General features: G+C 45.8%; 1 protein-coding gene across 1 annotated transcript; it reads right to left on the reverse strand.

Moving 5' to 3' along the window:
• Window positions 1-69,157: 69,157 nt before the first annotated feature.
• On the reverse strand, window positions 69,158-242,829 carry CYBC1 (cytochrome b-245 chaperone 1). Its single transcript, XM_078654652.1, has 7 exons — window positions 242,696-242,829; window positions 157,723-157,827; window positions 119,216-119,257; window positions 97,651-97,724; window positions 94,214-94,310; window positions 92,191-92,335; window positions 69,158-73,153 (listed from the first exon to the last, which is right to left on the reverse strand). Exons 2-7 carry the CDS (start codon window positions 157,805-157,807, stop codon window positions 73,024-73,026), a joined length of 573 nt encoding a protein of 190 aa, XP_078510778.1. The 5' UTR covers window positions 157,808-157,827; window positions 242,696-242,829; the 3' UTR covers window positions 69,158-73,023.
• Window positions 242,830-263,225: the final 20,396 nt, after the last annotated feature.

The following is a 263,225-nucleotide window of genomic DNA, read 5'->3' on the forward strand; positions in this document are numbered from 1 at the left end:
ATGAGGGTTCACTTTATAGGGATAATGCTGAAAATTGTACCATTCTTTTCCATGGAAAGGTACCTAATGTCAGGGTAAGTTTTTGGCGATCTAGCAAGGCAGATGGCTTTCCCTGTGTGAGCTGATGTTCCCATGCATTTTTGGATCTGTCATGCCCACCTCCATAATCTGCTTTTACAAAGATAGACTCAAAAAAGGAAGATTCAATGTTATTTATTACTTACTCCTGCAGCCACAGCACAACAACATTTCATGTGGCATTCATAACAAGGACTAACATTTTAATCATGTGCTCTCCTGTGGAGATCCTATAATTTAAACTGGGCCAAAACGGATCACCATTCACCTAAGGAGAACAACAGTTAGACCCACAATTAATCCCCCCTCTCCCACCCCTGAAAGGCCCATCACATATTAATTAATCATATGGTTCTCTGACTGTTTTGGTCTACAGCCTGGCTTCTTATAAAGGTGTATGAATTTTTTTTTTTTTAAAGAATTTTTATTGCAGATTTATAGAGAAAAACATCGAAATTGGTCAACCTTCACAGTCATAACATCATAAAGTACTTCTGCGTCAATAAGTATGCACACAGCCATTTAGCCCACATCCCGGAGGCAGGGCGGCGTATCATCATGTTCAAGCAGAGTATACAGTGGCCATTTCTAGGAAATGTCTGGTCAACCGCATATTATAGTATCCGCTTTTATACCCACCAAAATCCCTCCCCAAGTCACCGCTAAGTGTAGTCAGCTATCTCGTATGGTCGACGCCGGTACACTAGTGCCCGCTGTGTCAGGCCTACATTATTGCCCTCCCATGACGGCGATTCCTGAGGTCTATCAATAATCACCTGATGTGTCTCCAAGTTATGAGTCCCAGTGGTCCCCGTCCGTCAGTCCCAACCACTTGACCTTACCACTGGCGCCCCCCCCCCCATCTCTACAGCGGTTCACTATTGCATTCCCCCCACCCCTCCCTCTTCCCAACTTCTGCTGATGTGGGTGGTAACTGTGGGTCTCGGCACAAGGGCTCGTTACTAATCGGGTATGCGCATTCGTGCCTCTAGGCCTCGTGGAACCCCACTCTTCTATCATTTCTACTCTTCATCCTCTGTCATGTAGTCTTTCAAAGCCTGTACTATCATCGCCCAGGCCCTCGCTTTCTCTAAGCTCTGTTCGTCACCCGTCCTGGCAGCCAGTCGCATTCTAATCACTCCTTCACACCTGGACCATTTCAGCAGCTCATTCATCCATCTCCGCACTAATGGGCCCTCCTTGGATTTCCAGTGCCAGGTTATCTCCCTCTGGGCCAGAATGAGTCCCAGGTCAATAAATTTGCTCGTGACTTTCGTTCTAGCCGTATGAGGGAACCAAAGCAGCAGGCAGGCCGCCATGTCGAACTCCACCTCCCGGTCAGTAATCACATTCAGGAGCTCTCCCACAGCGGGCCAATATGTCCCCAGCTTAGGGCAACCCCACAGTAGATGATTGAACTCAACCTCAGGTGCTAAGCATCTCGGGCACCCCGCATCTTGCACTCGGAAGTACCGTTTAATCTTCCCCGGGGTCAAGTAAGCCCTATGCAGTATGAAGAAATGCACCTGCTGGAAGCGGGCGTTCCTGCAACCCGTCCATGTCCGTTCCAAAATATGGCCCCAGACCGTGTCCGGTATGGATTTGCCTACACTTTCCTCCCATGTAGCCTTCAGCTTAGTCAGTAGCTCCAAGCCCTCACAAAGCATCCGGGAGTGGAGACAGGTCACCGCCTTGATTGTCCCCGCTGCCATTACCACATACTGGCAGGCCATGGTCGTGTCCGGCTCCGTCAACCCTCCCTTCCAGTGCTTTTGCATCGCCGCAACCACTGCCGCATGCAAGAGGTAGCTCCCATCTGGGAGCCCAAATTGGTCTTGCAATACCTTAAAGGGGACCAGCGTCCCATCAAGATACAGATCCCCCACCATCTGTAGGCCCAGCTCTTCCCATTCCAGCAATGGGGACCAGTCACCCCCGTGCGGCAGCGCCGTCAACATCCCCAAAGGGATCTCCGGTGCGTATGGTCGTGCTGCCTTCGCCCTTTTCAAGCTCCTGTGCCAGCATAATCGAAGGGTCCTCTCCTCTGTAGTCAGACCTCTCAATTCCAGTGTCTGTTGCATAACAATGTACGACAAGAGGTGTCGCTGGATACCGGCCCCCCGTGTATGGTCAGGGCCTCTAAATTCTTTAGCAATGCTTTGCGGCAATACTTGTAACTGAGCCGCTAGGTAATATAGTTCAAAATCGGGGACCGCCATCCCTCCCTCGAGTTTGGGTCGCGTCAGAGTATCCAATGCAACCCTACGCCGTCCAGGCCCCCATAGGAAACCGATAATCATCGTCCGCAATTCTTTGAAGATCCGTTGTGGAATCCATATCGGGAGGGTGCGGAAGTAATAGAGCAACCTTGGCAGAGCCACCATCTTCAACAGTGCTACCTGGCCTAGCACCGACAGAGGGAGGGAGGCCCAGAAAGACACACATCCCCTTAGGGCCCTTATGCAGCGCCCTATATTGCCTTCCAATAGATTTGTGGCATCACGGTAGATGCGAACACCCAGGTAAGTAAAGCACGTACCTTCCCAGACCACATCCACCGTAAGAGGGGGTTATGGCGCGTCCGCCCGCAATGGGTAAACACAAGTCCTATTCCAGTTTACGTTGAGACCTGACAGCCGACCAAAGTTTGACAGCAACTCCACAGCCCCTTCCAGAGCCCTTTCCGTGTCTGCCAGGTACAAAACCAGATCATCTGCATACAGTGAGATATGATGGATGTCCCTACCGTGTTCTATCCCACTGTACCAAGTCCCTTCCCTTGCTTGCACCGCCAGTGGTTCCATTGCTAAAGCAAACAACAGGGGAGAGAGCGAGCAACCCTGCCTCGTCCCTCTGTGCACCGGATAATCGGAGGATATGACAGAACCCAATCGCACCCTGGCAGTGGCCGAGGAGTAGAGAACCCTCGTCCATCGCCCAAAGCCGTCTCCCAGGCCGAACTTCTCCAGCACCGTGTCTAGGTATGTCCATTCAAGGCTATCGAAGGCTTTCTCGATGTCTACCGATAGGACTGCTGGCCTTTGAGCCGAAGTCCATACACCGTCCAATAGGCGGATCAGGCGGCGGACGTTTATGGAGGTGTTCCTAGTAGGTATAAACCCGGCCTGGTCCCCGTGTACTAACGTGGTCATGTACGGTAACAATCTTGTGGCCAAAATACGGCTCAGAATCTTATAATCCACTGTCAGCATAGATAGGGGTCTATACGATGTCACATCTAAGGCCTCCCTACCGGGTTTCAGCAGTGGTATCACTAGGGCTTCCCTCATCGATTGGGGCAGACGCCCCAGCGACAAGGCCTCATAGTACACCGCCAGTAGCTTGGGCACCAGAGTATCTATATATTTCACATAAAATTAAATCGGGAAGCCATTTACCCCCGGAGTCTTATTTTTGGCCATCTGCTTGATGGCCACTCGAATCTCTGCCATCGTTATCGGGCCACCCAAGGCCTTTGTGGTTTCATCGTCCAGCCGTGGGAGATGGACGGTTTCTAGGCAGTTGCCTATCGCAAGGCCCGTCACCTCCTGCCGACTCGCATACAGGCTCGTATAATATGACTGGAAGCGCCGTAAAACCGCAGTCTGAGAATAGACCATTACCCCCGTTTCCGCCGTAATGCTCATAACCGGGCTACCTCTAGGTTCTTGAGTAGCCAGTTTAGCAAGCAATGTGCCCACCTTATCCCTCTCCGCATGCACCTTGGTGATATAGAGCTTGTAATCGTAGCACCGTAAACGTTCTGTCTCTGTTGCAACCATTTCCCTCGCCTCAATCAGTCTCTCCTGCAAGTCAGGCCGCTCAGGGCTACGCTGCTCAACACACATTCCGCCTTCTCCAGGTCAGCCAGGACCGTCGTCCTTTCATTCGAAAATCTGCCCATACAGACACCTCTCACCACCACTTTCATCGCATCCCATTCTATCGATCTCGTGGCCGCTGTCCCTTCATTCTCAGCAAAGTAGCTCTCAATACCCTGAAGGACCTTATCACTGAACACCGGGTCCTCCAACGTGTCAGGCCGTAGCCACCACGTCGGGACCGCCGACCTCACCTTCTGCCACCTAATCGTCATCAGTAAGGGATTATGGTCTGAAATGGTTCTGGTTAGGTACTCCGTATGGGTTATCATGGCAGCCAAGGGGCCACCACAGAGGATGGAATCTATCCTAACATGTAACGCATGCAGCGCTGAGAAGAAAGAATAGTCCCTAAGGTCTGGATGTTGTTCCCTCCATACATCAATAAGGCCCCACCTTTCTTGCTAGTCCTGTCTGTGTGAGGCTAACCTACACACTGGGGAGTCAACCAATGGTGGATGCGACCTATCTAAGAAGACATCGGTGATCGAGTTAAAGTCGCCTCCCAGTATTATGGGGCCCGTCAGAAAGTGTGCTAGCGAACCCGTCAAGCCATCAAAAAATCGAGCCTGGTCAGTATTTGGGGCATATATACTACACAAGACCACATCCTGGCCATACAGCCTCCCCTCCACCACCACAAATCGACCTTCAGGGTCTACCAGCTGGTTCATGGCCTGGAATGGGATCCCCGCTCTCACCCATATCAACACTCCTCTGGCAAAGGCCGAGTACGTGGTACCAAACACCTGACCACGCCACCTCTTCGGCAGTGCAGTGCATTCCTGCTTAGTTAAATGGGTTCCTTGAATGACATTGTTTTTTTAGTTGCACGATTATGCACATGGGTGACGTTCCACACCCTTTTCACTTGGAAAAAGCCTAGAAATACATTGATCATTTTTATGAATGATGTTCACTGTGACATATGATATCATAAGAGTTTATAAAATATTTAGCAACACAAAAGTGCATCCCTGGGTCAAAAAATGAAAATGGAGCGCGGGGAGTCCCTTTTAAAGGATGGTTTCCCTCACCCACCATAGGTGGCATGCTTCATCATTGGGTAACCTCCTTGCACTGCGTACATAGTCGCAGTGCATGCTACAACCCCCTCACTAAGAGGAAGGAGCTCAGGGATGTTTTGTGATATGGCCAAGAGGTATTCTCAATCATTAGAAAAAGCAAACACTTTATAGTTTAATGCCATTTCCTATAGGGTTAATCTTTATAAAAAGCAGTAAATGTGACACAGTGATAAAGAAACGATAAATAGCTAATTTCTATGAAAAATATATTCATTTATTTCTATTTTTGTCTTTGATTTCTTTTTTCATATATATTTTTTTCATGATTTTTTTAAAGATATAAACACTCAATTCATAAAAAACATTTATATCATTTTAAATCAATTTGACATATATCAAACAATATTGAGAAACAACAAAACTATAAACAGAAACACTTCAAATGACTAGACGTTCAAAGGATCATTGAAGTTGGCAATGCGGTGGGTTGGAACACTACGCGCGTTTCGGCCATTGCCTTCATCAGGAGACCGTCATTTGCAACAAAATCATATAGACACTGAAAAAAGTACAAAATTTGGTATCAGAAACACATATAAATTATACTGCTATACACAATTATATTATACCCTTAGGCATGGTCACTTCTATTAAAAACATACCAATAATTACAGTTTTTTCTTCAATTATCAAGCAGCTAAATATTTATCTAATCTGTAGTTGATGGCTAATAGTTATCCTAAAAAATCCTATATTTTATATGGACAAATTTTCATGGTCATTGTGTATCTTTTTATTTAACAGAGAATCATCTATATATATTCTACATGGCTATATATCTGAACTTTCATGGACATTTTCAGACGCAATTTTTTATCAGTATCCAACTTGACTCGATATCTAGGACACTGATTTTTTCCTACAATAGTTGTTTTTTGGTCAGAGAGTGAGAAGAAAGGAATTAAGGAAGAAGAACCAGGTAAAAGATAGGAGAGAGAGAGACGGTTGAACTCTGGAGTAACACAATTTAATTTTAAAAGATATATTTTAGAAAGATTTTTTAAGAAAAATAAGTTTTAAGGTCCGTGACATCTCAAAAGAACCAGATTAAAGAGTAATTTCAAGTGTCAACTAGTGATGTTTAAACTAGATGTATACTTTTACTTACTACAAAATCTGTATCGGACAAGGCGTCTGTGTTGAAGACGAGATATTTATAGAGAACCGCTTGATTGACAAGTAATTATTAGTTTAACACAGGTTCCTTCGTTTATGGCCACAACCTGTGTAGTATCTAAATGTTAGAAAGACAATAAAAATATGTATAGTGACAAAGATTGATTGGTTGGCAATTAGATTAGTTAGAAACCAAATTACAATGCAAGAGTTGAATTTTAACTTACTCGAGTCTCATTTAAATATTCTGTACTTGTTGATTTGTTGGTTAGAAACGATTTTCACATACAGTTCCACATAAATTAATTGATTGTACCTATGAAAACAAATCCAATGATGACTCCATTAGTTATCTTGTGTTAATGTTTATAAAAGATTGTAATTAGAAGGATGAATATGATTATTTACCAAATTTTTCTCCTCAGGCATCCAAAGTGAAAGGCTTTTTATTCATGATTTCTTTCTCTATTCGTTTTCGAAAATACTGGCACAGAAGACGAATCCAGCCCCAAATATTGATGTGGGTACTTTTAGATTTTAGATAGTCTTTTTATGTAAGGGTATAACTTCCTGTATCGAATAACATGTGAAGAAAGAATTCACTTTAGTTATATCGATTGTCAGTATATGAACGAGAATGATTTTAAAACAAGGAGAAAAACAAAATGCAGGGGGGTGTTTGGCGTTTTCCTATTGTAATTACCTGTGAGTGAAATGCGACGGGCGTATTTATCCACTTAAAACCTGTTGGGTTCGATAATGCTTGTGGCTAGGTTCAGATCATATAATAGGTCTCTGAAAAAAAGGGGGGAAACAAACGTAGAGGAGAGATGCTTTAGAGATGAAAGATATATAGCGACTGAGTTTCTCTTTGTTCGTTTATATTGGGCAGCCTAGCGTATGAATCTTACCTTGATGTAAATGCAGTACAGGCTTGTATCTGGGGTTCAGGAAGGGAAGAAGCCACCGTTCGTGTTCGGATATGACGTAAAAAGAGAGGTCTGAATTCCGTCTATATTTATATGTTTCAAGATAATTGAATTAGGACTAAACTAGGAACCGGTGTATGGTCCCTGGAGTCGAAAAAAAGTCGCGCTGTGTTTGACATCGATAGAGGCCGACTCTCTTCATGGATAATGCATGGACATAAAAATAGGACTAAAAAAAGGGGTTTTATCCGGCTCGGAGAAAAGAGTACGAACTTCAATATATCCTATTATTATTCTGTCCATTATATATACACTCAAATAGCGTATCAAATATGGAAGAGTGTTTTAGAGATTATTGCATCATATAGTTGTAGACCAGATATTAGACATTACGGCGCCTCAAAGATGAAAAACAAAAAACGGACTACTAAAAAATGACGCCATATTGGATATGAACAAGCAGTGCGAACACAGAATTACTGGACAGATCTTCCATATATCGGACAACAGGGACAGGCAACGATTAATGTTCATAAGACTGAGAAAACCTAGACTAAAATAATCTTATATGATTGCTTGTTCCCATGGAATTTCAGAGTTTAACCCAGTTGTAACAGTATCCAAAATAAAGATCCAATAGACTTCTCTTTTTTTCCTTATTTTTTCTGGACAGAGGCCGTCTCTTGTCTTTATATTTTCAAGAATGAACCAGCGTATATCTTCTGGGGAATGTCCGTTCTCCAGAAAATGAGATACTAAAGGTGCACTTATCTTTTTGGTTCTCACTGCTGATTTGTGTTCTGTTATTCTTGTGCCTATTGCTCGTGATGTTTCACCTACATACCCCTTGTTACAGGGGCAGGTCAAAAGATAGACAACATTCTTTGTTTTACAGTTAGTCATGGTTTTAGATATAATTTTACATTTGAAAAGCAACAACCTAGGCAACTAATGTCTGGAACACAGTAATAAAATAAATGAACAATTGGCTAAGGCTGACTATAAGACTTGAATTTTTTATTAAGCAGTTACAAAGTTGGCAAATCATTAGCATAACAAAATCTTAAAAGTTAAAATTTCACACAACACAGTGTTTTTAAAAAAAAAATTATACAACAACAATTGAAGACACAAATTAAAATATGTTTATCTATAGTAGATAAGTGGCGAAAGATGGGTCTCTACGCGCGTTTCGGCGGCCAGCGCCTTCTTCTTGGAGTAGCCACACAATTTTATGAAGATCTATTTTGAGCACTGGTTAAGTCGATTTTCTATTTCTTGTGTGATTCTTTTTAGATCAAGTATTGCAGGAGCTGGTTACTATGAGGATGAGTAAGTAATTCCCGCCGGCCGGAGCCCTTTGTATGGAGCAGTGCTGGATAAGATTCAAAAGGTCGAATTCTTCCCAAGTGATTTCTAGATGTCCATTGATTCAGATATTGTTATTTTCAATTTCTTGAGCCCAGTTTGCGATCTATGATGTGATCTGTAACAAGATGAGCTGTTTAAGATGGTTTCCAACGGAAGCCGGGTCTTATATTCCGAGGGTGTAGATGGTGTGCGAAAGGATTTCAAGCATTATAGGTAGATAGGGAAGGTAACATTAAAAGATCTCCCTGCCTCAGGATAATCGGCAGGGCTCACTATGTCCGGCGGCGGGATGGTCCGTCTGGCGATACAAGTGCGGGAAATGTTTAGATATAATTTTGACATTATTATATGTCAATTCTTTACTTACAATTACTTGAGGGCTTGTTTTACAGTTGCCACATTTAAAGTTCCCAATTACGGGATTTGTTCCAGTGATATGGCCAAGAGGTATTCTCAAACCTTGAGATGAGCCAGGCGTGGAGGGAGTGAAAAGGGGAGGTGAAAGTGAGTTAAAACTAACTCCCTGGTATGTCAAACTATAACTTAATAGGACATCCAGAGGTCAGGGTTAAAAGAAATGGGCTATGGCACGAGAATTTAAACTGTCATAGAATCTTGATGGTCAACATGTTTCAGCCTTTATACCCTCCGTAGAGGTGTAGTGGCTTTCTTCAGGACCAAAATGTAAAAAAGAAAGTGAAGAAACCACACATACCAAACTTATTAAATGGTTAGGAAGGCATACAACCAGCTAGTAGGTATTTTAACCATTCTAAAATTCTACTAGTCAGCATCTACCCTGAAAAGAGACAAGTGGTAAAAAGACAGTTAACACATTTCACACGCACACTTATCAAATGCCACATGCAAACTTTCTCAGTGTCGCCTTACACAGTGACAGGATAATCCATTTGTAATACTTACCCCGTATTGTTAGGTGAGTTAATGGCGCCTTACCTCGGTGCACACACTTGAGGTGGCATCCAAGTCCTATTAGGAAGATGTGGGGGGGAAAAAGGTTGACTATAACATACCGTCATACAAATACACAGTTGGCTTTTATGTTAATGTGTGAGCCGTTACAAGAGCTACCAGAGTCATCAAGTGATGAAAGGCTACTTTTCCAACTCAATTGGTGAAACAGGGTATACTGTGAGTGGCATCTTTCTAGCCATTCACCAGAGGTCTGTATGCAGAAAGGTGGCCGATAGTGTGGGCTTCCACCTCAGGGGGTTGAGTGGGCAGTGGAAATTAAATTCAAGGTCTCTCCTTCAAGTATGTGTAGGTACCTTGTGACAAAAACATGATCTCCTTACAAAAGCTATAAACAAACATGCATGATTGACTCTGTAAGTATGCCACACAGTGTTTAGAATAAGGCACACAATATGTTGCAAAACAGTGCATTGCTAAACCTCATATGGGGGCGGGATATCTTGTAGTGGTGAGGGGGTTCCTGTACCTGAAGTGTGCAAGTGCACCTATTGATAGTGCGAAGGGCTGCGGGTCACAGGTTCATGTCAGGTACTCAGGCACTCGCGGCTCAATAGGGTGAGCGCCCAGCATGCTGGAAGAGTACCAGCAGCCTTGAAGACTTGCAAGTGCAGCAGTTCTATTGAAATGGTTGGCCGAAGCCCCGAAACCACAAGCCTAAAATCTGCATGTATGCAGAAGGGTAGTATTATAATGTTATTTCCTACGGCGCTCACGGCTTGGTAGAGCTCGTGGATGCCCAGCACGTGGAAAAGTCCCAACAGCGTAGGGACTGACTAGGTTGGACGTTCCCGTAATCACATTAATAAAATTAGTCAAAAGGTCTGATTATCGGGATACGAGACGCATGTTCCGCTGCTCTTAAAATGTGGGCATGACTACACGGATACATCCGGCATCCGTACTAACTGAAGGACGTTTGCTCGATGGTGTACAAGTGTGTGAAGAAGCTAAGAAATAAGCCCGCAGTCAAACGAGAGACAAGTCCTACCTTAGAGATGGCTCCCTCTCGCCGATACCGTGCACCTTGGAGGGGACACCGGTAATGGAGTCAGTCCTGTGTTTTGGCCTCAACCCGAGGCCGTGGTTCCACCCAACCTCTTACCCGGTGGATTGCAAAAAGTGAAGAGATACTTCACATGATACAGATGAAAAGAATGTCAGTTTTTACGAAACAAAAGTAGAGAAGCCCTGATGTAATTAATAATGCAGGGTGTAGGACCCTGGCAAAAGTGAAGATATTAAATGTCGGACCAGTGGCATATGCAAAATGCAAGGTCTCGACTAGAGTTTTCTGAATCTCAAAACTTTATTGTAATACACTAGCAAGGTGGAAGGTCTTAGCTAGAGTTTTTGAATCTCAAAACTTTGAGATACACTTGTCAATATACCTCAATCAATCAATCAATCAGGGGTTGGTAAAGCGAGCTATTCACCCGTGAGTGTCTCAAGGCACTGGGGGTGGGAAAGGAAGGGCTGCTCCGGCCAGTCGAAAAGCCAGGCCTTGAGAGCTTGTTTGAAGGTGTGCAGGGTTGGCAAGCGTCTTATTTCTACTGGTAGCGTGTTCCATGCGGTGGCTGCATTGTAGGAGAAGGCTCTTCCTCCAGCTCTGCTTCGGTGGATGAGTGGGACCTCTGCTAGGGTGAGGTCGGCTGAACGGAGGTTCCTCTTGGGTGCGTGGACGCTCATTTGGTCGTTGAGGTATTTGGGCATGGGTGAGTAGCTTGTAGGTGACCCTCTTCTCGACGGGGAGCCAGTGTAGTTCTCGCAGGTTTGGAGTCATGTGTTCGTGGTGTGGTATTCCTAGGATGAGCCTGGCGGCCGCGTTTTGGATGGTTTGGAGTTTGCGTAGTAGGGATTTGTTGAATCCGGCTTAGGAGTTGCCGTAGTCCAGCCTGCTGGTGATGAGTGCGTGTGTGACGGTCTTTCTGCAGTCTGGGGGGATCCACTTGAAGGTCTTATGTAGGATCCGGAGGTAGTTGAAACTGGCGGAGAAGATAGCGTTGATTTGGCAAGGTTCCAAGCGTGGTCCGTCAAGGTGGGTGGGGGTCCGAGGGCGGGAGGCCACCAGGAGTCGCTCCAGGCGGAGGGGCGGGGTCCGAAAATGAGAACCTTGGTCTTTTCGGAGTTGTTTGAGGCAGCTGTTCTTTATCCAGGTGGCCACGTTTCTCATTGCTTCCTGGAAGCGGAGTCTAATGTCTTCGGGGTTGCTGGTGAGGGGGGAGGATGAGCTGGGTGTCGTCAGCGTAGGACACTATGCTGAGCCTGTGCTGTCTGACGATAGCGGCAATGGGGGCCATGTAGATGTTGAATAGAGTCGGGCTCAGAGAAGATCCTGGGGGAACTCCACAGATGATGTCAGTGGGTTCGGAGAGGAAGGGGGGTGGGGAGCCTGACCCTCTGTGTTCTATTGGAGAGGAAGGATCGGATCTAGTTGAGGGCATCTCCCTGAATGCCTGCGTTGTGGAGCCTGGTGGTTAGTGTGCGATGTGAGACGGTGTCAAAAGCTGTAGAGAGGTCCAGGAAGATGAGGGCTGTGGTGTGGCCCTGGTCGAGCAACATACAGATGTCAGTGGCAGCGATCAGGGCTGTCTCGGTGCTGTGGTTGCTGCAGAAGCCGGATTGGGAGGGGTCAAGGATGCAGTTTTCTTCGATGAAGGTTGTCAGCTGGGCGTTCACGAGCCTTTCTGTGACTTTGGCAGTGATGGGGAGGAGGGAGATGGGTCGGTAATTCTTGAGGTCAGTCGGGTCGGCCGATGGTTTTCTGAGGAGGGGCTTCACTTCCGCACGTTTCCAGTCCATGGGGCAGGAGCCAGAGGTCAAGGAGGAGATGATGGTGGGGGCTCCTGAGTGAGTATTCTTCACGATAGATGCGGGGTTCGAGGTGGTGATGGTAGGTTTGGTGGTGGTAGTGGTCGTTGGGGTGAAGCCATTTGTTGGTTTCTTGAAGTTGTCTTAAAGGGTCATGATCTTCTGGTGGAAGAAGGCGCTGAGCTTATTGCAGAGAACTTGGGAGGGTGTGATGTCAGAGGCTTCGCATGAGGTTTTGGTGAACTGCTTGATGACGTTGAAGAGTTCCCTTGTGTTGGCTGAGTTGGTGTTGATTTTTTCCCTGATGAAGGTTCTTTTGGTGTCCCTTATCAGCTGGTGGTAGATATTCATGGCAATCTTGTGGTCGATGTGGGCTTCAGTGGTCTTCTGGTTCCTCCATGTTTTCTTGAGGCGCCTGCAGGTGCGTCTGGCCTCTAGGAGTTCGGTGGTGAACCTGCCAGCCTTAGGAGGGCATTTGGTGGTTGTCTGCCAGGGAGGGGCTAGCTTATTGGCGCAGCTGGTGATCCACAGGTGGAGTTCCTTGGCAGCAGCGTCGGTGTCGGCGGTGGCTGAGAGGGGGTCGTGGAGGAGGGTGGTGTTAAGAAGGTCTTCGGCGATCTTACTCCAGCTCCGGCAGGTGCGGTTGGTGGTTTGGGTGCATTGCTGGATGTGAAAGTGAAATGGATGCAGTGGTGGTCTGTCCAGGAGTGCTGGGTGGTGTGGGTGAACCGTATGTTCGACCCTTCCGCGAAGATGGGGTCCAGAGTGTGCCCTGCAATGTGGGTGGGAGTGTTTACCAGTTGATTGAGTTCCAGGTTGGCGAGATTCTCAAGTAGCGCATTGGAATCGGGGTCCTGGCAGTTTTCGAGGTGGAAATTTGGGTCTCCCAGCAGAATGTAGTCCGTGGAGGTGATGGCGTGGGATGCGGCAAGTTCTGTGATGATGGTAGGGGGTTGGGCACGAGGTCCTAGTGTTCTGTAGATGTGTGCCTGTAGCGTTGTCCTGGGGTTGGTGTAAATCTGGAAGTGGAGGTGTTCTATGTTGGGAAGAGTGCTGCTAGGGCTGGAGGTGGAGAGTTGGAGGGAGGTTTTGTAAGCGATGGCGAGGCCTCCCCCGGGCGGTTTGGGCGGTCAATTCTCTTGAGCTTGTAGCCGTCTGGTATAACCGTGGCGATGTCTGGTCCGGAGCTTGCATTGGTCCAGGTCTCAGTGAAAAAGGCGACATCAGGGGCGAGAGGGTCAAGTAAGTTCCATATCTCTATGGCGTGCCGGTGAAGGGATCGTACGTTGAGAAGGATGCAGTTAATGGTGTTGGCGGGTTTGGCGGTAGGTGGTACTTTGCTGGCTATGGGCGTGGCGTCCATGGAGAAGGTGCTTCGGCAGAGAGCGCACGAGAAGGCTCCTTGAGTGTTGCCGTGTGAGGCCCGTACGCAGTTCTCGAGGAGGTTGGGTTTGAGTGCGAGGAAGCTGGCGAGGGTGTAGTGATGGAGGTTTGGAGAGCCAGGGTCCCTGGCACTGGGCGCGGTCCAGATGCGGACGGGCTTACCTTAGGCGTGACCGCGTAGGAGTCGCCGTAATGAAGGGGAGGGGGGCGGGATTGAGGAGAAGGCTGGCAGGAGTCAGGTATGGGGCGGTGCTAAGAGGAGGGCATCGGAGCTTATGTGGCGCGAGGCGGCAAGTTAGGCAAGGAGAAGAACCAGTGGAGTAAAATGCACAAGAAAGCACAAATGTCACACACCCGGGCTTGTCAGAGCACGAAATCCCAAAAATGCAGAGACCTGTGACAGAGTCGAGCGCGAGGCTCTGAGGCTGTGATGAGCTGACGGAGCTGCCGGGGAGAGTGATGCCTAGACCGAGGTCAGGGCAAACACCCTATGTTAGATGTGGAGGTACTATTATCAGCAAAAGCAACAGCCCGACATATAGGTGGGGCTTATGTATAGACGGTTCTCGAATGTGATAATGACAGCGGTGAACACTATGTGGGTGATGTCCCAGTGTATAAACGCCTGTTGCCAGGCTCAGGGTGTTGAGTGGTCAAAAGGATGCACTCAGTAAATAGACTTATAATAATAAAAAAAAAGGGAGGGCGCCTCAAAGTCACTGAAAACAATGTGCCACCTGCGGCATTTGGAAAAACAGGATCTAAATGAGCCCTCTGTAGGAGGAAGAATCCTATCTCATTGTATCAATTAGAAAACCTGTGTGGGAAGTAAGATATTGTTATACCAGAATCCAGAATGTTCAGGAATCCAAATGGAGCAGGTTAAGACATCAAACTGCATATCCCATTATGAGCGAGTTAGGCTGAACCAGGGAATATCATCATTTAAGCCCCAGCTGTTTATACGTAGCCTAAAAACCAAGCGCTGATCCTTTCCGAAGAGGTACTGGGACATATTTGCAATGGGCTGCATAATGTTGGGCTTGTCTAAGACAACCCTTGTAAAATCATTTGCATCCTGCCCCTTTTCCAAGAAGTGTGTGGTAAGTTTATCTGTTTTTTGCATCGCATTGTGCTAATTGTGTTCCAACATCCACGTCTTGATCTTCCTCGTGCTCATACGGATATACCTTAGTCCTCATGAACAGGTGGTGAGGTAGAGCAAGCACTCCGAAGTACAATTAGTGTGTTGCCTCAGTTTCCATTGGCGGCCTGAGCCACTATCTATCTGGGTGGTATATGTAGTTTGTGCGTAGACACTGCAGCCTCCGCATGGGAAATGCCCTTTGAATGGTTGTAGATTCCAAAGGGTATTTTGTTAGGCTGACCCTGTGCCCCGTGGTCTGGCGTGGTTTTAAAAGCCATGCCAACCTTTGGGACCAATTAGTACACACTAATTGGTCCCTGAGGTTGGCAGTGCGTTTAAAAGCAAACATGGGTTTAGATAACACACGAGCCCTTATTAAGGAGTTTTCCATTTTTAGTGACACACTTCTAGAGCAGACTGGATTTACTGCTAAATGTACTGACGCATATCATTCTGCCTGTAGGTTGTTTTACGGGGCGTGCCTCACGATGGTTATTTCTTGCTCTTTTCATCGATCTTTTGATTAGGGAATGAGGATATTGGCGATCCAGGAGTTGTCCTGCCAGGGTTGATGCATGGCTTTAAAAATATTTACCTGTTGTTGGGACAGAAAAGTCCTCCACATTTAATGGACGTGCACTGCCAATGCTAATATTTGTCATCATAGGCAAACGCATGTGTGCTCACCATGACATAGACCTGTCTCACCGTCTTGTCGGACCGGTAGGGCCACCCATAGCGGTACCCTCATGGTGGGGGTAGGAGTTAAGCATAAGGAGCACAGTGGTGGCAGCATACCGGGTAGTGATCAGTAAGAGTGTTCAGGTCCGCTTTCTCTGTGTCACTGGAGTGAGGCCTACAGGCTTACTCATTTAACGTTATGCTGCTGTGTGCTTAACTCACCTTTAGTCTGCATAGGTTTGGAGTGTAGTACTGTGCAGTGCATGTGTGATGTACATGTGCTTGGTTTATGTGTGCCTAACTACAGGAAAAAGCAGTACTGTGCAGTGCATTATGTAGGTTATAGGTTACCCGCTCTATAGTGGCACCTCGCCTCAAAATCCCAAGATACAAGAAAAAAAACATGGGTGGCACATCTATCTCTGTTCAAGCAGCCAAAACATGGAACTCTTTACCCCCAACATAAGATCCACGGACAACCACCCGATCTTCAGAAAACTACTCAAGAATTGGCTCTTCCCCACATAAGCACCATATGCAAACAGAAATATACAGCATATCCCCCTGTATATAAGCATGTATTTGTACTATAGATATGTACCCATCTTTGTGTATTAACATGTGGAATAATTATGTTTGTTGTTAAAAAATAAATAAAATAATGTAAGTACAACAACACTTGAAAACCAGAGTTTACCTAATGCATCTTTAATCTACATATACTTACTCCCTTTATGCATCTATATACTGTCCATGTACTTGGATCTATATATTTATTACCTTTCTCCTAAAAAAGCATATTCAATGCACTACCCTATTTCTTATCCTATCAATATATTTAATCTACATATACTTACCTCCTTTATGCATCTATGTACTTTCCATGTACGAATGGATCTATATATTTATTAATTTCTTCTAATTCAGCATATCCAATGTACTACCCTATTTCTCACCCTATACCTCTTTCAGTATATTTTCTACCCCAACTTTCTGACTAATCTCAAACTTCTTTCTACTACTCTTTCCAATGCACTACCCTATTTCTCACCCTATACCTCTATCAATGTATCCTCTATATCCACTCATTTATCCCAAACCCCATACCACTACTATGATCCCCAAAATAACCCTTTCTAGTCTGTCCCCTATTCTACCCCTCCTTGCATCATCTGACACCTCTTTTACTATACCGATCCCCCAAAACAAGCCTTTCTAAACTCTTCCTCGGATTCTTCCCCTCCACATCCCTTTTTAATCATCCCAAGCTTCCTCCTACTGCTATGACCTCCAAAACAACATAAAAAAAGTCTAAATCCTTCACTCTTCTATCCCGTTCAATCAAAATAACAGACTAACATGTCCATTTCTCAAATTTCATATTTCACTATACTAATTCATCACTAATCCTTTATGGGTTCCAGAGAAGCATGCTACTCGCCGAAAAAGTGCTTCAACACCTCATCAGGAGTAGAAAGCACTATATAAATGCAAACTTTTTTTCTCTTCTATCCCTCCACTACCCTTCTCTATCCAAATAACTGAATAACATATCCACCACTCAAATTACTTTCATATTTCACTATACAAATTTTCAACACTAATCCTTTATGGGTTCTTGAGTAGTGTGCTACTCGCCAAAAAAACGCTTCAACACCCCCATCGGATACAAAGTGCTCTATAAATGCAAACTTTTTGCCCTCTTCTATCCCTCCCCTACCCTTCTCAATCCAAATAACTGACTAACTTATCCACCACTCAAATTACTTTCATATTTCATTATACTAATTCAACACTAATCCTTTATGGGTTCCAAAGTAGCGTTGTCGTCCCCGGACAGATTTGTGTATTGCTGCATTCCTGTAACACTGGAGAGAGGATGAGCCAGACTCCCCCCAGTACGCTTCAAAGGGTGCTCTTTGGTTCAGAGAGAGATCACAAGGAAAATGCCTGGGCACATCTCAGGAAGAAGATGTGGCTGATAAGAGAATCTTAAAGAGTAGGACTGAGGCTCTGGACTACCCTTTTGATACACATGTTATGTTATGTTATGTTATTTATACACTTCTATAGCGCACGGCCACTCCACTGGAGTATCCCGGCGCTTTGACGAAGACTCCCAACCGAAGATGGGGAGAAAAACATAACACCAAAAGGGCATACAGACATAAAAACAGCCTCAAAGATTACGGGAAGAGCCAAGTCTTAAGGGCCTTACGGAAAGACAGAAGACTGGAAGTCTGTCTTAAAGAGATTGGAAGATCATTCCATGCATGAGGGGCTAAGTGCCGAAAAGACCGTCCTCCTACTCTTGCCCGTTTGATAGTGGGGACACTCATTTTTGATAAGGACGAGGATCTGAGAGATCTGAGAGGTGTATACCAAGACAGTCGTTTGGAAATATATTTGGGGCCTATGCCATGCAAGGCCTTGAAAGTCGTGGTCAGTGTTTTAAATAAAATCCTTTTTGCAACTGGAAGCCAATGCAATGTGGCGAGAAGATCCGTGGCTCTGGCTTTCCTTGGAAGGCCAAAAATGGCTCGGGCTGCAGAATTCTGGGCGATTTGCAAACGCCTGACCAGATATTTGGGAAGTCCCAAAAACAGAATGTTTGCATAATCCAGCCTGGAGCAGATCAGTGCCTGGACAATAATTTTTCTGTGCTGGATAGAGACTAGGGGGAGAAATTTGCGAAGCATCCGCAGGATGCCGAAACATTTCCCAGTGAGAGATGAAATATGTGGTCCGAAAGATAGCTTGTTGTCAAATCACCACTCCCAGATTTTTGGCTTTCGCAGACGAGCTAGTGGGAGGAGACATATCTTTCGGCCACCAGGTTTTCCAATCGGGTTCAGATGTACAGCCAAAGAAGAGCAGCTCCGACTTGTCGGCGTTGCACTTCAGCCCATGGCATCCAAACCACTCAAAAATAGCACTCAAACATCCGTTGACCTGGGCACCATCAAACTGACCATCCCCATTACTTACAAAGAGGAGCTGGGTGTCATCAGCATAGCTGACAATCCGGGCGCCAAAAGACTCCGCCGTCACCGCCAGGGGGGCCATAAAGATGTTAAACAGAAGGGGGCTTAAGATGGAACCTTGCGGGACCCCCACTTCAAGCGGTGACATTTCAGCAGAGAAAGGTGGCGCCCAGATTGTCTGCCGGCGGTCGGCTAGAAAGGACTTGAGCCAGTTCCACACCGTTCCCCGCAGACCGAAGTCCCAGAGTCTGGAGAGAAGAAGTGCACGGGGAACGGTGTCGAAAGCCGCCGACAGATCCAGCATAATCAGTACCACTTTTTTACCAGCATCCAACTCCTCCCTGATGGCATCTGTGACTTCAAGGAGCGCGGTCTCCGTGCTGAAGTTTGCACGGAAGCCGGATTGAGTACCATGCAACAGACCCCTTTCTTCGATAAAATTGGAAATAGATCTGTGAGCATACCTTTCTGTCACTTTCGCCAGAGCAGGGAGTAAGGAGATGGGTCTGTAGTTTGCATGAACCGCAGGGTCAAGCGCCGTTTTTTTTATAAGTGGTAGGATCATGGCACTCTTCCAAGCTTTGGGAACTATCCCGGAAGAGAGTGACAGATTCAAGATGGGATTTATCAAGTCATTAAGAGCAGGTGCCATATTTGCTAGACACTTGGCAGGGCAAGGATCCTGTGGAGATCCGGATTTGAGACTTGTCAGAATGGCAAGAGAACTCTCTAGATCTAATGGGGGAAAATTGGACAGAAAGGGGCCATGATCTGGCAGGGGACATGCCAGACTTGTCGTATGCTGCTGGAAAGTGGCCTGGAGGGAAGATTGAATAGAGGTAATTTTCTGCACAAAATAGACAGCTAATTCCTTCAACCAAATTTCGGAGTGAACATGGGTCGGAGTATAAGCAGAAGGAGAGGTGAAGTCCTTAACCACCCTAAAAATTTCCTTGCTAGAATGCTCCGCTTCATTGATTCTGGATTCCAGATAGGATTTTTTACCTTCCCAAATTAATTTATGGTATGCCCGAGTCTGCGTCTTAAAATTTAACCTCTCGGAAAGATCATAGGATCGCCTCCATGCTCTTTCTGCTTTCTTGAGATCTTGTCGTGCTTTTTTTAGGTGAGGGGTAAACCAAGGAGCAGATGTTCTCTTATCTGCAGAAGTATGTTTCTTAGCTGGAATCAAGCTCTCTAGACGGTCTGTGAACCAATTTTGGAAGAGATCGATGTACTCCTCTACATTGTTAGAGGTGGGACACGGGAAACTAGTTAGAACATTTGATAGCATCTCTCTAGTAAGAAGATGGAAAGGTTTAGAGAGAGGCTTTAGCGACCCTACTGGTTGGGACCGTGATGGAGTCATGACAGAGATGGAAAAAGTGATGAGAAAATGATCTGACCACAAAACTGGCATGGGAGGGTCGACACAGATAGGAACGGTAGAAAAAATTTGGTCAAGCGTGTGGCCTTTATTATGAGACGGTCCTACCACATAAGGAGATAGGCCAAACACGGAAGTAATATCTAGCAGTTTTAAAGTGTCCGGATCTGAACTATTATCCATATGGATATTTAAGTCACCTAATAAAATACAGTGATTAGACCTAAGGCATCTCACTGTGGCTGAGATCCAGGTGTGAAATCCTATTCAATCCCATGGCCTGTGTTGTGGGGCTATCAGCTTTGGAGTCACTCCTCCTGTGACCGACTGGTTTCTGGAGTAAGATAGATGTAGAGGAGTGGGCACTTCAAAAAGAAGCAGACCCACAACATAAACTTGGAAGACTGTCTGGAAATGGACTACAAGAAGAGGAGTTTGAGATCCCAGAAATGGTCATCTGTCAAGCAGCCAGCAGGACTGTGCCAGGATGAGAAGCTCTGCAAGACCAGAACTGGGGGCCCAACGCCTGCTAGTCTCCCAGCTAGGTGAAGAGATATCACCCAGGGAACCCAAGGCCACCTGCTCTGGAGCACCAGACCCTGCCTGATTTCCATGACTAGTGTGCCGTGTGAGGAAGAGGAGAGCTTTGGAGGGATCAGAGTCCAGTAGGGAATCCTGTTGAGTGTTTTCCCTTAGCAAGGTGTGAGGAGACAGCTGCTGCACTGAACAGGTTGTTGCCAGTGTACAGTGACGAATCGACAACCATGCATGCCAGGAGGGGCCTCCGCAAGCAAACTGCCATACTGATTGTACCAGAGCCGGTGTGCAGTGGAAAGCTGGCAACCCTGTATGCCTGGAGGGGCCGTCATGAAGAGAATGCCATGTTACGTGGGTGTAGCCTGTGTGCAGTAGTAAGCCAGTGACCTTGTATGCCAGGAGGGGCTGCTGCGATGAAACCTGCTGTGCTGTTTGAGTCTGAGCCCTTTGTGCCAGAGCGGGCCACCGGGACAAAGCAACAAGTGTGACCTGGTCGGGATCGTCATCAGAGGAGAGAGGCTGCCATGGTGACTCCTACAAGTGACTAAGGATCAGCATCAGGACTCCCACTCACCGTGGGAAGACCAAAGAACTTACCCAACTTGGAGGAGCCATGAAGAACCTCTGGTCGCTGCGGGTGCACAACCAAGTTTGAGGACCGCTGAGCGCCGCCTACTTGGGGTGTGTACGAAGAACTTACCAGTGACAGCCGCTGCAGCATCTGTGGAGGGGGCACGTTCAGGGACTCCGCTAGCTCTGACCCTACAGGTGTGGGAAAGACTGATTACGGGCCAGTTTCCCCCCGGGGAACATGCTTGCCAGATAGCACTACGGTGCTGGAACACTTTTTACTTTAATACAGTTGGGATGAGACTTCCGAGACTCTGGCTACTAGTGGGGCTTCACCAGAATGTCTACTAAAGTGAATGGGGTATAACCACTACAGCAAGGAAATGCCTAAGAAAAAAGACATATTTAGAATTGTGAGTTTGTGTTCAGGCCCCTGTATCTACTCTCGACCCCCCCCCCTTCGAGACCCCGTGGACTTCTCAACCATCGGTACTCCTGAGAGTCAAGTGCTCAAGGGATACTTGTGCCAGTTGCTCAGCATCCATAGTAGGTGGAGCCCCAGACAGCAGCTGTAAAAGGCTTCAACCTCCACAGCTGGGCCCAGTAACCGCCTGCTTGAACAGAATTCAGTCACATGAATTTTCTTTCAAAAATATATATTTAATGAATACTCAGTAAATCAATTGACTGATTGCTTTGCTAACTGGCAAGAATTGTAAAATAATTCTCCGGAGGTACTTTTCATTGTGCAGATTACTGTAGTGGTCCGAAGTCAAAGCCATAGGCACCCACCCCTCTCCGCACCAGGAGCTCAGGAATAGATACCACAGATCTAGCACTATGCCCATACTTTCATTGTGTGCATATCACAGGTATCACTGGAGAGTGGGCGTATCACAGTCCAAGAGCAATACATCCTTGGTATAACCAATAATCTGAGTACATTACTGCTGGATGAAGATATAATCCGCTTATCAGCTTAATTGATCCATGGCCTACACTCGTGGCCTTCTTCAAAAGCCATTGGTATTGAGGTAACAGGGTTGTCCGCATTTTCCATGCCCCCGCCGACCTCTTTGAGGGGAATGTGGGAGGCGCGCTACGGGGCCTCAGGGGTAACATAGCGTTCTGGCGCACTCTCCCTATCTCGGTGGCCGGGCGCGTGGCGCTATTGAAGATGGTGGCGCTCCCTCGATTGCTCTATTTTCGTACTTTGCCGATTTGGATCCCGGCTTCCTTCTTTAAGACACTCCGGACGCTGATGACAGGGTTTATCTGGGGATCTGGCTGGCGGAGGGTAGCGTTGACCACTCTTATGAGACCGCGGGAAGAGGGGGGGTTGGCGGCCCCGGACTTCGAGTGGTATTACCTGGCGGCGCAGCTGCAATGGCTAACGCAGGCAGTGGCGCGTGAGTTCAGAGGGCCGGATGGACCACAGGGTAGGGTCATCCCCCGACATGTCTTATCGTTCATTATCCTTCGGCAGGCGCTTAGATTGGATCAGCTCACTCTTGAGGAGCGCACTCTCAGGCCATGCTGGATACAAAGTCAGAAAAGAGCAGGTTTCGCGAGCCCATATGCCCCAGAGATCCCCTTGGGCATGTGCACGGCCCTCCCTCATGGCGGGGACTGGTCGGCGCTGGCTGGCTGGGAGGAGCGCGGGATCCACATGATCGGGGATTTATATAGGGACGGGGTCTTGATGTCTTTCCCAGCTTTGCAGGGGGCCTTCAACTTACCAAGGGGGGATTATTTATTGCATGCTGCCTTTGTGGCGGGAATCCAGAAACAGTGGAAGACGGGACTGTTGGAACCCCCAACATCGCTCGGGTGCCAATACGTCACTATGGCGGCAGGTACGTTCAAGGCCATCACCTGTTTGTACAGGCGAATGTCTACGGAGAACCTCCCCTCATTGGACAGTTTACGAGGTAAATGGGAGGAAGATCTGGGTAAGCCCATCCCTGAGTCGACATGGCCACACTTGCTGAGACGGGCCTGGAAGGGCACACACAATGCCAGGTTCCAATTGGTTCAATTTTACACTCTCCACAGGGCTTATTTAACCCCGGTTAAAATTCAGTAGTTCTTTGGGGGACTCAATCGTTGTGCCCTAGATGTAATGCAGAGGGCGCTAACTTCGGCCACATGTTTTGGTACTGTGCCGGGTTGGGATCTTACTGGACAGATGTGATGGAGTGCTTGAATCGAGTGACGGAGCGAGAGCTCGAGGTAGAGATGGGGACCTGCCTTCTGCTGTGGTTCCCGCACACCCCCCGCACTAAAATAACCAGCAAATTTTGTGATCTGGGCTTGATATTGGCGAAAAGGGAGCTCACCATGCACTGGAAGTCGAGGACGGGCCCTAGTTTTCGGAGATGGAAGGCAAGCTTTTTAAATTGGGCAGGAAGTGAGGGGACCCTTCGGTTAAAGCTGGCCAGACGTTCCTCTAACGACAAGGCGCTGGAAGCCGCATAGGCTTGGGAAAATTGGTAACAGCGCTCTGCTCCGTGGATGAGCTAGATTCGTAGGACGAGGCTCAGGTGGCTATGGATCAGAGGGTGGAGGTCAAGACAGGGACTCCCGAGAATGCTGAGGGGACTGTTCTGAGTGGGGGCCCCTGAGCGTATATGGAGTGGAGTTAGGCCCGGCACGACACGTTCAGGGACACTGCGAGGCCAGGAGGGAGATCCGGAGCACGCCTGGATAGTCTGGCGGAGTCTCCCATCTCTAGGGATCATTGCTGTTCTTACTTTTTTATAATTGGTTCACCTTAGACTTGGCAGGACCTGGAGCTTTGGGAGCCTGCACAAAGGGGACTCACCATGGGCACACTGGCAGGGGGGGGGGGGGGGTGGGGGTAGAGTGGGAGGGGGTGGGGGAGCTAGGGGGGACATAAACATGTTGAGTATTGGTTTATCCTGTTTTGAGTAATGCATATTGAACAGCCTTTTTGACGTCTTTGCATGTAACTGATATGCCGATATGCTGGATTGTACCGCAATAAAAATATATTAAAAAAAAAAAAAATTGAGGTAACAGGAACTCCCGCCTTGTAACCGCAGAGCGAGGAACTCCCGCCTTGTAACCGCAGAGCGAGGAACTCCCGCCTTGTAACAGCAGAGCGAGGAAATGCCGCCTTGTAACTGCAGTGAGGAACTCCCGCCTTGTAACTGCAGAGTGAGGAACTCCCGCCTTGTACCTGCAGTGAGGCACTCCTGCCTTGTACCTGCAGTGAGGAACTCCCGCCTTGTAACCGCAGAGCGAGGAACTCCCGCCTTGTAACCGCAGAGCGAGGAACTCCCGCCTTGTAACCGCAAAGCGAGGAACTCCCGCCTTGTAACCGCAAAGCGAGGAACTCCCGCCTAGTAACCGCAGAGCGAGGAACTCCCGCCTTGTAACTGCAGAGCGAGGAACTCCCGCCTTGTAACTGCAGAGCGAGGAACTTCCGCCTTGTAACCGCAGAGCGAGGAACTCCCGCCTTGTAACCACAGAGCTTGGAACTCCCGCCTTGTAACCGCAGAGCGAGGAACTCCCGCCTTGTAATCGCAGAGCGAGGAACTCCCACCTTGTAACCACAGAGCGAGGAACTCCCGCCTTGTAACCGCAGAGCGAGGAACTCCCGCCTTGTAACCGCAGAGCGAGGAACTCCCGCCTTGTAACCGCAGAGCGAGGAACTCCCGCCTTGTAACCGCAGAGCGAGGAACTCCCGCCTTGTAACGGCAGAGCGAGAAACTCCTGCCTTGTAACTGCAGAGCGAGGAACTCCTGCCTTGTAACTGCAGAGCGAGGAACTCCTGCCTTGTAACTACAGAAGGAGGAACTCCTGCCTTGTAACTGCAGAGCGAGGAACTCCTTCCTTGTAACGGCAGAGCGAGGAACTCCCGCCTTGTAATGGCAGAGCGAGGAACTCCCGCCTTGTAACGGCAGAGCGAGGAACTCCCGCCCTGTAACTGTAGAGTGAGGAACTCCTATGGATAAGTGCACCCAGTCAGTTGGTTAGCGCACTTGCAGAATTTGAATTACATTATGTAACTCACAGTGCGTGGTCTATCTTTTTCACACCAGCGCAAGTCTTACGATAGTTTGTGACAGTGGAAGCACTTCGCAACCTGTGTTACACGGTCGTACATGCATGAAATGTACCTTCTTTTGGTGGCAACAACTCCACGAAAATCTATGAGGCGTGGCACCTGGTAATTCAAAACCATTAAGCAGTACCCTAGACGTGGCCTGAAAGGCAGAGTCTTCGACCCCCTTGGCCTGCCCCTGGTAATGCATGCTCCCTACTCAACCGTCACCAATGTTACAACAAGCATTGGCATAGCCAATAGGTCTTGCTTTGGGGACCTTATAAGTGTTTAGCCATGCAACAGTAGGTCTTGTTGCACTGAGGATATTGTGCTGCATACCTAAATACTTAAAAAGGTCCCAAAAGCGAGACCTATTGGCTATGCCAATGCTTGTTACTGTTGCATGGAGCATGCGGCAGGAGGTAGAGAATGCCGCTAGACCCAGCACCTGGAGAAGGGGCTGAGCAAGAGACTCGGTGCAGCACACGTGGCTGTAATGTATGTGTGGGGAGGCGGGAGGGGCCCGCGCCAGAAACACTGTTTAGCACAGGCTGCTGGGATCGTGTGCAGAGGGAGCGTACACCAGTGACCCCATGCGAGTGCTTTAAATGGGGAAAAAAGTGCAGGTACTCATCAAATTGAGCTGTGGCCTGGGGGCGTGGCAAGAAGGCGGGGCTAGGAGGCAGGGCAATGGGCGGGGCTAATGACACTTTAAAGGGCACAAGAATTTTTGGGAGTGCGAATAATGACAAATTGCTTCAATCTGCAATATATTTTTGATACCCTTGCATGTACTAAAGATACTTTTAACATTCTCTTTCAAATGTTGCATATGAAATTGCCGGTGCACAAATGGCACATGAATCACATTTATTATGCACAGATTCAGCGACAATCACCATTGAGTATCCAACTAAAAAGGAGAGGCGGTGGACAAAGGTATTAATTTAAATTAATATTAAACATATTTTACCCTTTGGATTTAAAGAAAATACACTTATCCACTACAGACACTCTTCATTCATACTCTGGAACAACTCCAAAGGCAGATCCTATGTTAATAATACAAAAGTTTATTCATAAAAAATCATATAATATTTAAAAACAATAAATTCATCATAAAACATAATACATTAAAAACATGAGACAATCATTTAAGCAATTAAAAGTGGCCCTCAATACTCTGAACAAAAAGCAATAAGACCATATTCTTTGACAGCAATATGACAATATATTAAACGGAAGGAAAGAACTATTCTAGGCAACAGAAATGTACCATTGACATGTTAATCTGTCAATGACTAGTGACATGACATGAAACGACAATTGGTTACTATGTTAATTGTCCTGTCCCAGATTTAACAGTTGGGTTTGAGTCGACGCCTTTCGGCAGAGCTATATGTTTACTTCCACCATCTTCAGGACAAATCATAACAAGATCCTTCCACCTTGTCTTCAATAATCAATCTCCAACAGAAACAAAATACAATTAATACATTTAAAAAACATATCACAATATACTACATACAAAAATCCAAGAATAAACTGCTTGGTCGTATGTCACGAGATGCTGTGACCAGATAACATCCTTTAGATTTTCACAACCGTTTCTGCTTGGAAAAATATATATATATATATATAATATGAGAATTCAGCTAAAAGACGTTTGGGGATGTTCAAGTGTTTCTGCATTAATCCATTTATACACCCACCATACCATTATTTCTCCTTATTGACATATCTATATACAGACTGAAGCTCTATGTTATTTTAACAGGCAATCTTCCAAGCTAATCTACACCTCTATAGAAGTGAGATTGTGCATATATTATTTACCTTAATTTGATAGCCTTATTGTTGTTCCTAATATTAGGTCCTCTCGTTACTTAGTTCTGGCAGAGTTCAACATATCTCTCTAATTCAAATGCATCCTATAATGTAAAAAAACATAATAAGAAACCAAACTTTATCTTTCCAGGGCTCACCCTGCTTCCCTCGATGTTATGTTAAAATTTTGTTAAAGTGCGCAGCTGCCCCAGCTAAGGGGCGTCCCGGCGCTGACCGTCTAATTGTACAGAGAACAAAATAGGCTGAGAAGAAAGGAACCTTAGATCAGAGGAAAAAGAAAGGTCTTAATGGCTTTCCGAAATAATAGTAATTCATCAATGCAGCGAATAGATACAGGCAAGGAGTTCCACAGTTTGGCCGCAAGTAGCCGAAAAGAACGGCCACCAACACGGCAAAGTCTGAACTTGGATATAGTCACCAGATGTTGACCCCAAGAGCGCAGGTTACGTTGGGGAGTATAAGGGGTTAAAAGAGGACAAAGTAGCTCAGGACTAGTACCATTGAGGATTTTAAACACCAAACAAAGCGTCTTACACTGAATTCTAGCTTGAATCGGTAGCCAGTGTAAAGCTCTAATAGTGCCTCTGGCAGAACATCTACGTGGGAGTGCCACAAGAGCCCGGGCTGCCGAGTTCTGAACTCGCTGGAGTCGTAAAATCTCAGCTTTATTTGCGCCTAAGAGTAGAGCGCTGGCATAGTCCAAGCGCGATAGAATTGTAGCCTGGATAATGAGCTGCCGAACAGGCGCACTAAAAAACTTCAGAATAGGGCGGTCGCCTCTCAACAGGCCCACACATGTCGCTGCCACCTTCTTCGTATGGCACTGAAAGTTAAGACCCGCTTCCAGCCAAACTCCCAAGTTCTTAACCACTGGCTTGGCTGCAGGCATAGTGCCTAAGGAAGCCGGCCACCAATGTTCGTTCCAAAGGGAGATGTTTTTCCCTACCAGCATCACTTCCGTTTTAGTGGCATTCAATTGTAGACAGTTGTCAGCCATACACATTGTTTTATTGTTTCTATGTCGTCTTCCAAGGTGATTCTTACCAAGCACGAATATGTGCTCACCTCATTCTCTATTCGGTGAGTTCCACATGACAGTGTGGCTTTCAACGAATGTATGTGTGTTTATTATCTTCTTATTCCAATGGTTTTGTTCATCTGTGGATAATACTACCTAAAAGAGGCATTTATATAAAGAACTTTTATTTTTGGCAACAAGAACTTCCCTATAATACTAAATAAATAGAATAACCTGTGCTTACCTCCTCAGTAGATGATAGGTTATCACAATTAAAAAGGTTATTCCGTTATATTCAATTAGGACTAGCCCGGATACGTCCACTTTGTATCAGAATAGCAGGGCTAAAAGGAGTAAATCCAAAGAGAAGCCCAATTAATATGTTGGGGCGTGCACAGGATGTAAAGCTAAAATTACATATAATTAAAATCTCTCTATCCCGTATATACCGTACTTCATCCTAAATATACCACTCCACTAAGAGGTAGTGTTACATGTTGTGGCGGCAAATAAATAGTAACGAAAAAAGCTGTTACAAAATGACACCCGATACGATGTTTTATAATATATTCTAAACAAAGTGGCATTATGCCGCCCGTATGGTTCAGCAAATTTTAGTCTAAGACGTATTGACAAGTACAGCCACTAGGATTTTGGCCCTCCATTATATTAAGGAGACCGAAACTTAGCCCCGTGCAACAATCCGCCATGCCCATTACTGATGTTGCTGATTTATCTTAGACGCATACGACACGCCGAGTTTGTATTTAGTGGCGCTGCCGTTACGGATCAAACTAAAATGCGCCCTCCGCCCCATGCAGCTGCGCGCACAGCCCTTTACTAGTATTGCTCGATTTACTTAAAAGCGTGTAGCACGCCGAATTCAAATTTAATAGCACTGCCGTTGTTTATTAAACTGAAGTGCATCCCCGTTCATTAGGCCGGCACCTACCTCTATAGCTCCTGTTGTCAGTTTACAGAAAGACCGGGCTGGACTCATGGGCATCCGCAGAAAATTTTCCAGGAGGGGGGCTAACCTGGCAAACGAAGGGGTGTGGCTAATGTTAATCAATAGGGGCGGGCCTAAAATGGCAGACAATCAGGATTGAGTAATGCTCAGGCCAAGCTGAAAAAAATGGTGAATTCTGCATTTGAAACTGGAAACAATTAGAGCACACAAACCCTAAAATTACCCCCTAGCCCCTTAAAATTCATACATTCCCTGGTCCCTAAAAGAAGCCCCCTGTCACCCCAAAACCCATAACTCATACCTGCCCTGACCCCTAAAATTCTCCCCTTGGCACCCCAAAACACACACCCGCCCTGAACCCTAAAATTTCCCCCCCTAGCACCCAAAAACCAATACCCATCCTGAACCCTAAAATTCCCCCCCTGGTACCCCAAAACCCATACCCACCATGAACCCTAACATTATCTCCCTGGCACCCCAAAACCCATACCCACCATGAACGCTAAAATTACCCCTGCCCCCCCCCAAAACTCATACCCGCCCTGAACCCTAAAATTACCCCCTGGCCCCTTAAAACCCATACCCACTCTAAACCCTAAAACTACCCCCTGGCCCCTTAAAACCCATACCCACCCTGAACCCTAAAATTACCTCCTGGCCCCTTTAAACCCATACCCACCCTGAACCCTAAAATTACCCCCCTGGTACCCCAAAACCCATACCCACCATGAACCCTAACATTACTTCCCTGGCACCCCAAAACCCATACCCACCATGAACGCTAAAATTACCCCTGCCCCCCAAAACTCATACCCGCCCTGAACCCTAAAATTACCCCCTGGCCCCTTAAAACCCATACCCACTCTAAACCCTAAAACTACCCCCTGGCCCATTAAAACCCATACCCACCCTGAACCCTAAAATTTCCTCCTGGCCCCTTTAAACCCATACCCACCCTGAACCCTAAAATTACCCCCCTGGTACCCCAAAACCCATACCCACCATGAACCCTAACATTACCTCCCTGGCACCCCAAAACCCATACCCACCATGAACGCTAAAACTACCCCCTGGCCCCTAAAACCCATACCCACCCTGAACCCTAAAATTACCTCCTGGCCCCTTTAAACCCATACCCACCCTGAACCCTAAAATTACCCCCCTGGCACCCCAAAAACCATACCCACCATGAACCCTAAAATTACCCCTGCCCCCCAAAAAGTCATACCTGCCCTGAACCCTAAAATTACCCCCCTGGCCCCTTAAAACACATCCCCGCCCTGGACCCTAAAATTACCCCCTGGGTACCCCAAACCCATACACACACTGAACCCTAAAATGACCCCCTGGCATACCCATACCCGCCTGGTACACTAAAATAGCCGCGAAACAACAACTTTCAGAGGAGGGTCAGAGGGAAATGTTTAACGACCAATCAGGTAAATACCCCCAGTAGAACTATATAAACAACAAGAAGGCCTGAAGGTCGAATATAGCTGAGATGCTTAGACTAACACTGGACTATTGCACATCAAAAATTGTAATACATCAGTTATCACAAGGTAAAGTGGCACTCAACATGACTGTTTGAGTCCTATCAGCCCACCCACATGGCGGAGCCTCATCATGTAGGACCCCCAGAACTAGGTCTGTGTACTGAAGCCCAGATGTATTTTGGCTTCGTGTCACTAGGCCGGTAACCGCAAGTGTCCTTACCGATGGTGGAGCTGATGAGTGCAGTGCAAAAAAAGGATTAAAGTGGTGTGTGTTAAAATGACTGTCGAGGCAAACGGAAAAATGTATTAGTGTTCACCTAGACGTCAGTCTAAAAAACAGTGAGAGGACAGTGTGAAAGAATCACTGTCTAATTTGCTTGATGAAAAAATAGGGCCAACATGTTTCTGCCATAAGGTGGATGTTCACCGGCATTCGTCAGGGCCAAGCTCATATATATGCTACTGCAAATTACACTAACATTAGTGCTCAATCAAAAACAACAGTGAATCTAACAGACCAATATCAAGACACATACGAGCGGTCATTGGGACCATCCTACCATATCTTCCTGATTGGTGCAGGTGTTAGAAGAGATCTTCCCTGTGAAAAATTACAAAAGGAAAAACTTATAATCTACTAATTAACATACTAGTTTAATATGAAAAGTGCAATAAATCTACTGCTCGCACTTGATAAGAAGTGCTTTCTGTGCAAGGCCAGTGATAATCAAACAAGTCTCAACTCTGCCATTCACTGATAATGATGGCCACTTGAAATGTGCGCTATGCTAAGTCGCCAACAGATAATCTGTACATTGTATTAACAACATTATAAAACACTTACCCAACTCTGCGTGGGAAGATAGCCTCACCTCACCCGGCAACTGCTCGGAGAATGAGGCCCCGCTCTAAACATGTAAACAGGGACAGTTTAAGGATTAAATAACTGTCACACTTCATGTGTACATATCAGCTTACAAAACCAACAGTTTTCTGAAACTGCCCTTCACGGTCGCCCCACCCCTGGGACCAAGATGGGAGCGTTTAACGAATAAGATTAAAAAACAGTCCTCTAGCATTTTCTAGCATGTAACTGCGTATTGATGAATCTCGCAGATCTGTCCATCATCAACAAGCTAAATTGCATTGCAGGTGATAGACACGGTGTCTCTATCTCTAAATAATAGCTAATGTTGAGACCGATCCTTAGCATAGTTGGACCTCCCCTACTACTCAAGAGTATAGCTGGTTTGATGACTAAACTCATGATTGAGGGGCTGGGTGATATAAACAGAGGAAGGAACCTCGCTTGTAGTTCTGGTGCAGACACACCCCATCATCTAAGACATTTGTTTATCGTGCTTGTGGGCAATTGCTCTAAAAGATATGAGGATGACTAGACCGTATACTCTTGTTATAGCCACCCTGACATAGAGGTTCATGATGATTAAGTATAGTTTAGCCTGGGCTGGAGATTTAATGCTCTTTTTCATATAAGTAACATGAACATTTGGTGCCTATACTGGATAAGTAATACTCCCCTGAGCTAGGAGCCGTCTCACCGATTTAAATCAGTCTATAAATATTTGGGAATCTTTTTGATCCTTATGTGCCCGCCTCTGATGCCAACATCAGTAGGCTCGCAAATCTAAGGACATGTTGGATGCCAACATATCAGAGACATAACGCTGTATACTGTTTTGGCTCTGTTTGATGGCTTTATTAAGGTAAAGTTTCGGCGATCAGGACCCTACAATGCTTGATTGCCCCTCAGTTCCACGACGATCCTGGCAGAAACTGTCTTCTCTATTTGAGCGTTGCCTTCAGCAGCGCCCAAATTGGAGAGAAGGATCGCGGTAAATCTGACCTCACGCATATCATACGCATGCGCGAGAGTATAGTCTCTTAAGCTAGCGAGCACTTGGGACGCACTCATGCGCGACGGTATAGTCTTTCAATCAGCGCACGCGTGGTCTAAGGGGACACACTTTCTCTTCATTTGACTAGCGGCTTAACAGTTACGCATGCGTTCTACAGTGGCTAACGCATCAGCTGTAGACTATTATGCTTTGGGGTGACACTATATAAACAAGGCCCCGCCTGACCGTCGGTGCCTCCCCTTCGGCTCGAGACCACGCCGCGAGGTACCGACGGACAGGTAAGAGGGCTACACATGGGGTGATGAGGGCGCATTGGGGCCTGTAACACGCTTTTATTTATACCTTTAGAGTACAAATACGTTTCCAGTATTGTTTCTATACATAGAATAATCTTAATACCTATGGGTGAGTTGGTGGTTATATTATATTTCACACCACAGGAGCATAGCTGCACCCAAAGAATACTATTATTGAAGAAAATCTTTTGATCACACTCAACTAAGACCTACTCTCCATGGCTGTATTTACTTGATTTAAATACTGAGACAAAGATCTTACGAAGCGAGGTTCCTTCCTCTGTTTATATCACCCAGCCCCTCAATCATGAGTTTAGTCATCAAACCAGCTATACTCTTGAGTAGTAGGGGAGGTCCAACTATGCTAAGGATCGGTCTCAACATTAGCTATTATTTAGAGATAGAGACACCGTGTCTATCACCTGCAATGCAATTTAGCTTGTTGATGATGGACAGATCTGCGAGATTCATCAATACGCAGTTACATGCTAGAAAATGCTAGAGGACTGTTTTTTAATCTTATTCGTTAAACGCTCCCATCTTGGTCCCAGGGGTGGGGCGACCGTGAAGGGCAGTTTCAGAAAACTGTTGGTTTTGTAAGCTGATATGTACACATGAAGTGTGACAGTTATTTAATCCTGAAACTGTCCCTGTTTACATGTTTAGAGCGGGGCCTCATTCTCCGAGCAGTTGCCGGGTGAGGTGAGGCTATCTTCCCACGCAGAGTTGGGTAAGTGTTTTATAATGTTGTTAATACAATGTACAGATTATCTGTTGGCGACTTAGCATAGCGCACATTTCAAGTGGCCATCATTATCAGTGAATGGCAGAGTTGAGACTTGTTTGATTATCACTGGCCTTGCACAGAAAGCACTTCTTATCAAGTGCGAGCAGTAGATTTATTGCACTTTTCATATTAAACTAGTATGTTAATTAGTAGATTATAAGTTTTTCCTTTTGTAATTTTTCACAGGGAAGATCTCTTCTAACACCTGCACCAATCAGGAAGATATGGTAGGAAGGGCCCAATGACCGCTCGTATGTGTCTTGATATTGGTCTGTTAGATTCACTGTTGTTTTTGATTGAGCACTAATGTTAGTGTAATTTGCAGTAGCATATATATGAGCTTGGCCCTGACGAATGCCGGTGAACATCCACCTTATGGCAGAAACATGTTGGCCCTATTTTTTCATCAAGCAAATTAGACAGTGATTCTTTCACACTGTCCTCTCACTGTTTTTTAGACTGACGTCTAGGTGAACACTAATAAATGTTTCCGTTTGCCTCGACAGTCATTTTAACACACACCACTTTAATCCTTTTTTTGCACTGCACTCATCAGCTCCACCATCGGTAAGGACACTTGCGGTTACCGGACTATGGCCCAGTGACACGAAGCCAAAATACATCTGGGCTTCAGTACACAGACCTAGTTCTGGGGGTCCTACATGATGAGGCTCCGCCATGTGGGTGGGCTGATAGGACTCAAACACTCATGTTGAGTGCCACTTTACCTTGTGATAACTGATGTATTACAATTTTTGATGTGCAATAGTCTAGTGTTAGTCTAAGCATCTCAGCTATATTCGACCTTCAGGCCTTCTTGTTGTTTACACTAAAATTGCCCCCTGCTACCCAAAAACCCATACCCACCCGGAACCCTACAATTACCCCCTGGTACCCCAAAACCCATTCCCACCATGAACCCTAAAATTAACCCCTGGCACCCCAAAACCCATACCCACCTGGAACCCTAAAATTACCCCCTGGAACCCCAATCCCTAACCCACCCTGAATCCTAAAATTACTCCCTGGCACCCTAAAACCCACACCCAACCTGAACCCAAAAGTTACCCTCTGGCACCCCAAAAGCTGAACACTCCAAGCTTACACTACATTTGCAAATTCGGAGGGGACTGTCCTCCTTGACATTTCCATGCATGTAAGTCTAGAACACCGTTCACTTCGAGTAACCTAGATATGCAGCCAGTAGGTAATGCTGGTGATGCTGTAGAACGCATTAAAGTTACTGGAAATTACTTAAACACTGCTGCCTGCTCTTCTGATACTATTCAGTGGAGTCGGGCTGATCAGCAACGCTGTTGTCCTGACATCCAGCCCCTCCTGAAGGTCTCACAGTGTAGATAGATGTGGGTCAAATGTCTCCTCGTTTCTCCTTGCCTTGGCCTCCTCTACTTCTTCCTCTGTGCCCTTGGATGCATAAAGAGACAGATCCATGGCCCTGTTCCCCATTCATCTGTTGAGAAGCGCCGTGGATGTGTATTCCATGCAAGTACACAGACAGCAGGGGGAAAGGGATGGCAGTGCAGGTGATGCTTTTCCTTTGTAAAGTAATTCCTGCTAGCGTCATAGCCCAAGGTTTGCTGTCTGTGCACTTGTATGGAATACACATCCATACAAGTGCACATACAGCACACCCTAGGCTATGATGCCAGCAGAAATTCGTATACAAAAGAAAAGCGTCACCTGCATTGGCCATCCCTTTCCCCCTGCTGCGCACATCTTCCACCCCATGCTCACATTCACAACATATCAAGTGCTTAGGTGAAATCCCTGCCTTCAGGCAAAGATATCACCTCGGGGGCACCAGTCTAAAATAAAACAAAGGGTGGGGGCAGGGAGGGTCGCTGAAACCGTTCAGAGGCGGGCTGGCTCGGGCTGGTTCTGGGCCTCAGAAGGGGTCATAAAAATCACATTCTCGGATGCTTAGCATTCGACAATGGCTCGTTCTTAGCACCTGGTGGTTGCTCAGATCAAATTAGGCGCTTTACAAGCGTAATATGCTACACGGAAAAAATACAGGAACACAACATCCGGGAAATCATTAACACTCTAAGGGAATGAAATATTAAGTAAAACATCAAACACAAACAGGAACTAAATCGCTGACATGGATTGCCTTTTTACATTCATTATTTAGAAATCAATCAGTTTTTGTCAGAATAAAGGGCATGGCGTTAGAGCCCGATAAAGACCCGTTGCAACGTCCTCTGTGACCCTGGCTGAGGGGTCACTTCAATGTGAGATGAAGATCGGCAACAAAAGGGCCCTCCACATGCAGAAGATTTCTTGAGAAATCCCTGTTCTGGAATGGGGGCTGAGCAGGACGTTTGTGGCAGAGGAGGAGGCTCATTGTTCCTGCGCGGCTTGCAGCTTGTGTTTTCCCTGCTAGTGGAGGTGCGTGCTTCAGTCATGCTTCTGGGCTTCAGTCCTTTCCAGATCTGCGCATACGAGTGTTACACATTGTAAGTACCATGGATGCAATGGTGAATGCTTTGCAGACATTTTCGGGTAAACTCTGTACTTTTGGTGACTTCATGTGTGAAAGCAGCGCCCTGAAGTGAACTCACCAGTTAATGTAGGGTGACCAACTGGCATGGTTGCAAATTCAGGACGGTAAGTGTAAAAATTCAGGACAAATTGCCAAAATTCAGGATAAAAATTCGGGACAGAAGGTCAAAATTCAGGACAAATCTTCGGAACAAAAGGTACGTTTTACAGACACATCAGAGGAAGTTGCGCGATAGTATAAAAGTAAGTAAATTGACAACCACTTAAGTACAAGTCAAAATATATTTATATTAGGTTGAGACAATCGTGCACTTCACTGTTTTTCGGTATGTGCACAGCTTTGAGCAACTGTGTATGTCTTTTTGAGGTGTTTCATATGATAATAATCTATTTCTATGGTTACTGCACTGGGTTGTCCAGTGTGATATTTTGTTTACAACTAATGATCGTGAGCAGACATGTATGGTGAGAGAAGTGTTCAGGAAGATCTGATCAGTTACTAGCATCTCATATCTGAGTGCCATTGTGAGATGTAACGCGGCAAGCATAGGTGAACTAAAGGGAGGATTGCTCTGATGAACCCACTATAGGGAACGCATTACGGGTGTTCCAGCAAGTGGAACTTAAAATATGGAATCTGACTTTGCTTATGGGGTCTTCGCAGAGAGTGGCACTAGCTGACGGAAGTCACAAACGTGATTTTCCCTGCAGCTTCCTTAAAGAATGCACAGCCAATACACTATTACATTGTTTATTTTTGACACCTTGCCTATTGTTACAAACACAATATACCTCACAAGCACAGCTTATGGCACTATGAGGCTCTCCCTAAAACCTTACACCTAAAACAAAGCATGCAAACATTTACAATTACTACTGTAACATTCAAGTAACAGTTGGGTGTCACTCAAAATGTCGTATGCATGATGTATGGATCCCACACATAAGCACACAGCAAATACAGAATAGTAATACAAAGGCAAGGGAGTAGCCAGAAAATTAAAATACCTCCCACTTTGAACTAAAGCTCTTATGGCACCAAGAAAGCAAAGTAAGTCATCACAACCCTCCCCAGAAGAGCTCTCTTGTTCAGGGATCTAGCTATTCATTCTTCCATCAAACCCCTGACATCCACCATTTCAAGTGTACTTTTCGTTATCTATTAATGTTTTCATCCACCATTCAGTTTTTCACCATTGATTCTGACCTTCCATCTGTGTTCCCATCCATATCCAAACCTTTTCAACCATTTGCAAACCTATCCAACGTCTATTCTTCCATCCATCATTTCACTCATCCATCCACCCTTTCACCCAATCCAACCATCATCCATCCACCCTTTCACCGAATCCATCCTTTCACTCATCCATCCAGTCTTCCATCCAGTCTTCCACCCATCCATCCACTCCTCCATCCAATCACTTACCCTTTCACCCATCCAGCCACCCTCTGACTTATCCATCCATCAATCATCCACCCTTTCACCCAATCCATCCTTTCACTCATCCATCATCCACCCACCCTTTCACCCAATCCATCCTCTCACTCATCCACCCACTCTTCCACTCATGAATTCCATTCACTCATCCATCCAACCATTTACATTTTTACCCAAGCCACCCTTTCACTCATCCATCCACTCTTCCACCCATCCATTCACTCATCCATCCATCCATTCACCCTTTCACTTATTAATTCATCAATCCATCCATCATTTCTCTCATCCATCCTCCCATTCACTCACCCATCATCCACCCTTACCCTCATAAATCCATCCTTTTACTGATCTATTTTTCATAATTGGTGGTGTGAAGGGTGGGAACCCTCAGGACAGTGCACACATGCGCACACTACCATTCTTTCACATCCCCTACTGCTCACCTTTACTGGCACGATAGAATCTTTTCTACTGCTGCCTGCAGTCAGTCTGGTACTTTTCTAAATGGCCCTTGTATTTTCATTGGAGCTGTTTGTGTTTATTCTTGTATACAGACCTGCACAAACATTTCTCTTTCATTACAGACAATTAAAACAGATTGATGTACATTTCTTTAACAGTTTTATACCGAGATAAAGCGTCGGGTACCCCCACTGCCTTTACTGTGCGCCCCAACTGCAAGAGGAGACATGTTTTAACCCAGCAGTGCTCTTCTGCTTCTACCATGTGTGTCATATTTAAGCTTCAACTTTGAACTTTACCTTTCGCTGGGCTCCTCAGTGATTTTGAGCTAAGGTGCTTTAGAGGTTCAGAGTGGGATGTATGCTTTAGCAGCTCACACTGGCCATTGTCATTCTGTATGTGACAATCAGCCACAGACAGAATGACAATGGGTGGGTGGGGCTGCGAGGAGAAGTGCGCGGCGGCCCATCAGGGAGTTGAGGCCTCTGGCAGGGAACAGCTCAGCTCCCTGCAGGGCCCAGAATTACAGACAAAAGGCTCTGTAAAATTGTAGCACTGCAAGCGCACTAAAGAGCACTCTAGCTCGCTCGTTTCCTTTGAGCACAGAATACGATAGGTCTGTAGAATTATCACCATTTGTCTTCCAAAGCAAGAGACAAATGTTTTAAACATACAACTCCAAATAAAAGTACGTGCGCCCAATGCACAAATATCTGTTAGAGAAAAATACATTATTACTAATTACGCGTCTTTCAGTTTGAGATAATTAAATTTTTTGAGGAAGGAGCTGAAATCTCTGACTGACGGCGACATGAAGTGTTTTTAGGTACGAAGTATGAGAGAGTGCACAAACAGAAGGAGAATCACAACGAGAGGAACAAAAAGCCCTAGTGTTGCAAAAGTCCCCGAGGAAACCTCCAAATTTCACTTTTTTTACGACGCTGTCTGGACATACAATAAGACTTTGGGTAAGTGGACTGGAGGTATTGTGGTGAGCTGTGCCCTCCCAGGGGGCGATACCTTTATCTATCGTGGGCCATTAGCCTGGCTGCATCCATGGGCGTCTGCAGGGAGGACAAGGAGGGGCGCTCCAGGGCGGGGGGGGGGGGGGGGGCAAGCGCCCCTCCTTGCCCCCCCCTGCGGACGCCCATGGCTGGACCGTCTTCTTCGTTTGTTTCGCCGTTAAGCAGTGGGACAAGAGCGCTGACTCGCGCGTTTTATGCACATCATTAAAGGGCATACAGATGAAACCAGGGTGCGGCATGGCGAATTGGTTGAAGATGCCAATCCCAAGCCAAGAAACCCTATTCCTTCAACTATAGTAAATGGACCTTTTCGTAGTAGCAAAGCAAGTGGAGGAGGTCTGAATTAAAGAATGGGGTTCCAATATGATCTGTGGCAATTGGCAGTAGAAACACACACACATACAACAAGCATTTGCAATGCAATAGGTCTCGCATTAGTAAAAGTTTGAGCTTTTGGCATTGTAAATGGAGATTGTTTTTTCTTTTATTTGTATGTGCATTAACAAACAAATGCATACTCACAAGACACATACAGAGATGCATTTACAAAAACGCACACACACAGAGAAGCAAAGAAGCACATATAGTGACAGATACACACAGAGACTGACATGCACACACAGAGAAACAGATATGCACACATACAGACACAGATATATAGAAGCACATGCACACACGGAGACAAACGCACCTACAAAGATAGATGCACACACAGACGCCAAACAGAAATAGATGTACACACAAAAACAGGTACTCAGTCACCAAGACAAAGACATACACACACCAAGACAGAAACACACACTTAGAGAGCCAACACCAAGACAAAGTTGCACATACAGGCAAAAACATACAAACACATCGAAACAGACACACGGAGACAGAGATGCAGACACAGACATGCACACACAGAGACAGAAACTGAGAAGCACAGAGATACACTTAGACACACACACAGACGCAAGTAAAACAGGCATATAGTAAATGCAGACACAAAGATGCATGTACAGAGACAAAAACAAATATAAAGACAGTCTTGAACAAACTGAGTTGCACATAAAGACGCACATACAGAGACAGACACGTATAGATAAAAAAGTAAAGACAGAGTTGCACTTGCACATATAGAACTGAGCTGTACACACAAAGACAGTGATACACATATAGAGACAAAAGATCCTTTAGTGTGTAACAATGTGCAACTAAAGGAATAGTTAAAATATGAGCTGTGTTATTTAATAGTTAAATCCACAAATCGATGATGCAGAACCCAAATGTAATTGTGGAATATGTTGGGGGCGTGGCTTGGCGCGCGGCGAGATGACAGCACTTTAAGGCTGCTCCGCCGGCCACCGCAAAATATCCTGCAACATCCTGCATTTCGAGGGTCTGCTGATGCCCCACTGAAAGGGGGCGAGCTGCGAACACCACCCGACAACTTCTGAGGCTTCTCACACGGCCGAGAGCTGCCGCCCGACAACACTGCTGACCAGGGCCGGCGCTAGGCATGGGCAGCGTGGGCGGCTGCACAGGGCCTCGCGCTCAGCCCACCAGCATGGGGCCACGCACTACTGATGTGTGCTGTTGTTTCCTTGGCGATCTATTTAAAAAAAAGGTGTCGCCTTGCAATTAAGGTCCATTGGAGGGGGCCCCCTCCCTGGGCCTCTCAGGGATGGTGTCTGTCTGGTGGCATAGGGGAGGGAGAAGCTCCCTCAATTGCAAGGAGACCATTCACAGACACTGTGGGGGGCCCATTGTCCAGCATTTTGGCGCCCCCACAGTTTTAACTTTTAGACCACAATCAATTCTCACACCTATCGGACTGAAGGTGTGAGAAATGCTTATGGAGTAAAAGTTAAAACTGTGGGGGCGCAAAAATGCTGGACAATAGGCCCCCCACAGTGTCTCTGAATGGTCTCCTTGCAAGGGGCCACTTATCTAAATTAGAGGGGGCCTCGCACGCTGCCTTTTAGCCCAGGGCCACGCAAATCCTAGGACCGGCCCTGCTGCTGACCCTTGCGGCCGGAGGCCTGAGCCGCCAAGAGGCACGGAGAAGCATGGTGCACTACTGAAGGCTAGTACCGCCGGCAGGCGTCTGCGGGTGTGGTATCCCCGCGGTGCCTGCGCCGACCTGCCGCCGATCGAGTGAGGGATAAAGAGGCTCGCTGTGCTGTCACCGGTGTCCCGCAGCGAGAGGGTGAGTGCCTGGCGCCAGGGGCGGGCGGACCGCCCTGGGCCGCGAATCACTGCGGATCGCAGGGTTGACTATGTACTCCTCCCCGTGCTTATAAATTGCTGCATGTTTCCTGGCACAGATTACGGAACGGAGGACAGATCTATGCGCTGCTGGATCGCGCTTGTATGCTTCGTGGGCTCCAGCACAGTACGACCACGGGAGACTGGTGAGCGCCCCTCGAGTTTCGCGCTGCCCGGCGGGAGCACTGATTGCCGGGAGCGTGTGCAGGAAAGTGCCCGGCTGCGGAGGAGCGAGATGGGCCTCGGCTGGGCCGCAACTCCATGACAGCGCGCCCCACCGAGGCTGGAGAGAGTGCTGGGCTTGCATGTGACTGAGACCCTGGGCCAGACGTTACAGCTCATGAGACAGCCTTTGGGGTGAGATCCGCGGGCACAACCGCATAACACCGGGGGACTGATTGGCGCGCTACAGAACCGTGCTTCCGTGACAAGTTGGCGCCAGAGGAGGAAGAGCACAGGAGACTAGTGAGCGCCCCTCGGGTTTCGCGTTGCCCGGCGTGGGAGCTGGGGGCTTGGAGGGGATACAGGACAGTGCCCGGCTGCGGAGGGCGGAGAGGGCCGTGGCTAGGTCGCATATCCCAGTGTGCCGGTCCAAAGAGAGGTTGAGACCCTGGGCCAGACTTTGCGACCCCTGTGACGACTTCTGCCCGGCCGGGGATAGTGGGTAAGCGCGAACCCCGGTGGTGGTGGGGGAGCGGCTTCTTCTCCGGAGGGGAGCTGCGGAGAAGAAGACGCTGGTGTCCACCTGGGGTGACGGCGGGGGAACGCATGGCAGCCGAAGGACATAGTGGGCACTCCATCTTGCCACACGGTGGGTTAGTTACATTGCTATTCCCCCCTCCTACCACATCGGCTGGAGAAGCTTCGCACGTGCAGTCGGGGGACGGACACAACTGGGGGCCTGGGCTGTGACGGTGACCCACCAAGAGACCAAACATGGGCAAGCCAGACAGGGCTCAACCAAAGCTGACTTTTGAACTTCGGAAAAATGGTAAACCGCCACAATCGGACGAGACTGAATCAGACACAGGAGCTGTGGCGCAGAGTGGTACCAACCTAGAACAAGCATTTGCAATGCATAAGGTCTCGCATTAGGAAAGTTTGAGCTATTGGTATTGTAAATGACACATTTTTTATATATGTGTTGGTTTTGAAAATAGCAAAAATAATAGCTTTGTCATTTACAATGCCAATAGTTATAACTTGTGACACCTATAGCATTTGTAATGCAATATGTGTTGTATTCACGTGACTTAGATGTATTGATATTACAAATAACAATGGCTTTGAATTTTTTTAATAATTAATACTTAAATGAAAGTTATTGTAATTTATAATGGCAATAGCTTAAACTTTTGTAAATAACTTTTGTGAAGAATATGTTCAGTGTATTTTATTGTGACGAAAATCCAAGAACAGAAGTGAAATACTAACCTCTTTTTCTGACATTTTTTATAAAGCTTGAAACATTGAGAGATCATATTTGACCCAGTTGTTGGTAAATGGTTGCACAGATTGATGCTGTGGTGGGGCTGAGAGATGTTGTGGTGGCGACTAGTGATGCTGTGGCATTCAATGATCCTGTGGTAGCGCATAGTGATGTTGTTGTGCCCCTTAGTGATGCTGTGGTGGTGCTGAGTGATGCTGTGGTGATGCGATAGATAGAGTGAGTGGGATAGATAGATAGATAGAGTGAGGGCGATAGATAGAGGGAGGGCGATAGATAGAGGGAGGGCGATAGAGAGATTGAGTGAGCGAGATAGATAGATAGATAGATAGATAGGAGTGAGGGCGATAGATAGCTAGACAGATAGATAGAGTGATGGCGATCAGTATCTAAATAAATAGATAGAATGAGGGTGATAGATCGATAGAAAGATAGATAGAGTGAGGGCGATAGATAGATAGAGTGAGGGCGATAGATAGATAGAGTGAGGGCGATAGATAGACAGATAGCGTGAGGGCGATAGATAGATAGATAGATAGAGTGAGGGCGATAGATAGATAGATAGAGTTAGGGCGATAGATAGAGTGAGGGCGATAGATAGAGTGAGGGCGATAGATAGAGTGAGGGCGATAGATAGAGTGAGGGCGATAGATAGAGTGAGGGCGATAGATAGAGTGAGGGCGATAGATAGAGTGAGGGCGATAGATAGAGTGAGGGCGATAGATAGAGCGAGGGCGATAGATAGAGTGAGGGCAATAGATAGAGTGAGGGCAATAGATAGAGTGAGGGCGATAGATAGAGTGAGGGCGATAAGATAGAGTGAAGCCGATAGATAGAGTGAGGGCGATTAGATAGAGTGAGGCCGATAGATAGATAGAGTGAGGGCGATAGATAGACAGATAGAGTGAGGGCGATTAGATAGATAGACTGAGGCCGATAGATAGAGTGAGGGCGATAGATAGACAGAGTGAGGGCGATAGATCGATAGACAGATAGAGTGAGGGCGATAGATCGATAGACAGAGTGAGGGCGATAGATAGATAGTTGTGTGTGTGGTTGTGGTTATGTGTGCGTGGTTGTGTGTGTGTGGTTGTGTGTGTTATGCTTTGTTTTTCTATGTTATGTTATGCTATGTTTTGTTGTGTTTGGTATGTTATGTTTTGTTATGTTATGCTATGTTTTGTTATGCTATGCAATGTATTGTTTTGCTATTCTATGCTTTGTTTTGTTATGCTATGCAATGTATTGTTTTGCTATTCTATGCTTTGTTTTGTTATGCTATGCTCTGTTTAGTTTTGCTATCCTATGCTATGTTGTGTTTTGTTATGCTATGCTATGTTTTGTTATGCTATGTTTTGTTATGCTATGTTTTGTTATGCTATGTTTTGTTATGCTATGTTTTGTTATGCTATACTATGTTTTGTTATGCTATGCTATGCTATGCTTTGTTATGCTATGCTATGTTTTGCTATGCTATGCTTTGTTTTGCTATGCTATGTTTTGTTGTGTTTGATATGCTATGTTTTGCTATGCTATTATATGTTTTGCTATGCCATGTTTTGTTATGCCATGTTTTGTTATGCCATGTTTTGTTATGCCATGTTTTGTTATGCCATGTTTTGTTATGCCATGCTTTGTTATGCCATGTTTTGTTAGGCTATGTTTTGCTATGTTTTGGTTTGCTATCCTATGCTTTGTTTTGTTATGCTATGCTCTGTTTAGTTTTGCTATCCTATGCTATGTTGTGTTTTGTTATGCTATGCTATGTTGTGTTTTGTTATGCTATGCTATGTTGTGTTTTGTTATGCTATGCTATGTTGTGTTTTGTTATGCTATGCTGTGTTTTGTTATGCTATGCTATGTTTTGTTATGCTATGCTATGTTTTGTTGTGTTTTGTTATGCTATTTTTTGTTATGCTGTTTTGTTGTGCTTTATTACGCTATGCTTGGTTATGCTATGCTTGGTTATGCTGTGCTTGATTATGCTGTGCTTGGTTATGCTGTGCTTGGTTGTGCTGTGCTTGGTTGTGCTGTGCTTGGTTGTGCTGTGTTTTGCTGTGCTGTGTTTTGCTGTGCTGTGTTTTGCTGTGCTGTGTTGTGCTGTGCTGTGTTTTGCTGTGCTGTGTTTTGCTGTGCTGTGCTGTTTTGCTGTGCTGTGTTTTGCTGTGCTGTGTTTTGCTGTGCTGTGTTTTGCTGTGCTGTGTTTTGCTGTGCTGTGCTGTGTTTTGCTGTGCTGTGTTTTGCTGTGCTGTGCTGTGTTTTGCTGTGCTGTGTTTTGCTGTGCTGTGTTTTGCTGTGCTGTGCTGTGTTTTGCTGTGCTGTGTTTTGCTGTGCTGTGTTTTGCTGTGCTGTGCTGTGTTTTGCTGTGCTGTGTTTTGCTGTGCTGTGCTGTGTTTTGCTGTGCTGTGTTTTGCTGTGTTTTGCTGTGTTTTGCTGTGCTTTGCTGTGCTGTGCTTAGCTGTGCTGTGCTGTGTTTTGCTGTGCTGTGTTTTGCTGTGCTGTGTTTTGCTGTGCTGTGTTTTGCTGTGCTGTGTTTTGCTGTGCTGTGTTTTGCTGTGCTGTGTTTTGCTGTGCTGTGTTTTGCTGTGCTGTGCTTTGCTGTGCTTTGCTGTGCTGTGTTTTGCTGTGTTTTGCTGTGTTTTGCTGTGTTGTGCTGTGCTGTGTTTTGCTGTGCTGTGCTGTGTTGTGTTGTGCTGTGCTGTGTTGTGCTTTGCTGTGCTGTGCTGTGTTTTGCTGTGTTTTGCAGTGCTGTGCTGTCCTGTGCTGTGCTTTGCTGTGCTGTGTTTTGCTGTGCTGTGTTGTGTTGTGCTGTGCTGTGCTGTGTTTTGCTGTGCTGTGTTGTGCTGTGCTGTGTTTTGCTGTGCTGTGCTGTCCTGTGCTGTGCTGTGTTTTGCTGTGCTTTGTTGTGTTGTGCTGTGCTTTGCTGTGCTGTGCTCTGTTTTGCTGTGCTGTGCTGTGCTGTGTTTTGCTGTGCTGTGCTTTGCTGTGCTGTGTTTTGCTGTGTTTTGCTGTGCTGTGCTGTGCTTTGCTGTGTTTTGCTGTGCTGTGTTGTGCTGTGCTGTTTTGCTGTGCTGTGCTTTGCTGTGCTGTGCTGTGTTGTGCTGTGCTGTGTTGTGTTTTGCTGCGCTGTGCTGTGCTGTGTTGTGCTGTGTTTTGCTGTGCTGTGTTGTGTTTTGCTGTGCTGTGTTGTGTTTTGCTGTGCTGTGCTGTGCTGTGCTGTGCTGTGTTGTGTTTTGCTGTGCTGTGTTGTGTTTTGCTGTGCTGTGTTGTGTTTTGCTGTGCTGGTAAGGGTATGTGAGGGTGTATGTGAGGGTGTGTGTGAGGGGGTGTGAAGGTGAGGGTGTGAGGAGGTGTGTGAGGGTGAGGAGGTGTGTGAGGGGTGAGGGGGTGAGGGCTGAGGGTGAGTGTCTCCAATGAATGTCACTGCTTGGCCTTCTTTGAAAATGTTCAGTGCTGCAAATAGAGCATGCCGCCCTAATTATCACAGCATGAGGCCCCAAAGATATAATTATCACAGCATGCAGAGAGCCGCCCCACGCTGCTGGAGCACTCAACTGCACATTAATTATAGTTGAGTGCTCCAGCAGCCTGGGGCGCCTGTTGACATGCTGTGATAAGTGGGTCTCATGCTGTGATAATTGTTGCGGCGCCTGAGGAAGTGGAGACTCCTGCTGGGATAATTGGTCTTGTGGCGCCTCAGGAAGTAGAGTTTCATGCTGGGATAATTGGTCTGGCGGGCTTGCAGCGCCTGACGTCCAACAAACGTGCACAAGCTGCTCAACCTTGAAGCGCGTTCACAGACCTGGGTCGGCTCGTGCCCAGGTCTGTATCGGGCTCGTTCACAGCTGTTACTCCCTTGACAGGGAGGAAGGTGACTATAGTCTCGCTGGCGGGAGCGCTTCGCGCTCCAACGCCAGCTCGACCTAAAAAGCACTAGTCGCCATTCAAAACAATCTACAGGCCATAGATGGCAAGATAGAAGCTTTAAACGGCCGCAAGGACCAGTTCTCGGCAAAGTTGGACAAACAGGCTGCGCGCCTAGACGAGGCGGAACAACGGATTACGGACACTGAGGACAGCCTCCAACAAGTGGCGGAGAAGTCCTCTGATATGTCGAAGCTGCTTGCGATCATCCAAGCAAAGCGCTCGCGTCGCAACAATATCCGAATCCTTGGATTGGCAGAATTGACAAATGTGGGCCGGCTGGAAGACTACATAGAAACTATGCTGAGAGAGGTATGCGGCCCGGACGAACTGTCTCCGATGTTCGCGGTGGAAAGGGCCCACCGCTCGCTGGCACACCCCCGAGGCCTATCATAGTCCGCCTGCTCAACTACCGCGACAGGGACACTGTGTTGCGCATTACCAGACAAAAGGGTAAGGTAATTTATCAGAACACGCCGCTAGCATTTTATCTGGATTTTACGGCCCAGGTTCAGGCAGCGCGGAAAGAATTTCAGAGTGTAAAAAAGCTGCTTATGCAAGAAAAGATCCCGTACGCCATGCTGTATCCTGCCAGGCTGAGAATCGGAGAATTCGACGGCGGGAAAATCTTCTCTACCCCGAAACAGGCCATGGCGTACGCAAAATCCCTCAAGTCAGCACGCAAGACTACTGACCCCACCTCGGATGTGGAGGACTGAAAATTCGGTAGACCAATCGTAGGTTTGTGATCAGGGATTGATGGCTTTTACAATCCTGCTGTCATCTTAACGTGGGGAGGTGCGGGGTAGACATGTTTGTACGGGGAGAGTAATACTGGAACATGTGGCTACTGCTCTGCGGGGACACTGTGCAGCATTGGTGCGGCACCTGGCTGTGGTGGGTGTCCTGACAGATGAAGAAAATTGGGATGTGGCTTGGGGCACTAGGGTGGTGTTTGGTACAGATTACAACTGCGATACTGCTCAGACTGCTTGGGACATGCCCTCTGAAATGTAGGAATCATAGTTTGCGTGCGGTGGCCCACTTGTGCCGGAAGTGACTGGTGCCGCCGTGTCCCTCCATGGGCATACCCCACACACTAGTATGGTTGTTGTTATGTTTGATGGGACGGGGGGAGGGTAGAAGGTGTCTTTGGCGGGTTGGGGGAGCCAAAGTGGGAGGTGGGTCCGAGTCTTAAGTATTCACATACTGTAATGTTTTTTAAACGCACAAGGTGGGGGCTACATTTGTACATGGTGGCAGGATGCTGGCTCGTGATCGCGCGCAGGGGGGACTCATGATGGGTGAACAATATGGCTGTATAACCTGGAACGTACGTGGACTGAACACGCCCAAGAAGACCAGACAAGTGCTCGCCTATTTAGATAGGAAGGGTGTAAATATCGCTCTGCTGCATGAAACGGATAGGAAGGGTGTAAATATCGCTCTGCTGCATGAAACCCATCTCACTAAGCACACAGAGGGAGCCATCGCACAGCGCTGGACCTCGTTTAGGCTGGCGTCCTCGTATTCTAATTATGCTCGGGGAGTGTTAATCCTAGTAAAGAAGGGTACTCCGTTTCAACCAATGGACACTAAAATAGACAGCGATGGACAGTGGGCAGTGGTGCGGGGGAAATTGGGGAGGGTGATGGTCACCATTGCTAACGTCTATGGGCCGGTGGTTGATGAGCCAGCATCCTTCCTAACATTGTTTCAGGTACTGCGTACATGGCCGGATTCAGCTCTGCTACTTGGGGGTGACTTAAATACATGTCTAGATCCTGCTGTTGATAAATCACCACTGGCCAGTCATCGCATGCTTAAAGTTGCTAGGTGCGTGCGGGACTTTATGGAGGAGAGTGGACTAACTGACATATGGCGCCTGTGACACCTGGAAGCTAGGGAGGGTACGCACATTACTCCGGCTTATAACACGTGGTCCCGACTAGATTACTGGTTGTTGGGGGGGCGACGTACAGGGATGGGTCACCAACGTCAGCGTCCTTCCGAGGACACTCTCAGATCACAATCCAGTGATGTTGACGATTCAGGTGCCACACAATCTTCACCGACCATTCATATGGCGCTTTAGAGCGGACTCCCTTTTAGACCCAATATACGAAGATACCGTCAGTAAAGCCATTACGCAATACTTCGAGCTTAACGTGGGGTCGGTGGACAGTGCGGCTACCCTGTGGGAGGCGTTCAAAGTCACGATCAGGGGGTCTGTATAGGTACATCAGCAGGCATTCTGCGCGACATAAGGGGACAACTGAGGCGCACTGAAAGTAAATTGCGAGAACTAGAAGCTTCATACGACTCTATGCCCTCACCTGAGACACTGTCACTGATACAGGAACACATTGAGGAATATAATGAACTGGCGGTCTCTGAGGTTAAATACATGTCCAAACGCTTTGTAGCTAGGGCGTATGGGGAGGGAGGACGCCCTGGACGAGTGTTGGCTCAACGACTTCGCGAACAGGCGGGAGCTCCTCTGGTAGATCATATTGTGGATGATACGGGCGAAGAACACCATGTCCCGGACAGCATTCTCAACCAATTCCACGACTTCTATGAAGCACTATATAAATCTAAGGGCGCCTTAGTGGAATCAGACTTGTCAGATTATTTATCAGACATGGCGTGCGCTTGGTTGTCTGATGTACATAGACAATTCCTCAGTTTACCTATAGATGAGCAAGACGTTAGGGATGCTATACGGTCGCTTCCCAATAAGAAAGTGCCAGGGCCTGTTGGGCTTACGGCTGAATTTTACAAGCACTTCATTGACTTGTTGGTGCCTCATATTCTTGCTATGTATGCGGAGGCACATGAGGTTGGTCATCTCCCACCGTCACTTCGACAGGCGCTGATCATCACCCTACTCAAGAAAGACAAGGACCCGGCTCGGTGCGAGTCATATCGCCCCCTATCGCTCATTAATATTGACGCAAAGGTCCTCACCAAGATTCTAGCTACTAAATTGCATCCTTTGATGCCCCTTCTGGTGCTACCAGACCAGTCGGGCTTCATCCCGGACCGGTCCACGTCCTGGAACTTGAGAACAATATTTGCAATGCTCCATGTGTTGAAACCCGAACTACCCACGGCAGCTGTGCTACTTGACGCGGCCAAAGCGTTTGATTCTATTGAATGGCAGTATATGTTCTCCATTCTGTATCGTATGGGGTTGCCTCCTGTCTTTGTCCGCTGGGTTCAAATCTTATATGCAGATGTGTCGGCAAGGGTGAGAGTTGGTGGTCTAACATCGGAGCCACTCGCCATCCAACGAGGCACCTGACAGGGATGCCCGCTGTCTCCTTTTTCGTCTTTGACCTTTCTACTTCCCTGGACTCCCCTCTTTTTCTCAGTTCTACCTTAGTCTTTATTTCTGAATGGATGAGCGCTAACCATCTAAAGCTCAATCCGGATAAGACGGAGCTCGTCCTTACGGGCGGCCCCTCCAATCCCTGGTCCCCGACTCATTGGCCCTCTTCCTTTGGTCCCCCTCCCCTACCGGTCTCCTCCGTCCGAACCCTGGGCATCAAGGTCAGTCATGACCTTACCATGCATGCCCAAGTCAGCTCCGTCGTTTCCTCTTGTTTTCTTTCCCTCCGCCTCAACCGGAAAATCTCCCGGTATTTCTCCACAGATGCCCTCAAATCCATAGTCCTGGCCCTCATCACCTCTCGTCTCGACTATGGGAATGGCCTCTACGTGGGCATACCTGTCTACGAAATCAGACGTCTACAGGCCATTCAAAATCAGGCGGCCCGCCTTATTCTCCGCCTTCCCAAATTTTCTCACATCACACCCGCACTTAAGTCCCTCCACTGGCTCCCAGTGCACTTTAGATCCTTCTTTAAATTGGCTTGCCTGGCCTTCCGGGCCTTTACTCATTCAGCCCCTCTATTATTTCTATGATCACCCCTTACACCCCGTCCCGCACTCTTCGTTCCTCTTCTCTTTCCCTTCTCCAAGTCCCCCGTTTCCGTAAATCCAGAACCGGGGGCACCCGTTTCTCGGTTCTTGCTTCTCAGTTCTGGAATAGTCTCCCTCTCTCTATTCGTTCTATCCCCATCTATGCTTCTTTCCGCAAAGCCCTGAAAACGTTTCTCTTTACTCAGGCATTCCCCTGCTAGTCCCTCTGGTTTCTTTGTAGAGTCCGGCTCAGCTCTCAGCGCCAGGAAGCCGCTTGGCCACAGTGCGCTTTAGCAAGTTTCTTTTTCATTTCATTTCATTTCATTTCATTTCACTTTTCTCTTTGCCATAGTGCTAGAGCCTCTTGCCTGTCGCATTCGACAAACACATAGAGCAGTGGCCCTGAATTTCAATAATAGGCCGGTGGGAATCTCTGCATATGCGGATGACATGGTCTTGTACATCCGGGAGCCTCAAACATATCTTACACAAGTTATCCGTGAATATATTCGTTATGGATTATACTCGGGCCTCACATTCAATTGGGAGAAGTCGGTCATCATCCCACTCACGCCGGCCACTACGTCCCCTCAGTTGGAATACCCTCTACAATGGTCAGAGGATCCGGTGAAATATCTGGGTGTCTGGGTTCATCACGATCCAACGCAGGTGATTCGCGAAAATTATGGAAGAGCGTACACTACCCTGGTCGAGCAGGTGGACAAATGGGCGCGATTGCCTCCGTCGCTAGCTGATCGAATAGCGGTTATAAAGATGGTGATATTGCCCAAGTTTTTGTATTTGCTTTCCGATATCCCGATTCGTTTGAACAAACAATTTTTTAAAATGATACAGACAACTGCTCCGACTGGTTTGGGACGCGAAGCCGCCTAGAATCAGCTGGGCCACACTTACGCTACCATTTGACAAGGGCGGGTTCAGTGCTCCTGACTTCTACATCTATTACCTCTGTGGATCGGGTCAGTATGCACACTTCTGGTACAAGCCACACGCCTTCGTTCCGCATGTGGCGGTTGAGGAGGCTGACGCCGGGGACATCCCACTACATGGTATTGTCACACATACACATAGAGTAACGCCCATATCAGAAATTAATACTATGGATGCCACGGTCTCGGCCTGGAACAATATAGCCCGCAGGACTCGGAAACTTCCGCTCAATGCTCCTAATATGCCGATAGAGGGGCACAGTGCATTATCCGTGGCAAGGGAGCGAGGAGCGCTACGCATTCTTAAGGAGGCGGGTAGAACATTGTTGGGAGATCTATATCGGGATGGGAAATATATCACTAGTGAGGACACAAGCTACATCTCCAATCCCACACTCTTATTCTCCTGCACGTGTTATCGATTGCGCAGGGCAATAAGAGACCACTACACCACATTCCCGGACGAACCGTCTGTATCGAAATCACTACAATTGGTGGTAACAGCGCCCACTAGGAGAAACCTACTTACTAAACTCTATCAGACAGTGCGAGAGGAATCGGTATGCCCGATAGACAGGAGCCTGGACAGGTGGAACGAGGCATTAGACGCACAGATCACGGGAGATATGTGGTGCTGGATTTGCGGATTGACAGGCAAACTCTCAGCTAATAGCAATCTGCGCATTATACACCTAAAGTTCTTGCACCAGACGTATCATACACCAGTGAAGTTACACAAAATTGGGCTTCGAGACACCAGCTGCTGCAAGCGCTGCAGGCGGGCGCAGAATTTGTACACTTAGCATGGGGCTGCCGGAGGGTACAGACATATTGGACAGGGGTGTTGAACATGTTGTATGAGATGATGGGACATAGGTTGGAGTGCACGCCGCTGATCTGCTTGTTAGGGTACATACCCGAGATACGTGGGGCAATGGGTTGCTTAGTCCAGATAGCAGTGCTGTTGGCCAAGAGGAGAGTACTGTTTACGTGGGATGGGAAACGGGATCCGATTACTGCTAAGTGGTTAACTGATATGACGTATTGTAATGAGCAGCTGTCGTTGTACGAAGAGGAACTTTCTAGAACGTCACATCCCAAGGACATTTGGGCCCCTCTGAGAGACTTTTTGCTGGCCCGGAGCGAGCAGACGGACGTCTCTGGATGCTATTAGTTGTTCTGAAGAGACCTGCAGGACCACTGCTGGGGGGGGAAGCATATTGATAACTGGTCTCCCTGTTTGCGCTGAAATTGGTCAAGATATCTGTGTTCACCATCGATAGTAGTCTGCATTGTATTGTGGGGTCACGTCAAATGTGAATTGAGACTCGGGAGGGAGGGGAGGGCTAGGGATGTTTATTAGGGTTTGTAATGATGTATTGCCTACAGATTCCTTCATGCTGAATGGGTTAGTACGGAATGTATTTGCGATGTTCGTTTATTTTCACCTTGGAAAATCAATTGAATAAAAAAAAAAAGATTTGTTGAATATGTTCTATGACTGGCAGAGCTCACAGGCATATTGTAAACTGAATGAATTCCTCACCAGTCTAATTAACATTTTAATTAACATTATACTGCAGGTGCAAAAAGTTTGGAATAAGATTACAGTTTCCTGGTTTTTGTTTTAGGTGGAAACCGTGGAGATACACAAAAAAAATAAGTTCAGAATTCTGAATCAACTGCACGTAACATGCTGAAAAAAACACATTTTATTTGAGCACCCTTATTGAGTTATAAGGAAAAATTGCTGGAGTTAGAAGCTAGAGACCTAGGTTTTAATCCGAGCTTCAACACTTCACCAATCATGTCATTATATGCAAATGCAACACAAAAAGATGATGAACGGAATGTTGAACATTGTCAAACATTCACCCCCAGTCACAGAATTAGGTTTAATCCGTCGTTAATTTGCTCAATACACTATTCCAGTTAGGACCCAGCCATATGTAAATCAGCCTTGACCCTGTTCCCTATAGGAACAGTCCATCCCAAACTGCCAGGCCAGGTACTCCCTTGGACTGGTTTATACACAAACGGCAATCTAAGTGTCTACAAAAGTATACAATGTAATATAAGGGTGTAAAACATGCACAATATTGCACTTGACGCAAGCAACTGGAATCAACAAACAACTCCCTATTGCCGTACTCCTGACCTATGTCCACGCTGTATTCAGTGGAAGTCGAAATGGCCACAAACACCAGGCAAATCGGACCATTTGAGATGAATCTTAACCCTCTCCAGTAGATACTGATCAATTTGAATATCTTCTGGGCGAAAACTGGCAAAAATATGTAATACTGATGAGTGCAGTGTTCTTACTCAATGCCAGTGACCAGGAAGACAGACTCAAAGTATGCCCCCTCACTCAGCAAACCAATGCAAAGAGGAGGTAGTGTGTCTTACTTTTCTCACGTGTGACTGCGACCACAGATCAAAGAGAAGGAGGCTGGGATGACTGGATTGTGAAGTAGATGGTGTCCCCAGCTCTCTCCTTGGAGAAGGGAATGTAGGATGTCCCCCTCCAACCTCTCTAAGCAGGTGGGGATAGTAGGGCATCCTCTGCTCGCCTCCTGGTCGGGGTGGAGGAAGAGTGTAAAGTTTACTAGAGAGGGAGTGTAGAGTGGATTGCCTGCGGTGCCCCGGCTAGCTGAGGGCAGGCTTCCACCAGTCCTTGCACAGACCCCTTCCACTACAGTCTCCTGCATAGAGAAAGAATAGGGCACAGCTACTGCTCTCACTAGTGCATCCATCTTTCATCCACTGGAATTGATCTGGGGATTGTGGAGAGAGCGGAAGGGTTGTGCTGACATGGCACACTTCGTCTCCAGATCCACTTTTCAAGCAACGACAGTCTAGCGCCTTGAGTGGATTACCTCAGCGAGCTAGATTCAAGACAACGCAGGTGTCCTGTATCCCCGGTTCTTAAAATGCACATTCACACCACCCGTTAAGCTGCACGAACAATGAATGCATTAAATGAGCTCGACAGCTCTCGTGCATTTTTACAAAAGGACGGAAAACAATCTACTTTCCGGCCTGTGTGTCAATTTAAAAACAGAAGTGCGTCCAAGAAACTCTTCCTGCTGTTACTCACGACTGCAAACCCCGTGCATGATGAAAAGCACAGGGGGGATGGAGGGGGGGGGGTGTAGGAAAGAGTCCGAATTACGATTCAGTAACTGAAGAGGTGTGACGTGTAGGCACCGATCTGTGAGGGTAAGTTTATTGCTTACATACGTGTGTAATTTACAAGAGGCAACTGTAAATATCACAAAAAATTAGTTTGCACAAGAGTTAAAACTACAATCAACTACTGCAGCATTACGGAGAACATGGCCCGTCGAGAATACTCGAGATATTGGCCTTAATACAAACATGCTCCCAAACCAAAAGGCAAGTACTTAATGAGAATAAAAGACAACATGCTGTGGGGACCATGGGTCATCTATGTACTAGCACACGTACTGTGCCACAAACGCTGTCCTCCAACACCTAAAACAAGCAAACTCACCGCTGCAGCCCGGCTTCACAGAAAGCCAGGCAACCTTTGTTGGGACGGGGGCGGGGCCGGACAAATACAGGAAGCAGGCGCTCCTGTGCCCGCCGGAAGATTTCCGTCTTAGCTAGCGGGGCTCCCGTGCTCGTGGAGAGCCCCGCGGCCCCCGCCTGTTAACCAGAATGACCCGCTGGCTGCCGAGGACACGCAAGAAGAACATGGTGAGTGGGGTGTGAGGGGGATGTGTGCACGCGTGTGTCGGTGCGGGCGTGTGTGTATGTGTGTGTGTGTGTGTGTTAAAAGAGCCCGATGACTGGTTGGGGGGGTGGTAGGGGGTGTGTACGCGAGTGTATGCCTGCCTAGCATGACGCCACTTTCTGACCCACACTGTTTTGTAAACAGCGCGCACACAGCAAGCAGCCAGCAGTAAAAGCGCGCTCACGAGGCCAAATCTGAGACAGCAGAGGCGCGTGGCTTAACGCTGTCTCAGATTCCCAGGAAACTGAAAACAATAGTTGTCGAGCTAGACCGCATGCTACGCATGCGCAACTCTAGCTCGACCTAAAAAGGAGAAACTGTTGGATGAGAACTAATTAGTAAAGTGTACATTTATCCCTTTAGGTATTTTGGTGCTTTCTGAAAGATGTATATTACCCAAGTCAATGTTACTCATTTTATCAACCTCAGAAGGATGAAAGGCTGAGTGAACCTCCTATGATTTAAAGCGGAGACCAAGAGGTCAAACACATTTTTTTTAAGTGGATGCATTAGGCCACTGAGTAACCACAACACTAACCCCCACCCTACTTCTTGAACATCTACCAAGTACCAGCTAAACCTGGGGCAGGCCTGCTCTCATTGCTCTGCCTTGTTTCTAACAGTGCTGCTCTAATAGCTACAATTGCCCATTCGGGTGGTGGGGGCGGATAGAGGAAAATCAGTGTAGCTATGAAGCACATTTGACCTAATTGGTTTGAACCTGACTATCTCTGCCTGCATCAGTGTCTTTCCTGAGTCCCGACACAAGAAGCACCACTGTGAAAGGAGTCTGCTGCCTGCACAGCTCTAACAGTGTGAGGAGAGGCAAGGGCCTACGGCACATGACTGACCCACAAAAGAGTTTGCTGTAGTCTAAACATTCCATGTTTAGCGCCACCAGGATCACTGTCTTTAGTATGCTTTGTCTTTCTGGTTATGGACTTAGAATGCTATACAGCACTGATCTTGACGTGCGGCCCCAGATCAACAGCAGCACTAGGCGGCACCCTACTCGACTAAGAACTGACATCAAAAAGATGTTAAATAAACATGCAAGCATTTATTTAAAGGTTAAGTGAAGTTAAAGAAAGGAAGTAACTAGGGTGTCTTGCACCTCTTAACTTTACTAACACTCATTTTTAAACAGATCTTGCAGCAAGAGTGTAAACAATATATAAAGTCTCCCCCCAATTAAAAAAGTGTTATTTTATCAACATGCAGAACCGATTATCCTTATTACATCAGATTATACCAGTGCGTTGATAAGCATTTTTTCGTTTAAAGTGATAGTTTTCGAACATGAATTTAAAAACATGAATTCTTCCCTCCACCCTGACAACAATGCCAATATTGAACTTATGTTCATCCTCTTAAGCAACCTGGGTTCCTATTGTACATGATCACTACAATTTATCAATCAAACACAGGGGAGGATTTTATAAAGCGATTTGTAAAGCGCGTATCAGAAGTAATATTGTGAGGTTCTCCTATATGTGACAACGGAGTAAAAGGAGGGAAAGTATAAACAATTGCGTAGGATCACACAATTTGTTTAAGTGGGGAAGCCAGGATTAATGTATATAACAAGGGAGAGAGTAAGGGAGATTACACAGGTTATGTGTGGTAGGAACTCCTGGTCCCTGGAATTAATGGTATCAACAATGGAGGAGTACCCCCTAGGGAGAAGAAACAGAAAAAAGAGTCGTTTCTGTGTCTAGAGCGTGAAGCTCAGGTTAGCACAGTGTGCCCCAACCCCTAACAGGACAAGGCATGTCCTTGAAGAAGACCCCTCACTCACCAACCTAGTTGGTGACATGCTTCATCATCGGGGTCCCACCCCATAGGCCGAATGCCCATAGGGTGTGCTGCGACACCTGATTACAGTGGAGCGAGTTCTTTTGTTTATATGTGCAAAGTGTTAGAATAATCAGTGTTTTAAAAGAGGGCCAAATCTACTCACAACAAGACTTTATTCTTGAGTGTTTGGACCCTCGTAAAATCCAGTGTGGCACCTATGCCTCATTAGGAAGGCTTTGGTGTCTGAAGAAGTGTACAAAATATTAAAAATAGCGTAGTGTGCTATGTGATGAATGAAAATTAGGTCTACATGTTTCAACCATTAACAAATTATAGGTTTTCGTCAGGACCGTGGTGGTTGGACGGGGTGGTCCGCACACGCTAAGGTGCGTCCTGCCCTCGTTCAATTAAAGACCATAAATGGTGGTCTAGTGTAAAAAGGTGTTTTCCCTGGATCAGGAGAAAAACCTGCAAGAAAAACGTAAAAGGGGGTGGGATTACATACCGGGGAAGACACAAGACAAGGGTGCACACTAATAATAATAATAATAATCCACATTTGTATAGCGCACAATCACCCGTTAGGGTCTCTAGGCGCTGGGGGGCCGTCGGGAAGATTAAGCAAGCTATTGCCCAGAGTCGCATGGTGCTGGGCTAACCTGCCGCCGGAGCCGGGGATCGAACCCTGATCCCCAGATTCCAGCGTCAGTCGCCCTGGCCGCGGCGCCACACCTCTCCCACTTAACAATAATAGCGCTTAGTGGAATCACCTGGATAGGTGACAGAATCACACCTATATTGATCAGGTCGCACCCGTGGTCAGTTGTCAATCACACAGCGAAGTGCTCGGTTGCAAAACTCCTAGAGCGGGTATCTGTGCTGTTAATTCAACAACTCGTGGGTGTGGTGGTCTATGGGCGGTGGTTGACTGAAATGTTCAAGCGGTAGACTACCAGAGCATTCCGTTCATAGCCTAGATCCACAATATTAAAAAATCGGCGGTATGGCAGACAACCGAGTGAGGCGGAGTGACTGTAAACTATAAAACGGCGTAGTGGCTTAGCGGAGTGATCGCCGGCTACACAGTCGTGCCGTTCTGTATGTGGAAACATTCAATCGTGCTCAGCATGGTATTGGGCACAGCTTACATTAGAAGCGGTCACTGTCGCTTCATGGACATGAGGGTCTCCAAGACGGCAAGTTTTGCCACCTTGAAAACGAAAAATATATATGGGCAGAATTTATAGTTAGTGCACCGTCACATTACTCGATAAATATAAACGGTCTGCGACGTGGTTCACCGAGTTTAGCAAAGGTTCACAGCACTTACTTGCGACTTCTGCTCGTCAGGAAAAGAAACCTACTTGGTCATTCCTCAATGCCCGTGGAGTGTTCTGTTCGGTCTGCAGCGCCGGGAAGTAAACTCCTGGTTGCTTCCGTGTTGGGCGGGGCGTGCAGCAGGGACCTTGCGTAAGCCAATCAGAACTTTTCAAGGGGGGCGGTGTCCGCTGCAGGTCAAATGACGCTGTAGCTGACGAGGGATGTTATGATTCCAAGGCAACAATGCTGGTACGGCGCTGCTGCGTGGAAAGAGAGGGAGGGACAACTGTGTAGGAACTCAAAGGAAAATGGGTTTTAGGTTCAGGATCTTAGTTACATTCAGGACTCATTCAGCTGAGTAATTCAATGACATCACGGTGTACTCGGAAAAAATAAATTAATCCCAAGACAGAAGCATTGTAGTTTCTGGTTCAGGATCATGGTGAAAATCATAGCTGAATAGGCAGTATCATTCAGTGTCATCATGGTGTACTTTGCTAAGTGATTTTATCCGATCACAGTGTTCCATGGGATATTGTCGTTGAGGCCGGTTATCTGAGGGGAAAGTCTGTAGACCCACCTCTGTTCCTTTTCAAAGAGGCGTTGGTTCATATTGGGTCCATGTTGGACCTGTTCAATGATAGTCCACTGTAATTCATCCGCGCTATGCCCTTTCAGCAAATAATGTTCAGTGAGCTTGCTATTGGCCTTTTTGCACCTAATGGTGCTTCTGTGTTCACCGATGTGGATTTTAATTTTTCTGCTAGTCATACCTACGTAATGTAGGTTACAGGGGCATGTCAGTCTGTACACGACGTTCTCGCTATTGCAGTTCGTCTGTCCTCTGATTGTCCAGATCTTTGTAGGTTCCAGCTGTAAAGTCTTGGTGTTATTAGTGAACGGGCAAACACTACAATTCCCACATTTATAGTGGCCTGTTACTCTTGGTAGACCCCAGGCGCTCAAGACAGTTTCGTTCGCCACTTGTTTTTGCTTAGGTCTGGTGTTCACTACTGCATCTTTGATGCTGCGTGCCCTTTTATATGAGAACAACGGTTTCTCCCATTTCAAATTGCCGGTGTTCAGTATGTTCCAGTGTTTGCCTATAATTTACGTTACTTCATTGGAGATGGTATTGTACGTTGTGACACAAGTTAGGGGAATTTCCTCCACTGTTTTTGGCTGATTCTCCAAAAGAGCGCTTCTGTTTTGATTTCGAGCGCGTTTCTGGCTTTTATATAGAATCTTATCCGGGTATCCCCGGGTCTTCAGTTTGTGAGTTAGATCGGAGAAGGTTATTTTTGGGCAGTACATTTGCTCCAAGTGTAGCGGGCCTATATGTACACGACTTCGAAGAGAAATATATCCTCAGCAACTAGAACCCTTACAGTCCCAATATCTTACTTTGGAGAAGATATATAGACGACGTGCTCACAATCTGGAAAGGTACTGAAGATACCCTGTCTTCATTCTTTGACTGGATCAATACACTGGATGATAATCTAAAGTTTACCTACGTGATGGACCACAATTCGCTGGTCTTCCTAGATCTCACCATAACAAAATCAAATGGGAAGCTGACAACGGTTACCCATCACAAACCGACTGCCAAAAATAACCTACTCCGTTTTGATAGTTTTCATCCGAGACCATTGCGTGAAAACTTGCCGTATGGACAATACCTACGGGTCCGCAGAAACTGTAGCGAGCTTGACGGCTACAAACAACAAGCCCAAGATCTAACTCACAAACTGAAGACCCGGGGATACCCGGATAAGATTCTATATAAAAGCCAGAAACGCGCTCGAAATCAAAACAGAAGCGCTCTTTTGGAGAATCAGCCAAAAACAGTGGAGGAAATTCCCCTAACTTGTGTCACAACGTACAATACCATCTCCAATGAAGTAACGTAAATTATAGGCAAACACTGGAACATACTGATTACCGGCAATTTGAAATGGGAGAAACCGTTGTTCTCATATAAAAGGGCACGCAGCATCAAAGATGCAGTAGTGAACACCAGACCTAAGCAAAAACAAGTGGCGAACGAAACGGTCTTGAGCGCCTGGGGTCTACCAAGAGTAACAGGCCACTATAAATGTGGGAATTGTAGTTTTTGCCCATTCACTAATAACACCAAGACTTTACAGCTGGAACCTACAAAGATCTGGACAATCAGAGGACAGACGAACTGCAATAGCGAGAACGTCGTGTACAGACTGACATGCCCCTGTAACCTACATTACGTAGGTATGACTAGCAGAAAAATTAAAATCCGCATCGGTGAACACAGAAGCACCATTAGGTGCAAAAAGGCCAATAGCAAGCTCACTGAACATTATTTGATGAAAGGGCATAGCGCGGATGAATTACAGTGGACTATCATTGAACAGGTCCAACATGGACCCAATATGAACCAACGCCTCTTTGAAAAGGAACAGAGGTGGGTCTACAGACTTTCCACTCAGATAACCGGCCTCAACGACAATATCCCATGGAACACTGTGATGGGATAAAATCACTTAGCAAAGTACACCATGATGACACTGAATGATACTGCCTATTCAGCTATGATTTTCACCATGATCCTGAACCAGAAACTACAATGCTTCTGTCTTGGGATTAATTTATTTTTTCCGAGTACACCGTGATGTCATTGAATTACTCAGCTGAATGAGTCTTGAATGTAACTAAGATCCTGAACCTAAAACCCATTTTCCTTTGAGTTCCTACACAGTTGTCCCTCCCTCTCTTTCCACGCAGCAGCGCCGTACCAGCATTGTTGCCTTGGAATCATAACATCCCTCGTCAGCTACAGCGTCATTTGACCTGCAGCGGACACCGCCCCCCCTTGAAAAGTTCTGATTGGCTTACGCAAGGTCCCTGCTGCACGCCCCGCCCAACACGGAAGCAACCAGGAGTTTACTTCCCGGCGCTGCAGACCGAACAGAACACTCCACGGGGCATTGAGGAATGACCAAGTAGGTTTCTTTTCCTGACGAGCAGAAGTCGCAAGTAAGTGCTGTGAACCTTTGCTAAACTCGGTGAACCACGTCGCAGACCGTTTATATTTATCGAGTAATGTGACGGTGCACTAACTATAAATTCTGCCCATATATATTTTTCGTTTTCAAGGTGGCGAAACTTGCCGTCTTGGAGACCCTCATGTCCATGAAGCGACAGTGACCGCTTCTAATGTAAGCTGTGCCCAATACCATGCTGAGCACGATTGAATGTTTCCACATACAGAACGGCACGACTGTGTAGCCGGCGATCACTCCGCTAAGCCACTACGCCGTTTTATAGTTTACAGTCACTCCGCCTCACTCGGTTGTCTGCCATACCGCCGATTTTTTAATATTGTGGATCTAGGCTATGAACGGAATGCTCTGGTAGTCTACCGCTTGAACATTTCAGTCAACCACCGCCCATAGACCACCACACCCACGAGTTGTTGAATTAACAGCACAGATACCCGCTCTAGGCGTTTTGCAACCGAGCACTTCGCTGTGTGATTGACAACTGACCACGGGTGCGACCTGATCAATATAGGTGTGATTCTGTCACCTATCCAGGTGATTCCACTAAGCGCTATTATTGTTAAGTGTGCACCCTTGTCTTGTGTCTTCCCCGGTATGTAATCCCACCCCCTTTTACGTTTTTCTTGCAGGTTTTTCTCCTGATCCAGGGAAAACACCTTTTTACACTAGACCACCATTTATGGTCTTTAATTGAACGAGGGCAGGACGCACCTTAGCGTGTGCGGACCACCCCGTCCAACCACCACGGTCCTGACGAAAACCTATAATTTGTTAATGGTTGAAACATGTAGACCTAATTTTCATTCATCACATAGCACACTACGCTATTTTTAATATTTTGTACACTTCTTCAGACACCGAAGCCTTCCTAATGAGGCATAGGTGCCACACTGGATTTTACGAGGGTCCAAACACTCAAGAATAAAGTCTTGTTGTGAGTAGATTTGGCCCTCTTTTAAAACACTGATTATTCTAACACTTTGCACATATAAACAAAAGAACTCGCTCCACTGTAATCAGGTGTCGCAGCACACCCTATGGGCATTCGGCCTATGGGGTGGGACCCCGATGATGAAGCATGTCACCAACTAGGTTGGTGAGTGAGGGGTCTTCTTCAAGGACATGCCTTGTCCTGTTAGGGGTTGGGGCACACTGTGCTAACCTGAGCTTCACGCTCTAGACACAGAAAAGACTCTTTTTTCTGTTTCTTCTCCCTAGGGGGTACTCCTCCATTGTTGATACCAAGCCAGGATTAATCCCAGATTTTCTGATTTCTGGTCAACTGCACAATGTGAAACCAGAAAACCTGGAATTAAGCCTGGCTGCCCCACTTTACCAAATTGTGTGATCCTAGGCAAACATAAATGTTGGTGAGAACCCATGATGTTCACTAATCCACTTGTTAGGTACACATCTAAACACCACTTCTGGTGTATATTGGAGAGTTATATAAAGGACAACAGCCATAAAAACGGTAAAATACTGAAGAACAAAACGGTGTAGAGGGCTCCATGGGCCATCAAAAAGGAAAACTCCAAGTCTGTGATTTTTTAAAGGCCTGCCAGCCCAGATACCAGTTGCTGCTGCCCGAACATTTTAATTGTACCAACTAACTGGCCTAAATAAATGCCATAGAACCGGACCAAATACAAAATATAATTGGGTTGGGGGCGGGGAGGTCACCCCAAACAAAGCCACCTGAAGATTTATTTTATTTATTTAAAGAGTTTTATATAGCGCTGGCTAGAACCGAAGGTATCAGAACACTTTACATTAGGTTCCACAATGTAACAGAAAATGATAACAATTACACATTAGGTCTAAAAATAAGCAATACATTGAGAGAGGAGAGAAGGAGAGACATAAATAGTGGAGGGGGAAAGGGAAAGTGTGAAGAGGGAGGATGAGGGAAGAGACGACAGGAGAGACGAAAGGAAGTCTGCCTAAAGACCGACTGGGTAGGTGACGTCCAATAAGGGAATCCACGGCCCGTCTTCCCTTTAGCTAAACCAGGTAGCTCCATCGGGCATCAGTCAAAAATAGCTAGGTCTCAATTGATGAGGGAAAGTTCACATATAAACAGGGTGGGGACTGAGAGCAAGGACAGGTGAGGGCAAAGGTCAGCAGCTGGAAAGAGGAGAAGAATAGAGCGGAGAGGGGTAGGGGGAGGAGGGAGATAAGGTCAGGAGAGACGCAAGAGGGTTTTGCCCAGTGACCGGCTGGGTAGGTGATGGTCAAGGAGGGAATCCATAGCCCATAGCCCATCTCCCCTTTAGCTCGCGAGGTAGCTCCACCGGGCATCAGTCAAAATGGTTCATGCTTCAGAGAAATAAAAGGAAGAGATGTGAGGCAAATGATGGCCAATTAGGAGGCAGCTAAAAAGAATAACAATCCAGCCAGCAAATGGCAAGTAATTGGCGGGTTCCAAGCGCTTTACTATATCCAATTACACTCGTAGCAACAGTGTATGCGCAGTATTAGGCAAGACCTAGAAGTTAATCATTATCTAGCCGAGCTAATACATAAAAGAAATATTTCACACTCATCATTACAGTAAAGCTGTAAGTCAATTTGTTGTGTGAGCCAAATTTACAAACAAGAAGGTTCCCTATATTTCATAAAAACAACTGTGTATCCATTTTTACAGTCCTATATGCTTCACGGGAACCCACAGCTGCTCTGAGGCCATATAAACCCATCTACTATGCAAGAACTTGAGGCAACTGATTCAGAATTCATGCCTCCCGTTGGATTGCACGTGTGGTTCACAACTGTCACAGTCCTCAAATGGGAGTGGCAGAGATGGTCGTACAATTGCCTGTGGTAGAGGGTACAGGTCAGCTTCACAATAGGTGACATCCAATGAGGATGAAGTTATTAGTAACTGAATAACTGGACGCCTCATTCTCTGTGTTGAGACGCTTATACATCGCAATTTTGAAGGCCTACACTAGGGTGCTTTTCAAGCCACATGCAAAGGCATGTAAAAAGCGAGAAATCAGACCGTGAAACTTTACAAAGCAACGTTTGGGAATATACTGTAAGACTCACCCAGCATAGGCAATATCAATCGGTTTTGCTTACCTGTACATACAAATGAGACTGACTGGCATTGCCCGTGCTTGTTAATAGTAGCCTGTCAAGATAGATGTTTAATAGTCCACATTTTTGCTGCAGTTTTACTAGTGACTACTGAGTGGCATTGAAAGGCAGCAAAATTATGCTATTTAAAACTTAGCTTTATTTGGAATGCCATATTCCGAGCATGAAGAATGACAAATCTATCAACGGCAAAGCCAAAAAGCTTGTGTGGTGATTCAAACACAGAAATGGAGAAAAACAACAAATCGAAGCCAGGAAACTGAGACTGACATTAAGGCAATTGCATTTTGAATAAGGATTTGCCCTGTGGAGCGTGGACTACTATTGCGTCTGTTGCAAGGCTGCAAATAGAATCATAACGGGGTACACCCCGAAACAATGTAAGGTCCTCCCTTGGAGAGAGGAGCCGAGCCAGCAGCGAGGACCGGAGCGAAACACAGCAGCAGAGGCAGAAACAGCCGGAAAGGAATCTATTAGATTCCTTTCGATTTGTTCCTGCCTCTGCTGGAACGCAGGATTTGATGGGCCCCTTGGAGAGATGTAATGCAGGGCACCGGGGTGAAGCGCTGCAGCCGCCCCTGCATTACAGAAGCACAAGGAGTTATCCTTTTTGATGGCCCCTGGAGTACTATACACAGTGTTGGTCTTCAGTATTTTACCGTTTTTATGACTGTTGTCCTTTGTACAACTCTCCAATTTACACCAGAAGTGGTGTTTAGATTTGTACCTAACAAGCGGATTAGTGAATATGGAGTACATGGCGGCTGCACTAGAAACATAATTTGAGTCACACTGTTCATATGGAGTGGTCAAAGGGGGGGGATGTAAACGGGCACACCGCATCGTGCTCACGAATTACAGCAAACCTACTAGATGCACTGTAGGCAAGGATCAGGAGGGAGGCGGGCACGAGACATGCGGGAATACAGAGGGTCCAAGCATACATGGAATTTGGTAGAGAACAATGGACACCGGTAAATGCACTTCTGATATGGATGGGCGGGAGGGGGTTCATGCGCTGGCTCAGGCAAGACCTAAAAATGAAATCAAACGTGAGATACAGCCATTGGTTATTTCTTATGCCAGGAAGCACAGCAACTGTAGTAACTTGCATTAAGAACAAACCATAACATTCTAATCATGCTCTTACATCATCGGTGAAGTATGTCATTTCTAAGGTAGAGGGAAAGTGAGCCAGGGGCTACATGGAATGTTGCGACCCAAACATGAAAATTAGAAATAATAAAATCATAACAGGGGCCTCTCCAGGAATGTCTTTAGTTCCAGTGGGACTAAGTGATGGGTAATCAGTTAGACGTCATCTTCTCCTCCAATGTGCTTCAGTCCTAGTCTTGGTGGATGGATCTGGTGAATACCGGGTGACAGTGGTCATAGATGCCTCACTGGCAAGTGGGAGGGCTCACCTGGGGAACCTCTTGAACCAGGACCTCGGTTCTTCTCATACGGCTTTGTGTAACATAAATATTTTGAAGCTCATGCCCACCATATACACTCTGCATGCCTTTCTCGCAATGTTGCGACGTAAGGAGAGGCTTGTGAAAACAGACAATATGGCAAGCTTGTTTCATGTTCACAAGCAAGCAGGGCGAGGTTGATTTTCCTATCGAGGGAGACCCAGCATTTGCAGCACTGTGCAATTGGGTACATGCGAGGTTAGCGATTCAGCATCTTCCGAATGTATATTTCAACAATATGTTGTCCCACAGTGTAGTTCACCCTTTGAACAGAATGTGGGTAAATCTGCCTGAAGCCGAGCAGATGAACATTGGAAACTGTTGAGTGTGGATAGTAGTTCCTGATGGAGTAAATTTTTCAGTTCAGACTTATTTATTCTGTAAGTGGAATAAATTGTAATTTTTCTGCACCCGTTGTAATTTTGCAGTATGCCAATTTTTAAATGTACTTGATTTTTTTTAAATGCTCTCGGTTGAGGACGTGGGAGGAAGTGAAGGAAAAGGCCAGATGACTTAGATCAACATTTCCCAACCTCTGCTCCAGAGACCCCTAGGGGTCCACGACCTCTACTCATGGGGTCCACGACATACAGATTTACATCTTTTATTGATTGTAATACAATAAGAGTAACTTTTCATTTCATTGATCTTTATTGCGGCAATTGCCATAAAAGATAAACATAAAATTGCATATAAATACCAAGAACAGACATCCATGTTGCATCAAATAACGGAATAACATACAAATAAACAGGAGAATGTCCCAATACATAGCAACCTAAAGTGTAAAACAATCAGTAGATCAATGCAGATTAATTATTTGGACAATCTATTTGAATAAAAACAAGACAATTCTATATAGAATTTAGATACTAGTTAAAAAAAAGTCCACTGCAAGAGGGTTGCACACTCAGTAGTACATGATCTGATCAAAGAAGGGGATCCTAGAAATTAAAAGCCGTCTCTTATTCCATACTACTTCAAGGAATTTGGCCATCGCAAAAACAGTTGCTTTTGAGAGATCAGTCCTGAGAATTCTAAAGGCCTCAGAGCATTTAACAAACCCTAAATTTTTACATAATGGAATTATCCAGAACCTTCTAGCCGCACTGTGGGCGGGGCAGAAGAAGACTAAATGCAATCCGTCTTCAAGCCCACAATTGCAGCCAGGACAGTTTTCCGGTGTGTGGAACTTCCATGTACTTGTAAATGCTACAAGCGGAAGAGTACCATACCGCCATTGGAAGTATAATTTTCTAGCCAAATTCGGAAAGATATCATCAAAGACTGATTTAAATTTGTAAAAGTCTTTCACCCCTAAAAAGGTGTTAACCAGGGAATCTGGGCGTATACCCTGTATGTGGGATGCGAGATTACAAGCATAAAAAGTTGCCACCAGCTGTTTACGGGACAGACCCTGGCAAGCCATTTCAGGGTCACTCCAAAGAGTAGGGAGACCCAGCCGGGCAAACTCAGTTTTTAGATATTTGAACCACGGGATGTTCTCTATAGTAGGAAGAGCTAGAATTTCCTTCAATTCCTGCCTATAGTTGGCTAACTCAGGGGTAGACCATAGTCTCCTCCAAAAAGTTAGAGGCTTTACACCCACAAGTTCGTCCAATGGTTTTAGGCCCAGATCCAACCTGAGAGGTAGAAGTGGGGTGCTGATCGGTAACTTTAAAAGTTGTCTAAGAAACTTGTTTTCAACTGTGACCAACTCTTTCTTGCAGGTGTGTCCCCAAAGTTCACTGCCATAAAGAATCGCACCTCTGGCCTGGAGTCTATAAATCTCCAAAGGGGGGGCTACCGGTCTAATAGATGATTTGTTGGCATTAACTAGCCTAATAATTCCCCCTGCTATTTGGGCCAATCTGAGCTGGGACTTGACTTGGTCACCCCATTCGTGTTTATCATTCAAGGTCACACCCAGATACTCAAAGGTAAAGACTCTTTCAAGCCTATTCAGGCCTATGGTGGGATTGGGGCGTGTTTTTTTGGGGGGATTGAAAATCATGTACTTAGTTTTCAGGGCATTTATTTCGAGACCGTGATCCTGACAAAATGCCTCAAAGCCCTCAAGAATGCGCTGAATCCCCATTGGAGATTTCGACAGCAGGAGGGTGTCATCCGCAAACATGATTGCGGGCACCCTCCTGCCGCCGAGTCTTGGTGCGTCTGTAATGGGGACATTATTTAGGTGGTCGATTACCCCGTTGACAAAGAGGCAAAACAGGGTCGGTGCGAGGACACAACCCTGAATAAGAGTAACAAGTATAAAAACAAGATCCATCTACAACCATGTGACATAAAGGAACAGTTAGCACAGCTCGTGACATACAGCAATAGGGGAGTATTACACCTACATTAAATTCCTCTACAGGAAAGATCAACAAATTTGGCCAGGAGTTCTGCTCATACCCCCAAATCCACCTCCACCTTTTCATCACGTCTACATTTTCGTAATCGCACCTCTTCAGCTTCAGCCCGTTCAGCAACATCCATTGCCCATCTATCCACACTGGGGCCAGTTGGACCCACCCAGGTAATCACAGCCAGTCTTTTTGCCAGAAGCAACAACAAGTGTAGGTACTTCCCATTTTCCGACCCTTCTGTTGTCGATATCGCTCAACAGGAAAAAAACTGGGTTTGCCAAGACTGGTGCTCCTGCCACGACAGCCACACGTGCCACCACAGTCATTCAGAAGGCATATGCCACTAAGCAGGTCCACTCCAGATGTAAGAAAGGAGCCACAGGAGCCTGACATCTGCTGGGGTAGCTACTGGGTTTACTGGAATCAATTCTATGTAGTATAGTAGTGGTGGTGTCGTCATGCGTGTGCAGCGGAGAAAATTGAAGTGGTAAGTTTAAACCTAGCTTTACCGGCGATGGACTGAGCTAATGTGCATATCCTATTCCCCTACACATCTTCCAGTTGGGCCCCCAACTCAGTGTCGAGGGCCACACGGGCATGGTATGGGACGCACACACAATAGGCTGTCATGGCTTTGTAGAAATGGGAGACCAAATGGCAGTCCCCGGAAAGTGAGCAACGTGGTCAGAGATTCCAGTAATGATTAAGTGGGGGTCCACAGAAATGTTTTTTAAGAACCACTGACTTACATAGAGTTTGTATGATTGCATCAAGGGACATAGCATTCCATGGAAATATCTCAGATCGCCTTACCTCTCGACAGGTTTTTTTCCTTGGTACTTTGTTGATATCTTGGCTTTACCCACACCCGCTTTTATAATCTACCCTAATAACTTACAAAGAAGAGAAAACACTGAAATATTGTTATCAATGACCATCCAGCACAGTCTTGGCATTCATTCATTCATTCAGCATCTGCGAAAAGCTCACCCTACCGGAAAAACGAGACCAATTAGTTTGTCCATAATTTTTATTTCAAGTATAAAAGCTAATATACAAAGTATAAAAAACTGTATAAATTATGCCACTGCACATAAACAGCCAGTGTTTTTGGAAGCAGTCGTACCATTTTTGGAGGTGGTCTATTTAGACACAGCAGACGCTTGGCACTGCATCAAACGCAGAATAACAAGGCTGACTGACAGCTACATTCACACAATCTGCACCTTTCCCCCACAACTACTCTTGGAACACACAAGGTGCATAGCTTTACACTGGTTTACTTAACACAAACATTACCTTTGTAATACATTCCTCTGTGAAAACCAGATTTGGGTGCTAATCTGAATCTAAGAAGGGCATGTTGACAGTGTGTAACATATAAGGCAAGAACAATTTTACCTGAGTAGCTTTTAAATCAACAACTTGCAGGTGCTCTATAGAAGACTGCACTTGCCTCTAGACGTTTCTAAGTGAGTGGGTTACGAAGGCGTTGGGAAGGAACTGTGGACATTTAAGATCTAACCAAATTTCGATTTAACTTTTCAATGTCAGTCAGTTCTCCAGAAAAAAGTGTGTTAAGATTTTATGGTACTTATGGATAGGTTATGGGAGGAGGAAATTGAGAAATAAAGGACACTTTGTAGAATTGTGAACTTTCCAAAGTTTTCATGAATGCTGTACTGGGAACTAAACTGATAAAACAAATAAATAACTGTCTGTGCTTATCAGTAAAATACCAGAAATCCATTAAAGCGTACCAAAGCATAATAAGGTACCAAAAGTGTACAACAATAGCACCTAAACTATCTGAATGCCAGTCTCCTTAGATTTCTCAATGAATCCTAGTACAACACTCGGTATAGGCACCTGCTTTAGAAAGATTTACTGTACAAACCCTTCATCCACAGAATCCAAAAGAAAGGACACCTTTAGACACAATGCATCACAACTACAGTATTCCCACCCCAATGGAGAGTCACTCCCAGGTCGTACGCATGATCCTTTGCAGATAATGCACGGATTAGAATAGTCTCTTTCTGAACACTGCTGCAAAATAATATGAATTCGTCCCTCCATTTATACGAAACAGAAGGAAATTTATTTGGACAAGTGACTATGATCCCATGAAAGTGTTGAGCATAATGTGAGGAGCAACAGTGATACAAATTAAACAACGCACAAGTCTTTGACAAGCACCAGAATAAAAACAGATTTGGGCTAATGCTACAATAATAAGCAAATCAAAGTTAAATTCAAAATGGGGCACTAAAAATCTGGGAGAAAGAAAAGCAAACCCATGTACCATATTACATTATTCATTTCTTCTAAAAGTACACATCAGATTGAAAAACGCGCCTTTTACATGGAAAAATCAGTGCGTTCACCCAACCTTCCTCGTCATCATCATCATCACGCTTGCTTCCTCTTTGGTGTCCATCTTTGTGGCTGCCATGAACCACAAACACTGAAACTATGGAAGAGAATGTATTTACATTGCATGCTGAAAAAGGATGGCCATGGCATGTGACCTTTTGTGCCACAAACTTTAAATACTGAGAGTCATAGGTACATATTTATAAGGTAGCAAGCTAAACTAGAAGTCATGCAATGTTATGTGTTCTTCAGTAATAAGGATTGTTCAAAGGAGTTCACAAGTAGCATGAAGCCACTTGACAGTACAATATACAGCACACCGGACACCAGCAACCAGTTTTAGGGCACTTAAACTAGTGAAGAAACAGTTACTAGAAAAACAAAACTGGGGGGAAACTTTGGGTAGCCAAAGACCTAGGAAACTACTGAACCGTTTAGAAGTCAGCCTGGGCAACGTATGGTATCTTAATACCTGGTAAGGTACTACAAAGGTCTGCACAGCAGAAGCCCTCATTCCTACAAGCTGGAAGACAACTTGGCCTAGGTTTACCTTAAAGGGTTCCATCAAGTGCATTTTTGTTAAACATTTTTTTTGAGTACTTTAGCCCTTATTTAGATGGGAGACCAGTGCACAGACCATTCTATGGAACACAGTATCTTGTACTGGAAATCTTTTCAAGTACCATATTTTACCAGCAACAGAATTTAAAGTTATTTAATGAGAAAAGCTTTCGTGGACTTAAATCCACTTTTCAAGATCACAAAAAACAGACGCCAGCAGGGTGTGGCTAACATTGCAAAAATTAGAAAATATGTTGATAAAAAAGAAATGGTGCAGAATTAATCCATAACAGAAATGAGCAGACCCTGCCATAATTTGATTGGACTCAGGATGCAGATGGTCTGCACCAAGAGTATTGTGTTTTATTATATTTTATCAACTGCAGTGTTGATATGTTGGACCCTGCACAACTTCCTAATGCAATAACAATTATTCTCACCGTGAGAGGTTCGAAGGTAGAAAACGAAACACTGCAGACCTAGCAAGAGACCTTTAATCCGTGTGGATTCATCCTCAGAACAAGAAGTGACTTTTGTATACATTCACTCTGTACATAAAAAGCAAACAGTGGTATACTTGCATTCTCCTTGCACGCTTTCTTGCCAGGAGCAACCTCATGGCCTTAACTCACACCTAATAGAATAACAGGAGGGATACCGAGTGCCTTATCAATGCATACCCTGTTAAGAGATAGACGTGCAAGCATAACTGCAGTGGGAGCTAAAACAGCAGTGGGAATTATTGAATACTAGCCCACCATGCTTGTGCATCGTATGAGCAAGGCTTTTCATCTCCAGGAGGGTTTTGGCAGAGGAAATGGGATTACAGTTTTATCTCATAATTACACTGTGGCCACCCTCCAAAAGGGTAGTTATTAAAAGTTACTTAGGAAATAGTCATGCACTTTAGGGGCTGGCAGAGAATACAGGAGCACTAAATCTCTACTGCGAAAAATCATGTATTTGCCTGTAAGAAAAATGGGTGCTGGACCCACAGTGTTTTTTTCAGGCCTGGATAAGCTGAAAATCCCTCAAGTTTTTCACTGCATCCTGTATGGCAAGTCTTAGGTTTTTGTTAAAAAAAAAAAAATGCTTGCCGACTCAACACAGGTATGATAGGAACATTGGACCGTACAGTACACCGACTGGATATTGTCACATCCCCGACACAGTTTTCTCAAAATCTGTACCTGGGCTACTTCCAATGCCATGTGTGTCCCTCAACCATGCATACTTGCTATCAGCGCATACCGAAAAGCCTGATCTACACATACATCATTTCACCAGTGTGGGGGGGGGGGGGGGGGGGGGGGGGAGATTCAATGGCAAACCCAGACATTTTAGGAAGAAATGTCACAAAGGATTACAAAATCGTTGAGTTCTCCCAAGCCTGGACCTAGAAAGAAAGGTATTATTACAAGTCATGCGGTGAGGCTCACAAGTCAGAATAACTCATTGCATACATGGTGTGAACAAATAACATGTTTTGAAGCCTGTGACGGGCACCCTGCAAAACAGAGACGAGAATACGGTGCCGCCTGGACAGAAACATACGGAGCTAGGGGAACGGGCTGCAGTTTGATTCCAATACCTCGTCAGTACCAAACAGGTCTCACTGCTTCAGAAAGGCTCTCTTCACCAGCAGGAGAGTCCAGAACAGGTCAGTGTACATAATAATAATACAAAGCATGCTGCAAGGAAGCCGTAAGCCATCACGAGGCCGGAGTGCGCAGAAGACAGAAGATCTTTTGACAGGTCGGGGCCGCTGAAAGGTTTAGAGGACATGGCTTCCTCTGTAGTTCACGCTGCCCTGGGTGCAAAGGAGCTCTTCTGATTGTAAATACACAGCAGAAGCTTACACAAGCTGCAAAAACGAGGACGATCCGGAGTCTGCCCATTCCTGGGAAATGGAATGTAAAGGGAGTCACAGCAGGGAAGCTGCCTCTACTCCTCCGAGGGCCTCTGTTCAGAGTCGTCACTGTCCTCACTGTCCTGGGAGGGCTCCGGATCACACTGGCCCAAAAGGTCCAACTCCAGGAAGCTACAGATGAGCTTGGCAATGGGTTCCACGTCACTAAAATGCAGATGAGATAAAATAATGGACAGAAAATCAGACTCCGACAAGATTTAATGACATCACCAATACTTGATTTACGTCTTACTGCCCCAGTACTGTAAGCCTTAAAGACACTTACACCCAGACGCTCCCCAGTTCTATCAAGCCAGAGAGGAGGCTCTATGGAGCTCGGGTTGGAAATAAATCACCTCTAATAAAGTTATCCGACATTTGTTTCCCTTACGCACCATTACAAACATTTCCAGATACGAATAGGTGATGTGCCTGTAGTACCATATACCGCCAGTCTCTTGTTTTTGAAGTGTTTTCCATTATTATCTTTAAAAACAACGTTTTTGACTACTTTTTTTTGCTAAAAATCGCCAACATTTCAAGTTTGTCTGGATTAGCTGCTGACAATGCGGAGACAAACAATTCCAGGACCCAGTACACATATATCTTATATGAGTTTATTTACTGATTTCCTCAAAACGAGATACTGCAAAGAGCACGTGATCAGGCTACCTCTTTGTTAACTGTTAAAGTCAAAAAGCCTCCAAACCCAACCACGAGCCAGGACATCAATGCTTTATGTTGTCATTAAAATCGGATTGGTTACCAGTTTGGGTGCCCTGCCTTCTGTTTTGATCTCGGGAAGCTTGGACGATTCTGCCTGGCACGGACTACCTTTTTGTGTCATGGAAGTCATTTACTTACACGATTTCAACATGAAACTATTTAGACTTTTCAGAAAGTGAACGGAGTTATGAGCGGTAGACATGGAATGGACTTCACAGACCATTAACTGAAGCCCTAGCAGGATTTCTTAACTCACGGGTGGGCAGGAACTAACGCCAGTCTTTCGGGCAAGGACTGTTGGTTGATGTTGCAAAGTGGTTATGTCAATACCATATAACAATGTACCCAGGAGTTCTGGATGGGTTCGGATAACGTTGGTGCACCAGACATCAACCTGCACAGGAGTGGAGAGATGTAGACTGACATGAAGGAGGTGGTGTTTGAGTAAGTCCTGGAAAGAGCGCAGGAAGACTGCTGATCTAGGGTGCACAGGCATGGTGTGCAACTAGACTACAGGGTAGGAGAGACAAAAACCGGAATCCTGAGGCAGAGCATACATCTGCAGATCCTGGGTTTGTATTCAAGAGGGGTGGCGGCCGGGGAGGTCTGCAATGCTAACAGAGGTCGTCTAAGGAAGGTAAAGAATCCGTGCCTTGAACTGATAAAACAAAAACTCTTCGTCCCGAAAGAGAGGAATTGTGATCGAACATGAGAATCCAAAGGTCACAGAACGTGGAATGCCCTCTCCTGCTCTATGCACAGTATTACTTCTGTACAGGATCGTCATTATCACAACCCCCAAGCCTCCAACCCACCATACAAGCAAACTGCCAATCATACTGGTATTGATTACACAGCAAGGACATTACCAACAAGCACTGAACAGAGCAACAAATACAGAACATAGGAGCATGGTTTGTTACATTAAAGAAATAAATAAACATGTGAGAAGTTACGAAAACAACATACCTTTTTACTTTTAGGTCAAGTTTTATTGTAATTTTAAAGTGCAGGCAGTTGCCTTGAGGGTGAGACGTGTGAAAGTAACTGGGTCAATAGGTCTGGTGAATAGTTGGGTGTGGGTCATTATTGAGGGCAGTCAAGATATCCTTGGTTTACCTTTTTATAGTGGCTGTGCCAAAAAGCAGTATTGCTGCCCACACTGCTGGAAGGGTACAATTCCATCAAACAAGTAACATTTTCATATAGCACAAGCTATGCACTGCAAAACCTTCAGGATAGTGGACAGGTTGATCATTCTGGGGGTCAACATTCTCGATGCCAGTGTGAGTGATTATATATATATATATATATATATATATATATATATATATATATATTATATATTCACTGAAAAAACCATAGGTTATAGACCATATATAGTTAGGAATTAGCATTTACAAAACCTTGAAAATTCACTGAAAAAACCATAGGTTATACACCATATATAGTTAGGAATTAGCATTTAAAAAACCTTATTTTACTCACACAAAACCATTGAAATTCCATATATAGTTAGTTGCACTAACTATATATCGCGCACCCGCAATCCACTGCTGATCATGTCACATATTACATCATTCATGACATGGTCAGTGACATCACTGATGACATCACTGATGACATCTCAAATGACATCACTGATGACATCTCAAATGACATCACTGATGACATCACTGATGACATCTCAAATGACATCACTGATGAGATCACTGATGACATCATCCAGTGACTGTGTGTTTCTGTAAAGTTTAAATATGTTTTACATATTGAAGAATGAGTAGATGTATAAGTGTCTGGACGAAGGATTTAGTAGGTGCATGACTGAATGTATGAGTGAGTGATTAAATGTGTCTCACTGAGTGCATGGGTTAGTGAGTAAACTGTCTTAATTTGTGCATCATTATGTCTGTTGTTCTGTAAACTGCTGCATGTGTTGATCAGTAGCTATATGATTAACTATATGGGTTATTGATTGATTGTCCAAGTATTTGTATAGGAGACTGAGTGTGTGTGTGGCTGGCTGGGAGGTGTGTGACTCTGTGCAGATCAATGTGTACTTGTATCAATGATTGTATAAGAAAGTAAGTATGTGTTAGTATATGTTTGAAAATGTAAGGTGCTCTATGTTTAACTGTATCGACAAGAAAATGGAAGTGTGATTGATTCTTTACAGGACTGACTAGGTGTGTGAGTAACTCCATGGATGAGTGGCAGAGTGTAAGTGTCTGTATAGGTGTATGAGTGCATATGATAGTGTTGTAAAGATGAGTGATTGTATGTATGAATGATTGTATGGGTGAATGAGTGAATGTGTGTGTAGACGTAGGAATCAGTGAGTACGTATGTAGTAACTAGTATTGGTGTGTCAATGGTTTCAAAAATTATACTCTGTATTTAACACTGGGTGAAACAGAGGTTATATTAAAACGTGAGGAGATGCATTGTATTGTCACATGAATGATATCATCAGTGATGTGGTCATTGATGTCAAATGAGATGTCATCAGTGATCTCATCAGTGATGTCATTTGAGATGTCATCAGTGATGTCATCAGTGATGTCACTGACCATGTCATGAATGATGTAATATGTGACATGATCAGCAGTGGATTGCGGGTGCGCGATATATAGTTAGTGCAACTAACTATATATGGAATTTCAATGGTTTTGTGTGAGTAAAATAAGGTTTTTTAAATGCTAATTCCTAACTATATATGGTGTATAACCTATGGTTTTTTCAGTGAATTTTCAAGGTTTTGTAAATGCTAATTCCTAACTATATATGGTCTATAACCTATGGTTTTTTCAGTGAATTTCAATGGTTTTTTAATAGCAAATATCATAAGCTGTCGAATGTCAAGTACGTGGTAAGTGAAAACATTTTCGTGTTTATGCACACTGATCTGCTTTGAATGGTGCCCCCCCCCCCCTCATTTCTATTAGGAGTACTCTCTCTTTGCAGATAGTGAAAGGTAGTTAACGCAGGCCTTTGCCCCCGTTGTAATCCGTCGTGCCTGCTTCTCTCTCCATTTGATTGATTGTTATCCAAGTATTTACTGTTTTAGAATTAGTTCTCTTTGGTTCATTCTCTATTTACAAACAAACACAGAGTCGCAATACTCTGTTTAGTCTTTGCAGATAACGAAAAATCGTGTAAAAAAAAAGAAAAGGAATCGAGCAAAATCAGTAGGCCACTAATGGGATCTCTTTTTGACCTCGCTAAAATAGAAACATTAGGAACAACCCCTCATGACAAATACAAAACTAGTGAGATGAACTGAACTCCACACAATGATGGCTGCAAAACAGCTCGGCTCCGCCACCCACCCCGCCCAAAATAACGATAAAGAGCGGCTGCCATGATTGGTTGCGGAATGGCCACAACGGAGCTACGAAATGGTGCTGCTCTCATGCTAACCCCAGCTTCGGTCTGAAACATCCAGAAACACTGTAGACTACCAATTCGATCAGTTCCGGTAGCGCCCCAATGTAACCCGGTAGAGAAGAACTAGCCCTCCCCTCTTTGACTGATGGTTCTTGTTGCCTGTCCTTTCTGTTGTCATTTAACAGAACTATTTAGCCTGCTGAAAGGGGTTGTGTTTCGACCGCTGGTTGGTGGAGACATTTTGACTATATTCTGGACCTGCGTTGTCGCGTAATGCGTCATATGACGCGCCGCGTTAGCGCATCCGGAAGTCATCCGGGGCGCGCAGCGCGTAACGTAAGCATAACAAGTCATGTGACTTGTTAATAAAACTTTTCATTGGTTCATTTTACTTTTCTTATTCTAATGATGAAAGCCTTGGTCATATCACCTAAAAATTACGCTTTTAATTACTTCCGAACATTATTTTCTCTTAAATACATGTTATAATGTTCCAGGCTAATGTACTTTCCCGGAAATTTTACAACTGTCCTGCAAGTAAAATATATTCTTTTTTCGAGAAAAAGAGCGTTTCTTCGTCCCATGACGGAGCCGTTGAGCAAAAGAGGGTCGACCTGCTGTCTTAGTCGCCGATACGCCTGAATATGAGATTCTTATCGATCACTTTATGTTGCAGGAATAGAAAACACAACAGCCCTTGACCATTTATCTTTACTGCGTTCCTTCGTATTATACCTTTTACCCTTCATGTAATTGGTCTGCTTTATTTCACTTGCCTTTTAATGATTCTAAAACAGTGACTATTATTAAAAACTTTACCAATGTATACACTACTACCATGTTTTCTTTTAAAAACCTTTATTGTGAAAATTTCATTATACAAATACGAGCCTATAACCACGTGGGCCTGCCACGGAGCAAACTGTAATCGTATATGATGAATAGACATTTACACTGTAGAGGAACGTAACGGGCGGGCCATTAGGTTGCAAAAACTAAGGTGTCTAACAGTTACGGAATCGGTGGACGTACATTTTATAATTAAAATACGACAGGGCCAGTTACAATAAAATTATCTAGATATACATTTGCGGGCAAGTACCATGGGTGACGTTAATTCGAATTTTCAACAGTACAGTAATCAATAACACATCAGAACTTAATATCAATAGGGATGTCGAAATATTCAATCAATTCTCGTCCCCGCCCGCCATGTGCTTCAAAACTGCATACGTATCTCGTGATTTCAAGGTTCTGCAACCAGTACACAACAAGGAGTTACGAGTCCCATTTATTCCGGCGCCATTTTGGGCGAGGACGGGCAGGTCCAGGATATAGTCAAAATGTCTCTACCAACCATCGACTATGATGATGTTCATATGCTGTATTTATTAGAGTAACACTCATCTGCCCACATGAAATTAATTTACCACAATCTAAACATGTCATTTTAATCTTTCCAAAGTTCTTCTAAATATTTGGGACCGTTTCCCTTGCCTCTGAAGCTCTCAGTGCCACTTCTTTGATGAATGTACTAGCAGGTCAGGGGTTCTCCTCCAAATCTCTCTTTTATGCAGCACTATAATTAATTGGTGCCACCTCTCCATATGACGATGCATGGTATAGTTACCACAACTATATATTTTTTCGGTTCCTCTGGAGAGTTCATCGTGGCAGATGAAGCGTGTAACATACCGGGCATTTACCTTTTTTTGCATGTACAGGAAAGGAAAAAAAAATAGAGCGTTCGAGTTCTTAGGTGTCCCAGGGCCATTTTAGTGGACCAGGCCCAAATCCAAAGAACAGCTATCTAACAGGCTAATGGGGCGACCCACGCCGAGTTTCAGCATTGTAGGATGACCACACAAGTACAGCAACTTGCTAGACATCACCTCGGTGCCATCCGGATCTCGGCGCCCCACTGCAGATGAAGTGCCTCTCAACTATGAAACCACCACGGTGACATCCGGATCTTGGCGCGTTGTGCTGCCTTCGGCCTATTCGCACATCGGTCCGCTACTGACGCCATCTCACAGGCTAATGGGGTGACCCACGCCGAGTTTCAGCATTGTAGGATGACCACACCAACTTGCTAGACATCACCTCGGTGCCATCCGAATCTTGGCATCTCAACGCCTAGTGGTATCTTCCATACAGAAAATATTGTTACGCTGCCTTTGGCCCCATTCGCACATCAGTCCGCAACTTAGACATCACCTCGATGCCATCCGGATCTTGGCATCTCAGCGCCTTGTGGTGTCAGTCAGAAAATATTGTTGCGCTGCCTTTGGCCCCATTCGCACATCAGTCCGCTACTGACACCATCTCACAGGCCAATAGGGCGCCCCACGCCGACTTTTACCATTGTACGATGGCCACACCAGTGGCACAACTTCCTAGACATCACCTCGGTGCCATCCGAATCTTGGCATCTCAACGCCTAGTGGTATCTTCCATACAGAAAATCTTGTTACGCTACCTTTGGCCCCATTCGCACATCGGTCCGCAACTTAGACATCACCTCGGTGCCATCCGGATCTTGGCATCTCAGCGCCTTGTGGTGTATTCTCTTCAGAAAATATTGTTGAGCTGCCTTTGGCCCCATTCGCACATCCGTCCGCAACTTACACATCACCTCGGTGCCATCCGGATCTTGGCATCTCAGCGCCTTGTGGTGTCAGTCAGAAAATATTGTTGCGCTGCCTTTGGCCCCATTCGCACATCGGTCCGCTACTGACGCCATCTCACAGGCCAACGGGGCGCCCCACGCCGACTTTCAACATTGTAGGATGGCCACAGAAGTGCGACAACTTACTAGACACCACCTCGGTGCCATCCGGATCTTGGCGCGTTGTGCTGCCTTCGGCCTATTCGCACATCGGTCCACTACGGACGCAAACTCACAGGCCAACGGGGCGCCCCACGCCGACTTTCAGCATTGTAGGATGGCCACACCAGTGCTGCAACTTGCTGGACACCACCTAGGTGCCATCCGGATCTTGGCGCGTTGTATTGCCTTCGGCCTATTCGCACATCAGTCCGCTACTGACGCCGCCTCACGTGCCAACGTATTTTCTCCGCATTTTATACCCTATGCCGCATAACAGGTCATGTGACTTGTTTATAAAACTTTTCATTGGTTCATTTTACTTTTGGTTTCCTAATGATGGAAGGCTTGATCATATGACCTAAAAACAACACTTTTCATTGGATGAAAACTTTTTTTTTCCCCCAAACGATGAAAGCCCCACCTTGTTTCTGGATGTTTCAGACTAAACTGGCGTCAGCATGAGAGCACCACCATCTCGTAGCTCCGTCGTGGTCATTCCGCGAGCAATCATGGCAGCCGCTCCCCACCAGAAGCCTGCAGGAGTCGGGGCCCCCAAAACTTTTGATGAATTCTCAAGGCGGAGGGGACGCTTTCGAGAATGGGGTCCAAGACCTAGCAGACAAGCGTCCGATTTCCAAGGTGTCCCAGGGCCATTTCAGTGGACCACGCCCAAAAAGGAAAGAGCCTGCCGCCATTTTGAGAGTCCTGTGGCAGCCGCCTATCGCTGCACCGCAAGAGTGGGCGCAACTCAGCTGAATGGCGGATTTTGACACAGTGGACCAAAAGCGGACGGAATGGCAACTGAAACGGTAAAGGGGCGCCCCACTAAAACAGATGAGACTCCACCTGGAGAGGCCCGTTCACGCCGCCTCCCCCGGGGCGCCCCACGCCGTTATTCGGAGCAGCATTGTAGGATACCAAAACCAGTGCGGCAACTTACTGGACATCACCTTGGTGCCATCGTTCTGCTGCCTTGGAACTATTCGCACAACAGTTTGCTACTGATGACCCACCCCCCGCCGGAAATCTGGACGTTGTGCTGCGTTGGGACTATTCGCACAGCCGACCGCTACTTCGTTGTTTTTCCCTAAAAATGTTTATATGTTATTACTATTTTTGTTTTCTTGTATATATTTATAAATTATTAAAGTTTTATAATCTTACTACTTTGTCGGAGTGCTATATATTTTTAATGTGACACATAATTGTAAAAACTTTGATGTACAAAGAGTCATCCCTGGAATCTTCCGCTTCACGCTCGGTCCCCTCCCCAATCACAATACAGGATGGTTTTCAGATAATAGCAACGCTTCTGCTGTGACGGATCTCATCGAGTGTGGGCCTTGATCTACTATAACTCCTTTGAAGAGGGGTGATTCTTTACAGCTGTGGCCATAAACTACATCTGCAGGGCTAGCTGATAGCCTAGGACCGGCCTGGACAATCGGACACAGAGGAAAAGGAGTGTCAGAGGGTGCGGTAGTGAATAGGGCGAAAGGGAGGTGTCGGGCGGGCACAGGGTGTGATTCTCAGGGAAGAGCAGCGCAGATGGGGGGAGGTTTATTACCCGTGCATAAGACAGAGAGCGGGGGTGACCACTGCCTGGGTGAGATGCTTTTGAGGGTGGGGAGCCATGCTAAGGATCGACAGCGTGCACAGAGTGGGTCTGGTCAAGGCATCTAAAATGGCTGCCGTGCACGACAAAAGTGTGGCATTTGAAAAAAGACAAGATGGCGCAGACAATGTTTTTCAACACTTCCTGATTTCCTTCGAATCGAACGTTAACAGACGTTGGGGCATATTACCAAAGTTAAGCGATATTTATCCCTAACGATGCATTGCAAAGATTTTTTTACCGTCAGAAATTATCGCAGATAAACATTGCTATTATCAAGGTTTATCGCAAATACGATAAAAAACGACCGCAATGCATTAATATCGCTGAAAACTCAGCGATATTCATGCATTACCGAGCTAATGCTCTTAGCCATGTTATCCACCTCCCATTGGATAACATGGCTAAGAACTGCTCAGGGCAGCTGTTACTTTTTGGAGATATTCGCGCTTATCTCGAATATTTCCAAAAGTTGATAATAGGAGATAGCGATGTTAGCGACTGTTTCCAGTCGCTAACATCTTGGCATGCCCACTTTGCATGTCATTAGTGATAAATATCACTCACATGCAAAGTGGGACCCAAGATGGTCGCTATCTCCTACTAGCCGTCGCTAACTGGTGTTAGCAACAGCTAGGTAATACAGATATAATTTTATCTCCGCGAAGCGGAGCGCTGTTACAGATATATATCTTGTTTTTGAACGTTAATTTCTCAAAATGCACTGAGGCACATATATTGAGACATAGCAAAGGCACATCGGGCTACCAGTCCCTAATATTTTACCAAGTTTCGTGCAAATCCATTCAGCCGTTCGATTATTATTATTATTTTTTTTTTTTGCCCCGCGGGGCCCTTTTAAAACCTCCACATCAAACCTAGGGGGTCAGCGAGGATCTACTATGCCCCCTTATGGTCATTTGCCCCTTCGCTTTGGCCTCCTCTTGTCTCTCGATCCTACCGAGAGACAAGATGGCGGCCGCTACGGACTTTTTGGAATGTTGACAGACGCCAGAGAACCAATCAGCTTCGCTTCACAAAGCTCCGTTGCGCGAAAAGTACGCGTCCTGGGACGCTGCCCGGTCCGCTGTTACAGATATATATCTTTTTTTAAACGTTAATTTCTCAAAATCCACTGGAGCACATATATTGAGACCTACAAAAGGCACATCGGGCTACCAGTCCCTACAATTTTGCCAAGTTTTGTGCAAATCCATTCAGCCGTTCGGGCTAAAAGTGAGGCCAACCGCCCTATGGAAAACTCAATGTTAAAAACACGTTTTGGGACCCCCCTTTTTTCTCGGCCCCCCCTTGACGAACCCCCCCCAAATTTTCAAAGGCTGCTCAGAAACAAAATGTGCCATTTTCCTGAAAATTTCAGCCAATTCCGTCCACAAACGGCAAAGTTATTAGACATAGAATTTTCAAAAAACCCATAGAGAAAAAATCCTAACTATATATACCTACTGGCGACCGCAAACGGCAAAGTTATTAGACATAGAATTTTCAAAAAACCCATAGAGAAAAAATCCTAACTATATATACCTACTGGCGACCGCCAGTAGGTAATATATATATATATATATATTACCTACTGGCGGTCGCCAGTAGGTATATATAGTTAGGATTTTTTCTCTATGGGTTTTTTGAAAATTCTATGTCTAATAACTTTGGCGTTTGTGGACGGAATCGGCTGAAATTTTCAGGAAAATGGCACATTTTGTTTCTGAGCAGCCCTTGAAAATTTGGGGGGGGTTCGTCCAGTGGGGGCCGAGAAAAAAGGGGGGTCCCAAAACGTGTTTTTAACATTGAGTTTTCCATAGGGCGGTTGGCCTCACTTTTAGCCCGAACGGCTGAATGGATTTGCACGAAACTTGACAAAATTGTAGGGACTGGTAGCCCGATGTGCCTTTTGTAGGTCTCAATATATGTGCTCCAGTGGATTTTGAGAAATTAACGTTTAAAAAAAGATATATATCTGTAACAGCGGACCGGTTAGCGCTCTGGTTCGCGGACTTTTCGCGCAACGGAGCTTTGTGAAGCGAAGCTGATTGGTTCTCCGGCGTCTGTGAACATTCCAAACAGTCCGTAGCGGCCGCCATCTTGTCTCTCGGTAGGATCGAGAGACAAGAGGAGGTCAAAACAAAGGGGGAAATAACTATAAGGGGGCATAGTAGATCCTCGCTGACCCCCTAGGTTTGATGTGGAGGTTTTAAAAGGGCCCTGCGGGGCAAAAAAAAATAATAATAATAATAAAACGGCTGAATGGATTTGCACGAAACTTGGCAAAATTGTAGGGACTGGTAGCCCGATGTGCCTTTGCTAGGTCTCAATATATGTGCTTCAGTGGATTTTGAGAAATTAACGTTCAAAAAAAGATATATATCTGTAACAGCGCACCGCTTCGCGTACTTTTCGCGTTACGGAGCTTTGCGAAGCGAAGCTGATTGGCTCTCCGGTGTCTGTAAACATTCCAAACAGTACGTAGCGGCCGCCATCTTGTCTCTCGGTAGGATCGAGAGACAAGAGGAGGCCAAAGCGAAGGGGCAAATGACCATAAGGGGGCATAGTAGATCCTCGCTGACCCCCTAGGTTTGATGTGGAGGTTTTAAAAGGGCCCCGCGGGGCAAAAAAAAAAAATAATAATAATAATCGAACGGCTGATGACCATAAGGGGGCATAGTAGATCCTCGCTGACCCCCTAGGTTTGATGTGGAGGTTTTAAAAGGGCCCCGCGGGGCAAAAAAAAAAAAATAATAATAATAATCGAACGGCTGAATGGATTTGCACGAAACTTGGTAAAATATTAGGGACTGGTAGCCCGATGTGCCTTTGCTATGTCTCAATATATGTGCTTCAGTGCATTTTGAGAAATTAACGTTCAAAAACAAGATATATATCTGTAACAGCGCTCCGCTTCGCGGAGATAAAATTATATGTGTATTACCTAGCTGTTGCTAACACCAGTTAGCGACGGCTAGTAGGAGATAGCGACCATCTTGGGTCCCACTTTGCATGTGAGTGATATTTATCACTAATGACATGCAAAGTGGGCATGCCAAGATGTTAGCGACTGGAAACAGTCGCTAACATCGCTATCTCCTATTATCAACTTTTGGAAATATTCGAGATAAGCGCGAATATCTCCAAAAAGTAACAGCTGCCCTGAGCAGTTCTTAGCCATGTTATCCAATGGGAGGTGGATAACATGGCTAAGAGCATTAGCTCGGTAATGCATGAATATCGCGGAGTTTTCAGCGATATTAATGCATTGCGCTCGTTTTTTATCGTATTTGCGATAAACCTTGATAATAGCAAGGTTTATCTGCGATAATTTCTGACGGTAAAAAAATCTTTGCAATGCATCGTTAGGGATAAATATCGCTTAACTTTGGTAATATGCCCCAACGTCTGTTAACGTTCGATTCGAAGGAAATCAGGAATTGTTGAAAAACATTGTGTGCGCCATCTTGTCTTTTTTCAAATGCCACACTTTTGTCGTGCATGGCAGCCATTTTAGATGCCTTGACCAGATCCACTCTGTGCACGCTGTCGATCCTTAGCATGGCTCCCCACCCTCGCAAGCATCTCCCCCAGGCAGTGGTCACCCCCGCTCTCTGTTTTATGCATGGGTAATAAACCTCCCCCCATCTGCGCTGTTCTTCCCTGAGAATCACACCCTGTGCCCGCCCGACACCTCCCTTTCGCCCTATTCACTACCGCACCCTCTGACACTCCTTTTCCTCTGTGTCCGATTGTCCAGGCCGGTCCTAGGCTATCAGCTAGCCCTGCAGATGTAGTTTATGGCCACAGCTGTAAAGAATCACCCGTCTTCAAAGGAGTTATAGTAGATCAAGGCCCACACTCGATGAGATCCGTCACAGCAGAAGCGTTGCTATTATCTGAAAACCATCCTGTATTGTGATTGGGGAGGGGACCGAGCGTGAAGCGGAAGATTCCAGGGATGACTCTTTGTACATCAAAGTTTTTACAATTATGTGTCACATTAAAAATATATAGCACTCCGACAAAGTAGTAAGATTATAAAACTTTAATAATTTATAAATATATACAAGAAAACAAAAATAGTAATAACATATAAACATTTTTAGAGAAAAACAACGAAGTAGCGGTCGGCTGTGCGAATAGTCCCAACGCAGCACAACGTCCAGATTTCCGGCGTGGGGCGTCGCGGGGGGTGGGTGATCAGTAGCAAACTGTTGTGCGAATAGTTCCAAGGCAGCAGAACGCGCCGAAATCTAGATGACACGAAAGTGATGTCTAGTAAGTTGCCACCCAGCAAATAACGGCGTGGGGCGTCGCGGGGGGTGGGTCATCAGTAGCAAACTGTTGTGCGAATAGTTCCAAGGCAGCAGAACGATGGCACCAAGGTGATGTCCAGTAAGTTGCCGCACTGGTTTTGGTATCCTACAATGCTGCTCCGAATAACGGCGTGGAGCGCCCCGGGGGAGGCGCGTGAACGGGCCTCTCCAGGTGGAGTCTCATCTGTTTTAGTGGGGCGCCCCTTTACCGTTTCAGTTGCCATTCCGTCCGCTTTTGGTCCACTGTGTCAAAATCCGCCATTCAGCTGAGTTGCGCCCACTCTTGCGGTGCAGCGATAGGCGGCTGTCACAGGACTCTCAAAATGGCGGCAGGCTGTTTCCTTTTTGGGCCTGGTCCACTGAAATGGCCCTGGGACACCTTGGAAATCGGACGCTTGTCTGCTAGGTCTTGGACCCCATTCTCGAAAGCGTCCCCTCCGCCTTGAGAATTCATCAAAAGTTTTGGGGGCTCCGACTCCTGCAGGCTTCTGGTGGGGAGCGGCTGCCATGATTGCTCGCGGAATGACCACGACTGAGCTACGAGATGGTGGTGCTTTCATGCTGACGCCAGCTTCAGTCTGAAACATCCAGAAACAAGGTGGGGCTTTCATCGTTTGGGGGAAAAAAAAAGTTTTCATCCAATGAAAAGTGTTGTTTTTAGGTCATATGATCAAGCCTTCCATCATTAGGAAACCAAAAGTAAAATGAACCAATGAAAAGTTTTATAAACAAGTCACATGACCTGTTATGCGGCATAGGGTATAAAATGCGGAGAAAATACGTTGGCACGTGAGGCGGCGTCAGTAGCGGACCGATGTGCGAATAGGCCGAAGGCAATACAACGCGCCAAGATCCGGATGGCACCGAGGTGGTGTCATAGTTGAGAGTTCTGAGCAGCGGTTGTAACACTGTCTGAAGCTTATTTGCAGCTGCTGCAGCTTCACTACGCGCCAAGATCCGGATGGCAACGAGGTGGTGTGTAGGAAGTTGCCGCACTGGTGTGGCCATCCTACAATGCTGAAAGTCGGCGTGGGGCGCCCCGTTCGCCTGTGAGTTTGCGTCAGTAGCGGACCGATGTGCGAATAGGCCGAAGGCAGCACAACGCGCCAAGATCCGGATGGCACCGAGGTGGTGTCTAGTAAGTTGTCGCACTTCTGTGGCCATCCTACAATGTTGAAAGTCGGCGTGGGGCGCCCCGTTGGCCTGTGAGATGGTGTCAGTAGCGGACTGATGTGTGAATGGGGCCAAAGGCAGCGCAACAATATTTTCTACTATATTTCCGGTGTAGAAGACACCACAAGGCGCTGAGATGCCAAGATCCGGATGGCACCGAGGTGGTGTGTAGCAAGTTGCCGCACTGGTGTGGCCATCCTACAATGCTGAAAGTCGGCGTGGGGCGCCCCGTTGGCCTGTGAGATGGCGTCAGTAGCGGACCGATGTGCGAATAGGCCGAAGGCAGCACAACAATATTTTCTGACTGACACCACAAGGCGCTGAGATGCCAAGATCCGGATGGCACCGAGGTGATGTCTAAGTTGCGGACTGATGTGCGAATGGGGCCAAAGGCAGCGTAACAATATTTTTTGTATGGAAGATACCACTAGGCGTTGAGATGCCAAGATTCGGATGGCACTGAGGTGATGTCTAGCAAGTTGGTGTGGTCATCCTACAATGCTGAAACTCGGCGTGGGTCACCCCATTAGCCTGTGAGATGGCGTCAGTAGCGGACCGATGTGCGAATAGGCCGAAGGCAGCACAACGCGCCAAGATCCGGATGTCACCGTGGTGGTTTCATAGTTGAGAGGCACTTCATCTGCAGTGGGGCGCCGAGATCCGGATGGCACCGAGGTGATGTCTAGCAAGTTGCTGTACTGGTGTGGTCATCCTACAATGCTGAAACTCGGCGTGGGTCGCCCCATTAGCCTGTGAGATGGCGTCAGTAGCGGACCGATGTGCGAATAGGCCGAAGGCAGCACAACGCGCCAAGATCCGGATGTCACCGTGGTGGTTTCATAGTTGAGAGGCACTTCATCTGCAGTGGGGCGCCGAGATCCGGATGGCACCGAGGTGATGTCTAGCAAGTTGCTGTACTGGTGTGGTCATCCTACAATGCTGAAACTCGGCGTGGGTCGCCCCATTAGCCTGTGAGATGGCGTCAGTAGCGGACCGATGTGCGAATAGGCCGAAGGCAGCACAACGCGCCAAGATCCGGATGTCACCGTGGTGGTTTCATAGTTGAGAGGCACTTCATCTGCAGTGGGGCGCCGAGATCCGGATGGCACCGAGGTGATGTCTAGCAAGTTGCTGTACTTGTGTGGTCATCCTACAATGCTGAAACTCGGCGTGGGTCGCCCCATTAGCCTGTGAGATAGCTGTTCTTTGGATTTGGGCCTGGCTCGTCTGCTGTAGTGGGGCGCCCCTTTACCGTTTCAGTTGCCATTCAGCTGAGTTTCGGCTGCTCTTGATGCTACAGCGACAGGCGGCTGCAACAGGACTCTCAAAATGGCGGCCTGTTCTTTGGATTTGGGCCTGGTCCACTAAAATGGCCCTGGGACACCTTAGAACTCGGACGCTCGATTTTTTTTTCCTTTCCTGTACATGCAAAAAAAGGTAAATGCCCGGTACGTTACACGCTTCATCTGCCACGATGAACTCTCCAGAGGAACCGAAAAAAAATATAGTTGTGGTAACTATACCATGCATCGTCATATGGAGAGGTGGCACCAATTAATTATAGTGCTGCATAAAAGAGAGATTTGGAGGAGAACCCGTGACCTGCTAGTACATTCATCAAAGAAGTGGCACTGAGAGCTTCAGAGGCAAGGGAAACGGTCCCAAATATTTAGAAGAACTTTGGAAAGATTAAAATGACATGTTTAGATTGTGGCAAATTAATTTCATGTGGACAGATGAGTGTTACTCTAATAAATACAGCATATGAACATCATCATAGTCGATGGTTGGTAGAGACATTTTGACTATATCCTGGACCTGCCCGTCCTCGCCCAAAATGGCGCCAGAATAAATGGGACTCGTAACTCCTTGTTGTGTACTGGTTGCAGAACCTTGAAATCACGAGATACGTATGCAGTTTTGAAGCACATGGCGGGCGGGGACGAGAATTGATTGAATATTTCGACATCCCTATTGATATTAAGTTCTGATGTGTTATTGATTACTGTACTGTTGAAAGTTCGAATTAACGTCACCCATGGTACTTGCCCGCAAATGTATATCTAGATAATTTTATTGTAACTGGCCCTGTCGTATTTTAATTATAAAATGTACGTCCACCGATTCCGTAACTGTTAGACACCTTAGTTCTTGCAACCTAATGGCCCGCCCGTTACGTTCCTCTACAGTGTAAATGTCTATTCATCATATACGATTACAGTTTGCTCCGTGGCCGGCCCACGTGGTTATAGGCTCGTATTTGTATAATGAAATTTTCACAATAAAGGTTTTTAAAAGAAAACATGGTAGTAGTATATACATTGGTAAAGTTTTTAATAATAGTCACTGTTTTAGAATCATTAAAAGGCAAGTGAAATAAAGCAGACCAATTACATGAAGGGTAAAAGGTATAATACGAAGGAACGCAGTAAAGATAAATGGTCAAGGGCTGTTGTGTTTTCTATTCCTGCAACATAAAGTGATCGATAAGAATCTCATATTCAGGCGTATCGGCGACTAAGACAGCAGGTCGACCCTCTTTTGCTCAACGGCTCCGTCATGGGACGAAGAAACGCTCTTTTTCTCGAAAAAAGAATATATTTTACTTGCAGGACAGTTGTAAAATTTCCGGGAAAGTACATTAGCCTGGAACATTATAACATATATTTAAGAAAAAATAATGTTCGGAAGTAATGAAAAGCGTAATTTTTAGGTCATATGACCAAGCCTTTCATCATTACAATAAGAAAAGTAAAATGAACCAATGAAAAGTTTTATTAACAAGTCACATGACTTGTTATGCTTACGTTACGCGCTGCGCGCCCCGGATGACTTCCGGATGCACTAACGCGGCGCGGCTAGTTCTTCTCTACCGGGTTACATTGGGGCGCTACCGGAACTGATCGAATTGGTAGTCTACAGTGTTTCTGGATGTTTCAGACTGAAGCTGGGGTTAGCATGAGAGCAGCACCATTTCGTAGCTCCGTCGTGGTCATTCCGCAACCAATCATGGCAGCCGTTCTTTATCGTTATTTTGGGCGGGGTGGGTGGCGGAGCCGAGCTGTTTTGCAGCCATCATTGTGTGGAGTTCAGTTCATCTCACTAGTTTTGTATTTGTCATGAGGGGTTGTTCCTAATGTTTCTATTTTAGCGAGGTCAAAAAGAGATCCTATTAGTGGCCTACTGATTTTGCTCGATTCCTTTTCTTTTTTTTTTTACACGATTTTTCGTTATCTGCAAAGACTAAACAGAGTATTGCGACTCTGTGTTTGTTTGTAAATAGAGAATGAACCAAAGAGAACTAATTCTAAAACAGTAAATACTTGGATAACAATGAATCAAATGGAGAGAGAAGCAGGCACGACGGATTACAATGGGGGCAAAGACCTGCGTTAACTACCTTTCACTATCTGCAAAGAGAGAGTACTCCTAATAGAAATGAGGGGGGGGGGGCACCATTCAAAGCAGATCAGTGTGCATAAACACGAAAATGTTTTCACTTACCACGTACTTGACATTCGACAGCTTATGATATTTGCTATTAAAAAACCATTGAAATTCACTGAAAAAACCATAGGTTATAGACCATATATAGTTAGGAATTAGCATTTACAAAACCTTGAAAATTCACTGAAAAAACCATAGGTTATAGACCATATATAGTTAGGAATTAGCATTTAAAAAACCTTATTTTACTCACACAAAACCATTGAAATTCCATATATAGTTAGTTGCACTAACTATATATCGCGCACCTGCAATCCACTGCTGATGATGTCACATATTACATCATTCATGACATGGTCAGTGACATCACTGATGACATCACTGATGACATCTCAAATGACATCACTGATGACATCACTGATGACAACATCCAGTGACTGTATGTTTCTGTAAAGTTAAAATGTGTCTTACATATTGAAGAATGAGTGGAAGTATAAGTGTCTGGACAAAGGATTTAGTAGGTGCATGACTGAATGCATGAGTGAGTGATTAAATGTGTCTCACTGAGTGCATGGGTTAGTGACTAAAGTGTCTTAATTTGTGCATCATTATGTCTGTTGTTCTGTAAACTGCTGCATGTTTTGATCAGTAGCTATATAATTAACTATATGGGTTACTGATTGATTGTCCAAGTATTTGTATGGGAGACTGAGTGTGTGTGTGGCTGGCTGGGAGGTGTGTGACTCTGTGCAGATCAATGTGTACTTGTATCAATGATTGTATAACAAGGTAAGTATGTGTTAGTATATGTTTGAAAATGTAAGGTGCTCTATGTTTAACTGTATAGACAAGAAAATGGAAGTGTCATTGATTCTTTACAGGACTGACTAGGTGTGTGAGTAACTCCATGGATGAGTGGCAGACTGTGAGTGTCTGTATAGGTGTATGAGTGCATATGATAGTGTTGTAAAGATGAGTGATTGTATGTATGAATGATAGTATGGGTGAATGAGTGAAGGTGTGTGTAGACGTAGGAATCAGTGAGTGCGTATGTAGTAACTAGTATTGGTGTGTCAATGGTTTCAAAAATTATATTCTGTATTTAACACTGGGTGAAACAGAGGTTATATTAAAATGTGAGGAGATGCATTGTATTGTCACATGAATGATATCATCAGTGATGTGGTCATTGATGTCAAATGAGATGTCATCAGTGATGTCATCAGTGATGTCATTTGAGATGTCATCAGTGATGTCATCAGTGATGTCATCAGTGATGTCACTGACCATGTCATGAATGATGTAATATGTGACATCATCAGCAGTGGATTGCAGGTGCGCGATATATAGTTAGTGCAACTAACTATATATGGAATTTCAATGGTTTTGTGTGAGTAAAATAAGGTTTTTTAAATGCTAATTCCTAACTATATATGGTCTATAACCTATGGTTTTTTCAGTGAATATATATATATATATATATATATATCTCACACCCTTTCCACCCACATTTACTGTTCTTCAGAAGCAATTCACTCCCATAAAAACAGGCAGTATGGTTGATAGGATAGCAGGAAAACCTCTACCTTGGGCGGGAATGGGGTCAGGGTGTTAAGAGAAAAGAGAGGGAGAAGGGACTTAATGAAATGCATGATCCAAACTGCAGAATACTTGCTACGTTTACAAAAGAGGCATTTGGTACCTTCGGCCACCAAGCACTGCGCTCTGGGTCAGGGGATGCGAGAAGCCGGTTACAAACCGCAGCACGATCAGGTATCCCTTTCCAAAGTAGCGCACCTTCTCCTCCTCCACATTCACAGCGCTTATCTCACTGAGACGGACCACAGCTGCCAAGAGACATATAGCACAACAGAATGAGTATCACCTCTGGTCCAGGGCCGGAAGCAATGAGTTTAAACAGTTAAAGAGTACCCCCACAATAATCCAATAAATAGCTCAGTCTGAGGAGCACAAGCCAAGGTAGACACAAGACATCACTGCATTTTTACCAAAGACATACCATTACAATCCGATACATAACTAACAAAGCACATGTCGAAAATAATAAGCTTTAAAGAGTTTTCAGACAAAAAATACACTGTTTTAGTCTAACTAGGCCTCCCAATTCAGGGTGACAAGATGTAAGGCGTATTTACATTTGAAAAAGTTGATAAGCAAGATATCCTTTAGACCCTTTGGAACGTCCAGTTGGCAAAAAACGATGGAATGCGGCCTGAGTGATTTACCAGTGTATGAGATTATGTATTTCATCCATCATTTAAAAAACTTTTCTAAGCGCAGCACCCTATTAATGAACACACTTTTTCCTCAAGACGGCCAGCTCGATACCTCAAACAGCAATTTTGGCACAATGAGCCAATGCCCCACTTATTGCAGTAAAGCATACACTCGCTATGGGTAGCCCCATCGTCTGTTACACAGGACCAGGAGGTAGCTTGTCGAGTGGAGCTTTGTAAAACGCAAGTATGTCCTCAGGAAATGTGGAACTCTGGAAGGGTGAAGTGGCAGTCAACTCCCGTCAAAGACAAAATGATAGATGTTTGCCTTTGCTACTTCAATGAGCATCTTCAAAATAGGGCTCTAGATACCTCAGGGTTCCCCTCCAGTTACCCACCAAATTTGGAATGAGGTCCACGGGGCAAGGTGAAGTTCCTTATCCCCTTAGGATAGAGCCAAATGTGAAGCAACCTTTGTCGTCCAAACAGGAGTGCAATAATCCCTCACAATACAGTGCAGCCTCCCAAAAAGAGATACAGTGCTTCTGTTGTGCCTAGTGCTTTGCTAGTCCTGGTACTCGGGATATATCTCCTCCGCTCCCCAGAACAGCTGAGGTACCATAATTAATTGCCAACTATTCTTTATTATGAGAAGTTATATCTGGATGTGTGCACTGCAATCATACAAAGGTATAAAGGATCCTTCTATGGAGGTTAAGGTCCACATTAACTTACCGAGGTAAAGGTCAAGGGTTACAATTGCAGTCACATGCAGAATGACAGTTACACTCCTACATTGGCACCAACACATGATGTATAGGGTACTGAGAACCAAGTATTACAGACCTGGCTGTGATTTGCGCTCTAGAAATCCCAATTACAATTACTTGATCCCCTCGTTAACTGTCCTGCTACGATCTCTCTGCAACCCTTATCGGAGCCTGCAGCAATGCCACAGGCTAGTGAAAAGGAAAAGTCCAGCAGGACTGGGTTTGCAGACCTCTACCCTCCCTCCACAATTTCAGGGAAGCTAGAACAGGAATGACAGACAATCACAGAATTGGGTTATTTTTGTTTTCCACCTAGGACAGCGCCAACCCAGAATAAGAGGTAGAGCACTGTACCTGCACCAGATGCACCCACCGAGTTGGTGAACCCATTGGTGACCTTTATGTGTGACCCAATTAGCCGCCTTCCCCCCATTTTCTCGGCACCATGTCACCCCCTTTCAGCCTAGTTGATTGCTAGGTCTGAGGGAGGACCCACAGACCCATGGGGCTAGGCGCAGCCCACCTCAACCACTCCTAGGTTGATATCCCTACTGATATGAGAATTATAACAAAAATAGTGCTCCTTCAAACCAAAATGAGTACATTTTGTTTTTCAATCGTAAAACCAACAATGTTACGAGCAAGTGTAGTAAAGCAAGTTAAATAATCATGGCAGGAAGAAAGTCCTGAACTTCATTTACTTGAGCGCACAACCTACCTGTCTCCTGCCCGCCACGCCACATGGTAAGGAGCTTTTTATAGAAGTTAAATTTCTTTAATGTGACTTGCCCACTCTTCTTGTCGAATATAACCTCCTGTAACAGAAAACCAAAGAATTATGGTGCTTGCGTACAAAATCACATACTTGTTCAATCTATGTGCTTTTCATCTGGAAAGCAAACAAAGTCGTGAGGTTTTCTTGAGGCAGCTCTCTCATCGCATGTGATTACTGTGTGTGGGAGGGGCTTCGGTTTTCCACAGAACCCGTGCCTCAAACCTGTAATTACACTCAAATCCTCTACCATTATTGGATTATGTTCTTAACCATAGCTTGTTTCGTACTCTGTATACTACGAGGAGGCATCTTTAAGAGTAGTTAAGAATTTCTTGACTAGAGATATCATGAATGTAGACAAAGGTGAACCTTACTAAAGACAAGCCAAACGTGTCTCCACTTGATCTACTTTCCTCATAGTGTCTGAAAGTTGGAAAAGGCTGTGAAGCCCAAGGTCCTTGCCTGTTTTCTCTATCACCATTGAGTCAATCATATTAAGTCCTTAAGCAAGGCCTGGATAAAGAAGGTTTTGTGCGTATTGCAACTCTTGATCAGAATATACAGACTGATATATAAATGTTATTCATAGGCTAGCAGCAGTCAGTTGTGTCAGGTGGGTCTTACAAACTGGTTATGAACTAGTTTCCATCCAAAAAAAAAAAAAGAACACAAAACAGCACTTTTCTAAAATGGTATTTCCCAGTCTTTGGTCCTCAACTGTTTTGTTTTGATTATGGTCCATGACAAAGGTGGCTGGCCTGAAAAAAAACTCCCTGCACTTAAGAGCAGGAATAAGCATGACTAAGCATGACTAAGCAAGTGTAAGAGTGGAACCTCCTAAATGAGAGTCATGTTCATTTGACTGGCCTAGGGCTGTGTCTACGCTCTGATCCTCCTCAACCTCCTTCACTTCACTTCAACTGGTTCGTATCTATTTGCATTATTAGACAACAATCTTCTACTGGTTCACCCCCTTTATGAACAGCAGGACTCACCTCATAAAATTACTATTCCACTTCAACACCTCCTGTTGAGACAGACAAAGCTCTGTACTGATGTCAATGTTCTTCAGTGTGTGCATGTTGACACTCGTATAACATCATCAGAAGATACAATCTGGACTGACCTATGGCTAGCCAGGTTATTATATTCTGACCCGCATTAATGCGAGTGCTATAACAATCAGTGGTGGACAGCTAACTGTATCCGTGTATGCTTCATAATAGATTCCTTACACTACTTATTCCTCTTACACTCACATAAGACATTTGTGCTATGGGTCTTGTCCATCGCCCAGTACTAACCCAGCTCATAAACCAGGAATCACCAATTAAACAGTCATGGAATAGCTGAAGAAGATTTGACAACAATACTGGAGGAGGGTTACCTCATTTTGTTGAATCCTATTACTACCCACAAGACTGAATGTTGCGTTGCCATGGTCTCACTCGAGTGTAGTAGGATTGTTCACCCAGGTACATTTGTGAAAATCACTGTGCCCTTGTGGGATATATTTTAGGGTCCTCACCCACAGGTACCACCTATGGTTTGATTAATCATCTGAACCATGTCACATTCACCTAGTGTAGGGGGACGGGCTCAACACGTTTGTAAATGGAGGTCATTTTTTTTCTTCTCGCAATCCCTAAAACCACATATCCAAGAAACTCCACTTGGAAACATGTTGAACCCCACACTCTGAGCAGGGCGAGGGTCCGATGATTAAACAAGCCATAGGTGGTACCTGTAGGTGAGGACCCTGAAATATATCTCACAAGGGCACAGTGGTTTTCACAGACTTACCAGGGTGAACAGTCCTACACCAGAGTGAGACCGTGGCAACGCAACATTCTGTCTTGTGGACTTATGAAAAGGGAAGCCGAGGGTAAAACCCAACACATACTTCCTACTCCTCCTAATTCGTGTCCGAAGATTTGACACATACTGCTGGCCCATCAGAGGACTCTAATCTTGTACGCCATTGCAGGTCTTAACTAGCTACACATCACATGTTTAGCAAACACAATAAAAGAAATGAAATGGCAAGAATCAAACACACAACATCAGTAAACTGCAGTGGCCCATAATCCAATCTGGTTGTGATATGGGTACCATAACAGGACGTACACACTCGCCGCAGAAACGCACACAGCAACGTGACGTACATGTCCCCCAATCTTCTGATCAAATGTTTAAGCATGAAAAAGAGGTCACTCGAAACCTCCATCGTTAATCGATACGATATCATGAGCCAATAAACATACTTCAAATCAGTCCCCAAGTCTCCTACAACAAAACCCGCTTCTTTAGTAGTTTTTTTGCATTCAGGTGTTCAACTCTAATCCAATTATCTTTAATCTCACTCTACATACACTCCACCTCTCGCTTCCAGCATTAATCCAGATTGCTCACAACAAATAGCATTGCTCTATTCGGAAAGGTAAAATTAATGTTCAAGACCGTAAGCAGGGCTGCACATAACACTTTCTATCTCTTAAAAAACCTCCCAAAAATGTTGTTTAGCCAACCACAAGCCACTAACCACCAGCCTGCCGCATATTCAGATTCGACACCTGTGGCTTGTTAGCTTCCCAGCACAAACGGGACTGCTCTGAAAACTCACCTCCCTCTAACCAAAAATCACAGTTGTGACTAACCAACCAGTTATGCATAAGCAAAAGTTACAGCATTAGCATTTACAACTATAATTTTCTATTAAAGCAGCGCTTCATTCATTATCTTACTTTATTAAGTCACCGCCTACTGAATGTATGGCCATCATCCACTGCTAAGTAACTGCAACCCTTTAAATGCCCCAAGAACTGGATACTGGCCCAATGTACCTGCTTTGTTATTTTGCACCAAAACTCTAATATCTTTACCTGCAATAAACATACACTCCAAAAGTATTTACAAGCACCGACCAATGGCAGTGCAAGCACGGGTCCCCTTTCCCGCAGCATCCATGAGGCTAAGAGCCAACCCGGATACCAGGTCAAAATGACGAGATTTGTTCCACACTGCTCTTGGTGTTAACGTGTCAGAACAGCTTTATGTGGGAATCCTATCCTCTAGTCAGGAAACCCATGTTTTCGAATGAATTACCACCAAAACCAGAACCATGAATTTCTTTTGGTTTGCGATGGATGGAGGAGTGGATCAGATGTGACTTGCACAGGCGTATGGAGGAGAAGCAAGGTGGGCTCAGCATGTTTACCAGAAAAAGAAAAGAAGCAATAGAAGCAAAGCTAATTCAAATATTTTTAAATAATGGTTTCTTGGTAAAATGGTTGAAGATTTAGATTTATTCATTTATAAAAGATATATCCATAGAGAGCTACAGACAACTGAATTTGATTGTGCTCCAGTGACACACCTACCTCCCATTCCTCCAGGTTCTGGATGGCAACGAAGAGACACCCCGAAACATAGAAGAGCTTCCAGGCCCAGCTGTCTGTAAAATGAAGATGAAAGGGGCATGTTGAACCGGTGGCACCATGTTACAAGCATAACCTCAATGGATGGGTGTCAACACTGTGCAGATAAAGACAGCAACTGGTGGGCAGCTGATTCTCAGCCGATTGGATCTGAAACGGCTCAGACACGGGGGTTTTTCGAACAGGTACAAGTTAAGTGTTAATGTCTAGGACATATGTCTACGAACACTAAGGAGGGTAAGCTGCAACATTGCTCAATGGAATAGGATGCATGCATTTCCGCTCTAGAGAAGACAGAGCACAAAGATAATTAACGATAAAACTAGGCAGCTTAACATTGCAGAATGTGCTATCCTATCTTGTGTCCTCATTCATGCGTCAGGCAGCTATATGAGGATGGGGTGTGTGATGTCAGTGGTGTTTGGTTCCACCAAAGGAAGAGGAACATACCACTCCACCAGGCAGAGGGGACATGGGGGCTGAGTAAGAATCTGTACATCCAGTACCTAGTGGGGCTTCTACATGTAAACTAGTACCTATACATGTATACACATACATCCAAAGTGGATTCCTGTAAGGTGGGAATGAATGATATAAATAATCCTCTGGAAACCAGTTGTAAGACGAGATGATGTTTATTCCAGATAAAGTTTACAACACCACAGGAGTGCGTCCTTCCTCTCTGAAGCATCAACGGCAAACTGACATGTTTAACCGTTCATGCAAGAGAGTACAAGGCTGCCCTCACGAGAATATCTATCCCATCCTCGTCGCCAATTGTAAAGTGGGAATGAATGATATAAATAATCCTCTGGAAACCAGTTGTAAGACGAGATGATGTTTATTCCAGATAAAGTTTACAACACCACGGGAGTGCGTCCTTCCTCTCTGAAGCATCAACGGCAAACGGACATGTTTAACCGTTCATGCAAGAGAGTACAAGGCTGCCTTCACGAGAATACACATTCAAGATATAACAATCTATAAACAACATTAGACAGCATGCGCACCTAACAGAAAGAGTGCGCATGTAGTCAAAGTCATAACATAACAAGTGCGCGCGGTGAGCGCGTGTACATTAAGTTAAAGCGCGTGTACCCGAGTACAACATATTACAATTCCAAGCTTAAATACCACTGTGAGAATTCATGGCACCACAGCAGAGATGAGTTTCAAAAGTTACTTTATAAGACACCAGAGTGAAAAACAAGATTAAAAAAGACGGTCTAGAGGGCGTGGCCAAGAGCGTCAAGATGGCGGTCGCACCTTAGGAGTGCTATTGACCCCTCCGTCATCCGCTCTGCAATCGCTTGCCATCGGGACTAGTGATCCTGAGCAAGACGAGCGGCCTCGAACCTCTGGGCCTGCCTCGTGGCCTTTTCAAGATGTTAGCTGTTGCTGAACTCGCCGGATCCCTGCCCAGCAATAGGCCCTGAACGCTCTGCCTAAGAAGTGCTGATGCTGGCGATCTTCCGGGGCTGCCCGGCAGACTCCGTGAGCCCGCCTTCACGCTGCTGGCTGCCCGCTCGGCTCCGGTGCTCTGGGGGAGCCCTGCTCCGGTGAGGTCTCCCTGTACTTTGAGGGTCCCGAGGCCTGTTCGACTGCCTATCGGGCGGAGGAGAGCTGCTGTTCGCGTCTCCCGCCGAGTGCCCTGCGGTGCTGCTTTGTTAAGGGCTGCGGTTGCCCTGCGGCAGGACTGGCTCCACCACGAGGATTCTACGGAGGCCTCAATCCACCGCGGTTTGGCGACAGAATTCTCGGCGCCTCTCCGGCCCCTGGACAGGCGCCGAGACCCGCGTGAGACGACTATCCCCAAAACAACGACCTTGGAGGCCTGGGGCCATGTGACGTATGCACTGAGGTGAGGGGGTGTCAGCCTGTAGTGACTGCCCGCGGGGGTACGTGCCTGCCTAAAGGGGAGTAAGTTGGCCATCGATCGGGCGGCGGGTCCCCCCCATTGAAGTGACCCTGCGACCCTCTCCTGGGGGTGTCCCGTGCTCCAACTGGCCTTGCAGACCACGCAGTAACGTGGTCTGACCGGGACTGTGAACCCCCCCCCCCCCCCCCCCCCCACCCACCCTGTGCTGCAGTGCTAAGGGGACATCTCGACTGCCATCTCAGGCAGCGGCGCTTCCGTTGTGGTGCCGCCCCCCACTGGGGTGGATCTGAGTTCGGCACTTGCTGACCCCCCTCCATGATCCTCCGCCTCGTCTGAGGCTCTGCATGAGAACAGAGTCTTGGGGCCTGAGAGGACTGTTGTGGGGCTAGGGAGAGGCGGAGTTCACAGTCGCCATCCAGCTCGTTGGGGTGCCTGCCTGAGGGGCTGCGAATCAGCTGGCGATCGGGCATTGGTGGGCAGCCTCTTCACTGGTGTGGCCTCCCCCCCTCTCCTGCTGCAAGCTGGTCCTGGGGCCTTGGCTCAAGACGGTCTCGCGCTCCCTGCCTGACCTTAAGCTACGGTACCGGAGTGCGGCGGCCAGCCTGCTGCGGTGGGGGGGCCCCCCCTCCTCCCCTAGTGTTCTGGTGGGGTGTGAGGGGTGTTTCAACTGCCGGTTCGGGCAGTAGGGGCCCTACCTGTGGGCGTGTCTCTCCCTGATAACCTTGTGTTGGGTAGTGGCGATTGGCTGCGGCCTCAACCGATAGGTCTCGGCCTCTACATCGAGTGGCGGTGTCTTCTTGGTCCCGGCCTCACCCCAGTCCCTCCCAAGACTCAGACTTCTTCTCTCGCCTTGCCGCTGGGTGGCTGACTACGGTCCGCCCGCTCCAGCGGGTCGGGAGTCCTGGCCTGACACCAACCTTGGCCCCCTGTGGATCCGGGCACCTGAAGCTCTTCCCGCTGATCCGCGCGGGTCCCTTGCTGAAGGCATAGACGGTGGTCGTTGAGCGGTGTGGACTGGACATGCCTTGCTCCCTTCCCTCCTGCTTGGCCACCATCCCTTCCCCGGCCTGCCTGACCACCCATGCTGCTTTCTCTTGCTGCTCAACAGTAACCATGGGCAAGGACACGGTGCCCAAGACTCCCGCCACCCAAACCAAGATGGATCGGTTCACCACCACAGACTCCGGGGCAATTGGTGGTCCCACGGACAAAGAAACTCCTGACACGGCGGACCTCTATACCATTCTCCAGGCTATCCATACATCGCAATCCTCGGTCGAGGGTAAGATTGAGAAGTCAGAGTGGACATGACCCTGGTACCGCAGGACCTCGTAATCCAACTGCCCGGATTAAAGAAACGGAGTACCGCATATCTACAGTGGAGGCCGATGTCCATCAGCTCAAGATCCAGGTGACTCAACTCCAGTGTCACACGCAGGAGCTGCATCGGCGTCCGATGATGCTGAAAACCGATCCCGTCGCAACAACTTTCGCCTGATTGGATTTTCGGGGGGTGTTGAGCAGGGTCAGGCGGCGGACTTTGTAGAGCGCTGGTTGAGCTCCTGGATGCCCGAGGGCGCTCTCTCTCTCTCTCTCCCCCTGGTTCACGGTCGAGAGGGCACATCGTTCGCTTGCTCCCGCCCGCAGCCGTGCACCCCTCCTAGACCGATCATACAGCGGATCCTTAACTTCAAGGATCAGGACGCTATTTGACCGAATCCTGAAAAAAGTAACCTCTTAAATATGAAAACCTGACGATTATAGTCTTTCCTGACTACACCCGAGAGGTCCAAACCCAGCGCCGTTCCTTCGGAGAGGTCAAGCAAAAACTACGCTCGCTTAACATCCAGTATAGGCTTCTCTTCCAGGCTCGTTTGTGAGTGGTTTTTCAAGACAAATCTCTCTTCTTTGACACGCCTGAGGAGGCATGGACATGGGAAACAGAGGAACGTGCGTTGAGGCTAAATGCCCAGAAACCAGCCCCATCTGGCGGCAATGGGGGTGCCCGGCGGGACATGCCGGTCCCCTCTGGTAGACGCTGGGACAGAGATGCGCACGCTCGGACACTCCGATGGGTCCTTCACGACGACTCACGCCTGAGCCACCTGGTGAGACCTCCCCTGCCAGGTGGCGCTCCGGCTCCTCGGGCCGCTCCGACCCCCGCAACTGCTTCACCTTATCCATCTTTGCTGGAACTACCGGACACTGATCTCTCCCGCAGCCAGACACTCCTCCCAGGGCCTGCTTGAACTTTTTGCTGAAATTTTCTTTTGTCTCTACAAATGTTGGCCGGCTTCATTTAGTGCTAGCACTCTGCCTAACGACTAACTTGTCTCTGATGGCTATAGATAATGAACATCCTACTAAGAGGAGGGGTCCTCCACGATTTCCCTGTTCCCAAGCGTTTTAGTTTGGTTCTTTCGCTTCACTGTTTATTGTTCGGGCGAAAGATGCGTCCGTCCCTGAAGTATAGGGTGGGGGGGTTGGGGTTGCGGCCCCTGTTTGTTCTGTTGTTTGTTTCTTTTGTTGTTTGCATCAGTCTTGCACCTCTACATCTAGGTGAACATGTATCACCCTACAGCATGACAACATATCCACTAGCTCTAGACGCAGTCCCACACACGCGACCTCTGCTATACTCGCCAGCTGCCCGGCCCCTACCACGACTTCCGCCTGTCCGGCGATTAACGGGGCGTTGTCGCTCCATATAATGTCCTGGAATGTTAATAGCCTGCTTGACAAGGTCAAGCGCACAGCTGTCCTGCAATATGCCCAGCGTCAAGCCGCAGACATACTCCTGCCTCAAGAGACCCACTTGATGGGCAATTATTACCCCTTTCTGGTGCGGCATGGCTATGGCGGAGTCTGGCACTCTGGATTTAGTAGGGAGTTAAGAGGAGTGGCTATTCTGATGCGTCGCACTCTTCCTCAGGTGGCACGTAAAGTGACGCACGACCCTCAGGGTTGATTTAGTCTCCTAGAGGGGACCCTCTGAGATCGCCCTCTTAATCTACCAGGTGTCTATGCCCCTCCCACCCTGTTGGACTTTACACTCCTGAAACTCACCTCAGAGGTCGCTGCCCTGCCCCTACGAATGGCCGTTATAGGGAGGGACTTCAACGCAGTTATAGACCCCCGCCTTGACACCGCCTCGCCCCCCTCCGCCTCCAGGACTGCCCAATCCGGCCTTCTCTCGACATGGGCTGCCAGCCTGGGTCTCGGGGATGCCTGGAGACTTTGGTACCCAACAGCGGGACAATACACCCATACCTCGGCCTCTCACCACACACATGTGCAGATTACGTTTTCCTGCTGGTGCAGGATTATCGAGCGATTCAAACGATTTCTATCCTCCACAGAGGCTTGTCTGACAATTACCCTGTGATGCTGCACATAGGCTCCCTTCCCCCGTCCTTGCACCCAATCTGGCGACTCAACCCCTGGTTTCTCCAGGACGAGGAGTTCAAAGACCAAGTAGGTGCTGAGCTTCACCTCTACTTCACCACTAATCAAGGTTCAGTGTTCTCTTGTACCCTTTGGGATGCCGGGAAGGCCACCATTCGGGGCTTCACCAAAGGCCGTGCAGCACGTGACTCCCAACTCACACTTTTGGAGGCACAGGCCGCCCAGCTTGAGACACTACCCCCTGAAGACAGAACTGTTGCCGAAGACAGGAGTCTTGCGTTCCTAAGGGATGAAATCAGACAGACCTCCCTGGAGACTGCCAAATTGTTTTGGGGATCTTCCGTGGCCCGAGTGTATGGAAGGGGAGATAAAAATGGGAAGCTCCTCCATCGCCTCGCCGCTTACCCTATGGCTAACCGTATCATACCAGAGGTAGCTGACACGCGTGGCAAGATCCACCGCAGATCCACCGCGTCCCGACAGCGGTGGCCCAATGCTTTGCCACTTACAATGCCACCCTCCATTCTGCACGGGTGCCTAGTCTTTCGCCCACTGAGCTCCACCGGCGGGAACGGTTCCCCCTTCTGCCCCTTAGTGAATCTGTGGCAGATGCACTGGACCTCCCGATCACCCCTGAGGAGGTGTCAGATGCCATATTACGCAAGGCGGCCGGTAAGACGGCTGGGCTCTCCCAAGAATTTTAAGCGTCTTACCGACACCCTAGTCTCACCTCTAGTGGCGATGTACCATGAAGCGTTGGATTGCGGCTCTTTCCACCCGCAGACGGATCTAGCTACCATTGTAGAGATCCCCAAGTCTCAGCCCCCCTCGAGCTGCTGTTCGGACTACCGTCCCATCTCTCTTATTAATACTGAGCTTAAGATCTTCGCCTCTGTCCTGGCCAACCGCATAAGACCGCACCTGGCTAGTCTAGGTCATCCAGATCAATGAAGCTTCATGCCTCTCCGAGGGACTAGACACTGCCTCAGACGCCTTCATCTTGCTCTTGTGAACCGGCACTTGCTGTCCCCCTATTTGTCTCTCCTTCTTGTAGATTTTGAGAAGGCTTTTGATTCGGTTGACTGGGGTTATTTGGAGGCAGTGTTAGAGCAGATGGGCTTTGGAATCCCTTTCCACAACCTGGTGAGGACGCTATATTGTCGGCCCCCGGGCGCAGGTCCTTGTCAACGGGGCTCTATCTAGTCCCTTCCCTATCAGAAGAGGTATGCGGCAGGGGTGCCCCCTCTCGCCGATCCTGTTTGCTTTGGCAATGGAGCCCCTTGCCTGCCTTATTCGATTTGACCACTCTCTCACTGGGTGGAGGTGGCCCGGTTTTGAAGAGGATAAGATTGTGCTTTATGCAGACAATGTGGGCCCAGATGCCTTCGATCCCTGGACCTCTTTGAGCACAACTCCGGCCTTCGGTTAAACCCGGCCAAGTCCGTTTTGGTCTCCCTTCACTTGTCACGTGACTGCTTTGATTGGCAGTCGACAATCCCCCTTCGACGGCAGTCCCTCAAGTACTTGGGGATCTGGGTGGCCCTTCCCCCCCCCGACCTTGCATGGTCACTCAACATCACCCCACTGGTCAAGCGGGTCCACGCTGACCTCCTTAAATGGCGTACGCTACACCTAAACCCTCTAGGCAGGATAGCCCTTTTTAAAATGATGATTTTACCTCTTTCTATACATGCTTCAAATTAAACATCTTTCTTTTGCTAAGTCCTGGTTCCGTGAGATGGACGGTTTGGCCACTAAGTTTTAAAGGGGGGGGGGGGCGGCCCAGGCTGGCCCGGGCCCAATGCAGAATCCCGCCCTTTGATGGTGGTCTTGGGATGACGAGCGTATAGCTCCATTATTTAGCGACTCGGCTCCTTATGGTACACGATTGGTTTAACGGCGGCTGGTCCGACCCAGCACACCGTCTGGAACTGCGCACCCTAGGCTTTTCCACTAGCCAGGGGATGCTATACGGGGATGTTGTTCCCCAAGCTCTCCCAGAGTTCACACGCGGAGTGCTCCTGGCCTAGCGGGCCTCCCTGCGTCATACCCGCTGGTCAGGCAAGCTGACCCAGTATACTCCCCTTGTTGTGCGGCACGAGGCTCCGGGAGGTTGCTTCCCTTTCGGGATTCCGGCCCTGATACCTCATCGTGATTTCTCTGCTGGGAGATGTATGGAGCGGTACCCATCTACGCTCCTTTCAGGATTTGCAGGTCTGACACTCTTTCCACTCCTCTCAATTTTTCCGATCCTTGCAGCTACAACATGCCCTCCGCTCCTATATTTCGGACGGCACTACTTTGCTAGAGTATAGTCCACCTGAGGCTCAGGTCATGACCAGCGATCTGGGAAGGGATCTCCCGTATTTACCGTTCACTTACCAACAACACCCCCAACTCCCTCTCTCAACTCCGAGACAAGTGGGGGGGGTTGGCTCGCGTCTCTGGAAGACGCTGACTGGAGATATGCCCTGATGGCTCCTAAAATAATTGCGATCTCAGCAAGGCTTCGGCTAGTCCAAATATACTTCCTACATGCTGCCTATCTTACACCGCTGCGTCTTCACAGTGCGGGGCTTTGACCGGATGCCCTCTGCCCCCGCTTTCCCACCCCCAGGCAGACTTTTATCATATAGTATGGCTTTGCCCTGTGATACAGGGGTATTGGAAGTCCGTAACAGGGGAGCTCGCAGAGGTTTTGGGCTGGGAGGTTCCTCTTGACCCTACACATGTTCTCCTGGGCATCACCGAGGCGCTGGATGACAACAGGGCTGAGAAACTCTTCCTTAATACAGCACTAGCAGTAGCCAAGATGGACATTGCAGCTCACTGGCTGAATACTACTGCACCTACATTGGCACGTTGGCACAGAGGAATGGACTGTTGTGCCCTGCAGGAATGGCCTCTTTATGTGGCATGGGGTTGTCCTAAGAAATGTCACTGAATGTGGGGCAAGTGGGTCGGAGTGATAGAAGACTAATGTGGACTGATACGATATCTAGATTGGAAGTGGGTTTGCTGATATTGGCCCTATGTAGGTCTATCTTTTTATGCCAATGTGATATGTTTGTGTCTTGGTCTTGCCTTTTAAGATATATTCCTGAATGGTGCTGTTCTTTCTTGCAACCAAAAATCAATAAAAATTAGTTATAAAAAAAAAAACACAAAAAAAAAAGACTGTCTCCGCGTTTCGATCTCCCAGCCTTCTACTGGACCATAGAGTCTCACAATCTAGAGCGTCTCAGTGCACAAGTGATAGATCCTACTTCTCTTTTTACTGCTGTTGGCAGCTAGACTGTATCCCCAAGTGAGTGATGGCAAAAAAGCATTACCATTAGTGAATAACTATACAAGAATGTTGTAATTCACACAAATAAACCAGTTCAAGGTATTATAGAATACTTTCCAATTTATTGTGGTTCATTTTTTACATTTTTCTTTTTTTTGATTATTTTTGCTTCTCACACATCACTGTAAAGTACAATTAATTATTATCCACATGACAGATAAGCATGCGATATTCCTTTAAAAACCAGTATAACCAGAATTGTTGCACACAAAGCAATCACTAAGAAGGTGCCTCGTGGTTAAAGAAAGGGGTTGAGGTCAACAACAACTCAGTAAAATAATGTATATGTCAAGTACCCTACATAAGGATCTAAAGATAATAATGTGTGTACATCATGAGTAAAGTACAAGTTGATGTAACAACCATGTTGCTATCATGTGACGACATACAGGGCTTCTGATCCATATCCGGTGAAGCACATTTTAATTTCAACCCATGATGTCAATATGATGTAAATATGCCTGATATCTGGAGACATAGGAGGAGTATAAGGTGCAATATGGTGTTTAGATAAAGTGGCTTGTGCAAAAAGATATAGTGGATCCACGATCTGTTGAAAATAGATTGGCATTATGGGCTGAAATTTTAATAGCAACCAAATAGCTAAAGACAAAAAAATTCCTTAAAAGCCAGTACGATAAATATATGTAACAAGCATTTGCAATGCAATAGGTTTCGCATTTGCGAGAGTTTAAGCTTTTGGCATTGTAAATGCCAATGCCTTTTATTCATCTGTTTTGAAAACCAACACATAAATAAAAGGCATTGTCATTTACATTGCCAATAGCTTAAACTCTGGCAAATGCGAAACCTATTGCATTGCAAATGCTTGTTAATAAGTATTTTGTTTTCCTGGATGCACACTGAAAGGGAGCGTGTGGTGGAGGGAAATGCTGCGCCCACTTTAAGGAATTTGTTTAGGGTATTTAGATTTCGTTGGTGTGATACACAACAAGTGTTTTTTCACATATTTTTTGTAAATATTATTTTAATTAAATGCCATTACTGTATTGCTTCCTGCATTTTTTGTGTTACTTTTCCAACATAAAATGAGGTTGAGCTATTGACATTGCAAATAACAATGCCTTTTATTTTTGGTTTTAAAACATAAATAAAAGGCATTGTCATTTACAAGGCCAATCGCTAAAGCTCACGTTAATGCGAGACCTATTGCATTGCAAATGCTTGTTTATTAATTATTGGGGAGGGAGGCATGTAGGCCCCTCATCGAGCCTTTACAGGTCCCGAGGACCCCATCCTCTGGAGCCGTATTATTGTTAAAGGGGAGGGGGATGCGCCAGCCCATCTCCAGCCTTTAGGGCCACAGACGCCCCATATGCACCTAGGCACACTGAGCAAAGAGTATTTGAAAGGAGAAATTAAAAGGTAAGCATCAACACCCTCTTGATTGTCACGCTCATTGCTGATACTCTAATCATCTTGTCCCACAAAATGTTACCATTAAACACCAGTCATCCACACGCTTACACTTTAATGCTGTACTCTATAAAAAGCCAAACTTGTCCGTGCTTGTTAAAATAGCCAAAGTTAGGTAGCTTGGGTACAATGTGACAAAGGAAGGGAGGTTTAAAGTTTTATACTTCAAAGAAGATAAAGAGAACCACAGACAAAAAACAATACAGCCCTTTGCATGAACTACAAAAATGAAGTGATGAAACACACACAGTATTATTTATGGCTCATGTTTTATTCGCCACTTTAGTCACTCAGAAACCAGGTTGACTCGGTATGTTTTTTTTCTCTACTTCATTTAAAAACGTACACCCCCGGGACATGCTGACAGATGCCTGACAGATGGAGTCTGCAGGTAGGGACATTTCATAGCCATCATAATAAGCTGATATCAGAGTAAGATAAAGCGGACTGCAGGCTTAATTTCAACCCTCTGTGAGCGTTAAAGGTCAGCGGTGTTTATCTTTTCTCAAACTCTCCCACACAGCCCGACAGTGTGTGACAGAATGCACACCAGCCGCTAACACCGCGAGCAGGCCTCCCTTCTTAATTACACCTGCCCTGGGCAGCGGAACGGGCGCCAGCAAGCTATAATAATTTACCGACAGACCGCCTCACCATATGAGCGCATCTTAACTTGGTTATGACAGCTAAGCATGTGATGAGCCTGTCAACAAATGTGACCTAGATATGCCCCAGATTCCGCCAGCTCTTCCCAGATGACATTACGCCCCAGTCCCTGCTGGACAAATGGCCTCGCGTCAGCCCTTATTGGAAACACTATTTACAACAAGGGGTGGTGATGGACAGAGTCTCTGAATTAAGCAGAGAACTCTCACCCAGTCAAGAGATCAGGGCTAGATCCAACACCGTTTTTTAGCTCATTGCACCATCCCAGTTTCAGAACCCGGCTGTATGCAAATTAGTCTGTCCCTGGCCCAGTGCATCATGGGAACAGGGCAGACCAGACTACAACAGCCAATTCTTACACTGGGAAGGAAACAAGCTTCCGGGGACCGGTTTCTGCCATTTCAGGCGTCTTCGGCCCGGCTTGCTTGAATCCTGATGGTGCAATGAGCAAGGGACTCACATCTGAGTATACCCTTCCACGCTTAGGGTGGACAAAATTATTTACAACAAGGGGTGGTGATGGACAGAGTCTCTGAATTAAGCAGAGTACTCTCACCCAGTCAAGAGATCAGGGCTAGATCCAACACCGTTTTTTAGCTCATTGCACCATCCCAGTTTCAGAACCCGGCTGTATGCAAATTAGTCTGTCCCTGGCCCAGTGCATCATGGGAACAGGGCAGACCAGACTACAACAGCCAATTCTTACACTGGGAAGGAAACAAGCTTCCGGGGACCGGTTTCTGCCATTTCAGGCGTCTTCGGTCCGGCTTGCTTGAATCCTGATGGTGCAATGAGCAAGGGACTCACATCTGAGTATACCCTTCCACGCTCAGGGTGGACAAAATTATTTACAACAAGGGGTGGTGATGGACAGAGTCTCTGAATTAAGCAGAGTACTCTCACCCAGTCAAGAGATCAGGGCTAGATCCAACACCGTTTTTTAGCTCATTGCACCATCCCAGTTTCAGAACCCGGCTGTATGCAAATTAGTCTGTCCCTGGCCCAGTGCATCATGGGAACAGGGCAGACCAGACTACAACAGCCAATTCTTACACTGGGAAGGAAACAAGCTTCCGGGGACCGGTTTCTGCCATTTCAGGCGTCTTCGGCCCGGCTTGCTTGAATCCTGATGGTGCAATGAGCAAGGGACTCACATCTGAGTATACCCTTCCACGCTTAGGGTGGACAAAATTATTTACAACAAGGGGTGGTGATGGACAGAGTCTCTGAATTAAGCAGAGTACTCTCACCCAGTCAAGAGATCAGGGCTAGATCCAACACCGTTTTTTAGCTCATTGCACCATCCCAGTTTCAGAACCCGGCTGTATGCAAATTAGTCTGTCCCTGGCCCAGTGCATCATGGGAACAGGGCAGACCAGACTGCAACAGCCAATTCTTACACTGGGAAGGAAACAAGCTTCCGGGGACCGGTTTCTGCCATTTCAGGCGTCTTCGGCCCGGCTTGCTTGAATCCTGATGGTGCAATGAGCAAGGGACTCACATCTGAGTATACCCTTCCACGCTTAGGGTGGACAAAATTATTTACAACAAGGGGTGGTGATGGACAGAGTCTCTGAATTAAGCAGAGTACTCTCACCCAGTCAAGAGATCAGGGCTAGATCCAACACCGTTTTTTAGCTCATTGCACCATCGCAGTTTCAGAACCCGGCTGTATGCAAATTAGTCTGTCCCTGGCCCAGTGCATCATGGGAACAGGGCGGACCAGACTACAACAGCCAATTCTTACACTGGGAAGGAAACAAGCTTCCGGGGACCGGTTTCTGCCATTTCAGGCGTCTTCGGCCCGGCTTGCTTGAATCCTGATGGTGCAATGAGCAAGGGACTCACATCTGAGTATACCCTTCCACGCTTAGGGTGGACAAAATTATTTACAACAAGGGGTGGTGATGGACAGAGTCTCTGAATTAAGCAGAGTACTCTCACCCAGTCAAGAGATCAGGGCTAGATCCAATACCGTTTTTTAGCTCATTGCACCATCCCAGTTTCAGAACCCGGCTGTATGCAAATTAGTCTGTCCCTGGCCCAGTGCATCATGGGAACAGGGCAGACCAGACTACAACAGCCAATTCTTACACTGGGAAGGAAACAAGCTTCCGGGGACCGGTTTCTGCCATTTCAGGCGTCTTCGGCCCGGCTTGCTTGAATCCTGATGGTGCAATGAGCAAGGGACTCACATCTGAGTATACCCTTCCACGCTTAGGGTGGACAAAATTATTTACAACAAGGGGTGGTGATGGACAGAGTCTCTGAATTAAGCAGAGTACTCTCACCCAGTCAAGAGATCAGGGCTAGATCCAACACCGTTTTTTAGCTCATTGCACCATCCCAGTTTCAGAACCCGGCTGTATGCAAATTAGTCTGTCCCTGGCCCAGTGCATCATGGGAACAGGGCAGACCAGACTACAACAGCCAATTCTTACACTGGGAAGGAAACAAGCTTCCGGGGACCGGTTTCTGCCATTTCAGGCGTCTTCGGCCCGGCTTGCTTGAATCCTGATGGTGCAATGAGCAAGGGACTCACATCTGAGTATACCCTTCCACGCTTAGGGTGGACAAAATTATTTACAACAAGGGGTGGTGATGGACAGAGTCTCTGAATTAAGCAGAGTACTCTCACCCAGTCAAGAGATCAGGGCTAGATCCAACACCGTTTTTTAGCTCATTGCACCATCCCAGTTTCAGAACTCGGCTGTATGCAAATTAGTCTGTCCCTGGCCCAGTGCATCATGGGAACAGGGCAGACCAGACTGCAACAGCCAATTCTTACACTGGGAAGGAAACAAGCTTCCGGGGACCGGTTTCTGCCATTTCAGGCGTCTTCGGCCCGGCTTGCTTGAATCCTGATGGTGCAATGAGCAAGGGACTCACATCTGAGTATACCCTTCCACGCTTAGGGTGGACAAAATTATTTACAACAAGGGGTGGTGATGGACAGAGTCTCTGAATTAAGCAGAGTACTCTCACCCAGTCAAGAGATCAGGGCTAGATCCAACACCGTTTTTTAGCTCATTGCACCATCGCAGTTTCAGAACCCGGCTGTATGCAAATTAGTCTGTCCCTGGCCCAGTGCATCATGGGAACAGGGCGGACCAGACTACAACAGCCAATTCTTACACTGGGAAGGAAACAAGCTTCCGGGGACCGGTTTCTGCCATTTCAGGCGTCTTCGGCCCGGCTTGCTTGAATCCTGATGGTGCAATGAGCAAGGGACTCACATCTGAGTATACCCTTCCACGCTTAGGGTGGACAAAATTATTTACAACAAGGGGTGGTGATGGACAGAGTCTCTGAATTAAGCAGAGTACTCTCACCCAGTCAAGAGATCAGGGCTAGATCCAACACCGTTTTTTAGCTCATTGCACCATCCCAGTTTCAGAACCCGGCTGTATGCAAATTAGTCTGTCCCTGGCCCAGTGCATCATGGGAACAGGGCAGACCAGACTACAACAGCCAATTCTTACACTGGGAAGGAAACAAGCTTCCGGGGACCGGTTTCTGCCATTTCAGGCGTCTTCGGCCCAGCTTGCTTGAATCCTGATGGTGCAATGAGCAAGGGACTCACATCTGAGTATACCCTTCCACGCTTAGGGTGGACAAAATTATTTACAACAAGGGGTGGTGATGGACAGAGTCTCTGAATTAAGCAGAGTACTCTCACCCAGTCAAGAGATCAGGGCTAGATCCAACACCGTTTTTTAGCTCATTGCACCATCCCAGTTTCAGAACCCGGCTGTATGCAAATTAGTCTGTCCCTGGCCCAGTGCATCATGGGAACAGGGCAGACCAGACTACAACAGCCAATTCTTACACTGGGAAGGAAACAAGCTTCCGGGGACCGGTTTCTGCCATTTCAGGCGTCTTCGGCCCGGCTTGCTTGAATCCTGATGGTGCAATGAGCAAGGGACTCACATCCGAGTATACCCTTCCACGCTTAGGGTGGACAAAATTATTTACAACAAGGGGTGGTGATGGACAGAGTCTCTGAATTAAGCAGAGTACTCTCACCCAGTCAAGAGATCAGGGCTAGATCCAACACCGTTTTTTAGCTCATTGCACCATCCCAGTTTCAGAACCCGGCTGTATGCAAATTAGTCTGTCCCTGGCCCAGTGCATCATGGGAACAGGGCAGACCAGACTACAACAGCCAATTCTTACACTGGGAAGGAAACAAGCTTCCGGGGACCGGTTTCTGCCATTTCAGGCGTCTTCGGCCCGGCTTGCTTGAATCCTGATGGTGCAATGAGCAAGGGACTCACATCTGAGTATACCCTTCCACGCTTAGGGTGGACAAAATTATTTACAACAAGGGGTGGTGATGGACAGAGTCTCTGAATTAAGCAGAGTACTCTCACCCAGTCAAGAGATCAGGGCTAGATCCAATACCGTTTTTTAGCTCATTGCACCATCCCAGTTTCAGAACCCGGCTGTATGCAAATTAGTCTGTCCCTGGCCCAGTGCATCATGGGAACAGGGCAGACCAGACTACAACAGCCAATTCTTACACTGGGAAGGAAACAAGCTTCCGGGGACCGGTTTCTGCCATTTCAGGCGTCTTCGGCCCGGCTTGCTTGAATCCGAATCTGATTAACTCAGATACTCTGTCCATCACCACCCCCTTTTTGAAATAATTTTGGCCACCATAAGTGTGTAAGGGTATGCTCAGACATGAGTCCCTTGCTCACTGCACCATCAGGATTCAAGCAAGCCGGTCCGAAGACGGCTGTAATGCCAGAAACCGGTCCCCGGAAGCTTGTTTCCTTTCCAGTGAAGAATTGGCTTGGTAGTTTGGTCTGCCCTGTTCCCATGATGCACTGGGCCAGGGACAGACTAATTTGCATATAGCCAGGTTCTGAACTGGGATGGTGCAGTGAGCTAAAAACGGTGATGGATCAAGCCCTGATCTGTTGACTGGGTAGGAGTGTTCTGATTAACTCAGATACTCTGTCCATCACCACCCCCTTTTTGAAATAATCTTATTGGAAACACAGCAGAAGTCTCAAACGTCAAGGTGTTTTATTAAAAGGCAGCTGGGAAAACGTGATTAGTCCGGAGTCGATTCTGTGCAGTAAACACATTTTTAAAACTCGCTCAAAATAAACCTGCGTTGATCTGTACCTGCAGAGTTGATAAGCTCTAGTTTGCAGTGGTGCTCGTTGAAAAAGCGGGTGCCCACCCCGCTATTATCTTTAATTTGGAACAGGAGCCTACCCCGTATTGCAGCCGCCGTATTGAGGAAATCACCGCGGCAGCTCGGCTCGGACAGGAAGCCAGGCAACGTGTGTTGGGACAGCGGCGGGGCCGCAAGAAGACAGGAAGCAGACGGGAGCCTACCCAGCGCTCCTGTGCCCGTGAAGCCAGCCGGAACTAAGCGAGTGTGTGAGTCAGCGGGGCTCCCGTGCTCGTGGACAGCCCCGCCTGCTGCAGAGCCTGACCCGCTGACGAGAGAGAGAGAGAACCTGGTGAGCAGGGACTCCTCGAGGCCTGGTGGGAGTCAGGAGCACCACAGAGGAGACCAGCGAGTCCCTTAAGGAAATTCCACTGGAGGGTGCCTGCAGCGCGGAGTTACCGGAAAACCTGATGAGGAAAGACCTGCCTGGAGAGCAGAGGGGGAGTCCTGAGTCAGCCCAGCGAGTGAGGGGGACGATTAAACACTATGTCTATTCCCTGTGTGCCACTGTCTGACCCCGCATTAAAAAGATGGAAGGGGGACAGGAAATGTGCACATCGCGTGACTGTACGTGGTGAACACACACGTTCACATTTCCAGCCCGTCCTGCGCGTGCCCATCTCCGGTCTCCCATGAGAGGCAAGTCAGTGACAATAGATCTCGCTGGCGACAGTGCTTCACGCTGCGGTCACCAGGCGAGACCCAAATATCCAACCTCTAAAGGGTACCAACACATGGTATTTACAAAAGTAAAAGACTAAGGCTTTTAATTAATTATAATCTCCCCTATAATAAACAACTTGTTGGTTAATCTCATCAATAATATCATTCTAGATCCTTAATACATTCTGATATACTAGTGTTGATCTGATCTACTAAAATCTATTTTATGGACTCAATATTAGATTCATTTTCATTGCATCAATAGACATTTCATTTCTGAGTGTACCAAGTATACATGCACAATAAGATGCAGTTAAATCTAAAAATCCAAAAAATCATCAAATAAATCTAAATACCAGACAGTCCATGAGAAACCTCATCGTACAGAGAATCTCTGGAGGAAGCCTGGTTGCTACAGATGTATATGTCGTTCTGCATCCAGGCTATGTCCTTGTGGATTCTCTGTAACCAATGGCCAAGATCAAGCATGATTCTGCTCTTCTCACGACTAATTTGTAGAGAAGATGAAGAGCAAGCTCAATTGTGGACTGAAATGTATAGAAGTTCCTTAGGAGAATATTCTGTACTTCTCCTTTTTGAACTGCCATTTTTGGACTCAGAGAGTCTTTAATATGGACATCTTGGGAACATCTTGGTTGTTTTGCTCCCTTTATGAGACTGTCCAAGAGGTGGAAGGAGTCCTCCAGAGCCATTTTTAGTCCGAAAAGCAGCTTTTGCAGTAAATTGAGGGTAACGGTAATAAATTCAATCTTGGTGAGGGATATCAGTAACAAGAGATCGCCTCCCAAAACAGCCACAGCATCTGAAGAGCCCTTTTTATAGGTGTTTCTGGCGTGGTAGTAATTATAATATTAATAAGTACCATTTTAATTTAAGAATCATTTTTTATTTTTACAACAGTCGGTAGATATCTGAGCAGCGCTCAGGGAGACTCCCTGCGCACGACGTGTTGTAAAAAATCTGAGGAGCTCAGCCTCTGTTGGGAGTGTTCTAGACGGAGTTTTCACTTGATTGGTTATAGTTCAAGTTTGGTGCTTTTTTCTTTTATAAAACGAAGTATATAGGCTATTAAACTGACTTTTTCATTGCCATTATTGCCTATAACAGTGATACATACTGCTTTATTATGGTACCATGAGACTCCCACTTCGACGAAGGGGAATGATTAAAGCATGTGAATGTATGAAAGATCCAATACTGGATAAGAAACAAACTTCTCGAGTTACAAACCTCTGTAGCAAATACAACAAGCACTGTCGAAGCCAATAGGTCTAGCCCATGGGCTAGCTATTTGCTTTGGCAATCGGGTGGGAGTGGCTAACGGTGGGGGGGAAGGGGTTTAAGAAAAACAGACGAGTGGGGAGAAGAAACAGAGACAAGCGGGTGGGTGAGGGGAGAAGAAGAAAGAGGGGAGGAGAGAAAAAACAGGCGGGTGAGAGGAGGGAAGAAACCTGGGTGGGAGGCGGGAAGAAAAAAAAAAAAGAAGGGGTGGGTGAGAGAAGGAGAATCAACAGGGATGGCAGGGATGGTGGGAAGGGGAGAAGAAACAGAGACAGGCGAAGAAACAGAGGCGCTGAGCTATTGCTGGACTACTTTAAGCACTGATGCCAGAATGAAACGGACCAGCTTGTTCCCCCAGAGGCAAGTCTTACAATATGCTCCTTGATGGTGCAGGGCTTGCACAGACCTGTCGGTGTCCTTGTGCACCAGACGGTGGTACACCGAGATATGCTGATGCTCTTCTGGTGCACATGGGGCACGCACACACCCTCCCAGAGCAGCAGCAGGCTAGTTTACATGAGCTGAAGTGGACTCGCTCTCCCGTGTGCATGTCATAGGGGGCCTTGCTGGGACAGAGTGCGCCAGGATTATCCCAGAATTAACTTCTTTAGATGGTGAACATGGGCCTCTGCCATCAATTGAACAGAGCAGGAGTGGGTGTTGGGACATTGCAAACAGAGTGTGGGCGGAGGAGCACCCAGGCATGGAGTCACTCAAAAAGGTTGCTGCTGAAGCAGCAGTCTGTCCAAGGCATATGGACAGTACTCTGCCCAGGGATACACAGCATGCTACACTGCCCGCAACATAGCTTGGGTGGAGGCAAGACGACACAAAAGGCGGGGATGTGGCATAAGGGTCAGAGCTGCCGGCTTTGTAAACTTGGACCAAGTTCGAGTCTCTGCTTTACATCCAGAGATTCTGGGCAAATCACGTAATCACCACAAGCCTAATAAATAAATAAATGTACCCCTGTGTAATGAAACTGGTGCTCATGTAAAGTGACTTGTGAATATCAAAGGCCCCCTGAAAACTGAGTCAAGGAATTCCTAGGACAGGGAAATAGCAATGTAAGTAAATAATTCCTAGGCAATTATTAAATGAAGCTAACACTACTACATGGACAGCTCACAAAAAACTAACCCCACAATATCTAAAAAATACAGTATATTTTTTTTGTAGGTAGTATATACCTCGTACAATGTTAAAAAGAAATTATTATGACAATACATCAATGATTTCATTAAAGAAGTATACAATTAAAAATTACAAATTGCAATAATAAACATTACAGTCGTAATTATCGACACGCGTTTCGGCGTATACAAACGCCTTCTTCAGGAAATTACAACACCTGTAATAAAACAAATATAGATATAAAAAAACATATACACGTCATACATTTTGTACATTAAATCACAAAACAGTGAACCACATAATTCTATTTTTGTGAGCCTTATAACCACATAATTCTATTTTTGTGAGCCTTTCCATTAGTGTTCAATGGCTAGCGCAAATGCATATATAAAATGCCTGTCTATTTTGACAACCCATTACATCACTGTGGTTATAAGAAAATAGGGGAGAGAGAAGGGGGGCGGGAAAAATAAAGGATGATATGTTTAAGGAATTTTATAAAATGAGGAAAAATTCCAAATAAGGTTATTTTTACAATAAGGATAGGGACTAGGTTTGACCTTAAGGATATATGGAGAATACATAAACTCATTGTATAGCCTAAATCTTCTAATCACAGGGTAGACCTTAAAGGATTTTAATCCTTTAAGGTCTACCCTGTGATTAGAAAATGTAGGCTATACAATGAATCCATTTACTTTTTGGTTTATGTATTATCCATATATCCTTAAGGTCAAACCTAGTCCCTATCCTTATTGTAAAAATAACCTTACTTGGAAGTTTTCCGCATTTTATAAAATTCCTTAAACATATCATCCTTTATTTTTCCCTCTCTCCCCTATTTTCTTATAACCACAGTGATGTAATGGGTTGCTCAAAATAGACAGGCATTTTATATATGCATTTGCGCTAGCCATTGAACACTAATGGAAATGCTCACAAAAATAGAATTATGTGGTTATAAGGCTCACAAAAATAGAATTATGTGGTTCACTGTTTTGTGATTTAATGTACAAAATGTATGAAGTGTATATTTTTTTTATATCTATATTTGTTTTATTACAGGTGTTGTAATTTCCTGAAGAAGGCGTTTGTATACGCCGAAACGCGCGTCGATAATTACGACTGCAATGTTTATTATTGCAATTTGTAATTTTTAATTGTATACTTTTTTAATGAAATCTTTGATGTATTGTCATAATTTCTTTTTAACATTGTACGAGGTATATACTACCTGCAATAAAAATATACTGTATTTTTTAGATATTGTGTGGTTAGTTTTTTGTGTGCTGTCCATGTAGTAGTGTTAGCTTCATTTAATAATTGCCTAGGAATTATTTACTTACATTGCTCATGTAAAGTGAGCCAGCACCTTTGGGTCGAGCACGTGCTACAAAAGAAAAAAAGAAGGGGGAAGGGAACCAGACAACATATGGAGGGAAGGTATGTATTGGAAGCAGACGGACACGGAGGAACAATGTAAAGTGAGCCAGCACCTTTGGGTCGAGCACGTGCTACAAAAGAAAAAAAGAAGGGGGAAGGGAACCAGACAACATATGGAGGGAAGGTATGTATTGGAAGCAGACGGACACGGAGGAACAGGAAGGGAGGAGAAGCAGACCATGAGAAAAGCCGCTGAAACAGATGCACTCTGGAAGAGTACTCAAACAACAACAAAAGTTGTGCCTGCAGAAATCTTCAGTGGATGGGCTCAAATAATACGTTTATGCTCCAGAGAATGGAGAAATGCATCAAAAATAAGGAAGCCTACAGCGGCTGACCAACCAAAAGGAAGCAAGTAGAGGTACAGTGAAGCAAACCAGTGGTAAGTAATGAGAGGTCTCCTATCCCACTGATAGAAAACAAAATGTCTCGAAGAAACAGGGCATGCCCCATCTAGGTATCCCGGAACTTTAAAAAAAGATTTCTCTGCCTAGGGTGGGCTAAGACCAAAAGAGCTTAATGAACAGGCATCGAGGAAAGCTGGTGAATTGATGGGTGGGAAGCAATGTTGGGCAGCTAAATCTCTCCTTAACAAGCATAAATTCTTCATGGATGTGAGGGATACATGCCTCCTGTCTCTTTTCTGACAATGACAAGAAACTAGATTTAAAAAAAAGCAAGCAATCCTCTGCTAAATGTTTATTTTAAGTGGTGTTATTGAAAAGTAAGTGAAAATCAACTCAATGCATTTGTTTACTCTGTATTATGGATAATCTAAGATTCGAAGAAAGGTGTGCAGGCCTGCAGGGTAAACAAGAGATTGCCCCAACAAACCACTCATTCTGGAATGCTGGTAGACATGATAATAAAACCGAATCATAGGTTATGCCTAGTCCTGAAGCCTTTTAGTTTCCTTAGGGGCCCATCAGCATTTCGAGCATAATCACATCTGCGGGATCACACCTACTCATGAACTTTATGCTTCAACACAGTCGCAACATGTATCGGTGCAATGTATAAGGGAAAAGAAGAGAAGCCTCACCTGAGCTGTACACTGCAGCAGCAACCCCGACTGAGGCGATCCCTGCAACAGAAAACAAAGCAAATGGCATAAGCTTCAGGGATATCAAAGTAGCACTGCCAATTCAGAAGCTGACTGTATATAAATGCAGCAGGTGATAACATAGAAACATTGCCTATACAGCACACAAAGGCTAATGTAGGCATCTTAGAAACATTGCAAATAACAGGTGTTATTTCTACCTACACAGTGATACTCTAATAAAAACTAACTGGACTTGCTGGGCTTATGACCACCAAGCAGTACACAACTAGGCATCTCAGCATTTTACAGTCAAGCTTCCGTTCAAATTTGACAGAGCCTACTGAAAATCAGTAAAAGCTACTGGGACCAAGGCAACCCCTGGTGCCTTGATTTTATAAAATCCTTTGCCCACATTTGACAACATCAACCAATGCGCTCAACAACATGGCATTTTTAGCAGCCATCAGTAACCATTCTATCTTGGTTTAATTACCTCTTCGCTAAAAAAGCATACTTACCAGGTTAAATGAGTTGTTGTCAAATCTTGAAAGGAAACCAAGTGAGAGGGACCCCAGCAGTCAGAAGGATCACCATCATAATTCAATAAACCTGCTCACCTACAGCTACATGACACCCGAATCCTCCTCATGTCCGTGGACAACTCTTGCAACCAACTGAATGTGTCACACTACCAATTACAAGTCGACCACCACAGGTCTATCACTGAATGATGCTGAAAAAATGGTTAAGGAAGTGAATTCCTACCTGTAAACTCAGTCTCCCATTTTTGCTCTTGGCCAGAGTCTCTGGGATCCCCCCAACCAGTGTTCTGTATAGCACAAGACCACAAACGTCGTGTGTTGTTCAACTGTGAGCTCTTCTTCAAAATCCATATAAATGTGGTCTTCAAATCTCTCTTTCACCGCTTATGTCTGCTAAGACGTGTTTCCCCACTTCTTCACCGAAACGAAAATTACCTAAATCGTCGTTGACATGATCTCTTGCCGTGATCACGGCAATGACAAAGGCACCTCAACAACTCAGTTTCTAACAAAAATGCTAATCTGTCCCGGTGTGGCCTGGGGCTGAAACTACAACACTACATCACTCCTTCTCTGAAGCCCCTCCACTAACGCCAAATAAAAACAAGTGAATATCAATTTGAATCTTCCAAAACGTTTAGATGATTTGCCATGCTGCCTACCTGGCAAAACTGTTTTTTATCTGGCATGAACACTCTTGGGCGCCATCTTCGGGTTCTTTTTTTCCGTGCTTCTTTCGTTTCCGAAGTAATGGCAATGTTCTAATTAGTTGGTATTTTACCGCTTTGTACTTTTTAATATCCTTTCTTTTGTTAACCACCTCTTCTCTCTCCAGCCTCATCTTTCTGGCGGAGGTGGGTGGGTTCGCTAGTGAATCCAGAAAGATCTTCAAGCTGCAAAACTACACCGACAGGTAAGAAAACTATTCGTTTTGCAGCGTGAATCTTTCTGGATTCACTATGCTGTGCATTATTCCGCGGTCTTGTGGTTGGGTCCGGATTCGTAGTCTTTTCTTTGTTTTTTTTTTTTTCTCAGCCCAGGTGGGCGTCAGCGTCACACCCCCTTGGGTGTATTTCCGGTGACGTCGGCATGCTTCCTGCGGAAGCTCCCACTCTTGGGCGCCATCTTCGGGTTCTTTTTTTCCGTGTTTCTTTCGTTTCCGAAGTAATGGCAATGTTCTAATTAGTTGGTATTTTACCGCTTTGTACTTTTTAATATCCTTTCTTTTGTTAACCACCTCTTCTCTCTCCAGCCTCATCTTTCTGGCGGAGGTGGGTGGGTTCGCTAGTGAATCCAGAAAGATCTTCAAGCTGCAAAACTACACCGACAGGTAAGAAAACTATTCGTTTTGCAGTGTGAATCTTTCTGGATTCACTATACTGTGCATAGATTTTGTAGCGGTTTCTCATTTCTGTGGCGGTTGGGTGGAAGATGAGCGTTGGGTATTGAATATGTGCTGTAGCACCTTCTGTCCAACTTGAGCTTCCTTGTTCATCTGTATGTCCACACAGTAGTGCTTCGTGAACGTGTGCACCGAAGCCCATGTTGCCGCCAGGCATATGTCTTGTATGGGTGTGTTAGCCAGGAAGGCTATTGTAGCGCCCTTTTTCCTAGTGGAGTGGGCACGTGTCCCCTCTGCTAGCTCTTGTCCTGCCCGCTTGTGGCAGAGTTGGATTGTCTGTGCGATCCATCGTGCAATGGTCTTTTTGGTTACCGCTTTTCCCATGTAACTGTTGGCGAATGACACAAAGAACTGTTTTGTCTTCCTGTGTCCCTTCGTCCTTTCGATGTAGTGCATGACTGCCCTTCTGGCGTCCAGGGTGTGCAGAGCTCGCTCTGCCGCAGTTGTTGGTTTTTGGAAAAAACTCGGTATCTGTATAGACTGGTTCATGTGAAATTTAGATACCACCTTCGGCATGAAGTTTGGGTCAGTCCTCATCACAACCCTGTCATTGTGTATTTGTATGTAGGGTTCTTGTAGCGTCAGCGCTTGAAGCTCGCTTACTCTGCGTAGGGACGTTATTGCAACCAGGAAAGCTGTTTTCATAGTTAGCGTCTTTAAGGACGCCTTGTGGAGCGGTTCAAAGGGCTCTTTCATGAGTTCCGTTAGGACTATGTTCAAGTTCCATGCCGGTGGCGGCACCCGCTTGGGCGGTGCGATCCTTTTCGCCCCTTCTAGGAATCTCTTCACCACCTGTGACGTGAAGAAACTCCTGCAAGTTTCACCCCTTGTGTAGGCGACTATCGCTGCTAAGTGAACCCTCAGGGAGGATGAGCTAAGGTTCTTCTCTAGCAAGTGCGTCAGGTACTTTAGCACTGTGGAATCCTTCTTCATTTTATTGTGAAGTCTTTCTTGTCTACACCATATTGTGAACCTCTTCCATTTTGCCACATAGCACTTCCGAGTGCTAGGCCTTCTTGCCTCCCGCAGGACCTTCAGTGTGCTTTCTGGCAATCTTAAATGTGCGAACTCTATGTCCTCAGGAGCCACGCTACTAGGCTCATGCTCTCTGGCTCTGGGTGTAGCACCTCCCCGTTCTGCATGGAGAGTAAGTCTTTTCGCCTGCTGAATCTGTGGTGTGCACACTGTGTCATCTCCATGATCTGCGAGTACCATGTCTGCCTCGCCCACTGTGGTGCGACCAGTATCAGTGTCATGTTGCTCGCTCTGCACTTGCTCAGTACTCTGTGCATCAGTGGTATCGGGGGAAAGGCGTAGGCAAATGTCCTTGACCAGTCTATCCATAGGGCATTCCCTAGTGACCCTTCCTCGGGCTGCCTGGATGCGAAGTTTCGGCATTTTGCATTCTGGCGTGTGGCAAACAGGTCCACCGATGGAGTTCCCCATCTGTCGAATAGGCGCCTTGTCTCCTGAGCATTGAGCTCCCACTCGTGGGATGCCGATGTCTGCCTGCTGAGCCAATCTGCTTGTATGTTGTCCTTCCCTGGCAGGTGTATGGCCAGTAGGTCTATCTTGAGAGGGATGGCCCATCTCCATATCTCCTGCGCTAGCGTTGAAAGCGGGGCCGACTGGGTGCCCCCCTGCTTGTTGATGTAGAACATCGCAGTGGTGTTGTCTGTTTGTATCAGCACCTTGTGCTTGTACAGTCTTGTTTGGAAGGCTTTCAGTGCAAGGAAGATCGTCTTCAATTCTAAGTAATTGATGTGCTTTGTGGCATCCGTCGGTGTCCACAGTCCCCTCACCTTGAGCTCCTCCATGTGAGCGCCCCATCCCTTCAGGGATGCGTCTGTGGTGATGGTCACTGTTGGCGTTGGGGGCGTTAGAGGCTTTCCCCTTGCTATGTTCTCCATGGTCCACCATGTCATCTCCTTCTGCACTGCGTGCGTTACAACCACTAGATCCTCCCAACTGCCTGTAGCTTGTGACCATTGCTCCTGTAGCCATTCTTGAATGGGTCTCATGTGGAGTCGTACATTCGGTACCAGGTGGATGCACGATGCCATCATCCCCATGATCTTGCTCGCAGTCCTCACTGTCCGAGCTTGTCCCTTCCGGTAGAGGCGAGTTTCCTTCACCAGCGCCCTCGCCCTCTTCTCGCTGGGGAACACCTTGCCCTGTAAGGTGTTGATCTGTGCTCCCAGGAAGATCTTCACTTGTTCCGGCTCCATTGATGATTTCTTCCAATGGATGGAGAAACCCAGGTTTATGAGCGTGCTGGTCACTGTATGTGCGTGCAGCTTGCATTTCTGGTATGAGTTTGCTTTCACCAGCCAGTCGTCCAGGTAAGGGTATACGTGTATTCCCTGCCTTCTTAGGTGCGCTGCGACTGCTGCGAGGCACTTTGTGAAAACTCTTGGTGCCGATTTTAGACCGAAGGCCAGTGTCGTGAACTGGTAGTGGCTTTCTCCGACGGTGAACCTGAGCATGTGCTTGTGCTTTCTGTTCATTGGGATGTGCAGGTATGCGTCTTTGAGGTCTATAGTGACCATGAAGTCCCCGATCTGCAACTGTGGGAGCACCTCTTGCAGGGAGGTCATTTTGAATTTTTGCGTTCTTATGAATTTGTTCACGAACCGTAAATCGAGAATGGGTCTCATTGTCTCGTCTACTTTTGGTACCAGGAAGTACGTTGAGTATACTCCTGTGTTTCTTTCCTTGAAGGGTACCCGTTCTATGGCCTGCTTCTGCAGGAGTTCTTTTGCTTCTTCCTGAAGGCACTGCAGTTGCTTGTTTGCTAGTGGCTTTCTTTTTGGTTTTCTGCTTGTTGGCCTCGCCTCCAACTCTATGCAGTATCCGAATTGGATAATGTTGAGGATCCATTTGTCTGATGTGATTTCTCTCCACTCTTGGAGGTGGAATCTTAATCTTCCTCCCACTGGTGTCCTGTGGTCGTAGGTGTCTAGTTTGTCTTGACCCATCTGTACGTGCTGCCCCCTGGGGTCTTTTTTGCGGGCGGGCACACGGAGTTTTTTGAAGTCACTTGGAGGTGGGCTGCTGGCCCCCTCTTCTATTTTGTCCCCGTCCATTTCTCCCTCGAAAGGACTGGCCTCTTTGTTGGTACTGCCAGGGCTGCTTCTGATGACCCTGCTGACTCTGCGAGTCTGCCTGGTGCGTTTGCTGGAAAGCCTGGTGTGATGTACCTGGCTGGTTTCCGCCTCTCCCGCCGGGCCTCCGTGACGGGGTGCCCCTCTTGTTCCCTCTGAACTGCAATGCTCCCATGGATCTTGCTGTTTCGTTATCCTTCTTCAGTTGGCTGAGCTGTTCATCCACTGTTGGTCCGAAAAGCGTGCTGCCGTTGAACGGTGTGTTCAGGATACTGTGTTGCACTTCCGGTTTGAAACCGGATATTCTGAGCCAGGCGTGCCTCCTTTCCGTGACGCCCATCATCATGAGCCTGCTGGCGGTGTCTGCCCCATCCAGGGCCGTCTTAAGGCAAGAATTTGCCGCATTCTTTCCCTCTTCAACCAGCTTTTCGGCTTTCTGCCTGGCATCCTGGGGCAAGTCATTCACCAACTGCCCTAGTCCCTCCATGATTTGGTACATGTGCCTGTTTATCAGGGCGTTGGAATTAGCCATGCGCCAGTGGGTCGCGGCATTCCGTTCGATCCTTCTGCCCACCAGATCCATCCTTTTGCTCTCCTTATCCGGTGGTGGCCCCGAGGTAGTGGGTACGTTAGCCCTCCTCCTTGCTGTGGCCGTGATAATGGAGTCTGCGGAGACCGTGCCCTGAATGTAGGCCGGGTCCTTTGTGGCATGCTTGTACTTCTTCTCAGTTCTGGGAGTTACTGCCTTGCATGTTGCGGGCTCCCTGAAAGCTTCCTTCCCCTGAGCCAAGACGCTCTCGAGCATTGGAAGGAACTGGCTCCTCGTTTGTGTTGGGAGCAATGTTTCTAGAAGGAAGTCTGCTTTCTGCTTCTCTTCGTCGAGCTTGAGCTTGAAAGCTGCTGCGGCAGATTGTATCACCGAGTTGTAGGCCCCGATGTCGTCCGGCGGCGAGGGCCTCGAGGGGTAGGTGTCGACCACCTCCTCCGGGCTGTCGGTGTCGACATCGATGTAATCTACCTCCTGAAGGTCCGAGGGTGCAGACTCTGTGTCTGTCCTGCCCTCCTCCTCCTCCCCATAGTTATAACTATCGTAGGGGTTCTCGAACTCCTCCTGGTCGTCGATCACCTCGACGTCCTGGTCTTGTTCCTCGGTGACTTCGGCGATCTCCTCTTCCTCCTCGACCGGCTCCATCACCGGTGGCTTGGTCTTGTGAGGGATCGTGAAGGCTTTCATCTTTGCGTCGAAATCTTTCTTCCGCTGCATGATGTTCTCCATTTCTGCCTCGAGGCGCCTTCTCTTCTTTTCCATCTCGGCCGCGTGTTCCACGTCGGATGGGTCGGCCGCTCTCTTCGGCGGAAGGCTCGTCGCCGTGCCTCTCGGAGTCGAAGTTTTCGACGTCGAACCGGATTTCGGTTCTCTGGTCGTCGTCGTCAGTTTTGGGTCTTTCTCCCTCGGCGTCGATCGATCCTTTTCGGGGACGATTTTCGACGTTTTGTGCTGATCAGCAGCTCTCGGCGCCGGGGACTCCTTCTCGGAGGATCCGCTGGGCCTGGGAGTAGTCGCGGACGCCGCCTTTTTTGGCGTCGGCGCTTTCGGGGTCTTGCCCTCGATCTTTCTAGACTCAGAGTCTCTCGGGTTCTTGGGGGCCGAAGAGTCTCCTACCTTGTCAGAAGTCTTCGTGTAATCGGTCTCTACGACCGTGTAGCTGTCGTCTTCGGCGGCAGCGTTGTCTTCTTCCTCGGAGGACATCCCCAGCTCGTAGAGTGACGGAGTCGGGGCCTTCCCCTGCAGGGCGGCGTGTGCTACCCTCTGCCTCTCTCACACGAAGGGTCTTCGGGGTGAAGGCGGAACAGGCGTTGCAGTCTCCGCTTTCGTGGTCCACCGGTAGGCAAAGGTTGCATACCGGGTGCTGGTCCTTCTGCGCGTACTTGTGGTGGCAGTTACGGCAGAACTTGAACGGCGTGTTGTCCATCCTCGAGCGTCCAGGGCCTCTCTGGTCGCGTGTTCGTCGACGGTCGTCGAAGATCTCGATGGAAAACGCCTTATCCTTGCTGGTTTCTCGTCGATGAAGTCCCCTGGAGTCTTCAGATGACTTCTCCTCGTCTTTCCTGTATTTTCTTTCTTCTTTCTCCAAAAATGTCTGGAGCCCAAACGGGAACGATCCACACCCGACCGCGGAAAAAAAGAATCTGAAGATGGCGCCCAAGAGTGGGAGCTTCCGCAGGAAGCATGCCGACGTCACCGGAAATACACCCAAGGGGGTGTGACGCCGACGCCCACCTGGGCTGAGAAAAAAAAAAAAAAAAACAAAGAAAAGACTACGAATCCGGACCCAACCACAAGACCGCGGAATAATGCACAGCATAGTGAATCCAGAAAGATTCACGCTGCAAAACCCAAATACTGCCAATCAAATCATTGCTCATTTAATGATCCACTAACAGATACTTGGACATGGGATCCAACATTTGTAGGACTCATCTCTTGGGAGCTCTCTACAGTGCATCAAAGATGAAATACCTTCTCAAATTTTAAATGCAACCTCTTCAACATATGGTTAGCACATTCCCTTGTGTAGGCTTCATAGATCCCTTCTTTTAACCGACCTGTGCTGGTAGATGCCTAAAACCATCAAATATTCATTTCCTGGGCCTCGTTCGAATTCAACTTGTTGTTCTTCATCAGAGGTTTTTCATTGTTTTATCAGTATGTATTCATCTTGTGTTGTATTGTATTGGCAAAGGAGCCAGCACTGTTGGCTGACAGCGAGTAATTAATCAGAAACTTTGAACCATTATCCCACATATATGCAACTGGTCCCAAACGTGATCTAGGGCTACTGCAATGTGATTTTCGGAGCTTTACAAAGACCCTAAGTAAGGTTAATACTTTAAAATATCGCTGGTCACTGGGAACAAAGCCCCTCCTAGCTCAGATGGGCAATATGACTATCTAGGTGCTTATATAACTTTGAAACACAGTAAAAAAACTGTTTGGGCAGCTAAAGCACAAACCTATTTTAATAATAAGGTATCTTTTCTAAATTGTCTTGCTTTTATACCAATTAAATTTCATATGTTCAGGTTAGTCTTCTGGCCAACAGTAATCTTAAAGTAAGTATCTCTGTAATTGAGAAGCTGCCCTCTTGTTTGGTTCACCGAAGCCAAGGTTGGTATCCTGTGCAGTGTGTTGAGAACATAGAAAAGATGTTGCTATACCTAGCTTAAAGTGACAGAGCCAACACCATTCTGTTCTCCCACGATGCGGAGAAGGCATTTGACAGAATGGAATGGCCCTTCCCCCTTGAGCTGTTGTTGGGTTTCTGATTTTACTGGTTACATTGATGAAGGACTTAGGATGGAGGACACTTAAAGGCTATAGGCACCAGAGATGCACATGGCACTGCTGTCCTTTATAACCCCTACTGGTCCTGGCAATGGAGCCATTGGCTTTCACTAGTCTCAACAATCAACTCATTAAGGACATAACATGCAACATTATCATCTTATTTTTCATATAGTGACCTAAGTATTTTCTAAGCTTTCTAATAGTAGGTATTACTATTTCCCAATTCAATGATACTCATTTAACAGTCCTACAAACAAGTTGTTGTTCTTGACAAGATTCAAAGTTGTGACCTGCAGATCGTGGCAGATGTCATTAGAGAGCATTGAATAACAAACCCACTTGGCCAATCCAACATCTGTCCAGCAATGGACAGTACCATCAGTTCTCATTGTTTACCGCAGACTTGAATGCTAAGGGTACTGGGCAGGATTTGCAACACACATGGAGAAGACCTCCATCCAAAATTGCTAGACCACACTGCAGAGGTATAAAGGAGATTGTGTGCTAAATATACAAACAGTTGAGTGCTATGAAATACACACCTCTCCCGAATGGCATTACATTGGTACTTTATCACTACTCTACGATCTGTTTATGGGAGAATAAAATAATGGGGTTACTGTGGATGTATACCTCATTTATGATGCGGCCAGTGGACGTACCAGATTCTCTTATCAGTGAGATGAACCTCTGAAACAGTAATTCTGTCTGGTTAGTAAAAAATGTTAAATGATTATGTAATCTACTGTGCACGACTAAAGTGATGTTAAACTGAACTATCTAACGGCCTGGCTTATGATGCAGCTATATCCTTTATAGGGGAGGGCTGAAAAAAAGTTAACAGGTACAGCTGAAGGCCTACTTTGTCTCCCTTTACAGGATAAAACAGCCTTAGGTGTCAAAGGACAGTTGCAAAGGTTGAGGTAGAGATATCTAGTTCTTGGGTTGCTATGAAGCACCTGTTAGGAAGATAAACATAGCAAAATACTTTCATCACAGCTTGGTTTCTTAGTACTCATGTGTGTATAAGGGTGTTTACAGGAAGAACCAAATTGGGCAGATTCAAATCTGAAAAAAGTTGTCCAGGGGAAATTCAGCATACTCAAGGAGGTAAGAGACTTGGGATAGGATACTGCCAGTCTTTCTCCAGGTAGCAGTTCTAACGTCTAGGCAGTGAGGATAGTATTTTAAAAGGGAGTGGACACATTTTGAAAATGGATTAATGAACCATACATTGCTCAGCCAGGGGGCTAATATTGGGACTGAAAAGCTCCCGCTATCTAACTACGAGAACCCTCTATTAGAATATACACTTGAATGGCAAGAGGTGAGAGAGATGGGAATCACAGACAAACTTTAAGCTTTGTCAAGTAGATGACAATCGACATTCCCACAATATGTAACCAGTGGTTTGTACTAGTTTTATTATTGGTTGGTCAAAACCGCCATGATGTGTCGGAGTTTCTCAATTATCTATTGTAAGTCATGTAGATCAGAAGGCACCTAGGACTATTTCAGATTGTGCTGCTTGAACATACAGATCTTTTAATCAAAAGTACTGGGGTTAATTAAAGCTATCACAGAAGCTTGACTCTCACTAGACAGTTGGTCATTGTTTGTTATGAAGACATAATATGTATGCACTTGAGCAAAATCTTTTGATGCATGTTTAGCAACAAAATATATGTAAATAGAGCTATGACTAAGAAACAAAGGGACAAGTAGCACATAAGTCAGCACATATTCATATTACAAATTTGATTAATCTGATATAGTGGGATAAATATACCCATATGTGTTGACCTCATGAGGTTTACACATATAGATCTATTATAAACTATGTTTTAAAAGGTGACAAATATATTTACTCTGGATTTTACTTAGCATTATTTGTAAAATAACAAAATCTACTTGTATATGTAAAAAAATAATCTACTTGGTTCTGTGGCTATCCCAGCAGATGGGCTGGTCAGGACCACCCTTTATCAACTGATCAGCAATTCAATCTATTTTCAGACTCCTTGGTCAAAACAAGTGCCAATCCTCTAGGCTTCCAAACGGATTCCAGTTTCTCCTTCTAAGGACAAGTCATAACAAGCATTTGCAATGCAATAGGTCTCGCATTTTCGAAACTTTGACCTATTCATATTGTAAATGACAATGTCTTTTATTATTGCAGGCTTTTTAAACACATAAATAAAAGGCATTGTCATTTACAATGCCAGTAGCTCAAAATCTCACACATGAGACCAATTGCATTGCAAATGCTTGTTTTAATTTCCCTTGGGATGCTGTCTTTACTTATGGTCGGTACCTTCAGGGGCTTGGGCTAAAGTGTTCCAAAAATGACAGGCACAGCGTTCCATTTTTGGGCAGCCACCCTATCTGGATGGAAACACTAAGACTGGCTGTAATACACAGTTACAGTTCATAAACAAGATGGGCGCCGCCATGATATAATTAAAAAAAATAGCGAGATGCGCAGCGTTTTCCACGAGTGGTGTGTGGCCCCATTGTGAAATTGAAAGCAAATTAAAAAAAATTATTGGGCACCCCTGCTAAAGCTGGCGTCCCATGCTCTTTAGATTAATTAAGCGAAGATTTCTCCCGAAGGGCTAATGCAAGCAATACCGTAGGGACACACATAAAAGGTCCTTTACTGATGGGAGATTACAAAATAGGACAGGGAGGGACTAATACGTCTATCCCCAAATCAAAAATCAACATTTAGGAAGGACAGTCACAGCATCCAATTGAAGAGATGGACGGGGAGTGTGTGGAGCTTCAGGTCCATACCTGAATACACCATGCCGCCACGAGCAGCACATGTGCTGCCCATGCTCTATCTAAAAACCAGAACTTCAAATACCATGATGCACTGCATTCACACACCAATTAGCAGCCAACATTGGACACGAACTGTAAATGCATCAAGACTGGTTTAATTAGTCTCTGATAAGGGAGGCGCAGTGAGCCCCACCAATGATCTACAATAGCACATGTTCAGGGATGCAAAACAGTTCAAAACTGTCACGACGAACAAAAGCGGACAGATTTAAAATGGATGCTTCACCCGCCTTCCCTGCCCTCTCGCCCTGTATCACAGATGAACTGATGAAGAATAACTGACTTGTCTTTTTTTCTTTGAAATGTGATTACCAATGAGGCAGCTCGGCCTATCCCCGCCCCTTCCTCTGCACTCCTCGGGATGCTATAAATCACTGGGTCTGTCAGGGCTTCAGTTTGCATGGGTTGTTGCAAGGGGAGTTTATTTGGGCGGGTGTTGTAGAATTTTTCAACAACATTTTGCTTTTGTTTCGAAGTTTACTGAGTTAATTTTTTCACTGTGGGAGATTTATATTTTTTGAGGCTGTGTTTTTCAAGCGGTTTTCATTAGGAGCTCTAGTCCAGTATCCTGAAAATGCATTTTTTTTTCGTTGTTAGTTTTGCACTTATGTCAATGAATGAAACCTATTTTTTTGTGCTCGAAAGACTTATCGTTTGAAAAAGCTGTTCGAATGAGCTATGGTTTGATCATTTTTTTCACGTTTTTTGATTGAAATTGAGCACGCGTTGTGATGTGATAAGCGCCTGAATGGTCTAATCATGAATGGAATCCCTGAAAATGTGGCAGAACTATAATAGTAAACACACCTTAAAGGGCTGGAAAGGGCTTATCGTACATCGTTAGTTTAGAATGTTTTACTTAAAGAATATATGCTTAAGACTGCAAGAATCGCACGTGGGTGTTTTATTGTACAGCAAGTTAATGGACTCACTGTTTTCTTTTTACTTGTTAAAACCGTTTTTAATTTCCTCGTGATAAGGTACATTATTAGTATGCAAATGAAGTTGCTTGAATAAGTCATGACTCCAACATTCTACATAAATTTGCTCTGACTATAATTCCGCATTCCAAAGCATGCACCCTTTTTAGTAGGTTGTCCAGCCTTGTTTTTGACAAAAGCATTACTAGTTTGAAAGAGTCCTATAAATAGTTTTCTGGAGTTAATAGTAATCTAGTGGTAGCCTGAAATTAGCGATTCTCCAAACGAGTTGCAAAGAGTATTTTTGGTTTTATTAAAGACAACGGATAGGCCAGAGTTGCTGACTTAGGATCTGGGGAACCGGGGGAGGGGCGCGATTCAACCATTGGGCCGTGCGCTCCCGCAAGTGAATCTCCTGACGTGCACGCGTTGCCATTGAAGGCAATGGAACGCGTGCACGTGCTTGGCTTAAAAGCCAAAGCGACGGCAAAAGATCATTTGCCTTTGCAGCGCATGCGCGCTGTGAAGGTGAAGCCTAAAAAAAGATATCTTAACTGGTGTGGTATCAGATCAGCCTCCTACACACAATTAAACCCTTTCCTCACAAAGCTTCTGCCTGAATTATGTATCGCAATGCTCTGCTGACAAGACTCCCAGGTACACCCTCTTGTCCTTGAAGCAGCATTGCATAGTGATGCATGCATGATTAGTAGGCAATGTAATACAATTGCATTAGCCCAAACATCAGAGACCACCACTGGCTACCTCTGAAAGATAAAAAATTCTTATGCATTATCTACAAAGCATTACACGTGAAAAAAACAAGACTTGTTCAAAAACTGTCATGGCACCCTCTAAGCCCAAACTAAATCCCGAAATCTCCAAATCAAGGAAGGAGAATACAATCTCTTGTCGGTCACACCTTTCAAGAAGATTGGTCTCTTATCCCCTTCACCTCAGTGTCGCTGTGTACAGGAACAAACCAAGGTCCATTATCTCCATTCGGCTTGATCTTCTTTCTTCCCTCTACTCTCTAGGCAACTCGCTAATCAACATAGATCTACGCCGCTTTCAGCTTTTCAAAACCCAACCCCCAGCCTCTGGGCAATGCCTCCTGCATAATTCTGTATTATAAATCATATGATAGATGTATAGATCTATATAGGTTTTCTATGATTTATGTAAAACTGTATATACTGCTAATTTAATGCAAGTCTGCAATCTTGATATATTATTTTACCACACTACTCTTGTAAATGTTCGTCCAAACATCAGTAACTACTATGTGGATCTACAGGTGTCACTGTTGTCTTCTCCCTGGAATACTCCAGTGTTGAAATAAATTTAAAAAAAAATCTTCCAAGAGATAGTTCACATCAGTTACCAGTATGATGTTAAAGAAATATAACAGACTCTCTGGTCCAATCCCTCCCCAACTTAAGGGAGAGCATTAGGGATCTTGCTGATCTTCAAAAGCATCTCTCAGGGGCTATGGTTGTTCTCAGTGCTTTGGTAGAAATTCATGCTACACTTCCTACCAAAGGACCCCAACTCACAACTCCATCCTACCTTATACTTCTAGAAAACGCTTGACATTACATTTAGCCTAAGCCCTGCACTGAGGATATTCACCAAAGTTGAAGACAGTCTGCGAGTCCATGTCACTCAAGATCTAAAACAGCCTAAGGTCCCATCGTCCTCGAGTTCAAATCCTTCTGGCAGTGCCCAGGATCAAAGCTGCCATACACTGCAACCTGCTTCCAGTTGGACCGTGCTCCCAGTGCATTGGCTCACCTGCCTGCGCTGAACACCTCTCACAGGTACTCGTTGAAATTTTGATGGCAGAATGATTTCACTGATGTGCAGGGGATCAAATTGCATCCCCGCAACAACTTTCTATTTCCGCTTGGCTCCCTGCTCCCCCCAAGGAACACATATGAACTACTAGCTGTGCTTCACGTCAGTGCAGCTGGACAGTGCTGTTTCACTTTGGATATCCAGGACTATTGGCAATGAACAGATTGCCCTGGAGTGGACCTATGGCCTGCCTAATTATTGCTGAGGTATTGCTGCTTTTGTGAAAAGTGGGTGCATTGTTTTCACACTAGATGGTCTAACTCATCCCCATTGCCCTAAAACCTTGATTTGTTTTGTGACAATTATCAAGTCCAAGCCTCTAACTGAAGGAGCCCAAACAAAGTTGGATACATTTGCTTTCCATCCAGTCCCAATCATGCTCTTTCCCATCTCCAACTAGGCAAGAAGAGCATAGATATTTCAACAAAGCTGAAAGTCTTTAGAGGATGGCAATGGTGCTAACCATTCTACAGTCCAATGACAGGTGCAGCCGGTTAACATAGGTACACATGGCCCATGATCTACTATTATGGTTGCCCTTGTACAATTGGTTTTGCTTTCATGTTTCATTCTCATGTTGTCAATGGGTTCCATCGGAGGGCAACTCCAAGGCAGTTAGTAGCTTTCAATGCTGGATTGGTGATAAAGTAGGGTTCATACATTGAGTTGTAGGAACTACTACACTGCTGCACACTTAACATAAGTATATGTTCCTATGCCAGTTTCTAATCTTTCAGGCAAATGATGTAGCAAGATGCAGGACAGGTGACTATGACACTTCATACAAGATAAGCTACCTAGTTTGTGATCATAACAACGTGGAATGTCCACATCCTGAAAGATCCTGGTAAGTCCTGAATTTGCTCCTGATGTGGGCTTCACAGTATTGCTACAAGAAACACACCACATGCGTAGGAAACACCAACAGCAGCTGTTTGGAGCAGTCATAGTTAATCCATTTAATAGAGAGGGTCTGCATGCATATACATAAATTTGTGTAATGCAAATTTATGGACACCATCACCGACTCAAAATGGGTATATTTGGCTTAGAGAGAGTTCTGGTGGAACATCATATCTTTTTCAACAAGTACAGCTAAAAAACTGCCCCTCCAGACTTTTATGATCAACTCGAGGCCAGTCCATACCAAGTGGAGCTGCCACTAAAGTATTAGGAGTACGGGCAACGAATTGGCAAATGGAGACTTTGTACCATGTTAGATAGAGAAAAAAGATTCCTCTGCATGATTTTACCAAAGCACATAATCACTATATTATGTGCTGCTCCTGCAGATGTTAGTCAGCTGGTTTTCAAGGCACTTCATGTTCCTTTCTAAACCTCTCCGACAACTGCTCAATGAGGATAACAGTCTGAATCCCGGTGGCCACGGGCTCGATGGAGTGAGCCGCATCTCCGAGGAGCTCCGTCTCCCCGGGGCCCATTTTACCACATTTAAGCCTTCATAAAGCGGCGGCGACATACAGAGAAGCCTGCACTGGTATCCGGAGCAGTGGGGCCTTACCTCCTGCAACCTGATGTCTTGATCAGCCCCGTCTTGCAGGTGAAGCGGGCAAGACATACCCTGGCGGGGTTCGGCGAGTGGCGGTCGCCATTTTGAGGATTTCGGGCAAGCCCGAAGGGCGCTCCTGGTAGGTGGCTGTTGCGCTTTAGATGCAGCGGAGACACCTGGATCGCTTCTGCGACATCTCGGCTGTCGGTGGCAGCCCTCCCGTACACCCCCGGCTGTTCCCTGCGAGGACCTCACGGAGGGCTGCAGCGGCCGCCATCTTGTCCACTGCTCCGGAGGCCTGTGTGAGCCGGCGACCCCCCGGCGCTCTGCTCTGACGGAGGTCTGTGGCAGCTGGGAGGGTAGGCGACGGCCACGCGGAGCGCTCTGAGCCCCTGCTACGCTCATTCCTGCCCCCCCCCCCCCCACCCCCTTGGCTGGCTGACAATAACACTGGGGAAGTGGGCTGCCCCAGGTGTCCTGGACTATGCCGCACTCCAACGAGCTCCTATGCTGGGCCCACCTCTCTAGCACACCGCACTCGCAGGCCCCTGCCTGGCACATTGTGGGAGGTGGAAGCGAGGCCTGGAGAGTGATGCTGCTGAATGGAGGGTGATCTTTGACCACATCAGAGGCTCCGAGGCCTGCTGCGGCCGCCACCTTGCTGATTGCGCTAGAGGCCTGTGGAGGACTGCAGCCCCGGCGCGCTACTCTAACTGAGAGTTCCAGCAGTTGGTCAAGTGAGCATCGGAGGTGCGGAGCACTCTGCGGCCCTACTGTGCTCCCTTCTGCCCCCCTAGGGCTGGTCTGCGTTGCAGCGGATCCTCGGTGGGCACCCATGCTGGTCTCGTCTCCCCAGCACCACGCCTCTGCGGACCCCTGCCCTGAATGCTGTTGCGGATAGCCACGGGACCTCCCTACGGGGGTGCGGACACCCCCCGCCGGAGTATTGGGATATCTCCCTGCCAGCGCCAGAGTAGCAGTGAGAGCGAAACAGGGGCTGAGGCCGGCGGTGACCTGCCTTCTCCGCCCCGAGACCTCAAGTTGTGGATTGCACTACGCTGTTCTCCGCCAACCCCTGTGCATCAACTTGCACGGGCGTCTGGCCCCCAACCCCCGCTATAGCGCCAGGCACGGTCACAGTGCAGCTTGACGGTGGATGCTCTTGGGGTCCTCTACGCGGCGGCACGACCTCCCTGTTCCCACTCAGTGCCCCTACTGAGAGGGTGCTATTGACAACTGTTCTGGTGCACCCGCTGTCTCTGTGGCTGTACGGACGCACTGGCCTTCCCACCCATAGACAATACGTTGAAGGACGGCGTTACTTAACGGCAGCATGGCCCTGTACGAGTCTGTGTGTGTGTTTCTGCCCCAGGGCCCCAGCTATGCCACGCTCCCAGGCCCGCAAGGAGATACCGGTGACGACTCTGTTGAGCAAGATAGCTCAGCCTGACACGGCAATGCAGTCCGCGTCTCCCCCACCGACTCAGATGGATGAAGGGCCCTCGGCCCCAATCACGCAGGGCTATATGGACCGGTTCCTCAAGGAGATACGCACTGATCACTCTTCCCTCAAAGAAGAATTTAGATTCAGTCTCCGCGATGTCTGCAAGGAAGTGACTGAGGTGGGTGATCGGGTCGACTACCTGGAGCGAACAGTGGATGCTCGGTCTGAGCACCAAGAGATGTTGATGCGGCACATTAGTGCCTTGGAAGACCCACACATCAAACTACAGACTAAGCAGGAGGACCTGGAAAATAGGAGCCACCACAACAACATCTACATACGGGGGTGCCGACTGGAGCAGACATCATGGCGTACACGGCGGAGCTCCCGTAGGCGGCGCTCAGGGATGACAATGGCTCTCCACCTGCCCTTAATCAAGCCCATAGAGTCCGAGGGGGGGAGGTTCCCACAGGGGTAGTGGTCCGGACATCCTCACCAGGGTGCACTTCTACACTGAGAAGGAGGCGATCATGCAGGCAGCGCGCAACAAGGCAGCGACAAATTCCAAGTACACATAATCCAGCTCTCTCAGGACCTCTCCGCTGTCACACTCCGTAACCGGCATGATTTCAAGCCGGTCATGGACAAACTTCGAATGCAGGGCATCTGCTACCAGTGGGGCCACCCCTTCGTGCTCATATTCCAGTGGGAGGGAAGGCGTCTATCGCTGCACTCATTAGCTGAGGCCAAGGCTCTATTGGACATACCGGACGAGCAACAGGTGAGTGATGGCCTCTCTCCTACCAACCATGATATCTCAAGCCCCGGAGGACCACGATTCCGCTGCAGTGCTCCAACAAGCACCGCTCTGGCCTCTCGTCTCAGGGGGCAGAGAGGCCCCCTCTGAGTGGCCTCAGAGGGAGCCTCTCCCCAACACGCTCCGCCACTGGCTCTCTCTAATGTGGTGCCGCTACTGATCGATGAGACTCTCTGAAGTGACCACCATCGCTTCATGCGGTTTGCCAGCAGCACCCTCCCACAATACTGTTGCTTCGTGTACGCTCTTCTGGACTTCGGGAGGGGTGCGTACTGATGACTTCTCTACCCGCCCCTGCCGGGCGGCTCTCTGATGGGCCCCGGGGACGTGCGGGTCCTAATCGGACGGTGTTGTGCTCCTCTACTCGTGACCTGGATGGTCCGCCTTTCCAACTCTGCTCCTATGGAGGGTGACTCCTCTAGCTGGACCCGAGCACCTCGTGCCAGTCTCCGTCGCTGGAACAGGACTTGTTGGGCTCTGTTGGCCCATTATTGATTGTCCTATACAGGTCATCCGGGACGCTTTTTCTATTTCTGCTCCTGAGACACGCGGGTATGAATGGGCTCCACTTTCTCTAGGGGGGGCAACACATCCTGGGGATAACATAGAGGGAGATGCCATACTTAACCCCCGGGGAGAGGTGGGGGAGAGCGCACGGGGAGGAGATGTGGTCTATTGTTTACACAACACCATCTAATGCTTTGGTGACATGCTTCCCTCCAGGACTGACTGGGTTACCCCTCAAAATCCCCCCCTTTCTCGAGAAGGCACCAAATTGCTCTCACTAAATATCTGCGGCTTGATCTCCCCTCACAAGTATAGGCAAATCTGGCGATACATCCTACATCACAACCCTGACGTAGTACTCCTACAGAAGACCCACTTGATGAAGGCAGATGTGCATCGTATGGCGCATCCGAAATATCCCCTGCGATACTAGGCATAAACAGACTCCAAGACTTTGGGGTGGGGATTCTTTGCGAGACCGGCTACTGCACATCTGTCTCAAATGTCACCCGGGTTAGGGAGGGCCGCTACTTGTGACTGCAGCTCATGCGGGGACGTAGACAGTGTATGTTCCTTAATGTGTATGCCCCTAATTCTTCCCAAAACACCTATCTCCGGTGCATACTCTCTGACCAGCTTAAGGGCGAAGAGGGGATGTGGCAGTGTGTGGGGACTTTAATCTGGCGTGGGACCCTGTCCAGGACCAGAGTAATGCAACATATCAGAGTGTGGGGACAATGTCTGCACACCAGAAAAGGGATATCAAGAGCTGGGGCCTTCTGGACGCCTAGTGGTACAAACAACCCGACGTTCGAGATTATTCCCCTTACTCACATGTGCACAGGTCAAACTCACGCATAGATTATGCTTTAGTCACGCCTTCCCTCCTCACCTGCTTGCACACTGCGGAGCTCTCCGACATTCCCATCTCTGACCATGAGCACTTGGAACTCACTTGGGAGGATCGGCCCGCTTGTTTGGCAAACCCGCCCCGCTGGCGCTTGCTCCCCCAGCTGCTGTGAGACCCGGTGGATATGGAGGAGATCCGGAAGGGTATTATAGAGTATTTTCAGCTAAATGCTTCCCCTGCGATTTCCCTACACATCTTGTGGGATGAGTTCAAAGCTACAATCCGGGGCATCATCACCTCTCACGCCATAGCTAGAGGGCGCGAGGCGAAGCTAGTAGAATCTAAACTCACTGCGGAGATTAAACTCTTGGAGAGTGCAGACAAGGAGGCCCCCACCCATCATACTAAACGGCAACTTGCGCTGCTGCGGGGCCAACTGCGCATACACCGCGTGGGCAAGGCCGAATGTGCTCTGCTGTCCCTGCGGCAAAAGTACTATGAAGTGGGGGACAAGGTGGGCAGGCACCTAGCTGGTAAACTGTGGCAGCGTCAGGCGGAGGCCCATATTGCTAGGATCCAGATGGGTATTTCCACATGGGAGACTGCTGAAAAGGATAAGGCAGAGGCTTTCAGGGCCTATTATCAGCAACTCTACTCTCTGGAAGATCCTTCTCCCACGTGCTTACAATCCTACTTAGCTGCTTGTCACTGGGACCCCTTGCCCAAGCATCACGCCACCCTCCTTGATACCCCCATCACCCAGGAGGAACTAGGCACAGCTCTTAAGCGTCTCCCCCTTGGCAAGGCCCCAGGGCCGGACAGGATGTCTGTGCACTTCTACTGTGTCTTCCTCACACAGCTTCAGGACCACCTCCTGAAGGTTCTGTTCCTCTTGCCGCTCCATTGCTTTGCTCAACACAGATGCTAAGATTTTCACCAAAATCTTGGCGTCGCGTCTTGAGCCTCATCTGCCAGGTCTCATTGACCCGGATCAGGTAGGGTTCATCCGCCAGCCGCAGGGTGCGGATTACGTGTGCCGGGTAGCACACCTCGTTGAAAAGGTTAGACACCTAAACTCCCTACGTGCCTTCACTCGCTTGACGTGGAGAAGGTATTAGACCGCGTTGACTGGTCCCATCTCCGTGCAGTGCAAAATAGGTCTGGGGCAGGAGTTTATATCGAAGATCATGGCGTCGTATGTGGCCCCTGCCGCTAGCATTCGACTTGATGGACGGGTCACAAGGCCAATTTCGCTGCACCGAGGCATGAGGCAGGGGTGTCCACTCTCACCCCTCCTCTTTGCGCTGGCAGTAGAGCCCCTGGCTATACTGGTGAGAGGGCATTAAGGAAGTGACTTTTGGAGGCCGAGAACAAAAGATCAATCTGTTTGCTGATGACCTTTTACTCATGCGGACTGAACCCCAATCGTCGTTTCCGTGAGTGGTGGAAACCCTGCAGACGTTTCAGGCTGCCTCTGGCTTTAAAATCAACCTCTTCAAGTCGTAAGCCCTTAACATTAATATCCTGGTTCCGGCAGCTAGCATACTGTGAGGGCTGACTCCCTTCCAGTGGATGGAGACCTCCATTACATACTTGGGACTCCAAAGGGGTGGTGGGCTACCCGATTCCACCGTGCAACAGGTGGTGATCCTTGTTATCCGTCCCCCCAACCTGGTGGCGATGACTGGGGTGGATTGGGCTCTCATAAGCCATCTGCTTTTGGCAGCGCAACAACTTATTGCGTGCGCATGAAAGCAGGCCTTGGCCCCATCCATAGCTCAGTGGTTCGTTCAGGTGTGGCATGCACTGGCTATGGAGAGGCTCTCACACAATATAGGGAATACTGAAAAGAAATTTCAGCGCATCTGGCAGCCCTTGCTCTCTTATCTTATGCGCATCAAATTCACTTGCTTTAGCCCCCCGAAACTCAGAGCCTTGCAACTCTTCCCAAACGATGGTGCCCGAGCCCCAGTTTGATAGTAGCCCGGTCGTACCAGGATTACTAGTTGATCTTCCCACTGTCGTCGGCCCACCCCTCCTTCCCCCTGCATAGTCTGCGGCGCTCAAGCACCACCTGACATGTACGTTTATTGTACACATCAGGTATATGTTGGAGCTAATGGCATTGTAAATGACAATGCCTTTTATTTATGCGTTTCAGAATCTGCAATCTGTGCGTAAACAAGCACTTTGCACTTATAGTCCTTGCTTATGAGAAGCAAGGCTGGCAGTCTCTTTTGCCTTGCTTCTCGTAAGTGAGGACTATACCTACAAAGTGCGTGTTTATGCACCACTTGCAGGTTTTCAAAACAAATGAATAAAAGGCATTGTCATTTACAATGCCAATAGCAGCTATTGGCATTGTAAATGACAATGCCTTTTATTAATTTGTTGTACAAAGTGCTTGTTTACGCACAGCCTGCAGGTTCTGAAACGCATAAATAAAAGGCATTGTCATTTACAATGCCATTAGCGCCAACTCTCGCAAATGCAAGACCTATTGCATTGCAAATGCTTTTTTTTTTTTTTAATCATTTGCTCCCAGCAGTGATTTTAACTCTATGTATAACCATTTTCTCCTCCAGGGAAACATTTTACCAAAGGGGAGACACCAACGAATGCAGTTTCCATACTGTTGATGATGTAACTGTATGTTTGAAGAAATACCTAATCGAACTTTAATTACCACAAATAAAGATAGTGTTGGGGCTACAGCCGACAGAAATGCAAACCACGCACTTTTGATTTTTACAATGCTGCTAATAAGTTTTCTTGTGCATTGTCACGTGATAAGCCAGTTCTTCTGGGGTTCCGTGCACTCAGCGTAACGTAGCAGGCAAAGAGATCACACGGTCCTGGTTATAACTCAAATTTGAAGAAATCTTGCTCCTCAAGTTTCTCATCAGTGATTGGGTGGACACTCTGTGCCAGACAAAAATCTCTTCAGCATGCACGAGGCCTGCGCACCCGGAACAAGGCCCACAACTGACACTATCAGGGAAATATGTACCCTTTAAAATTTCAAGCAATGAACAAAGCCAACCAATCTGCCCGTGGCAAGGTGCCGCAATGCTTATTAATTAATTTATTTTAATTGGACGCATACACCTCAAAGAGTAAAATGAAAAAAAACATGCTGCCTAAATTAGCAGCTATATGCTTGCAATAAAAAAGTAAATGTTGATAATAAAAAAATGTATATAATTTTATTGGAACTGTAGGCGCGCTTTCTAGTGGGCAAGTGTACTTAAAACAGATACAAAACCCTTTTTAGTTTTAATGCAAAGCACAGAAAAAAATTAGTTTTATTAGAACAAAGTGTTATTGACTAAATACCTAATACCTAAACAGTTTAAACACACACAAGATGGACAAAAAACATCAATAAAAATATGAACGGAAAAAAAGAGCCTTCTGCAGAGTAGGTAAGCACCCGAAAGTTATAGGAGGAAGAAACTGCAATATGGAAACAATATTGAAATAGTGGGAGTGGAAGAGGAATTCAGCACAGAGAATAAAGGGGAAGGTGGAAATTGGTAGGATTATGGACCCAGACTTGTCTCAAATGGACAAGTACTCCAGGACAAGGTGTGAAGAAAATGAGACTATCACATGGACATGTCGCATGGGTAAATGCAAAATAAAGCAAAACTGTGAGATTCAGTGACACTGTGCTTTCTCCTCCAAATCACAGAATCTGCCCAAATCAGGGGAAAAAACATAAAAGAGTAGAGTGACCCTGTGCTCTCAGTGGGCTAGGCCCTGGAGGTGCACATATCAGATATTCACATGCCTCAATGTAACTTCCCACCACCATCAGAAATGACAAACACTGAGAGCTAAGCCACAAACTGTCATTTTAGGAGGAGTTTGAAGCATAACAGTGACTCCCTGGCGAAAACTGTTCAGACAGAGTAAAGAGAGCTTGTGTGATCCTGGACAAATTATGTGCTATTTCCCATGTCTGCCTATTTACAGAGCACACTGATGTAGGTCAATACATATGTAGACCTGGCTGCTGTTCTTGGCAACACGTTTCTACAGCTCAGATATTAACTAATTAAATGATGTTCTTAAAAAAAATGATGCCCTTTGGGCAGCTCATGGCATCGCATGTCCGGAATAAAAGCGATTGTAAGCTTGTTAATTTACAGAGAACGGGTGGCCTTCATAAGTGTTAATGATATGTTTGAAATATCAGTGGTTGTGAAATGATATTGCACCCCTTCCCTCAGACTAGCTCTCCTCTGAACCGGCTTCAATCAGAAGAGCAATACCCAGGTTCGATGATGTACGCTTCTCTTGTTCTCCTATCCCATGTGAGGATTACCAGCCCCAGCTCTCTGCAGCCAGCAGTGTGTGCCCAACCGTAAGTAACTGCCCTGCCTGATAATCATATAAAAAGCAGCAAGCGGTGTAATGACCAGCAGCCGCTGCAGCAGGTCCGCCCGGGGCTTAGCAGCAGGGCGCCTAATCCAGACGGAAAAAGACATTGCCGCTATTTAACAATTACTGACACCGGTCTCGGACCTGAATTTATCGGTGGTGCTGGTAGAATACAAGCCAAGTGGAAAGTACTGAATGTTCCCGAGCAGCTTCCAAGGTGTTGGCTAAAAGAAAAGTAATAAGATAATTTGCTTCCCTGTTGCTGGTGGGGGGCGGGTGGAGTAAAGCGTTTCATGTCGGCAGCGTGCATGCCGTAACTTAAAACAGGAAGATTGATGACAAGCGGTCTCTGTGGAGCCTACGGGGGAAAGAAAGTTAAAGCCATGCGCGCATGAAATGACAGAAGATCAGAAGCACCATATTCAATGCAGGCTCAGTAGATTTCTACTCATAGGGATATTCAGAAATACGGCAACTTTCGTTTTTTAAAAGGTACTTTTCTACTCTGTTACCTGGCTGTCTTTAATCTTGTAATCAATGAGGGAGCCTACCCCTTATTTATGCCCGGAGTGAAGGTATCACCGCCGCCAGCCCGATTCGGCGCAAAAACTAGAAGTTCAAAACCAGAAGTTCGGGAGCGTCACGCCTGACGTGGGCTGGGACTTCCGCCTTCCGCGGGAAGCCCGCCCCCTGCAGAGTGGCTGGCCGAGAGGAGAAGTGATGACGCGGGGCTCTCATGCCTGAGGGAGAGCCCCGCGGTGGCTGCAGAAGTAAGGAGAAGCCCTGGGTCAGAAGTGGCGGCTGAGGCTGCCGATGCAAGTGCCCGGCTCCAATGAGTGAGGGAAGCCCCGCGTGTGCCAGGTCTTGCGAAGCGGAGGAGATGATTCCAGGGGAGTTCTGAGACGGAGCCTGTAGCAGCCACAAAAGAGTCCGGTGAGTGGGGCTTAGTTGTACCGTGGGGGCTGGTGCGTGTGTTTGTTCTTGAGTGATCGAGTACGCATGCACTGGCTGGGGGCGGCTGGTACGTGTGTGTGTGTGTGTGTGTGCGCGTTCACAAGTTAACTCCCGCCTCGAGCCTAATTAACGCGGCGCCAAGCACCAGCGCACAAGTGCACATCTGCTAATTAAATGCAAGCGCGTCTTCACGAGCGCGTACACCCGTGCAAATCGCCAAAAGCCCTGCTCTTGTCCATCTCCTGTCCCACTTCCGACAAGTCCACAAGAATAGATCTCGCTGGCGACAGCGCTTCGCGCTGCGTTCACCAGGCGAGACCTAAAAACTGTCTGAATCCCAATCCATTGTTCAGTTCATAAACAGTGACATTGTACCTTACCAGATGCAGAATCCAGGGGGGGGGGGAAGAGAGGGGGAATAGTTGGGATGCACATGATTAATTTAGTTTAAACACCACAGTCCATGCATACAAACCTGTGTATGAACTCAACTGGGTGGCTATTTTGTATTGGACAGGTTCAAAAACAAAACAAAGAGAGATGGACTCTGTATATGCATGCAGGTCTTACTCGCCGAGCTAGTGGTAAATTTTCTAGCCCTGAAGGAGTAGCTGCCAACTTTTTAAAGTTGCATATACTTGTTGCAATGGGTTCTGCCTATTTAATCCACCAGGATTGTTTGCTTTTGGTCACCTGGTTTTTGGACCTTTACAGTGGGTAAATCTCACCACCAGAGTCTCACTCACAGTAATTTCATGGTAAATAGGCTGAGCATCTCTGCTGTGTGTCTACCTTTCAAGTTAAGGCTGTTGCAGAGTGGGTAGTAAAAGGGGCACTGGGCTGGTTACACTGGAACAAGTGTGCACAGACGTGTGCAGGCTGCACGTGTGACTACTGTTGTAAGAAGCCTGATAGCTGCACCAAAGAAACCTGCCTGTGGTAGTTTAAAACTGCAAATTCGACCTGTCAAAATACCCCTTTTGACAAGCCTAAACCTTTCTTTAAATATTAATATCACCACTAAGTAAGTCTTCTTGTTTATAAATGTAGGGTGCATGGTATTTAACGCCTTAACCGCAGTGGTTTTTCCGCAGCGGTGCGGGCGTTCTAAAGGGTGGGCGGGGCTTCGTCGGCCGTTGGCAGCACTGGGGAGGGAGCATGGAAAGGGTTAAAGGTAGGATATATGAAAGTTAATGTTGAACATATGCTTACAATGAAATTTCCCCAAAAGCTCTATGCACAGTAGCAAGGCTGGCTGGTTATATAGGGAAACATTGGGTACATTGTTATGAGACATGGCGATCTTGTAAAAAGATGTGATCATCTTACGGGGGGGGGACTTAGTCTTAATAACATGCATTAATTCTCTAACTTCCGGGGACTCTTCCATATCCTCACCATGCAAGCCCCGGAGGGCCCTGCACACCCAGTGGAATTGGAATTTACTCAGCAGTGAGCCTCTGCCCAAAGCCCCCTCAATCTGCTCTAAGGTCCGGGCCGTCCCGTCAAGGAAGAGATTCCCCCGACACCTCCACTTTCATTGCATGTAACGCCTGAACCACAACCCTTTCCATACACGGTCCCAGCCACCGTATCCACTCAATTGGCATTACTGGAGAATACAGCAAAGCTCTGGCCTGATTCTGCAATAAACAGTGCCATGCAAGTCTAGTATAATTTAAGGAATCTAAAATACCCGTCCTGCGATCGACTGGCTCAAATTTCATTGCAGGTAAAGAGATCGGTTCCGCAAACAGTCTCTCCATACGCAGAAAAGGAATATCCGCCTCCCCGTGTATCCAGGCGTGGAGCTGAGCACCCTGTGCCACCCTATAGTACAATTCAAAATCCGGCTCTCCCAGACCTCCCAAGTGATATGGAAGCGTGAGGACGCACCACCGCACCCTTGCCTGCTTGCCAGCCCAAGCTAGTTTTAACATGGACTGTCTAAGCCTGTGGAAAAAATCATGCGGAAACAATATGGGTATGTTTGTGAACAAAAATACCAGCCTGGGCAGGACCACCATCTTCATGATCGAAATTCGTCCCATTAGAGAGAATGGGAGACGAGGCCATAGCTCCACGTCATCCCCAGCTTTGCAATGGTCGTGCCATAGTTTTCTCCAAATACTATCTCAGAGTTCGTGTGGAGTATATACCCACGTATCGCACCAAATCAGTAGTCCATTTTAGAGGATATTCCATAGCATATTCTGTGGTAGCCGGGGTGAGCGGGAACACAAGCGACTTTGCCCAGTTAACTTTCAGGCCCGACAGCGCCCCAAAGTGCACCACCTCCCTGATGATTGAGGACAGGTTGTTTTCGGGGTCCTGCACATAAAGCAGTGTATCATCCACGTAGGTCGACAACTATCTTGTACGTCGGAAATCCAATAGCCTCATTGCCAGGATACTTCCGCATGGCACATGAACCCCAAACAGACTCCCCTTACCCCGCCTACCCCAAGACCCCTTCAGTGAACAACAGTGCCTGGCACACGTGGGCGGAGGTAGCTCCTTGTGCCGAACTCTAACATGCACTTGCATCAACTCTACCCAACCTGGACCTACGTGTGTCATCACCATTTTGCAGCATTTACAAGAACACCTTCTCCCCCCAGCAAGAGGACAAGACCCTGCAACCCCCCCCCCCCCCAGGTACTAACCATTGTCCAACTCCCATATGGGGATAACAGGACTGCCGGTCCCAGCGCCTCAGCATTGGTTCTTATCGTGTTACGTCCAACTCGCCTCACATAAATACACGCACCCAGTGCCTCGGTTATCACAACAGTAGCAGGTGGGGACCCTCTAGACAACTCCAGGCACATAGGCCCCATTATTGGCTATCCAGCGAGACCTCAGACCTCGCACCTTATCCCCCCACACCCACCCCCTCAAACCAACTTACTACTCCAACTACTCTCAAATCAGCTCATCAGTCCTGGTCATGAAGCGAGCCTCCCGCCGCCTCCTCCAGTGGCAGACTCTCCGGACTAGCCCGCATTTCCTTCGTCCAGATCTTGATAGCCTGCTGCAAAGTCTTGGGGTCTGTAAAAATATGCGATTGCCCTTGTCTGTTGAACCGGAGTTTCGCTGGACACAGCATGGCATAGTCCACACCCAATTCTTGAAGCCGCTTCTTAAGCGGGATAAAGTTTCTGCGAGCCTCCTGCACTCGTGCGGTGAAGTCTGGGTACAGTGAGAGCTCAGAACCCTCATATCTCAAGACCTTCTTCTCCCTGGCCACGCGGAGAGCTGCATCACGATCACGATAGTTGAGTAGCTTCGCTAGGATCTGACGCGGAGGAGCGCCAACTGGGGGTCAGGGGCCCAAGGATCTGTGCGCCCCCTCAACCACAAACATCGCAGAGAAAACACTGTTGCCCAACAATGTCACTAGTAACTTCTCCACAAACCGTTCCATATTCCCTGTGGCGGTCGTTTCCGGGAGGCCCGTAATTTGCAGATTACATCGACGGGAACGTGCTTCTAAATCTTCTGTCTTGTCCTGCAGGATACGCAATACCTTCCCTAGTTGCTTATGATGTGCATCTAAGGTGGTGTGGGCCTCCTCTACTTCGGTTAGGCACCGTTCAGACATATCCAGTCTTTCCGCGTGTTTGTCAAGGCGGTCAGCCATTCTATCCATTCTGTAAGTGAGGGTATCCATTTTAGTGCCCCGGGAGGTGATGTCACTTTGCAATGATTGTTCCATAGATTTCAAGATACTGCGTATGTCTGATTCATGGTCATCTCTCACTGGTGGCGGCAAACTTGCTTCACCGCTCGAGATGGGGTCTTGGGATTTTGATTGTTTCTGATCAAAGGCAAGCCTCGTCTGCGTCTTGTCTACTCTACCCATCGTTACTGGTGTGTATTGTCCCCACTTGGGCAGGTGGGTGTGCACACACACTCCGCTTGCCCCTGACACAACAGGTGGAAAAACACTGCCTCAGGCCGCTCTGCGCAATCGAACACAGGGTCAACCGCTATCGCACAGAACAGTCAGCCGCAATTCTGGTGGTACAGTTCCTCCGGGGGCCAGAGATGATCCAAGTCCCAGGAAGTGCCCAGGGCAGTCCCCTCTCTCACCGCTAGTGCTGGTGTAGCCGTGCGGTGGAATCACTCCTTAGCTCCTGCCTGGTAGATAGTCGGCAGCCTGCTCCTCTGCCGGGCCCCGGGGGAAGCAAAGTCGCAGACTAGTCTTCCCCCGGGGTCTTTCGCGCATGGATAGGGCAGGCAGGGGAAGGGGAGGAGTTAGGGGGTGGGTATTTAGGCGCAGGGGAGGAAGGGAACTTCCTCTTCCTGCGCCTGGCACCATCGGGAGGGAGAAAGAAAGGAGCGTAGTGCAGTCTTATTAGTTAGCGTATTTAGCAATATCTGTGAGTTTTCCTCATCGTCGGGGGCTGTTTACACGGCAGCCGTTTCACCTTCATACGCTTGACGCGTGATATTTGGCGAGATGTCGGGAGTCACGTCCGAGGTGGTCCGGGCGGCCTTGCTGCTGCTCGCGAGTGCTGGGCGCGAAGATCTCCTTCAGCCAGGTGTGTTGGGGCAGGCTTGGGTGGGGGCCACCAGGGGCGAATAATGACATTGCGGATGCTTTGTCTCGTTCGCAGTGGCAGCGGTTCCGGCACCTGGCACCGGGAGCGGATACATGCAAGACCGAGCTGCCGGCCGGCATCTGGGCCTTGGGGGAGTGAGGATGATTGGCCTGGTGGAGGGTTCAGTTGCAGAGTCCACAAGGAAGACATATTGTTTGGCATAGTCTGAATTTAGTGCTTTCATGGGCTGGAATAGGGGCAGTGCCGTGAGTGTTGAGTCTGAGGTAGACCAGGGGCTGAGAAGTTTTGTGCTGGACTGTATTGACAGGCGCTTGACTGCGGCTAAGATTTCTGGTAAATTGGCGGGGATTTCTTTTTACTGTGCCTTGTTTCTGGGTTTTGATCCAACTAAAGATGTGGTCGTGAGCAGGATGTTGCGGGGATGGGGCAGGGAATACAGGAGTGGGGGGGTAGGCTTCGGGAGGCGGTTAAGTTTGAGTTGTTGGTCCGGCTGGTTGGGGTGTTGCCGGTTTGTTGTTACGACCGGGTTGAGGTTGGCCTTTTCCGCCTGTGTATGGTGTGGATGTTTTTCGGGGCGTTCAGGGTGTCTGAGTTGCTGGGGACTGGACGGATGGCTGGCAGGTTGTTCGAGGAGATTCGTGTGGATGTCGGTCGTCTGGGGATCTGGTTGCGGTGCTCCAAGACTGATCAGTTGGGATGGGGTAAGTGGGTGTGGCTGAATGAGGCAGTAGGCGGGGCGGTTTGCCCGGTGCTTGAATGGAGATCTTTCCTGGGGACGGTGAGTGTGGCAAGTGGGGAAATTTTCTGTCATGCGTCTGGCGCGAGAGTGACGGCGGGCCAATTGTTGGCGGTGTTGCGCAAGGCTTTGCGGCAGTTGGGGCTGGATGCGTCTGGTTTCGGGACTCATTCCTTCAGGATTGGGGCTGCGACAGCTGCGGCCAGGTTGGGGTGGTCCTGGGAGAGGATTAGGCAGATTGGGAGGTGGAAGTCCCGCTGTTGTGAGAGGTATGTTAGGAAATGAGGTGGTCCCAGGTAGGCGGTTTGGTTGTTCATGTTTTGCTGTTTCTCTTCTAACATCTGTTTCTTTTTAGGTTGCGTGGGTGGACCGGGGAGTAGGACGGTGACGTGGATTGTTGGGCACTCCTTCGTGCATTGGGCGTCCAAATATGCGGAGCAGCAGGTTTACGGCCGTAACCTGGGACTGAAGGGACACTTGCACGAGGTACAATGGTGGGGCAAAGGCGGCATGCGATGGGGGGCACTACTGCCCTGGCTCGCGAAGATGGTCCCGCAGAGGGGATGCCCTGATTTGCTGATAATACATCTGGGAGAGAATGACTTGGTGCAGCTGTCAGGTTTGGCGCTTTTACAGCTCATGCAGAGGGACCTGGAGGTGCTGAAATCCAGGCTTGCAGGGACCTGCATTGCCTGGACGGAGTTGGTCCCCAGGATAGTGTTGAGAAGGGCAATGAAGCATGGGGCGATCGAAAAGGCACGAAGGAAGCTCAATAGGGCAATGAGACTATACTGTGCGGACAAGGACATCAAAGTGATTGCACACGGAGGGATTCGACTGGAGGAACCTTTGGCTTTTAGGGACGACGGGGTGCACTTGTCACAGCTGGGCAATGCTTGGTACATGATGGAGATGCGAGATGTGGTGAGCAAGTTGTGGCAGGAGAATATCTGGTGTCTCAGGGAGTGATTGTGGGGTGTGCTTGTGCGGGAGGACTGTCCTAGGAGGGGGGGTGGGGCAGGGAACCGCCCTACAGGGGGTTCCCTGGTTGGCGGTACTTTGAAGGGACAGGGGGTCAAGAGCGGGCACACCCATCCCTTGGAAGGGCGGATACAGGCATGACTGGAAGGACGCAAGGAGCGGGCTGGATGACAAGTGATTGATGGACAGGAATAATGTATGGTTGGAGCTTGTAGGGGTTTGTGATGAGGTGGAACGGGTGAAACGAATGAGGGGGGAGTGTGAATGGGGGTTTGATGTTATTTACTTGTTGATGTTTATGGTTATGTACAGATTACGCAGCCTGGTCTAATAAAATGGCCTTTTACGCCTACATACTGCGTGGTCTGTTATTGCGCGATCCCCATTCGATAGCACGGAGGCCCCGCAGTCACCACTTCATGCGCGTTGTGTAACACTATAAAAAAGGTAAGTGCGGGGGGGGGGGAGGGGGTGAGTCGCAGCCCACCACGCACTCCACAGTGAAATAACAGGAGAGGTGTAGGAGACCTGCTCAGTTCGTGCCCCCGGATCCTTCCTCAGAGTTCTGCCCGCACCCTCGCTCTCCTCTGCTCCTCAGCCCTCGAGTGGCGGCCTCCGGTAAACCCCGTCCTCGGGTTCACTCAGCTGCAGCCGGACTACTTTTGGCTCATGCGCTCCCAACTGCTAGGGGTACCACTAATCAAGAACCTGCAAACACCAGACTAGGAGTGCTGATGTTTGCGACCCTTGCCTGCCGACCCCCTCCGCGTAGGTCTCCTCCGGATAGCGTCACTTAAGGTTCGGCGCATCCCTCAGCTGCCAAGGCCTTTCGCTATGCACCCCGCCTGCGCTCACCTCACAGGTCAAGACAGGCATACAGCAGGGCGGAACCGGGGCTCTCAGAGTGTTCAGCTCTCTCCTGCCAACAGGCCGGCCAGTCACCACATTCTCGGTCCTCCCGGCAGCAGACCTCCGCGGCTCGCGCCAAATTGGGTCGGGCGCCAGCCGCACATCAAGTGACGTCCCTTGGCTTCAACGCTCACTGTGTCACGGGGATTCGCGGCCTAGCCGCCACTGCGTTTTCACTGCGTTAAGCTCATTCGTCAGGGAACGGATCGCGGCTCTGAGTAGATCGCCTGTCTCCGCACACCCTCCGCTGCCTCGGGCGCTGCAGAGGAGAAGCTTAAAATCACTAATGCCGTAGGATAAATGAAGGAAAGCTCGATGACACGACAGAGCTCTGGGCTAAATCGGCCATCACGGTCGTGAGCTAGCTCCGCCCCCCCCCCCCTTCGCTTTTATAGTTATCCACAATCCAAAATATTGAAGAAATAAAACGGATACTTTTAACAAGTTACCATTTTCCTGCCTAAAGCTTGTAAGCATTCAACTGTCACCTGGCTAATCACCCACCCCGCACCCCAAAGTTGTAAGATGTGGACATCTTCCAGAGCTATGGGTGTGGCCGGTGCTGGTCTTTCCTTGACAGACTTTGCTTGGACAGACTTGCTTGGGAGCTATGCCCAAGGACTAGTTATCACAAGCATGGATACCCGACACCAGGCCTGCCCCTTCCTTTGTCCACCTAGCAAACTTGGCTCCAAAACCAGTGAGAGGGGGAGCTTACCTAGAACCTATTTGGAGTAACAACAAGGGACGTTTTGACCATTTTCTATAGCCACACCTCTGGGTGGGTACAGGAACCCTTAGCAGAGGAACAAGGGTCCTGTCATATTGACCTGTGCCAGAATTCTGGGCAGGAGGGTTGGGACAGGGGTAGAGGGATGATGTGGCATCCTATGATTGGTCAGGGGTATAGGGCATCTACAACTTTCCACCCACACTTATAAACCCCTTCACAAGGGAGGGACAGAGAGTAAGACACTGGACCTGGATTGCGATGACACCAGAATCATGGTCAGCTGGAAGGGCATGCCATCTGATACCCCTCATGGACTAAGGACTTGGCCTGCAGCTGACTACAGGACTATATGTGCCTCTCCATGGGCAGTGATGCTGGTCTCTTTATCCTCCTGAAGATCAGTTTAGCCCCTTCACTACGGGGGTTCTTCCCCCGCTGTGCTGGGGGGGGGGGGGGGGGGGGAGGGTGGCGCGCACAGCGCCCCCATGCTCATGACGAGCTCAGCTCGTCATGAGCTATGGCGCTCCAGTGCTCATGACGAGCTGAGCTCGTCGCAGGTGCATTGGCTCCCGTGGAACGCTCAGCACAGCGGGGGAATTTTCCCCGCACCTGAGCGTTCCACGGGCCATGACGAGCTGAGCTCGTCATGAGCAACGGAGAGAGCGTTGAAAAGGTTAGGGAAGGCTTGGACTCCATTGCACCCCAAATGCCCAGCAAAATGGCCTGGAGGCCATGGGGACTGTAGAGGGCAAAGCAGATGAGAAGGCTGGTGCAGGGAGCCAATGAAACCAGCTCCTCGCAAACTGTGGCCCTTTAGAGGCCAGGAGGCCTATCAAGCGCTCGCCAACAGGAGCACAATGTGCCCAAGATCAAGAAAATTAGCACAATGCGGCCATAGTCCTGCACTTTATAAGAGTGACTATTTTAACATTCCAACAAAGAGCAACGGAGTGTGCGGGCTTCAACCGCCACTTTCAAGATTTTCCCCAGGGAGAGCCAAGCCACAGGTGGTCAGCACAAACCCATATTTACATGTCATATGGTGAGGGAGCATGTGATCCATAATGCCCAGCTTATTTGCATACATTTCTTTCCTTGCACTTTCCCTTAAGGAGAGGCAGGAGTACCCCCAACGATCTGCCAAAGTGCTCTAACCGCTGCAAGAGTTGCAGCAGAACTGCTCTCCAGCCCCATTGAAATTTAGAAACTGGTCTTAAGTCTGAGGACGGAATACAAGCATAATCCCTGAACATGGTGATCACTATTAGAAGCACTCCCAGAACTGGAGCTTTTGCTCTTCAGTTCGGGGTGTAGGGTCCCATAGTGGTAGCTGCACTGAATGTATACATTTTTAAATGGGGTGGTGGTGAAGGTAGAGGAGTAAAGGTGGTGGTGGTTTTAAATGTATTTTTCTTTTTTCAAAGAAAAGCACTGGCTAGATAATGATTCATTGAGTTGTTGTTGCGTGCCAGTTGACGGAGAGCCCAGACCACTTCCCCATTGTAGGCGCTGGACTGCTCTACTTTGTTATCATGTGCGAGTCAAGTGGTGCAACGGGATACTTGGTTCCAAGTAAGGAAACAAACCTGGGCCTTTTGTGCTGGTGTCAAATTCTACACAACTAATAATCCAATTTCTGACAATGCACCCTGACTCCTGCAATCTTTGGCGGAGGTATAACCAGGATGATGGCTCCAACCAGAATAACAGGAAGTAGTCCTCACTGTGCAGGTTAAGCTAGATAAGACTGATCTTAGCTAGTGTTATCACAACGATATTGTTACCATATATTTCAACCCTAGCCAACAAGAACCAATCGGGTTTGGTTCCAGGCCAATCTACTAACTTCAACCTTTAGAAACTGTTTGTATTCATCCCAAATGTAAGTACTGATCTGAATGCTGTTGCTGCAATATTAGAGGAGGATAAAGCATTCACAATCCTCAAGTGGCTTTTCTTACATTCACTGGAAAAATTCAGGTTGGGTGGAACTATAAATGTGATTGACATTCTCTATTGGCTTCCTCTGTTCTTACTATCGAGATGATCTCTTTGCAATTTATATTAGAAAGAAATAAGAAGAAAAGGGGGACCACACTTGCTTTGCAATGGAAAAGGGTTTCTGAAAGGGGTGTCCCCTTTCTCCAATTGGTTTTGGAGTAGGCCTACTACGAGTTGCAATGATCCACACACATGCAAACAAAGGGTTAAAACTGGACAGACAGAGTATCTCTGTGTGCCAATGAAATGCTTTCATTTGCCAAGAATATACTAACAATCCATATGTGGCTAATCCACAGATGAATCCCAATGCAACTGCTTCCGGTCACCGTCACGCAGAAAAGCTAAAGGTGGAAGTCAGTTATTTACCCTCACACTAGACACCCCATTAATAAATACTGACCACATTAACGATACGGTTAAATGATTTGGGTGCAGAAGATTGGCATTTGCCCTCATTGTACAGCAATAACTATTAAATGTAGTTGGGGCATTGGAGTATGGGGTGGACTGCTCAGACCCGTATGTTTTAATCAATAATTGAGAATGTGTCTAGAATACAATTATTTTCTAAAGGCTTCTGTGTTTTGATGTTCCCTATTGTCCTGCCAGCATTCTTTTAATAAGCGGTCTAAAAGGGGTAGGAGGGCTGATTGTGTATGGTAGGACATGGCATTCTGACTCCCAATGAGGGGTTTGTGCCCAGACCTGCAGTAATACCTTACTTGACCTCACAAGAAAATAGAGCCAGGAACTTGTGTGCACCTCGGCGAACACATTCATGGAGATGGTTATGGGGTTCACACAATAGGCTTAATCACAAATAGATCACAGTCTACTAATCCCTTTCTTTAGCATATACCACACCCACCGCCTTTGCTTTTCTTCCACAAACTAATACAACTATGTGGATGAGTTTTGAGGCTATCTCATGAAAGTTATTTTCGAGGAGCCAAGTTTCTTTCTAAAGAGACAGTTATTAAGAAAGTCTGTATTCAAACTACTGCAATGTTTTAGAATAGCAACAATGAAGAGGAAACTCCAGCCCAATTTTTCTGAACTTGAAAAGAACATTTTAGTTTCCCAATTGCGTTCAAGAGTTGCAAATACGTGTATTGTTGCGTCTGCACTGCTTTAGGAAATTGAAGTAGGAGAACAAGCTTGTGATATGCCTCCAAAGGCCTGTTACTCATGGTTAGGAAGTATTTACTGAAGCTTGGCGTACTTTTACGGATGTGATGAGGAATATCTCTCTGTGCTCTACATTCTATATCACACAGTAGAAATACACACCTATGCTTATACAATATATGCATACACACGCTAAATTACACAAAGGACATAGACTTCATGAAAATCAGTTGCAGATGTAAGAATGCTCTTTTGTACTTTTTTATGTACAATTTTTTTCTGGAGGTGGCCAAGGCATATCCAAGCAAAGGAACAAGTCCCTAACTTTGTGTTTGGATCAAGTGTTGTACTATTAACATGTAAAATGACAGTGGGATCTGTAAACTCATTCAATTATATAGAAAAACAGTTAAAAAGACAGCAACAATTGCACCATATATCCCTTGCACGTATGCATTCCCAGTTACCCCGCTAGTACATGGATGCACAGAAAACAGTAAGGCAAGAACAAAAACAATTTAGAAAAATTACAAAATCAATTTTTATTCATATTTTGTTAAAAACAATCAAGACACATGTAAAAACTTCTTTTCCAATAATTAATACTATTAACACATTTGAATTAATGAATAAAAATAAGCACAAAAACTAAACAAAAGTCATATTTGAATTGTTGATTAAAAGTAAGCAAGAAAACCACACAAAAGTCGACGCAGCGTTTCGGTGAGACTAGGATCAAACATCTTCTTCAGGACAGAGTTTTCTGAAAATTGAATACACAACAATACAATAATATATTAGTTTATACATGTCTGTTTTGCACATTTTAAGAACAAAAGTAAAACAATTGGCACATACTGTGTCATTATATCGCCCCAACAAAAATGACTAATAGACACTACACATGATCCACCGTTACTAAAATGTGATGTACCTATTAAAGTCTTTTAGAATCTTTGTTAAATGTGAGCCCTATATGATTCAGATGAGAAACATTCTGCCAGTAAATTTTTGGTTAAAAATACGGAAGGTCCTGTAATGAGACAAAACGTGTTTAACTCCAATATTATTCACGAGAAAATGTATCAATAGAGGTATATAGAAGCCGATCCAGAATGTTCGAAATTGCGTACCTTTTTTTATGGTACTATTCCTTCATAAATTGCGTTTCGTAAGTGCCACCTGATAAATTTGTAGCTAGTCAATAGCGACCTTTAAAGATAGAAAGGGGTATAAGCTATATTCAAGATGACTGTCTGTTGGTACAAAAATGCTAAGTTAATAAGAGAGTGCTTACCATTGAAAAACAGAGAGCTTTCATCAGAAACAAGTGAGCCGTGAGTTGGCTATCATTTATTGGTTTCTCGATGTTCAATTTTTTGGCGATTTATTACTGCGAAATACATTTATATAATTATTCTCTAGAATATCACGCATCTTCTAAGAATGATCTGATTTTAAACATGCAGGCCGGCTATTACCTGGTTTTGTTGCTTTCTTAGATGGTGCAACTCAAAAACGATAAAAACTCTTCAAAGTATCAAAAGAGGTAACAGTTTTTCAGTATGTTATGTTTGTTTTTGTTAAATAAAAAAATGTCCATTGTAATATATAATTTAAGAATTCTTAAATTATATATTACAATGGCCATGTTTTTATTAAATCACGGCTTATACTCCTTTCTATCTTTAAAGGTAGCTATTAATTAGCTACAAATTTATCAGGTGGCACCTACGAACGCAATTTATGAATTTATGAAGGAATAGTATCATAAAAGAAGGTACGCAATTTCAAACTTTCTGGATCGGCTTCATATACCTCTATTAATAAATTGTCTCATGAATATTATTGGAGTTGAACACGTTTTGTCTCATTACAGGACATTCCTTATTTTTAACCCAAAATCTACTGGCAGAATGTTTCCCATCTGAATCATATAGGGCTCACATTCAACAAAGATTCTAAAAGACTTTAATAGGTACGTCACATTTTAGTAACGGTGGATCATGTGTTGTTTCTATTATTCATTTTTGTCGGGGCGATATAATGACAGTATGCGCCAATTTTTTTACTTTTGTTCTTAAAATGTGCCATACAAACAAATGTATAAACTAATATATGATTGAATTGTTGTATATTACATTTTCAGAAAACTCTGTCCTTAAGAAGGGGTGAGATCCTAATCCCACCCAAACGCTGCGTCGACTTTTGTGTAGTTTTCTTGCTTGCTTTTAATCATCAATTCAAATATAATTTGTGTAGTTTTTGTGCTTTTTTTTAATCATTAATTCAAATGTGTTAATAGTATTGATCATTGGAAAATAAGTTTTTACATGCGTCTTAATTTTTTTTAACAAAATATGAATAACAATCGATTGTTCTTTTTTTAATTGTTTTTGGTCTTGGCCTTACTGTTTTCTGTGCATCAATGTGCTAGCGGGGTAACTGGGAATCCATACGTGCAAGGGATATATGGTGAAATTGTTGCTGTCTTTTTAACTACCAGTTTTTCTAAATAATTGAATGAGTTTACAGACCCCACCGTCATTGTACATATTTATAGTACAATACTTGATCCACACACAAAGTTAGGAACTTGTACTTTTTCTTGTCTAATTACCCCGTCCCTATAGTTAATAGGGTTACTCCTCCTTTTTCGTGCCAAGGCATTTCCAACATTCTGTACGGTAGAATGCAGAGCATTCTGAAAGCCTTTCATAAAATCCGTATTTCAATTGCACTAACTATAAATGCTATGAAAATTAAAAGGTCCTGAAGGATTAAGCCCCTGCTTACAGCTGAAGATTTTAGTAAGGGTAGGACATCAACTGTTAAAGGCAAGTAGCTTGCTTTCAATGTCGTTTACACAGTCTTAAGAAAAAAAGGTTTAATACATGCTGCAGTTCATCACTGTAGATTACTTCACATATTAAAAGAAGAATCACCCCAGCCTTACCAACAAGAAGGGACCAGGAGCGGATGCTGGGAGCTCTTTTCAGATGCAGGACACTGCCTGTGTGGCTCTCCACCTGCATGTACATCTTCTTCAAACTAGGCAAACCTGATAAAGGAACAAAATCAATTTAGTCTGTGCAGCATACATTTGCATACACCCTATATACCATCTGTTGGAAATGGCCCTTTTTGCAGGGTTATCCCCAAACTTTTTGCTTGTTCCTCATATTTTTTCCTGACCGGTTTGTGTTGGTTTTAGGACTCTGGGCACTTTACCACTGCTAATCAGTGCTAAAGTGCATATGCTCTCTGTGTAAATTGTGTTATGGATAGGTGTTTCCATGATTGGATATTTGATTTACTTGTTAGTCCCTATTAAAGTGTACTGGGTGTGCCAGGGCCTGTAAATCGAATGCTACTAGTGAGCCTGCAGCACTGATTGTGCTATCCACGTGAGTAGCCCTAAAAAGGTAACTCAGACCTGCCGTTGCAGAGTCTACGCGCAGTTTGTAACTGCCATGTCGACTTGCCAGTGCACACACTGGGCAGTCCCTAACCTTCCCTTTTCTTACATGTCAGGCATCCCTAAGTTAGGCCCAAAGTACCCCTGTGGGCAGGGTGCAGTGTATGTGAAAGGTAGGACATGCCCTGGAGTGTGTGGCATGTCCTGATGGTGAATTACAGCCCATTTCATTTATCACTATTGCAAGGTTACCTGTTCCTCATAGGACAGAATGGGAGGTTTGTTTATAACATCTTATAAACATAACTGGCCCTGGGAACTAGGTCGGAAAATAAAATTTAGTATGCCTGAACTCAGAATCTAACGATGCATCTTTTAGTAAAGGTGATTTTTAAATTATGTGTTTGAAAATACCACTTTTAGGAAGTATGTATTTTCTTCTTCTTATTATTATTATTATGCATCTTAAAGAGTGCACGGCTACCCCCGACGGAAGTGTCCCGGCGTTGATATTATTATTATTATTAATTTTCTTGCTCAGTCATCCCGTGTGCCTCTGCTGGAATGTGGATTGCCTGTCTGGGTTTTGGACGACAGATGGCTAGGAAGCAAGGGTGGCTCCCGATAGTCTAGGTAGCTCAGGAAAGGGCTGAATAGGCCTGGGCTGCGATGGAGGAAGATGGGAGGAGATTCTCGCACCTCAAAGGGCCTGGTCTGCCTCTGACAATGCCGTCTCCAGCCCCTGCCAAGAAATCACACCAGAGAAGGCAGAACTGGTTCTGGCTGGGCACAGACACCCTCTGCCTAGACGATCAAAGGATTTTTAGATACAAATACTGGGGCCCCGACCCCTGAACTTTAGAACTCTTTTGGATCAAGGCTGCCAAGAAGAACAGCTGGAGAAGCTGTGAGGAGGGACTACCACTTTGCTGTGTTGGCCTACAGAGGCTGCTTCTGTCTTGGGCAGTGAAAGGACTGGACTGAACTTTCTGCAATCTACTTTTGTGAGTTTCTCCAAGGGCTTGAGGTAGAGCTTGCCCCCTGTTCAAGAAGTCTCCGGAACAGCAAAGACTGCAAGCTTCTCTGCCCTCAGCACTGGGGACTGTGTGTTTTGTGCTGTGACAGAAGAAGCAACTCCACAACGTCTACGACGCCACTGCCGACTCAGTGTCCTGATGGCACCGCAGAGGGCACCGCCTCAATGCGACCCTGGTCTCACTGACTACGCCTGCTGACACCGCTGCTCGCACAGCGACCTGTGGGCACCGCACTACGCACCACCTCGCTTCACGCCGAAGCCTGGGCACCGTAGAGAGCACCACCGCAACGCGACCCTGGTGTCACCGACGACACCTGCGGACGCTGCTACCGGGCCGTTGCTCTCACCGTGAACTGTGGGCACCGCACTCCACACCGCCTCGCTTCACAACGATGTATAGGCCTCCCCGGCGTTCCACCATGGTTCGAGGGCATCGCTCGTAAGGTTACACGACAATCTGACCTCATCCTGCACTGCAGCCTTGGCCTACCGACGCCGGCACCATCAACTCCCGTTCGTCAGCCGACGACAGCGCATAAGCAACGACGCCACTGCTTGCACCGGGACTTGCTAGCACCGTGACGAGCACCGCTTTCACCTCGCACCGCGACCCTGGTCTCACCGACGACACCATCTGACGCCGCTGCTCGCACCGCGACCTGAGGGCACTGCAAACTGCACCACTGCACTTCCTACGCCAGCACTCCTGATCCAAACAGAAAGGAGCTCGACCTGCAACGCAAGTGACTTCAAGGGCCTCAACGCCCTGCATCTCTAACAGGTACTGTTTGTGGGTCTTCCCGACATCGTAGCTGGTCCGCAACGCGGCGACCAGCCTGAACTGTTAGGATTTGTTTGCTCACGATGCCGTGATAGCCCCGGACGGAGCTATCGACATCAAGAACTGTTTTTAAAGCGTATTTTGATAACTGCAGATTTTTAAATACTGTATTGTGGATTTTTATTGTTTTGGACTTGTTTTAACCTCTTCCATGCTTGTGACGGCTGGGACCCGTCACACGTCACGGTGGGCGTGTGTGCAGGACTGCCCCCGGCTGTCCGAATCCCCGCCCACTAACGGAAACGCCATAACAGCGCGGGAATTCCGCACGCACAGAAGGGGTTAAGTATATAAAAAATATTGGATATTTGTCTAATCTGGTGTGGTGTCCTTTTGTAGTGCTTTCACTGTATTACTGTTGGCTATGTGCAAATGCATTACACACTGCCTCTAAGATAAGCCTAGCTGCTCGTGCCAAGCTACCAAGGGGGTGAGCAGTGGTTATTTTAGGAGTGTAACTCCCTTATCCTGACTAGAGTGGTGGTTTTTGCCAGACTTTGGCATATGCCCTAGCCGACCAAAAATCCCATTTCAAACACCATCATACTGCAGAACTTAAAATTACACAAATTATTGAGGCACATGAGCTAAACAGGGAGTTCCCAGAAGAGCTTACAGAAATTCAACAGCAACAAACATTGTGCTGATAGAGCAAGATTTCGCATCGCGACTTGCTCGATTCATGAACCTCGAAACCGTTGTAACCTCGTAACGAATTGTACGTTTTACTAATATCTTTTATTTCCGATATATATGTATCATAGAGACGCTTGTATATGTGTTTTACTAATACGATTAATCCGTGTCCCTAAAATGGCCGCTGCTTGACTTTCCTCTTCTGCGCATGCGTCAGTCACGCTCACGTGACTACACTTAGAGATAGTTTTGGAGGGAAAGGGTGCGCATGCGTAATGGCCACAAGATGGCGCATCTTTGTATTAACGTGGTGAAGCTTTGTGCTGCTGCTCTTGTGAAATTGTTCGTTGCACTTACCAATAACGCATAGTATATTTTTATAATGATGAAACCTGTATTGTGAAATCATGACATGTAATACATTCATTTATTTTCATGTACTAATTTGTTTTCGCTTACTTTTCATGTAACACGGGAAATGGGGGTCCGAATGGGTCGTGAGCCATTTTGAAGGTCCTTTCTGCGCATGCTCAAGATGCAAGGCCAAAGACAGACTTGGACCGTGGAACTCAGCCAGCTGGCAACCACAGTCGAGATGCTCCTGAGAGAATTACCTCTGACCCAGGAGGATGGAGCCAATGTCCCTATGTTGTTACAAATGTATAAGTTTCATTGTATTCCGTGCGACTTTCTCATGGGAACCCCAATCTTGCTAGGCGGCACCTTAACATGCAAATTAGGCCTTAGAATAGTCTGTTCTGATTGGTGCGTTAACCAAATCCTACCTTAGGACCAATCGAAATTTGGGGATTCTGACACTTTGCAACATTGGGGGGTGGTACACTGACCCAAAAGAGTATATCTAGCCTAGGTTTAGCTAGAGAAATTGTCCGACTTGTCTGAATAGCTGACCTGTCACTGACCCAACGCACTCAATAGGTGACTTGATACAGAGGTGCTGCGGAGCACTCTGTCCGAAATTTGACCATAGACTCTGGAGGTTCTACTGAACCTTAAGTGCTGGCGGAGCACTTTGCTGGGAATTCGCTGACCCAATCGGGGTCCTGACTGATAGCTGCAGAGAGGGTGGAGCGCAGGCGTTGCTTCCGAACTGCGGGTGCTGGTCGTATCCTGGTGGTCCTGTCCTGATCTGAATCTGGGTTTCCTGTCCTGTCCTGGGGTGTCCATTCTGCACCTGCTGTCCCACTGAGGGTTATCCTTCCTTGAGGGTTTTCCTGTCCTTAACTGACCCGTGGCCAGGGTTGGTTTTCACACCAGTCTAGGTAAATATTGCTCTAAGTTCTTAAACTGCACCTTCCTATTTTTCTGTCTTTGCTTCAATAAAGACATACCCTTGCTCGTGAATAATTTTCCATGCTTTCTCCTGCAACCATTGCATTTCATAAAGTCATTTGCATTTGATTTCATAGCGTGTTCCTATGTTACCCTACCTTTTAGAAATCATTTTCTGTATTGCAGTTTGCAACTTCCTAATATGGTCGTGGTTTTTCTCTCGTAAAACTGACTAAAGTAACTCAGATTTATAGCGTGTTCACTTTGCCCTTATCTTAGTTTTCCTCTCACTTAGCGGGTTCCCTGTCGCATTAGTATTTCTTTTGATAAAGCTGTATGACTGTCTTTTACTTGAATTTAAGATAAACTTTCAAAACTTCCAGTTGTCCGTGGTCATTTCATAAAATAAAGTATATAAGTTTGGGTTTGTATTTTGCTGCCTTTCCTTTTACAGCTAGCTCCCTGACCCATCGTGGTCATAGGTACCCATAACGGTGGATGGTAAGTTGGGTACACTGGAAGTCATCGAAAGGAACTCACAATTATTGATAGTAGATTGTGTGGTCATCTGATCAAAGTATATGATAAAGTAAAGTATATGGGCCCGAAGCCAGAAGTGGCGAAATTATTGGTCGGGTGACCCGCGATCTCTAGCAGTAATTTTCTGGTAGCGAAGAGGATGGTTAGGGACTAGTTAAAGGATAGGTAGGACTAGTTAGTCTAGCCAAGTCGGATGCTGCTATAAGAGTAGGCGCTTCAAGGGAAATTGATCACTCACTTGAAAATCGTTTACTTTGAAAAAATTATGAAATGTTTTAAAATTGTTATTCTTCTTATCATATTGTTATATGTATTAATCCATTCGTACGTAAAACGTCTTGCATGTTGTTAAGAATCCCCGGGGAATTGAATAGCGAGTGGTGAATAGAATCCACTTGCTTTGAGGTCACTGGCCCAAGGAAAGTTGGTGCAGGTTAGGCAGAACTGGAAGCACTAACTAGGGTTTTTCTGAATGTATGATTGAATAAATGTTAGTAACGAGGTTCATTGGCAAAATTCCTACTGTGGCATAACCTAGTGAGGGTCGCACCGGAAGAGTAGCAGGTTCATCGGAGCTCGAGTGAAAGCAAAGGGGTTCGCTAGGGAAACTTTAGGCTCGGATATATCCCGGAAAGGTGGATGAGTCTAGGGGAGTAACAGGTTCTCCAATGCTAGTGTGAAGGGTAGGCAGAAGAGATCTACTCGTAGTGAGTGAAAAGTAAATGGAAGTAGTTTACTTGCAGTAAAACAAATCTTTCCTGTCTAGACACTTGAGCACAGTGGCGAATGTGTATTCGTTGTTAAATAACCAAGCACTGAACACTTTAGAAAGAAAGAAAGTTTCCGTTACCTTGTGAAGGAGGGAGTCAGTCGCGAAGCGGCTCTGACGTCACTCCGTGCCGCGCTGGGATTGGTAGACACAGCAGGCTGCTAGCGGAGCTGAAATTGTAAAGGAGGGGCGAGCGCCAGAGCGTGGGAACTGTCTCGCGAAAAGGCCGCGCACCCATTGGTCGAGATTTTTTGAACTCGTGCATTTCATTGGTCGCACGAAAATAAAAGACGCACTCGGATTGGAAGTGATTTTGTAAACAAAATCACTCGCAAAAGCGTATGTGGCATTCGTATAGACCGCATACCAGACCTGATCCAGGTTATATGGGATTTGAGAACGATCAGTGGAAAGGTGTTAAAAACGACATTATGTACGGAACAAAGAGAAAAGTATCTCTTGTAAATAAGGTGAAGAATTATTTCAAAAAGGACAAGCCGATTAAAACTAGAGAAGGTGTTGTCATACCGCAACCCAACACTCCCGCATCTTTTATGATGATCGATAAAGGGTACAACACATGTGTATGGTTGGAGAATTGGGTGAAATACACGAAAGATGACGGAGTATTGGCTTTTCCGTTAGAGGGTACATTTAACAGCAGAATTCTATTCAATCTGAGAACCCGCATGAATGATTTACATCCCAGACCTAGGTTAACGCAGTATGAAGCACTAGAAGAATGGGAAATTGAGGCTTTTGAAAGGGATAAGCCCCGAATGGATAAAGGGTTAACTAAATTTTATCCAAAATTGAAGCAGGAAGCACGAGCTAAAAAGATGAAACAGTGGAGGCAGAACATGATAGTGGAGGGATTGTTTCCCATGATGCCAGCAGATGATCCTTCTGGGGGACAGAAACGGTTAGAAAAATCTAAACATTGGGTACCCATCGGAGAGTCGGATGATGAATTATTAGATGACCTATGTACAAGAAGTCCGCCTCCTTATAATGAAGGACATCGACCTTCCAGTGCAGGAGATATTTCCCGAAGACTTCCTCCCCAGGAAGAAGTTAGATCCGCAAGTGTAGGAGGGGGTTACCACATACCTCCCTATACCGAGAGTCTAGGACCAGTGGATACCAGAAACATATACCCCAGAATGTCAGCTAGTGGGGAGACAGGATATTCCCGTGAAGGAGATTTTTGTTCTCGACCTCCCTACGGAGGCGAGATGAGACCCTCAAGTTCAGGAATGCCGTTATTACAGTCACAGTATGAGGAGGAACGAAGGTCCCTAGGATCAGGAAGTTTATTCCCAAGACCAAATTATGGTGAAGGGCCTAGTGAGACTCATCCCACTGCCCCGAGTTATGCTCCCACACTGACCCCGCAGGTGTTACATGACAAATCTATAGAAAGATTACTGGAAGAGAAGGAGCGGGAGGTTCTAGCAAAACAGAGAGCTGAGATCATTCATAAAATGACCCAGTTAAACACCAGTCCTGAAGCATTGACAATCCCAGTAACAATCGGACCCGTGGTTTCATTGTACGGGGATCGGCATGAAAGTCCAAAACCTCCAGTCATTACTCCCGTCATAGCACCGCCCAGACCTGAACCCTTAATTATAGATGAACAGACGAGTGAGTGTGAGTCTGAAGTCTCACTGCTGGATCTGCCCATTAGAAATACAGGGAAAAGGATGCAGAAAAGACATAATCCTTTCAATGCGAGGGAGATTCAGATGGAATCGACTTCGGGTACTAGAAGTGTCACTTTGGTCACACCTGAGGAAATCGAAAGATGGAGTCAAGAATTAGAGAAACAAACTTCGCAAACGAAACCTTTAGACCTCCACAAACTGAGAGTAGAAATCGAAGAATTAATGGCAGGAAACGTAGGATTAGACAGATTGAATACCTACTCTGAAGAAGAGCTGTTGTTTATGTGCAAAAGTCTTACCCGCAATGTCCGAGTACTTCATGAAAAATTGACAGATACTGCTGCTAGTATGGGAATAGACATTTCAAAATCGAAACCCTTGCAGAAGCCATACCGAGCAGAATTTTCAGACAAAGATTTGGAAAACCTGAATATATCAGGGAAAAAGGCACAGGTCAAAGAACTATTGACAGTGTTGCAGAAATGGGGAGACGTAGAAAAATGGAAAGCCAGATGGGCTAGGAAAAAAGATGAGGCCAGGTCTAGGCAGGAAACTCCCGAATTCGCTCTAAGAGAAGCTGAAAAGCCAGAACAGTTATGCCCTATGCGTGAAGTGCCAGGAGGAAAATATGTACATGTTCCATGGTCCCGTCAGGATATTGTGTCCTTTACAAATGACTTCCCGAAAATGCGAGAAAAGCCAATCGACTGGTACCGGCAGGTAGAGAGATTCGTAAAAGTGCAGAAATGCCTATGGAAGGACCTGGATGGGTTCTTCGACATAGTGGTCCCTGTAGATCTGTGGACTGAGTGTAAGATAGCCATAGCTTGGCCTAGTGAGGAATACCCGAGAGACGACAAAACAGGGGAACCATCGAAGGAAGTGATGAGGAAGTATGAACAAGTAATTCAACATTTGAAATTAAAAGTGCCTGCAAAGGAAACTGATTGGACCAAGATAGATAGGACCACGCAAGAAAGAGATGAGACAGTGCATTCTTTTTATGAAAGGCTGTTGCAGGTATTTAAAACATACAGTGGTATAGATAACATCGAGATGAAGGACATGACCCATTTCATTTACAGGTTTGTAAACGGTTTAAGACCCGAAATTTGTCAGTGGATAAAGGATAATAAAATCTGTTGGCATACCAAAAAGATAGATGAGGTCCTACGGTACGCAAAGTACTGTGAGGACGAAATGGCAGAAAAGAAAAAGGCCCTGAAGGAAAAGGTGATGTGGGCTCAAGTGAAGCTCGCAGAACAGCAAGAAAAGCAACTGAGTAAATTAAATAAAGTTACTCAGAACCAAGGTCCTGGGGGAGGGAATGGAGGAAAGCCCCGACCTAAAATGAGTAGAGAAGAAGCGAAAAAGAAATTTCCCTGCCATCAGTGCGGAGAAATTGGACATTGGCGAGACGAGTGTCCATATTTACAAAGTGATAATGCCCAAACACCTGATTTAATTCCACAGACGCAGAATGAAAAGCAAAGAAAGACCCAGCAGCAGGTAAAAACGATTCAAGTGCCACGAGCGCCAAAGCCTATATTTAAAGGGAAGTCACCACAGGGTGATGATGTAGAAGTCTGGGGAGGCAATGAAGATAGAAATACAGCAACTTCGCAGTATTTGTTGAGCGATACGTTTTTCTGTGATGACCAGTACTGACGGGGCCTGAGAGGGGAGGACGAGGAGTGCGTACTTGGCGCCTCTTTGCCGGTAGACCAGTCAGGGCCATACATTGAAGGAAAGGTTGATGGAAATGATGTCACCTTTCTATTGGACACTGGTGCTACCCGTTCTACTGTGAGAACAGTGGACGATCCAAACCTACCCCTCTCGGGAGAAGCAATCCAAGTAGTAGGAGTATCTAATCAATTAATTAGTACACCTGTTACCGAACCCATGGAGATCTCAATTGGAAACTTTAAGCAAATGCACAGATTTGTTGTCTGTGATACCAGTCCGGTAAATTTACTGGGACGTGATTTGCTGTGCAAAATGAATTGTACCATCTTTTGCACACCAAAGGGCGTCGAAATTCAAACCCCAGATGAAGACGGTATCTACAAGCTAATGCTAATTAGACCTGACTCAGAAATAAAACGACTGACTATACAGGACTTACCTGAAGAACTCCAGCAGACAGTGAAGTCAGAAGTATGGGACTTTACTGGAAAGGATGTAGGATTAATGAAAAATATAGATCCAATACAGATAACAATGAAAGAAAATGCAGTTTACCCTAACACTAAGCCTTACAAAATGAGTGCCGAAGTGAGGGCAGGTGTTGCTATTGAAATACAGAAATTGCTAGAAGCAAACATCATACAGGAAGTAATGAGTAGCCCGTGTAATTCACCCATTATGGGCATTAAGAAGCCTAGTGGCAAGTATCGAGTAGTGCAGGACCTGAGAAAGGTAAACAAAATTGTGGTTCCTTGCTGCCCTATTGTCCCGAACCCAGCAGTGATTCTGTATCAGATCCCCTGGGATGCTGAATGGTTCACTGTGATCGACCTATGTCATGCGTTCTTTTCGATCCCATTGCATCCAGATAGCAAATTTCTTTTCTCATTTGCTTTCAACAGTAACGTATATGTCTGGAACAGGGTCCTCCAGGGGTACACAGAAAGCCCCTCTATCTTTAATCAGATCTTGAAAAAATGCCTGGAAACTTTAGTCTTACCTGGAAAATCTGTTTTGGTACAATACATTGACGACCTATTGGTGGCGTCTAAAAGCCATAGGGATTGCGTGGTTGACACCATTGCCCTACTAAATCACCTGAGTGAAAAGGGACATAAAGTGGCACCTGAAAAATTACAGTTCTGTTCGAAATCAGTGAAATATCTGGGACACCAGATAGAAAAAGGTATCAGAAAAGTCACCTCAGAGAGAGTCAGAATAATTCAAAATATGCAGTTACCCCGTACTCAGAAAGAAATCAGAATGTTCCTCGGAGTTGTAGGTTACTGCAGGCAATGGATTGTGGGATTCGCAGTCCTTGCAAAGCCCTTGATACAAATGACAAAGAGAGGAGCAAAGGACCCAGTTGAATGGAATGGACAAGAGCTTAACAGCTTTCACACAGTTGCGAAATTGCCTGTGTACAGCCCCTGCTCTGGGAATGCCTGATTACTCTAAGGAGTTTGGCCTTTTCTGTGACACTCGTGACAATTGTGCATTGTCCGTCCTGACTCAGGAGCATGGTTTAATCAGAAGACCTGTGGCATATTTTTCTGCCACTTTGGATCCAGTGGCTGCTGGACTACCTGGATGTCTAAAAGCAGTAGCTGCAACTTGCACCAGTTTAGAACAAAGTGAGTCAATTATTATGGGTCATCCTGTAACTGTGTATGTTCCACATGCAGTTGTGATCCTATTGACTCATACGAAAACTCAGTATCTCACCCCTAGTCGGCTGACTAAATATGAGAGGATTCTCATGGGTGCTGCAAATATAGTCATTACCCGATGTAACATTTTAAACCCTGCCACTCTACTCCCTGACTCAATGGTAATGGAAGATAAGGGAGATCATGAGCATGACTGTATTGACCTGACAGAGTTTAGTACTAAACCTCGCCCAGACATAAAAGAAACTCCTTTGCCTGTACATGATGAGGAATGGTTCGTAGATGGTTCATGCCTGAGGCATGAGCTAGGAGGCCTAAGTGCTGCTTATGCTGTAGTCACGTTACACAAAATTGAAGAAGCATCCTATCTATTTGGAGTAAAGTCTGCACAAGTAGCCGAATTGATCGCTCTGATAAGAGCTTGCAAATTGGGAAAAGACAAAAAAGTAACAGTGTATACTGATAGTCAGTACTGTTACGGGGTTGTGCATGACTTTGGCCAATTATGGCTACAAAGAGAATTCCTGACTTCTTCAGGTACCCCCATTCGAAATGGAAAAGTTGTTCAAGACCTTTTAGAGGCAATCCAATTACCAAAGGAATTGGCAGTGGTCAAATGTGTTGCTCATAAGAAGGGCCTTGACCCTGTATCTATGGGGAATGACTTTGCTGATCGGGTGGCAAAACAATGTGCTATGGATCAAATGAGAATAAATCCCAATCGGGGTGGGGTTGGAAACAGCTGCCAACTTAGAATGTTTGAAGAAGTGCCTACATGGGATGAAGTGAGAGAATGGCAGCATGTGACGCCCTGGGAAGAGAAAGAGAAGTGGAAAGAACAAGGTTGTAAACCAAGACGTGAGGATGGTGTCATTGTGGGCCCAAATGGTATGCCTGTGTTACCTAGACACCTGCTTGCCCCAATGGCTCGATTGATACATGAGGGATCACACATTGGGAGGGACGCCATGGTTCTGGTATTTCAACAGACTTGGTACAACAAGAAGTTCAGGAAAGTAGCAGAATCTCTCTGCCAGAGGTGCTTGACCTGTCAACAGTACAACGCTGGCAAAAGAACAGTAGTTGAACTGATGAAAATTGGGAGATCAGGGGGTCCCTTTGTGAGAATACAAATTGATTTCATTACCATGCCTCGTTGTGAGGGAAAAAGGTATGTCCTTGTCATTGTCTGCCTATTTTCAAAGTGGGTGGAAGCTTACCCTGCCACACAGAATGACGCCATAACAGTAGCTAAGCTCCTACTAAAAGAGTCGATACCTAGGTTCGGGGTTCCAGTCTTTATTGATTCAGATAGAGGCACCCATTTTCAGAATGAAATTTTGGCCCAGCTTTGCAAAGCATTCGGGATCACTCAAAAGCTGCACTGTGCATATCATCCAGAGGCTTCTGGAGTGGTAGAACAAATAAATAGCACTATAAAAAATAGATTGGCAAAAATGTGTGACTCTACTGGCTTGAACTGGATAAATGCCTTGCCTCTTGTTCTGATGGGACTCAGAAGCATTCCAGATCGAAGAACCGGCCTGAGTCCCCATGAGATATTGATGGGAAGAGTGATGAGACAAGCTTGGGTACCAGGATACAAACTGTTAAGCATTTCTGATGATTTGGTACTTGAATACTGCAAGCAACTGGGTGACCAAGTGTGTTCTATCTCTCGCCAGATTGGGGCAGACGCCGTCGCCAACCCGACAACACCAGTTCACAAATTGGTTCCTGGTGACTGGGTTAAGATAAAGAAGCATACTCGTTCGAGTTGCCTTGAACCAAGGTGGGGACAAAAGCGCCAAGTAATCCTGGTCACCACGACAGCGGTGAAGTGTGCAGGCGTTCCCAAGTGGATCCATGCCAGCCATACCCAGAAGGTGATACCCGACGAGGAACCTGGAGCAGAAGGTCGTCCAGCTGAGGGGTCTACAGCTGTTGGTCCTGAAGTAGCTGATATCAGACGGCCGAGCACCAGTCCCATTGAGGGTCCTGTAGGCGTTGGTCCAGAGGTAACTGATGACATATGGCCAAGCACTAGTACTGCTGAGGATCCCACCGCTGTTGGTCCAAAGGTAGCTGATGACGAGCTGCAGAGGATTTGGCCAGAAGATTGGATACCCATAATCGACCTTCCTGGAGACCCACTCAGAACAAGAGAACGAATAAGAGAAGACAGAGAGTGGAATAGAGAGGTCGAGCAAGGCACAGGCGAAGACCCTCAGATCATTGAGATTCACATCAAATCTGAGGACGAAGAAGAAGGTCAGACAGGGACAGAACAAGTGATCGATACTCCTCCACTGACTCCTGATGTCGAAAAGGGACAGACTAGACATAGTGTAATAGTTCGAGCAGAAGAAAATCAAGGGATCGAAGTGCTCGAGCAGGATCAGGCAGAACTAGAAGAACGTGTTCAGGACATAGAAACAGAGACATTTGAAAGCCAAAATCAAAACTCACCTGAACAAGGCCAGCTTAGTAACCAGGCAGAAGAAATAGATACAAGACCTGGGACTAGTCAGACAGAAAGGGAGAAGGCAGAAATTGAAGTGCCACAAACAAATGAAAATAAAAGGACATTAGAAGAAAGCCAAATAACAGTGCCAACCAAAAAACTCAAGAAAAAGAAGCACATTGAGCCAAGGTATATTAAGAGACTAAGATTAAGAATAAAAACTGTCCAAGAGAAACTTGCAGATATAAGAAAAAGTCCCCGAATTGCAGAAATACCTGAAGATAGCTCCAAGAGAAGGAGTGAGCGAGTAAAAAGACAAAACGAAAAATACAAGGATCCCGAGTGGACCTACTTAATCTTGGAAAACTTTGAAGACCTTGATATTACTGACGAAAGCGACGGAGAACGAATTACTGATTACTCTACAGAGGAAGAAGAAGAACCGCCGTGAGATTGCACAGCATAAAATACCTGGGAAAAGCTACAAAGAGGGGTTAAAATTTTATTTCTGAGCCAAAAATGTCTGATACAAATGTGAGTAGTAGACCTAGCCGCAGTTGTTGCAAAACATGCTGCAAGGTGTGCATATGTAGTATAGTTATAGTTATAGTAATCTGGATAGGATTAACAGTTTTCATTCCCTTTATGGTTAGCAAAAATACTAATATTGACCCTACCCAGACTCCTGACACTGAAGAACTGACAACACGAAGTGTAGAAAGACGTGAGAGAGCACTCAGACAGACAAAACGAGACTTAGAAGCATCAGATGAGGAAGGACTACATTACCACGGAGTTAGAAACAAGACACATTTAAATGTTTTCGCAAACCTGTTAGTGCATTATGTAGAAACTATGGAAATAGAAGATTGCTATGTCTGCATGAAGCTACCTACTTCTGTGGCTGAAGGCGTGACATATCATCACCTACCTCTGACCTATGGAATCTCCTGTAGTATTTTAGCAAGCTTATTTTACAAAAGAGGACCGTTACAGTACTATTATTCTAATAATGACGTGATTTTTTCTGAACTTCCTATACGTGGAAATCTGAATCCTGTACATACTAGAAGTGACGTTACACGTTATATGGGAGAATATTTCCTGACTATAGGTACTATAGACTTAAATGAAGCACACAGAGACAACTTGACCTGTTCATTACATGAACAAGAAAAGGTATTCTTAAACATGGCAGAGAAAAGAAGGGAGAGTTTCCAAAGAAAGGCAAATGACAAAAGGCAGAAAACACCTAAATGGGCTGAAAACATGGAAAGCACCTCAAATGGCGGGGCAGGGCCTGCTTTGTTGCTGGATTTCGAGAAGAAAGGGAAACTCTGTCTTCATCGCGAGAAGACTAGTTATTATAATAACATTTTCATTGGTTCCAGTCAATGTGAGCATAATTACAAGGTAATTGGAGGTTGGGGATTCTAAAATGGGTCAGAGCCTGTGTTTCCTGGAATTTATTATATATGTGGAGACAAGGCTTATTTCAAATTGCCGGATCACTGGTATGGAAGCTGCTATGTTGGCATTGTCTTCCCGAGAATATACCATGTGAATGAAATTGCTGGAAGCAGTGAAAATACTAATGGCTTAGTGCGTAGTAAAAGAGAAAGCGTAGGTGAAATAATGGGTAGTATTTTTAGTGCACTGATACCTGGAGTGGGAGTGGTTCTGAACACTCACAGAATTTGCAAATTGTCCACAATAGTGGATGTGTTGTCTACTGACACAGCTCATGGATTTCTGCTGGTCAATACCGAAATGGTTGCGATCAGATCAATGGTTTTGCAGAACAGACTTGCTCTTGACACCTTATTAGCAAAAGAGGGCGGAGTCTGCCGGATGTTGAAGGCGCAACATTGTTGCACTTACATTCCGGACAAAAGTGTACAGCTCAAAAGATATGTGAAAAACATTACTAATTTGGAAAAGGAACTCAAACCACTCGAGGTTGACAGTGCCTGGAAGAGACTGGTTGATGGTCTCTCCAATGTAGGTCATTGGTTAGCTAGTTTAGGTAAAAGCTTATTGTTAAAGGTACTGATGCCAATTGGAGTGATAGGTCTTATCCTATTTCTCATATTCGTCTGTTGCAAATGTCGAAAGCATACTAAGAAGTATCAGGTGAATGCAAGAGGAGTGAAACGGAGTGCGGATGAACTTGAATTGGAAGAAATGAATAATCAGATTTATAAAAAGGTGAAAAATTCTCACCCTACCTTATGAGAAAGAAAAATTGAATCGCCTGTTGGAAGAGATAGAAATGTACAAGGTGTGAAAGAAAGTTGGCATCTGGTTCCATTTTTTTGTGTGATGATAGTAAATATCATCAAAGAGGGGATTGATAGAGCAAGATTTCGCATCGCGACTTGCTCGATTCATGAACCTCGAAACCGTTGTAACCTCGTAACGAATTGTACGTTTTACTAATATCTTTTATTTCCGATATATATGTATCACAGAGACGCTTGCATATGTGTTTTACTAATACGATTAATCCGTGTCCCTAAAATGGCCGCTGCTTGACTTTCCTCTTCTGCGCATGCGTCAGTCACACTCACGTGACTACACTTAGAGATAGTTTTGGAGGGAAAGGGTGCGCATGCGTAATGGCCACAAGATGGCGCATCTTTGTATTAACGTGGTGAAGCTTTGTGCTGCTGCTCTTGTGAAATTGTTCGTTGCACTTACCAATAACGCATAGTATATTTTTATAATGATGAAACCTGTATTGTGAAATCATGACATGTAACACATTCATTTATTTTCATGTACTAATTTGTTTTCGCTTACTTTTCATGTAACACGGGAAATGGGGGTCCGAATGGGTCGTGAGCCATTTTGAAGGTCCTTTCTGCGCATGCTCAAGATGCAAGGCCAAAGACAGACTTGGACCGTGGAACTCAGCCAGCTGGCAACCACAGTCGAGATGCTCCTGAGAGAATTACCTCTGACCCAGGAGGATGGAGCCAATGTCCCTATGTTGTTACAAATGTATAAGTTTCATTGTATTCCGTGCGACTTTCTCATGGGAACCCCAATCTTGCTAGGCGGCACCTTAACATGCAAATTAGGCCTTAGAATAGTCTGTTCTGATTGGTGCGTTAACCAAATCCTACCTTAGGACCAATCGAAATTTGGGGATTCTGACACTTTGCAACATTGGGGGGTGGTACACTGACCCAAAAGAGTATATCTAGCCTAGGTTTAGCTAGAGAAATTGTCCGACTTGTCTGAATAGCTGACCTGTCACTGACCCAACGCACTCAATAGGTGACTTGATACAGAGGTGCTGCGGAGCACTCTGTCCGAAATTTGACCATAGACTCTGGAGGTTCTACTGAACCTTAAGTGCTGGCGGAGCACTTTGCTGGGAATTCGCTGACCCAATCGGGGTCCTGACTGAGAGCTGCAGAGAGGGTGGAGCGCAGGCGTTGCTTCCGAACTGCGGGTGCTGGTCGTATCCTGGTGGTCCTGTCCTGATCTGAATCTGGGTTTCCTGTCCTGTCCTGGGGTGTCCATTCTGCACCTGCTGTCCCACTGAGGGTTATCCTTCCTTGAGGGTTTTCCTGTCCTTAACTGACCCGTGGCCAGGGTTGGTTTTCACACCAGTCTAGGTAAATATTGCTCTAAGTTCTTAAACTGCACCTTCCTATTTTTCTGTCTTTGCTTCAATAAAGACATACCCTTGCTCGTGAATAATTTTCCATGCTTTCTCCTGCAACCATTGCATTTCATAAAGTCATTTGCATTTGATTTCATAGCGTGTTCCTATGTTACCCTACCTTTTAGAAATCATTTTCTGTATTGCAGTTTGCAACTTCCTAATATGGTCGTGGTTTTTCTCTCGTAAAACTGACTAAAGTAACTCAGATTTATAGCGTGTTCACTTTGCCCTTATCTTAGTTTTCCTCTCACTTAGCGGGTTCCCTGTCGCATTAGTATTTCTTTTGATAAAGCTGTATGACTGTCTTTTACTTGAATTTAAGATAAACTTTCAAAACTTCCAGTTGTCCGTGGTCATTTCATAAAATAAAGTATATAAGTTTGGGTTTGTATTTTACTGCCTTTCCTTTTACAGCTAGCTCCCTGACCCATCGTGGTCATAGGTACCCATAACGGTGGATGGTAAGTTGGGTACACTGGAAGTCATCGAAAGGAACTCACAATTATTGATAGTAGATTGTGTGGTCATCTGATCAAAGTATATGATAAAGTAAAGTATATGGGCCCGAAGCCAGAAGTGGCGAAATTATTGGTCGGGTGACCCGCGATCTCTAGCAGTGCATATCCAATAGTGAATCTCCATTAGAGAAACAAGGCATACAGACACAGTGGGCTCTCACTAGGACGTATATAAAGCTAGTCATACAGGCAAACAGAGAGAGGGTGAATCCCTTGAAATGTACTGTAGGGCATCAAACATGGACTATGTGACAAAGCTCGATGTGGATTTTGAAATGACTTGAAGTACAGTGGTTTAGAGTAGAAAAGATATTTATTCAGTATAACAACCCCAGAGGTATCAAGGACCAACTCCTTCAGCAACCGTGCATCTCCTGTCTGCTCCCTGGATTCCACACTCTAGAATCCAGTGAGCTCAGTGTAATACATAGAACATTACAGCATCACAAGAAGATACTAAGATACAACATATCTTCCTTCCTATTAAATTAACAAAATAAAATAACATGAAAAGAAACGTTATAAAACAAAAGAAAGAATTAAGGTATAGTACTAACTTAAATTTTAGTTAGTATGCACTTAGTATGCACCCAAGTTACGAACATATATAATCTTTCATCCACATTGGTCTGCACTTAGGCCTAAGAGAAACTGATACAGATACATCATCTCTTTTTGCAACAGATGTTTTTGAAGAATTTTTTTTCTGACTCACAATTTGTTTGCATTCCAAGTCATTACATTTCGTTATGTTTCTCATATTCCATTGCTTACCATCATCCAATTTTACGACATTTCCAGTCACATAAATAATTTGTTTTGGTCTAGACCATTTGGAAAAACCTGGTTTCCGATTTCCCATCAGTTGTGAGCGTACCCAATCACCAACCTTAAATGCTCTAACATTGCAATTAACTTTGGCATTATGATCATGTACATATTTGTTCTGATATTGTTGAACTTTACTTAAAATGCTCTTGCCATCAATTCCTTTTGTACTATTTTTGGACATCCATGTTGGTTTAACTTTAGACCCTGCCACACGCCCTTTTAACAAAGAAAAAGGAGACATTCCCGTAGCTGTATGAGGGGTATTCCTATAACACCATAACATTTCTTTAACAGCATCTTTACAATTATCATCATTGTTGTTGGCGAGTTGAATGCATTCTTTTAACACACGGTTAAACCTTTCTATCAAACCATTTTCTCTTGGATTGTACACAGAGGTGGTAATGTGTTTCACACCCACCTTGTTAAGGTAAACAGTAAATTCCTCTGCTATGAATTGCGGACCATTATCTGATAAGATTACACTTGGATAACCCTCTCTATGAAAAATTCCCTCACAAAATTCAATTACATTAGAAGCCTTAATGTCCCTTACGAAAGCTACTTCGGGCCACTTGGAGTGAAAATCCATCAAAACAATGGCAAACTTATTTTCAATTCCCTTAACATGAAATGGACCACAAATATCAATAGCGACTTTGTCCCAAGGTTTGTCAGGAAAAGGAGTTGCAGAAATAGTAGTTTCCTGAGATTTGTGGGATTTATCACTACACATACATGCTAAACAATTTCGAACACATCTATCTATGTCTTTGTCCATACCGACCCACCAAAAATCATTCCTAGCTCTTCTTTTCATGCTAGTCATTCCACTATGTCCTTCATGTAGCAAACTCAACAATTTATCACGTAGTGTTGAAGGTACTACTAATCTGTCACCTCTCCTAAGTATACCATCATAAAAAGATAACTCCGACCAAATCATTTTATAATCAGCCAGAATGGTCTTGTCCAAAGATGATAAATCAACACCAACATGCAGATTATTGATAATTTGTTGCAACACAATATCACCAGACACAGCTTGAATCCATTCCTGTTCACTTATCGCACTATTGCATGATTCTTCTATACTGGCTACTAACCATTCATCATTATCCTCTACTGCACAATCCATATCATGAGGCAAGGGAAGACGTGATAAACAGTCTGCATTGATGTTTTTGTAACCAGGAACATAGTTTATCTGAAAATTATATTCTTGTAACCTGTACAACCATTTTGCTATTCTAGGAGTGGCCCTAGAAGCACCTTTTGTAGTAAAAATGTCAATGAGAGGTCTGTGATCTGTTCTTAATTCAAATGCTGTTCCCCAAATGAAGGTTTTAAAATGGTCTACACCCCACCAACATGCTAAAGCTTCTTTTTCGATTACAGAATACGAAGGTTCAGCACCCCTAAGTGTGCGAGACGCAAAAGCTATGATTCGTTCAACTCCACTATGCTTTTGCATAAGAACAGCTCCTAAGCCATATGCACTAGAGTCTACCACTATAATAGAAGCATGATTCGGGTCATAAGGCTTTAGAGCAACTGCCTTAGTTATATCCATTTTGATGTTGTCAAATGCTTGTTGACATAAGGTGGACCAGATAAAGGAAGTACCTTTTTTCATCAATAATCTCAAATTGTACACCTTATCAGCAAAGTTCGGAACAAATTTAGAATAATATTCTGCAAGTCCCAAAAACGATCGTAACTGATCTTTATTGATAGGATGAGGTGCTTTCTCAATAGCATCCAATAATTTCATTTTAGGTTTAATACCTTCATTGGAAATAGTATGTCCAAGATAATCAATTTGTTTCACCCCAAACTTGTATTTTTCACCACTTACAGTCAAACCAGCATTTTGTAGTTTCTGAAGAACACTGTGTACAGCTTTGTCATGAGAAATTGAATCTTTACCCCAAATAAGAACATCATCTTGAAATATTCTCACATTCACTTCATCCTTCAAAATACTGCACATGACTCTCTGAAAGACTGAAGATGCAGATGCCAATCCGAACGGCATTCTGAGATATTGAAAAGCACCTTCAGGAGTAATGAAAGACGTTAAATGCTTGGATTCCGCATGCAATTTGATTTGATGATATGCATTAGATAAGTCAATTGATGAGAAATACATGGCATCTTTAATACTAGATATCATCTCATTGATGTGTGGTAGAGGATAGCGATCAACCCATATATTTTTATTCAAATCTCTCAGGTCCACACACATTCTAATTTTTCCGTTGGTTTTGCGAGCCAAAACAATGGGACTAAGCCAATCCGAGGCTTCAATAGGTTCGATTACTTTTGCATCGCACAATCTATTCAATTCTTCTTTTAAAGATTTTCTTAAAGCAAATGGTACATTTCTTACTTTATGAACAGATGGTATGCTGTCTGCCTTCAAAATAATTTTATGCTCAAATTTGATTAAACACCTTAGATTCTTGCTAAACAATTTGGGAAAAACAGATTCCCATTTTGAAGAAGAATCATCATTAGTTAATAATACCTGGTCAGGATAATCATTAGATAATACCACTTGATCAGGATGGTTGGGATTTAAAATTAACCCCATCTTTTTAAGATCTTTCCAACTTAATAAGGCTCGTCCTTGTTCAACCACATACACTTTACTTAAACAAGATCTACCTTTAAAAGTTAATTGGGCATCAAAATAACCTAACATAGGTAATTTTATACCACAATATCCTTTAGGTCGTACGTCAGAGGTTATTAGAGTTGTCTTGTTTCCATTCTCCCACATACTTTTATCAATAATAGTGTACGGTGAACATGAGTCTGCCCAAAGCATCATGTTGACTTGGTTTACTAGCACTTCACATTTAGGAGGACAGTAATCTTCAGAAATATCATTTACAGAATCATCATGCAGCACCATTACTTCAATATCATTTTCATTTCCATCGTTTTCATCATCATCACTGTCTAATTGAGATTCAACAAGATTGACAGAACGTTTCCAATTGCTATTATCACCAGTTCTGCACCATTTAGCAAAGTGACCTATTTTTTTTGCATTTTATGCATGTGACTTTACTAGCAGGACATTTATTAAAATCTGCAGTGTGTTTTTGGCTACCACATCTGAAACATATTCGTTTGTTAAAACTGATTTTGTTTTTGGAAACATTAATTGTCATGTCCTTGTTATCTTTTTTAAATTCCGTTTTTTTATAGTTATTACTTAAAGCATTAACGTTACTAGATTCATCTTTATCTTTTTGTGGTAAAGAACTTAACTCTTTAACATAATGAGAAGTATTTTCCATTTTTCTAGCAGTATCAAGCATTTTTTGCAAAGAGGGATTCTTAAGCTCAAGTAGACGTTCTTGGATTTTAATATTTTTAATTCTATTTATAAATTGATCTCTAATGATCTCTTCATGTAAATCTTTGAATTTACATGTGATGGCTAAAGTTCTTAAACAAGCTACATACTGTTGCACATTTTCACCTTGTAATTGTGCTCTCGAGAAGAATTTGTGCCTTTCAACTACAATGCTAGTTTTCTTCCCATAGTTTCCTTCTAAAGCTTTTAAGGCATCAGAATATACATCAATAGATGTGTCATTTGAACTTGTTTTGCTAGTTTCACTACTTTCATCAGTGTCAACAACTGTTGAAACAACACGATTAGCTACAGGTAAAATTTTTAAAACTTTTCTGCCTTCAACTCCTAAATTGTGTTTTAATAATGCTAATTTCCTAGATGGTAGAAATACATCACCACCGATTGCTTCTAAGTAGGTCTCAAAGGATTCTGACCAATCTTCCCAATTCATTGAAGGAGGACCAGGACATTGTAAGAACTTGGGAGGAGCAACCACAGAAGATGAAACATCCATATTTATTAAAAGACTGTAAATATCGGAATAAATATATATACATTGTAAATAAGAAGAATAAAGAAATAAACTAAAATAATTAAATGTAGTCACCGTTGTCAGTATGCTGTAGTTTGAAGTTTACTTGTGCATTGTTGCTTGAAGTTCATCTCAGAATATGTAAAGTCTGTATTTATAACAAAAATATTGGTTGTGTTCTAAAAATTGATATGTATGTTTTTTGTTTTCAAAGTATATTTTCAATGCGCATAGAATTCGCTTTACTGCAGTGTTCGGTATAACAAAATCGTAAGCGCTGCAGTATTTACTTTAAAATCACGAAGGAAAACAGAGCCGAAGAGTAAAAAGGCATCGGGCTGTTACCATGGATATTCAAGATGGCCGCCGCTGTGCGTGAGTAACGTGTTCAACGTGAGCAGACGTGATGATGCACAGCAATGTAGCAACGTAGGAAAGAGCTGTGACGAGTGAGAAGAATTTGGAAGAGCTGAATGCACGCGAAGATGATTGAAAATCAACACAGCGTTTTTTAAAACCAGGTAACGATCATTGAAATCCTTAACATTGATACGAGGCAAATTTTGATGAATAATTTTAAAATAAGATCTTGCGCAAAATGTTAACTTGTATAAAAATATTTTCATCAATTTGAGAACGAAGAGGTTCTTGTTTAGGTTCAAATTTTAGCGCTAAGGAACAGTTTTTTCAGAGTTCAGATTATATGAAGAAATATAGAACACGAAGAAAAAATCTCTCTATAGAAAATATAGAAAACAAAGCAGGGCAGCAACATCACTTGGAGTGAGGCTTTCACCCACTTGGGAATATGGACATTTGCATTATTTTAGACGGAAGTAAGCACCCAATGGGGATCAACGAGCACACGTACTACAAGCACCAGAAGGCTTAGGGCAAAGGCCACGCCCACTGGGGCAGGTGCAAGTAATATATACAAACTTGCGTGTGCAGCGCTAACTTTCAGTCTTTGCTGCCACTGAGGAAAGGACAACAGTTCCTGAAACGTGTCTGGCTCTATTTCAAGAATGCCGATTCTGTGTGAGTTTGCTGCTGGCAAGATCTCGAAATAAAAGAATACACCATTATTTAGCTTCCTGGGGAATTCCTCGTTTCTGTGCATCCTGAACTGATTAAATATAAATATATATATATATATATATATATACTCATCAGGTACCTTGAAAGTTCATATCATGTTCAGCTTTAATCTGGGGTTGTAGAGAATCTTCATAAGAAAAGCTTCATCAAGTCAAATCTTCTTCATAAGGTTTCTTCAAATCGATCCCACCCTCGTCGCCACTGAAATGACTTGAAGTACAGTGGTTTAGAGTAGAAAAGATATTTATTCAGTATAACAACCCCAGAGGTATCAAGGACCAACTCCTTCAGCAACCGTGCATCTCCTGTCTGCTCCCTGGATTCCACACTCTAGAATCCAGTGAGCTCAGTGTAATACATAGAACATTACAGCATCACAAGAAGATACTAAGATACAACATATTTTACTATGAGGCAAACATGCTCAACCTCATAGTATCAAGGCATGCAAGAGCTCACAGTAGCAAGTCACACAAGCACAAAACTGAGCGGGCCCGCCAAGGAGAACTTAAACTTACAAAAGTCATAAAACAAAGAACTAGAGGTGTTTCATATACAGCTTATTATAACAAGTAAGAGGCACAGGATCCAGCATGTAAGCACCCAGCTAGGTCATTCGGTTTTAGTGTGTTAAAGGGAGATCCGAAAGATCTTTGTTAGAACAAACGTATCCTGCACTGCAAGTTTGACCGTGGAAGAAAGGGAGATCATGTTGGGAGGAGAGATAACTAGGTCAGGCAAGATTGAAGAGCAAGAAAGTAGAAGACCTCTGTTTTGGGGTGCTTGATATGAGAGAACAGAGAACCGACAAGTGACAGATAGTTGTAAGGCAGTATGAGGTGTGAAACTTGGAACGACTGGAATAGAAGATGTGTGTGTCATCAGCACAGCAGTTGTGGGACAAGCCAAATAAAGAGATGGAGCAGAGTGTGAAGAGGCGGAATCAAGGATGAGATTAGAATACAGAGAAGCAGGTTCATAGCAGGAGGCCTGGTTAGATTCTGAACCCATAATGATGGTAAAGAAGAGACAAAAGCAAGCAGAGCAGAATTATCCGTAGTGTTGAAAGATATAGGAAAACCGAGGGGGGAATCAAGAAAAGAAAAAAAAAAGCGGCAAATGGGGAGAGGGAAGGCAATGAAAATGGCAAAACCAAGAGAGCATTCTCAATTGAGTGTAGAGTCTGGAACCAGTATTGTAAGATTTGTCAATTCAGAAAGAAGAGGGAGCAGATCTTTTGAAGATGATGCACTAAAGAGTTCTACCCAGGGAAAGAAAAGAGAGAAAACATTAGCGACAGTTGGCCATAGTTGAAGGATCTGCTAAAGGTAAGGGTGAAGAAGACTACAGTCAACTTAAGGAAGGATGGTTAGCAGCAATGAATGGTTGAGGAGTTCTTTGGGGCATGAGAACACCTAGGATATGGCCAGGGGTCTGTTCAGTGTGGGACTGAATAGATCAGCTAGGAAACGGAAGCTGTGGAAGTCCCGAGAATTTGAATGAAGTAAGGAGGATAGGGGTAGAAGAGTGGGTGAGTGAAGACTGACGCACCTGGATATCTGTTAGGAAAACGCCCCCACACAGGTTGAAGAAGAAAAGGATGTTTATTCAGCATAGATCCTCAAGCACTAGCTGACAAGTGAAGTACACCAACATTCTAAGGTGAGCTACACACCAAGATTCTACTAGAATGGAATGTACTACTGAGAGGAAAGATGGGGGGGAACGAGTGAAAGAAAGGAGGGATGAACAGGTGAATGAAAGGGGTACAGGCAAAGGGAAAAGCACTAGTTACAACACATCTCCCTTTGAATGAGGGAAAACTAAGGATAAAACAAGGTAAATTTGATAACATTCACAATGGATAAAACTCGGCTATAAATCCTGAAAATACAAAAGATTATATTTTGTAATCCGCCACCCAAGCTGGTGGTCGGTGACATCTGAATTCTTTAGAGCCTTGTGAGATGGAGGATGGCTCGTCTCGACTTTCTTCACTGGAAGACGACAAGGAGTGTACCTTGGAACAGGGAACTACATTGTCCATGTTCCAGTTGCTTCCGTCTTCCAAAACAACAGAGTTGGTATTGACTCGTTTTATTCTCATAGGTTTGGAAAATGATGAAACTTTGGCTCGAAGAAGATTAGGTCTTTTGACAACCACACATTGGCCTTCCTGCCAATCCTTGTTGTGATACACATATCCTTGTCGACCGTACCCAATTTCTGGTCGGATCTGGATTTGTAATCTTGTTGATGCCGCCCAACTTTTCCCAGAACACACTTTGTCTACCCAAACAGGACACCCACCATTGGGCCAATTGGGTGTAAGTTTGGAACCAGGAGTTCTCCCTTTAAGGGAAACAAAAGGAGAAACACCGGTAATACAATTAGGCCTGATGTGATATGACCATAGCATTTGTCTTATGGCTTCATCAACAGGTTCACAAGATGCCAAGGCCAATTGAATGGTGTCCTTTATCATCCCGTTGGCTCTTTTCACCAATACATTGGCTTTTGGACAGTAGAGTGGTGATTTTAGATGCGCTATAGATAATGTGGTCATAAACTGCCTAATTTCATCAGAAGTGAATTGAACACCATTGTCTGTGATTAATGTGCTGGGTACACCCTCTTTGGAAAATGTATCTTTAACCCCTTCCACGCTCATGACGAGCTGGGCTCGTCATGCAGTAGCCTTCTGCTACGCTGATGACGAGCCCAGCTCGTCATGAATAACGATGTTTATGAATTTCCAGCACAGGGGAAAAATCCCCATAGCATTCAAGGTGTTAAAGAATTCAATTAATGAAGATGCAGTGACTCTGGTGACCATTGTTGTAGTACAAACATGTATCTTTGAGAGTAGTTGAGCAAGTTTAATGGTCCTATAATGTCTAGGCTTAATTTGTCCCAAGGTTAAGTGGGGATGGGTACCGGGATGAGTGGAGCTTTGCAAATGACTTTAGCTGTGTCACTGGATCCACATGCAAGGCAGTCTTTCACCATCCTTTCTACCATGGAATCCATGTTGGGGAACAAATAGTCTTGCCTGATTTTGCTTTTTGTCATGCTCCTGCACGGATGGCCTTCAAGGGCTATCTAAAATATGCGTTTGTACATTTATTCTGGGGGATGTGGTCCTTTAGGATTCACAACTCATCCTCACTACCCAGAAGGATTTAAGATTTTCTGGTAAATCTTTAAAACTTTTAGGCCACCCATTGCAGATAGTGCTTTTCAGATCAGTGAGAACAGTGTCATCGTTCATGCATTTTTCCCATTCCTCCTTGCTAACGGAAGGGATATCCACTGAAAGAAAGGTCTCATCAGGGTGGTAAATTTGGGGGTTCTCATTAGTGACTGGAAGATAGAGAGAGACAGACAGTCGGCAACACGGTTTTTATTGCCAGGTACGTAGCTTATGGTATAGTTAAAACCTTCTAGACCTAAAAACCATTTGGAGATGCGGGGAGTAGTTTTTTCCAAGCGCTTGGTTGAGAACAAGGAAAGCAAGGGTTTATGGTCTATTTTTAGAGTGAATGGGATCCCCCATAGAAAGAATTTAAAAACATTTATAGCCCAATAACAAGCGAGGGCCTCTGTTAATTGTGGAGTAGTTGCGTTCTGGTTCCTTCAAAGTTCTGGATGCAAGGCTATCACCCTTGGTGTCGAACATACTTAAAATGGGTGCCTCTAGTATAGCTTGATTGATATGTGTGAAGTCATTGTGACACAGAGTTCCATTCGAACGGGGTACCTTTTTTAAGTAACTCTCTAAGAGAATGAACTTGTTCTGCAAAGTTTTTTACGTATTTGGACATATATTCGACCATGCCTAGAAAGGATTTAAGTTACTCTTTATTTGTAGGAGTAGGAGCAAGTTTGACTGAGTCCACAAAGCTAGATTTAGGTTGGATTCCTTCGTCTGATATGGTGTGACCTAGATAAACCACAGATTCAACACCTATTTTACATTTGTCCTTTTGAGTGGTGAACTCAGCTTTGTTCAGTTTAGTTAAGACTTCCTCTACGACCTTATTATATTCCACTTCAGATACTCCATAAATCAGGATGTCGTCCTGAAAACACAGCACTTTGTCTGTTCCTTGAAAAATGTGTTGCATCTTGCGTTGAAACACTCCTGCGGCAGATGAGAGACCAAATTGCATCCTGGAAAACTGGTATACCCCAAATGGAGTTATGAACTAGGTGAGGGACTTGGAATCAAGGTAGAGAGCTACCTGGTGAGGAGAGGTCGAGAAGGCTAAAGAACTTTGCTCCCTGTATGACACTGAGCATCTCGTTGATATTAAGGAGGGGGTGTCTGTCCACCCATATGTTTGAGTTCAAGTCTCTAAGGTCAACGCATAAGCAAATGCTCTTCCCTCCTTCCTTAGATGCCAACACGATGGGAGCCAACCATTCAGAGCTCTCAATACGCTCAATCACACTGCTGGCTTCCAACCTATCAAGTTCTTTTTTGAGTGGGTCTCTTAGGAGAAAAGGAACAGACTGGCTTTGTGGACAACTGGTTTGTGCTGAGCTTTTAGTTTGATCTTGTGTAGGAAACCTTTCAACAGTCCTAATTTATCAGAAAACACTTCGGGAAATTTCTCACATATTTCTCTCCATGTATATTCGACCTTTCCACAAGATAAACTGGTTCAGGAGCATTTGGATCCAACTTGATCCCCAAGTCTGTTTGGTGTTTCCACCCTAATAAATTTGAACCATTCTCTGTGATGTAAACCTTTACCAAAGTGGATCTGCCCTTGAAATCAATGTGCATAAGAAGCATGCCTACAAGGGGTATGAGATCGTGGTTGTATCCCCCACGGCCTGATGTCAGGAGGTAATAAGAGTGTAGTCTTTGTTCCCTGAGTTCTCTTGAAACGTGGATTCACTGATGAGGGTATATGGGGAACAAGAGTCAGCAAACACTACATACGGGACATTCTCAAGCATAATCTCACATTTACATTATATGTTGTTGGAAGATTCCGTATTGTTAGCTACTTGAAAAACAATATCTTCATTAGGAACTGGTTCATTGCTGACCATATGGTTAACATTCTTCTTGAATTCCTTGCCGACCTTAGAAAAGTGTCCTCTTTTATTGCATTTCCTGCAAGTGACACTTCTTGCAGGGCATCTTACGTTATTAGCCAAATGGTTGGGATTACCACATATGTAGCCCCTAAATTTGTTTCCATCAATTTTTTGTTTCTAAACCTCAGCAGGTGAAGATTTTGACTTAACATCTTTTGTAGATATTTTATTTATTCCATTGTCCATCACTTGCTTGACCTCTACTGCATCTCTCATGCAAAAGCTGTATGTTCTATATTTTTCACAATATCAATAGCATGTTTTAAATCAGGGGCATCAGCTAAAAGTTTTTCTTGTATCTTCTTATCACATGTACATCTAACTAGTTGATCCCTGATAAGAGATTCAGTTAAAGTACCAAAATCACAAGTTGAAGCTAATCCCCCTAAAAACAGCAATGTAATTACACTTTTTCCTTTTCCCTTGCGAACGTGAAAAGAATGTGTAGTTCTAGAACTACATTAATCTTTTCCCCAAATTGAGCCTCCAATTTCTTAAGTGTGATTTGATAAACATCATGCTGAACATCACCATGTGCATCGTCATTAACATTTTCACCCTCAATTATGGAATCTGGAAGATCGATAATCTCTCTAGCATGTTTTCCTAGGTTTATACAGAAGGATTTGCTGTTTTCTTAAGGACGAAAACCTATCACTCCCTAAGCAATTAAATAACATTCAAAAAGGTTTACCGATTTCTTCCAAGGAATCGGTGGTTCTCCTGCTTCATTAAGAAATGAAGGGGTTTATGACGACAACAACAACAACACCAACTGTCTTAGCCCTTCAAAATACCAACTGGCGAGCATTTCAACTTGTAATCAGGTATACATTACCTAACATTCGTTACACTAATAGGCGATAATAAAGACATATTCAATGTCTGTTAACACAAAACGCGATTACACACCACAATGAAAAACCACTCAGAAGTGGGAGAACTTTAGGCAGAGTTCAGTATTATCGACACCCCTTCAGGCTAAGGGAAGGGGACACAAATGAAAGCTGTTGGGAAAGCGACAGCAGAGATCAGTCACTTATAGCCTGAGGCCGAAGCTTGATCTCCTGAGCCTTCAGGTTTGCTCGTTTCCATTTCCAGATCTTCAGGACCATCCAACATGCGCTTCAATTTCAGGGGATCTGAGAAGATGTGTGGAGAACCTTGGATAATCACACGATACTTTGCAGAACCCATAAAACCATATTGAAAACCCCTCTTCCTCAACTGTGGACGGAGTGCCAAGAAAGCTGTCCTTACATCTACCGTCTCTTTACTAAAATCCTGCGAAATGTAGATTTTAGCAGATTTCCACAGGATATGGTTATTCTTCCGCATGAAGTCCAGGATTTGTTCAACATGCTGGTAGCGTAGTGGCTTGCACACAATAGCTCTAGGGCCGTTTTTGATTCTTACTGATCCTGCCCGGTACTCTGTGAGCCCTATCAAACTCTAATGGGTGATGAAACGTCAAGTTAGTAGCTTGGGTGAACCAGGACTCCAAGAAGGCCACGCAGTTCCCATGTTGATCTTCCGAACCTTCCGGAACCCTAAAAATACGTAGATTCCCCCTTCGGTTCCTGTCCTCCAATTCCGCGAGTTTACGAGTCATCTGATCCGCAGATATACATAGGCGCTTGATGGCTTCACATGATTTGACCTCCCTATCCTCGAGTTTGCTGATCCTTGACTCAGCTTCCAGCAGTTTTGCGTTGGTGTCGCGGTTATCCTGCCTGATCGCCGCCACTTCTTCTTTGGTCGCCTTCGCCAGATCCCTTACTTCATCCAATCTACTAAGTATCAGATCGATCGGATCAGGATTGCTTTTCCCTCCTTTGTTGGGCGAATTCGGATTCGACTGGTCATATTTGAGCCTCTTCAAGCTTTTCATCAGTTCCTTATTTTCTGCCATGGTTGATTATGGCGGATTCGACTGGTCATATTTGAGCCTCTTCAAGCTTTTCATCAGTTCCTTATTTTCTGCCATGGTTGATTATGGCGCAGACTTCCTAATCGTTACAGACGACTGTATGGAGATCGCTTAATCGCCGGATATCCTGATTTTTTTATCTAGACCGACACCTATAGCCACAAAAAGATCCTCTCAGACCATCCAGGAGGTAATACCGTAGTCGTACTGATCGTTTTTACTTCTTGACCTTATTCACGTTCCGTGAGGAATTGCGCGCATATCAGATAGGGCAGGAAGACATTGGCACCATTTCAATCGCCATCATCGCCATTATTTGGATCACCAATTGGATGTAGTGCTTTGCACAGTTTGCTTGCGCAGGTCGGGCTAAACGGAAATCCAGATGCTGCTTACGACCCCTAAAGGGATCTGAACGGGCTACCTGCGTATTTAATTTTGCATTCGTGTGGCAAACGTTAGCTCCAGAACTATATATTCAAGCATTTCCTTGGTATAGGCATTCACTGGAAATCACTGAGATTGCCTTTGCAGCCACATGGGACGATACATTGCTCATTTGCTGGCTTGAACGACTCAACAAAGTGCCCCATAGTGAGACAAACAGCCCATATATCCTTGGGTGAACAGGACACAGTATTCACGGATTTTCCCTCTGATTCATTCTTGTTTTGGCACCATGACGCTGTTTACCCTCCAAATTTGTATGCATTCCAAATAATCAAAGTATCTCAAAATTCTTTGAAAGCCCACATGTCACGGTCATTGCCGAAAGGCGAATTGATTCCCTTTCTTCCCTCTCTTAATGCGCGCCAGAGATACCAGCGCCTGAGCCGTTGATTCGCTGTCATACATGGAGAGTTGCCGTAAGAGGCAACGAAGCCGCCACCTTGTGTAGGCGCGAGCAGCGCTTACTTTACTGAACCGAAGACGGGTACCTTACTCACGCGACTCATATGTCGTCGTCCTTGACTCGGTCCTTCCACCGGAGTCCACAGCGGATTGTCCAGGGTCCGTGCAGGGCCCTCACATGGCGTCCGCCGACGCCTGGATTACCGCACGGTCTTCCGTCCGCCCTGGTCCGCTTCAGACACCGGCGCGTATTTCAAAGCAGCCAAAACGCCACTTTCCTCTCACGGAATTCGTCGGGCGTACTCTCTTTCTGCACCTTTCATGTTCCGGTAGCCGATTCTTTTATTTTCGGCCGTGTAAGAGTGATTGTACTTGCTCCCCGCTTGGTTGATGGATTCTGCACGGGTGGAGAGATTCACAGCGCCGCCATCTCTCTCGGCGTCCAAATCACGCGGATAGTTTGATAATCTCACTTCATGTTCACTTCGTATTCAGGGGGCTTATAATTGTTGGTTCCGACATGTCCTGATAGTATGCTTTCCCAAAGACACCGTAGTTAGCAGTAACAGTAAACAACTGATTTATTGTGTAAATTCACTTGTTCCAAAACTATCTGAAGTTTAAGCACGGGGAGGTTGCATAGTAATCTCTCTTCAGTCACCATGCCTACTACATACAGGTGGGGTGGGATGGGTGGGGGGTGGAGGGGGTCAGGGGTTGGGATCCGTGTTCTGTGTTTTTTGCTTTTACTTCTTTGTGCTTGCATATTCCTTATTGTTTTAATGCTTGGTAGTGGGGAGGTTAGGAGGCTCTACTGTCATATCACCGTACACACGGGCCTTTTAGCTCTTGGAGAAATTACATTACCATGTGAGCTATATATAAGCGTGATGAGGGTAGGACTTACTGATGTCTCATAATACAATTACTACTCCGATGGGAGTTTGCAATGTGGACAAACTGAAGATATTATCCCTCAATGTTAAAGGGCTGAATCAACCTATTAAGAGACAAAAGGTTTTAGATTATGTGCGGAGACTGAGAGGTGATATTGTTTTACTTCAAGAGACGAAATTGGATAGTAAGCAATTCTACCACCTGAGAAATAAGTTCTATAATGAGGTTGTGGGAGCAGAGGCTGTGAGCAAAAAGAATGGTGTCCTGATACTTGTGGCAAGGAAATCTAAGGTAGAACTGTTGTCCTTCGAAGCGAGTGCTGATGGGAGATGGGTCACGGCCAAACTGAGTAGAGATAATACAGAGTTTTATGTCACGAATGTATATGCTCCTAACACTAGCGACCTAAAATTTTGGGAGAATCTGAATAAGCATATTGAAAATATCCCGGACAATGCTGTTCACGTAGTGGCCGGGGACTTCAATCTCCCAATGGATGTAATTTTGGATAGAGATTCCCACTGTCCCTTCAAAGCAAACAAGTCACATAAAGCCTTTCTTAATCTGTGTCAACGCTTCCACTTAGTAGATGCATGGAGGCTTCAAAATCCCACGGGGAGAGATTACACTTTTTACTCCGCGCCACATGACTCGTACTCTAGGATAGATTATATTCTCATAACACAGAACGGAGTTCCCAGAGTAGATTCTACTACTATAGAACCCCGAGTATTGTCTGACCACTCTTGCATCTCCTTATCCATATCCAACACCAAACCCTCCTCTCGTCAAACGTCTTGGCGCCTAAATGATGAGGTCTTGAACAATGACCAACATAGGGCCACAATACAAGCTGCAATCTCCTCCTACCTGCAGGATAACAAGATGGGGGACACATCTGACCTTACAAGATGGGAAGCATTGAAAAGTACTATAAGGGGGGTGTGCATTAAAATCAGGTCAGCAATGAATAAAAATCATAATGCGAATCTGGAGTCGTTAGAGAGTGAAATTGCAAGCCTAGAGAGTAAACATTTGAGAGATAGAGATGATATGTCTTTACACGCCTTGGCAAATAAAAAATATGAACACAATAAGCTAGTCAGTGAGAGGGCGGGAGTTTGGCTTGACAAAACAAGGAGATTCAAGATCTGTGAATCTAATAAAGCTGGCAAGAGTCTAGCCTCATACTTGAAGTTTAAAGCCCAAAAAAACTCGATCAATGTCATTAAAGACGCCTTAGGATCATCGCACTCGGATCCAGGCAAAATAACGGAGGTGTTCAAAGATTTCTATGAAGACCTTTATGCAAAGAACAAGGCGGTGGAGGAGGACAAGATCCAGAGTTACTTAGACGAATGTGATCTCCCACGTGTCTCTACTGCAGACCAAGTGAATCTTAATGCCCCGATTAGTGCTTTAGAAATAAGGAATGCGATTAAAAATCTGAAATCAGGAAAGGCACCAGGCCCGGATGGCTTCTCGGCTAAATTTCACAAAACCTTCCCCTCCCTACTAGTAGAACCCCTTCTGCATCTATTTAATGAAATAAATAACTCAGGAGAGGTCAGGGGCACATTAGCTGAAGCAATAATTGCAGTTCTCCCCAAAGATGGGAAGGACCCATCGTTCCCAAAAAACTATAGACCAATTTCATTGATCAATATAGACTGCAAGATCCTGGCTATGATACTGTCTGCCCGCCTCCAGAAGGTCCTTCCTCAGTTAGTCCATCCTTCTCAAGCAGGCTTTCTTAAAAACAGTTTGTCCAGTGACAACACGAGGATTCTGGCACATGTTCTAGAAAAGGCAAAATTGCTGGGCACCCCCACAGCGGCAATAACATTGGACGCTGAGAAAGCCTTCGACAAGGTTGATTGGTCCTTCCTTAAAGCAGTCCTTGACAAATACAACTTATGGGAAACTTTTATAAGACTAGTAATGTCCCTGTACTGTGTCCCTTCGGCGAGGGTCAGAGCTGGCGGTTCTTTCTCTTCTGCATTCTGTCTAAAGCAGGGAACAAGGCAAGGATGTCCCCTATCACCCTCACTTTTCTTACTGGCAATAGAACCTTTCCTATACCATATAAGGGAAGATCCCAAAATCGTGGGCATTCCATTCGGGGATTGCACAGTCAAATTAACTGCGTACGCAGATGACGTACTGGTTCTGTCTGAGAGAGCTGAAGAGGCTATACCTGCGCTCATGACTGACATTGAGGAGTTCTCCAGAGTATCTGGGTACAAACTTAATAAGGACAAAACAGAGGTCAAGCTTCTGAACAATATTGGTGATAAAGGAATCATTGGGGATTCCGGTCTTACATGGCAGCCCAAATGTTTTAAATACCTGGGTTTAGACTTCGCTAAAGATTTGATCACCACCCTGAAAATAAACGAGGACCTGACTCTTAAAAAGATATCTACATTACTAGAGGGGTGGTCACCAAAATTCCTCTCCTGGTGGGGCAGAGCGGAGACGCTCAAAATGATGTCTACTCCGCTGGTTAATTACCTGGCCAGCATGCTCCCAATGACGTTCTCGAACAACTTTGTTACTAAGGTAGATCAACTGTTTGGTACTTTCCTATGGCGAGGTAAAAAAGCCAGAATATCATTAAAGAAACTGCAATTAGCTAAAGACAGGGGAGGATTGGGTCTGCCTTCATTCAGGAACTACCAGATAGCCTACCTTTGCAAACAAGGTGCTCAATGGTTGACGAAATCACCACACTACACGCCAGTCTGGATTAACAGAGGAAGCTTTGGTGAACCATGCCCCTCTTGAAACCCTACTCACTATGGACCTATCGCACCTACCACATTCCAAATACATAATGTTAAATACTAGGAGAGCTTTGCTTAGACTCGACCAGACACACAAAACCAAGATGACCTTCGCTAAGTCGTCCTTCATGTCCCTATGGAGAAATCCATATCTCAAACACAAGGGCAGTACACTCTACTGGGACTCATGGTCCACAAAGGGTATTAATTTGGTGGGGGATCTATACGAAGGGAGGACACCACTCCCGTTCTCAACCTTGCAGCAGAAGCACGACCTTACTCCGATGGACTTCTATGATTTCCTAAAAATCAAAGCAATACTAACTGCACGCAATTTCTCTCCCTATACACCATGGCTAATGACTCATATCCCGCGTCTCATGAGCGCGGGCCACTTTGTCTCTAAGGTGTACAAACTATTATTGCCCTTACCCAGGAAAACTCATAGGAAGGTGGAGCTGCAGTGGGAAGCTGAGCCGAACTTAACAGGCATAGACTTTGACTGGGCTTTGATTCACAAGACGGCTCTTATCCAAAAAGTCTTACCCATTCTATTCCAAACAAAGTACATGCTAATAAATAGGGCATTTTGGACTCCAGACAGGCTCTTCAAGTGTAAATTAAGGGATTCGCCTACATGCTGGAACTGCCACTCAGGGACGGGAGACCTCGCACACATGCTATTCAACTGTCCTTCTTTAAGTATATACTGGGGGAAAATATTTGAATGCTTACACCACGTATTCAGAATAAAACCTGTGCAGGACTTTACTTATGTTATTTTGGGGGCATTAGATCCACAGCTGCCAAATGACCAGGACCGCCTGCTTTTGGACTTAATGTTAACGCTGGCGTGTAAGGTGGTGCTATGCAAGTGGAAAAGTGCGAAGGAGGTAAACTTCAAAATTTGGCAGGAATGGCTGTCATTCCTGAGAGGTGTCAATAACCCAGCGCTGCAGGCAGCTACATGGAAACCGTCTAATAGGAAACTATGGGCATCACTAGATGCATCATCATTTCACTATGAACCACCTTGATGAGTCAAAAGTAATTCTGTTACTTGACCTGTGTTACTAAGGGACACATCGGCTGTAACCTACTAGAGCACATGCTGATACCTCTACCTACTGAGTGTTATGTATATATCTGTATTATGAAGATGCAAGCTGAGTTGTTTTGTTTTATTTTATTACTGTCATCTTGTTTTCTTTCTGTATTGTCCATCAATAACTGACCTGATAATGTCTGTAAGGAAGAATTATTGTTATGTCTTTCTTTGTGTATCACTTCAATAAAAATGATTTGAAATAAAAAAAAAATTAAAAAAAAAAAAGAAATGAAGGGGTTTGAGACATTATAAATGCTGCCATAGCGAAGAGAGGAAAGAATAAAAGAATGAAGGTAAGTAAAAATAAGAGGTATAGGGTGTGAAAGACGAAATACATTTCAAGAGACTGTGGAAGGCTGATATGACAAATTATAATCCACAGTATACTTACAAACGTGAGTGTAATTTGTTAAGAATATAGAAAATACCAGGCATACACATAAGTTGATGGTGACACTTATTAACATGCAAAAGTAAAAGCACTGCAAGTATAATGAAGTCCATAAAATAATTACATTCCATGAGAAATAATAGCACATGAATACTACTGTTACGCAATATATCCAGAGAGGTTTAGTAAACTAGCTGTGCCTTTCAGCAAAATAAGGCACTTTGGAGTAGAAGCTGAGAAGATAAGGATAGCGGTAGTGCGCGCTGATGAATAATTAGTAAGCTGTGCCTGTCCGCGATAAGGAAGGAAGGCAGGCTGAAGTGAAAAGGTATCCAGAAAACGGTGTAGAAATAATAACTGTAAAAGTTATGTTATGTTAAAACAAAATTTATAAAGCGCACGTACACCAGAGAGGTTTCATGGCGCTAATCCGGTTAAAATCCAAGCTCTAGAGAAAGGTTCAGAGAGCCTGTCGGAAGAGCCAAGTCTTTAAAAGACGTTTAAAGCCAAGAAGATTAGTGCAAGAGCGGATTTCAGAGGGAAGAGAATTCCAAAAAGTGGGGGCCAGGGTCGAAAACCTGGCACCACGAGTGCGCTTTAATCTGAAATGAGGAGTAAGTAATAGATTTTTGTGGGCAGAGCGAAGATTCCGTGTAGGAATATATTTGATAAACATGTTAACACATTTCGGGCTCCTGCCGTGAAGTTACTTGAAGATAAGGTATCCAATTTTAAAAGCACACCGCTGGGCAACCGGAAGCCAATGTAAATTTTTCAGAAGAGGGGTGATGTGCTGACGCTGGGGAAGATGAACAATCAGGCGACCAGCCTGATTTTGTATTGTTTGTAGACGTTTGGAAAGATAAAGAGGGATGCCGAAGTATAATGAGTTGGCATAATCGACATGGGACATGACCATGGCGATGATCACCTGAATACGGGCATCATGAGTGAGGAATCTACAAATCTTTTTTATTTTACGGATTTGAAAAAAGCAGGAAGAGATCACAGAGTTGATCTTGGCCTTCAAAGTGAGGTCCTGGCTGATAACCACTCCAAGGCTTTTAGCTGAGCTAGAATCGACAGAAGGCTGGCCCAGCTCCGTAGGCCAAAAGTGGGGTCCCCATGGGCTCCTAGCGATACCACCTGTTAAAACCAGCTCCGTCTTGACCGGATTAAGTTTTAGATGATTGTTGTTCATCCATTCACTGATGAACAGCATGGTGGATTGAAATGCATGAATCGATTCCGGGGAGTTGATGATGGAAAAAATGAGTTGGAAGTCGTCTGCATAATTGAAGGTGGAGACTTTGAGCTCCTTCAATGCTCGGACAAGAGGGAGGAGGTAAAGATTTAACAACAGGGGAGAGAGAGAGAGAGAGAAGAGCCCTGAGGGACTCCACATGAGATTTCAACTCTAGGGTCAGTAAACTGGGCAGTGCAAACCGCCTGAGAGTGGTTTTCCAGAAAGGAGCTAATCCAGCTTAAGGAGAGGCCAGAGATTCCCGCGTCCCTCACACGGCCGAAGGGATTGGTCGACCGTGTCGAAGGCAGCAGAAAGGTCGAGCAAAACAAGGGCCTGTGGAAAGCCCCATCAACCTCACTGCGCAAGATATCAAGGACTGTGAGGATTACTGCCTCGGTAGAATGCGCCTAGGTGAAAACCCGCCTGGTGGGAGTCAAGGAATTCAGATTCCTCCAAGAAGTTTGTGAGACAGCCTGTGACATAGGCTTCCAAAATCTTTGCTAAATAAGGGAGAAGAGAAATAGGGCGATAAGTAGTCAAGGTAAGTGGATCGGATCCCACCATCCTTAAGAGGGGGATAACAATTGCCTCTTTGAAGGTTGCCGGAACAGTGCCCTGAGACAGAGACTCATTTAAAAGATTGAGAGCAGGACTAGGAAGTGTAGTAAAGATTTCCTACAGAGTACAGGGGTGGCAACAATCGGTGGGAGACTCCGGTTTGACTTTTGAAAGAAGGTTTCTGAAAGTATGCGGACATATTGCAGGAAAATGCGAGAAAGTGCTATGGTTAAGAGTGTGATGAGGGCTAAGGTCCGGAGTTTGACAGAGCGGAATACTAGATTTGATTTTGTGAATTTTAACAATGAAAAAGAGATTCAGTTCGTTACAGAAGGTTTGTGATGGGGAGGTTTACACAAAACTGTTGGGATTAGAAAGGTCATTCACTATGTGAAAGATCTCCTTTCAGCGATTAGTTGCTGACAAAATATTGGATGAAAAGTGCGACCGCTTTGGCCTTTAAGATAGACTTTTTATAAGCTTTCAAAAAGTCTAAGTAGGCTTGTTTGTCTTCAAGTTTGTAGTTACTTCGCCACTTTCTTTCCAATTGGCTTAAGGCGAGTTTTTGATGTTTCAGCTCATTAGAAAACCATTTCTGGGTATCACGACGGCGAGGGGTGTGAACCTTCCTGAGAGGAGCAAACCTGTCGCTGTCAGTCAGTAACCAACTGGTCAACTGTGCATCGCCAGGTTGATTGAGGAGTTGCTTGAAGGGATCGAGCTGGCAAAGGAAGCAAGGAATAAAGGCTTCTCAATCTTACTCCAGTTTCTGCGAGTGCGTCAGGCCAAGGTGGTTATCCACAAGATTAATTTGAACATTGAATTTGATGATATGATGGTCGGACCAGGTGCATGGTACGACTGAAATGGGAGACATGAAGAGATTAAGAGTCCAGACCTGATCAAGAATGGGTCCCTTTATATGCGTAGCCGTGGATACCTGTTGAGTTAGATTTCGTCCAGAAAGGAGCTCGGTCAGTTCTGCCGACTGTGGGCCGCCAAGAATGTCATCGGCCCAGTAGTTGAAGTCGCTAATCAGCAAAACCTTCCCATAATCAGTTACCAAGTGAGCTATCTGTTCACCCAAAGAGTGAGGAAGAGAGGCATCTTTTGAGGAGGTCTGTAGAGTAGAATGCAAACCAAAGTTTGGGAAGGTTCACAGGGTGTAAAACGGTTAAGCTGTCCCAGTCAGCGGTGATGCAAGCTGACAGGCTGAGTAAAAGAACAGCGCCATTGAAAAATTACCACCCAGTGCTCGACGCTCAAGAGGAGGGCGAGAGCGCGGAGCGGCTACTGAGCAGAATGGCAGCGTCTCCCTTGGGTAATTTCACCCAGTGCTCTGCGCTCAAGGAGGGAGAGCGCGGAGCGGCGAGCTACGTGACACCACACAGCTGGGAATTAAATTCAATGGTGCAGTCAGCCCCTACCGAAGCTCAGGACGGAAGAGCGAGTGGCAGCAGGGTTGCTCAGCAACAGCTGAGGAAGCAAAGCATGGCAGTGCTCTCGGACCCTCCCAGGAATCAGAGATTGAAATAGGTCAGCGCACTTACTTACCAGCCAACCGTTCAGTCAAATTAACTCAGCTCTCAACACTCTGAGGGAATGGAGTGGAGCGGCACGCTGGGTCGTCCGAGACAGCTGAGGAGAGGGGGCAGGAACCAGGAAGCAAACGTTGCCGAAAGCCTTATAGCGGCAGTCTGCCTGCGTGTTATAAAGGATCAGGCAAAATATCTGACACCCAGCAGGGATAGGTTATGCGTGTTGAGATGACCTGATAGCGACTACTAGCCGCAGATTCCTTAACGTAGAATTATTCCTAGGCGTGAGACTGGATCTGGAAAACCTTTTGCCATTGCATCCCTGTGCGCCGGGGGGACGGCACCACGTGACTCCGCCCTGACGTCCTCCACGTCAATGATGACACAAGTCCCACCCCGGCGTGCCTACGTCAGTTTTTTCTCTTTTTCTCTTTCCGGTTTTCAGGCCTTCTATCCCTTTTTTCACGTTAAGCAGAACAGTGTGCGAATGCCTTCGGGCTTCAAGACATGTCCTTCCTGTGCACGCCCCATGTCGGCAACAGACCCTCGCCCAATTTGCATGCGGTGCCTAGGTGAGCACCACAACTCTGAGAGCTGCAACGCCTGCCAGCCCCTTAAGTCACGGCAGGAGAGCCGGAGGAAGTTGCTGTTGGCACGCTTATCCAGGTCAGTGTCCTCTCAGCGTCCGTCTCCCACCTCGGAAGCAAGGAACCGCCGGTTTCGTCTTCGACATCCCCTTTCGCAGCGGCCCCTTGGGCTTGGCTCACCGGCTGGTAGGTCCTTCAGTTGGTCTCCGAGGCCTTGTCCTCCTTCCGCGGCGGGCGACACGTCCCGGGGGGAGAAGGTGCCCGCCATCATACCTGCCGTTTCCTGGCGCGGAGGAGACTAGGGCCCAAATGACAGCCTAGGCTGTGGCTCCTTTGGCCCTTTCTCCACCTCCTGAGATGTCTGCAGATCCCTTGCCTCGCCGCGGGGAGTCGCCGGCGCCAAAGGTTTCGGCTACAGGTCGTAGGAGAGTGGCACTGTCGGGGTGTGGTCCTTCGGGGCTGCCCTCTTCGGTGCCTAGCGTCCCTGTCTCACTGAAAATCCCTATGTGGCTCCCTGTGACGTCGCAGGTGATCGCCAGGACACCGGGCTTGTCCCCTGGTCACCCTCGGCCCTCTGAGCAGGCAGCTGCCTCACCAAAAGTTGAGCCAGTGCCGCTTCGGTGCCAGGGGCCCTCCTCCCCGGTCCGGTGGAGTCATGGGTATAGGCAGGGACCTGGGGTGCTTTTCCAGAGTCCCCCTCAGTCCTCGACGCAGGCAGCTGCTCCGTCTGAGGCCGAGTCTGCGCCGTTTCGGCACCGGTCCCTCGCCGTTCTGGCGTCAACCCCGCCCCACCCTCATGGTGAGCATGTGGTGGCAAGAGTCAGGCCGTCGCCACGAGTGCCCACTCCGGCGCCGCCTGATGCCGATCAGGCGCCGATGGCAGAATTCACTGAGCCGCGCCGGCTTCTGGAATAGTCTCCTGAGGTCCATCATTTGTTGGTGTGTTCCTCCCCGGAGACATGGCGCCATGTAGTTGCCTTTTCACCTGCACCTTCCAGGGAAGGCTCTCCGCCGTCCCCAAGTGCCAAAATCGTCAAACCCTTCTTTCCGAGGACCCCTCATGTCACTCATTCCTCTGTGGATCCTCCTCTATGCCAAGGCTGGCCGCGTCCCCCTGGACTTGGGGATGGGCGGCTCAGTCTGCAACAGTCACTCTCGGAGGAATTGCTTTCACCTCTCCGGCGCCCTACTGAGGCTAGTGTTGCCTTTGTTCGGGCTATTTCCAAAGCAAATGGTATTCTGAGGACGGGTGAACCTGTCACTCCATTTCCCACAGACAACCTCTTGGAGATTCTTCACCAGGGCTCTGGTGGATGGGAGTTGTTCCTTCATTTTGAAGCGTCACTCCATGATTCTCTTATGGGGGCTTGGAGGCTCCCTGCCACGGGCAATTCGGTGCCTCAGGCACTACTGCACCGCCATCGTCCTGCTCCGCACGACCCGGTCTGTCTTTCTTTCCACCCTTTTACTCAGGGCGCTCTACTGCGTAATGCCTTTCTGTGTTTGCCTGTGGTGTTGTTCCCTCCGTCTCGGGAGGCCCGGCGGTTAGATTCATGGGGACATAATGTCTTTGCTTCTTCCAGGGCTGCCTTGAGAGCGCTTAACACTTTGTGTGTGTTGACCAGGGCTACTTCTACCCTGTGGGATTTTGTGGAGTCCCTTCTTTCTCATGTCTCTCGAGGGTGCCCGTGCTGATCTGCGGGCCCATGTGTTGGATGGTAGGGAGTTGGCCTTGTTTATTCTTTGTGCGGCTTTGGATGTTGCCGATGCTATTGGCCGGGCTATGGCCACTTCTGTGGCTCTCTCTCGCCATGCTTGGCTACACCATGCTGTTTTTCCTGAAAATATTAGGGAGTGCCTGGTCGACCTCCCTTTTGACGGGGTCCTGCTGTTTAATACTCATGCAGACTCAGCCATCCAGCGTCTTCTTGCGGGGCTCTGTCCTCCTCCTCAGTAGATGGTATGTTGATCCTCCGGGTCTTAGTGGGAGGTGTTATTCCACTGCTCCTGGAATCTGGTGTGGGGTGAACGTTACACTTTCTGTGAGAGATATTGCACACTCCGGGCCCAGATTTGGCCTACCTCTTCAGTTGGCTGCTGGTTCAGCCCCCGTTGGCAAGAGTGTTCTTTTTGGCTGCTTACTAAGCCTTCTGTGGTTTTTGCCACAGGGTTTCTAATTTGTTCTCTGATGCGGGGTTTCTACGTGGGGTATTTGTAGCTATTGGATAGCCTGTCTTATACTGGGAAGGGGTGGACTTCCCCTTGCGGGTTCCTTGCCCTTCCTTGTGTTGCTGTATGCGCTGGTGCGTTTTCTTGGGCAGCAGCGGCGCTGGGCGGTGTTCTGCCTCTGGTTTGCTGTTCGCCTGGTACTCTGTCTGGTGTACAGGAGGGTTATTTACCTGTGATAACGACTTGGTTCGTCCTACTCGTTTCTCCTCTTGTTTTCCGGCTGGTTGCTGGTTGGCACTCAGCAGCGCCCGCCGGTTCTTCTGGTCGACGGCCAAGGGCCTTGGAGTGAGGCCTGTCTCCCCTGCTTCTTCGGGAGCTTCGTGGGACTATGTTTTTCTCTTCCACCCGCCTTATTACGGAGGCGCTGTTCGGTCTGGCCTGTTGACATCCAGCTGTGATAAGTTTGGCCGCCCTCTTCACTGGGTGTGTTCCCGGTGGAGGGCTCTTGCCTTCGTTTCTGCTCTTCTCCTTGGAGTCTCTGGGTTGCTCTTCTTCCTTGGTACCCCTCTGCGTTGCCTGTAACTGCGGTTTTTGGTGGAGATCCCTGGTTCTTTAGCTGCTGGCCTTCTTTTGTATTGCCTGTACCTGGGGCTTCCGATGGAGGTGCCTGGTACATTAGCTGATGGTCTCCTTCCGTATTGCCCTTCCTTTTCCTGCTTGGTGAGGGCGGGGCTGCCGCTTGTCGTGGTGACACATTCCCTGTGGAGCGGTGTTCCCCGCGACGCTGCGGGTCTAGTCTGCTGGGGGGGGGTGGGAGAGGACTGGGCTCTTTCCCCTGTCCCTGTGGCTCATCCCCTGTTGGGGTGGATCGGGTTATTTACCACTCCTGGCGATTTTTTCCCCTGTCGGGCTATTGGGTCTGCCTGGGCTGGTGAGGTCCTCTCGCAAATCCTCCTTTCCCTTTGGTATGGCTAGGGTATCTATTCCACGTTAAGGAATCGGCGGCTAGTAGTCTATCAGATGTACAGAGTTACTTACCTTCAGTAACAATGTATCTGGTAGAGACGATTCTAGCCGCAAATTCCTTCACGACCTGCCCTTCATGCCCGTTCTGCGAGGGCCCTCTGTTTGCAGGATTGCTTTCCAGTAGCGATGCCCTGTTCTTTCATTCCTGATCTTGGTGCCTCAATACCTGGCTCTGTTCTGGATGGTTCTGTTCCTCACCATTGTTTCTTTCCCTTCTGTTTAGCGGGGCTTTTTCCACACACTGTTCCACTATTCTCACAGTTTTTGTTAGTGATGGCTCCGCGTTGTGGCGCAAAAACGTTCGCCGAAGAAAACTGATATAGGCGCACCGGGGTGGGACTTTGTGTCCTCGCTGGCGTCACGGACGCGGAGGACGTCAGCGCGGAGTCACAGGGTGCCGTTCCCCCGGCGCGCAGGGATGCTGTGGCACAAAGTTTTCCGGATCCAGTCTCACGCCTGGGGATAATTCTATGTTAAGGAATCGGCGGCTAGAATTGTCTCTACCAAATACATCGTTACCGAAGGGAAGTAACTCGTACTTTCAGTGGTCTTGTCTTTCTCCATGTGTGATGGTAACAGCACACAGAGTTTTCTTGGTGCGTATCATAAGGTAATCCATAGATGGGGTACACGGTAAAAGTACCCGGAGAGTAGTGGGCTTCAAACCCTGGTAGAAGAGTATGTTGGCTGGTTTTCTGTCAAACATATTAGGTCAATATCATTTGTCAAGGTTCATAGGATTTGAAGACTACCCTGTAGGGGAATGGGAGGGAGTAATTTGTCCCCTATCCTGGACATTTAGTCACAAATATTGCATTTGTAAGAGCAAGAAGCTAGCACATTCATCAACACATCATAGCACTTGAACACTTCTTTGGAGTTGGGAGTGGAGTGTAACAAAACAACTGTCTGCGAGTAACAGAGTTGGATGTATTTGCAAAATTTCCAAGAGCCAAGGAGGCTCGTAGTTTGAGAGAGTGACAAAAGAGAACAAGCATTGAAAATGCAATAGGTCTCGCAATAGAAGAGTTTAACATTTTCCGTTTTGCAAATGGATGAGTGGCGTTGCATGGATGAGTGGCGTTGCGTGGGCGAGTGGCGTTGCGTGGGCGAGTGGCGTTGCGTGGGCGAGTGGCGTTGCGTGGGCGAGTGGCGTTGCGTGGGCGAGTGGCGTTGCGTGGGCGAGTGGCGTTGCGTGGGCGAGTGGCGTTGCGTGGGCGAGTGGCGTTGCGTGGGCGAGTGGCGTTGCGTGGGCGAGTGGCGTTGCGTGGGCGAGTGGCGTTGCGTGGGCGAGTGGCGTTGCGTGGGCGAGTGGCGTTGCGTGGGCGAGTGGCGTTGCGTGGGCGAGTGGCGTTGCGTGGGCGAGTGGCGTTGCGTGGGCGAGTGGCGTTGCGTGGGCGAGTGGCGTTGCGTGGGCGAGTGGCGTTGCGTGGGCGAGTGGCGTTGCGTGGGCGAGTGGCGTTGCGTGGGCGAGTGGCGTTGCGTGGGCGAGTGGCGTTGCGTGGGCGAGTGGCGTTGCGTGGGCGAGTGGCGTTGCGTGGGCGAGTGGCGTTGCGTGTGGCGTTGCGTGTGCGAGTGGCGTTGCGTGTGCGAGTAAATGAAGGGAAGCGAAAGAGAGAGAGAGAGTTAAGGGAGGGAGGGAGAGGGAGAGAGAGAGAGAGAGAGAGAGAGAGAGAGAAAGAAAGAGAAGGGGGAGAGAGAGAAAGAAAGAGAAGGGGGAGAGAGAGAGAGAGAGAGAGAGAGAGAAAGAGAAAGAGAGAGAGAAAGAGAAAGAGAGAAGGGAGAGAGAGAGAGAGAGAGAGAGAGAGAGAGAGAGAGAGAGAGAGAGAGAGAGAGAGAGAGAGAGAGAGAGAGAGAGAGAGAGAGAGAGAGAGAGAGAGAGAGAGAGAGAGAGAGAGAGAGAGAGAGAGAGAGAGAGAGTGTTATGGGAGGGAGAGAGAGAGAGAGAGAGAGAGAGAGAGAACAAGTGATACCAAAAAAAGTAAGCCATGCACGAGTGATTAACGAATGCTGATATTTTTAAGCCCACAGCAAATGTTACTTTGCCCAGTGGGAGAATATAAAAAATTGTTTGTAAAAAATTGACAGAGTGCGCAAACCACAGAGTTAATGGCCAATAAAAATAAATCCAAGAGCGACCATGTGAGTTTTAGGCAAAGGAGACGCTGAAGAGCCCCCGCTGCCTTGGTTTAAAACAAGCATTGAGAGCCTGGTGGGTGTTATTTATTATATTGCACACATTCTAAAACGTAGTGTTCACAAGAGGTCTCGGATTCGACTCTCGAGTAAACCGATGCACGGTGAAGCAAAGTCATTTGACAACGATCACACATTTTGTCAAGCTGGGAACCTACGATGAGAAAGCGACCACAAACAGCTAAAAGATTCCCGAAGGCAAGCCCTAAAAAGGTAACTCCACTATTAAGCACCACATGTGAAAACAGACGCGGTGTGCAAAAATAAATTTGCAGACAATACCACGACGGCACAAGTTGCTTCTTCTCACTTCTTTTTGCAACAAATAGTAAAACTATTTTGTTTCCTTGTATGCCGGAGAGTAGCGTAATTTTCTAATAATACTTTTTCCCTTGCTGCGGGCTACTGAAGAAGTAACGGAGAAGCGAGTGTCCCTCAGAGGCTGCTCAGCTACTGGAACAAAAATTCTTTTTAGTGATGTTTCAGGGAGGCAGTTCCAATCTTGACATACTACCCACATTCCGCTGGGTTCAGCGCCAGCAAGTGCACACATCCATTCTCCCTTTGCACCTAGGCCCATTTACCGCATGCATGGATGGATGGATGGGAGCACATCCTCGGTTATTCCTCAACTATAAAGATGCAAAAAACTACAAATTAAAGGTGTTCTTTTTAGCCAACGCTAAAATTGAAGGTCAAGACTAACGTTTATAGATTGGTTTAAGTTTTTTAATGAAATCTCAAAATATCTGAACGATACCACTAGAGAGGTTTAATCCATTTTCTTTTGTAATATGTTACTAACATCTTCGTGCTCAATTCAAAAAAGTGTCTGGGCTCTTTATGAGAGGGTGGCATGTCCAGGCAAAAATAAATACACACCCAAAAACGGTACTTTGTGTGAGTGTATTCACTATGCGAGTAGTTTCTGGCACAACAATTGTGACTGGAATGGGGCCTCAAACGACTATCAGTGGCTAAAATGAATGAACATTCCACCCGCCTCTTGTTTACTAAGTGCAACGGGTATGTCCAGAGATGCGACCCGGTGCTCACTCTGTTACAGGTGACAAGCTGCAACCCACTTATGAGAGCGGACAAGGCTGAATCCGGCCAGAAGTGCTTCCGTTCCTGTTCAGAAGGACCATGGCCCGGCAGTTCAGGCGAACCAATCGAGCGTCCTTGCTTGCACCGCGTTAATCAGACTCGGCACTCTTACCGAACCAAAATCAACGGAGCAAACAGCTGCTGGCACGAAAATAAACGTGCATTTACAAAATAGGGGATCTGTACCAGAATTGCAAGAAAATGGGGGAACCGTGACGGAAGTAAAACCTGCTGAAAGATAAAGTTAAATGCGGCAAAGAAAACAGCCCTGAAGAAGTTGCGGGTATTTTGATATTGCGACTTAACACGTGATGGCTTGGCTGGAGACCAGAATTCTAAGAACAAATTAACAAGCTCTCGGCATTGCGTGGCGGGAGGGGGCGGGGGGAGGGTAGCTGTGCACGTCGAGTCGGAACAAAAAACAAGTGAAAGCGGGATGTAATTAGGGGGGAGGAGAAGTCTGGGCAGGCAGGATGACTCAGGGGAGGGGGCGGAGCGGGGCAGAGCGGCATGTGGGTGTGAAGAAGCCGGGCCTTTGAAGTGAAGCTAAGCTTCACTTCAAAGGTGTCGGAGGAATGCGGGCGGCTGTGCACGCGCTTTTAAGCTCAATGCACATGCGCATTGAGCTTAAAAGTCACGGGCACTGCAAGGAATCGCCACGATTCCTTGCTTCTTAGTTAAAGCTTGTTTAAGCCGCAATAGGCTCGCAAGCTCGATGCGCATGCGCATCGACAGGCGAGACCTAAAAAAGAACCAAACTGGCAAAGGCAAAGCAGAGGGTAGCTGATTGGACAATGCCACAGTGATCCAACCAGGAGCGATGTCTAAAGTAGTACCAGATTTGGCAGATGCCAGCGCTTTATGACTAGAATCAGGCCTAAGTATTTTGAAATTGCCTAAAGTGTCAGAACTTTGGGAAGGCTACAGACTGAAATTAGACCCCAAGGTCTAGGAAGTTTCAGTAAATCACATTTATTTTCTCTTCAAAGTGATTAGCAAGGGAGTCACAGAGCTTGTGACAGTTGAAGGTCAGAGGAAAAGCATGAGGGTTTATGAAAGTATTAATGACTTTGTATAACTCTTTCAAGGAGTTACCCACTTGACTGATTTGAAGAAAGATATGTGGCTTCCAAACTTTTTTAATATTACGATGATACATTGTCAATGAGGCTTTGTAAGCCTCCTTATTCAGCAAGTTGTTGGACTGGTGCCATTTCCTCTCAAGTTTTTTGTACAGGGCCTTTTGAGTTCGCAATTCTGGTGCATACCAAGGTGCATGTGTCCTGTATTTAGATGTAGAACAAGTTTTCACAGGGGGCTAACTTTTCAAACATGTTTAAAGCGAGGTGATAATCTGATAATGTTTTATCCACATTGCATCATCAGTTATCCTAAAGCCCAGAACCACTTTGCACCTGTCTCTCATCAGATTTTTCGTGAGTGTTCTGGCCCATTTATCATTGAGATCTGAAAGAAAAATCAACAAATGATCGGTTCATAGTAAACGTTGAGGGTCTTTACACAATAAAGAGGAGGAATTTGTAAAAAATAAGGTTGAGGATGTGGTCCGCTGAGTGCATATGTCCTCAACTTTCTGGTTTAGCCAGCCTAATATGGACGCTAAGCGATCAGTTAAAATCCCCCAATTAGAGAGATTGTTTAGATGCTAGAACATGTGGCAATGAACTCAGTGAGTTGTTGACTGAAATCTCTTTTGGGTACTGGGGGGGGGGGAGCTAGCACAATGGCAGGTGCAGTAGTGGAATTCAACAAGGTTTCAGTTATAAAGCCAATCTCAGGTGCTACGGAGGACAGCTAGTCCCAGAATTCAATAGCATGTGTTGGTACCCTTGCAGTATTCATGTATTAAACTTGAATTATAGGAGTTGCACCATTACCCAGCCAGTTAGTGCCAATAATTCATGAATGTACAATGATTCTTGTCTGCAGCATGAATATAACAGGGTGGAAATATCAATAGCTTCTTTGTCATGAAAATGTGTTGCTTCTTTGTTCATGCAAATTGATGTATCCTCATTGACGCTGTTCTCAAAGCAGCCATCAATGAAAAAAAGAACACTAACAAAAGTAGAAGTACAGAAAATCCCAAACATGTTACCTCTGTTTTTTATTGACTGAATATATGGATATTAATCTGTAAATCTGTTTCATACAATAGCATTGATAAAACCAGATAAAACCCCATTCTTAAAAACCTTTTTTACATATAGGAGCTACTTCTCTTTTAAAGGGTCTGACATCTTGAATCTTACAGTGCCTACAAGTCAGATGTGGAGTGTAAAATGCTATTCTGCAAAGAAGTTTTTAATGTAAGGATGCATTTCAAAAGACAATTAGTGTAGCTAGAAGGTAATAAGAAAACGGTAGGCCAATTTTGAGACATAACTGGGATACACAGAATAAAAGAGGCATTACATGAGCTGGGCATTTGTAGGCTTGTTTTTTGCAGAGTGCAAGACAGTTGTTTCATACAAACTATTTACTTTTAAAGTTTACACTAGGATGCACACTCAAACCAGAATATGCCTCACTCACAACTTCATTCCTAACTACAGAGCTAGACTCAAAACAAGATAGAGACCTTTTAGACCTGCTTATGACAGCAGCAGTAAAAATAGTCCTCACCAACTGGAAAGACACCTCCAAGGCAACCTTCAAGGTCTGGCTCAACTGGGTGACATATCTGAGGGGGGCAGACAATTGCCCTCCAACAATCACCGTGGAAACAGCAACGCAGGGGCACGTGGGAGGCCCTAGGTAAATATCTGGACACATACGACCCGCCATGAACTATACAAACACAAGACACTCAGCCTGACCACATTACACCTCCCCCCCCCCTCCACCAGGACCTAGTCAGTCACAAGAATGGCAAACTTCTTGTATCTTTTCTTCTCCTTTCTTATTTCTTCCTTCCTTCCTTCCTTCATTTTCACACCTTCTACTATCCTGTAGGGGGCAATTGGACATGGGACAAGGAGGTCAGCCTAGTACGAGAAATCTGTAAATCAATAACCAGCGATCCGTGGCTAGAAACCCTGTAATGAGATTTCCATGAAGAATGTATGTTTCATGTTTTATGTGTATGTAAAAACAATAAAAACCTGTTGAAATAAAAATAAAACAGGACAGTGGTAATAAAATGGTGTCTGGGCCCCAAATCAATACAAAAATTAATAATTTTGGTGAATAATATTTTCAGTGGCACCTGTAAAACGTTCATTACTCAAGAAATCCTTGTTGTTTGTAGCATTGGGATGCCTTTTTTATCAACTTGTGTTAACATTTTACAATGTAAAGAGCTACAGAATGTGCCACATAATGGTGGAAAACTGCATTTCTTGCCACATAATCTGCATTCAAGTCACGTCTGAAAGAGCAAATCAGAATAAACAAAAAAATACAAGCTCTCTGTGCCAAAGTCAGTGCCAAGGTAAAGAAACAAATCCTATGAGATAAATAAAAAGTACATCAAATATAGGTGCAGGTAACCGCCAAACCAGAGGTTTAAATCCTGATCAGACCAAAATCCGTTACTTAATTAAGCTCCTCGAGACAATTCAGTTTGTAGCCTGAGCCATGACAAATGATCAATATAAATATATTATAAGCAGCATCACCCTGTGGGCTAGACTGACCGTACAGTAAGATTTGTCATTTGTGACTTGAAAGCTGCAGTGGTACGAGTCGGACCACACATATTAAGCACGTGTACTGACTGCTCCATTATTGGCCAGACGGGAAATACAGCTTTCTATAGATTTTTGGACTCTTATAGGTTTTTAAGTGGTGTTCTTTGATGGATTCTCCGGCCGACCCCACGGGCTTCAAGTGTAAGTATTTCCGGGCAAGCCATTGCAGGCCTTTTGAGAGCACATAGAGATGAGTGGTACATTAGCTGGGCCGCAACAGAAATAGAGCAACCAAGTTCAGCACACAAGAGAATGAAGCTGTGCTACATATGCAGACTGCACTTAGATATCAAAATACTATTCAAGACCGTAATTTCACCCCCCCCCCCCACCTCCCCGGTGGATATAACCTAACACTGCACACAACTTAAAACAATACAAGTTATGTCTAAAAACTCACCAAGAAATAAAAGACGTTCCTCAATACAGATTCGAGTGAAAGGGTGTTTCCCAGTTTGACATGGCTTTCAGCAAACTGGTATACAAACAACTCGACAGTCTGAGAGTGCCATTATGGAAACCTTTGACAAGTTGAATGGCATGTGCGCAAGGGAGGCCATAGTGCTGTGCCAGATGCTGGGGGTGTAGGCCTTAAGACAAAGGCATGTTCAGCAGATTTAGCACAATGTTAAAGCTGATGGATTCACACGCATTCTTAATGTATAGGGACTGCTGAGTGCAGTCGGAAAGGGACAGAAGAGAATGATGGCGTGGTGTTGGGGGGATAATGCCTCTGTGAGAGCCCCAGCAAGACACCATCTGTGTTTGCAGCCATGTTTTACTCTCTACCCATTTACCTATTCTTCGTATTTTTGCATAGTCTAATCATTTGTATGTAGATATATACAGTGCTATAAATGGAAAAAAATAAGTGCAGGTACTCACCAAAAGGAGCGGAGGACTGGGGGTGGAATATGGGGAAGGACTAGGGGCGGAGCTACGGGCAGGGCTAAGTTTTCAACCTTTCCAAACTTTCTATGCAAGAAATCTAAGTGCAAAGTAAAAAAATCGTAAGTATCTGTCCTATGGTTATGGCCCTAATAATCATTTATAAAGCATTTACTACTAAGGGTATGTTTGAAACAGTCTCTGAATTTTGCCATCAAAGCTTTGCATGCTGGAATTTTTAGAAACCCTTACTTGTAATGAGAAAGGAGAACTACGAGTCCCAGCATGCAAAAGCATTACCAGCTAAAATCTAGAACTGTCTGAAAGTCTAAAGCATTCCATGGAGCTGCCTGGCGCATTTGGGTTAAACATGGTTACCCATATGAAACAAGTGGTTTAAATGCACCAAACCAAAAAATAATTGTGTTGCCTTTAACGTGTTTTTTTGTTTGAGGGTAATCATAAAATTGGCGGCAAGGGCAGGGATTGACATTCAAGTAAAATGCCTAATTTAAATTGCTGATGAACACTCATTTACATGAATTTAAAACCAAGGCATGCTAAAAAGCTGTACTGCCCTGAAGAATGTGCCCCACACCTTGACAATTCATTTTATGGTGGTCTCTCATCTCCTACTGTGCAGGATCAAAGGGTAAACAGAAGACCTTGCCGCCCCACCGCTGTTAGAAGAGTTGCAGAGAAGATTGTTGTGTCCTGGTAACAAGAGCTGCTGTCCTGCCGCTCCTGTGCGATCTCAGCTCAGGATTGGATAATCAGAGCGCTTGAATGAAAAGTGCTGCTGAGGCTCAAGAAAATGAGTGTGTGTGGTAGGCAAGGTCCCCATGAGTACCAGTACTCTCCTTGACCTAGGAGAAGTTCCGGTACTCAAGGGGCAAAAATTAAAAAGTGCCGGTACTCAGTACCGGCCCATTTAAAGCACTGGATATATACTTAGATTACGGCAGATAGGCATTGCCTGGTGTCTGATTCAGGTCGCTTTGAATTCTATTAATTGTGTCTCCTGCATCAGTTGCAGGTGGTCCTGAGTTCTCTATGTGGTGCAAATTTGCATGCATGCAGTTTGAGAGGGTGGTAGTTGGAGAACACGCACACATCTCTCTACTTGACCTAAACAATTTGGTTTCAAGTAATGACGATCAGATTCATTGTTGTTCAAATATATATCGAAGCTCCAGGCCACCGTTGATGCGCCAACAGCACTCGGTGCGACTCTACATGGCGGCGGGTCCACAAATCAATACCAGCTCGTACTCCTTTCGTGAAAAAAGAAGGTGCTGCACTCATGGGTGAATCATTATGGGTTTATTTCAACCAAAAAGTGTGACGCGTTTCAGCTCGCGCCTTTTTCGACAGCTATGCAGTTTACTGATTTGGCTCTGCCATTTTATTTTACAATCGCACATGCGCAATGACGCCAGTTTCATAGACATAGTAGTCATCACTTCGTTCTTAGCAGTGAAATGTGGACGCCACTAGTAAATACTTAAAAGCTCAACCATATTTCGAATTAAACAATGTGCAGTTTTAAACACCAATTATCATCATCAAGTGTCTTAACTTAATCAATTCGTAATTCTGACATTTTTAAATTGTGCTAATTTCTCATTAAAATTGTTGCGGTAATTGAACCGTTATATATATTAAATGTCAGTGTTTTATCATAGTACGTGTTGGGCATCACATTTAGATTCCTGCTAGTGATTAAGATCTGGATGAGCATTTGACTCTGTAATATTATTTACGATCGCACATGAACACGTCATAAACATAAAAAGTAAACATCACAGTGATTAAGTTCTGGATGAGCATAAGCATTTCATGATTCATGCTCTAAAATTGAAGAAATTAAAAAACAGTGGAAAGAGACCTAATTTCATTAAATTAAATTAATACTTTTCTTTCCCAATAGGCATATTGATTGGCATTTCATGATTATTTTATCCTAAGGCTGGTAAAATTACTGTTTCTCCTTTTGGGCAATCCATCACGAACTCGGGTGGCCAATCTTTTTCAGCCAAAAGGAGGTTGTATCCAAAAGACAGGTTCTCCCAAAAGAGACCTTTAAACTTTCCTGGGTATGTCCCCCTCCATATGGAGTGTTATTGCCTATAACTGGTGTGGGACACTTACCCTAGTATCAGGTGTCTCTACCCTGATATGTTGAGCCAACAAAGCTGTCTACGTGAATGGCCAGCTCTTCTTCTGTATTTATTCCTCTTGGGGTCCTAGTCTGGAGATCAATTATATATCTGGACTCTAGTCTCCACAAGCGGAGTTCTATATTCCCTCCTCTTTCATTCTGTACAACATGGTCAATGCAGAAGAATCGCAGGAAATTTCTGTTGCTGAAATGCAGTTCAGCAAAGTGCCTAGCAAAAGGGTATGTTTGATCTTTCTTTTCAATAGCCCTGGCATGTTTAAGAATTCGTTTTTGGTGGGGTGAATTGTACTCCCTATGTACATTAAATTGCAAGGACATAGTAGAACATACACACATTATGGAGTGTTACATGTGAGAAACGTATTTATCTTTCTCTGTGCATCTGATGCTGGAACTATATGTGTAAGTGTTGTACTGCTATGTCTACATGCCTTACATTTAGTGCATGGGAAAAATCCAGTCAATTCACTTATCCGTGGATTCTTTCTCCTTTGGTCCAAGTGACTTTGTGTCAAACTGTCTTTTAATGACATACTTCTACTATATGTGATGTTAGGATGATTTGATAGATTTCTTCCTATGCCTGGATCAGTTTGGAGAACGTGCCAGTTTCTTTTTGACTATTTTAGAGATATTGTGAACCTGTTGGTATAGGTCATAATTAATCTAAACTCTGGTGTACCAGGGTTTACTTGTCTTTCAAGAGAGGTTTTCTGGAAAAAATTTCTGGGAATTTTTTCAACCCTTGTGAGAGTTGATTTTAGTAGGTTTTCAGAGTAGCCTCGTCTTTTGAATCGTTCTAAGGCATCTTTAGCTGCCTTTTCAAAATCAGACTACCTAGTACAGTTTCTTTTCAATCTTAAAAATTCTCCATAGGGTATACTTTTTATCAGGGGGGCCGGATGACTGCTATTGGCTTCTAAAATTGAATTGCCAGCTGTTGGCTTGCAGAAAAGGGAAGTGCAAATTGTATTGTCTGCAATAAACACTTTTAAATCTAAGAAACTTACTTCGGTGGCACTTATTTCTCCACTGAAGTGCAGATTTACCTAATTTCTATTTAAGGCTGCAATGTATTTTTCTGCCTCTGCTTTCGGTCCCTTCCACAAGATGAATAGATAATCTATATAGCGGTGCCATCCCACTATGCAAGACACCCATTCTTGGTGAACGTCCGCCCAGGCTACCTGCTTCTCCCACCGGCCAAAGAATACATTTGCGTAGCTGGGGGTGAAGCAGGTTCCCATGGCCGTCCCCTTCAGTGGCAAAAACAACTGTTGCTGGAAAAGAAAGATGTTATTGTAAAGACAGAACCTTAAAAATTCAAGAAGCATTTGGCTATGTTCTACCAATTTCAATGATCTGCCTTTCAGAAAATATTCAAACGCTTGAATCCCTTGCACATGATCTATGCTAGTGTACAACTTGTGATGTCCATCACTATCAGCCGCGGCCAGGGCGACTGACGCTGGAATCTGGGGACCACGGTTCGATCCCCGGCTCCGGCGGCAGGTTAGCCCAGCACCATGTGACTCTGGGCAATAGCTCGCTTAATCTTCCCGACGGCCCCCCAGCGCCTAGAGACCCTTACGGGTGATTGTGCGCTTTACAAATGTGGACTTTACTTTTACTTTATCAACATGTCCGGTTCCCAAATGATGTGGGAAATGATCCTGATGAAGTCAGTCGTATCTCGGACGTACGATGATAGAGTTCTCACAAGGGAGGTCTGAAAAACATCGACAAATTGGGACATATGTTCTGTCAGGCTCCTAATAGACAAAACGATTGGGCGGCCTGGTGGTCTGCTTGCATGCTTATGTATTTTAGGCAGATGCTAAAAAGTTGGTATGGTAGGATATGGACATCTTAAAATCGTGTCTCTTCCTGGTCAAGCATGCCTCAACTGGACCATTCGTTGATCAGTTCTTGATGGTCAATGATACTTTCATTGTATCTTTCTAGTGATTCTTGTGTAACTTATTTAGTCTGATAGCTGGCGGAGTGCTTCCGTAACATAAATCGTCCCTAGTTAATAAGACCACGTTTCCCCCCTTATCCGATGGTTTGCACACGATGTAGGTATCTGGATGTATTCCCATAATCGCCTTCCTCTGTTCATGTGTGAGATTCGGTCTCAATTGATTTCCTCTTGTCCATTTTGTTTTCTTCATTCTTATTTTCTGTAATTCTGATTTCACTGCTTCTTCAAAGGCATCAATGGTATCAAATGGTGTATTGGGTGACAAAGGTAGATTTAGCCTTTAAGTCTGATTTTGCCCATTTTTACTCAATCCCAAAACTTTCAATATTTTCTATCGCTTGTGATGCCGAGATAGTTTCTCTCTGCTAGAGTCCTTAGGAAATCTAAATCCTCCCTTGTTAATTCATCAGTTGTAGCTCGTATGGTCTCACGCGGATGCTCATTCTGTGATGGTTCCAGATGTCTTTACAATTTGAAAAATGTATACAGTTTTAATTTCCATGTGAACAGGAAGAGATCAATCCGTGATTGAGTATACTCAAACATCTGTGTGGGACAGAACGTCAGTCCTTTCTTCAATATTTCTTCTTCAATTTTATAAAATTAACCTAACACAGAGGAGACTATCGTTAAAGCCTCCTCATCTATTTCTTGGCATTCCTCTTGCTCCTTGTTTGAGAGGCTACGTTCCCACTTGTTGAAGCCTCCTCGCCTTTTTTTTCTTTTCATTGCTGGTTTCTCCGTTCTGTGGGTTTGCCTCGTCCTCCCCTTTGCCACGTTTGTCGCATCAATTGAAATTCCTCGTGGGAATGTGAACGATTCTGCTCAGCACCTTCTTCTCCCGACTGTTCAGCATCAGTTATTATGTCTGATTCAGAGGTTTCCTTCTGTTCAATCGTTTTGCGTGCGACATTAGATCGCAGGGCTCTTCTTTGCGCATCATATTTTCATGCGAATGTCAGCACTCGTCCTTGCTCGTAATCTTGGGCGTCACGATTGAATTGGTTATGTTTTCTTTGTTTGATTTTGTCTTCATATGCCAATAGGCGTGTTTTCATACTCTCCCGTAATTCTTCTCTAGTTTTAGCATCTTTGTCAGTTGAAATTATCGTTTCCAATTCCTCTATTTCTTTATATATATATATATATATATATATATATATATATATATATATATATATATATATATATATATTGAAAGATATATATATCACTTACCTCAGACACAAGTTGGGTTAGAGTTTGAATACTAATTGAGTTCAGAGATAACACTGTGACTCACATAGGTCTGAAAGGATGGGAACTAGTCTGATGTGGAACATGCTGTAATTACTCTGAATGGAATTTAAGTAGTCAATTAAGATTCACCAGAAAACCTGGCCTGAGTCTAGACTCTACACCTATGCTGAACACCCACAACCAATCCTAAGTTCGATTCTGGTGTACGTTCAATATAGTATTGATAGGGTATGGCTTAAAAAATATGACACAACCATCGCAACAACCTCTCTTATTCCTTCACCTCTTGGGTTTCTCAAGCATTCTTCTTGTAGTATTCAGTGACTAAGAAAAGACCTTTCTCCGTGATAGGTGGAAATGTGGCCTAGAAGGTTGAGTTGCCAGCTTTGGAAATGAAGAACCAGCTTTGAATCCCGGTATGTGCGCCATCATGGGGTTCTGGCAAACCACTTAACCATGCTGTAACATTTGGTGCTCATGTAAAATGTAAAGTGCTCTAATGCCTTTTGGGTCAAGTTTGTGCACATAAAAAAAACGGTGGTTCTGAATACTATGTTTGTATGTGTGTGCTCTTATGCTGTTCGTGTTACCCTTTTTAGGTCGAGCCTTAGCGCAGCACGCATGCGCTGCTCTGAGAGGGCCTCTTGGAGCTGACCAGGACTTTACACACGCGTGCGTGTTTTTTTTTTTCTCCACTGGTCTATGTGTGTGTCTTTCTGAGAAAGACATTGCGCAATTTGGTCAAAGCCGTCTGCATGTATCCGCCCACGGCTGAAGGCTTGCGGTTACGTGCATGGGCCCTCCATTCGACCATCTGTTTTTAATTTGCGCACCACACGCGTGCTTGTTAACAGGAGCCTTTCTGACCACTGGCAAGTTGCCCACGCCCCCATGGCATTTTCTCAAATCTGCGCAGATGGCTTCCTTTAACGCAGGGTTCTTAAACTCACGACGGCAATCTACGTAGCTGCTGACATCCTGCTCAGAGTGCGCGCTTTTCATCAACAGCCTAAAAACGCACCACACTTCCCTACCAGCATACTGACTGGGCTGACTCCCTGCGGCTACCGGTGCACTTCTGGCCGTGTGAATGTCGTCTCTCAAAGACACTGCGCCTTAAGGGGTCCCGGTCTTTACAAACCAAGCTCCACTAGCCGTAATCACGCCTCTCATGAATGTATTGTATTCTTTAAATTACGGCAAGCAGACACAGCTACTGACACCCACCAAGCAGGTTGGTGAATACATATTCTTTTAAAAGATTAAAAGGGTGTTGACCTTCGAATCGTTGAAGGAACTGTTGCCACTTAGCTGCTTGATGTGGTGGTGTCCCAGAGTGATGTGGTGGTGTCCCAGAGTGATGTGGTGGTGCCCCCGAGTGATGTGGTGGTGCCCCCGAGTGATGTGGTGGTGCCCCCGAGTGATGTGGTGGTGCCCCCGAGTGATGTGGTGGTGCCCCCGAGTGATGTGGTGGTGCCCCCGAGTGATGTGGTGGTGCCCCCGAGTGATGTGGTGGTGCCCCCGAGTGATGTGGTGGTGCCCCCGAGTGATGTGGTGGTGTCCCCGAGTAGCCCTGAAAAAAAAGTCAAGAAGAACCCTGAGGACTACAACTCCCATAAATCTGCTAATAAGACCACTGAGAGTCTTCCTGCTTTTATAAATTCAAAAATTGGCAGAGTCAGCACAAGCGTGTGTGATGGAAGAGTCACCCGTCTGAGTAAGTAATGGAAGAAGAAGAGAGTGAATGCGAACTGAATGTATCTGGAAGTGCTAGTTTATCTTTAACATCGCTAATAACTATAAGCATGTCGGCCTTAGTCTCAACGCATCGAACATCACAAGTGTTTAAACAAATTTAAACTGTGTCACGAGTCAGCAACTGAAATCCGCGCGTTTCCTGCATCGTCAAAAAGCACAAGTTGCACTACTCTTCGTTCTAGAAAAGGATTAAGAAATTCCTACAATGAACACAGTCGGCTCGCGCCTGACTTGCTCCGATAGGAGAAGCCAAGTTTAAACAGCGTACAGATAGATGACACAAGTCCAATGATTGAAACTTGAAATCACAAGCCTTGAAGTAAATCAGATTTGCTGCACAGGAGGCTGATAACACATGCACTTCTCTCACTTAAAGCGCAGTGAAACATTGTTATTTTCTTTTAGTTTCAGAAATGGGTTAAGAATCCTCATGTATGACCACGCGCGCCTCACTTGGGTCCAATTTACAGCACACGCTGTTTAAACAACATCAGACCGAAGACAAATGTCCAAGTAAGCAAATATATTGCATACAATAATATTGCAAGCAATAAGAAAATGAAAACATATCGGAAAGTGGAGGACTTACAGCAGACAACATTTCTTTAAACAATTCCTATTGTTTAAGGCGCATGGTCAGAAGCACGAAGGTCGCGCTGAAGAAGCAAACGTATAGACAGAAAATTGATGCCCCCATTTAAAACAAGCTCTCTACATTGCTGTGGCAGGAGGTAAGTGGGAGCGGCAGCCTTTGAAGTCTGATGACGAGGCTCAGACAAATGGTGGTGTGCGAGCGGCGTCCTTTCAAGTCTGATGGAGAGGGGGAGGGAGGGGGAGCAGCGAGCGCGCGCCCGGCGCACATGCACTGGCCATAATCCGCATTCCAAAGCCCTCTTGGTAAGATTTTCTGGTGCCCCTCTTTATCTCTCGCCAGCAATGCACAAGCGCATTGGCAGGCGAGACCTAAAAATTGAATGTGACAAAAAGTGTGGCGGTTGAGGGTACTATTTAGATCTAAAATAGTACCTTGTGCTTTGAAATGCACACATTCCATTGGTGGTGGAATGATATACCAAACAGCCAATAGCATGAAGTTAAAGAAAAATACTCCTCTTGGCAGAGCCAACAGCCACTCTCTGTAGATCTTAAATAATTGACAGTAAAAGGTCTGACACAAACTAAAGCCATTTGTGGCCAGGTTTAAAAATATGTATTCTTTAAGGAAACTAGTGTACACTTGAGTTTGAAAGGCAACACAATCCATTGGCTTGTTATAGGCAGCGACACTTTTGGCACCCCACATTAAATGTGTGTTCGTATTGGAAAGTATAAAACAAACTAGCGAAGGAGGAAATGGGTGCTGGACACCGCAGTACAACGAGCGCAGCAGCCCCCGAACTCTAAATCATGCCTCAATCAATGGTACTCATTTCATCAATCAAGGATGAAAGGCCCAGAAGGGATATAAACCGGTTACTTGCATGCCGAGCACAGGTGTTAACAGCAGGTACAATATTTTAGTATAAGCATGAATCATAACCGCAACAAATCATTAAATAAGTTAACATCTTCTTACAACTATACATAGAAATATAGTTTAGTTTAGTTCCTTTACTTGCAAAGCCCAGCAGTGCCAAGAACCCTAGGTTCGAGAACAATATACTCTATTAAATATAAAAGGATGGGAGTTGAAAGGGGGTTGGGGAGTGCCAGTTAATGAGAACTATATATGGAAATTTATGGAAATGCCTAAAAACAGTATTAAATGAAATATATTCATTAAAAATATATGGAGTGCTAAAGTAAACAAAGGATTAATATGTGATAAATATGTTATGTTTATACATTCAGGGGAAGCTTAGTAACCTCTTCAGAGCTAATTAATGTAGGGAAGATATTTTGCTGTTCAATAGAAGGAAAGGTTGAAAGATAACATTATTTTTTGTTTACAACAGGATACAAATAAAACATTTGGAGACGAAACCTTATAGCAGCAGGTACTTACCACACCGAGCTATCTTAGAGGTATGCACAGTGCTGGAGCAGCAGTGGGTCCTGTTTGGTGAAGGCACTCCTGACAGCACGAATCGATAAACACATCGACTCACGCCTTGTTTTTTTCTAGCTCGCTTTCGTTCCTCAAACACATTCCTGCGGGACTCTCCTAACCAACTCTGTCAAGAGTTTACACCCTGGGAGGTGCTCACAACCAGAGCTGCGAGTGTGAAAAACATGCGCCCTTTTTCAGTTGCAATGACTGGAAGCATGACGTCATCCAGTATCACTGGAGTGTAAATGCAACTCCGTGAGCCAGAGGAAGAACGCGCTCAAAACATTTTATTGTGCACTCACAGTAACAAAGCTTAAAGGAGGCAATAGGAGAGGATGAATGTTCCTGATATTGCGAGGTTGGGAAAGGTGCCATCCCTTATCACAAACATATAGCGCTGTGAGGCATAGCTAGTATTTGACACCTAAGGTGTGGGGGGCTTGGAAAATAAAGGAAATTTTAAAAAAAGTAAGTATTCTGACCTTCAAAGATAACGTTATTACAGAAAACAGAAGTATTAAACGTACAATTTTCAGGGCTACAGAGACCAGTTGCCCAATTTGGACCAAGGGGGCAGGTGGCCCCTACTTGGGCACATATGTCGACCATGGGTCCAAATTCTTGCTCGAAAGACTAGTTCGTCGCAAAAGTAGCCAAAATTTGTCACGCTCATCAAATGATTTATTGGAATAACTTTTGTTCCGCTCTTTTGGCCTAATGTACAGCGAGTGCGTTGTTGAGCAAAAGTTGAGTTGGCACTATACAAATATTCTCAATAAAATTAGTAGAAATGAACCGTGACATGCACTGTATGTAAAATTATGGGACAGCAAAAAAAGAAATCAATAGTCATAGCCCGTAGCTGGCCCACTGCTCATCCTGCGTGCTGTGACGTTCTCTATAGCACAAATCTCCTCATTGTGTTTCTAGTCTCCATAGGTTTGCAGTTCCTCGAAGTGCTCAGAGAGAATCTAAGCACTACACCGAACACCAAAGAAAACAAAACAAACAAGGGATGTATTCCATACGTACATTACCCATTTGCAAGTTCTTCGTGTTATTACCTCATGGGGTTGTCATTATTAGATATTAACACACGGTTAACTGGAAAGCATTTGTGTTTTATAGCACTATGTCATGCCATGCAAATATCTTTTAGCATGAGCGTGTGTGAGACCGCAGCTTTGTGCGTGAGACCCCGAAGTGGATGTACACCAGTGGACCACTGAATTGATGCGTGTATTGTGCAGAGGCATGTACAGTTCGTGTAAGTGAAACTGATACAGCGAGCCTCTATCAGCACGGTACAGAAAATATCAATGAGAATTAGAGCTAGGTTGCTGGCCACGTTTCTGGCAGGGAGCTCATTTGCAAGGCTGAGACAAATTTGAAGTGCTTGAGCCCGAGTTAAAGCAAAGTAAGCACATTAATTTTCCTTGATGCGGAGCTATCGAACTTTGGTAACAAGTATAATTTAAAACATTTTTCTTTTTTTAAAACCCTGGTGAGGAAACGTTAAGCAAAGGGATAAAAGTGCCAGGTCTGTAATGAACGGCGGCCGTGAGATGGGAGCCGCGAGAGTCAACATAAACAAGCTCTCGGCATTGCTGTGGCGGGGGGGGGCACGGGAGCGCATTCCTTTGAAGTCTGATGCGGGGGCGGGGGAGCGGCAGCCTTTGAAGTCTGATGCGAGGCACAGACAAATGGTGGTGTGACGTGGCTGGCGATGGCGTGCACGCGCATAGCTCACATGAACTGGACACGATCCGCAAGTTTGGTAGAGTTTTTGAACTGCCTACTATATTCTCGCCTATCTATCCCTGCGGGATAGAAATAGTCGAGACCTAAAAACATGAAAGGGGAGTGCCACTCATTGTGGAGTCCGCGCTGTAAGGTAGGGGAGTGAAACTGACCTTCATTTTTTGGCAAATGACTACCTCTTGTGGAAAACATTCATGCACAAATATTTAGAGTGGTAAAAAGGCCTGTCTGGCTTTACAAAAGACACTTTGGTGGGAGGGGAATGCAGACTTAGTGTTCTGACGTGACCCGCTATTACCATGTACTGGCTGCTCTTGGTGGTGCAGGACATCCATTCGTCCCACTGTTCCAAGAAAAACAAGTATTGGCATAGCCAATATGTCTCGCCATTACTGATGCTTGTTATTATTATGTAGTTCTTCGACTTTTACAGTTAGTTTCATGTTTCAGGCACGTTTCTTTTCACTGCTTAAGAACCCGTTTTTACTATAATCCTTACTAAAATCGTACTTACTTTTATTTCAAAGCTGTGGCCTGACTGAAAAGCGTGGACAGTGGTGTCTGAGCCACCGGCGCGCGCTCATTCATTTCCCAGGACAAGGAGTCTTTGGGGAAAGAAAAAAAAGCGTGCAGGAAGTTTGTGGTCACTTGGGGTTGTAAGGAACGGGCCCACAGGCCGACCAATCAGACGGGGGAAGAAAAATCAAACAGCCCAAAAAGGAGGTTCAGAGCGTCGAAAGGTGAGGCTGAGTGTTTGAGGAAAGGGTGAAAGGCCGGGGAAAGGCTGGTATCAGCATTTGATGTCTCGTCCATTCCCATGCTTCTAGATATAACAAGAACACGTCCAGTCAGCCGGTGAGCTGTGCTCCGCGTCATGTGTCTTAGAAATCCCGGCAGAGATGCCGAGATAGCTCAAGGGTCGGAGCGCCTGCTGCTGCTGCTCCTTGGAGGCTGCATACAGAGCCCAGGGTTGAATCCTCAGACCCGAAGCCTCCCTGTGAGCAGAGACGGGAGGGTTCTGGACCCGCTGGCGGCGCTTCAAGAAGGACGGCGCGGCCAAGTAGCCGGCGCTGGCCGGCAAGGAGGACAATGGGCGGCCGCTGCTGGCCAAGGAGCAGCAGTCGGAGCCGGGGGCCCCGCAACCGCTGTGCATCCAGGACACCAAGATGGAGAATGGTGCCCCGTCACCCCTCCCCGGCGCTGCACCCCGTGCCCAAGGTCGTGAGCCCGGACAGTAGCAGCAGCATGTCAAGCGGCAGCCCCTCGGGCCTCTCCCTCAGCCTGGACGCCCCGACCCCCACCAGCAGTAGCACCTGCAGCACCACGGCCAGGGCTTCAGCGTGGATAACATCATGACCTCGCTACTCGCCGCACCCAGGACTGGCATCCCTCCATCCTTGTCCCTCAACTACTCGCCCAGCCAAGGCTCCCTCTACAGCTCGCCGTACAGCCAGAACAGCAGCTCCAGCGCCGGAGCTACCACTGCAACATGCAGGCCATGAGCCTGTACTCAGGAGAGCGCTTCCTGACTTTGATTTCAGAACTATGTACCCCCCGGACTTCTCCTGGCACTCTAATCCATACTCACTGGGTCACTCTCATGGACTTCTTTGCGTTTTTTTTCCTTTTGCCCTGGCCGTCTTTTTGCTGCTGTTCACGGCCTCTTTTCTCTTGACCCTGGCCTGCCATCTTGTCCATTCCCTCGTCCTTTTCCCTTTCCCTCATGTCCCTCTTGACGATCTTTATATGTTTATTCCTTTTTCTGATTTGCCTTTTCTCCATACCCTTGTATCCCTCCCACCCTCCCTTTGTGTTGTGACTGCGTCCCCCCCTCCAACTCCACTTAATGGCATTCTGCTCTCCTGTTTTTTTGGGTATTGACCTGAGAAAAACTATTTGTATATCTATGTTTATAGAGATAACTCTAATCACTAGTATATGCAGTAAACCATTGTACTATCTACCATTCCTATGTGACTCTTAGAGTATATCCATTCGTATCCCTTCCCTATGTATGTAGAGATAACTCTAATCACTAGTCTCTTCTTTGTGTGGCTTTACATCTTGTACATTTAAATTTTTTCTGTTTGTATCTTTTATGTAACACATGTAATCCTTAGTCCTTATGTTTTGTAACTGGTTCTTATGTAAAGCGCTCTGACACCTTCGGGTAAAGTTCGCGCTATATAAAAATCGCATTAAATAAATAAATAAATAAATAAAATAAAAATCATGTGCTCCTCCCCCTCCCTCACCACAGAGCGCGTCCAGCTCCTCCCGCTGGCTGCTGCTGCTCCTGGCGCAATCTGGCCACTTTCACGTTCATGGCCGCGTCACTTTCACGGGGAGGGCCGTGCGGCCAATGCTTTTTAGCACTTTGGTTCAAAGTATAACCATGGACAATAGCAACTCCGTTTACAATACATGCACAAAGAAGTGCTTTTGTGAAGTGTATGTCTCTTCTGTCTTATTTTGCTGCATATCCCATCTTCTCCCCCTGGTCTTTGGACCCCACCCGCTCATATGCAAGGGCTTTTTCCCTCCAGAAGTATCCCATCTCTCTCACTTTTTCCCCCTGAAGACTGTCTCTGAATCCCGCTCTCGTCCGTGAGGTATCTTTCTCTTCTTTGACAGGTATCACATCTCACTCTGACTCTCTCGCCTTTTCCCCCGGTACTCTACCCTTTCCTGTTAAAGGTCTTTCTTTACCATCTCAGCCTGCCAGCCTCTCATACTTCCTCCACTGCAGACTGTATTGCCTCATTCTTTTACGTCTTCCTTTTCTGATTCTCACGCTTCCCCCGCCCACCTTGTGTCTGTCTCTATAGCCTCTCTATCTTCCCTGAATTATTTCTCTCCAGTGTAAACTTGCCAAGCACTACACATACGCATTGCTCACTCTTGTTCAATGCCACACGGTCCAGTCCCAAACCTCCTCTCATCTCTGAAGTGCTTTACTCTCTTACCTCAACTTGCCAGGTATCTCTCACTCGCTCTTTCCTCGCTGCAGCTCCATCCTCTCTCTCTGTACCCATCCCTCTTCTAGTTCTCTGAAGCATCTGTTGTCCCTGTCTCAGCATCTCATGTCTTCCTTCACTGCCTGTGGTGTCTCGCCATTGCATTCTGTCAATTTATCCGCATACACCCACTTCCCCTGTCCTCGCTTGCCAGTCAGGCCCACCCCATTCTGCTTAAAAAAGAAAAATAGAAACTGACGCATAACACCAGCGTTGGTTGTGTCATTGCATTTTTTTAAGCTGTACTTTTAGGCATAGTTATATCTTCTTGGGATTCGTGCTTTATTTCAGAGTAGTAAACTAGAGATCTGGCAGGCTAAATTACTTTTTATTTATCTGAAACTCAACTATTTCATGCCCGTTTTTTCGGGAGTGCCAGGTGTAGCTCCTTTGTCATCAAACAAACATTAGGTCATTGTTTGGCATTCATGATCATCCAGTTGCTCGAGCTATCTTTGTTTTTCTCCAGACTGGTTTGTGACCGCATTGTGTAGCTATTCATGCCCTGGCGGAACAGCACCAGAATAATGTGCACCATGGCTAAATACTTATAAGGTCCCAAAAGCGAGACCTATTGGCTATGCCATTGCTTGTTTGTTTTCGTGGTGAACCACCAATGGATCTTTGTGGTATGATTGAGTAATAAGTTGATGTGCTGTTGGGACAGCAATGCTGGACTACAGTTTAAACATTGTACTGTGTTGTGTCTGTGGTAAGATCTGACTAAGATGTTCTGTTTGGTTTCTGAGGGATAGTTGTGCTGTTGAAGTGGCCTATACTGATTTAATGCAGTGTTATGTGGATGTGACAGGAAGTCTATATAACGTGTTCTGTTGGAGCTGGGAACATGCATTTAATATCTGGATGAGTCAGAATAAGATACTCTGTTGACAGTGAGATAAATGTAAATGTAAATATAGTATACTTGTAAAGCGCACAGCTGCCCCAGCAACGGGGCGTCCCGGCGCTGTATAACTCTGGGGAACCCGTCCTGGCTTTCCCTGTGGGATGGTCCCTTGCTGGGAGTCCCCAAGGTGGAGCCAGGCATCCCCGGAATTGGTGGGGCCGTTGTGGAGATTAGGCAAGCTAATGCCCAGAGTTGCCGAGTGGAACCCCTGATTAGAGTAAGCACCGAAGCGAGAATTATCGAGTCCGCTGACCAAGGTCCACGACCCTGCCGCGTCGGGAATTGAACCCTGGTCCCAGGCTGACTTCTGCTCTCAGGCCTGCCGCCTCTAACCAGTGAGCCACACTACACCACTGTTACCTATTCATGGGACAGAAGTGGATTATGAAAGCTCAGTGGATACCTGTTGGCTTTATTTATTCGCATTCCGCAAATTTTTGGTCATTGCAAGAAAAATTACAAGAATACTAACATCACATTCTCTGTAGGGGTATCATAAAAAAGTAGATGACCAACTGCAATGAATAGGGTAATGTAAAAATAGTGTTGATGACCAGGGAAACAAGAAAACAGCCATCTCTTACAGGGGACAAGGGTGAGAGGATGAGTAAGAAAGATGCCAGACTGGTCCAATACCTTGTGTGAATACATCTTAATTCTTGGGGGATGGGGCAGTTAGTAATCAATGTCTTGTTACTTACCGGTAATCTTCATTACCCCGATTAGGGTCCTCCTCGTCCCCGTCCTTACAAAGTGAGCCAGTGCTGCAACCAGCCAGCCAATCAAAACGCAAAAAAAAGTCAAAGGTGCTATGAACCCCTCCCACTCACCGCCATGCCGGTTATCAACAAGTCCCAGATACAAACACAGAGGGAGGGAGGGAAGAGGACTGGGAACAGGAGGACCCTAATCGGGGTGATGAAGATTACCGGTAAGTAACAAGACATTACCCCCTCATGAGTCCTCCTCGTCCCAGTCCTTACAAAGTAAGGTATTCACAAGCAGAGAACCAATAACCAAAAACGCAGGACACCAGGGATCCATGCAAAAGTACAACAAGCCATTCTTATTGCTATGAGGGACTCAAATAGTCTGAATTGTTACTCTGCTAGGTGTGTGGTGGTTAGTAGATGTGTTGGTACTGGTATTGGCAGCACTGGTAGGAGCTATGGGTGGTGAAACGTGCCGTGACTTTCTGACGAGCAGCCCCGGCACTTATTATTTCACAAATTAAGCACTGGATTGAAGGCATTCTGCCCTTTGTCGAGGAGCACATCCACACATTCATTTAAGTGCCAGGGACTGACGATGTGTGTTAATTTAAACCAAAACATATATTTGCTTTTAGTATTGAGGAGGCCTGTAGATTCCACAAAAGTGAGCAACTGGAAGCCAAATCACAGTTATGCTGGCCTCAGTGGTCCTATGTTTCAGACTTGTTTTTATATCTCCTCTAAATCACAATTAAACAAACTATAAACATAAAGGAGCATGTTTAGTGCGCTATGCATATACTGCACATAAATATACATTGTGGCCCTCTTCATCTTGTGAGTAGAATATTTTGTGAGCTGTCCACATTCTGTCTAAAAAGTGAATGAGTAGAAAGGATTTGCCCAGACTCATTCTACCCGCCAAAAACAACTGGTCGAGAGACAGTTATCATTTCAGACCTCTGTGTCAAATATAGCTAAAATATCAAACGCAGGAATGTTCAACGTGGCGGAAAACAGATGTCTGTCCCAAGCTCTGCAATGTGCCCCGTTTTGCGTCATACACTAAATGAAAGCATAGAGCGAATCTTTTCTCTCATCCATAATTAATTGTTTTTCTTTGCTGGTTGCTCTGGACACAAAAGGCTCCATTCCCTCAGATGAGGCAGGGGTCAGAAACAACCGAGATGCTTCATGCCATGACATTTACTTAGCCCTGCTTTGCTTTGTGCTTAATAATAAATTAAAAACTAATTGAGTTATTTCTACAATTAACTGAGATGTAATTACAGATGTCACTATATGTCTATATGACAAAAGACGGGGACCGCGTAGCTGTGCCCTCAGCTGATAAAGTGACAAACTCAAACACAGTTTTTTTCCTAGACTGCAACCACAGACATTCCAACAGGATATTATGCATACACAGTGCAAGCTTATAAAATATTACAATTGATTGCGTTATTTGACTCTTTCAAAAATAATGTCTTATTCAATCAGGTGAGGAGCTCTGATGGAGGGGGTGTCATGCGATCCTTTCAATACTCCTAATCCGAAGGGTCGACCCCCATCTACCCCCACACACCTGTGTCTCCCTTTCTGCCTGTCCAGAATCCCCTGTGTGCAGTACTGTCCCTGTGTTTCACAGTCTCTCTGCCTGAAGAGGAAGCTTCCATCTTTCCTTATGTCATTAAAGCTTGCAGGTTTAATGACGTTAGACTTCTCAAAGTATAAACGTGTATGTTTGCTTTTGAGGAAGACTCAGACCATGCAACAGAGGAACATATTTTACAAAAGTCTGGATAGAATTCCTTTACATACGTTGGCAAGACGACTAAAATCCAAAATATATTTAAAGTGATCCATTTTACATCCTTGACTTCCGGTGATCAGTTACATCTGCTGACTAGTTTAATCACCATTGCCCCCAAATTAAATCTTAGATATATTTTCTCTGCTTTAGAACGCTTCTCGACAGGTTCATTGAATATATTATTTTGTCAAACATTCTAGCCTTTAACGTGTGTTAGGCAAGACTGATTTGCATATGTGTGGTCTCTGTCTAGGATGGCACAGTGTGTGAAAAACAATAACCTGGAATGCAGTCTAAGCAAAGGCGAGAAGCTGGGATTAATAATATCATTTCCTTCATCGTATTGTCCCTCTGAGCTTTGACCTGTGTGTGACAGGCACTGTAAAGAAGTCTTCCCTTTAAAAACTTAGGCCCCCATTTCTGAAAGTCTGTGGTGTGCAGAACACTTCGTGTTAGACCAGTTACTTCTGGCGTTGGCAAACTCCACTTGGCTTGAGAAATACATTAGCATCATTTTGCCGTTTGTGTAATAACGAAATGGAGCAAAAATTTGTTTGTTTCAGTCCATGCACAATGGCAAAAATGAACAAGCTGGCCCCGTAGAGCTGACTGGGGGGGGGGGGGGGGGGGGGGGAGGGAAACTGAAAGTGTGCGATGCGCGCGCTGCCAGCCTCTGGGGACAGGAGATGTGCACGCGTACGCAGTGCACATCTCCTGTCCGTACGCGTGCACATCTCCTGTCCGCGCGAGCAACCTCCTGTCTCCCTTCCAGCACCAAAGCGGCAACAATAGTCTCGCTAGCGAAGCAGCTGCACTGCATTCGCTAGGCGAGACCTAAAAAGTAATCAAACAAATGATTAATGTACAGTAGCGATCAAAATGCCAACAGCAAAACTGCCAACAGAGGCACGTAAAACATGAAGGGAAAATGCTGAACAAACTTGTGATGGGACAGCCAAGCGGGCGCCCTACAAATCTCCAGGATAAAGACCCCAGCCACCTCAGTCCAGGAAGCGGACACAATGTGTTGAACGACCCTGCACCTGAGACGGAGGAGGCAGACCCACAGATTCACAAGATAGGCAGACCGCCAAATGCACGAGAAGGCGGAAAGAGAAACCAACCCCAAGCCACCCTCCCACAGGAGACAAACAGGGCAGGAGAAAGACGAAGCCCCAAGAACGGAGGAAGAAAAACCTAAGGGTGCGAGCATCCAATGAAGAAGGAACAAAGGAATCCCCAACCCCAGGCAAAACAGGTAAGAAACACCTCCAGCTGCAAATGGAAAACAGAGGAAACCTATGGAGAAAAGCCGGGTCCAGCCGCAAAACAACTCCATCCAGCAGAAACTACAAATTAGGGAAGGGGAGAAGCAAAGCATCCAACAGAAGCGCGGAGGCGACGGTCAACAAAAAAGCCACTGTTGCGGACAAACACAACAAAACTACCAACAAATGCACAAAAGGGGGCAAAAGCAGACCCCGCAAAACAGTAGGCAAACCCAAGAAGGCACAATCACAGGAGAGTTCGGATGTGGAAGCCGAAAACAGCACAGAATCCAACTCACCCAAGGAGCAATAACCTCCAAAGTGGCCTGAGACCCCGACAAGCCTGAACCACAGCCCAACGAGCAGAGAAGGCAGAAGGGGAAAGGTCCAACAAAAACCCATCTCGGAGAAAGACAAGAATAAAAGCCGGACAACCAACCATGGATCCAGTCCAAGAGAAGAGCACCACGAGTCAAAAGAGCCTCCACGCGCACCACAGGCCTTAAGTGTGGAAGGCCGACGCGACAATGGAATGCCACAGGCCACCACAGGAGAACAGCCCAAAGACACCAATGACAGCCGCTCAAGAGCCAAGCCGACAGATACAGGCTGCAAAGATAGGGCAAAGACAAGTGCAGACACAAAAGCGGAGCCGGAGTCAAGGGAGGAAGCCGGCCAAACCTGTCCCCTTCCAGCAGCAGCAGGAGCTGAAACCAAAGGCAGCGAGGCCAAAAAGAAGCAACCAACAGCACAGACACCTTCACCCCCCGAATCCTCTGCAGCACCCCTACGAATAGGGAAATAGGAGGGAAGGCCTACAAAAAACCCGAATGTACAGGAAATGAGAGAGCAACTCCCAAGCCTGAGGACAGACCACCACGGAACAAAACCGGGGGAGAGGAGCGTTGTGAGGGGAAGCAAAAAGACCGACCCAGATACGAAGACAAAGGTCCCGGAACAGACAGACGGCACAAAATAGAGGAAGGGAGGAAGCGGCCCAAACCTTCTGTATGAAATTCAGAGGCCTCTGAACGTAAACAGCCAAATGATTGTCAGGATGAACAAAGAGACCCGGTAGCCACCAAAGACCCCAATGCGGCCACCCAACCCCCCAAGAACAGGCGTCCGAGGTCAACAAGAGGGGAGAAGGAAGCAGAAAACGCACCCCCACACCAGGGTGGGAGAGCAAAGCCACCATACCAAAGTAGGAACCAGAACAGGGAAGAGAGGTACCAGGGCCACGCAACCTGTAAGTGAAGGGACCCAACGAACCAACAGAAGAATTACCAAGGACCCGAGGCGCAGACGAGCTCAAGTAAACACAGCCGTGGAGGCAGCCACCAACTCCCGGACCTGCAACCAACCCGAGCCGGGGCAGAAGGGTGACCCAGCAGGACCCACAGAAGAGTCAAAAGGGCAGAGAACAGAGCCTGAGGGGGAAAACAGCACCCTGTAAAGCGTCAAACAGATCTCCGAGAAACTGAAGTCCAAGAACAGGCACCTGATGAGAAAAAGGCAGATCCAACATGAACCCAAGATCCTGGAATAAGGCCATCAACGCCACCACTGCCAGAAAAGCCACAAGGAGGGTGGAAGCAGACCCCAGACAAAAAGCAACATCAGAAAACACAGGGAAAACCCAGACAAAAAAAACAGCAGGAGCCAACACTACGGAAAAACCCAGGGAGCAGTAGAGAGGCCGAAAAGCAACACCTGAAATTGGTAATGGAACCCATCCATCGCAAACCGCAGGAACCGTGGACATGCCGGGCAGACGGGAAAGTGAAAACATGCGACTTCCAAACCCAGGGAAGCCCAAAAATAAATACAAAAATACAAAAAAAATGCCCTCCAGGATAAGGAGGAACGACGGACAGCAATGGGAGCATCCAAAACGACCCAGCCGCACCAAACTGTACAAAGCGCTGTGAAACAGAAGTCGAGCTGAAGGAACCATTGGGTGCCGGGACCAAGAACATAGAGAAAAAGAACCTCAGGGCCGTTCCGTCACCAGAACCAGCACAACAGCGCCCCAGGATAAAAACAGGCTGACGCCAGAGAAGATGGCAGAGCGCATCACAGGGCCAATGGACAACTGGGTAACCTCAAAAACAGGCCATAAGGGGGACCCCTATGGAGCGGAATCCAGTAACCAAGATCAATGATCAACAAGATCCATCAGGCGGAAACCAGACCGGAACAACAATCCAGGAACAACTTATCCGAGACCCCAAAATTGCAACAACGCCAACAACATAGACCCCAAAATTGCAACAACGCCAACAACATAGACGGGGAACTCACAGCCAGTGAAACACCAGGAGTTGAACACATAACCTCTTGAGGAAGAGGCCACAACCACAACCACCAGGCCACGGTGACATCACCTGGGCAGAACACTAAATGACCAACACCCAGGGGCAGCCGCATTCGCTGCAGAGGCCTGGAACCAAATGGAACGTAGCCCCCCCCCCCCGACCACGGGCCCGGCCATGAAAGGGCTGAGAAGTAGACAGAGCACCGGGAAACACCAGAACATTTTTAAAAGACAAATCCCTCTGCACAAACTATCTGGAGAGCAAGCCAACAAAGCCCGGGATCCACAAAAGGCAGGTAACGGACCAAGGTGTTCGAGCAGCGGCAAGGCACCAAAGCGCGGTGCAGAGAAACTGCCTACCAACCACTGCAGCCCCAGCAGCCGAGAAGAGAGCCCTCAAAGCAACAAGAGTACAGCAGACAGAAACCGAATCAAGACCTCCACCATCGCCAAGACAGGAGTGAGAGCCCCCTGACCCAAAGGCAAGTCAAAAAGGTACCCAAACCCTTAAAATGGACCTTCAAACCATAGGCTGAAGAATCACCAGTACGCACCCCAAAAGAGAAGTAGCAGAAGAACACTTAAGAGCGGACTCCACCACCCGCACAACTGGCACAGCCCAGGAAGGGGAAAAAAAGAACAAGCCATGGAGAACAATACAGAATCCACCCCAGGAACCAGAGGGAACCGGGTGACAAAGTCGGTCAGGTGACACCGCTATCCCAGAAAGCGCGGACCCCCAGCATGTTGACAGCAAACCATACCACAGCCAGAACATTTGTAAGGACATCATGAAAAGGCAGGAAATCCACCACCGAGGAACTACACAGGGAGCAAAACCCAACATCAAACAAGGACCGGGGGGTCAAATCCCAGCACAGCATGAATAGGGATCAACATGTCCGAAAACCTTGCCACAGATGTACTTCCCCACAGGATAACAGTCCATGGCCACACAAACATCCCCAGCCCAGTTCGCAGAAGACTCAAGCAGCGCATCCCACACAGCAGAATGAAAGAAATCCTGCAAACAGCCCATTAAAGTCGCAATAGGACATAACGCTGCACAGAGAAAGATGTTGCAGGCACTTTGAGAAGAATACTCAACACCTATGGCCACAAGCAGGAAGAGCAAACAATACAGGAAGCCCAGCACACACCAGGAAGTGCCTAGCCACTCACTGTCCCCAATGAACCAAGTCCAGTGAAACACAAGACATGGAAACCACAAAGGACAGCCCTGCAGTCACCCCCCCCCCCCCCCCCCCCCCCCTCAATCCTCCCCCAGCCGCAGAGGAAAGCACCATGGCCGCGGGAGCCGGACGCTGCTGGAAGACCCCAGCACTGAAACGACCCGGGCCAGGACATCAGGAAAGCTCTCCGCCCCCGCACATGCACGGGGAGGTCCTGACCCGGGAGCAGGAGCGCGGTCGACCGGAGCACCGGTTTGGCCGGGCAGACACAAACAACAAAGGCCAGAATAAACAGCATGTTTTAATCCTTCAACAAAAAGAATTACAAAAATTCACAGCACTGCAACACGACCTGCAACCACCGGAAACAGAAACAGGAGACACGGAGCACCAGCGTTCCGACTGTCGTCGGAGCAAGAAGAAAACAGGCATGGATTTGCAAATCAGGCAAACGGTGTGCAAACCCTGTGATTAAAATAGTGTTTATTAACTATTCCAGCAGGTTACAGAAGCCCACTATCCCTAGAGCAGAACGATCAATTACCCGATACATCACAGCCCATGACTGTATGGCTCAAACCCGATTAACACTGCATGAGGATCAAAATGTTGCTGAATTTCCGTGTAGCAAGACAGAAGACTTCTTGGGAGACCAGTGTTAGAAGTTGGCGGGAACGGAAGGGCACGGGGTGCCCCTACTTTTAAAAATGATGCTAGTCCGTTCCCCTACTTCTTAAAAAGCATACTTTATTTTTCTGCCTGTGTGGTGCAACGTGCACATTGAGGAAGGCCTCTGCAGTGCGCCCGACCTCCTTCCCTTCCCCTCTGTGTCTAGGGGCCTGCAAAGTGACACTGAAAGGGCCATCAGTGTAGCATAGCACGAATGGCCCTGCTGCTGCCGGGAGCCTGTGATTCACACCTCAATTTGTGAGGATGCTGCCTGCCTGCCTGCCCCCACTGCTTGACCAATACAATGGTCACATCAGGATACTTTGGTGTCACGCAGACTGACGGACGCCAGCTGGGAAAGAAGAAAAGGGCTTCACTGAGGACTTTGTGACTTGATGTAAATCTGCTCTCCAGCCAGAACTGAAAAGCTGACCCAGCCCCACCAGCCTCTCCTGGAAATTATTCTCCCGTGCCTGCCCAGAGGTCCCCAGCCCCTCCTTTACAGCTCTGCTCTTTTCTCTGTACCGGGGCCTGCAAGAGGAGCCTGGACTGCCTCTGAAGTTGAACTCCACAAACACCAAGTAAGTTGGGAAAATAAAATACCTGGTGCATTATTTTTTTTTTTAAATAAACGGAAAATGTCGAACGTCTTATCTGCAAAAAATGTTATGTTCTTTTTTTCCAATGTGTAGTGCCCAGTAGTGCGGGTGTGTAGATCTGTGTCTAATGGGCTGGGTAACATGAGAGTTATTTTATGTTAATGTATATAGTGTGCCTGGTAAATTGCACAAAGCAGCTTGGGAAACATAAGGTGCATTACGAATTTAGAATTACCTAAATATGTCCATATGTGGGTGCACACAAGTAAAAAACGTATACATGCATGAAGAAATACAAGCATGAGTAAGGAAATAAATGCACGTCTACACAGATAGCGCTTTAGGTGCGTTGCTACTCATAATAGCACTTTAAGTGCATCGCTACTCATGGAGACGTTGCCCATAGACACCATAAATGCCCATTCTTCAGGCGGTGTGCCCTGTGGGTGCCCCTTTAAACCCAGGGCCTGAGACAAGGGGTAAGCGGTCTCGAGCAGCATGATCTATTTTATGTGACCTTTTCTTTCCTGTTGCTGGTTGTAAGCAGTGTCCTGTTTCTTAAAAAAACCTTTCTTTAAGCCTTTGAGATGTCCCTTAAATGACACTTTCCAAGTGTATATGACGATGCGGTCAGTGTGATGTCTCATAATTGACCCCTTTCCAGTAAATTGGGCTATCCTCAAAAAAAGAAGTCTGGGCACTAATTAAACATTTTAATACAAGTAATAATGTCTTCAAATCTGACCCGATTCCATTTTGTACAAAGATGCTCAAGAGAAAATCACTTTTAAGCCGACAAATGTTTGCAAATGTTTTTTGTTTTGTAGTGCCTGGAACGATATCAACAAGCATTGGCATAGGCAATGGGTCTCCCTTTTGGGACCTTATAAGTATTTAGTTATGCAGCACAATATCCTTGGTGCAACAACATCAACTGTTGCATGGCTAAACACTTATAAGGTCCCAAAGGTGAGACCTATTGGCTATGCCAATGCTTGCTCTATTTTTTTTTTTGTCCTCATTTACTACCCTGGTCATACTGTTAAAGTCTAGAAGTGAGTGACAAACTACCTCAGAGATCTGGATAACAAAGCCTTAGCAAGATAGGCTGTGCTAATAGTGATGTCATACCCACCAAGACCCTCGTACAGAGACCAAAGGTAAGCTGCATTGCAAAACATCTAGCCCACATTCAGGACACAACCTGATGTATCAAGATAAACCATGGGTGAAGGTGAGGGCAGCTTAATCATTGGACCAGGAAAAACAAAACCCTGTCCGAAGTCTCACTGTTGACCCCAATTCAGAAGGTGCCATAAGGCTCTCTTATTCAGATTGCCTGATCTCATTAGGTCTAGCCTAGAAACTTGCAATATCGATGTCTGCCAGCCCTGTAAGGAAGGTGGTGAAGAGTATTTCCACGTTTTGCAAATTTCTCTTCTGGCCAAAAGGATGGAATAGAACAGAAGATTTTTGGCTGGACCCGTGACTCCGTCTATGAGACCGAAAATTACATGTGCTGGATTTATGACGATTTGCCGATCAAGAGAAGTTGACAATAAGCTACTTATAGAATCCCAAAAAGGAGATAGGATTGGGCAATCAAAAAACATATTTAAGTCCGGTGCAGCCATTTCTCCACACCTCATACAAGATACGGATGTTCCTTGTGAAAAGTTTGAGAGCCTCTGTGGTGAATAATAGGCCCTATGCAATGTAAAAAGATGATTCAGTCGAAGCCATGCTTGTTTGACAATATCCCACAGTGTCTTGAAAGAATCAAGCCAAAGGCTAGTCACGTCCTGGGCTAACAAGGAGCTCCAGGCAATCCTAGGTATGTGTTGTGCCCAAATAAATGAGTTGATGTCGCTCTGCAACTTTGATAAAAGTGAGGGTTCAAAATATAATGGAATAGTATTATACAAAAAAGTGACTTTAGGCAATATGGACATTTTTATAAGATTAACTCTACCCAGAATGGACAAAGGTAATGTAGACCATGTACTCATAAGTTTCCTACAGTCTTTTGCTACTGCCCAAAAATTTGTTTCGGCGACGATTTTGTTAATATCCTGAACAATAGTAATACCTAGGTATCTCATTTTTGAGCTAGGCTGCACTTCCTCCACTAACTCCTCATTATTCCAGCCCATAATCTCTGTTTTGAAGGCATTAATCTCATATCCAGAGATCTCTCCAAAATCCTGAGCAAGTTTAATCACCGATGGAAGGGCTGTAGACACTCACTCTTCAACATTCAGTATCACATTTTCACTCGCACTCACTCACTTTTTCCTACTCTGATTACCTCATTCAAACTTAGTTTCACTTACTCTACGTGACTCATTCTCTCTCACTTTCATCCACATACACTCTTTCACTCATGCTCAGTTACATTCAGGCACTCAATCATTCGCACCCACATTTACTTACTCGCACTCATTCTTCTTTGCTGGACACTTGAATACATAATTGCTATACTATGTTTGAGCAGCTAGTTGGCTGACATGAATATGAAGGAGCCCTTGTGGGTTGCCGTGAGTCAGATCAGATTCTCTTGAAGAGTTCTTTTGTCTTCTGAGCCCTGCTTGACACATATGTACAGGAGGAGCCCTATATTCATGTCCTTAATGTTTCAGACACAAAAATACTCATTAATTTCTGAACAATGAGAGAAAAAGCGTTAAGGTAACATGTCGTTCCTGCTTATATTTTGCATGCTTTACATAATACTGCATTCCCTATGAGTGTTTGCTTTTTCCAGAATGTTGTTACTTTTTTTCAGGCAGTGCATAATTTGAAATGAGTCACATCCAGATGTTTATAATGGGGCAGAATTGGGTTGTGGCTGAAGACAGTGCGAGTTTCACTCAGTGGGGCATAAGGGTGTTTGGTGGGGGTAGGATGCAGGGGTGTGGAATTTTACAAAAAATCTACTTGGCCAAGGGACAAAATGTTACAGAAATCTACTTGCCCTCTGTACATATCTGCTTGCCCTACCTACTGTATAAATCACTAAGCTAGGTCTGCACAGAGAGAGCCTGCACTGCGATCAGTGCAACATATGTACAATACATATTTCAAATGCCAGTTCAAATATGCAGTGAATGGTGATACACACTTATATGCAAATGTTGAACTGGCTAGTTGTACAGCATGTGTGAAGATGTCATTGTGCACTGCACCATGTATCAGCAGGTTTGTCTGTGACAGAATTTCATATGTAAAGAAATGATATCTAAAGGCAGAGTGCAGACTGGTAATTGACTACATTTATTGCTATCTTTGGGGATGACGGTGTCGTAATATGAACCTGTAGGACAGAAAGGGTTTCTCCTTCGTATGGCCAACTCCTAGCTCTCCTGCTTCAAAAATACGCAAAAGATGTTCTGATAAACATGTGTGGATGGGAATAACTGCACTTCTTGGCCAAGCTTATCAACTCTTCATGGAGCAGCAAAATCACGTAGCAGAGGTACTGTGGTTCACTTAGACCGTATCCACGATTCTTGTCTGAGTTTCTATACTTTTAATGGGGAAGTTAAATCAATTTCTCCTTTTACACTCCTGGGCAGGTGTAAGGTGGTTATATTATGGTGTATGCAAGGCAACATCTACACATTCTTCTCCCACACAAGTATCATATACAAAACTGGCAATATCAGTGCGAGGTTCTCTTGCACAGTACTGGTGTAGTAATGGCGGAAGCGGCAGCGGAGGCTTCACTGATATGGAGAGGCAACTCGTCAGTGGATGTGCAAGTTTGTCTAACTCGGAATAAAAGTTATGTAGAACATATGACACACACACACACACACACAAACTTACGCAGCAGCAAATGCAACTTCATTCCCTTCTCACAGCAAAGGGAAGGACAGCTAAGTTAAATAAACAGTCAATCTAGAAGTGGAGGGCTAAGGATCATTGTGATGGAGGGGTCACGAGTCACTGGAAAGACTCAGCATTCCATGTCACACCTAGCAAGCAAGGACACCTGGGCTCAATCACAGTAGAGTTGGAAACCCTTTCCTGGCCTGATGGATAGTCAAGGCAAATTTTACGAATTAAGATTATTTATGCTTCAACTACCAGGATATCTAATTCCAATATTAACTGTTCAGCTGACAAACATCCAAAAAGTGCCACTCCCTGTTTTTATTTTCTCTGTTATTGTGGTCTCTGACCATCATCTAACCCCTTCTGCAGACTGACTCGCATCTCGTATTTCCCTGAAGGACCAAAAAAGGTTGTAGGAGGAAGGGAGCAGGGGGTACACCACAACCATACTTAGGGCACGAACCAACACACTGCACAAATGCCAACATGCCAAAGCCCATCTCTCCCTACTTCCTAGCCATAAGAGGTGTAAAGGTCTTCAAATACACACGACCCATCATGTATAGTGCATTTGAATATTTAGGAATTAAGTAAAATCTACAGCTCCTCTCAACCTGAACCTACCCACCACTTCAGACAAAATGGAAACGCACACCTTGCACTGACAGCAAATAAAGTTAACACCCCTAATTAATAACTGGAACATAATGCATTGTACACAGCACCTACTGCTAATGGTTGCAGGCAAAAGACCCTCCAGTAATTGCCCCACCCTTTATTACAGATAATAATCAAATACAATAACACACACATGTGCTACTGTTTTTTTTTCACACAGGGTACATCTTTAGCCAGAAACCGTTTGGGGGTAGATTGCTAAAATATAAATCCATAGTAATCTAGGAACCAGTTATGTCTTAATAACTGACAAACACACTTTGTGAATGAGCCTTTAGCTGGAGTGCAACTGCAACCAGATCACATCCCATATTTCCGGACAAAGGCAGAGGAAGAAGACATTAGGAATGTTGGAGCACCATGCTAGAGTGCGGGTGAACTAAGCAATTATAATTATGGTGGCAACAGGTGGGTGAACTCACTGAGCTATTTTTCTTGCTCCTGCACCCTGTATTCCCATTCCTGCAGGTGCTCTGTTCTGCACTGTGAAGGATAAGTGATGGGGGTGTACAGGTTCTTCGACCTGCACTTAATGCATAGCACAAGAATTATGCAGCAGGTGCACTCATAGGCTGTGCTATCCTACTGGTGTGTTCTTCTCGCACACGTCATAGAATTGTTCCTACCATGCCGCCACTAGCCCACCTCTTAATCAGCTACTACATTCTAAAGTCGAAAGGGCCCGGGATCAGAGCACAGCGTTTCTTTTCAGTTGAGAGGAAGACAAAGTCATTAGGAACTGGTAGAAAAATCCTTGCACATGTACGCATCAACTGCATATTTGTTTTAATTGGTTCAGAAGCGATAGGGTTGACGGGCAAGTACTAGGCTGCAGCACTAGATAAATAGAGTGGCCGTGCATCTGCACTTGCATTTCAGATACCGCAAGTGTCTGATGCACAAGGTTATCGGGGACAGGCAGTTTAAGTGTAATCACAATGCATGCCCTGGCTGCTTTAGAGACCAAGTCAGAGATGGCTGGGAAGTGTAGGCCCTGTGAAAACTGACTTTCGTGTTTGAGCGCAACATGGAGCTTGTCATATATCCTCTTTACCCATTCAGCAATGTAGAGGGTGCGGTGGGGGCCAGATCTCGGAGCACAGGGCCACACAGAGTTAAGGGGACGAGAAAAAAAAATACAGGAACCTACATCCGATTCCTGGAATGAGGACGGCACAGGAGCAAATTACAAAGGGCAGAGGCCGAAATTACAAGAATGAAAACCCCTCTCCTCCCTCACCCTCTCCCAAGCCTCTTACTAGTGAATGCTGAAAGTGCGTTGCATTGAAGCGATGTTTTCCTGCTCCTTCATGTGCAGCTTTTCTGAGGCATTGAGATGCCCTGCATTTCATGACCTTCGGAAATGCACAGACATTCTATGTTTTCTTCTGCAGAGTGCCCCTAAACCCACCCCCAGACTGAGATAACCAATAGTCTTAATTCAATATCACCCAGGACCCCGTCTAATAATAAAAATAAACTCTAGACATCACCAATTCCTCATACACAGACCCACTCATCTTAAACTATCCCAAAATACATGCGCAGTCGCCCACACAACTATAAAGATCACAAACTTCCTATTGATACAGACTTCAGTTTCACTGGCAAGGTATGTAGTCCAGTGTCAAAATTGTTAACTGCGTTAGGAAAAAAACGTCTAATCCTGAATATCTCTTCAGACGATTTGTGATCCTGACGAAACGAGTTGACCTCCCAGTTGACCTGCCAGTGTTTCTTGAAAAACAAGCCAAATGAGTAACGTTCACAAACAAAGAAGTGACATACAAAGTCTCCCACACTGACAGGTGGCGCGCATACACCTCTGGCAGAACAGACGGATGCAACACACTCATGAAGGTTCGCAGTAGACACCCGCCTGCCTCGGGACCATGCAGCCTCACAATTAACACTGTTACAATCCCGGGCCTCCCCACCGGTATCTGATACTCACTGTCAAGTCTCTTGCAGGGCTGCGTCTTGGTGCTCTCGTCAAAGCACAGATTATTAGAAGTGACGGCGGAAAGACACCCCGTTGCAGCAGCTGGTACCTCAGGCCCCTCTGGGGTTAACTCACGTGCTAAAATGCTGACAGTGCTCAATTCATGTTTAAAAGAGGCAGGGGCACAGATTGTTCCTGTGCCGTGTAACATGATTCCGACGCAGGGGAGAGGGGAGCGTGATCCGATGCTGATGACAATCAGAGGCCTCGAAAAGTTTTGAGTTTCTGTACGCCCCAGAGTGCCCAAAGCTCCGATATTTATTATTTACGCAATTTAATGTCTACTTGTCCCTCGGACAAACTAGACTTTAAATCTTCTTGCCCATCATAAACATCAACATGGCTCGGGCGTCGGGCGATATGATTCCCCCACCCCTGAGGATGTGGCACTATGGCCAGAGCTACAGAATTTGGAACTGGGAAACCTGGTAAAGCCTTCGTGCCTAGTCCATCAGACCACTCCTGAGGGAGCACATTCCCATGCTAGACCTTAGAAGGCCCCACTAGACCTTAGAAGCCCTGGTCACTTAGCACCAGCAGGTGAACCCTACCGGTGGCCAGTGTTGGTTAACCTTGAAGCCCTGTCCACCACAATCCATACTGAAGTTCACCTCCAGTCTTGTGGGCAGGCCTACAAAGCAGCACACCCTAGAGCAGCAGTGACTATGTCACTGAGGTCACAGGACCCTTGAGGCCAGCCCACCTCACCCATTGGTGCCTCCATTGGTCTTGTTCCAGTAGTACTAAAGCAACTCACCAGGGATTTGTAATGCAGAATTTGCATGCACACCAGACAAAGGAGCATGTTTTCAAGGGCCTTGCGTCCTGCTTGCACCTTGCTATGTGGTACATGCACAATACAAAGCTCCAAGTCATGTTTTAAAAGCCACGTAAAGCCACTTTGCATGTCTTTAAACAATAGATATTGAGTAGTGCAACGCAGCACAAACTGCTGCATTGCCTTACTGTGTGCAAGGGAGGTGTTGCATGTGAGACTGGTTTTGTAACTGGGGACTGGTTTTGCAGCAATGCTGAAAAATCGGCCCCCAAGTAACAAAACCAGCAGAACTGTGCAGCATTATGACTCTCTAAAAACACACAAATCACTGCAGAGTTCCTTGTAAACCCAGAAGTATTCCTGCAACAATAAAAGTCTCCCACGCAACTCCCACGGTTTTTTAGGCATTCACAGATTTACAAGGACTTGTAATACTGGGAATGCGTCAAAATCTTGCGCTGCTCCAGGGGAGGCATAACTAGGAGAAATATCTTTATTTCTCCTTGTTTTTTACTCTTTCAAAGTGTGCTTTATTCTGCAGCACACATAGAAAGGGGGAAAGGCCTCTCAAGATTGTTTTTGTGCAGGATGGTGCTCCTTCCTGCACAAAAGCAATCCTGCATGCAACAGAGTCACCCTTGCACCATGGGGCAAGTGTGCCTGCCTTGGCGCTAGGCTGTTGAAATGGTGCAAGCGCAGGGGGGAAAAACAGGAATGGACCATATTGGATAAATACCGTGCATTGTTGCCCTTTCCCTGTGATATAAGGCAGTGCAGCAAAGTAACTTGCTGTGCTGTCCAGTGCCACCATTCCCATAAATATGCCCCTAAGCTCACAAACTTCATGATCTCTCTGCTTCATACACAAGCACTTTTAGCATGTGCTGCCTGCTTTGGGGGCACTGCAATTATGCAGCAATGGAGGACAACATTATGTTGCAGTGTTGACTAAATTAAGCAGCAAAAAAGACTGCAGTGTTATGTAGTACATTTTCTGATACTTTATTATTTTGACATTTTTACACATACTAACAGTCTCTGGAAAGCTTTCGCCTCATTAATCCCAGTGTAACATGCAAATGCAGCGATGAGAAAGGGGACCTGTCAACCTTTGCACACGGCCTTCCACTTCACAGCAACACAATTCACGTTGTTTAGTAACTTTTGCTCCCTTAAACTTATATATTAAACCTCAAATAAACATGTTTATCGATTGTTTGAATTAAATAGCGTTATAAGCTGTAACTGGTCAATGAAATGCCAAACGTACTAAAAATTGGTATGTTTTGCTATTTCTAGCCACACCTCCGACTCCGCCCACTAATCCAATCCTCTGCTTATTCCCGCCCCCTGAGTCTCCACCCACAGTTCCCCTACTTTTTTTTCCCCCACTTCGACCACTGTGGGAGACTCTAGGCCTCCTCTTAATTAGCCTTTCCTCTCATGAAAAGGCAGGAGATGTACCATCTGACTAACAGAATATTTACTTAATGGTTCTATCTTAAATTAATAGCTGCAAGTAGAATCCGTTTATCTTATTCTAGCATTGTTTTCTCTGTTCTATCCCATGACGGGCCGAAATCCTACAGAACACAGTAGACAGACTAACTGGTCTCTAATGCAGCACAGATACACCTAACAAAGTTACTAGTCGACTTCAGGCAATGAAGAACTCTCAGACTGAACATGTTAAAACAAGATATATTTCTTTCATACTACTTCAATAATAATAGTTTATACCACCTCTTCCCCGGCACCATCATGTACACAACAGGCCACCAAAGTCATAAGGCCTACTAAGCACTGCTACTTCAGCAGCACATCCACATTAAGAGAAATGCATACTTCGCCCTTAACCAACAAAACACATTAGATACATCCAGTGGCTCTGGAATAAGTTACATAGGTGACCTAATTATGAGGCAGGGTTGACAATATGATGAAAAGAAAAGGCACATTTTTTTACAAGAGCATCCAATACAACCACACTTATTGTACACAGAGAACCTTGAATTGGGTCTCCCCACTCTTCAAAAGTAATGCGGGACTGTGTAAATAGAAATGCTAGAAACAAATGCTCGTAACATAAATGTTGTAGTCGTGAATATTATAGTGCACGTTCCCTGCGGATAGCTCTCCCCAGTTGCTGCATCACAGAAGGCTGGAATACTTACCTGTTCAATACGATTCCTCTATTTTTATGATTCAAGCTACAAAAAGAAGACGATCACCTCCAACTTTCGCAAGAAATATCGTAAAAAGAATGGCAGACTTCCTCTGAAACGTTAGCGGATTGAAGCTACGCTTAAAAACTATAGAAATGTTATAATACTCCCCATTGCTGCATCTCTTATTTCCAAGAATAGGCGATGCGGATTATAATATGGAAAGTGCATTTCCTCTCCGTTGAGCGACATAAAAAGCGGAAGTGCCGCATCAGCTAGCAGATGCAAAGCATAAGCAAGTGCCGAGGGCGGCTGGGTGTTGCTCCATTCGAAACCAGCGGTGGGTGGGGGGATGGAAAAGACTGCCAGGTTGAAGCTGAGGAGAGCTGGGATGGTTAGAAAACTAAAGATGGGGTGGGAGGTTGGAGGCTGCGAGTAACCGTGCTCTCGAGGATGTGACGGTGCTAGAGTTGAGTTTTCTGGATAAAACTATTATGTGTTTATATTGGCAGTGCTAGGAGACACGGGCTGTTAAAGGTCCTTGTGTAAATTAAATGTGTCCTTGTGTAACGTAACTAGTGCTCATGTAAAAAGCTTTAATACCTTAGGGTCGAATTCGCGCTATATAAATCCGCCCAAAAAAAAGGGGGCTGGAAGAAGCTTTGACGAGGCTGGGGAGGATATGCTGACGAATGTGGTTGGGTTGTCCTGGACGTCAAAGAAGCAATGTTTGGGGATTCGGGAGCTATGCTGAGTTTGAGAGGCTTTGGGGAACCTTTGCTTGCAGATTTTGGTTATGTATGAAAATGGGCAGGGGTGGAACTGGAGTAGATCACTGTACCTGACTCCCGGGAAGACTCCGACTCGTTTCTCTGCAAATACAGAACGCACACCACAGTTTGCCAAGTCTAACACCGTACTGATGGAGGAGTGAAGCCACAACTGAATGACTTCCTCTTCTTACACCATCGAGGCTCTAAGAAGCTAGAGCGTCGGTTTCACGAGTACATAGAGAGAGAAGAAAGACTTACACTACAATAGACTCCTCGTTCGAAAGTGCATGATGTGTCTGTAACCAGAAATGTTATGAGCTGAAAAGTGCGTGCACCCTCGAATGAATAGATTGCAGAGCAGAGGTTTACTAGGCAGTCACATCTTGGGCGTTAATAATATTACTCCGTTTCATCCAACAGTATGACAGCCTAAACGTGCTCGCTGCTGGAATCTAAGCAACCAAATAGTTCACTGCTTGGGCGGCTATTTGCTCAGTTTTCAATTGCCTCATTGGTGACTGCAAAAATAAGCATTTACAATGCAAATGGTCTCGCATTTGTTAAAGGTCGAGCTATTGGCGTTGAAATAAAAATGTTTTTTACTTTTGTTTTTTTATTTGCAGTGGAGTTATATTTGCATAGCATGTAAAGATGCGAGGGCATTAAATGATGGGCACCAGGCAGGGGCAGTTATTTATGTATATCTTTATTTCATATCAAAAGAGCGCCGGGAATGTATTTATTTATTTATGCGTTATTATATAGCGCAGACTTTACCCGAAGGTGTCAGAGCGCTTCACAATAGGAACAGAACTAATACATGAGAACATTACAAGTGAACAAATTACAAAAGCAAACGTTACATTACATGAGGCAAAAGTGACAATCGTGAGTGAAAAAAATACAAGAGGTAGCAAACGGTGCATTACAGGTGGAAAAAGTGACGTGTGCAGGTTACAAAAGCGTACAAAGTACAAGTAGAGGTATAATACTGCAATAAATGGAGGCCACTCAAACAACAAACGTTATGTAGGCAATGGTGGCACTTGTGCAAGTATCGAAAGCAAATAAAATGTAAGAGGTAGCAAACAGTGTGCTACAAGAGAAAAGTGACGTGTGCATGTTACAAAAGAGTACCAAACACAGGTAAAAGGGTAGTACTGCAATAAATGGCAGACTCTCAAACCACAAGAACACACTGGGAAGGCACTTCCATAGTCATGGTGAATAGAGATTTTCTATACTAAAAGGTCTTCCTTCAGGTAATAGAGAGGGCATGAATTAACAACTTTGGAAGTGTCTTTGAAGGAGGAGAACTTTGAGATCAGTTTTGAAGGCCTGGGAGGAGGTGGTGGTCCTGAGCTGAGGCGGAAGTGAGTTCCAGATTCTCACTGCGTTGCCTGAAAAGGATTGGGCCATCGATCTTTCCTTCTTGAAAGTTGGAGGTTCAAGCAGTAGATTTTCCGTATTTTGTGATGGTCTCAAGCCTCCAGAGAGTCAGCAGCGTCACTATGGGGGTGCGGGGGGTGCGGACCGCACCGGGTGTCACCCCATCATGGGGTGACACCAATCTGCTTACGCTGCTCTGGCTCGCTGTGTAACACAAACACAGCAGGAGTACCGTAATTCTCACGGGCAGCAGCATCATTCATCAGCATGGCCCCTGAGTGGCCTCGGGCGCTGCCGAGTCACAGCGGCCCCGAACTGCAAATGTCAGGGAAGCAGCATTGTCACGCATAATTGCATAGATTGCCCCCCGGCTGGTAAGCTGGTAGGGCTGCTATAATGGCTAAACAGAAGTGGCTGGTACAAGCGCTGGAATCTGCAGCTACTAGTGCTAAAATTAATCAATAGACTCCCAGTCCCACCTCCACCCACATTACCTTCTGATTGACATCATACGTGCCATGCGACGTTACGTCCTGCTGCCACGTCGTCATCGCGGCCTGAGGTTGTAATGACGATTGGATCGCACCCTGGCCATGTAACTCGATTCAAGCACACTGGCGCATGAATCAGTAAGTGAGCGGCAGTATTTGTTTTAATACAGTAAAACCTGCCGTGCCGTAATTTTGTTGCTGTAAAGTTTGCCTGGCAATTTGGTGGTGGTAAAAGCAAGAGCCGCAGGGGATGATTGTGCCGTTCGCCTGGCCCTTCCTCTGCAGCATCCCCTCTGTGCTGCTGTTTCCACTTTCCAGGCCATCTCCTTTTCCGTCCGTGGTCACGCTCTGTGCTCTTCAGATGGAGTTGCTTGAAAAGATGAGTTCTCTGGAGCCAGGACCCGTTTTTTGCTGCTGGTAGGTGCTGGGTGCATGAGCAGAGAGGGCCGTGAAACTCGTTATTAATAACGGGCGGCCGCACCACAGACCCCGGGGGCAATGCTCAGCTATTTGATTTAATCACACTGCTTAATGGCCCGGTTGGAAAAGTGTGCAGCTACGGCAGGGGTTCGAAGAACTCCTTCTTTCCAGCACATGTTTTTGATGTATGAGTGGGAACTGGGTGTCGGCTTTGATAGTGGAACGGAAATCCCCCCCGGATTGTCAGTAGCTACGGGCATAAGAAAGAACAGCTAAAATATTCCATCTGCTTTAATTCTGAATTCCGAGATATGTATTGTTAATGTGTAGGCAAGGCAGTTATTTCCCAGGTCCAACCTTTCTGACGTGCTGCGCTTCTGGCTCAACTGAGAGAAGGAGGACTCATATTAGCTTTTGTGTCTGATGCGAAAATATTGATTTTCCAGTCACGCTTGCGACTTCATAATTTTAATTTCAGAGTTGAATTGAAAAGTACAGTTGTTCTGCAGCTGGTCACATCCTACAGTCAGTTAAAGGTCGTTGCTTATAACGTTGAGGTCGGAAAAACGTTCCAATACCTTCAAAGTAAACCACAGGCTACATGTGTGTGTAGGTGGGAGAAGCTTGTCATGTCTGTTATTTCTGATCTGTATGTTTCCTTTGTCTTCATTGCTTGATTTTGCTTTCGAGACAGTGTCACTTATAGTTATTGAAATGTCACTCATAATTACACTGAAATTATGAAATTGTCACACATAGCAATCTGAAACCTTGGCAGCTATGGGTAAGGAGAGTGTCCAACAAATATTCCAAGACAGTACTCCAGTCGAATAACTGTGCTTAGGGGGCTGAAGGGTAGTCGCACTGTGCTGATTGCGCGGTATTACCCCGGCCGGCACTGCCGGAGTTCCGAGAGGCCAGTACCTGTGCGGGTCAGTGGTTTCTGCTTTAGTTTATGTTGGCTGCCTGCAGGCCTTGCTGAGTCTTGTGCACAGGACGGTGTTTTCGCCGATATTACACCAAAGTGGCGGCTATTTGGGGGCACGTTGAATGGTTGTGCAGCATTTTGTTTTATTTGCAGCGCTACAAGTTTAAATGCACAATCGCCATCACCTGTACCTTGCAAAACATAATTAGAGCGTATGCTATAGCAGGCGGCAGCTTTCACACACCAGCAGTCGGAGGGTGCAGGCAGCGAGGGCAACTGACCTATCTCTACTTAAAGTGGATCAGGGCACCGTGGCCAAGACTGCAGAAAAGGGGCAATACAATTAATGAATGGAGCCACGAAAGTGCTTCCTTACCTGGACGCTCCAGAGACGTTTTTTTTTACAGTACATTGCTCGAGCAGGTTTAGCTGCACCTTCCTGATCACCTTGTCTGGCAGTAACTAGACCAATTATACATTAATAGCTGCACGTGGACAGCTGTGCTTGTGTCCCGAACGGGGTGCTAAAGTCAGCCAGGGTCGATGGCAGCTTACAGTGCCCTTTCGCCGTCCAGAGACGCCTGCACAGGGGCTCTGGATCAATAAGGCCTCTTGGTGCTATTAGCATACAGAGGAAGTTTTATAAAGTGTCAGCCCAAACGTCTGGGGTAGCGGAAGTAACATCATGCACACTTTGATCCCAAATGCCACATGGCTAACCCGTTTTACCACTGTTACCTTTTGAGTGAGGAAAGAGGAAGAAAAAGTTTACTAGAGAGGAAAATGGAAAATGAGACAATGGGAAGGAGGGAAAAAGCAAGAAAGAGGATAAAAGGGGAGAAGGAAGGAAAGAAAGAACAGGAACCACACGTTCACAAAACTGTATTTTATGAGGATTATCTGTGAGCTACTGCTTTTTACTAGGATAGTGCCCTTCCATTTCTACCACTTGACAGCAGTTTTAAGATCTGAGTTTTTCGTTGCCCGAATGGGTGTAATGTCTGTTATTTATATGTTTTGCACTTCTTCTTTGCTTGATTTTGCTTGCGAGAAAGTGTCACTCATAGTCGTTGAATGTCACTCATAAATACACTGCAATTATGAAAATGTCACACATTAGCAATCGGAAACCTTGGCAGCTATGGTACTGTGCATTCACGAGTTAGACCCAGTACCCGCTTGCACAGGTATGAGCAGGGGGGCGGGGTGGTGGAAGCCAACAGACTAGGGGTTAAGTAATATTACATTTTATTTTTTTATTTTACAGAGTTTTATATAGCGCAAACTTGACCCGAATCGGATATCATACAAATTTTTATATAGCGCGAACTTGACCCGAATCGGGTATCACAGTGCTTTACATAGCACCAGTTGCATTACATGAAGACACATTCATTTTTAGTTAGGCACAGGGAGATTAAGTTATTTGCGTAGAATCGCAGGATGTTCAGCCTCATTGCCGAGACTCGAGCCCATGCGGTAAGTCATGAGGGGGTGACACCATGAGTTACCCGCACCGGGTGACACCAACCCTAGTGACAGGTGTGAAAAAATTCCTAGGATGTCTAAGTGGACAGTGTGAACAATCAGGTAAGGTCAGTGGTCAAGAAGGAATAATCGAAAGATTAACAATGTTTATATAAAATATATATTTTTAATAAGTATTCTTTAAAAATCATATTGTGTATGACCAGAAGGTCAAACCATATGATAAAGGTAAAAAGTATTTCAGTTACATACAATTAAATCAACATCTAATATCAAACTTAAATACAATGAAATTCATACACAAGAAATATATACAGTAAATCCAATAATAAAAAAAGCATAAAAACTCGACGCGCGTTTCGGCAGTGAACCGCCTTCTTCAGGAGACACAGAATAGATCCTGAAAATATAAATATAAACAAGAGAGAAAAATACATATTAAAATATATCCTATATATATATGTTCTTTTTTATTTTTGTTTTCTACCATCTCGTATACAATTGTTACTCACAGGCTAAAAAACATGTTAGACACTATTAATTTATCAGTAACGACATTCCTAACTGGCTATCTGACCTTATGCCACAATTTGTTCACTCGGTGCCAATAGTTGGCATAATGAACTTTAGCGACTGTACAGTATCTGACTAAGCGGGAACTTATCACGGATTGATCATATGACATAAGCCCTTTTATTTATTACAAAAGAACAGAACTGATAACCTCTTTATTGATAATCATATATGTATTATAATCAAAAAATAATCATTTCGTCATCTCATTGGTGGAGATTATAAAAAGTTGGTGGATCAACTCATTATACAATATTAAAGAGAAACCGGTTAAAAAGACTCTCACTACATGGTGAATTACTTACAACATTAGACGCTCTATCCATGCAGTAACAATGATGGAAGGTGAAATCCTCTGTAATGTTTGATAAGACTAAAATAGATAAAGGATGTGGGTAAACCTGATAATGAAAAAGGGGGGGGGAAACCATTACTAACAGGGAAATAATAAATAGGATAGATGCATTCAAAGTGAAACAAAATGGGTCGTATGTACTGTGCAAGACATATGGATAGCCCTGCAGTTTCATAGGGTAAATACTAGTCTGTCTGGCAGGGAGAAAAGGGGAAATTAAGCTGTGGGAGCGCTTGTAGGTAATGACACATTTCGTTACCGATCGTTTAGATGGCTACGGTTATATAATTACCTGATCTCCACAATGATATTCTATAAGTAGAAACTGTTGTTAGGGTTAAACGATTTCTTGGACAGAGGCAGCAAGCTCATTCCTGTTCCAGATGTAGCTGTTGTATAATTTCCATGTATATTCTAATGGCTGATAGATGGGTGAAAGCAGGCGATACGGGAAGAGAGAAGAGAATGTCGGGCGGAAACTGATTAATGTTAGGCTCATATTTATACATATGGTAAAAAATGCATATTACTTGAACTCAACCTGGTTATGGTATAATAATTGAGAATACAATGTCAATACCTGAATATTTCCAAATTGAGCCGGTAATGCGTATAGCGTAGGGATAGATTGCTCTAAAAACGTTGCTAGCAGTGTGGCTGGTAAAATAAAATAAAAAGGAACACAAAAAATATATATCTAATATGAGATAAAGAGACATACATATGCCAATTGCTACAAACGGTTTAGTTGTTGCAAGTTATATCCTTTCACTAAAATTCTATAGCGGAGAAAAACGCTAGATTTCTATGTTACCTGTAATCTCCACATGGAGAATGGTATCAATCTTGGCACATATCGCCCAGTGTTTATGGATTCAAAACAAAGGAAAAGGACGTCTCTGAAAATTAGAGACACAATTAGGGGTCAGTTCAGTATGAATCTGATTCTGTAGTAAACAAATCTACAAGCACCCAGCAAACCGGGATTCTTACCTAAAATGAGAAGACACTATGCGGACAGCAGGGTGATGCTGCTCCGACGTTGAGGACTCAGAACAAATACAAACGACGTCTCTGAAAGATAGAGACACAGTTGGAAATCAGTTCAGTATGAATCTGATTCCATGATAAACAAAACTGCAAGCGCCCAGTCAAACCGGGATTCTTACCTAGAATCGGGAGACGATATGCGGACAGCAAGGTGGTGCTGCTCCGGCGCTGAGGACTCAAAACAAAGATAAACGACGTCTCTGAAAAATAGAGACACAGTTGGAGGTCAGTTCAGAATGAATCTGGTTCCGTAGTTAACAAATCTCCAAGCGCCCAGCAACCCGGGATTCTTACCTAGAATCAGAGGACGATATGCGGACAGCAGGGTGGTGCTGCTCCGACGCTCGTAGTGTGGGGACCCGACCTCCACACAAAAAGAAGATCACTGTCAGGTGATAGGTATCCCATTTAAAGGGAAATCTTGGCGCGAAAATACCGGCATCGTTGCCGATGTCCATAGACTTAAAGGAGGGACTACTGGAAAGATAGAAGTTACCAGCGTGTCCCAATCTAAGATGGCGCCCGAACTTTTCCGATTTTTAATCATTATCGAGTAAGCCGATATGTCTTAAATGAAAACGTTTCCCTATTTGATGGATAGTGTAGCTGTTGCAAGGCCAGATATTAACAGGCACAACAGGGAGATATTTACGATGATCATACAGAACTTTAATTTGTCTGGATCGTGCTGTAATGTTGATCATTATTATCATCAGATGTATGTCCATAGTATATACATATAACCATCTATAAAGAGTGGGGAACTGGTTCAAAAGAGAAATAGATTGTTGCATAAATTTATCATCACTTAAGATGGAGATCTATATACCCCTTTTAAAGATGGTGCTAAAAAGCGCTCAAGTGATCATTATAAAGAGGAGGTCGTCTCCATATAAGACGCCTAGGTGTTGAAGGAGACTGTTATAGGGAAAATTCAGCCTTCCCAACAGTTACAGGAGTTCATACTTTGCTGGCACATACGTATGATAGTGCTATCGCCAACTAACCTAAAGGTGACTCACAGTCCGGCATTAAATGATGGCATTCTCCCAGGGAATTTCGGCATTAAAGCCCTTCTTGAAAGTTCCCTGGGAGAAAATCCAGAAAACCTCCCTTTTCTTTCTAACTTGATCACCACCTTTGTTATTAGGGAGTCTAATTTTTTCTAAGATTCGCCATTTAAAATCATCTGGGGCGTGGCTATTTTCATTAAAATGTTTCACTAAAGGGGCTAGTTGTTTATTCGTACGAATGGCTGACCTGTGTTCAGTAAGTCTGGTTTGGACCGCTCTTGATGTTTCACCTACATAGCCAAGCTGGCATGGGCACAAAATAAAATAAATACAGTTCATGGTTTTGCAGTTCCACATGTCTTGGGCAGTAGTGTGACAACCATTATGTTCAAAAGACTCACCTTCAATGATGTTACTGCAGGATTTACATGATGAGCATTTGACAGTGCCTCTAACAGGGAAGTTGTTACTAATAGATCTTTGTACGAATTCTGATGGAACATTATTTGTCATGAAACGAGAATGTACTATAAGATCCTTGAGGTTCTTGTTTCTTCTATGGGCAAAGATAGGCTCATCTAGTTTATCACTGGTGGGATTTGAATTGAGAATATGCCAGTTCGAGTTGACAATGTGTCTAACTGTATTGTCAAGAGTGGAGTGTTTTGTGATACACACCAGTTGATCATTGGTTGCTGGTGGTTTTGTTCTCAACAGGTGGTCGCGATCGTAAAATCTTGCTCGTTTATACGAGTCTCTTATCAGCCTATGTGGGTAACCCCTATTTAGGAACTTCTGCCTCATCTTGTTAGCCTGGATATCAAAGTCAGCTAAATTCGAACAATTTCTCCTGACTCGGAGAAATTGGGAGAATGGAATACTCTCTCTTTGGCTCCGCGGGTGAAAACTTTTGAAATGCAGCAAAGTATTTCTCGCTGTCGATTTGATAAACAGGTCAACAATAAGTTTATTATTTTGATTCTTAATGATTATATCTAAGAATTCGACCTGTTTTTCACTATATTGAGCGGTGAACCTAAGGTTCACATCTGTCAGGTTGATCCATTCGAGAAATTCATTGAGTGAATCACTCCCAACCCTAGTGACGCCACTGCAGAGAGTTTCAGTTTATTCGCCACGTAGCGAGGAGAGGAGGAGTGCAAGGCTTTTGGATGATGCAGGCAGTCTTGTAGATAGATCTTACCTCGATGGGAAGCCAGCGGAGGGTGGATAACATGGCTGTGATGTGGTCGCTTCTTTCGACCCCATAAATGAAACGAGCTGCTGAATGGAGAACAGACTTAAGGGGGTACAGGTGGGATTTGGGGAGGCCAGTAAGAAGATAATTGCAGTAGTCCAGTCTGGAGAGGACCAGCGATTGGACCAGGGTTTTAAGGTCATGCTCCGGGAAGATGCGACGAATCCCCCAAAGAAGGCGCAGTTGGTATTGAGCTGACTTTGCAATTGAATTAATGTGGGAGAGTAGATTCAGTTTTGTGTTGAGTATGACACCAAGGGATTTTGCGCTGTCGATGGGTTTATTGTTCAGTAGATTCATCTGGTCCATCTATGATTGAACCGGTGGAGGAGAAAGTGAGGAGGAGAGGAGGAGGAATTCAGTTTTGTAGGGATTCAGAATCAGTTGATGTGTTGACATTCAGTTTTGAATGGAGTCCAGAGTAGAGCTTAGGACGGAGAGATCGTGAGTGGAGGCAACCTTGAGGTAGATTTGAGTGTCGTCTGCATAGAGATGATAGTGGACCCCGGATTTACTTGGGAGATTTCCCAGTGGTTCCAAATAGAGATTGAACAATGTGGGTGCAAGTATAGAGCCTTGAGGAACACCTTGACCCACCGCCAAATGAGATGAAAGGTTGTCCGCTATTTTGATCATTTGGGATCTATCAGAGAGGAAGGAAGCAAACCATTTAAGCACAGTGCCCTCCATGCCCATTTTCTGTTGAAGAGTGTTGAGGAGGGTGTTGTGATTGACAGTGTCAAAGGCTGCAGAAAAGTCAAGGAGAATTAGAAGACAAGACTCCCCCGAATCGAGTATCCGCAGTGCGTCGTCAATCACTTGCAGCAGGGCTGTTTCAGTGCTGCAGTTTTGGATGAAGCCAGACTGAAAATTGTCAAGAAGATCATTGTCCTTGATATGACGAGAGAGCTGTTTCGCAACACATTTTTCTGTGATCTTCGCAAGAAAGGGTAGGTTAGTGATGGGGCGGAAGTTGTTGAGATCATTCGCATCACCAGTGGGTTTTTTAAGCAGAGGGTTGACCTGCCCAGTTTTGAAGGGAACAGGAAGGGAGCCTAGACAGAGGGAGAGGTTGACCAGAGTTGTCCAATAGGGAAGATAATGGGTATAGAAGTCAATGGCAATGGCACTAGGGATGGGGTCAAGAGAATGGTTGGAAGGCTTTGTTTCAAGGATGCACTTGAGGAGTACATCTTCAGAGATGGGGGTCGAAGTTCTGCCAAATGGTTAGTGATTTGCGCTCCTCTGGACGGGTAGGATGAGCGACCTGATCCACCAGTGATTTCACTTTTTCGTCCAAGAATACAGCAAAATCCGCAGCTTTCTTTGTAGAATCCTCCAACTTGGAGGTTGGGGGAGGGCAGTTAGTATTCTTGATGAGATCAAATAGTTTTTTGGGTCTATTTTTGGCTGAGTCAAGGAGAGATCTGAAGTATGAAGCTTTTCAAGGAAGATGTGCTTGTGGTACTTGGATCTTGCTGAACGAAGCGTGGCCAAATTATCGGTGGAGGGCGCTTGCCTCCATTGTTTCTCCAGGAGTCTTAGGTGCTTCCTTTCTTCATAGAGAGATTTGTTGAACCAACGTGCTGAGGGAATGGGCCTTTTCTTTTTGCTTTGGAGAGGAGCGATGTTATTGATTTTGACTGCAAGGACTGAGAGGCATTGGGAGGTGAGATCGTCAACATCTAGGTTCGGGTCTAGCCTTGGAAGTGACAGCAAAGCTGATTCACATAGGGAAACGGTGTCAATATTTTTAGTGTCACGAAACCAGGAGGTAGCCCTCTTAGGTTGGCCAAGAGTTATAGAGTGTGCTAGGTGAAGAGAGAATGGGATGAGGAGGTGGTCAGACCAGTCTACGTGAATAGGGGTAGCGATAGCAAGCATGGCGCTTGTCAATCGGCCAATTCTGCCCCCGAAAACGGCCGCCGCGTCCTACGTCATCGCGTAGGTACGCGACGACTGGAGCGCGACTCTACATATCTCCCTTCTTTATATAACAATGACAACTATAAAGTCTTCCTCTCGGGGTTTGCTATTTCGCTTCACACAGTTCATAGTCTCTGTATTTGGCAGGTCTCACTATTGTTCTCCCAGCCCGTGTACATCCTACCGGAGTAGAGGAGAAACTTCCCAAGTTATTCTCGGCCAGGTTCGCCAATCCCCTTCCAGTTTCCCGGGGACTCTCTCATATGCAAAACCAACAGTTGATGTGAAGTAACTAGGGTTCCCAAGGCCTACATGCACCGAAGATAACCCACTTACACTCAAGAACTGTTGGCACGGAAACTGTAAAAGGCAAAGAACAAGTTTATTGAGACCCCATGGGGTGGTGGTACACTCAAACAGCACCCTTTGGTAATGCAAGAGGTATCACACCGAACACCGGTGTGACCCCGATTTATATACAGTTTTGGGGCAATAAAAGGTAGGCGGCACAAGTTAGGACACATTTATATACATATATGGTCATGTTTTGGAACACTGCCAGCTCATTGGAGGGGGCACAACTCCGCTGGTCAGTTTGGCGCACATTCCTGAAGGCTTACTGGTCAGTTGGGACTGCGCATGTGCAAGCTTGACCAGTACTAACAATAGCCTGTTGCTGGGCAGACTGAAGTGGTCAGTGGAACGGACAACGGACTAAAGGGGCACGCCGGCCACGAGGCCGCTTATGGTCTAAGATGGCCGCCGCAACATTCAAAATGGCGTTTTCATACATAGCCAAGTTAAGGAGGACAGCGTGTAGTTTCAGCTAATCGCTAACGCGGCCATGCCAATTACGACAGACGACCCTTTTAGCGTTTAGCTGAATCTACCTCATAGTGAACATAATCAGGATGTTCGTCCTCGATGTCTATTAACATTATTTGTGTTACTTCCTTATGAAGCATCATTTTGTCATGAGCAAGAGCTCGTCTTGATGGTATGCAAGCTGATAGACACATAGAACATAAGGCTGGGCCACATTGAATACATAGGCATATGAAAAACATTGCTCCCACGATTATACATAGAATCGTCAACAGTTTCCAGCCCCAGGTAGCAAGCATGGACCAGAACCATCCTGAAAGTGTCCAAGTTCCATTGTCCGGATGTATCTCAGCTGCGATCTTGTGGAGCTTGGATATGGCATCATAAACAGATGGAGAATTGTCCGGAATGTATACACAGCAGCTGCTTCCGATGATTCTACATGCCCCCCCACGATCAGCCAGAACTACATCCAACACCATCCTGTTTTGGAGCGTAACAATTCTAGAAATCTGTAGTTCCTCAGTGATGTTTCCCAAGGCAATGGCAGTGTCATTCGCTACAGCCTCAACAACACGTGTCAGTCGTCTTATTTTCCGGCTGTTCAGTGCAGCCCCCACGAAGGAAAATAGTCCCAAATTGAAGTCCACATACTGTTGCAAAGCAGTATCGGTTTGGTCTATGTCATCCAAAACAACAGTCCGTTTAACCCTATTCAGGACGAAATCATGATACAAAGTATAATCATTGTGATACATTGGTGGGGCAATGAATACAGGAGGTAGCACAAACGATACATAGCAAGTGCCCAACCATCCCAATGGAAGCTGATGGTAACCCTTCGTTCCACAAATGAAGTACGTGTTTCGTGATGCTACAAATGAGATGCCATTCGGACTATCAAAAGTAAGGGTAGTGTTACATTCGCTTTTCCCCACTGCAATCGAACCCTTATTCCTAATACACAAATCGGCTTTAGTGGCAATAACATTAATAACATGTGCGCTGGATACATTTACATTTCTCTGGTTGCTGTACACACGTGGGGCAGACATATTATCAGGCCTGTACTCCTCCCATTCAAATCGAGTACCCTCAGCCCGCGGAAACCCATCCTTGTCATGGGTGCATACTTTGTTCAAACGGAAAAGCACCCCCCCTTTGGTTGGCCATCTCAAGGTAAAGAGGAGGGTGTACCAGGCGTTACATGATCCATTGTGCGAAAACGGGAGTGGAATGAGTGGGGTGCCCCCTCTTTTCTGGTGCCCTGGCAACATCCCACACACCCAGCAATTTGAGGTATTGGTCATATTATGTGTGTGATGAAGAATCTGAATAAAACTGTTATTCAGATAGGTTTGCCGATGTCGTTCTTCGTGATAGGGTAATGTAAAGTGAAAATGTTCAGATGGTGCCGGGGTAGTCGGCAGCAAATGTTCACGTACAGGCACCACAAGTTCAACTACCCAGGCTATTAAAGCTATCACCACAATAGTCAGAACAAAGAGAAAGGCACCCAATATTCGTTTATCTCGTGATGCCGTTGATTCCATAGTTCAGTAATACTCGTGCAAAAGTCTCAAATAGCACAAATTGTTCACAGAGTCTCAGATACACGTACGTGTATACCTAAAAAAAAAGAAAAATGCGGTGCTGAACTCCGAGGTAGCCGTTGTTTTTCTTCTCCGGGCCAAGACGGGTGTCGCTACACTGGCAGAACTGATCCCCCCCCCTTGGAATTCCCGGTTTCCGTTTCACAAACCTGGAGCGGTAACCAACCAGTCATTAAAAATACAAAAAATCTTCTTATCGAGGACGCAAGTTGTAGCGCTCTCGTCCGGCAACAGCGTGGTCCGGGAAGGCTCCCTCAACTTCGGCCGACGTCACAGCTGGGCTCTTTTCTTTCTCCAAAATCTCCTTGTAGTCGGTCAGCACAGCAGGGGTCACCAGATCCGAAGAGACACGGCGGCAATGTGTCGAATGCACCCACCGCTTCCTGTTGGTCACTCGTACAGCTGTTCGGGTTGCAAGGAGGACCTGTTCGGGGCCTTTCCACCTGGGCTCCAAACTGCTTGCTCTCTCAAATGACCGAATCATGACGTGATCCCCAGGACGGAGATCATGGCCCTCTCCAGTAGAGTTGTCAGGGAGCGCTTCTCGAACCTGTTGATGAATAGAGAGTAAATCATTTGTTAATCGTGCCAAATAGTCGTTCATCATAACACAAGGCACATCATGTATTAATCGCGGCTTAGGCACCCCCCAGATATTCATGGGGCGCCCAAACACCACCTCATAGGGGGTAAGGCCAGTTCGTGAATGGGGTACTGATCTAAGAGAGAGCAGTGCTAGCGGCAAAGCGTCTGGCCACTTCAACGATGTAGATGCCACAATTTTGGCCAGCTTAAGTTTCAACGTAGCATTGTACCGCTCAACCAGACCTGCCGACTGCGGGTGGAATACAGCGTGGAACTTCTGCTGAATCCCTAACCCCTTCAGTACATACTCCACAATCTTTCCGACAAAATGAGGCCCATTATCGCTCCACAGAAATTTTCAAACTCCAAAGCGAGGAAAGAATTCCTTAAGCAACACCTTGGCTGTTGTCAAAGCCGTATTGTCTTTCGTGGGGAAGGCCTCAACCCATTTACTAAAGGCACATACCATCACTAGGACATACTTCAGGTTGTTGCAGCGCTCGAGTTGGATGTAATCCATTTGGAGTACCTCAAATGGTGCAGAAGGTGGAACGAACCCTCCTTTCGGAGTATGGGTCCCCTTTCCGGGATTGTGTTGTAAACAAACCAGGCAGGTCTGCACTACTCTCTTCGCAGTATTAGCGATCTCAGGATGTTCCCAAGCTCGTGTTAACAGCCGAGTAATTGCAAGAGCTCCGACATGCGCCAGTCCATGTGTCATCTGGACCATCGCCTGCAAGTAAGCCGCAGGCAATTTCCATTTCTCCATGTCTTTGCTTCTCCAACAACCCTCGTCATCTAGTACCCCATCTGCTGCCCATGCCGCAAGTTCAGATTCAGTAGCTGATTTTTGAATGTCCAATATTTCTGCTCTAGCATCACTCCATCGCTCAGCCTGCGATTGTATCACATACATGGGGGAGCTAGTTCGGGACATAGCCGTTTGTCTAGCTATGCTGTCTGCAAAGGCATTTCCTTGGCCCACTTTATCCGTGATCCTTTTATGAGCACTGCATTTTACTATCGCTACTTTCTTTGGGCCAAGCAACGCATTTAGGAGATCACGCACTAGCTCTCCGTGCATAATGTGTTCTCCATGAGATGTCAGAAACCCACGCTCCCTCCAGAGTAGCCCGAAGTCATGTGCTACTCCGAAGGCGTACCGGCTGTCTGTGTATATGTTCACACATAGGCCAGCACTCAATTCGCAGGCTCTTGTCAAAGCTATCAGCTCTGCTGCCTGAGCCGATTTCTGTGGTATCCTAGCTGTTTCTACCACTGTCTTAAGTGTCGTGATCGCATAAGCTGCGGAAGTCGTGCCATCTGGCAGCCTTAAACACGATCCATCAACCCACAGTTCCCCATCCACATCTGGAAGTGGCGCATCCTGTAAGTCAACACGACCCTTTGTCTGTTCCTCGGTCAGGAAAACACAATCATGATGTTTTTCTTCCTGACCCTCCTCGGCCGGATAGGGCAATAAAGTGGCAGGGTTCAGGGTAGCGCATCTTTTTAGTGTAATATGTGGCGCCAAAAGTGTCAGCTCGTATCCCGTTAGCCGTGCACTCGTGAGGTATTGGGTCTTTGTTTGGTTTAGCAGAGCATCTACTGCGTGAGGAACTAACACCAGCAGTTTATGCGATAACACTATTCCCTCACTCTGTCGTATGGCCACTGCCGTTGCTGCTACCGCTCGAAAGCACCCAGGCAACCCTCGTGCTACAGGATCCAAAATGGCAGAGAAGTATGCACATGGTCTCTGCTTATCCCCGTGTAGTTGCACTAACACTGACAACGCGCACCCATCATTCTCGTGCACGTACAATGTGAAAAGTTTCGTGTAGTCTGGTGTGCCTAACACGGGTGCAGAACAAAGGGCCTGTCTCAACTGTTCAAAAGCCTTCTGACAATCATCTGTCCATTCTAGAGGCATTGGTGTAGCTTTGGACAATAATGCTAGCAAGGGTTTTATGATGTGTGAAAAACCCATAATCCACTGTCTACAAAAAGACGTCAATCCTATGAAGGCACGTACATCTCTCTGCGTGCGGGGGACTGGTGTATCTAAAATTGCTTGAATTCGATCAGATGTTAATGCACGCCCCTCCTTAGACAACAGATGACCGAGGTAGGTCACCTGAGGTCTACAGTATTGGAGTTTCTTTTTCGAAACCTTATGATTGGTTTGTGCCAAAAAGGAAAGCAACGCAAGTGTACTTTCCTCACATTGTGCATAAGTGTCAGCAGCAAGCAGAAGGTCATCCACGTACTGGATGAGAGCAACGCCAGACTGCAATTTAAACGAATCTAGCTGCCTTTTCAAAGCCTGGCTGTAGATGCTAGGGCTTTCAGTATAACCTTGGGGAACACGACAAAATCTATACGATTTATTATTTAACGTGAAGCCAAACAAGTATCTGCTATCAGAATGAACAGGAATGGAAAAGAACGCATTCTTTAAATCAATTACGCTAAACGTGGTGGCCGTGGGTGGGACCAGCGTAAGCAGAGTCGTAATATCGGACACCACCGGGTATTGGGGAATGACAATTTTATTGATCTCTCGCAAGTCAATAATAAAGCGATAGACTTTGTCGTCAGTATCTCGTTTAAGGATCGGAAGAATAGGACTGTTGCAAACATTATAAGGGACCTCCTCCACAACCCCTGCAGAAATCAAATCCTGAACAATATGTGTCAATGCAAGTTCACCTTCTCTCGAGATCTTATACTGTGGTACTCGTGGTAGAGGGACCCCCTCCTTAACAGTAATGTGTATTGGTGGAATACGCATCTCTCCCACATCCGTATCTGAGGTCGCCCATAACGTATGCGGCAGAGAGGCCAAGGCTGGAATATCTGAGATGGCGTAAAACCTGTCGGGGTCAGGATAATTGTCATTCAGGATAACCCTCACTCCCTCAGGAGCGCAACGTATCGTTGCTCGAAAATATTTAAGCAAATCAATACCCAGGATATTATCTGGTGTATGGGGTGATAACAAAAATTGACCAAAACTAAAGTATTTGTCAAGACATAGTGCAAGGGGCTTGGACAATGGGCTGGGGGAGGGTGTGCCATCAAACCCTACACATGTAATCATTTCGCCAGACAGGGGAGCCCTCGGAACCAAGTTTTTCGACAAAGCGCTACGTGTAGCTCCTGTGTCAACTAGAAATTGATCAGTAGAACCCAGAATACCCGCTGTTACATATGGACCCTGCTGATCTACCGGCACTTCAACTGATTCCTTACCCCATCCTACGCAGTCCTATGCATGCACATAATCCTGATGCTCCACATTCTCACCCTCCGAAATCTGATATTGATTCCGCCTATCAAACGTGTTACGTTCATCCTGGCCACGGCCCCTCTCCTCAACCCTTCCACGATCACTTCCGCCACCTCTCGCTCCCGCATAACCTCCTCTCGACCTTCCGCCTCCTCGACCACGCTGACTACGCTGTTCACGAAGTACCGGACAATCTTCGGCCCAATGCCCAAACTCCTTACAATAAGCGCACTGATCCCCCGCTATGTCCGTACGACCATACGACGTATTTCCTTCACCTCGTCTACCTCTATCATTCCCTCTACCCTGTGTTCCCCGAACCTGCGCCAACATCACCTTCGTTTTCAATTCCTTCGCCTTTTTCTCTACACTTTCTTTAGCCTCCAATTCCTGCCGCTCATAGTACTGAGCCATAGTTAACAAAGACGCTGGGGTCGCCGTGGCCCAGGAACTTTCACTCGACTTCAATCGTTTTGCAATCTCCGGTAGGAGATTAGCCACATACTTATCTACAAACAGATGTCGACCCGTATCGTCTGTTAAAGATTGACCACTGTAATCATGGAATGCCTCCTCAAAACATGTAAAGAAATCTGAAACCGTTTCATCGGGTTTCTGTTTACACGACGTTAGCATAGTCCAATCGATCTTTTTAGAGGGAACAAGCGTCTTTAATTTAATCAAAATAGCTGCCGGAAGATCTAGAATTAACTGACAAGGCTTACATGCCGGTTCCCTATCTAAATCGGCAGCATTTATTTCTTTCCATGTGCCCCCCAATATTGTTTCATCATTATTTTTACGAATCTGCCTCCACATATCAGGTGGTAAAATTAACCCAAAGAACAAATCTATATCCACAAGAGTCATCACACAAGACGAAATAGCCCCTTCCACCCCTTCATAAAATGCCGCCGGATTTTTTCGAAGATCAGGTAGAGAATTTTTCAATGCCATAACATCTGCTCTATTCCAAGGCATGTATACCCAATTATATACAAAATACCCTTTCGCATCCTTTGACGATTTATCATCATCTGTACCTTCCCCTTTGGGTGGAACATACAAGGGCGCGGCTTCACGCATAGGCATAACATGCAACGCAGAACTCTTATCTGAACCCCGGAGAGAACACTCCTTAATCTGCTCATCAGGCGCCGATTCGGCCTCCTTTTGCCTCCTTTTCCGCTCCTCCCGCAATCTGGTCGTTTCATCTCGCAATTGGATCAGTTGCTTGAATAGGTCATCGACATCTGCAAGATCAAATAAACCTTTATCCAAATTCTCACGATGCACTGATAAAGCTTTAGGTTCTAACGTATCTGAAAGATCACGATACGCGGCAACAACTTCATCCGCCAAACTAGACCAAAAGTACATTAATTCAAGTTCCGACCATTTACCCCTCTCTGCAATCACCTCTGACTGAGAAACACAGTTCTTATTCACTTTACGAGCCCAACTACGTAAATGTGCGGACCTCTCCGCAGTAAACCTGAGAGCGGATACACCTTTCTTTTCCGACTTATCCTGCCCATCATCTCCCGGATCTTCAGCTGGAGCCGTCGGCGAAACGTACGGAGGCGGTGACCGATCTAGCAATGAAAAATCATCAAATTCATTATTAAGGACAGGATAAAGCGGTCGGCGAATAGGAAATTGACCAGTCGTTTGCAATTTACGTTCCCGTTCCTCCCTCTCTTTCTTCTCCTGAGCCTCCTTTTCCTCAAGCTGTAAAGCCTTATCCCGAGCAGCCTTGCGCTGCTCTTTGTCCGCCAAGGCAACTTCACGCTTCATACGCTCACGCACCGCTTTCTCCCACATTCGCACACAATCAAACATGTTTTGTCTAGACCTGCGTTGAAACAAACATTGCTCTACAAACTGTACTTTACGTAAATCGAATGACCCATGTAGAGGCCATTGCAATTCAGGATCGGCCTTTGTGTACTTATGCCATAATTTACTGTACATAATAGGGGGAAGGCCAAGTTTGATGTACATCTCGCGATTTGGTGTTCCCTCTGGGGGAGCCGGCTGTGCTTCCGCTAACCTAATTGTGGTACCCTCTCCAAGACAGCACATCCCTCGGAGTGTGCTAAAAACAGGCATGTTCAAAAAGTATCACGAAAGCATGACACCGTACAAAATGGCACTTACAGTACTTCACACAACTGTGCCGCTCAGAGGAAAAAAACAAAGTTAGAGAAACATCTCTACATGCCTGCCTATGTGAAGTGCACTACACATATAAGTTCAAAGATCACAAATTCACAAACGTTAGCTAACTCAAGTCAAATCACAGATCGTAGGACTTCGGCAAGCGCCCGAGGACTACCTTACCGAACACAAATCATAGAACTTCAGTAAGCGTCCGAAGACTACCTTACCGAACACAACTCTTACCCAAATTCTCAAATATCCAGATTCCAACTGCCAAGGTCTTGTGATCAAATCAGCCAAACGGCACTTTCCCGGCAACACAGACGATCGAAAACTCAGTCGGGGACCGGCGCCACCTGGAAGGTCAGATCGGAAGGAGAGGAAGAAACACCGTGGGAGCCAAGACTCGGGTCACTCGTGGCAGCGCGCGTCCATGGCGAGTTTCCAAGCCTTCGTCACGACCTCTCCTTCGGGCATCCGAGTCACCGATGAGTCCCTTCGTGGTCGCCAATTTGAAGTAACTAGGGTTCCCAAGGCCTACATGCACCGAAGATAACCCACTTACACTCAAGAACTGTTGGCACGGAAACTGTAAAAGGCAAAGAACAAGTTTATTGAGACCCCATGGGGTGGTGGTACACTCAAACAGCACCCTTTGGTAATGCAAGAGGTATCACACCGAACACCGGTGTGACCCCGATTTATATACAGTTTTGGGGCAATAAAAGGTAGGCGGCACAAGTTAGGACACATTTATATACATATATGGTCATGTTTTGGAACACTGCCAGCTCATTGGAGGGGGCACAACTCCGCTGGTCAGTTTGGCGCACATTCCTGAAGGCTTACTGGTCAGTTGGGACTGCGCATGTGCAAGCTTGACCAGTACTAACAATAGCCTGTTGCTGGGCAGACTGAAGTGGTCAGTGGAACGGACAACGGACTAAAGGGGCACGCCGGCCACGAGGCCGCTTATGGTCTAAGATGGCCGCCGCAACATTCAAAATGGCGTTTTCATACATAGCCAAGTTAAGGAGGACAGCGTGTAGTTTCAGCTAATCGCTAACGCGGCCATGCCAATTACGACAGATGGACAGAATGCAGAACAATGTCATACATTCACCCCAGTACAGAGATCTAGGCCTTAATCCATCGTTTTTGCTTGATTCCGGTCCAGGAAAGACATGGCTTGGCAGTTCGGGCTGGACTGTTCCCATGGGGCACAGGGT

Source organism: Lissotriton helveticus, chromosome 7 (genome assembly GCF_964261635.1).
Source record: "Lissotriton helveticus chromosome 7, aLisHel1.1, whole genome shotgun sequence".
NCBI classification, from domain to species: domain Eukaryota; kingdom Metazoa; phylum Chordata; class Amphibia; order Caudata; family Salamandridae; genus Lissotriton; species Lissotriton helveticus.

What these genes read in the sequence shown, in the direction of transcription:
- CYBC1 (XM_078654652.1), bottom strand. Translation starts at nt 157,807, where the DNA reads ATGTACATGCAGGTGGAGAGCCACACAGGCAGTGTCCTGCATCTGAAA. An exon ending in TGCTGCAGTGTACAGCTCAG is followed by an intron (nt 97,725 to 119,215) that starts GTGAGGCTTCTC and finishes TTCATTTTACAG; the next exon opens with ACAGCTGGGCCTGGAAGCTC. An exon ending in GCGTGGCGGGCAGGAGACAG is followed by an intron (nt 92,336 to 94,213) that starts GTAGGTTGTGCG and finishes GTCTCTTGGCAG; the next exon opens with CTGTGGTCCGTCTCAGTGAG.